Source organism: Solea senegalensis, linkage group LG19, assembly GCF_019176455.1.
Source record: "Solea senegalensis isolate Sse05_10M linkage group LG19, IFAPA_SoseM_1, whole genome shotgun sequence".
Classification (NCBI taxonomy): Eukaryota; Metazoa; Chordata; class Actinopteri; order Pleuronectiformes; family Soleidae; genus Solea; species Solea senegalensis.
This window is the reverse complement of record NC_058038.1, coordinates 15013869-15302226: the sequence shown is the minus strand read 5'-3', so window position 1 is coordinate 15302226 and position 288358 is coordinate 15013869. Positions and strand designations below refer to the sequence as shown.

Sequence of the window (288358 nt, the reverse complement as noted above, 5' to 3'; positions counted from 1 at the left end):
GTGTGCATGCAGGACACACACACACACACAAATGTGGAGATCAATAATGTTCCTTTAAATCTCCTGATATTTTTATACAGATAATATCTGATAATAGAAATCTGAAACTTGAAACCAGATTGTTTCACTAAGCACACAAACATATAGTAATTGTTTATATTTATATTTATCATTCTATACCACTTATCCTTTCTGGGATGGGGGGAGGGGCTACAGGGGACATAAACTATGTAGCAAAATTATACTCATTTTTTTTTGAGAAAACTCCACATTTCAAAAAAAGTTAAACTGCAGAAACAAGCCCCTGAAAGTGAGTGTGAAGCTAATCAGGTACAGATATTAGGAGTTCATTTGGAATCTCATCGCCAAAGTAATCACTGGCGTGAAACGACTGCTCCCGTTTTTATTCTGCGTTGCACTCATTAGTGCAAGTTGTCAGGATTTCCGGAGCCCACCCACACTTTTCCATGCCCATTTCCAGACTAAGCACCTTAAAGGTTCATTAGCTACCAATGGAATACTATGATGAGATCAGAAGCTGTTCCCCTTGCCTGCGCATGGTGATTTCATTGTTACTGTACCTTCATGAAGGTTTCCTCAGTTTACTGCAGGGGGATGAATATGAGTGGTTTATCATTGTGTGGGGAAAATGACCTGCTCAACCTTTGCTCAATAAGCAGGGACAGAGATGATGTAAGATCAGATTTACACTTTGTCCCGTACAGCTTTCAATTCACTTCATTTGATCTGCATCAGTTAACAAAATAGAAGTTGGCTTCCTCATCATGTAAACCATTAGTGCTTGGAATTAGTTTTCAAGCATTACATGTTTTATTCTTTTCTTTATTCAAACACAAGTATACACATTTTCCAATACTTTACAGAGGTTATAGGAATGTCTGTTATCCTTTTTTTTCTGATGAAACTATTATTGTTTTCATTTTCACCAACTATATTTAATTCAGCTGGTGTCCTGTGTCACAGAGACGCTCACCAAAGGGTCGCTGGGGGGAGCTGTGCCAATCTCAGCTGGCAGGGTCACATCCTGGACAGTTTGCCAGTTCATCACAGGGCCACACATAGAGACAAACAACCACCCACTCTTACACTCACACCTATGTCCAATTTACCTAATCCCCATATTGCATGTTTTTGGACTGTGGGAGGAAACCAGTCAACCTGGAGAAAACGCACACACACACAGAAAGGCCCTTGTTCTGACCCTTGGTCGCGACCCCGGGTCTTCCAAACCAAACATTAACACATACCATAAGTTGGTCATCTCAAACTTGTCGCTGCTGTGGACAAGCGGACAAAAAGTTGGACCTCAACTTCCGTGAGTAGCCACTCCCACTGGAGGTCTAGCAAGTGTCCTGTGTGCTTTCCTTCCCTCGTGCCGCCACAGTCTAAGTATTCAAGCAGCAGGAGAGAAGCAACAGAGCTTCAGAAGCTCTCCTTCAAGTTGAAGCTCACGCTGGCGCTGCTTTGGAGAACTGCCAGTAGCCTGAAGCAAAAAAAAAGCTGCATGGGGAGGCACAGCGAAGTCTCCAAGCAAACCGGCAAAAATTAGTCTCCTCTTTTGTACGTGAAGAAGAAGAAGGCGACACTTCACCCGGTGTAAAGCAGACACAACAGTTAAATCCCCGGAGGCCACAGACTACGTTCATTGAGTCTCATGTGAGCAGCCAAGAACTGTCAGTTTGACTGAGTGTCAATGATGTCGTGATTCCACTTTAAAATCCTAAAATTCAGTTCAAGTGACACCAGGTGACACGCACTACATAACGTGTGGACTGAACCCACACCTGCAGAGTCAAAAACAGCTCCATCATGCGTCTGATTCCCTCCAGCAGATGCACGCTCCTCCTCTACAGCCAGCTTCTTTGGCATTTCAGCTGAATCATACATTATTTAGACGGTCGTACCGAAGAGACAACACACACGCACACACACACACTTTAAACTAATAAGGCGGTAAATAAAAAAAGAAAAGAAAAACAAAGTATACACCGCTTAATAGTGGAAGCAGAAGAATATGAGGAGAAGATAATATTCACCCACAGGACAGATGATATTTCGAGTTGATGCAGCGCACTCATACACAACACCTTCTCATAGCTTTTGGATACACAAGGGGTGAAAAGTGGCGCATTCATACTTTCATAATAATAATGGAACTATTGCAGTGACCATAAGCTTGATTTCCCGATGGAGCCTTAAGCCATGAGTCTTTCTGTGCAGGTAAATGGTTTCTGATGTTTTTCTCTCTCTCTCTCTTTTAATGTGAGCATCAGTCTTAAACCGATCACCTGAGGCTGAAGGAAAACGTTTTGCAACAAAGGAGCACTTTGAATAATGTCTTTGTGCCACTTTATAACTGCTTGTTTAATTATATTGGCCTTTTGGCAGTTCGTGGTGTCTAAATAGGGTTTCATGGAGAACTAAGCTTCCCTTCCTCTGTCTCACGACATACGTCATTTGTCAGGTTATTTTATTTCTGTGCATCTGCAAAGCATTTCGTAACCTTGTTTAAAACGTTTATTTTCATTATTTCTCTTGTTTGATGATGATTGTGTTTGCGAATGTGTGTCCTCCTCACTCAGACACACTCATTGCTCAAATGGGGTATTTGCTGATGCAGCAACTTCACCAAATTGCTTCTCTGACGCTGTGATCCAAGTTCTTTTAAAGGTAGTATTTGTGATACTTCATTATGTCTGGAAATGGTCCTAAAATCCACTAACCAATCACGTCAGGTCATCTCGATGCTTTCCTGGCTCTGGGGGGGGGGCAGGCGGGATGTAACGCACATCCACTCGACTTGGAGCAAAACAAGTGATGTCAGAGCAGCTCCACAGTTTCCAGCTGAGGTTTTACCCACTGACATTGGGATTCTTTTATTTTTTATTTTTCCTCCCTCAGCCACATCTCAAAGAGTGAGCCGTCCGTGTGCATATCTAATTAAAAGCCAACAGTGGATGGAAAACCTATAGCAGGGATATCTGAAGAGCAGATAAGCACAAAGACATATGGAGGTGGATGTGAGTGGATCTGCCTCTTTCAACAGGCTTCAGAGAGAATATAAGCCGGAAAAGAGAGACATTTCGTTTAATGGTCACGCGCGAAGACAGACTTTGAATTTGAATAATTCCAGACGAGGAGCACAGCATTTTAACCCTCACATCAAAGAATGCACCACTGTTTAAAATGACTGACTGTTGTTCCAAATAGACAATAATTGGCTTTTTGAAAGAGGAGATGTTTGCATGTAACTGCTGCTTGTATCAGAGGAGGAGGAGGAGGAGGAGGAAGAGGAGGGGAAGGCAGCCTCTTTTTTTTCTTCACGTGTTATCTTGACCTTTTTCTTCTCACAGGAACATATTACAAGTGACATTGTTTCACTAACACACACACACACACACACACATGCGGGCTATCATCATGTTCCATTATTCAGTATTTAGTGTTCAACAGCACCATCTGCTGACTGAACACAAGTACACACACAGTCACATCAAATTCACTGTCCCGAGGCAAAAACACATCATTTTACCTAAATGTTAGTAAAACAAGTCAAATAAGTTTCATTTTATGTATTTATAGATAATGTGAAGAAGTTGAATGTTATGAAATCTTGACATACGACTGGACATGTGATATGTGCAATATAAACAAATTGAAATGCTTAAGTGAAAGAAGTGAAATAGGTAAAATAAGCGAGGGGCAAAAGGATTTAATTGTAAGGTTGAACTACTGATAAAACATTGCGATTACTTGCAATGTAAAACTGTAAATTCTAATATTGTTAGACATGAATTTTACACTACTGTACTGCAATATTTCCACATTTTCGCCACACTCAATGACATTCAAACGTTGCCCTCTAGTGGTGGAGCTGTTTCCCTACAGAGTCAAATAAAATAAAAAAAACTCCAATTTTCAACACTCCAACAGTTTGACTTCTGTTTTTGTGACTTGAGATTATTTTAGTGGTTTGCAAAATATGCTCAATAAAAAATTCTTGGGACACAAATGGAGAAAATGACATTTTCACAATAAAACTGGAATCAAAATGAGCTTTATGTGACTCAACCTTTGCGTGTTTAGACAGCGACATGACTGATCAGATCTCAGAGTGTGGACACCCCTCGTGTTCTCTGCAAACACTGGTGAAGAGATTGTGATTTCTCCAGAGAAAAGGGGGGAAAAGAGACGTACAGTAAAACTGTGTGAAGCAGTGTTTCCTGTATAGAAATAAAAAACATTGTTAGACAGTAAAATAAAGGAAAGTTATGACAAACTACAAGAAGTTTAATGTTGTTCATACCCTTAATTGTAGGCTGTTCCCAAACCCTTATCAATAACAAAAGCTTGACACTCCCCTTAAAATACTGCATTTATATCTTAGAGTATCTAAGAATGTATTCGGGGAGTAAAAGTAACCACATTACCATGTCCAGTTCCAGCTTGTTTCGTAGATGTCAAATCATGACTGTTGTCTTTTCAAACTTGTGGTTTTGAATTCTGACACTTTGACATGATCTTTCCAAATTCTATGAAATGTTTGGGGGGGGGGTTTACAGGTCTCCTTGGCCGGCACAGACACAATAATGAAGTGGAGGAGCAATATTCTAATCCGGATCGACATAACAATGTACAGCTTATTAAAAGCCCTGCTTTTGTAAGACGTTAGTAGTCGACAGTAGAGTTAGAAACCTGATTTCTTCTTAGGTCGTCGCCCAGGTTTGTCAATGTTAATGACAATTGGTTCTCCACTGACTTACCTGGTTAAAAAAAAGGTAAAATAAATGAATAAATAAAAATAAAAACCCAGTGTATTGGTTACAGTGGCCTCCTGGTCACACAAACATGGCGTATGTGTGTGTGTGTGTGTCACATGCATCTGCTTTAACCTCATCTCAACTGCTGTGACATAATGGTTAGATAACTCGAGCACTGGATGAAGAGACCAAGCAGACAACACATTTCAGGAATAATAATAAAAAAAAAATCTTGTATTTTTTTTTAATTGACAGGGAAACATCCTTCAGGACAACAGTTGGTCATCACACAATAATCAGCAACAATACAATGAGAGTCCGACTGTGTGCCGAGCCTATAAAAACCTCCCCTGTCTCCTTTCTCCTCTTTTTTTTTCTTCTCGGGGAATAATGGAGGGCTTATTATTGCAAACACATCGCCTCTCCTCTGACAAACAGAACACACCTCCTCCCCTCCTTGTAAGGCTTAAGGGGCTTTTTTTGGGGCAGGGGTGTCTGGGCCAATCTCTGAAGGGTTATACAAATGAAATAAGAAAAGTAAGAAAGAAAACAGAAGGCTTTTGAGTCAATTTCTAATCACAGTTTGAACCTCTGGATTCTCTGCCGAACACCAGCAAAACAACCCAAATAAAAAGGTATTACTATCCTGATCTGTCGGTTACAAAGCATCAGGGCCAAGGCTACTCCTACTGAAAATACACGTCAGTTAATTAGTTTCACCATAACCAGAGTTCTATCATGTTTAGAAGAAGTGAAAAAAATGAGCATAACATTAAATAACATTGGTTCCAAGCAAAAGAGAACCAACTGGGTTTCCATGTCTCTCTATAAATCTGTATAAAGAGGAACTCAGTCCTCATACAGGAAATAACCACCCAGAATTGCATTGGACAATAAAGAATAGGGTCATTTAATCAGTATTTTAACAGATACTAATTAATCGGAGCCAAGTGCAATTAGGTAGTCAGTCTACAAATGGAAACATCTGAAAATGCAAATATCAAAATCTCTAAAACATCCAGATTATTCTTTCCCAAAAGGTTTTTTTTTTCTTTTCTTAAATCGGAACATGCAATAGTTAAAACTGTTTCCTCAAAAACAGGATTTAAATACTGAGATCCAAAGATCTGTAAATCGTAAGAACACGTATGCAGTCACTCTACCAAAATGTGTTGATTATTATGGCGCTACGCTCAAAACCCAGCTTTGTCTGCACCACGTCAAAGAAGGAGAAGGAGACAGAAAGAGGGCGTCTCCAGACTCCTTTTAAAACCTCCCATTACTGACAGTCTGTGCTGGAAGAGAACATGAAACAGGACGCAGCAGTAGCACAATAACAGTGTGTTCAAATACATACCGTATTAATAAAAAAAATAAAATAAAATAAAAAAAAGACTTTAAACCGGGGAGGATCGGGCTTTTGTGCCAAGTTCAGGAGGGAGTACAACATCTCAGAATCCAACACCAGTTGTGCCTCTGCATGTCAGAACTGTAAAAGGAACAAGGTGACAGCTGTGAAGCAGCAATGGTTTCAGTTTGTGGTTCTCAAAAGTCCAGGATCGTGTGCCTGACTTGAGCCATTATTTCTCATGGCTGCGGCACTGCACTGCTGAACGCGAGCTCATCTGACCAATCAAAGGGCTGCGCCGTAGCACACACAGATCAAAGGTGTGGCTGTGTTTTGCCAAACAAATCTAACATGAACCTAACATACAATTAGAACAGCGTGCTTCTTTTCGCTTGCTTTCCTTCCTTTGTTTTTATCTCCAAAATGCTGCCACCTAAATGCTCGCTGCGCGGGAGATAAAACTAATGAGAGTGTAGAAGGAAGATGGAAATCTGAAGAATAATCTCTGCAGGTATCAGCTCCAACTCCTTTGGCCTCTTAATGTCTGTTTCAGCGCGGATTCACAAACAAACCGGCAAACCTTTTTTCGCTCTGTGACCTTCGTCCGTCACAGGCGCTTTAAAACCGCTTTCGGTGTGCAGACACCTACAGTGACGCCAAATCGTCGACGCCTTGCACAGAAATGTGGGAAAGACTGAAGCCTGAAGTGATGGAACAGCATCAAAGCACTTTGGTTTCCACTCAGAGTAACTGAGGACTTGTGCACGTAACATGCCGCTGAAGACAACAAACAAGAAAAATCAACATGATGGCGTCATCTTAAAAGCGCGAGTCTCGCGTAACTGTGCCAAACCAGATCGTGCGGTGGGAAACGACGAGGACTTCCCAGGAGAAGACAGCGTTCACACGTGTACGGGGTTCAACTGCGGACAGTTTGAATCAACTCGTGTGAAGTTTCGACTCATGTTTCAGGCGAGCAGACGCTACAGAAGAAAAGAAAGGAGCGATGAATGGATTATTGAGTCCCCAGCGAGGAAAAGCATGTCACTCTTCTGATTCAGCGGATGTGCCTGAGCTTTTGGGACAGATCTACAGTAGCGTAACCTACAGTACAGTAGCATGAACACTAGATAACACTCTTACTCGTCATATAAAATGGGTTTATATCATATGTAATAGTTCTACAGTATGTACGAACACAAGAACGTGGTTGTTTTCTATAGTGTAGATGTCACTATATTTTCCACAAGTATATATTATTATTATTATTATTATCATTATTATTGCACTCTGGCTACACATATTTAGTAAGATAGTTAGTTTGGTTGTCTTTAGATGTACACAAACACTACATGGTGTCACAGCTGATTCAGCTTGAAAACAGTGATAGAAGAGCAGCTCAGTGATGCCATATCATACTAATAATACTGTTCATGACGTATATTGTGTTACAGACAGCATTTCTTTTTGTTTCATTTATCCGGGCCAGTTTCTTTGTGCGTTGCATAAAGTTGGATCACAACAGAGTAACAGACACAGTTGGATTTCCATTTGTGAAGAGACGACATCCCAAAAACAAAAACCCCACCTCTGCACAAACTCAAAACTGCCAATGTGGGGAAATCGCCGATCACTAATTTGGTTTGCATCGCTGAGCCCGCACCTTAAGACTGTTATTTAGACACCAAAAAACATGGAAATCTGAGACACAGCTACAGAAACACATCAAACTCCTGTTCCCATCTTCCTCTTTTTCAAAATAGAAAAATAAAATCACCCCCTCAGCCACAGCTAGCCTGTTGAGGGGAGGGTCGATCCCCCTTCTACTGCGCTCTCTCCGCTTTGAAAAGAAACATACATTCACAAGAGGACAACAGAGGGAAAACAAGCAACTTGATATTCAAATCTGTGTGCAAAAACATTTTAGATTTCTATAAAAATATGTGCATATGGATAGAGCTATTTTTAATCTCAGCAAATACAGTATTTTCCTTTATTTACACTGCACAGAAACACATACACTACGGCTCTGCCCTGCTCCCTCCTCTCTCTGTGAGATATAACATGGCCAACTTCCATGACAACAGATTTGACGATACTCACACACAGGAAAACAGACACACACTCACTCTCTCACACACACACGCACGCGCGCACACACACACACTGCTCTGATCAATGTGATCGAGGAGCAGAGGAGGGGCAAGTAGAACTTCTGTAGAAAACCTGAAGTTGCATATCCCACAATTCCCCCCCCACGCTCGCATTTCACAAACCCGCTTCCTTTAAAGGTCAGAGGTTGTCAGCCAGACGCTGCTTCCTGATTGGCTTACATGGGAAGGGACAGTGTGTCAAAAAAAAAACTTTGGCTACAGAGTTAGGTGGCTTTAGTCCCGGCGTGTTGTTCGCATTAGTCTGAACGCGCCATGAACAGTGGGTACTGTTTGACGTACGGTACAGCCACGGCGGATCTGCTGTTCCTCACACTGGGTCCAGAGTGATCGATCCATTGTACATTATTATAGGACAGGACTGCACCAGCCGAGTAATCAATGTCTCCATCAGAACAAAAACATTCCTTTCCCAGCAAACGTCTCTGATTCAACTCCCAGCGCTAATAACTGCTGAGATCAGAGTTGAGGATCCACTAATCCAGAGATTTTGGACCAAATAAATCACTTCCTGAAGGCAAAGCTCCCCGTTCACTGCGCGGTCCTCCTGTTCTTTGCACTGAATCCTGCACCACTTCCCATCCTGCTGTCGAAAGGGGAAGAGCAGGTGGCCGTGTCCGTGTCTGACAGTCCAGCTGACAGGCCGCTCACGTATCTGGACTGTGGCTGGTCGAAGGTGAACTGGGAGTGAGGAATGCAGTCTCCGGTGAGCGAGGAGTGCCTCGCCGCAGGGGAGAGGGAGCGCGTCTGTGAGAAAGGCATAGCGCTCGGGAGAAGCGGCGCATGAGGCTGGATGAAGATGTTCGGGCTGATGGGGATGTGTGGATGTGTGGGTGTGGACGGGAACGGCGGAGTGTGTGTCGGGGTGGGCGCCTGAGACGGTGTCAGTGTGTGAGTGGGTGAGTGCGCTTGTATTGGCACGAGTATAGGCGTTAGCGCTGTGTGCATCGGGGAGGGCATCGGCGAGTCCGCGGAGACGTCTTGGGTGTGTGTTTTCGAGTGCGTGTGAGGGGTCAAGTCGTAGGAGGGCGTCCTGCGTCGCAGCATCGTGCTGCAGTCGGCCAGTTTTGGGGGCGATCCCATCTGGGCGTGCTCCTTCTCTGAGGGAGGGTGAATGGATATGCAGGGCGGACTCATCTTCTTCTTCCTGTGGCCGCCTCCGACTGACTGCACCCTTACAGGAAATGCTTGGCCTCCTTTTTCTAATCGGTGGCCGTCGTGTGCCAAGGCCCGCTGGTCACTTGTGACGGCGGCCTGTGGGAGACAAACTTCAATGGAGTGGCGACGCTGCTCGTCAGGAAACCCAACAGACAATGACGACGGCTTGTCCAGGAAGCCCTGGTTGTCGACGCTGAAGCCTTTCGTGAAGTCGCGGTCCTTCAATCCTGCCTGAAGCAGACTGAGTGTGCTCTGAGAGGAGGTCGGCGGCAGTGGGCGAGGGGCAGTAGGGGAGTCGAGGGAGTACGGGGAGGTGTAAGGGGAGAGGGAGTGGCTGCGACTGGCCCTCCCTCGGCTCTCCTGCCCACCTCCTTGCTCTTCTTTCCACCTGTGGCTGGCTGAGCTGGTGATGTGGTACACCTCCTCATCAGCGGGGTCACAGAAGAAGGCAGCAGAGGGTGGTCTAGGTCGCCGAAGGCTGGGCGGGCGCAGGGGGACACGGGGGGAGGGAGGAGGAGGAGGCAGAAGAAGTGCAGGTGAAGATGGCGGTGGAGGGAGGGGAGAGGGGGAAGACAGCAGAACAGGCAGCGGAGTGGGGGACGCGGGCGGAAGTGGGAAGGCAGAGGGAGAGCTGGGTGGGAGTGAGAGGGCCGAAGGGGACGAGGGAGGAGGAGGAGGAAGGGGAGATGGGGAGGAGGTATGAGGAGGGAGGGTAGAAGTGGACGGGGGAGACAGATGGGCGGGGTTCGGCCTCTCCTGCTGTTCACAACCGTGTGACTCCACTGAATCCACCTTCATTGCCACCTGCAACATTGAAGTAGAAAATCAGTGAATCTGAGGTTACATCCACACGTCAGCACTGAAACACCTTCAAACATATATCACATGACCTTTCACATACACACATATGTAATGTCCTTTATTTCTATAGCCCTGTACAACAACCCACAGGTGACCAGTGCTTTTCAAAATAAAAGCATTACAGACACACAGCATTAAAAACAGACGGTACAAACTCAAATTCATGAAACAGAAATCAAAGCATGAAAATACCAGTTTAAAAGAAACAAGAATAAACAGTGAACTAAAGGAATAAAAAATAATAAAAACTCTCACCACACTACTGGGTATTAAAAGGCATTGTGAGTAAATATGTTTTAAGTCTGGATTTAAAAAAGGGCCAGTGATAACACAAATCTCAGGGGGAGGAGCTTATTCCAGAGTCTTGGGGCGGCAACTGAAAAGGCTCGGTTACCCCACTGTTTATATCTAGACCACGTCAAGCATAAGCTGGTTGGACGACCACAAATCTCTGCCGTGCTTGCGAACAGTTAGAATTTCTGTTGAATAGGCTGGGGCGAGGCCATTAAAGGCTTTAAAAAAGAAACATTAAAAGTTTGAAATCAATTCTAAAACGCACAGGTCGGCAGTGGAGAAAATAAAAATATATAAATACAGGAGACTTGTCCATAACAGGTTGTGCTGTGTGTGTGTGTGAGCAGCAATCACCTGTCTGCGCAGGGCACGGGGAGAAGGACTTGGTGTGGGCGGGGCAATGCGGGGCAGAGTCAGGGTGGGCGGAGACCGAGGGTGAGCAGGGGAGACGTCCGGCACCTGCAGCAGAGTGCGACTCTCACACGGCTGGGAGTGAACCGAGGTCACCGAGCCTGAGGGTTCAAATGTGACGTGTGTAAATCACACGTGCGACACAATCATCTGTGCGCACTTTTAATGCAAACACATGCAGCTATCTCTGCAAAGAACAACATGCATATTCATATTAGATTCACTATAATCTAGTGTAGGAAGTCATTGTATTAAAGCAGTAATTGTGAAAAAAAAAAATGTGAATTAAGCAACAAGATAAACAATTCAATTAGAAATCCAATTTAAAGTTTTAATTTTCAATCAGTCTTGCCCTTTAATCTGAGTCTGCTGTCAAATTATAATGTTTTTGGAACAGAAACATAAAAACGGTGATTAGTAAAACAGGGATTGAGTCATAGAGTTGAGAATAAAGGCAGCTCTCTGTCTGGGTGTTCATTAAACCCTGGTTACATGAACACTTCCCTTTGACTTTATTCAGATAGATCAGACTAATGATGCAAAATGTTGGGTGTTGAACTCAATCTATGTTGACTGCAGTGAAGCTGTGTAACCGGGGTCTTAAGCATTTTGAACACATTTTGAGCACCTGTGTGTGCAGAATGCTTAAGACTCAGGCGCAAAAGATGCAATTAAAGTAAAAACATGTCAAGACAGTCAGATTTACATATCAAACAACTTCTCTTGAAGTCAGTTCTAAAGGCCCAAGCTGAAAAGTCAACAAATCGTGATCTTAAAATGTGTTTTCACCACTTTTTTTTTTTTAAAACATTTGTTTTTTTTTATTAACTCTGCAGCTTGGCCATGAAGTTATGCATCATTCTCAGGATTCAATCATTCCGCAGCTGAGCAGATGAGCCTGTGAGAAGGTTGCACGGGTTCACATGTGTGAGCTCATCCGCTGCAGTGAGTACCTGGGGACAGAGCTGAGCCTGTCCAGAGCCTGGCCACAACATGCCATTAGATTCTGACTGCAGATACAGTAAAACAGCGCTCGTCAGTGCTAAGAGTTGTCGACAGCATTACTCCCTCGCTTTACTGTGCATGGTGTACTTAATAACATACTTATATCTGAAAGCCTATATACCGTATAAGAAATTGGCTTTTTAATCATAAATGTGTGCACAAAAACATACATATTTCCTTCACTATAAAACCCCATATTGGGGCTCAAGTGAGATTATTCATAGTATTTAAGAGCTGCTGGGTGATGCAGGGCTATATAAGAACCAAATAGTAAAATTAATAAGTGGAACTTCATTCCTTGATCTAAAAGCAGCATCAAGTTAAGAGTCAAGCATTAGTACAAAGCATTAGTTCATCATAAGATCTGTTTGTTAGAATTATTTCAGAAGCAATATAAAAGGAAGTCCAATGTCTGTCATGTAAAAACTTTTATCTCCTGAACAGATGAGGCACCTGAATGCTGTTGCTGGGGATCAACCTCCTCCAAAGGGTAGGGAGCGCTGGCGGGTCGCACAGGTCGGAACATGTAGCTGTCATTGGGCAGTGAGTGCATCCTGGATACAGACATCTTCCTCGATGACAGCATGTCTTGGTCCTTGTATTGGACTTCCTCCTCCTGCAGGGGGAGACAGAGACCACATAGCGAAAATGTTGACATTCAGTTTGAACTGTTGCTGCCACACATAATGTACAATTTCCTAACCGTGATATACTTAGAGTTAGCAACACTACTTTATCCTGTTTTATTAGTTAAGCATCAGGGTAACAAAGTAACAGTAATATCAGTCGCACCTGTCCAGGTGACTGTGGACATGGTCCAACATAGGCTCCATCCACCGAGCTGCTGTTAGAGGCGATGCTTAATTTGCGTTCCCTCTCCATAGCCATTTCCAAGGCAATCTCTGCATCCATCTCTGCATCCTCTTTAGCCTCCTGCAAACACAGATGCTCATTTAATAATAATAGAAATACATTTACGAAGTATAGCACCTTTCACAGGATGAACATGTGCAAAAACTTAGAAACATAATACATGAAAATATTAAGAAAACACACACAAGGAAATGTAAACATACACAAAACAAGACAAACAGGCACTTGAAAACTAAAGTAATAATAGAAAAGCCAGTTTAAACAGGAGGATCTTATCTTGCTTAGTAAAACCTGCTGATGTTGGGACCATTGCTTTCAAGTTATTGATCACACATATTTATATCGTCACATCCCTTTAGAGTTACTGTACCTTGTTGCTTTCCTCCAGATGTTTCATCAAAACAGCCACCACCACGTTGACCAGCACAAACTGGGCCATGAGAACAAAGGTGACAAAGTAAATCGGCGAGACCAGGGGCAGGTAGGTGAGACAGTGGCGGTCGTCCGGATGACACTCCCTTAAAGTATCCTTCAAACACACAAACATTGGGGAGGAAAATGATCAGAAAATGCTTATTTGTGTTGTATGCAAAAGTGGTAACACATAAATCCCTTTTGTTAAAAGAATAGAATGGAATTGTTCTCTCTATGAGTGTCTTAAATCTAGTTTGGGATTTTTGGATAAGTTACTGCAGAGACAAGAAATGTTGACATCAGGTCAACAGAACACAGCTCTAAGCTAATTTATGATTCAGTAATTGGTTTTGGGGGCCATGATTATCTCTGTTATGAGATAACGCATGTCTTTATTAGGTTCAGAGGACATATTTTGGCTCAAAGCCATAGTTGTGAGGACATGTTGACATTGCAATGACATTTTTAGCAGGTCCGCACAACTTCAAAGCATTTTTTTTCCAGGCTTATGAATTTTTGACAGTTTAGTATTTGGTATTTTGTTGAGACGGTTAAAGATTAGGTTAAAGCCTCGTGTCTGTGAGTGTCCTCACAGCTACAGAGAGACACAGGCGTGCACGTGTGTGTGTGTGTGTGTGTGGGTCCATACTTTCATAATCCCATTCCAGTTGTCTCCGGTGGACACTCGAAACAGCGTGAGGAAGGCCATCCCAAAATTCTCAAACGTTGCATGGCGACTCAGGCCCTCACACGGGTTGTTGTCATTGCACTCTGATCAAAACACAAAGCACATTGTGGACATGTTGAAACAACCGCGGTGAAGTGTCTTCGTCCTGTAAGGAAATAGCATATACTGAACATCTGAACAGGTGCTGAGCAGCGTGTTAATGTGGACATGACACAGTCGAGGAGACAGATGTCTTCTGGAGGACAGGGACGTGTCAAACCTCCTCTCAGAACAGTCACCAGACGGTAATCCTCTTTTGCAAGAGGACGCGAGAGACGCGGGCAAAATGTTGGAACTGATCCATTAAAAGTAACTAGATAATAAATAATAAAAAAAAGCTGATGGAATGAGGTGTTTGAAAGTAAAACTAAAAATGCACATGTGATATCAGCAGCTTTCATGCAGAAATATGGTGGACTCATCTTCAAATTTCATCTTCAGTGATCAGTCATTTGATTTAAATGCAGATTAAAAATGAAACACTTTCAAAATCAAAACCCTCATCCCGTTTCCTTTCCTACTCCCTTTGCTTATGACCTTCTCTTATCTGTTCATCCTTGTGCTGACACCAGAGGCAAAAGAGTTAAGACTCCCCGAGTGCCGACAGACAGCGGCACCCATGAATTAAGTCTCCCAAAGGAGTTTCAGATCTCTGCCGTCTTAGTCTGAGGACAGACAAATGTCATGAGCCAATTAAGTCCGTCATTGGAAGTAGCGGGAGACAGTTTATCCAGAATTTTTTTTTTTGTGGCAAGAGGAAGGACAAAATCTTACAGAAATACAGTGTAAGTGTAAAATCACACAAAACTCCCAGAAACACTTTTCACCCTGTTATCTAGCAGCATATAAATGATCAAATATTAATCTTCTGTTCAAATATAAGCCGTGTCTTTACTGAAAATGAAGAATGAATATGGGAAATGGAGAAGAAACAATATAAAAATCTTTTAGAATCCTTTTTCAAAAGGTGAAACTCTATAGGTTATAGTCACTGTTTAAAATGAGGAGAAGAAAGCACAAATAACTGGTATGATGCATTATGGATTATGGGTTGATAAAGGAACTGTATTCATCTGAGGGAACACAAACACAAATAAACAAACTTTTAGTTGCCTTTTTTAAAACTGTATGTGAGGGTTTTTTGTGAAGTCTTTTTTTTACAGGTGTTCTTTCGATGTTTTCTAACGTACAGTGTACTGCACGTTTTTCCACCGCACTTCTCCATATGACTGTAAACACACCTCTTTGAAAGCCTTGACGCGGCGCTTAATGTGACGCACGCATCGTGAGCCAAAATGGAGTGGGACCTTTGCTTTGTGCATACTGGAAAGCATTTCCCCACGTGTGTCGAGTAAAATGATAATAGCATTTCACAGATGGCGACTTCCTCATCACCAACTTTTCATTTTGTCCCCTCGGATGCATTTTTTTGTTAATCCCTCTTCCCAAACACATTGTAGCGCTCACAGAGAAAATGACTTGGATGGAGGCGGCCTCTCGGGAAAGCGATATGTAAATAAACGTGATCATGCAAATGTGATCTCTTGTTCAGAACAGGCCTTTAATGTGAAAATGTGGGGAAGAGAGAAGAGGAGACAGATGGGAGAAGAGACCGTGGATTCGACAGAGACAGTTCGGGCAGGGAATTTTGATGTATGTCGTGACTGTGGTGGTAATGATTGGATTCAAACCCCCCCCTTTTTTTTTCTTCTTTGCTGAAGCTGTGTGGTGTATGTGTGTGTGTGTTTGCCAGTCGTGTGACTGACCCAGTTTGCCAAAGAGCTCCACTCCCAGCGCAGCATAGATGAAGAAGAGCAGCATGAAGAGGAGACCAAGGTTTCCCACCTAAGAAGAAAAAATAAATAAAAATGCACATCAGATCCTTCAACACACCGAACTCCACAGTGTAAATGTTGCACCTTTACCTCTGCAGTGTAATGTGCAGTATTCTGTTTGTATGTATTTTGTTTGTTATCACAATAATTTAAACAGATTTACAAAAACGTCTTGATATATGCTGTTTGTTTGCTGACAGCTGGTTTCATTAAGATTAAATCCTAAGAGTCTGAATATTCTCAAATTTAATTTATGAGTCTATCAGATGTATTAACAGTTAAAGATATATGACGTATATGACTAATTTGATCAAATTTAAACAGAGAAAAGAAATGTATTATTATTTAAAAGTCGACTTTGTGTACCTCCTGTTACTACATCTGTGTTTTATCCAATATCCTAAAACTACTCTTAACATATAATAAATAATAACAGCGGTGACTATTATAACATATGCATCATAATCTGTGATGTGGCTGCGCTTTGCCTCTAAAAATAAAAAAAATGTGTTCACTGGATAGAAAAACACATTAAGTAACATCAGGAAAGTCGGCTGCATAATCTGTCCGTCAACCACTTCTAAATTATGGAATTTTATGTTTGTATGACAGGAACAACTAGTGTCTTATGTCATGGTTCAGGCAGTTGTTAGTGTGTCATACTCTATAAATAACAACAAATGGCATGCAGGGTTAAAGCTGTAAAGAGGTATATAAAAAAAATGAGACATAACAGGGTCAGAATATGAATTTTGCAATGTAGACGAATACGTCACGTATTAAATATTCATCATCTGGCATGAATTTTTCAGAGATCTTTCTATTCCAAAGAAAACCTTTACACTGATCATTAATCGCCCCCTCAAAAAACAAAAACAAGTTTATAAAACAAAAAAAACGTGCACTTCTGTGTCTTACAACCCGCAGAGTCTGTGTTTACCTGTGGCAGCGCTTGCATGACAGTATCCAGCAGAGCTCTCATCCCCGTGGCCATCTTAAGAAGTTTCAGCACTGCAGAGAGACACACAGGAGCAGTTTTAAAAACACCGAGCTGTCGCTGCTTGCAGAGAAAAGCAGTATTTACAACGTCACAGCGTGGCACTGCTGTATTACTGCTGTATTACTGCAGACGCAGCGGGGATTTGTATTTTACGTCTATGAGCCGGGAGGCACCTGTGAGATATTACTTTTAATGTTTGGTATTTACAAGAAAATACAGGAACAAGACGTGTTCATAAAAAAAAGTCCATCAAAAACTAAAGTTTATGGTGTCTGTCTGTAGTCATGAAACTGACACAAACACAACTTACTCTGCGTTCTGTTATTGTGTATCAAAATAAAAGACATACTGTACCTCTGGCTATTCGGAGTACTCTCATAATCCTGATGATGGTCGGGTTTATGGGCAGGGCTGCACTCATTTTCAGCTCCTCCAGTGTGATGCCCATGATGGACAAGGCCACGATCGCTATATCCAGCTGATTCCACCTTAACATGAACACAACACATTTATTAGGAAATAAGTCGACGTATGCACAAGCTAATGCCCGCGTTTGTAAATTCAGCATGTGCTTTATGTGATGTGAAAGTCGCCTTATTAAGAGCATTCTGAATCACTTTATATACTCCATATATTCATATATACAGCCCTTTTGTGTCAGTCTTATAGAAAGAGTAACATGCAGAGACTTAATGTGGCTTATAATAATGGCATGCGACGACTTCTTCAATAGCCCACGATGGTTTAGTGCCAGATTTGTTAGGCGATAATAAGTCATTTCATCTATCATTTTATGTGCAAGACGACAGCTGCGGAAAACATTATTATTCAAGCCTGACCTTTTTCTTTTCTTTATACATTATATTGTGCGATGGACCTTCTTTTGTTTCTTCCATAATGTCTGTCGTAGAAATAATTGTCTCTGTCCATTCCTTGTAGACTTTTCTGTGGGTTAACGGCATGGGTTTGTAAAATAAACAGAGCACTGCACACTACTCTCTTGAAAACCTATTTATTTTTCCGTCTTATTGTGAGTTAGACAAAAGAAGAACAGAGGCAAAGGAGAGGAAGAAGTCATGATGCCGAGCTGCCGGTGGTGATTAGTGAGCAGGTAGTTTAGATTACAGGGTCGCCCACCAGATAATCTAATCTGCCATTTGTTTGTAAACTCACTCCCCAACAAATCTCTGAACTTAGTTTGTTCAGGAAGTAACAAAGGGCTGTTTACAAATACTTAACTCATAATTTAATTGGGGATAATTTACATTATACTTGAATACATGCACTTTTTTGAATGACGAATGACGATTTTTAAGCTTCGAGAGGAATTGTCATCTTACTCCTTATTTTTTTTATATGCAAGAAATGAAATAAATACAAATACAACTATAATAATATTAGATATGACAGCATTGTGTGCATAGCGAAATAACACCATCGCCCGTCCCACTGTGTTACCTGTCTTTGAAGAACCTGTGTATGCCAAAGGCCACAAGTTTGAGCAGGGCCTCGATGACGAAGATGATGGTAAACACGTAGTTACAGTACTTCAGAACCTCCTCTAAATACTGCACACACACAAACACACACAGACACACGCATATCCGTGTCATCAACACAACACAGACTAGACTCACTTGACCTTTTCAATTCATAGTAGATGAAAAATGCATGATTTAAACGTAACATTCAACAAGAAGGATTGTGGTACTTCTGCTTCAAGGACTAGTGTGGAACATAAGAGGCTTTATTTGCACGAAACTACTGAAAAAGTATGTTTGTTAAGATTCTAATCCCTTTCAAATACATTTTGTAGCCTTAGAATAAGTTTTATATGCCAGAGTCTTGCTATGCAATCAAAGAATAATAGTTTTTATAACTGATCTACAGTTCGGCAGAGCAGGTACTAGGTACTATCGCTAATGGAAAAGTAAAGATAAATAAGATTTTAATAATGCCAATTAATAACAAACATTATATATATTTATAGCAGAATTATTATTATAATCTGAGTGATTTCTTAAAATTGGTTGAACCCCCCCTAATGTGTGCGCCTGTATTTGAACACAATACCTGCGGCTGGTTGTAGTGCTCGATGCTCATGGTGACGACGTTGATGCAGATGATGAAGGTGATGAAGAGGTCCAGGTAGTGGCTGGTACACAGTGTGTGGATGGACAGTCGCAGAGGAGAGTAGTCTGCATAGTAAGGTCTCTGTTTGGCCTCTGGAGAAGAAAAGCACACACACACACACACACAAACACAGATAAACACAAACACGAGAAGAGACAAACTAGGTAAGAAGAAACAGTTGCGACACAGAGACAGGAGTAGTGCCAGTGTGAGGAACTGTGCTCTGAATTTTAAATATGACATGTACCCAATGGTGTGCACAAGGAAAAAGGAGCAGCACGATACTCGATCAATTGTTTTTTATGCTTTCGTTAAATCAGTATATCGTGTACAGTATATTTGGACAATGAAAGCTTCATTTTTTTTTTTTATTTCCAGGTCACATTACATCATAAATCTGTGAAGTATTATATCAAGTGTATGAATAATTAAGTTGTTACAAGTCAGTTTAAGCCCTGTGTGCACACCACCGCCTGTATGGAATGTTCAAATGGGAGAGGACATGAGAGTCACAGGTTTGCTACATAAAATATTTTGTAATTTTAGATAAAATGTTAAGACAGGCTACAGTTCATGAGCTCAAGTAGCTTGTTGTTGTTTTTTTTGCTGACCTAAACCCACAATGTTGCAAAAATTAAAAGTAAATCAACAAGATATCTGGTGTAGTAGCTAATAAAAGGCCATACGCAACCTCTATATAAGACTAAAAAACTGTAATATCAGTTTGTTCTGGCTTCCAGTTATATTTCTATTCTGTAAAGAATTCTTTGAGTGGAGTATTACTATTAAATCCATTACTGCTTGATTATGTTATTTCCTCTCTGGTTAGGACATCTCTGCTGTGATTTCATTAAAAATCCAGACTACAGGCCATGCATTCTTAAAAACACAGAAGGAATACTTTCCATTTAGCTTTGTATTACTAGAATAGGGGTAGCATCTTTGAAAAATGGTACTTCCCAACCCCAGTTTCTGCTGAATTGAGCACGTAACAAAGAAAAGAATGAAGATATTTCTGAGGTTGGGAGGCACCATTTTTCAAAAATACTACCCCTATTCTAGTAAAACAAAGCTAAATGCTAATCAGTGAAGTACTCCTTTAAGTAGATGTTATCATAAGAAAACTATCAAACAATAATTTGTTAAACAGCATTTAAACATATGTACGTATGACGTCACGCGTCAGCTTCTAGATGTTTGGTTTTTTTTCTGTGTACTCACATGTCCATGTTGAGGATTTTTAATGTTCGTACACGTGCATGTGTCAATACCCCCTCCCATGTTTACCATGCCCTGTCTATCTGCTGCATGCTGTCATGCCTTTAATCCAACATCTACGCTTGGAAAGAAGCAGTGCAGGGTATATTCAACAACAACTTGCATTTGATTTGATGACTTTCATTATATATCACCATTGCACTTGTTCATTTGTTTAAAACAGAAATAACAGTGAGGTTGAACAAACCCTGAAGCCCCTTTACTTGCATCACTGCATGTATTTTAAGTCATATCTCAATCGTCTAAAACTTTATCTTATAAAGTGAGTTTGGAAAAGGCTGTGTGCTGGAGGTAGAGTTTTTTTAATTTGTCAGTGACAGATGGTAAAATTCAAATTTGTGTAGAGTTTCAGTCGTTTTAGACAAGTGAGATCACACCATAGACTGCCTTCTAGTTCTAATTCTCTAATTAACAGGTATCATGTTGTGTTGTGGCCAAGCTGTGGAGCTCTGCATTGCCAGAGTCTGTCAATAAAAATGACATATTTTACATTTTTTTACCCTCAGCTCCACATCATGAATTACCACAGTGAAGGAAAACTTCTATCACCACTGCGAGACCTCCTCCATTGGACGTCCTTTGCAATAGGTGGGGCGTAGCCACTGTTTTCCACCAGCAGCATGTGCTTAAAAGTCTTCTTTATGTAAGCAACTTAACATCTAACAGCCATGTAACCCGAGATATTTACAAATATGTTTCTGAGTCTGCCCGTCAAAGCGCGTTTGGAAGAATCGTCTGCTCCTGTCTAGAGAAAACTTGGGATGAGGGTTGTACATGCACTCATGGGGAGAGAATGAGGACAAAATAATGAGAGAAAAGTCATGTATATATATAAATTTTGTCTCTTAATTGGCAGCAGTTCTACTGTTTGAAATATGAGTATATACATTTTCAGTAGATTAATATGACATGTGTGGTTTATAGGTTGGTTAGAATGGGCTCGGCCCTGTTGGGTTTTCCATGCATTGTTAGTGAAGTGTTGTGGGAGGGCCGCAGTCATGCAGTTACATGCATCAGATTGGCGTAGCCCACACTGTCTTTCAGTGATCAGTCACTGTTTGTATGAGCTAGCCAATCATTTTAACCTCTCCCCTTTTTTTTTAAGGATTCATTTTCAACAGATTTTTTTTTTTTCCATTCCCCTTCTTTTTTTCTTTTTCGTCAGGCTCTGAAAGCAGGCAGTGCTCAGAAAAATAGTCTACCGACCAGCCCCTCCATTCTCCTTACTCCTGCGCTTTTTCTCTATCATTTTGAGCCTCTTCTCCTCCCGTAAGCGAGCCTCCTCCTCTTCCTGGTCCTGCCGGCACTTGTGGAAGTTCTCCACCACGACACCGACGAACATGTTCAGGACGAAGAAGCTGACAATGAGCAGGAAGGAGATGAAGTAGAGCAGCATCCAGGGATTGTGGTTCCTCACAGGCTGAAAAGAAGAGCAGAGATTAGTAGAGTTAAGTAGGAAAAGAGAAGTTTGTTTTCCCTGATTCTTTGCAAAGACACAAAAGCGACACACATAATAAATGGGGCCATTGTTTAAATGTTCCCCTTCTGGGTAAGTTTTAAAAAAAGTCGATATAAATGCCAGTGCAGCAATTAAGCATCAAGAGTTATGTCTTTCTTTTAATAGTTTTAATAGGGTTTCGTCTCACTCTGCAAATGACTGACTATCTGAGGACACACTGTTTCATTCAATTACACCACAGGCTCCTGCAACTGAGGACAGCAATATCAAATGAAGCTTTGAGCAGCGTGTCCTGCATTTTTCCTCTGGGTCTTTACAGGGATTCTGTTATTATTACAATGTGATTAAACCTGGCTTATTTTTTTTTTTTGAATCAAATCATAATTCCATTGTTCACTCCCAGAAGGCTGCTTCAACACTCATATTTTGAGCTTAATTCAAAGGCTGAGGTTAAGGTTAAGTGCTTTGTTTTGCAGATAATATTCATTAACAAATATTATGTGAGTCACACTACACAAAAACGCACACATATTATTTACCTGCTGGTCCACTCCCACTGCATCCAGCCCATCATACATGATGTTCACCCAGCCATCCTTACACGACAGCACAAACAGTGACATCAGCGCCTGGTTTGGAAACAAAAGATACGTTTAGTTGCATATATATATATATATATATACATGTATGTATAAATATATATATATATATATATATATATATGTATATATATACTGTATATACTTTTATTTCAGTAGACCAAAACATTTCTTTAAAATCAAGATCAAGAAAAAAAACAGTCACGCTGAGAGAGACATACTTGTGTTTTGATTAGTATTTTATTGATACAACATTGCAGGTGATTTATACCTGGACCAGGTTGTCAAAGTTGTACTTCCTTCGTATCCAGCGGTAATTTGCCTGCAGACAGTCGGACTTGTTTGTGACGTTTTTCGTGTCCAGACCTTCACAATGGTAGAACTTCCCTTTGAATAGCTAGAGTGTGTGACACAGAGGAAGAGATCATCTACCCATGATCATAATTGTACCGACAGCTATAAATATCAGGAATAAACTGACTTTCATAGAGCATGTGCATGTGCTTTCTGTATTATTATTATTGATTATTAAGTGCTAACATGGAAGACGCTGGAGGTCATGTTGTGCCTTTTAACACTTTGGATATTCATGATATTCACTATGTTTCCATGCATAGTAATGCTGTTTAACTAGAGAGCTGTCTTTGCCCAGGTATACAAGCATTAGCAATTGATTTATTGACTGAAGTGTGCCTGCCTCCACTATATACTAGGTGGCAAAATGCCCCCTTTCAACTTGTCGGTGTTACATTGCAAACCAAAACAGCACATCAATTGTCATTACATCTTCCAACCATATGTAAACTTCAAAATATTAGATTTTTTAAGCTAAGAGAGCATACATTCAGTCTCCGGTTTGGATTTCACTATGTTTTTTGTCACTGTTGTTGGACAGCAATCACATTATCTGGGTTTTAGTACAGTTTCAGTCTGAATAATATATTTACATGCTGTCATGCAAGTCTGGTTTTAGTCAGACTAACATAACATCGTGTCAACATACTGATTGAAGCCATGAAAGGTAAAAAAAAATTGCAATTGTGCTAAAAAAAAAACACAGCATGTTGTTAAATTGTGACTTGATGAATGTGAGCAGCAGCTAGGTGTTTTACTGCATGTGAATGCAAACTACCTGAACCCCCAGGATGCCAAAGACAATGAAGAAGGCGCAGCAGATAAGAACGATGTTCCCGATGGGTCTGAGAGAAGTAATGAGAGTTTCCACAACCAGCTTCAATCCAGGGGCTCGACTAATAACCCTGGAAAACAGAAAAACAAGTGGTAAAAAAAAAAATGAAATAGGGCAGGATGTTTTCCAGTATAGTTTACATTGTGTTCAGTGCATGTGTACAACAACTACATACGTAATGGAATGGAGCATTTACCTGAGTGGGCGTAGTGTTCGTAGCAGGCGCAGGACTCTGAGGATGCCCAGGATCCTGTTTCCTCCAGTATAAGCCATAGAGACCAGAATATCCACCAGAGACACAAAGACCAACAAACCGTCCAGAACATTCCAGCTGGACTGGAGGTAGCTCTGCTTCCCAAAGCAGAAGCCCAGAGCAGAAACCTGGAGGTCAAGCACAAAACACAATGGAATCATTAAAACATGCAGTATTACCTCACACACAAACTTTGACTTTTTAAATAATCATTTTTACCTTAATGGCCATTTCTGCAAAGAAGATCACAGTGAAAACGTAGTTGGACACACTCAGAAAGACTCGCTCCTACAGAAGAGGATGACATTCATATAATGACAATCAAAACAGTTTCTCCAAATGAATCAGTTAGTGTAACAAGATGTTATAAGCCTGGTGTTTGGGAAACTATTGTAGGAAGCAGAGTTGTTAGTCTTGGTGTTGCTAAGCAGCATCTCCGGTCAGTTCAGTGTAGAGGGAAGCTTTTATTTATTTACTTGAGTTTCAGTTGTAGGCACGAACCATCCCATACAGCAGCTGGTGTGGAAACACACTTAGCTGTGGCGCGCATGCGGACACCTCGCAATTGCAGGTTGCGTGTGCGTCTCACCGTGCTGTGCAGCTGGATGTCAGGTCTTTCCAGAGCGATGGTGATGCAGTTGAGGAAGATGAAAACAAGAACTATGTGGTCGAACAGTCTGTGGGAGATTACAGCTTGGCACCAAACACGGAATCTGAAAACACACACACACACAGCAGTTATTTAGACAATTAAAGCTATTGATCAAATGATTAACAGTGAGAACGCTGTAAACATAAAGACAGATGAGAAAAGGGAACCTCGATAATCTGAAAAAACAACAGTAGGAAAGAGAACAAACCATTATCATGTTACACCATAAGTGGACAGCTCAGATTACACCTGGGATTAGGATGTATCTACATATGTGCCTGCAATGACCACATGTGATCAGATCTGACATGTGCACACACGCGTGCACATGTGTGGGGGACTCACTGGTTTTCTGGGGAGAACAAATACAGCGCCCAGTCTTCGTGCTCTTTGCACCAGCGGGGCTTCATGTTAAGGAGCTCCTTCTTGATCCAGAGGCAAAAGGAGCTCTGTAGGGGTGAAAGGTCACACATCAGTTTCAGCAAATACAGCAGCAGCAAACCATAATGACTCGTTTGTACGCCGTCAGTCCATGTTGTGAGTTTCATTTCAGGGGAGAAAACGATGTTATCATCGCCTTCTTTCTTCTTGACATTGAACGATAGAAGCAAATGGCCAGTCACAAATCACATCTTCACTTTGGCAAATGAATGAGACAGAAATGAGGGCACCTGTGCCAAACACAGTGATTATGATTCAAAAAAATGTCAGCAGTTTTAAGATGTAAGGTATATATTTTTCTTATCTTGCAGACAACAAAGTGAAGTCTAATAGTCTAATGTCTATAAGCTTTATTAAACATGCTGGTAAAGAGGAAACACACGGTGAATCTTTTAAAGAATTATTATACATTTCAAGCTGTATTTATAAAGTCTCAGAAGACGTTATTAATGCACCTGCAGCCACAAAGGGTGAAAAAGGTGCATAATATTACATATATCATACTGATCATAGATGTGTTACCATTGTCCTTTTTTCTTTATTGTTGCTTGACAACCACAATGAGCAATTTTATAACGACAAGTTTGGTGAAAATCATTTAAGTGTGTCATAAAAAAACAAACTGAAGAAAGCTGAGGTGCCCAGCTTCTGATTAAAAGAGCCTAATGCTGAGCAGCTCAGAGACACTGATTATTTGGCAGGCTGCTGCTTGTGTGAGGGTGTATTTATCTGTGTGTGTGTGTACACAAGTGTGAGTGTGTGGATGAAAAGAACGTCCTGCTCAGATATCCTTGCAGCTGAAATCCATAATCCTTGACACAGATACACACAGAGAATCACAGGCATCAACATACACGTCTCCGCTTGCATATCACGCGCACACACACACACACACACTGGTGGTAGGTCTGTATTAAGCCTCCCATATACAGTGAGCCCAGGAGACTTGTTTTGTTTCAGTGGATATCATAGGTTCATAAACTCAATTTGGAGCCAATAAAACCATCAACACTGTCATAACAGAGGTCACCCAAAACCACCGGGGGAGTTCATACACACACACACACAATCTCTCGCACAGTATTTGTACTCACGACACTCCCTAACCCCCTTAGCTTAACCTTAACCATCACAACTAAATGCCTTTACCTAAATTTAACCTCAACTCAATCCTAACCCTAAACCTAAAACCAAGTCTTAACCCCAACACAAATAAATACACAACCATAGGGACTGTACATAACCTGCTTTGGTCCCAATGAGAAAACAATTAGTGCTTAAGCCAATCAATTACAGCATGACAGTTTGTGTCCCCAAGGGTCTTAGAGTTGGAACACAAAACAACGCACACTGTAATGTCTCAGTGTTAGAGGAAGACAAAGATAAAGAATGAGGCAAAAAAATAAAAAATGAAATCATTAGATATGCAACCGGAGACAAAGAGGTGGGATTAAGAGATTAGGAATGAACATAAGAAAATAAAATCAACTCAACTGTAGGGTTGCAACTACCCATTATTTTCATAATTGATTAACCTGTCAAAAATTTTCATGATGAATTGAGTTGTCAGAAAATGTTGATTAGTGTTTTTCAAACCTGGACATGATGATGTTTTCAAATATCTTGTTTTTTTTCCTCAAACCAAAATCATTCAGTTTGAATGATTTCTTTGTTAATATGATGTTAATATATAATTCCTTAAAAAACAGTGAAAATTTATCAAGTCGTTTCTTCAGCCCTAGTCAGGAAAGCTGTCTCTCGGCCTCTACACGAGCAAGGACCATCTTCGCCATGAACTGCTGAGTGGCGAAAAAGTTTGCTATTAACAATTGGGATGTAGAAAATGACTGTTTTTAAGGTGGATCACGGGCAAATCTGCATCGATAGCACATACTCGAGCATAACCACCTAACATTGCTGCGGCTCAAATAGAAAAACACTCATTTTGTTAATGTTCAATTCATTTCTACATAACCTTTCTTAAAAATTCATTTTAATTTCATATTTATCTGACAACATGATTTTATTAAAACGTTCCTCTTTCCTTTCGTTGCAACATTGTCGCCATGAAGACAGTTTTGATAACACTCAGCCTTTTAATTGTTTGTGTATGTTACAATTTGGTCTAATTATTCAACACCAGTATCCATATTATTTCTGTCTTTGCTGTTGACTGATGGTGAGAGAGCTGCTACTGAGGCTCGTTTGAGTAATTCATGCAACACAAGCAATTAGATTTTAGAGGCTACAGCTTACATCATCGTCTATGTCATCTTCGGGCATGGAGTCGTCCTTGCTGTCCGTAGAGTTCATGTTGGGGTCGTAAGTCCTGGTCCTCCCGTTACAGTCGCCATACTCAGCTATTATGGAAGGCATGAGAGTGGACGCCTGTAGCACCTCCAAGGACCCAGGCTGCAATCTGTTGTTTCCAGCAGGCTCCAGTGTATCCTCCCCACCATCTTCCTCTTCCCCTCCCTCCCCGGACAGAAGGCTCTCCCTCTCTCCGCTGGTGTCGCGCCTTTTCAGGCTCGGCGCTCTTCCCAGGCTGTTCCAACTCGAGCGGCGACTTCCCCAGGAGCTGCCGGAGCCACGGGGAGGAAGAGGGGAGCGCCGGCCGGGACTTGAGAGACACTGGAGAGACACAATATAGGTATGAGCTTTATGCAGACATTTCCATTATCACAGCAATGAAGAAAAAAAAGACTGAAATGCTTGAAGGGAAAAAGATCAAATCTTGATATCTGATTCCTAAAGTAGAGGAATAAAATTCACTCTGTAGCTGGATTTACTTGGGAAAAGCACTTGAATTGAATTATAATTTCCTATATTTGCACACACCCCATTTCAGGGATATTGTTTCTCTGGAACTGGGATGCTAACAGTCTTATAATTATAGTTATCGTTGTTTTACAAAGTAACAAATAAACAGGTTTATGGTAGTCATTTTTGGTTTTCTACTGGTGTTTGTTTGCTCCAATGCTCACCAAAGAGTGCTGGTCGTAGGCTAAAGGATCCATGGAGGCGGAACTTCCATGGCGAGACTCCGCGTGACCACTTATTGTCTCCGAAAAGCCCACCTCGCCTCTGACAAGCTCGTCCCCAAGGAACGACTCAGGGCCCAGGGAGCTCTTAGGAGTGGGCATGGGCGTCGCTGCCGTCCGCATGATTATAGGAGGAGCCATGGAGCTGTGTGGGTCTACGTGACCGTTGGCTGTCATCATTAGAGAGTACATCTTTAGCTCTGTACAGGAATAGAAGGTGTAACTGTTACCATCTTCATTCAAACAGCCATTCATTTTCTCTCAAGGCTAAAATTCACCCATTCACCAACAGAAAAAGTTTCCCTGCTCACAGTCAGGAAGACAAATGTGGCCATAATCATAACCTCCTTGCCAGAGGTAACAATATGAAATATAGAGCGGATTATCAAATAAACAGAATGTGTTATCTGTTGTGTTTGACCTACCAGTGTCTCTGAGCTGTTCCACCTTTTCGTCCTCCTCAAAGTTGTCTGATTTCTTCTCATCGTCCGACTCCGACCGATTGGCATCACCCTGCAACACACACGCACATTTGTCGCATTCCTTTTTCGTCATTTTTCCACGGCTGAGTATCACGGAGGTGACGACAGCTGGTCATTTTTTAATCACAGGCACAGAGAGCAGAGGAGATTTTGCACAGATGGAGGTGCATTGTGCACCAGGTGCACGACGCGATAACAAGGCCGCACGAGGGAGGATTGATTATCTGAAAGAGTGAGTGCATTTGTGTGACCGCAAAAACAAAATATTTTTCATCTTCTCCTCCCCCTTTAAAAGCAGTCATGCCTTTCACGATGTGACAGTCTGATTAGGGTCCAGACTTACAACCCTCAGATGTCTCTACTGGGAGCTAATTAACAGCTAGTGAACGTCCTCATACAGCGTGAATACACATGGCTTCGAGACGCCATTAAGAATCAGACAATTATCTTAAGTCGTCTCTCCTGGAAACAGTGCTATTATCACTTTAATGGTTAGAGAGTGAATAACTAAAGTGAAACAAATGTGCAAAATCTGGGGAAAGTCTATGGGGCTCATCCTTCAGTAAGAATATAAGAGCACCATTTCAAGGGCTGAGAAGATACAAGCAACATAAAACAATGTGAGTCTTCAAATGACCCAGTTTTCGTTCATTCTACAATATTGATAAAGATCGTTCTTTGTGTGCTGGAGAGGTAGTTTTTAAGTCAAGTGTTAGTAGAAATCAGACGACATGGAACAATGCAGGAATCAGAAATCTATGCAGTCGGTCGTTCTCACCTCGGCCTGGAAGCCCTCGACCAAGATGGCCACAAGTAAATTGAAAAGCACATAGTTGCCAAACGTCATGAGAGCAACAAAGTAGAGCGCTGCCCACGGAGAGGTAGAAGCCATGCCGTTATACAGCACCACGTTCCAGTCCTCCTGGGTCAGAATCTATGTGACGAATGAAACGACATCAGAGACAGAGAGAGTGAGGGTCCACAGATGCACAGACGTGTGAGCAACAGGACATAAAAGGGAGGCACAGAGATGGGAGAGCAATGAAAGAAATTGGGCAATATCAGCCTTTACAGCACTGTGTGTGTGTGTGTGTGTGGGTGTTAAAACCAGTGTGAGTGATGGAAACATTTTGTGTGGTACCATGAAAGGCCTCTTTCTGACCAGGCCGTGTGTGTGTGCATAACTCTTTGTGTACTGCAACTACTGCCCCAGAAATAAGATAAAAATATATGGAACACTTTGCCCTTATATGACAGTAAGTTCTGTATAAAATGCCTCTTCAGCATCTCTAGTGAGGCAGTCCGCTGCATTCTGTGGTCTACCTTTCTGCTGACACATCCAGTAAAGAAAAGAGGACAATCTACTGTATCTGAGGCAACTGAACAATATCTCCACATAGGAGAGAGAGAAGAAAAATAGAAAGAATAATAAAGAGATATAGTGCGGGAGCAGAGGCAGAATTTCTTTCCTCACAACAACAGTTGACTAATGAGCAGAGATGTGCAGTTACGTCTGGGCTCAGGGCGTAGTTTTGATTTGAGACAGTGGAGATGCACACATGGCCTATATAGTAGGTAAAACGTGCATACGCCCTGCCCAGTAAGTCTACAATTGCAAGTACTGAGGACACAATTCTCCAACTGTCATTTTTCTACTTTTTTGAGCTAGTTTTAGTCTCTATTTGAAGGGAACTTTGTGCGTCTAACTGCAGAAAACCTTTTCTTTGATGTTTGCACGAATGACAGTAAGAAGATCACCTGTACTGCTTTACTGTATGTGCATCATTATAATTACTAGAGTTCAGGAGCAGCCGACTGAAAATAATGATTAAAAAAGGAGGACACACTTAAAAGTATATGAATCAATTAAAATGAATGATGAATAAAAACTCAACCAAAGCTTGTGATAATTACAGGTGCACAGCACAGAGAAAGAGTGGAAGAACTTAACCTTAAAGAAACATCAAATAGTGCTGGTTATAAGTGACAAAAACTAGGAAATTGGGGAATTGGGGAATGGGGAATTTTGTGACATTTTGAACAATGCACTCTTTTTCATGAGTTAAATGAGAAGAATACAAAACCACTGTCTTTGGTGATTGTTATTTTCTGTGACGTTGCCAGGCAACAAAAACAGAAATTTAAAGGCGTAACAATGTAAAACAATCATAAAACCACAGCTTGTAACTTTTTACACAACCAGTGGCTGGAAACATGTCATTATTATTCAACACACATAACAGTGGTTTCATCATAACATAGCAAAATGTCATGCTATTCCTGTACATGAATGTAATTCTAGTTTTGTCGGATTTCACTTCAAATTTTAAACCAACTCTTAAAACAGGGACAGTCTCTATGACAAGGACTTACCTGAAACACAGTAACAATGGCCCAGAGTAAAGAGTCAAAGTTCTTGCGGTCAGGAATTGTGTCTCCATTCTTCATTTGGATGCTGAATTTACAGCCAAACAGATGCATGCCCAGTATACTGCAGAGACATCAGAAGCAACCGTTATAGCATTTAAATGTAATCTTCTCCTAGTGATGTTGTATGTGCGTGCATACAGACCTGAAGGTGAAGATAAAAAGCATGAGCAGCATGCAGAAGGTGGCCACGTTGTCCATGGTCTTCATCAGCACCACCAACTGTCTCCTCAGCGCGGGCAGAAAGCGAACCAGCTTCAGAACCCGCAGCAGACGAAACGTCCGCAGCACTGAGAGCCCGCCGTCTGACTGGCCAATGATCTCCCACACACTGACAACCACAAACAAACACACTTGCAAATGTTACTCTGAGTTTAAAAAAATCAGAGAAACTATTCACTCTTGCACTGGAGAAAGTAGCTAATATTTTGAGGGTATGTCATGTGACAATGCTAAATCTTTTTTTATATCTATAATACAGTCATTATTGTTCTGAAGCTTAATTTAAATAATTATATTGCAACTCAAATCACATTAAATGTCAGTAAATTCCCGATTAGACTTTTTACCCAAATGGTACAGACCTAATTGGGGTCCAAGTGAATAAAGGGCAAAGGATCCTAGTGTAACTGAACAAGTTATTTGTAGTGTTTTCAGTTGACTGTCGCGTTTCATGCGTTAATATAATGTGCCACTGTCATTATGCAGCTGGGTAGTATAACATTATTCCCCATTACTGGGATTCATTGTTTAAAATGCCAGCATCCCAAGATGTAACACAAGTTACGTAACCACACATTTCAAGGTCCCCTGATCCAATTCGAGACACATCAACAAAAATAACAGTCAGACAGCAGAACTCGACTCCCGACAGCACCGGGAATCTGCTGTGGCAGCAAGCAAGTGCAGCTCCCGTGTGATCCATCACGACTCTGACAATCTCACATTCTTGTCGAGATGGATTTCGGGCAGCAGTGAATCTGACGTTCAGGTTAATGATTGACAAGACGAAGAAGAGATCAATCAAAGCTGAGGCATCGTGCTGTTTGGGACGCTTCAGTGTGGAACTATTTGTTTCTGCACGCAATTGAAATGGTGGTCACCTTGCAGGAATTGTAGATCTTTAGGTTTTTCGGCTCCACGAGGAGTCATTAATATGTATAAATACACTATATAATCAATGTTTAAAGCATGTTTACACAAAGACAATCAGAAGTAAGTACAGGGCTGCCAGATCTTGGAGTGAGACTTTGTGGCGTGCGGGGCAAATGTAAGGCCAGCCACCACACGCCCTATATATTTATTTATGCATCCAAAGCTTATAATGCATTATAATCTACTTATAAAACTATAATTAGTTGTAAGCACTCATGAATACTTTATAGAGTATGCTTTATCTATTATTAATGCGTAATGCTTTATACAATAATACAAATAATAAGACTGTAAATAATGTACTTACAGTACACAGAGGCAAAACAAAGAACATGACATGCAGGGGGATTTGATCGGGCCACTTTAGGGACACAAATCCACTTCCTTAACCACCAGGCCACCAATGATGCTCACTTAAAGTCCGTGTCAGAAGAAAATGACACAATTTTAACTGATTACGTGTTTTCGCCCGCAGGTTACAAAGAGAATAAAAGACGCGAAAGAAGTAGTATGCCGTAATAATGCCGGTTGGTGGTGCGTGTCAATTTTGGAAAGGCGTGTGGCGTGAGTGCGTGTGAAAGTTGCGTGAGAGTTGGCCGCCCTGTGAGTCTGGACGTCCTATTACCTGATGATAACAATGATGCTATCAAAAATGTTGTATGGGTTCCTGATGTATCCAAACAAGCCGAAAGCCAGCAGCATGAAGCCCATCTCCAAGACAAACATGCTGGTGAAGACGATGTTACTGATCTCCAACACGTCAGTCAGCTCCTCAGGCTGCAAGGACAGAGGAAAGAAGAAAGGAAGGGGACAAAAGAGAAGAGAAGAGAGAGAAGGAAAACAGAATAAGAACAAGAGAGTAAATATCTCCATTATCCCAGAATTGTTAAAAAACACCCTTCTGGACTTTGTGCCGAGAGCTGAGACACAATCAATCAAGTTCAGAGCTGTAGTCACGGCCAATCAATCAGAAGGCACCAACAGCACCCATCTATCAGCGCTGACCCACTCCACTTACTTCACAGCACAGTCAGTGATTTAATGGAGACCCCCTGAGAAAGCATACAGTCAAGTCTTTTATGGAAAAGGCAGCAGCTTTGTGCTCGGGTGAATGCATGATGCAGCCACAGCCTTTCCTTACACGACACATTTGTATCATCTAATTATGACTTTACCTGTGTTTCCTGAACATATCGACATGCGGCAAATACAGTCCACAGACAAGACTAGGGCTGAGCGATTTTAATATTCTAATGACAGGAATTGCGACTGTCATATGATTTGCGATATCAGAGGGAATATCATTATTCTCATTTCCATTTGAAAAACCTATTTAAAACAATTACTGTGTGATTTTGTGCAGATCTGTGAGAAACAAAGATGTTCCCTTCAGTCAGCGGAATAAAATAACATATTCGCTTTAACCCTTTAACACCGAGTGCATCGCAGACGACACATCTGATCAAGCAGTTTTTTAACTTTGAGACAAAACTTTATACTGTTCAAATCTCAAATTTACTACAGTGTTTTTTCCTAAATAAAACTTTGTTTTTCTTCATTTTAAATTGTTAGTGCACTACTTTAACATGCAGTAGATTGTAAATAACTGCCAGGTATTGAAAGTTATTCTGGAAAAATGGGCAAAGGCCCATACTCACAGGACATTTTCTGGCTCTTTTATGGTTAAAATAAGCACACAAAAACGGACATTTTGAGGCTTAGGTGTTAAAGGGTTAACAAATATCGTGCCTCATGCGATTTAAAATTTGCGGGGAGGCTGTATTGCAATTTCGATAATATTTTGATTAGCCCTACACAAGACTAGTACTCCCTGTTTGAAGTGTCCCAATGTACAACAACTCAGTTTACACTTTCAAATGAATCAAAGCATTAAATGATCCATTAATTTGTACCAAAATGCAGTAGAATAAGAACAAGAACCTTCACCATATGCTCTTAGATGTGTCCGGACATTATCCTCTCATTCACTTCCATTTACACTTTTATACAATGCTATTCGTCCTTGTTATTTACACCAAATTTACAATTACGATGCCCAGATGTCTCACTCACTTCAAACAATGAATGACTGACTGTATTCTGCCAAACGATTAGAAAACTTTGTCTCATATTGCACAATTACACAGAGCCATTAAATCTAATTGTGTGTGTATATGTGTGTGTGTTTGAGAACAGGCTGAAAGCCCATTTGTATTGTGGCCCATGGTGGATATAAAAGCAGGCAGACCATATTCTGGACTAATAAACACACTGACATGATTATAGCGATGGAGTTAACCTTCATCCTGGGTTATTTTACGCCAAGTGTTGCCTTTGTGACCACATAAAATAAAATAATGAAGCTGGAATCAATGATCCTATATACAGTCAATGCATCAGGGGTTGGAAGTAAATATTAACCAATAAAAGTAAAGCTAATGTGAATTGGAGTAAATTATCAGGTGATTTTAATTCATTTGGAGCTTTGATTAGAGCTCTGGCAGATTCCATCCATCCAACTGATTGCCTTTTTGGCTTTTTGATTGCAGTGGGTGCAGTTTTTGACTGACATTTTGGCCAAAATGGGAATACAGGGAAACTAAGGCCAGTTGATTATCAGCAACGCTGTTTAACAAAACAAAATTACAGTCAAGTTGATCCAGTCATTTGACAATGTATCACTTTATTTAACTCTCATTTCATCATTGCTACTTTTGTTTTTTTCCAATATTAACCTTCAGGCCACTTCTCTGCAATGATAAACGACAGTTATGTATTAAATACTGTATAATGAACAGGAACGCGATTAAACGCGTCTCTGTGTTCATCTTGTCACCACTGTTTTAATTAAATCTGTGTTAATGAATTAAATGACTAGATCATTTATCATGTTTCATTTTCCACTTCTACTGCTCCAGCAGCAGCGCGTGTGTCTTCCATACCTCGTATGAGTCCTGCAGTTTGCATGAACAAACACTTATATAATACTTTCATAAACCATTCAGGACACTGATGCTTCTTCCTGAGGAACATGATGATGACGACAGGTAGAGGGCGCCATGCTACACAGTACTCTTCACCTTACACCACCTCAGAGAGGCAGAGTGCTTCTTAAAACTGCCTTTCAAGTGGAAAGTCAGTGTAGAAAACATCAAACATCACTTTTTCCTGCTATTGCTGTTTGTGAAGTCCATCTAGTATACAGCGAAACACAGGGTTTGCAATCCAAAGCATGCAACGTCTCTGTTTTGTATGTTTTGCCTGATGTGATTTTGAATTAAGTGGGATTGTTGTGAAGTGGACAGACCTGTGCAAAAATAAAAAGGACACAATGTAATGGCAGCAGACTCAAGTGCAACCACTACTGTACTGCAAAGAAGAAGAAGAAAAAAGGAAAAAGCTGGGCAGACAATAGAAAGGCCACCTGTTGACTGGCGAGGCAGCACATAAAAACTTAAAAGCACTCCAACAAAGCTTTAATAGAGCTCTCAACCACTCGTTGTATTCTAAACACACACATTGCTGAACTCAGAAAGAGTATATTATTATATACCAGTGGACTGGTGGGATTTCCATTACCTCTTTGAACTGCCGTAGCCATTTTATGCCTCATAAATTCACATCATCCTTACTCACTGTTCTATACTGCTGATATGTTAAAATAATCCAAAATTAAAATAGAGCCATAGCTGGAGGGAATGGACCTTGGAGCTGAAGGTTTGAAGTGATAAAAAAAAAAAAAAAAACAAAACTTGGCATGGGCTAAAGGTAAATTCTGGCTTAGCCACAAAACACCAAGCGCTGAAGAAGCAGGTTCTCTCCAAACCTTATACTGTCAGTATGAAATATTGGGGGAAAATGAAAAGATATTAATAAATGTCATCCATATCCCAGTTGTTGTAGGAGCTCTACTGGTTCCAAACTAAGTTCTTAACCATATGGGCAAAAATAATGTAATCCACTGTGGTCTCAAAAGAATAAACAAAAGACTCTCTCTGATGTTGTATATGTGAACAAAACACTGCATAACTTGACCTTGCACTCAAGAATATCAAGAACAAAGCCACAAGAGACACACACACACACACACACACACACACACACACACACACACACACACACAGGTTCTCTGGCAAAGCACACCATTACAGTATGATCTTTATATTTACTGTTAAGTTAACGTGTTGGATCAGTTAATCATGCATAAAACACAATAACACTTCAATTCTCTACCTCGACTTATTTCTGTGTTTATGTGTGGCTCAATACTAAACTTAAAGAAAGTTAATTTTCAACTTTTGAACACATATGTAACAGTTAAGTTAAGTTAGGATTTAACAATACTTTTATTTGTGATCAATGATCAACTCGGACTAGCATCAGCCATTGTTAAATTACATAAACAACATATATAGTTGCATTTCTGAACTTAGATTCACATTTTTATGTTACATTTGATACAGTTAAATCTATAGTTCATATACATAGTTTGTAAAATCTTGTTTGTTGAAATGCTCTTAATTTCTTGAGAGCCATAAATAAGAAAAGAAGTAGCCCTACATTAATGAAATAAGGACAGACAATCAGTGTTTGGACCAAAAAGATCGATTTCACAGGCATTTGTCACTCACTGACCAGCCTAATTCCTTATATCTCTTGTTTTTATTCACATTTGTTTTATGTATTGTTCTCAAACATGTTTTCCTAATCCACCTGGACAATAAAGTTAATGTTCAGTGTTTTCTTACACAATGTAGTCGTGTTCTTTATGTCTTTATGCCAACTTTTATTAACTGATGGCAATCCAGACATGAAGAGGATTTATGACAATGAAAATAAACACTGAAGTGTTTAGAAAGCTCAAGCTTTAATGAGCTAATAATCTGAATTGAAGACAACGACGTGGTCTAAACAGTTTCGTTTGTTTCAATCAGTTCACACATGGGCTTTTAGTTCTGTGTTGATTTAAACAATCTACTTCCAATCTGGAACGAGTATAAGCACAGCTAAAATAAACATCAATCATTTCCCTCTTTCTCCAAATCTCTCTCTCTCCCTCATTCTCTCTCACCCACCCAGTCTTTCTCTCTTCTCTCACTCAGTCTTCACTCCTACATTCATGCAACGCTTAACACATTTGCACTTGTAGTCTCATAAAGTTTGACTAGGTGTCACAAAAATGGGATGAGGAACACTTACATAACACTTCAGTCTCTCACTCTTTTTCTGTGTGTGCGTGTGTGTGTGTGTGTGTGTGTGTGTGTGTGTGCACTGTTGGCCCAATAAGGCCATGACTCTCCCAGTTGTTCCCTATGTTTATACCACAAAGTAAAGAACACACACACACAGGCTCACATGCACACACACAAACACATTCACACACACACTGCACCCTGGAGAGAAAATATGAGCGATACAGAGAGGAGGGGAGTGAGTGGATTGCACACAGAAGAATCCTCTTTTGGAGGTCTTATCCGTTTGCCTTGCAGGTAGGAAATGAGAAAACCACATGCCTCTATGTCCATATACAACACACTCACTCGGGCGGGAAAACACCACAAATCAATGTTTCTGTACAATTACACAAAATGTGTGGCAGCAGAGGAAGCCAGTGGAACATGGTATAGTATGTGTTATTATTATTATTAATATTGTTATTATAATAATGTGACAGCGTCTACTGTGCATTGCCATTTCTGTGTGAGTGTGTTCTTCAGGTGACGACCCCCATGTCCTCCACCATCGGTGTCCTAATTTCCTCTCGTGAAGCTTCTCTGACAGCTAAATGACATTTCCACAAATGTCTTGGCTGCACTGGGCAGAGTCAGGTCACGAATGTGTGCAACTGTTTCCATGAAAGAGAATTTGCCATTAAGTGAGCGCACCGTGCTTAGTTTCACTACCCCGAGGCAACACTTGTCAACCAATTCACGTATCAATGTTCAGTCTGTGCCTTTTATTATTGAACCCTTGATCTTAACCGATTCAAGCTTTGATTGGGCCATTTCTTACCTGCTCGTGGTACTCTATCCCCATGCTGAGAGTATTGACGAGGATAGCGATCATGATCCCCCGGTTAAAGTATTTGCTCTCCACAATCCTCTTCAGTTTTTCCCTGAACCCCACCCAGGCGCGGACCACTCCGTTTTTATAATCCACCACCCCTTGCCGACGGCCTCGACCTCTTCCACCTCTCAGATGTCCCACCTGAAGAAAGGATACATTTAAAATGAGGCTTCCAAGAATGAAAATAAAATACAAACAATAAAGCCTATGGTGCATTGTGAGGATTGTGGATGCAACAACTCTTTTATTTAGCAGTTTGTGTACTTTATTTCTTATATTACTGATGTTTGTATGCCTCTAGCAAACAGATGCAGCGGAGTGGAGCAGCATTGGTGTAGCAAGAAATGGGTGGAGTGTTATTTAATTGTCCACCTTGGTGTGAGAGCGGCTGTGATTGGACTGTGACTCATAGATTGAGTGTCCCGCACGACCTACTGCAAGGCTTCACTTATTTAAATGACATAAGCTGAATTTTGATCAAACCACACACACACACACACACACAAGCTCCGCCAGCTTTAACGTCATTCCTTGATCCAATATTCATTCTGACCTGGGGGAAGTCGTGCAGTCCGTCCGCCTCTCCTCTGCCACCCTCAAGGTCTCCCAGCTCCAGCTCTAAGGTCTCAAGGCTGCGCGCACATAGAGGGCAGCTGAGCAGCTCCAGGAGCAGAGGGCTGGGCACCACGCCGGCCAGCTGGTACAGCAGCCGCTGGCGACCTGAGTGGGGAAACGGGTGGAGATGGTCACATGTTGCAGAAGGATTGTTTGCCTCACATCTCGTGTGTTGTTGGTCAGCTGCTGACCAGTCGTTTGAAGCAGACTTAAAAGTACATTTTCTGCCAGTGTATGTATGACGTAAACAAAACTAAAACCTGCTACCCATTTTAAGGTTTTATGTGTATTTTAATCTATGCACTACGACTACACTGGAAATCTGCTTTCAGTAATTATTTGCATCTTTATACACAAAAACACTGTGCTTTTTTTTTAGTTTTATGTTAGATTTCACTGTCTACTTTTTCAGCGTTGAGTTGTGCCTGAGGATTTCTACATGAGCTGCATGCAGTCTCAAACACTCTCTACTAACTAAGTAGGACAGGATGTACTGATGCAGCCCAAGAGGCAAAACATAGAGCAAAAATGCCTGAAAACATTTCACTGCAAAGCATTTACTCTTTCTTATTAAACTGGACTTATCACCTGGACTGTTTGATTTGTTTTTGTAAACATACTGCTGTATATATATATATATTTATAAAAAAACACGCAAGAGGATAATAAAGACAGATACATATGAAGTGGTAAGACATTATTGTACAATGACAATCCTCACGGGAGGTGCTTTCTCAGTAGAGAGAAAGCAAAAGTAATTTCTGCAGCGAGCACTAAGCGCTCACTCACGCCAAAGGGAGCCTGGCTGACTCCTCTCACCCTCTGCTCTCTGACTACATCCTCTTAAAAATCGGTATGAAGCATTAAAAAAAGAATCAATGTGAAGCAACCGTAGAGCACGGCTGGAAAGTGCTGCAGAAACAACACGGTAACATCAGCCCTTCAAAATCAACTTCAAACAACACATCACGTCTACTGTAACACCTCAAGCTATTGTTTAAATGTGCTCTCATAATTTCCTCGAACAGCATATACATCTAAGCATTTTGACTAAACTTTGACACAATTCTCACAACATCCACAAAACCTGGACCAAAAGCAGCATAAAGCTGAAAGCAGCAATATAAAATTATAGATGAGATTTTAGCTTTGATACAAATGGAAAATTTAATTTGTCCAATCCTCAGTATACATTAGTCTCTCAGGTGACTGTGTTCAGGCCAGAGGTGTATTGACTGTGTGTATTGAACACACTTGTGTGGTGTTCTTAAGCCTTTTTTCTTTCTTGGCAATCGTCCTTAACACTGTCTTTAATGCATTTATCACAAAGACACACAGACAAACACTTACTCCTCACTCCAGTAAGAAACTAATTCACTCCTCTGCTCAATTATATATGGAGTGTGTGCATGGCACAATGTGTGTGCAAGTGCTGGCAGTGATGCCGCATTAAAGGTCCCTTATAGAGGACAGTGAGATTTCTATCATGCGTTTATATTCAGTATCAAACTCTTAATCCACAGGGGAATTCTTCGAGATTGTACTCCTAAAAGACACAATTGGGACGAATATACGCTGCCCTCAGACGTACTCACAATGTCAGTCCATTGCACCTGGACCCACTGTCCATTCTTTCTTTTGTTCTTTCAACTTTATGAACAATTAAACTTCAAGCCGTCAACATATCACTAAGATACAGTTGTAAAACAGAAAACACAGACATATATATAAAAAAACAGAAGAGGAACACATATCTGAGCTGTTTCTCGTTATAATGAGAGCGTTTTCTCGTTGGGGCAAGATCAGATTTTACCCTAAAGTCGTCTTTCTTGATTGATTGTAGCGGGATGTTTACATCAGGGAGGGGTGGAGTCTGAAAGTGGAGAGGCTCTATAATGCTCTGCGGTCGACAGATGGAACTTTGCCCCTTCTCAGTTTGACAGTACAGTTCTCTTACAGCTGGATCGCATACACTGGTGTGTGTGTGTGTGTGTGTGTGTGTTAATGACAACTGATTACAGTGATTGATCACTGAAAGTGTTCACAGTTTATTCTCATGCACTGCGCCGCAGTACAGCGATGATGTACTGTCGTGCACAGTTAAGGGATAGTGCTCCTCAGACTGCAGACTCTTCAGTGTTCTTTCTACAGCAAAGTGTGAAGAGATAGGAAAGTTTTCAAGGCTTTTAAACACACTGTTACATCTCCTTACGGATATCAAATGACTTACTGTAAAAACTTTAAGACTAAATAGACAAGGCTACAACACTGCCACTGCCTTTTTAATTTTCATTCATTTTCATTTTGTCTCCTCTGTGTCATTTCCTTTCTTTGCCTCCCGTCTTCTCCTGAGCTAACCTCCTCTTTTCTTCCTCTCTGTCTGCTCATTCGATTGTTTAGCTCTATTGATGTAATTTATTTTTCCTCTATGTAAGGCCTTTCTCAGTGTCTCCCTCCGGAGTCGAGGATTTTAATATATTTTCCGACTTTGCACAATGTCGTCCGTTCCTCCCTTTCATCGTCCACGTCTTTCCTGAAGACCACCACGTACTTTTTGTCTTTTTGTTCAGGTCACTTTACAACTGACTCCTTTTCTTGCTGCTATAGTTCCACACACTACTCTACAGCTGTATGATTTTTCCCATGGTTCTCCCCTTAATCCACCTTCTCTGCAATAATAATAGTGACACCAGAGGCATGGATTTACTGTCAGGACTCTCAATGCTTCAATACAGGCAGACAACACACACTGACACCTCAGGTCAAACCGAGGACGGGTACAAAAAGAGCGGCGATAAGTGAGAAAGAAAACAGCTCACAAAGGGAATGTGATGAGAAAAAAGTAAAACAAACGTAACGCATGTACTTTAGTTGCGGGATTATATGAAATGTCACACACTTACTGTGCTGTCCCATGAGTTGGTAGAGCTTGTTCAGCGTCTCTGTGTGGTCAGACGCTGTGTGACTTGGTGGGTGCTGCTCCGGACTGGGTCTGCACTGCTGCGAGTGAGGTGGTGGCGTCTTACTGCTGTAGCTGCACACAAACGATGGCAGGATGGTCGGGTAGTTCATCCCCCCATTCAGCCGCCCGAGCAGTACACCCACGCCATGGGTAACAACAGATGAGTTGCCGGCTCCCCCGCTACCGCTGTTATTCTCATTTGTACTTCCTCTCTGGGCAGGAAGTGACTTCATCTCCAGCTCCTCTCCTCCTCCTCCTCCAATGCCTCCCTCTCTGTCCATGTCCTCAGCGCCTTCCACACTAATGGCGTGCTGGCTGCCGTTGCTGAGGCGACAGTGCTGGTGCTGATGGTGCTGCAGTAGGTTATGGATCGGCCTCAGCCAAAATGCACTATTTGGGCCTGAACCTCCACAGCCCCTGCTGGAGCCGTGGCCATGTCCGTTACCCCCACCATTACTGCCTCCACCACTGCCATTAGGATTCACCTTTTTACGTCGTTTACTGTTGACAGGAAAAATAGAAGAGAATAAATAAGTTGTTTAGTTTTTGTGCTTTTCTGGCCATGATTATTTTAACCTGGTGGAACATTTATCTGTATAATTTCAATAAAGGAAAAAATGTCCCCATAGTTTGGATGTTCTTATAATGTAAGAAAATCTACAAACATATATGCAATGCTTTGCAAAACTACAACAGAGGTGCAGATAAGTTCAAGCATCGCTGATAACACCTATGACTTCCACACAAGTCTGTGTTTCTCAGTATAGCAGTGTTTTGTTTTTGTTGCTCTGCACACAGAGTGACATATTTTATGTCTCGACTATTAGAGGCAAGTGCGAGTGAAGCGAGTCAGATGCAAACAGTTGGACTATTGCTAAAAATGTCAAGAGGCACCAAGGAAAATATTCAGAAATGGATTCTACTGCTACAATCAAACCGGGACTTTAAGTAGGGCTACACATATCATACTTTAATCACGATCACAATTTTGGCTTCACACGAACATGATAGTGTACATCCATCCATCCATCATCCATCTATTTTCTCCTGCTTTATCCTCCACAGAAGGCTCACGAGGGGTGCTGTGCCAATCTCAGCTGACAAAGGGCGTTCCCCAGTCCATCACAGGGCCACATTGCCCCAAACAACCATTCAACCATTCACTCTCACGGTTAATTTAGTGATACCATGTTAGCGTGATATTGAAAATGTGTATTCCACCAATAGATTGCTTGATAGCAAATCAAGTGCTCCCTAAACAACTACTTCATGCTTTCATGCCTGCTACTGTGCATGCAGCTCCAAGTTTTATGGATGCAGGTCTGGATAAATAAATCAAGACACAACTTACTGAGGTACCATAGAAACAAAAATCTGAGAAAGCGCAGCACAGACAGTTTCCTCTCTTATTCATTAGTGTACAAGGTTCAAGTCATATTTGACTTAATATTAAAAGAATACAAGAAGACTAAAGAACTATTTAACAACTAACTTCAACAAACCATAACCAACCATAAACGTTTAGTACAGAAGTGGTTCTGGGTGAAATCTACTGCCGTGTCATGTCAGGAAGCTCATATCTAACCTGTGCCACCCAGAGTATATCCTCTGCACCCGGCGTGTAAACTTGCGATAAAGGTGACTGATGTAGCGTAGCATCTCTTCATAGCAGGAGCCCGGTTCGCTGTAACTGGCGAGCGTTGAGTCGTTGGACATGTAGCGCGCACGCTGCTCCCTCATCAGGGCATTTTCCCGCTGCTTTGTCTCCGAGAACTGGGTGGCGATGACCACGAGGCACAAGTTGATCATGAAGAAAGAGCCCACCTGGTAAAATGATTCAATTGCACCAAAGCAGCATTAACTATCTTAAAAGTGACCCAACACAATGTGTGGTGGGTAGAAAAGCAACACAAAGGCTGTACCATCAATATTTTACATGAGGGAGAATTCACTGTTCACTTGAAGGCCTTAAAGTGTAATAACAGAAGAAACATTATGCATTTCTAAGATGCAGCCCAGATCCTATGATGACAAAGCTTTCTTCAGAATTTACTTCCAAATTATAAGATTTGAATCATAATCTGATGAGAGAGCCTTACCAGGAAGTTATAAAAACCTGATGAAATATCTATTCAACATCTCAAAACTTGAATAAGCAAAAGGAAATTGGACAGGCTCCATCATCTAAAAGAATTCTCTGACATTTTCATGTGAATTTGGCCAGTTTCCTTCCTGCGGAGCTGCATAATAAGTTATTTTGCATTGAATGACAAGCAGGAACAGAGCTCACTGTAAAATAGCCTCAACTGGGATCTTTGAGAAACCCGCAACAGCAAGATTTAAACTATACATGATAAGTTTAGACTTATGCTCCACCATATTAGAATATCATGAAGTTTAATTAAGCAAACAACGGTGATACTTACAATAATGAGCAGTATAAAATATATAAAATTGTAGAAGGAGTGTGCATCCATGACATAGTACATGATATCGACCCATCCTTCCAGTGTGATGACCTGGTGGCAAAGACAAAAATGATAATGAACAGGACGAGAAAAAAGACGTACCATTGCTACCTCTTCAAAAACATGGGACAAACAGCCACACTGTGTGTGCAATTCTTTCATGCTGTTACGTTAGCCACACTGTTACTGATGAGCAGTTGAGATGCTGACCCCCGAGACCAGAGGCTTAGCTCGGCCAATAAAACGCTCACAGCTCGGGACGTTACTCCATCCTGGTGTGGCTGAGGTCGTTGAGGACACACACCGCATTCGCAAGTCAATAAAATGTAAATGAAGAAGAGGAGGACACGATGTGTTCACTGTGGTTATTCTTCAACCAGGCAAAGAGGGAGAACAGAGCCGATAGCCTGAACAAATGACGAGCTGACGCCAGGCTAAGCCCCTCTGTCCTCTGCTCCTGACCCACCTCGAGGATCACAGAAAGCTAGTAAAGCATTTAGACTGGTAATTGATGTTCAGTGACATGCAGGAAGAGCATGTCCTCATGTGTCATTGGTGAACGATTTGACCGACACGCTGTTCTTGAACTCTAATGGACGACATGTGCCTCTGGCTCAGTGGTCATTAAGCACGGGTCTAATGGAAACATTAGCCAGATAACCTTTGGATGCATTGAGTCTTCAAGTCATTCTTTACGTCCTCCTTCATGTGCCATTCCCTCGTCTTTCTTTATTTTAACTCCTATATATTCTTATTATAAAAATAATCCATCCAAGGAAAGGATGGGAACATTTTTAGAATAAACCTTTGATTTCCCTCGTAAGAATGTTGCTCTCCCTTGAGAAACTTTCCCTTTCCCAGCAGGAGGCTGCGAAGCTCCAGCCGGAGTCTAAGGGGTGGAGCTGGGCCGGGGCCACAGAGAGGGAAGGAACACAAAAGTTAAAACCCCTAATTTAGATTGAATTTTAGTCCTGCAGTCAAGAAAAAAAATCAATCAATCAATCAGAAACCTTAGGAAGCTAATGATCAGGTTTCCAACGACTCTATTTGCTGCGCGCACACTGACCCTAAATGAACCTGCTAACTTTAACAGCTTGTTGTTCTCTGCAGTTCGAGTCCCAGGGTAACTCTGGATTAGCTCAATTTGGAGCCACGGGTTGAAAAATTTTTCCAAAGCCCTGATCTGAAATGTATAATTCATGTTTTTTATATTTACAAATCCAGAGGGAATGAAGCTGTAGAGTGGAACAACAAGCCAAATAAGTAATTTAACATTACATATGGCACAGCAACTGTATCTCCATCACGTCCGTTTCTCAGTTTCCATCCCTGATTCCATGTTAAAAACTATTCTGAAAGTTAAGTCAAATGTTTTTAAATGTTTATGCTGCCGGTGGTCGTTTACTGACAATGGAAATGTGTGTACATTTTGCTCAGACCTTTGTCTCCTGGGATTCACAACACAAGCAATATAGCAAGTATAGAGTATAGAGTGAAAAGCTGTGTGTCCCTGTGTATCCCTTGTGTGCGTTCGTATATTTGTTTGTGCTTTTGGGGGAAATGTAGGTAAGACCGCAAATCAAAGCCCATTACACACACAGAGACAGATCTATCAGCCAGTCCCGGACAAATCTATTAAGAATTCATATTGCAGCAGTACAAAGGTCGCCAAGGGGGGGGGAGGGAATACATTTTCAAAGCCAGTGGGTGGAGAGGAAAAGGCTTTAGATCATGACTTGTGACCTCTAAATGGAGAAATTTCTGACAGGAAGAATTAAATAGTTTTTTTTTGCATGGATGAGAAATATTTTGTCAGCAAAAAAATGGAACATACACACGGGACATGTTTCCACACGCAGCACTACGTTCACGTCCCGCTTACCTGGAATATGGCTATCCAGGCGTAGCCAATATTGTCAAAGTTAACAGCTCCTTTGTGAGGGTTGAGGCTTCCAGGTTGACACACATTATAGTACTGGTTCCAGTTAACGCAGCCATTTACGCTGGCCCCTCCCACCACAGGGAGCGATCCAATTAGAGCCGAAGAGCTTTGATGCGGCGCTTCCAGTGAACACTCGGCGCCGCCCTCGGAATAGGGCGGCACGTCGTGGCAGCGCAGCATCCCATTCTCGCGGGCGGCTGAGCAGATGAATGGACTGTCTTCACCCTCCTCAGACATGTAGTAAGAATTCAGGGACAAGTTGTACATTCTGGAAGGAGAAAGAATCGTCACAAAAGTGTGAGACACTGAACTGAGGTTTGAGGTAACTTTGTCATCTCGAGCAGCTCATGCTTTCATTTGAGTCCCCCTTTTAAGGTCACACTCAGGTTATTTTCTTCACCAAAAACTCATACATTTTATTTTACATTGAGGACTTCATTATTTGGCTAGATCCCATTTCCGCCACTGCTTTATCATCCTTTTCACTGCCTCTCTTTATGCATTACCTCAAAGAGCGCTGGGTCAAAGAAAGTACAGATGAAAGAGCAGAATATCTGTCTTCAGAGTCACATACTATATTCTCCCTCATCTCTTTCAGGGGGGTGATGACATGAACATCAGTGTGACAAATATCACTAGGAGAAAGACTCTGTCCTCATATTCCTCCACAATATACAGTATCATACAGTTTGCCACTTCATAATACCTTGCTTACATTTTGCTTTCAAAAAAAAGAATCACAAAATGCACTCCTCCTGTGAACAGTATCCATGGTGACAGCTGTTTTCTATAGAGCGGGTAAATACATCCCACAGTTGCTTATTTATAAGTTCCTCTTGGACTAAAGAGCCCTCCACAGCGATAAGTGTTCCTTTATATGGAGTGAAGTGCCAGTGGGAAGGGACCAGTTTTGTTTAGTTTTTTGTTTAAGGGACAAACTCAGACTGTCAGATTGTCTGCACCCTCAACCCCACACTGTTCCACAGCCATTCTTGCTATTCTTGTATCCTGTTGACCTGCTGCCAATAGGTTTATGTCTCTACTCTCCAGTGTTTGTTTGTTTTGTCTGACTTCTGACTTCCTGTAGTGGCCTTATTTTTGCTCAAAGTTAAGTGCCCTTTTTTTAAAAGTTGCTCTGGTTTGTGCCTTCCTTGACTACAGTATGTGAGGCTAGTGACACTATAAACGTTTTAAGTTACAGCTCTTTTTCTGTTTATTGTCTTTGTCTCCGCCTTTTTTTAATCACAGAAAAGGCACAATTTGTACCGTTCCATCAAAAGCACAACAATGGTACAATTTCACTCCCCACGTGTCAGTCAGTGCGATGTTCTCGATCTCTGAGTGTTTTTATGCTTGTTTATGCAAGTATTCTTGTGTGTGGTTGCGGCGACTGTTAATGTTTGTCTCTGATCTACATTTCTTCTCATTATTTTCAACCACAAGACCAAATCAGATCACTTGTGTAGAAAATGAAGGAAGCACAGCCTTTTTCCTACAACAAATGCTATTGGATTTAAATATTAGCGACTCATATAAGACAATTCACAAACACAAGAAACATACATTTGTGGATTGTAGCAGGAGCGCAGTTATCATATGTGCTTTTTTCTGTGGGTTTAAAATATTAAAATCCAATAAAAACCTCCATATGTCTCCAGCTCTCTGCATGAATGCAGTACGTCCTCTTTAAGCAACAGTTCAGTCCGTACCAAACACTTTCTACTCACTTGTTGACAGAGCGTGTTTACCCTGTTCACTGAACAACAATTCTGGGTCTCGGTGGTTTTGTCTGGTCTGAGCAGGATAAGCTTTTAAACTCATAAGGGATTTTTTTTATCACTTCATTTCACAAAGTGTGAAGCGTCACCTGGGATTTAGTCATTTCTTGTTTTGCTGATACATTTTAGGCTGTATCTTTAATTAGTTCTTAAACTCCAGGTTCATGGACCATTTACTTAATAAATGTTTCATTCTGAATGTCACATCCTTGGCAAAAGAGGAGGAATTTATATCTTAATATCTTAGTTTAGCTGATGGAAAAATGTAAAGTATTCATCTGTTACAAATTAAAGTTCAATATGAGATTTATCAAATAACATCGGTATGTAATATGTGTGAGGTCACGCAGTGCCTACATCGTAAGGGCTGTATTTGAGTAATTTTCTGTATTTTAGTTAAAGGCAACTGAGCTAAATCAGCACAAAGAAGGAAGAAGGGCAGAATCAAAGGCGGTTAACATTTGATAGCAAATTTCTTTTTCAATACTTTGTTTCAGTCATCTCTTGCTCAAGTTTGTGCATTGGAAATTACCTGGAAACTACTCCCAACCTGAAGGGCGTCGAAAACACTGCATCACAGAGGACCAGATCACTTACGTTATGATATTCTCTCCCAGGAAGCAGCGGTTGCGCAGAAGTCCTGCCCACAGCTGGACTCCCACGATGCCAAAGATGAAAAAGACAAAGAAGCAGAGGAGGAGGACATTTCCTAACATGGGCAGGGTGTCCAACAGCAGTGTTACCAAGATCCGCATACCTACACAGAGGGACACAGAATAAAACTGAAATCAGTCATCATTATTTTAACAATTCTTACTCCCTCCTTACTGAATGTTTTGGTTTGGGTAAAATATCTGGGAAAGTATCTAATTGCAACTTTTCTGACTTGCAGTCAAGCTTCAGTTCAATATGTTTTTTTGTATAGATTTAAATCAACATGGGATGGCACGCGAGGAAGAGAAGTTAGATGTATTTTGTTTAGCACAGAACAATCAACAATAAAACCAATTGTAGCCTTGGCGATTTGCTAATCACTTTGTTTCAAATTGCAATTTTGAATTGTTCAGCCCTAGATGATGCAGCAGGAAGTCTTACCATTCCTTTGCATATTGCACATCCTCACAAAAACCAGCACTGATGTTGTGAGCTTGGAACCCACTAAATTATGCCCACAGCCAATAGAATTACAGGGGAAGACAATACTGAAGGTGACAGTTTGACATTATTTCATCCTCTGGGATTTGAACCTGCCTGATTTGAACTTTCCTGTGGCTAGTGTTATCTAACCACATGTGTTCAGCGTTCATCTCCAGATGTCAGATGTGTTTAGCATCAGCAGAGTCAGAGGATCAAGTCCCTGGAGTCATCAACGTGTGTTCTGTTCGCCTTCACATACAGGACATCACAGCCTGGTCACATTGACCCACACACATACAGTAGAGTATTGATCGCGATAGTTTGAAGGATTTGCAGGCAAAATCGTCACTCAGCTCAACGTGCTGTTAGTCGATTTTCACCTTGAAATTGAACGTTATTACGACACAATTCCAGTAAGTCAGCATGCATAAAATCATACAGCTTTTAAATGCAGATCGTTAATATAGAAATTAACAACATTGTTTCTACACAGTGATGTAGCAGGAAATATGCGCGTAGTCTTCACTGTGTGCACTACACTACAGTTCTGCCATTCACACAGCTTTCAGACTCACGTGCCGCAACATGGGGTTAAGTGTCTTGCTCAAGGACAGATATAAGACATACTAAGTGACTTCAACTCCTACAAAAGTAATTTTCTGGTAAGATACTTGTACTTTTACTCAAGTCTCCCTTTAAGGTACTTTGTACTTTGTACTTTATACGAGAGTGCTTTATACGCGCTCTCTGTACACAAACTGACCTGCAGGCTTTGGCTGGGACCAAAGTCCACGAATGTCACTGTTCATCAGTGTTTGTACAGACTATGAACATAAATGCACTGGTGCACAAACATTCAATGATCACCTGCTTTGGTAGCGTGAATATGAGTCTGAGTCCGTCCGTAACCGCTAAGATATCAACAAACGTGTAGTGACATTAGTATAGACCCTGACCTCTTTCTCTACATCAGTGGTACCTGCAGCCTCACAGCAGGATTCTGCTCTTGTTTTATGTTCGTCTTCTGTACATTTAAAATAAAGTGGCAGATCTGCATGTTTTTACATCAAGGTAAGACACATTTTCGGGACACAGACCTCTCTAAAACTAAAAGCAGCAGCGCAGTATGAAGTGGAGTAAAAATGATACGCTCAAATCCACTGCTTTGAACAACACGAAATGGGTTTAGAGAGGGATTTAAAACAAACATAGAGCGGCATGACATTTACTCGCACAGTGACAGTGCACTCCGTCAAGTTAGGCTTAATTAAACTAATTCAATCGAATGGCACACAAGTGACAGGCTCAATGGAGGAGGATCATCTATTGAGGAAGTCATACACTGGGACAATTGATTTGCCTACATACAGTATATCCAAAAGAATAAACATTATTTTTACCCAGTAAAAAGTGAAAAAAATATGTGTGTTTTTTACCCCCGGTGGAAAATATGTGAAAGACTGTGTGTGTGTGTGTGTACATTAGTCAGTTGGTAGACGTTTAGCAGAACTCCTTCAACAAGCAGCCTTACACACATGAAATAAACAAAAAGTTCTGCTTATAGTATCTAGGCTACGGCACAGAAATGCACTTCACGTCTGTCCAACAAATATTTCCTAACCACTTAAGCACAAAGACAAACAGAGAGGGCAGAGTGGTCGCAGACTGGTCAGAGACAAACAGAGACGTTAAGCAGCTGGGAGGAAAAACTTGAACCGGTCTCTTGGTTAGTTGAGCTGGCTTGTGACCTCCAAAAATGCAATCTCTGATAAATAATAATGACTAAAACAAAAAGAGGTAAAATATTCGAGAGGGGGACAACGAAGGAAGAAAGCCAGTCTTAAACGCCCACCAGGTCTGTGTACCTGTGATTACTTTGGCGTGAAGGCTTTGAGGTGTGTTTGTGCTCGTCTGTAACCTTGAATACGTAGCCTAAGGTAACACCACCCATTGTCACCATCGCTGCTGCTCTCTCCCTCGTCCTTCTCTCCATCTACCTCGCTTCGGGGAGTGACTGAAAACTTGTTACAATAATTTAAGTTTTGCTTCACCTTGTCCATGGCTGTGAAGATTGTTTTCTCAGGGGTGCTGTTAGTTTAGCAATAAGGTCAAAGCTAATGTGAAATTTTTGGTCTTTTGTCCTCATAGACGTAAACAATCAGTTTCCGTGTGTGTGTGTCCCTCTGTGTGAGACTGTGGTTTGCTGCTGTGCTTTGTGATTGTGTTTGGGTTGTCTGCAGCACCCAAAGCCACCCCCAGCACTCACACATCCCATAGTTGCAAAGTCCCAATTCTCCAAACAGCCCTTTAAAGTTGTGAGAACTGGTCGAAATGCTCTGAAAATGATGATTTTGAACCAAGTTAAAACACATTATACAGACAGGTAAATCAGTGCTATTTTATGTTCCTATAAGATGTGTTAATCTGAGAAAGTGGGGCCATCACTCAAGTGCGCACAACATAAACTGTGTTTGATTCATTTCTAGCCAGTTGATATTAGACTAAAACAAACAGAAATCCCTGTTTATGGACCTGTTTGAGAGGTGCGCCAAAGACAATGACTGCGGTGGGTCGCAAGCGCGAGTCTGGAAAACAGCTTGGCCTCTTGCCTAATGTATGCTGGTTAGTAATATTGCACGTTGTTATGACACCTTTGTCTCGTGATCCTCTTTAGCTGTTGATTCATTGCCATCGCTGTCACTGAGCTTTTAGGAAAATGACAAATCATGTGCGAGTTCTCACTCAAAGCATTGGCACAGCCGAACCTCTGGAAGTGAGATTAAAGGCGACCGGCGAGTCCGAGTTAATCGGTCAACTAACTGTTAAGTGGGAAGAATACACAAGGGCAAAACATAATATTTACCTGTAGGTTTATGTTTGACAAGGTTACGCAAACTTGACATGATGTTAAGTTAAAGGTTAGACTTTCAGGAAGTCCCAGTAGTCTGTAGAGGATTTTATAAAGTTGCATTAGTATTGAAATGTTAAATATTGTGATAAAAATCAGCATAATTGTTGCCTCTCTGGTGTTTTGTAGTCCATGCTTATATTGTTTCCTTATGAATAAATGGTATATTCTGGTCCTCACTGGTGTCAGACACAAGCAAAAAAGTAAACAACCTGAGGTAAATAACGTAGGTTCGGACATGTTTATTTAATCAAGTGGGAGATACTCTGCCGTTCTCAAAAACAATACAAAAAAAGTAAAAGAAAAAGTGCTTAATATGGACTTACTTGGAACTCTGTTGATGGCTCGCAGTGGCCTGAGCACACGGACGGTACGGATGGCTGACAGACTGGCATTATGGCCATCCACAGAGTACTCCATCATCCTGAAGCCACCGTTTCAGTCAGAGAAAAGCAGAGAGAGTGTCAGTGCACCTTCATGTTTTTCCAACCCACAGCAGTAGCAGCATTTAGTCCGCTTGTTTCCGACATAGCACTAGAATGGTTGCTGACAGCTGTATTTTGAGACTCTGCAGCTAAAAATACACACCATTGTTTATTCAGGGGAAAGAAGATGCAAAACAAGGTAATACATGATTAAAAAAAAGGACAATCCAAATGACAAACAAGGGAAGACAGGGCAGACAGGTCTGGTGAAACAGTGAGTTAAAAAAACAATAAAAGACAACATAGAGACAGGTGTATGTCTAAAATAAGCTACTTAAAAGCAGCAGGAGCCGTGAGCAACAAACAAATCATCAAAATGTTTCTAAAACCACAACTCTCTATAATTTAATTTTGATTTGTGCTTTGTTCCACTTGTTTGGTGCAAAATAAAAAGATAAAAGCTTCATTCCCAAGCTTTGTGTGGACCTCGGAGTTACCGAAGATGTGCTTTGAGAGAGTTTGAGGACAAATGGATCTTGTTTTTAAAATAGAGGTGACAGTATTGGTAGATATTGGAATAATATAACTAGATTCAAATTTTCAGGGCTTTCTTTGACACTGCTAGTTCCACAGACAATGCAAATGAATAGTATAGTATAACATTCATTCATTCATTCATCTTCTACCATTTTATCCTCTCACATGAGGGTTGCTGGTGCCAATCCCAGCTGACATAGGGCAAAAGGCGGGGTAGACCCTGGACAGGTCACCAGTCCATCACAGGCACACATAGAGACAAACAACAACTCACTCTATTTCTTATCGCAGAAAGAGATGAACCGATGTTTTTCAATTTATAATTCGAGACCACTGTTTTATTCCAGAGGTAAAAGCTGCTCAAAACAGATGTCATTAAAGACTGGATTTGCAATGTAAATGTACATCTGCAGCGTTCTGCTCTGAGGCAGCCCAATGTTCCTTATTCCCCAAGAAACTGAAAGCACAGACCACCTACAAAATGTAAAGGACATTTCTATTCTTGTATTCATGAACACACCCACAGGTACAAACTAAGCACTTCTATCATACATCTCTGTCATACGTCAGCCACAGCTCCCCAGGCCGGTAACTGTGTGTGTGTGTGTGTGTGTGTGTGTGTGTGAGAAAGAAATTGCTTCCATGCTTGTCTGACATGTTCAGCATCAGCGTAACAAGGATAAATGAAACGTTATTTCATGCTAAACAGTTATTATCAGTGGATAAGTGGACGGATGAAAAAAAAAATACATTTGAGTAATTTGTGGCTGTGAGCCAACAAAGCATTGTGGGATACTAACCCTGCCATGACAATGACAAAGTCAAGCTGGTTCCACTTGTCACCAAGGTAACAATTGGGGCCGAAAATTCCCAAGGCCACCATCTTGATGACCATTTCCACAGCAAAGAAAGCAAAGATGCAGTCGTCCAGTGCCTGATAACACATGACAACAAAATAAAGATAAGGAAAAATAGGTTAGAATTCACTTTAGTGTTAAGTTTCAGTCCTTCATATTTTAAACTGAGCAAGTGTGGGCGGAGATTGTTCTTGTCTCCATTACTTTAACGTTTTATTCCTGCAGGAAATAGCTTGCTCTTAGCATGGTTGTGGCAGTGGTTTAATAATTTAGACATTTACAACAGCAAAAAGAACATCTGTGAGCCCAGACTTAAACATTTTCAGTGAAACATCAATTTAAAATCAAAATAAACATCATTTATTTACAAAATGGACTTAATAAATGTTCTGTACTTTCAGTCGCCTCACATCAACCTCATCAAGACTGAAAATGAAATGTTCTGTGTATCATTAGTCACATAATCCTAATTTGAAGACACTGAACTGGAATGAATACCCACATATTCATAACGTATTATACAACATAGCATTCAGGAACACTGACCAGTAGGATGCGGCACCACTCCGACTGGCAGGCGACATCCTCGCAGGGCTGGAACATCCCCAGAGTCACACAGTTGAGCAGGATCACCAGCATGGACACATGCTCGAACCATGTGCAGGAGAAGGTTAAGGTTAAGACACTGAATGTACTTTTAAAGCAGCAATGACGCAGAATACGCTTAATTTATGACACACAAAGGAAGCAAAGCAAATAAGGGGAAAAAAAACCAAAATCAACTTAAACTGCATGTTGAATCCCAGTGGGATTTAATGAGAGGCATGTTCAGGCTTAAGCTGCAGCGATGCTTCACTTAAGGGAAAACGGCCGCGTCGGTCAGACGCAGAGAGCAGGACCCTTTACTTCCTGTCAGTGATACTGATACTCGGCTTTGTCAACGTCACGCAAATAAATAAATCTCCAAATACTTTGACAAAGCAGAAACAAAACAGATACACAACTAATATTTCACATAAAGCAGGTTTGTTTTTGCAGTATACTCGTAATAAATAAGCATCATTTCTATGAGACAAGGTTCAGTATGACGTGAGGCAAACAAGAGACCAAGATCCACCATTAGAGCCTGGGAGTAAACCATCAAGGCCCCATCAACACACTGTAAATGGATGGTACAGGAAGTTTTGTGTGAGTCTAATGCACTCAATTGGTCTAATAATGACCTGGTGGGCTGGGCTGCTAGTCTCGATTACTGGCTTTTATACAAATAATCATTTTAATGGATCCACGTCGACCGCATGTCCTGTTGTAGCGACTGCTAATACTGACTAACGACCGAGGTAATTGTCAAGAGAAGACGCTGGTGAGTAACAATAATGGACGGTGATTTTATAATCCTGGATATCAGAGAAAGTATTTACCGTGTGACGAGATGGAATTCGGCTGTGAACTGGCGAAGAAGTACTTTTGAGCAATGTTCAGTTTTGCCTCTTTATTTCTGTTCACTTTAATCGTCTTTGTCAATTGAAATGGATCATTGTATGTGTTTTTTAAGAGTTCCATATGCTGTACAACAAGATAATATTAACGATAGGCTTTGTGGCTTCGTTTAGTGCCTCGCTGCATAGACAGACTTTTGAAAGTGTGACTGTCTGTATTGGAATTCCTTTGATGCCGTTTAACCACAGCCTCAAATGGCACCGACAGCAACGCCCTCATTTCCACGGATGAATGATGTGACAATTCTCTGGCAAATCTGAAACCTGTCTGGCAAATCCACTCTTTCAATTTAAGACGGTGTGTAGATGACATGCGCAACCTGCAGAAAAGTGTTCACTATGAGATCATGGACCTGTCCTCTCTCTCGTATAAATCTGACTACAAACCAAGGAATAGCCCTGGTAAACATATCACTGTGGCTCTTATAGCAGCAGAAGTTTTTAAAAAAGCGTGAACCTTCATTATATGAAGAGGCGGAAATATGTACTTTAAGTAAATCAAGGGGTATAATGAGAGAATGGCTGATAAGGAGGACATAAGGAGAACAGCAGCAGGAATGAGTCCTGAATGTTTCCCCAAATAGGAAAAGACACTGATGCTGCTGTTTTTCTGCTTTGTTTTGGCTTCAGGCCCACACATGCACGCACATGCACACACACACAGAAAGATGTACACACACACAGCAGTGATCTGGTGTGCGGTACTTAAGTATTCCCAGGGTGAAAAAGTGTGTTCTAATTAGAAAAGGAGATAAGGCAGAAGAAGAAAATGGTCACCACCGTCTTCTACATTATTCACACAGAGATACAAATATTCTGATTCACAAAACAAACAAATGCAAACGTACATATTATGTGTAAATGGTGTTAAGTTGCACACACACTAACTTCAAGAGTTTGTATCAGCAAAAAAGAAAGTAAAAAAGAGCAACCGCGGCTAAAGTTCTCTCCATCTTGGACGTGTCTTGCTGAAACCCCTGCAGATTATGAAGAGATACGTAGGGATCCATCTTTTGTGTTTCTAGTGCAACACATAAGTACTTCAATCAACGTGTATCCCCCTTCTCAGATTTGGTAAATAAAAAAAAAGCCTCGGCCCTGCCGCCTCCAAAACATCATTACCATGACGACTACATTCACAAGCCAGACAGAGGATTTCCCAGAACCTGGCAGCCAGCACTCACCTGTATGTCAAACACACTATTAGTCAAACCTGACAAGTGTGCAACTCACTCGAACAAAAAAACACAACAAAAACGATGGAAACTGGACTTTCGTTTGTATTACAGGAGAGGGGGAAAAAGATGCAACCACTTCCCATCGCTATGGTATGCAGCAGATGGATATTTAAGTCAACAGATAGCACAACAACTGTGGGAGGCAGAGAGGACGCTGATTATCCTTTGCACACACGTTTACAATAAAGAGACCAGGGGCGTGTGGATATTAAACATTTAGACCAACTATGCCAGACAGTGTGAGCAATGAGCCCTGGTCCAGTTTGGAGTACATGTTCCCACAGGGGACAGGTCAGGGCTTGTGTTCTGTGCACACAGTCTACAAATCGGTTAGTTGTGTATTACATCAGTGTTTAACATGTGTCGTGCAGCCCTCAGGGGAGGAGCAATAAAACATTAAGTTGTACAGTAATATGTTGTTTAGACGTATTAACACAACGCATGGAAAACGCCTTGAGCCATTCTGCCACTGTGGGGGTCAAACACATGCACGTACACATACGTGCGCACACGCTACGTAAGCAATGTAAGGTCGGAATCTCCTTCGCAGATGAAAGATTGGATAATCTGCGGCAGAATTATAACCAGAGATTTGAATATTCAGAGGATCTTTCTCCGTCGTTGCTCTCCGTGTCCCTGTGCTCTGCTTTCTCTAATTCCTCTTTAATCTCCACAGTCAACACCTCCTGAGCCCCCTTCTGTCTCCCACACACAAACACACAGATGCATGTATGCACGTATTCATGTGTCCTAGAAATCGATCTGTACTTTTGACGCAAAGGCAGCACAGTGTGCACACTGATTTGCAGTAAAGGAGAGAAAAAAAAAACACTGATCCTTGTTGGGTTTTTTTTAAGTTCTTTGGCTTCTTGTGCATGCAAACACACACACACACACAAGCACAAATAATGAAGTAATGCTGTTACAGGCAAGATCAAATAAAGTGTGCCATGGTGGGCTCCTCTTCTCTGACAGTGACAAACCAATGCTTGGCACAGAATGCTCCAGGTCTCACTTGTTAAGGTCAACTTATGCCTCAGCATTCTGAGCGATCATTGGCTGGATGTGAGTATTAATAAGTCTAAAGTTTAATACAATTTAACGGAATTAATTAATAATTAATATCGAATTTAAGTAAAAAATTAATTAAACAGAACTAATTATGAACCAATGGATCAAAATGAAACAGGAAACAGGGCAGAAGCCGGAGCTGATGCTATTTTCTTATTACAGACTTAAAAAGAACTCTGGATTGCAGAATAGAGTTGTGGCCGATCAGTGACAACAATTTGTTTATGATACAGGCGGAGGTGAAGATCCTTTTCTGAACAACTGCATATGTCACGATGTTTAATTTTGATTAGCGTGTGGTGATTGCGTACGCATGACATAATTGGATTGGATGACTTATTTTTACGTCCATGTAAACAGGGTTGTAATTTGTCATCAGTATGAGTTGAATTGATTTTATGTATAGAACATTTTCTCATGTAAACATTACTATTGTTGTCGCACAGTCACGTTCACGCTATTCCAGCACCAGTTAATTGGTCTGTCTCAGTGTTATTGTTGAGTTTTTTTATGTGACTTTATTTTTATTTATGTTTTTTTTATTTATGTATGTGACGACTACAAAACAAAGAGTGACATTTAAATTTAAAAATGAGTTTGCACAATGCATGATTAGACATTCACTGATTCACAAAGTTGTTCAAATTGAGGCAAATAATCCAGCAAGTTTTTACAATAAAAACATAGAAAACAACACACTCATTGATTTTTAGAAGCACTTATATTTGGAGTAAACTCAATATTTGAAATTTCAGTGCAAATCTAATTTAATACCATTTAAAAACAAATGGATGATTTTAATACATAAAACAATAACATGTCCATGACTGGCATACCTGAGTGTAAACGTGAAGCAGATGAAGCAAATGTAGTGTTATTTGTCAGAGATTTTCATAAATGGCCCCAAACTCTACTCTGCAGGAGTTTGACATTTTATTTTACAAATCCGTTTTGCAAAAATTGAAGCAGCAGGATGCAGACTAACTTGTTTAATCTCTTTTTACTCCTCTATTGTAATCAGTGTTCTGTCGAGGACACATACACAGTATACTGTCATGTTGGCGTGCAACAGCAATTCGTCTTTGTTCAAGGGCAAAACTTAATCACCATATATGGTATGCATTCTTGAGATTAGACGAAGAGATGTCAGAGCGTGCTGAAAATCCTGATATGAAGCATAAATGTTGTTCATCTGTCACTGTAATGGCAAACGCTTGGCTCGCTGTTCATCTGTAGCATCTGCTGTAAAAATATATGGAACAATAAGTGCCGTCCAAGGTAAACAAGACACAATGCAACGCTAAGCATTTGTAAAAGCCTGTTAAATTTGTACTGCACTGTCATAACAAAGTCTCACACCTACAGTGACTGTGATAACACTTACACACACAATTACACATGCACAGCACTTGTACACATGTGTACACTAAGGACGGTTTGGTTTTGTTCTGTTTTTTTCAATGGACATGAAAGGCACAGAAGCGCTGCACATTTACTGTATATGGCAAAACACACAGTATAAATGCAGTATATACACACACACACACACACACACACACACACACACACACACACACACACACATACACACACAGCTGCTGATGCAAGACAACAATTCCCCTACAGTAACTATTAGACATACATGGATGTACACAGGCGTGAATACACTGGAGACATCTAACAGTACACACATAGTCATTCTTAGTGAGGATCAAACCCCTTAACTTAAACCCAATTCTAACTGTAACCCAAAAGCAAGTCTTAACACTCCAAAAGTCATTTAAATTTGTGAGGATTTGATAAAATGTCCTCATAAAGATAGGTAAGAGAGAGATAGAGAGTTATCAAAGTGTCAGTGTATACAAGGGGTGGCAGCAGAGGGCACAGGGCAAAGGCAGAAGGATGCATTGAGCCGTAAAGGAACACTGGAGCAGCACCATGAGATATACAATCATTTTTCAGGATAGTTCATCCATAAGTAAGTGCATTGCTACAAAAAAAACCCACGTAAAGATGTGATGCATAAGGATTGTTGACATGCAACGGTATGTCAACAATACGCCTCCCTTTCCCTAGCCTGTCAGGGAGCTACGATGGCCTCCCTCTGCATGCCAGAAAGGACGTCCTTCTCCTTTTGCAAGCACACGCTGCCGAGTTAGTCTGTTGTGTTGCTGTAGAAACACGGCAGTGCAAGACAGTGGCCTCCGTAAAAGCAAGGCCCTTGGCTGAAGTATGTAGAAAATGGTTTACGAACATTCTTCAGTTCTTATTTTAAAGTTAGTCGGTTATACTGTCATAAAACAAAGACACGTAGTTAGCTTTACTGATACTTGAAAAACCTGGGAAATTATTACTAGTGTGGGTAGTAAATTCCACGCATGACTAAAAACTCTCCTAAATGTTACACACTGGACTTTTAACATAACATTGCTTCCATCACTTTCTCCCACCCATAATTTTCTTCTTCCCTCATTCCTTCTCTCCTCCATCCTGCCAGGATTCCTACGAGTTGAATAGGTGCTACGTACAATATTATGTCTCAACCGCTGAGCTAAATTCCATCTGTTTATAGATCTCAAATTCCCCTTTACATTTGTTTAGACAAGATGTTTATGTTTGACTGACGGTGCGATACGACCACATGACGCATGCTGCACTTTGCACTTCTGTAACATTCCATTCCTTCCGTTTGGTTCTGTTTTACCGCCGTAAACCGTGCAGAGAGTCCAAACGGCAGCTTCTCCAGGAAAATCCAGCTTTGAAAATTGGTCACAGTTAGCGGTCACAATTCACAGAGCCCCCGTGACTACACTTCCTGGAGCTTACTGCCTGCTGCTCTCGTGTCAGATGAAATTTCTCAGCCCGAGCAGATGCATTTCGACCTGTCTGTTTTACTTTGTTTGCCTCATTCCTATGAATTGGGAACCTAAATGAGCGGTAGCTGGTGTTGGAGGCTCAGATCAGCGACCGACTGTAGCACAAGGCCTGGGAGAAATCTATACACACACACACACACACAAAGGGAGAGACTTGAAGGAAGAAGCATCCTTGTGTGTAATCCTTAAAGTGCTGCTTCTCAGACTCACACCAATTATAAACTGGAGAGAAGGGAGCCAAAAAAAAGAGAGGAGAGGGAAAACAGGGTGAGCTGTTGTATTCTGTAAACACACTTCAATTACAACTGACTGCATCCCTACTCCTGTGCACCACCCTGTTTAGTTGCTTTTATGTTTTTCTGATACTATTTGATATTTTCAGATGTAAGTTTTTATACAGTGAGCTGTTATTGTATGTGTGTAATGTATTTTATTTTCTATTCCATTTAAATATCAAATAGGGCAGCGATACTTATTTGAATAATTCATTATTAATCAATTACTGGATTAGTCATCAACTATTTTAACGACTAATTAATCAGTTTGAGTGTGTTATGGATGGAATACAAGTGCTGTGATTTTTAAATGTGAATATGCTCCTCTGTGACAATAAACGTTGGTTTGTGGACAAAACAAATTATTCTTCTGACATTTTATGGACTAAACCACCATCAGTAATGAAAATGATCATATTTGCAGCCCTACTATGTCATTTCAAAATAGTGCAGGGACATTAAATCCATCCTTGACCTGAAAACAAGGTTAACTCCCCCCGTTTTTCCACATTCTCTCCTCCTCAGCAACCTCTACATCCATCCCAACCCCTACTTTCCCTTGACTCTCACCTTCACCCCTTCTCTCTTGCTTCTTCCATTGCCATCACCTCCATACCTCTACTGTACATTACATTACCCGCCCTCTGTCTCTCCTCTTAGCCTTTCACCTCCTTCTCTACCGCAGCATTCTCCTCCTTGTACTTTTTCTCCCCATCATTTCTCTGCAGACGCACACTTTTCATGCCCCAGTCCATCCCTCTTTCATTAGACGAGAGCAAACTCAATCCCATCAGATGTAATAACCTAATCACATTCTCTAAGCGGCTTATTCAGCAGTGTGTGTGTGTGTGTGTGTTGTTTAAGTATTTCTGATGCATGTTATATTGAGCACAATGTTTTTAAACTGTTTAACTACATCTGCTTTGCATATTGTAACTATACACCAGCTGGCACCATAAAGCCCACCTGACAGTGTATTCAAATGCCAAAGTACGTCTTGACGGAGGTTTGGTAAAAGGTTTAAAACCACTTGGTTAAGTTTAAGGAAAGACAGAGACGCCTCTGACTAAAAATGTGCATCAACCTTTACAAGCTTTTAACATAGGGCTGAATGATCTGGGGAAAAAATTCAAAGTGATATCATATCTAATTGATATTTATATGTCTATAATATCTGACTTTATTCCTTATGGATATTGTGATTTCAATTCATTTTTAAATCAAGTTTCAGTTAAAATGAGTTGTGTTAATAGATATAAAACATGATGACGCATAACCACATGGCACGACATAAAAAAATACTAAAGTCAACAAAAATATGAATTGCTTCCAACATGTTGCAGTAGAACACTTTTTATCAATAGGGCCTAGAGCATAAACGACTTTTCCTATAGTACTTTAATTGCAATTAATTGCTTTAAATTGCAGCTTGCACCTAACAGCATGTGTCAAGTTGTCGCACGGCGCAGGTTTCACAAGCTGCCAGATGGGTAACAACCCTGAGGTTGAAAACCCTGAAGCACATTGAAGCGGGGACAATTAGAACCAAACCTCCCCCAGAATCTGTGTGTGAGGACTGAGCCATCGTTCAAAAACCATGGAAGTGTGAGCTGAACAATGGACGATGGAATGGAAACTTGCTGCACTTTGACTTATTTTCACAAGACCAAACTCTCCAGGAGTTTCTAAATCCTTATGTTTTCATCCTTCCATAGCGATAACAAATCAATGCTTTCTGCTAAAACAACATGTAGTAGCAGGAATACTGTTGACCCACTTAAAGAATGAAATACCTTAGTGGTGACCTTAAGCAGTGGACCTTCAGCAATTTAATAATTAGCTTTTTACCTAATGAGAGCTCAGGTGTGACTCTTAATACTTTAATCTCAAGGTTTCTTCTCATATGATATGATATGAATATGTGAATTTAAAAATAGAATCATCTTTGATTTTGAATTTCCTTTCCTTCATTCCTCTGTAATTAGCTCTGTAATTAGCTCCTCAGTTGTCCTTTCTTCCTGTTTACTTCCTGCTCTTATCACTCATCTCAAAACTTTGCTGGGAATCTCTGGTCTACTCCGACCAGGATCTGCCCTTCCTCCACTTCCTGTTTCACCTCCTCTGTCCCCAGCATCTCAGCTTCTTCTCCTCCTCTACTACTGTACGCCTCCTAGCGATCTGTCTCCCTCTGTCAACGTGGCAGTGCATCCAACCCAGTCTCCAAGCCGTGTTTGATCGGGATGATTGTTCATTTATTTCACCATCTGCCACACATAACACACACACACACACACACACACACACACACACACATTACCTCAAACATAAAAGAAAAGATGTCCTCAGTGCTGTGTTCACAACTTAAAGGATCTTGCCAACACAGTGACTAGTTGCAGAGCCGCATGTGTCTCGTGTGTCCACTGCGTGAGTGTCTTGTGTGTGTCTGTGTGTGTGTGAACTCCAGATTGGCTCATCTCTGTGAAGTCCCTGAAGAGGGCACGATTCAGAAACAGAAACTCATAAATCAGCCTGTCCCTGTACTTGCTCTTCTCTCCCTCTTCTTCCATCTCTCCATCCTTCCTCCTGCAACACCCTTGAGAGGGGGCTGAGGCAGCAGTGACGCACTTACACCAGGATTCCCTCTGTCTTTCTGTTGCAAAGGGCATCACCCACTTCTTTTTCCACGGGATTTTTTTTTCATTTTCATGGCAGTTGTCGGGCAAAACGCTTCCAACCAAACAGAGAGAGTTTAGCGACGTGTCTGTTTTCTGCTCAACGTGCAAATGGCGTAGTACTGTATCGTAGCGTTCTCGATACATAAGAAACTTGAACAAAAGGCTTCCCAAGGTGAGATTCTCTTTCCTTTGGCATCTGTCCCATCTTGTGTGATGGTGATGAAGAGGAAAAAAGGAGAGAGAGAGAGAGTGATGGAGAGATATGGAGAGCCCTAAATAGAGCAGCTGCATATGGTGTAGCCTGGCCTTACTTCTTCATACGCACACACATGCACACAACAGAGGCTATTTAATGTGCCTGACATGGCAACCTTTAAGAATGACCTTGAGAAATGACTTCCTCTACATATATTAGTATCATCCTTAATGCAAAAAAGAGAGATTCTATACTGTTTACTGATCGCTCACAAATCCATTTCCAAGAACAAAATTCCTCAAAGAGCAGCTCTTTTAGGAGGAGACGTGATTGATGAGCAAACGCGAAGCAGGAGAGGCAGATATGTCATTATGTCACGTTCACGTTATCACTGTCATTTTTGACAAAGCCTCTCTGAGGACAGATGATATGATATTAAACAGTGTGTGTGTATAAACTGAGCCACCTGATGTTCAGGTGTAAATTGCCAACACGACCTTCTTTTGAACCTTTTCTTAAAAAAGAACAGAGAACTGTGTTCCTGCTTTTATACACATTTAAATCTGTAAAATGTGATTGTGGCTGCGTGCGTACAAGTGTTTGGAGTGAAAGACTTAGGCGTTGGTTTGTGTGTTATCACGAAGGTACTTTACATAAATAAAAAATGTCATCATTATGCTGTAATATGGGATGTTTCCTCCGTGTATAAATGGATTCCTGCAGGCCTGGCTAAATCATATCTTTGGTTGATTACAATGAGGAGGGCCACTTTCATCATGTATGATTCTCACTCTCTCTCTCTCTCTGTCTGTCTCTCGCTCTCTCTGACACAGTTTCATCAGGTCTCCGGTTGCTAAGTAACCAACCGCAGTCCGAGGATTCCAGAGAACTGTTCACAGAGGAAAAAAAGAGGACAGGAAGGCGGAGTTTGTTCTGTCTTTTTCCAGCATTTCGGCCACTGTGTTTACATTTCCTTTGATTGCTTCCTCTTCATTTTCTCCTCTCTTTACAGTCCTCACTTCATTCCCCCACTCACATTTCTCTGTTTTCTCCTCCTCCCCTCTGTGAGCTCGTCTCACGCTCAATATTATCAAGGGAAAGAGGGTGGTCTCATTTCCCTTTCTGTATTATTTTCTTTCTATGCTCTTCCTGCCACTGCATGCCTACAAGAAATCCCCAGTACATGCCATGTAATCCATGCATAATCCATAATATATAAATTATAATCTCCTAACGTACACACACAAACATTGTGAGCCTCACCCTAAATTATTTGAGCTATTATTCCTGTTTGAGTCACATGTTAGACTTCAGACTCAGTGTTTCTTGGAACAATTTAAAGTACACGGGCAGGCGGTTCATGACGATGTGACAACAAGACCCCGCGGTTAACGTGCAGCAGTGTTTCAATGCTCTGGTCAAGTGTTTGCTTGTGAGCCTCATGGCTCTCCAGAGACCCACCGTGCTGACCCCACAGTATAATGCTTACTGCTTCACTGTGTGTTACATAGATCAGACCTGCTGACTGCTTAACTGTTTGTTGGGTTACGCGGATAAATATACGGTAGAGACAGAGCCAGTGACTGGGAAGGAAGGAAAGATACAACAGAGATGAAAAAAACAAAACAATCTTATTGGTTAAAGTCACAATATCTGCAAAAAGTGCATTAATATTAAGGTATAAAGTTAAAGCAATGCAGTGAATAGAAATCTATTCATCCTCAAAAACAAAAGCATTATCTTCTTTTCCCCCCTTCAGTAGAACGTCAAATTTAAAAGCAAATTGTAAATGTATGGATTTAAGAAATATAATTACAAGGTAAAGAGTGCAGATATAAACAACTTGATGGCAATAAACGTATTCCTCCTCAAAAACCAAAGCACAGTTTTCTTTTTTTCTCTTTAAAAGCCATTTTCTGTTGAGTGACAAATTCAAATGCAAATTGTAAATATGCAAAATATAAATACAAGGGGAAAAGAAGCCCTTACTAAACAGTGTATATACATGTATCAAGCAGAATGGGTGGACTATATGGTCTTTTAAAGGAAATGCACAAGTGGAGTGCCAAAACAAGTTACTGCAAACCAATCTTATACTTTTATAATCTATGTTTAAAAAAGAAAAATCTAAGTGAACAAAATTATATACTGTATATGAGATAGCTGACATTCTCTATTCAGTGGGAAAACAAGTCAATTAAGGACATGAATGTCAGAGTAGCTTCAGTAGACTGACAAGAGAGAGTAACTGCTAGATCGATGCTCAATGGCTTCCATTATGTTGCCCCAGAGAGAAGTTTACTGTAACTTACAACATCAGCTCACCCAAGTCACCCATCATGCATCTGTCCTGCATTACATTACTAAAACGCAGTCCTAACAATGTACAACCTTCGAATGAAATTCTGTAATACTCGTCAAGCAGTCGCAAAAGAGGAGAAAGCACGAGCTTATTTCATTTCCTCCTGCAGAAAACAAAGAACGTCTGTTGTGAAAACCTAGGTGACAAATTAACGTTGTACAGCAAACACAGGCTCCACTGCTGAAACAAAATCAAAAGGTCAAAGCTTATTGTTTGCATATCTCCCTCACCAGATGGCCATATGCCCTGTCCTGCCTGGTAGCATATGGACATCTGGACCCAAACCAAAGCCACGAGCTGCACACACTCTCTGACATCCCCCCCCCACACACACATATTGTCATCTATGTGTAAATAAACAGATCTATACTCACACAAACATATGAAGAACATATGGATGCATTAATAGAGACTAAATAAACAAAACCAGGTGTCCAAGCCAGACAAAACACACAATTTTACACACACACATCCCAAGAAGTGCCCAAAATAAAAATATATATACATTTTAAATGTGTATAGCCACAAATCATCTACAGCATCTGTGTTTACACCTACATGTTTGTGTTTATCCATACGAGCTCTCTATGTAAAAGTGTGTGAGCATGCATGAATCTGCAGCCATGCGCGAGCAGAGAATGTTGGCAGCTTTCTCTGTGAGCTCACCTGATTAACACACACACACACACTACAGCCTGGAATGGCTGGGCACATCACCTTCATGGGTAACTATTACGTAAGCCGTACTTCAGGCTCTCGTCTCACGTCTATGTTGCATTAGTGCTGAAGTTTATCACTGTGGAACATTAAACTGTGGAACCAAATCAGCATTACCTGGCTGGCATTTAGTCTTTGCCTTTATGCACTTAACCCTCTTATGACCATCAAGATAATGAGGTCGCCTGGATTTATACTTATGGCTGTAGAATTGTCAAAAGACGTTCAATGAGTGATTGATTCTGCTCCTTTTTCCAAGATAACTTTCACCTTCGATATCTGGCAGTTATTCAAATCCGTGCAGTACCTAAACGGATTTTGCGATTGCACGGTCATTCCGTTGTAGTCCTGAGGGCTATACCATAATGACAAGTATATGGGTGCAAAGCTCTATTTCTCTGCTTTCTGGTATCCATTCATCCTTCTTCTACCGCGTTTTGTAAATTTCTCCTTCTGATATCCGATCCAGAGATTTTGACTGTAATCGGACCGATACCAATAATCGTATAGGCTTATCCCTATTAATCGGTCCCTCTAAATTGACCATAAGTGTCAATGTAACTCTTTGATGGCCCTGAAAATGGACGAACGACCTGTTCAGGGTGTACCCCACCTTTCATTCTAATGTATGTCAGCTGGGATTGGATCCAGCCCCCCTGCAACCCTCATGTGGATGGAGGGATGAACCAGTGTTTTAGCTGGGAATGATAACATTTACTGTTCACTTCACTGAATTGACTAAAAATAGCAGGTATGAGATGGAGACTGACAGTGAACAGGTCCGAACTGTGCGAGTCCAAAATGAGTCTGCAGTTAAGACACGTAACATAGATATATTTGGGATTCAACCTCACAACCATACAGCCAAAATTCCACTTAGTGGCCAGAGTTCACTGAAGCAAAAACGCTGCCATGTTAGATTTCTGTCAAACTAAGCGTGTATCGGAAAAGGGGGCAAAAGTACAGCTCTGTCTACTTCAGTAAAAATGTGTGCTCTATTATCATGTTGGATTATAGATTAGTTATTAGTGATAATTTACAGTGATATTTTACCCTAAATGGCTGCGTGCGTGCACATGCTATGCAGCCATGCGTCTTTGAAAACTTCCCCCATGGGAAGACAAATACAGGATTATCTTTTATTAACTCATCTGAGATTCCAGTCCAAGCACAAAGGTTACACCTCAAAAAAATCACCATTAGCTGTGGTTTGAAAACAAAGATAATAATCCGAGACAAATAAAGAAATAACTTGTGAGAATGAGAAATGAATACTCAGACTGCACAATACTCAGACAGGAATGTGCACGAACATTCCTGTCTCCACCCCCTCAATTAAACCATGCTCCATCCATTTAATTGGATATTTCGTCATTTGTGCCCCATATCCTGTTTAGTATTTGTCATAAAAGATGCAGCAATAGCAAAATGCAGGTAAGGATAAAGATAAGTTTTAAGATAAGTACCAATGTTGGCAATTAGCTGAAAATAGTTCTTCTGTATGGTAAATAAATTTGAAAGCAAGGCTTATAGAGGATCAATGTAAACACAGATAGTGTTGGTTTTTAGTTTTTTTTCAACCTAACATTACACAATCAGTTCAGTCCATTCAAGTTGTCCATTTCAGTTTGAAAAGACATTTCAAACAGTAAACACTGAGCAGGACTGTGCAACAGCAAACTGGATTCAGTTTAGTCATTCTCACATTTTTTTCCCTGCGTACTGCAGCAGAAACATTAATGATGATATCACACACTGAGAGTCAGTTCCAACCAGGGGGAACAACATACAACCACACATCTGTGTGTGCACGTGTGGAGGCAGCAGCTGTGCACAGCCCACCTTGTCCTCTCCTCTTACCTGAGGAAGATACAAATCCACAGGCTACACATCACAAACACATTGAAAAGGATTTTTCGACGGCATTAACGGAAGACATTATTCTACAGAATAAAACATTTTTCGGCGGGTATCTTCATTTTTCATTTGGGAACAAAAAGGATCGCTCCTGCAGTGGAGTTGGAGGAACTGGGATGCAGAGAAACAGAGGATAAAAGAAAAGGATCAATAGAAAGGACAACAGGAAAACAAGAGAGAATGCAGGAAGATAAAAAAAGAAAAATAGCAAGAAATGAACAAAGGCGAAAGGAGAGAAAAGAGATTTCAGCATCTAGAGATAACGTACACACAGACAATGGTTTGGCACATTCGACACAATTTTCTGCTTATTGCCCCAAAGCTGTAAAATAACTCTTCCTCACTGCACTCATCCCCAGCATGGCCAGCCATGCACAAACATAAACAAATAAACACACACCTACACACGCACAAGACTGCCAAAATTGAACATACGACAGACTGGTCAATGAGTTGCTCCTGTTCTCTCTTTCATTTAAAGCTTAAATGGCCACTGAGACAGTCTGCTCCAAATCACCTCGGTTTGTGACCGCCTGAGCGACAGCAGGAGGGAGAGAGACGGACCACGACAAAGACAGAGGACTCAAAATGGAGATCCAAGAGAGCGGAGGGCGCAAATTGAGAGAAAGAGTAATTGAATTTGTTTCCATATTTTCAGGTCATGTTACCATAGGAACCACATTTCGTTGCGGAACACATGCTCACACACGCTCTCTTCCTGCAGAGTCCATGGTTTGTTTCTTAAATCCAGGAGGCTTTAGCGAAAGATATGTAGATCACAATTCATGTAGGAGCCCAGGAGGAAATTGGAGCACACACTTGTGCTGTAATTGTAATTTATTAGCTGCAATTAATGCAGTAAGCATGTACTCCAGGCCTCTCCTGGGCTCCACTGCCTGTCGACGTTTATCTACAATCACCTTTCTTCTGAGCGACGCCCATGTACAGGCTTGAGAGCAAAATGATGTGATTATTGTGTCTTATTTACTCGACAAAACAAATGTTTGTTTTTTTTTCCTTTAAATTCACGGGATGTTGGGGCCACATTTTTGAAATCTACTTGTTGTTTTCTTTAATTCAGTCTATGGAGTCAGCCCCCCCATCTACAGGATCATCATATTAAAATAATGCAGTCTTGTGTACTAAACGTGGATTTAGGAAATAAAAAGTCAGGCCGCTTCAAGTATAGGGCTGTATGGTAACAAAAGCATGCATGCGATAATGTTGTTGTACACTGTGACGATGATAAGACGTGTTAAATAAACAAATACTTCAGTATAAGGTGTTCAACTCTTTCTGCTTAAGGTTTGTTGCTTACATAGACATGGAAAAACTAATGTAATGTAAGTATTTATATAGCACTTTTATAGTCTTGATGACCACTCAAAGCATTTTCTATCACGTCAGGAGCAACATAGGGTTAAGTGTCTTGCCCAAGGACACATCGGGATGTAGACTAGCGGAGCCGGGAACTGAACCGGACGACCTCCGAGTTGAATGACAACTCGCTCTTCCTCTGTGAGGAACGATCTGCATCCTTCTAACTCATTCAGTATTTGGTGTAAGTATATAGCGTCTGCTACATGAATCTTCTGCATGTTGATATTGCAACGAAGATACATTTTCTATGTCCTGTGCAGCCCTGCAACACAGGATGATAATTAATAATAAAGTTAATGCAACGGGAGGTCACACAAAACCCAATATATAGATATAAACAATTTAAATTAACCTGGTAATCACTGCAATTTCATACTTGTGTGATGCCAGTGTGAAAAAAAACAAACATTTTGTATATTGAGGATTATTTGAGGCCCCAAATTAACTTTGGCCACAGGTTAAGTTGGTCTGATGTGTGTGACAAACAATCTTACACGTATAAAACAATATATTTTTGGACTGATGTGTTAGAAATCCTCCTCATCAAAACACACACCACAGAACTCCAGGACCTCGGCAGAGAAGCTGACCTGGCAGCCAGTGGTGGTTCAGCACTTTCCAAAGATACTTTAAGCTTTCCTTTGTCAGCGGCCTCTAAATGCTATGGATTACAGCCTGTAGTGATAATCTTTAACCATCACAAGAAACAGAGTTTCATTTTGCTCCTTAAGTACATCAGCTTTTAGAGCAAAGCTTAATTTGGGTAAAGAAAAAAAAAAAAAAAACACTATTCAAAGATACTAATTTAGATTATAGTAATATTTTGAAATGACTCTAAACATTGAATGTATCACACTGACCTCTACCATCTCAGCTTTAGACTCATTTTACTCTGAGCAGTGATTCATCAGTTTCCAGGGTCAGGGAAAACAAATTATCTCATATCGCTGCTAAACTCTGCTCATGGCTCACTGACCCGCAGTGATCAGTAAACAACAGTAAAAACAGTATTTACTGTAACCATGGCAACAGCTGCCAATATGAGACGCACCCGGGGCAGGTACCGTGCATCGTCATAGCAATTGCTCCATGGCGTCATGGGGGTGGTTTCACGGGAAGTACAGAGGTTAATATTAACTAATGTAAATATGACAGGATCTATGAGGAGGAAGTGTGCCATGTGTTTTTTTTTCACTCATCCAAACCACAAACATCCCAATGTATTCTACATTAACAAACAGACCATAAGCCTGCTGAAAATTACCATGGAAACAGAGCTTACACAGACTGCTTGAAGGAACAGAAATGAAGGGGGGAAAAATGTAGTTTTAGAAGCTACAATTTGTTCTGGTTTCTCATATTAAAGTACACGATTATCCTTGGAATGGAAATGGGGAATATAACATTCTTTTTAAGCCGCACCCGACTAAAAAAATAACTAAATAAGTTGTGTATGTAACGGTGTAGCATCCTGATGTTGACAGCTTTGTTCACGACGTGATTAAAACAAATAAATCAGACAGTTTAATTTAATCGCCAGAGCAGAAAGTATTATCACTGAGCAGGCAAGGATAGTTAACGCAGTCTTCCAGCTTTTCATTCCCCCGTCTCCCCCCGTAGACGCCACATTTTTGCAAGTTTGACGTTGTCATTCAAGTTCAACGACAAAAAGAGTGAGACTTACAGTTCCAGTAATTGACAGAAAGAAACTGCACATGTATAGGACAACAGGAAAAGATTACACATGCATTAAGCATTAGCTTGATAAACATCGTTTTCTAGAGCCTCGTAAAGCAACCACTCACTCTGACCGACTGTCATCCGCACACACGCTCACAAAATTGTTCCACATTTGTCTATAACTTGTTCTCATTCCCCGTCTTATTTTATTTCCAAAACCTTTGCAGCTCCCTTTTTTTCCTTTTCATTCCTCCATAATTCTTTGTGTTTCCTCTGGCAGAAGAGGAGGAGTGCAGCGTGGCTTTAGTGCAGCAAATAGAAAGTGACAATACATTCATTACTTATGCTCACACTGTTCCTTCCCCTCACTCCACTACCTCAGGCACTCACACAAGCTTAAATTGCACATCTAGCCTTTTAAGGACTCTGCATTGACTTCCATTCATTTATATAGCCTAAACAGGGCATTATTCCTAACCTTAATCCCTAGCCCAAACCTTATCCTAACCACAAGTCAAATGTTAGCTCTAAACTTATCAGATCCTCAGAAGTAAAGTTCTGCCTCATTAGGACCAGGTTTTGGAAAGGGAATTGAGCACAACCTGCCAGGGGGTGGAGTTGAACTTGCAACCATGAAATCTTTGGAACACAGGGTACCAGTCTTAACCACTGAGCCACTCCACCCCTTCGCCAACAACAGGGCAATTTTTCTACTTTTCTCAAATCAATTTAGATGAAGTGGATATAACTGGCCACAGCGAGTGCAGCACAGAGCGACTGCTGTATCGCGAGCGTGATATCTTGCCGGTATACACCTGCTGCAGTGTTTCGTTTGACACAAGTGTTTCTGTTGGCAGTAACGGTGCTGTTTATTCACTCCCGTGTTATGCAACTGCGAAATTCTTGTGCTCTCAAGTGCTCTCCATGGTCAGAGCTATTTGCATAACAAGATTTCTGCAAATGAACTTTAAAAGCAACGTCATTTTCGGTGGAAGAAAATCACTTTTAACTTCCGTCAGTAAGAAACTACCCGGCGCCCCAAGTGTTCATGCATATTCCGCTCCAAACATGTGCGCCTGCAGTCTTTCCAAGTCAAAAAAAAAAGATCACGTCTGAAATGTGAAGTGGGTCGGGGCGACATTGTTGAACGCTCTGAATCCGAGATGAGACGACACTAGAAAACACGATTGCAAATCTGTACAGCACGCACTCACCCGAACAGGTCTTGACAACTTTAAAGGACTTTTTGAGAGTTGGCTTTTAGGTTGTGTTAAGGTTAGGATACGAGTGTCCTCGCTAACAACGCTGTACAAGATTATGTGTATGTGTGTGAGAATTACCCACTTCCATGTGTCTGTTACATCTGTGCCGAGTTCTTTCCTAAAGCGTGTCCATACAGACTGTTTAGTCTTCAAAGAAAGGTTGAAGAGGCAGGTAAATGTCATTGATTTCCTAGCTGACTGCATCTTATGTTGCAGTTCCCATAGAAACAGATACAGTATATACAGTAGCTGTCCTCTCTCTCTCTCTCTCTGTGAATGAGCCATACTATAATATTCCGGCTGATGTGGGAGGACAGGCACAAACTGCAGGAGTCTTTTCATAGTGGATCCCAGAGATCTGCCTGCAATGGTCCTGCTCTTTAGTGCACAGGATCAGATTTAGTATTTGGTTTCAACAACGCCAGGGATGCACGATATTATCAGCCCAATATCAGTATCGTACATCAGATATTGGCTTTAAAATGTATTATCAGAATCCAGCAACTACAACAGTGGGCTAAATAGACTGCTACCTCCTTGAATTTGCTCAATGTAGAAAATATATCTGCTGCAACATAAGTATAAAGAAATATTACTTTCAGGGAACAATACAATTATATCGGTATCGGTTATCGGCCCGAGCACTCCCGATATATTGGCATATAAGGTATCGGTCCAATATTGTGCATCCCTAAGGAAAGCATTTCAACTCTACTGAAATGAGTTTTGGAGTTTCAGCTATTTTATATTAAGTGGTTAAAACTGTAATTTAATGTCAATAACATAAACAGAGAAATATCAGTGAGGAAACGGATAAGCGAGAAATGCATGGCAGGGACAAAATCAGGACAGATTAAGGTTTGGCCTCCTGAATAATTTGAAATTACTGTCGGTTTTGGACGTCTAATTGTTGATTATGTTAAAAAAGGGCATCAGACAAAGTGATTCAAAGCCCGTCTGTGGCTTAGTCACAGCAAGTCACGTGCAGCTGGTCACTGGTGAAGTCAGACTGTTGGTCAGAAGCGACAGAACCAAGCCTCCCGACAACCATTCCTCTGCTGCGTGAACCAATTTGCAGTCACAGTGGGAGACGCTGCCGGTAGACGTGCAGCAGAGACAAACTTAAAAGCACATCATCAGAGATTAATGAAGACGAATGAAGTGAAATTAAAACGCAAAACAGCATGAACTTTCTCAGTATTCCTGTACTGATCTGAAATGCTTTATACTGCATGCAATACGTTTCTGTGCATCTCCCCTGAGAAAAGTGCACTCAAGCAGACGTTGTTGGCCAAAAATAATGTAATCTATGATAAAACACAGCAAAAAAGAGGAAAAAAATGAGGGGAGCAGTGATTTTTCTAACGTCAGTAATCTCTTTTTTTAAGTGTATTTAACGATCATGCTCATCTATAAATTACAGGAACTGCGACCAAGCCTCTTCACGCTTGTGAAGCTGGGAAAATGGTTGAAAATGAGGATGAGCAACAGCACTCTGTGCTTGTTTTGAGTCAGAATGCTCTGCTCTTGTGTTGGGGGTCACATGGAGATTCATGCAGCACAGTTTAGTGCAGGACAGTCAACTGAGCATGAAGTCTCCCCTTGGCTACACTTGTGTTGACCAGCGGACTCACAGCACGCAAGTCTATGACCAGTGTGCTCTTTGGGGAATCTGTGGGAAGATGTGACTTTCTCCAAACACTGATTCCCTTTCCTGTAGTCGTGATATTCACACATGCGTGCACCTTCTGTTTTTATATATATGTGTATAGTTGTGATGGGCCTTTGCTGCGGCCCATCACACATCAACCGCGATCCCCTCGGCTCGTCTTTCAGCCTCAGGATATGAAAGGCTATAAGATCAGTGTGGCTACACATTTGAAATGAAAACCATTACTGTGGGGTTAGAGAGCTGATATTTGTTTGATATCATCTGAGCACACATTGTGGTACGTGGAGCCAGAGTTTCAAAGAACTACACACATGTTTATCATATGAAAATCCTTAAAAATAGTAACTTAATCACATACACAATCTAAAACGCATAGTACCTGGCTTTCAAAAACATACGAGGAAGCAGTAATCTCTCGTTTCTTTCTCTTCGATGTTGCTCTCATCCTCTCACTTTCCACCGCCTTTCTTTCCCTTATCCATCCTTATCTCTCCTTCTGTCTCAGAGCTGTCACATGCTTGAGGAAACTAAACAGAACACGACGGCCCCACTTGACAGCCTCCTGCTGTACATGGGATTTTGTGCACAAGTGTGCCTCTGTTGTGAGTATTAGGAGAAGGATTATTGGCGGTGCGATCAGTGAAGCATGTCACTCTGCAACCGCCCCAATCTGACCACAGGGCTGAAAGTTCCTGGTCACCTGAGACGATTCATGTGCAACAGTGACGTAAACGCCATCATTTAGATCACTGCACAGGTGAAGGTTTCAGGGTGTTTCCACTTGCAGTGTGTATGGAGACAAAGATCACCCTTATTGCAAATAATAGCCTAAATACCTACTGTGATCCAGTTAAATACAACAGGATTAAGCGTGAAGCCTTCACGCACACAGACTCTCACTTTGTTCCTCACTTGGGCTCAAAAAAAAACCAGGAACATTCATCATCCGCATAATTTGTCTTTTTTATTCAACCTCTACTGAACAAGTCAGCTCAGTGAGCGGTGAGCACTCAAGCTCCAATTTTAAGCAGGAGCAGCATTTTTCCTGAGGTCTGCGGTAAAAATAATAATAATAAAAAAAAAACACAACCAAAACACAAGAGCTTGAATTCACAGAACGCATATTTAGATATTTTTGGAAAACATGTTGAACACGTCAGTATATTGAAGGCATTGTGTTATGTTAATTACCCTATTAACTTCTTACATTTTTAATGCAACTGTGTAATCTGTGGAGAGACTGTGAGACAGTTGGGTTTTTGTTAACAATATAAGTTATAGACAAACACACTGACAACATTAATTTCTTTAACTTTAACTTCGGACTCAGCAAATAAGGTACAAGACTTAATAAGGACGGTTGCTGGGTAAAATCCTCCCACTACACCTTGGCCTGTATCCACATGTATCCCCGCTCAGTCCCAGTATCCTGAAACTTCACTTTGTGTTAAGGAGGCTGAAATATGCTGCAAAGGAAATATAATTGCTCGGAGAAATATTTGCCCTCCAGGTTTTAACGGTGGATGATAAGATAATGATTATATAACATAGGCTCTTGATGACAAAAGATAACACTTTCCGGGACAGTGTGAAAGATTTAATGTGTGATGCATGTCACTATTAAAACATTACCAACACTATTGTATCACAAGGATGAGAACTTAAAGGTGGTGGTGTTTAACAGCAGCTGGCCTCTGTAGTGGATGTAAAATAAAATCATATGCATGCCATTTTTAAGTGTGTTGATTTTTACATGCATGGATGTGGATGTGATGTCAGGAAGGCAGGTTGAAAAAAAAGATTCATGTCTGAACCTCACAAATTGCCTGTCATCTACAGAAGCCCGCATGGATTAAGTCCTTGCTTTTCATCTGCTTGAACTCCCCATATGGCCATCTCAAGGTGGAAGGCATGTGTTCCATCTGCAGTCTTTAATCGGAGTGGTGCTCATTGTCAAAACGTGATAAAGCACGACACACGGCTCCTACGGCACCAGGCTGCTGCACTGTGCACGCACACACACACACACACACGCACACACACTTGTCTGTATTCTGTGTGCCGCGTCTTGATTTGTGAAATCGTCTTTACGTCCATGAGTGATGAGTAAATGCACAACAAAAATCATCTGTGGAAGCCTTCCCTGTAAAAAGCTCATCAGATCCTTTTATTAATCCTACCTCTTAACCTGTCTTTGTGTGCACCTGTGTGCACTGTTTGTGAATGTATTGCACGTGACCAGGCTCTTCTATCATCATGATAATCTATGGTTCTTTCTCTCTCATTACTGAGGCACACATGTGCAGTTATCGACACTGTGTGTCTCACAAAACGTTTGTATGTTCATAGCGTGTTTGGGGTACTCTAGCTGCGTGGCTTTGGAGGGAGACGTTTCACAGAAATAACGACAGCAGGAAGAATATGTGAAATTTACAATGTACATAAATAAAGGAAGCTGAAAGTCTTCAGGTTTCGGCTTCTCCCTTTATGGGGCCCATCATCTACCTCCATCTTGCCCTGTCCCTTGTGTCCTCTTCTGTTACACCAACTGTCCTCATGTCCTCATTCACAACATCCATGAACCTTCTCTATCCCCCCCCTGCAGCTCCATTTTCAACATCCACCTAGTCCAATGTATTCACTATTTCTCCTCCTCCAAAAATCTCCTCCTGTTTTTTAGACAATGCCTCCATTGCGTGGTAGAGGCTTCAAATGCCTGCAGTTCCATGTTTCAAATGAATATCAAATTACTGTAACAGATTATTTCACATTCACTGTAAATAAAGTATATGGAGTTTTAACATTCCCGTAAACAGTTTTTAAAAACAGATACAGTAACTTAAACCACATTATTTCATTATGTTAAACTTAGGAACAAATAATAATTCACAACAGTCTCCACGCCGTACATCATAGGAGTCTGACTGGACCTCCCTTTTCACTTTTGCTGCTATTCTGCTGTCAAATATCACCCCTGACACTTGTCTCCCCCCACTACACGCTGCATGCTCTCTCCACCTCACCTCTCTCGTGTTCAACAATCTGGTCACTAAGTCCACGGCTCTCTCTCCCCGACATCTTCATCTTCATCTATCTGGACCAACTGCCTTACCACTCTTCTTCCTCTTCATAGATGCCCTCACTTCCCCCTTACAAAGCCTCTGCACTTCCCGAGGCATGATCTCCCCTCCATCTGTCCTCCTCTCCGTCTCATTTTCCTCATTCATCCAAAATATTCCTACCATCTTCTCAACACACTCCGTTCACTTTTTTATCTCTGTCCTTAATCACTCTAACCTGCTGCACATCCGTCTCTCTGTCTAGCCAATATATACAAATCCTTCTCTCCTTCCTTAGTGTCGTGTCTCATTCAACTCACGATAAGCCTTTTCCTTTGCCACCTCTCTCTTTGCCAAACGCCTTGACTCCCACTACTCCTTCCTACTGACTTCATCTCCCTGGCTGTCCCACTTATTCTTTGCCATCCTCTTCCTTAGGATATTTTCCATTACTTTCTCATTCCACCATCAAGTTTCCTTGTCTTTTTTTCCCTTTGTCCAGAGGACAAACTCCTTCCTCTTGGCCTCCCAGTCATCTGATAACTCTTCACTACCTCTCAGAGCCTGTCGCAACTCCTCCCTGCACTCGGCTTCCACCATGTAATTCTCTCTTTGGTTTCCAAAGTCATCCTGCAGACTACAGACGACAGTAATGCAGCAGAGACCATGTTTTGTTTTGTTTTTTTTGTGCGTTTGTCAGTGGTTCTTTGTCTTGACCACTGTGGTTTCTATTGCTGTATTGAACTATCTTCATTATTGAACATTATTGACAGTCCATTGATGAACGGTCTTCTCTCTTTGTGCCATATTTTCCAAAAAAACAAACATTGCTAGCCAGTATTCCGCCGTATTTTTGAACCACACATACTAAAGTAGGTTGTTGTGGTCAACCGTACACCACAAGTGACAAGAAAAAATATGAACTCTTTCTACCCCCTGTGCTCCCTGTCTCCATGCTGTTCTCTCTTCATGATTTCCTTCCCTCCCCCTATTGCTCCAGTAAATTAAAGGTCAGAGCTGTCTGTGTGACTTGGCGATAAATCAGCTCCCATCACATCATGGTGTGTACATCTTTACATTAATGCCCACACACACACACACACTGACAGGAGTAACACTCACTGTATGTGTTCAATGTTGCTTAAAACCGCACAAAATCAACAATGAAACTATGACTAAGGGAGACATTGTCATATCCCTCTTTGCTCACATGCTCACAGGTGTTAACATACACACACACGCACGCAGCCCCTCAACAGTGGTGGTTGCTCATCTTTGAAACATGGGAAGCTCATTTCAGGCCCCGTTATTTATACATAAATTCTTACGGAATTCTGCAAATGAAAAACCAGAACAAGGAAATGCGGTAATTATGTAAAACTCACATGCTATTGTAGTGTTTTTATTTACAGTGTAAATGTACAAAAGAAAATGGGCTATATCTTTTGTTTCCCTTGCGAAATCCTCACAGGACTGAGGCAGAAAAGGTTTCCGCTGTTGTGTATGTTTCGGCAACTCACCCTTCCATTTACTCTCGTGGAAGCCCAGCTTCCCTGGAAGTGACGATTTTGCCGCAGTAGTCCAATCACCGTCGAGTTCACCACAGTGAACCCTTAGCGACCAGTTGAAGCTGAGCTTCAAGTGGTTTTAATGCAGAGGCTGCTACGGGAATACGAAATCAAGGGAAGATATATGAAGAGACAAACACAGAGAGATGTGTGGGCAGAGTGCTGTAATGTGCTTTTGAGTGAATAATGGAAGGCAGCGTGTCCTCCTCTCTGAGTTACTGACCACAAAGAGAAACAGATTGGGCCTGCTGCGTCGACTCTACTTTAGCACATGTGTACGTGTGCGTGTGCGTGTGTTTGCACGCACACGTGTGCCCGCTATCTGTCCTAGGCGTGAAATTTATCGGCAGAAAGGGCTGAGGCACAGACTGATACTAATGCTGCTCATTCAACCTTCAAAATCATTTTCTACTCTCTCCATCTCTGTGGGGTCTCACCATCAATTTTAAGTGTTCTTAATGTAGTTAACCTGATCTCACTCCATCTGCTGAATTTACCCAGATTGCACTGCACTTCTCATTGTACGCCAAGGGTCTGCAACCTCTAAAAACAAAAGAACCTTTACTTTACTTTACTAAGTCTACTAAAAAAGAGGGGTTGTTGTTCTTTTTTCATGGAAGCAGAATATTTGTTGTGCAGCTGGAACATTTCTTGTAATGACTGTTTATGGTTATGTGGTAACTGCATCAGCAAAATGTAGGTGTTTAAAATATTTTAAAATGACTGGTTTATCTTTTATGTTTCCTTCTTTATTGGATGCACCATAGCTGATATTTGATATATATTTTTGGGCTGAGGCTGTAAGACTCACAGCCTGAGTGTCCACATTTATTTTTATTTTCACATCATTTTCCAAAATAGTGACACTGACACTTGATGAGTCATCAGAAGACAAAAATATAACAACTGAGAATTGCCTTAAGAGACCAGGATGCAATGCAGCCACATGCACATTTCAAATTTGAGCGACATCAAATGTGACTCACCGCTCGCCCACATACCGTATATGTATAAGCTGTAGAAGTTCTGAGTACATGACGAAATCAGACGCAGCCAGTGTCCTTGGACAGCATCCATTTTGAAAGCCAAAGCTCTTGGATGAGTAGACATAAAAGGATGCAAACACTGGCACAAACATCTTAAACAGCTGAGCCTCGGCCGCTGTAGAGACTTCTGCTCGTAACCACAAGCGTATATAACCATAAAAATGCAGACGCTTCGTGTCATTACAAAATAGGCTTCAGTTCCTCTGGCAATGCAAAGCCAAATTTCACGATTTATTTTTGACTTTTAACAGTACGCTGTCTTCTGTGTGAACTAAAGATGCTACACTCCAAATGACTTCTTTATCTAGAAGAGCTTTAAGGAGGTACGAGCTGCCTAAAGTCATCCATCTGTGTTATTCATTGTTTATTATTTCTCTTGTCCTCCACAGCTTTTATTCACTGTATTGTCCCTCCCTTTTGACCGTCTGTCAATACCCTGATCATATATATATACACTGTATTCTGTCTGTGTGCATGTGTTTGAGTGCCTCATGTGTCTATGTTGCATTTGCTTTTGGCATTTTAATGTTTCTGCACGGCTGGATGGTTCTGTATCTGTGAGCGCATAACTGCATTAGAAGTGTGTGCGTGTGTGTGTGTGTGTGTGTCTCCTAAAGGAATTGCTCCAGATGTCCTTAAAATAATGAACAATATCTCTGACCCTCTCATTATTCTCTGGGATTCAATTAGCAACTGATCAAACCAAGCGGGAGAAGCTGTTCACTTCCAGTGAGCTTTTGCAAATCACTTCCTCATACACAAACAAGAGAGAATGGTCACTGATGGAGAAAACCGGAGACACACAAATCCTGCAAGCATGTGTTTTACTGGGTGTAGAACATGTATTGTAAATTTGAGTATAACTCATTGGTGTATGCAGTCAAATCCACATCTTGGCTTTTTGCTCCACTGCAGTCTGTCTCTGTGCTGCAGGAACCTTAACTCACCCACCTTCTCGGCCTCCCCCTCCCACTTCTCCTACTCACTTCCTCTTAACTCTTATCATTTCACCTTTTTAGTCTTCTATTCATCCTTCCATGCTTTCACTTTCTGTCCATCTTATCTCCAAATACTTGTTTTGTTGCTGCATTTTTCTTTGTCGCCTCTTTTTCATTCCCTTTCCTCTCCCTCCAACTCCCCAATGTTTATGCTGTTTGTAGTTGTGTCGCGTCTGAAGATCTTTTGCGTTCCGACTTCCCACTCTCCCCCCTTTTTTTTTTGTTTTTTACGCATCTCCCTTTTACTGCTCAGCATAATATTGCTGTACTTTGATGAGCTATGTTTAAAGCCCGTAACTCCATTAATAATCACAATTACAGATCAATTAGACTAGGAAAGGCCTAATTTAACATCCTTGATCAAAAATAAATGCCTAGTGGGGAATGCACATTCAATTCCAATAACTTTTTAACTGTGTGACAGATAACAATTTGTTGCGTAAATCTAGTTCTCCTTGCTTTCTATTTTAAGAACGTCGCTCTGCACATTCTTGGTCACTTTAGTGGAGTCAGAGAGGTTTCCATGGGAAAACACATAACTCTCGTCCGGTGTAGAAACAATAACAAGCGCACTGGTGGTCTTCCTAAGGGAATAATCTCATGTGTGTGTTGATGTTTATCACAGGTGGTTTAACATCTCCTCTCTTGGATTGATAGAAAACACTGCTCTAAGTTGATGCCCTCGAGTGCTAAGTGCAGGTCCATCATTTGAAAATATTTGCATCGACACAGTTGTCGTGTCACGAGTCTGCTCTCCTCTAATGGAGCGTGTAAATAATGCATCGTTTTAGTGTTTTCAGCAATCTTTAGCATCTCTCTTTCCCACTCCATCCATCTGTTATTTATTTCATCATCCTTAGGGTGCAGTATATCACCTCACTTATAGTATGCCAACAAGGGTTAGGGTTAGAACAACACAGAGCTCCATGACCCTCTATGACTTCTCTTCTTTTTACAGTTAACTTCCAATTGACTGGTTATTGTTACTTTCATATTGTTAACAAATTATTGAAATTACTGTGGTACACTGCAAACAAATTATGGACGATCCAAATGGGAATTGAAAAAATAATTAAATGAGTTATGACATAAAACCAATGATCCTAGACAAACCTAGACGAGTCTAAAAATGGCACACCCATCGCCGCTAAAAGAGGGAATAAAAGATTGAGAATCTAATCGAATTATGACCTTAAAATTGAAAATCAAATTGAAGATTTATTGCAGAGAATAGTGACACCCCTAACGCCAACATATCACAATATACCGTATCGTCACCCTTGTACTGTGTTATGTATTGTATTTCCAGATTACAGCCCTTCTGTACAACCATGTTTGAAACCATCAGCACAAAGCCAAGCACAGGCTAATGGGAAACTAAAAACAAACACACTAAAAAACTGACATGATGGTGTTTGCAAGAATCAAGATTCAAGTCCGCTGATCACTAACGTGGGCACCAAGTCATCCTTTCTCCCTCCAGAGTGACATGTTAAACACTAACATCAAGAGTCATGCAACACAGTGACATTTGCTTTACAAGTATAATGTCCTCAGGACAAGCACCAAAAAAGGATTCCTTAGTGTAGAAAAACCTCACTGTTGGTAGCTGAGTTTAAAACACATTAAACTCACATGGGAGGCCGACACTGACGCATTAACCTTCAACTCAGCAGTGCATGCAGTGTCAATTGTGCCAAGACAAAGCCTGAGCAACATAGTTTTACATTGATGTAAGTCAATGGCATGTCTTGTGTGTACTTAGCATTTTTTTCTTCCCTATATGAGCAAAGCCGTGGTGGAAATGACTGATATGAAAACAAGTCTTAACACTTTATAGACAATGACTACATTTCTTCCTTTTGAATTAAAAAAATACTAGCTGCCCCTGCATGTGCCTGTGCCTCACTGCTTTTCACCACATTAAGGGTTGGATACCCAAATCGAGCCTGTTTGGATCCGACAAAACCAGATGTCACGTGATGGATCAGGCCGAGTTTGGACACAATTTTGGAAATTGACACGGTGCTTCACTAAATGAAATGGATGGAACTTTTTAAGTCTACATCACGTTTGGACATCCTACAATACCTGAAGACAACACTTAACCTATTTGTTGCACAAGCTAAGGAGACTGTAGCCTTTCTGAAGATGAGGACTTGATTGGGTTTGAACATACAAATTTAATGTTTGTTGAGCTACCTCACATCCATCTCCTCATCCAAGCCCTGGAATTTTCCCCTGCATTTTCCTTCTATGGGTTCGACCGTGTCGATAGGTTCGAGGCAGACACAGATCTTAGAGGTGTGAACGTTACTGCTCATGCTGCTCTGCTATAACACAGGAAGCAGGATACCCCCACCATAAACAATAACACTCTCAATGTGTGATCACACACACATCACCGGGATCCACTCCACCTGATAGTAATCATGCTGGTACGCACGCGCGCACACACGCACACACAGAGCATAGCTCACCATGTCAGATACCAAATTAGGGAATAATATGCAAGGTCGCACAAACATCATGTTCTGCTCAGTCAGGAGGGGAAAAAAAACCAGACATCCAAGAGGCTGATGCGTCCTGGATACCAGACTTATTGAGCTGTTTTATAAACTGTGAAATCGGATGTGGTCATTTATTGGATATTTATTAGCCAACTGCAGTCTCAACATCTGGTTTTATATATTACACTTTCTATTATGGGGGTTATTATTAATGCTGATGAAGCAATATCTTTGTCTTAGAAACTTTAGACATTAAAGCACCAGTGCAGAACCTATGTCTCCTCCACCCTCAGTAATTCTGACTGATACACTGCCACCATGCAGTACTTTGAATTCAAAATATACAGCAGAGAAGTGCATCAGACCGCCTGCAGTAATTATCTCTTGATCCAGCAGAGGGTGCTGTGATAGCAGCTGCATAGCTGTAATGCTTTATGTGCTGTGAGTTTAAACAAATGTTATACAAATGGTAAAACAGCCTAGATATGATATCAGGGGTTAAGGCAAGTATCAACCACTAAATTTAGAGAATGACAATAGATTCAGATTCTGCCCTAGTTCTTCTTTTGGTATTCGATTTATTTATAGCTGGTGCTCATTGTTAGTGCAGACAGCTGCATCAGCAGTGAGGGTTTGATAGAATATTATGAAATCTATTTCCAGTGTCCAATTTGCTTTTCAAATCAAATCATTTTCAAATCCGACAAAGTAAACTAGTTTTTTTTTTAGTTTTTTTATTTAAGTAATTGAAGGAGACTTTTGTATCTACCTGCAATCAAACACAACAGTTGACACTGTTACAGCTTGAAAACAAGATTTGAAGAGCAGAATAAATAAAGAACACTTAACAAGGAGGCGTTAAGTAATCATTCTTGCTGAAAAAAGTAAAAATACAGCGCATCCTGAGCTGTATTTGCATGTGGCATCACAGAGGGATGCTTCTTTAGCTCAAAAGGGAAAAGAGCATGTCAAGTAGATGAAAATATAATCTTAGCTTTAACGAGTTAACTTTAATAAAAGGCAGCTGATATCATCACCTGTCTTCATGATTTTAATCAGCTAAATCGTGGTCAAAGGAGACCAGGGAATATGAGAGGTCTGAAACCTCAATGTTCCATTTTAATTTGCTAAGTAAAAAAGAGGGAGCAGAGATATGAGCTTCAGTCTAGCCTTCAAGTTTAATTTAAGAATCTCGCCATTCAGTACGTTTACATGCACAGTTTAATGAGCTAAGGACATAGTCCGACTAAGACCGGCAATCGGACAACTTGCAGAGTCCTGGTATACATGTGGGGGGAGGGGGGGTCATTTTATTGGCTGTGTGTGTCTGCACTTTATAAGTTGTCTCCTTCCACTTCCACGTGAAAGACTGAGGAGGAGATTTGGGTCTTTCTCCAGTCCGACTATGTGTATGCATGCAGGAGTAATCGGACTATGAATCACATTATACAGGTATGTTAGTCCGAATAATACAAGCTCAATTTAAGTCGATCTAACTTGTTTACATGACATTAAGAAAACCAATATTGGAATATAAGACAGAGCAGTGTGTGAGTGGTGCGGTGCACTCTGGCTTTACCAAAGCTGTGAGCACTTCCAGCTGAATGAGTGGCCTGAGTGTCTGAGTTAATAAAAACATCTTTGAACAGTCCTATTTGACTCTGTCTATCTGTGACTGGATCTCTTAGGATGAACGTCAGTTCCAGGTCTGAATGTTTCAGGATCTTTGTCGCTAACCCAAATAATTTACATGAGTGAAACACTTTGTGTTATGGCACACATCCACATTGCCCTGTTCAGTTTGAAAGTCCAACATTAAACGGATATTTTATTACACGTGTTAAAGTGCTGCAATGAACTGTGAAACTCCCTTTGAGAGACTGATCAAAACTGAGAACTGTGTCTGTTGATGTGGCTGTCTGCCGATTATCTACCAGGCTGCAGACGCTTCTTTTCTTCAATCAATTTCACCCCTGAACATTTCTGCCGGGTGCTTCATCCAAGTTTATTTCACAGTAATGGGTGTTCTATGTTTCAGGGCACTGAGGATGATGCATTATGCTGGGTCTCCATTTTGATAAGATTTCAAGTTAATAATTAGGTCTTTACAGATTTTCTCTCTACATTAGCAGCTGATGTAGTGGAGTTCATTTTCACTGTCCAGAACCGCACTGACAGATGACGCTCCAATCAAACACACACACACACACACACACATCCTGCTCCCTCTCTCACATAGTTGCCCACACAAACACACACACACCATGCTCTGATCTGTTCACTAGCACAGCATCTCGTTAGTCTCTGCGCCCGGAGCTCAGCAAGGAAGGGGCTGTCCAGCGTCCATCGCCATGCCGACACAAGGCTGCCAACCAGAACAAACGAGATCAGAGCTTGGCGCGTGGGAGGTCTGTCACACACACTCATGTTTGCACTCCTCTGCCTGCAGTGCACTATGGCATTCACAAATGCACACACACACACACCACTGGATATCGTAACAGAGTGCTAATGGACACACACAGGTAAACACAGAGAGAAACGCTGATTATCACACCAGCGCATTACAAACTGTCCTGCTACATTATGTATAAAGGCCCACAGACCTTACACTGCCCACAAGTATACACACCAACACCAGCCCGTCCATCAAAAAAATAAAGGACCAACATTATTGGTCCTTCATTTGGTGCCTTCAAGGTGAGAGAGTGATTAATCCCACTTTAATTTCAAAAGTCAAGCAAAGTATGGCATTTCCCACTCCTTGTCTGGCCGTCACATTGTAGACATTTCCCACTGCGGACATCAAGAGTTGCTGTCCTCCATTTAACACGGTGACATTTTGCACTGGAGAAACACTAAACTTGAAGGACGTCAGAGGAAACTCACACCATTTTTACCTCAGTTGCCCTCTTAGCTCTGACAGCTCCACTGCTTGTAGCATCCTGCCTAATGACCCCCAACTTTCAATAGATAAAGAAATGAGTAAGCAAAGAAATGAATGGAGTGACTCACTTCCTGGATAAATGGAGCACTTTGCAACAAAGTCAACACATCCTGGGTCTCTGCAGGGCATCTTTACTTGCTCTAGGTTTCTAACGCTCTACTGTTTTGTGCCAGGAACCTCTGACCTGCACATTTATCACAAAACAGAGAATGTAAAAAAGATTACGCAGCTAAAAATTGGGCCCTCCATAATCTTTAACAGAGTGCAGATACAGGTAAAAAAAAGAAATTCTGCTCCACGTAGGTATTTTTAGATCAATGATAAACCAATATGAAGCAGATTTTGAGCACGAGGCTTTCAGTGATGCTTCGCCAAGAATCATATCCGACTCCTTGATATGTCTCCACTGAACTCGAATCAAACACGACGACATAAACGCGTCCGCGTTACATCTTCCTCAGCAAAATGTAAGCGTCGCCAAGTATGGCCGTTATGGTCACACTGCGTAAACATGGATCGGAATGTGAATTCCTGCACCAAGATGAAGGGGAGGGCCAAGTCAGCTGCACTCTCACATTGTTAGTGTCTTTCTCTTAAATATTTAAGAGCGTACATCATCCTAAATGTGTTTTTTCGATGAGACGGGGTCATGAAAGAGAGATGGCTTTAGTTGTTAAGTTTCATGTCCTATTTTACCCACATTTACGTGAGCAACTGCAGGAAATGATTAGGTGTGGAGAGTTTGTTCTTCTATGTCTGCATTGCTCTTCTTCCATATGACACCGGTTGTTTCAATAGCACAGAGCACAGGAGTGTTGATGCCGTTTAGTTGGTGTTGTTCTAAGACCATTTTAAAGCCGATTCAGCCAAAATCTATTTAACACACAAGAGGCATCTTGCACAAAAGGCTGCGTATACACATGTTGTTGTTGTTGTTAATCTTTAGGACCTTTTGTGATAAAAACGCTGACATTTACAGAACCAGTAGTCCTCATGGAGACCGAAGCCCGGTCGTAATGAGATTGATGATCAATTGTTGTTAGGTTAAGGATACGGTAAGGATGTCGGAATAAATGGAAGTCAATGCACAGTCCTAATGACAGTGTGTGTGTGTGTGTGTGTGTGTGTGTGCGTGAGTGTGTGTGTGGTGCAGCTTTTAATGTGTGTTTGGTCAGTGATATTAGTGCTCCATTAGAAAGCATTCAAGTGCAAGTGAGAGCAGCACCAGTCCCTCATTTAAACCTAATGGATATTAAACAACAGCCCCCCCCCATCACACACACACACGCACACACACACATACAGCAGTAAGTACGAAATGCGGTTAATAAAGATGCCTTCCTTCCAAGAGACAATTAATGTTGTCTCTGAACCGTCCAAAGAAGATGAACCCATCCGCATTGACTCACGGCCTGTGTGTTTGTGAATGTCTTTGAGTTCAGACAAACAATGATAAGTTCGATCCAGAAAATAGCAATAAAAACAATAGATTATTTACAGGGAAGACAATAATAAAAATAGATTATTTACAGGGAAGACAGTTCATTGATTATTGGTTTTGTCATACTGATGTCTGGTTCCTGGTTTCAACATTTTTTTTTTACTATTTTCACAATCCCCTTTGCTTCGGTAAACAACATCCTCCAGCTTGCAAACTGAAAATGTCGAGTTGAAACAAAGTCTCAGCTGGTGCAAGTGCAATCAGAGTCAAAAACACATCTCGTGGTGCTTCTTTGTGGGAAACGAGACACTGATCACCTCCCCACGTGCAAATGTTCCAGCAAAAAAGATTCTTGCAAGTGTAGCATTGCTACATCTCGGGCATGGCACTGCTAGGACTGATTTAAAGCCAAGACACTGTTATTATTATTTTTTGTTTGTTTGTTTGTTTTAAACTCTACTTAGCATAATGATAATAGATGCATTCATAGATGGAGTGCTGTGGAGTAAGGGCTGGCAATGCACAAACACATAATGTTTACTACTATTATAGAATAGTTTGGGGCACGTGTGTAACAGCCAATGCACAGAGACATGTAGGGTAGTGACGCAGATAACGTTTGGGACAGATAGATGGATGTAAAGCTCAGGATAAACAGGGAAGAGTGTTGAGTGGTGAGGGTCAGTTGTAGAAATGGAGAGGAAGGACACAAGAGGAGGGCTGGAGTTAGAGGATGCGCCAGCAGCATCGCTTCATTCTTCAGTTTGGGAGCATTTCGGATTTCGGGTTATCCATGGTGACAGCGGTAAAAAAAAAAAAAAGGTGGCGGATAAAGTGGCAACGCGAGCACTGTGCAACACATGTTGCTTACGCTAGCGGCAACACTTGAACTCATCTAAGGAGACATCGTCCCAAGTGTGACAAGTGAGGAGAGTCAGGTATTTAAACAGCCACTCGGTGAGAAGTCAGACAGGGCAAAAGCCATCACTAAAGCAATGGGGGTGTTTTCTTTTAGTGACAAGAAAAATCTATTCTTTTAAGATTTGACAGAACAGAACAGTTCATATTGTTACCTAGAAGCCTAACCTTTTTTTTTTGTTTTGCCAAATACATGAAAAGCATGTTTAAATGCTCGCCGTTAAAAAAAACTCTCACATCACTTTGATTTAAGATTATTACAAAGAGCCAAATCAAGCTGCTCCATTCTTTCAGTTTTTGCATGATCACATGACATGTGCTTAAATATATCTGACAAAGACAAATCTGTAAATGCTGGATTATTAAGATATAGTTCAAATGCTGATGGATGGTATTTCTATAGTGCAAAAAATATAAAACCGTTCCACTCGTCATTTAGATGTCTTCTCTTGACCTGCGTTTTCAAAAATCATGCATTGACTGTGTTTGAAATCAATCAAATCATACAACACAATACATTCGATGGCCACTTTGAAATCTTGGTTAATGTTCAAGTTACAGTCGAGATCACTGACTGAATACACACTAAAGGAAACGTTATGAATTAACATAAACTTCCGCTGGCAAAATTGCTGTTAGTCTTAACATGATGCCCATTAAGACTCTCCTCTGCATGGATTTTTTTATACATGCATCTTGTATTTCAAGCTGCCTTATATAATTTGAAAGCTTGACTTGCACTGTAATTCCCACCCCATCTACTGACAACCCTTATACACACACACACACACACACACTGACAGGACAGATTTAAAAAAGACATTTTAAAGAAGCACATTTAGGAAGCCTCAAAAAAATACAGCAAACAGATGCGACATCATTCCATGTCTCTTTGCGAGTTCTCCGTCAGCTCCGTTTGATCAGTTTTATGCAAGTTACATCCTCCAATGCGTATGAAATCACTCAAAACAAATGTGACATGACCAGTGGTTGAGCATGAGAGTGGGTCAACTCACTCCGTCTCTTAGCTTTTTACACTATCATCTTTGTTTTGTGCAGCCATTTGTGCGCCGCTGCTGCTGCTGCTGCCGCCACTCCACCATTTTCTCAAAAAGTGATGATTTCAGAGTGAGTTCCCGCCCGAGCTGTGCAGCGCAACCTGGGTCATGCAATAACTATGATCATTTTTGAGGCTGCTGCACTATGGGTCACACAGGAGGATACATTGAAACACTGAAATGCACATATTACCCCTACTTCCAGTTCTGTGTCACAATTCTTATTTAATTACTCCTCAATAATATAGTTTTTTTTGACTCAGCACTCTGGCACCAACGTGCACACAAACACACAGTAGATTGACAAACCCATCCACAGTGTTTCAATGTGCAGCAGTGCCATCCTGTTGCCTAGTAACCAGGTAGAGTTTCTAGTATGAGCGTCTTTACTAAGAGAGATTCCCACTGTCCTAGACCTCTCTCTCTTTCTCCGTCACCCAGTCTTGTTCTCTCTCTCACCCACACACAAACAAACACACACTCAAATTGTAACACACAACATGCACTTTCAATTCGCCCGGCACTATACGTCACTATCAACCCTTTAATCGCCGCTCTGCCTTAAAAGTAGGTTGCTGCAACTTCCTTTCTTCATCTACGTCACTAGACATATCTATGTCTCTCTTTCTCACTCATTCCCTCGCTCTGCCTCATGCACACACACACACACACACACACACACACACACACACTCACACTCACAAACTCACACACTCACACATACACTCTCCTGTGCATACAGGCCTATTTTGGAGACAAAGCAGGGGCACGTGCTGCAGAGCAGAGAGGAAGAAAGAGGAGGCTGCAGTTTCCAGGTCTCTAAGGAAATGCAGTTAAGTATTAGGCTACATCCATTATACAGTACTGCCGTAAAAGCATTTCTTATTCACACACACACACACACACACAGAAAGATCAACACAACAAACACAGAGCCACACATGTAGCACTTGAAGGAACCCTACAATCACAAATAAGGTATTGTCTTTTAGTCTGATGTATTTAGAGCTGAAACAATTATCGATTAATCAATGAATCGACAGCTATTTTGTTTTTTTCAAATCAGATTAAAACAAGATTTACGATTGTTTAATCTTCTTAAATGTCAATCATTTCTTAATTTCTTTGCTCTGGATAACAAAGAAATCATTAAAAGTTAATAATTTTGGTTTGTGGACAAAACCAAGAACATGAACGTCATAATTTCCAGGTCTGATGAACACAGATCAACATTTTTTAAGGTTTTCTGATATTTTATGGACCAAACGATTAATCAAGAAAATAATCGACAGATTAATCGATTATTAAAATAATCGTTAGTTGCAGCTCTAGATGTATTCACATGGTAAAGCCATTTCTTGTTATCATTGGCAGGATCAAAGTTCCATAGGCCTATAATTAATATAATATATATATTTTTTTAAATATTGCAGTGAATATCACATCTACACAACCTCTCCCTCTTTCTCTTACACACACACACACACACACACACTCACACAGACACACTGTGCTGTCTGCATTGCCATGACAACACAGTTCTGGATTCTGATGGGTTTTCCATACATTATTTATTCATCCATCACTGCATAACTCTTTTAAACTATAACCCACACACATGCACACAGTTGTGCATCTTTCCTAACATATACACAACCTTATTTACGAGCTGGTCTGGTCATCAGAGTTATTAGCATTACAGAGGACATTAATGTGTTGTCCTGCAGACAATTGTGATTGCCTCCAAAAACACCGTTTTGTAAAAATGTAAAGCTATCAGTTTGAAATAGTTCCTTAAAAATCATACCTGTCTTTTTCTAACCATGTATTTCTTATTCTGGCCGTCTTTTTAGACAGTAATGTGATCAGCAGCGCAGCGACGGCTGCTGTGTTATTCATGTGGAGCCTGACTGTGGGGAAGCGGCTCAGAACAGCAGGAACTTACCGACACACATGCGCCACAACCTCGCTCTCACACACTCACACACACACACACACACACACACACACACACACAAGAGAAAAAGCTCATTAAGAATGGCAGCGCAGCCAGTAAACAGCAAACGCAACAAGACAAATATGACCTAAAAACATAGATGAATACTAAATACCATGTTAAAGACAAGATCAAGAAGAGGAGCTCAGGTAATCGGCAAGGGTCAGCTGACAAAGACTAACCCCAGCACAAAGAAGGTCTCCGGGGAGGCCTGTGCCGACCTCCCCATCGCAGCTCCTCCTCCACAGAAAAGAAATACATTATCACCTATTCAGGTCATTCCTCACATCTTGAGAAACCCATCAGGTGTGTGTGTGTGTGTGTGTGTGTCAGTGTCAGTCAGACCTGGTATGAACGTCTGTTCTGGATGTGTCTCCTGTGACCACAGATTGGACCCTAACGCGGGCTTTGTTTTCAAATACGCATTGATTTCATGTAGGTTTGCTCCAGCAAAATGATGTTATAACAAGACTTGAGAGTGTACACATGTGTCTAATGTTGCCGTGTTTGTGTGCGTCTGTCTCACAAGTGACACAGAGAGAGGACGAAAGAGTCAGGAGCAGCTCGAGTCGATCAAAGCTTGTCTCGTGTTGTTGCTTTGCTCACGTTACCACGAAAAACAAGATTCCGAGTATACATGCAGAGGAGGTAGTAGATTTATCGGCCTTGTACGTCTGACTCCGCCTCCACGGGTGGCGTTGTATGTCTCTATAAGCTAGTGCGTGTCAAACCAGTTTCCTGTTGACCTTTACGTCACAGGGAAACAAACAGCGAGCGCTGTGGTTGTGTATGTTTCATACCTGCTGTACGCGTTCATCGTGACACAAATGAGATGGAGCATGGCTCCTGTGGTTGTTGTGTTTCCGAAGAAAGACGTATGATTACCGGCACCAGTCCTGCAGTTTATACGTAGTCTCCTTCTAAGTTACTAAGCTTATACATGCAGGAGTAATCGGACTATGAAGCGCATCATTCAGGTATGTTAGTCGGACTAACGTGTTTACATGACAACCGAATTACATTTACTGACTGTTAATAGTGTGGCAGTTGCTACGACTAAATCCACAAATGGGAACCTGACTGAAGTGAAACTGCAAGGGGGACAGAGGACATCAGCTGAGAAGGCGGTCTCTCACGTGTCCTGAGGACAGCCTGTGTTCACGCATGCTCAAGAGTTTGACCGCATGCATCCTCAGACCACCTCTGAACATGCTTTTTGTGGCTCTGTTCATGCCTCGTACTAACGTCTGCTCGCACTGATCCACGCAGAAAGCCATATGTAGGACTGTTCACACCTGGTGTTAAGATGTGTCCTACCTGCATGTCCTTAGACCACATATGAGCCTTTTCCTCACTGACCGTTTGCAAGTACTCAAATGTTGTTTTTAATGAAACTGACTGTACACATGTCTGATTTGGATAAGTACGTGTCAGAAAAAAGGAGCTTGAGTGATTCAAAGTGATTTTCCACACTGCTAATGTGAAGTTTAAGCCATAAGAAAAAGAAACCAGTGATCTGTGGCAGTAGCTGCAAATTACCGTATGAACACCGATTAAAAAAAAAACAATCTGAACCTACAGCTGTTAAGTTGACACCAGCTCAGAGCAGATTGTGTTCATGTCGCTCATAAATGTGGACACGTGTCCTAAAATCAACTCCCAATGTGGTTTCTGTGTTCCGAGGACACATTCAGGACACGTCAGGACCTTTTAGACCTAAGCAATCTTGATTGAATGACACAGGACAGATGTTAATACCAGGTCTGAATCATTGGGATGTCCCTTCTGTATTTATACAAGCTGACTCTGTCTTTCCACCTTTTACTTTATAGCCATGGACAGTGACAAGTCCACTTTGACTGAACTTGATTTCCCTGCAGGTGAAACTTCTATATGCACACATTATGCCAACAAGTCAACCTGGAAGTCAGTCCAGGTCAAAAACTGGGACACGAAGGTCAATGATGAGAGAAAAAGGAACACATTTGTATTTAAAGTCAGTAACTGGTGTTATTATCAAATATTGTGTGTATGCAAATGCAGCAAAATGAGCATAACCTTATTCAGCTGCAGATTCTTTACAGACAATAAAGGGGGGCTCAGAGCAGTTGTGTGTCCAGTACTAGGGAGGACGATGACTAAGCCCCTGCATCTTCACTGCAGGAACCTTTAACTAGCAGAGGAAGAAGCAAATACAAAGCATAGCATATTCAGAGAGAGCAGAGAGGTGCCACAATGCTAACTCAGAATTGTGATTGCCAGAACGCCAAAGTCCAGTTGTCAGACAAGAGCACCGTGTACACACACACAAACACTGACAGAAAGTGCAACAATAGATTATACTCCTCCTGTTGTAAAAATGGATTTAAATTTTTCACTTTTCATTTTCTGTCCTTTTTTTTTTACTTCTCCTGCTTGTCTCTTGCAGCTCTGCTCCTCCATCATCCCTCTCTCTGTACTGATATTTCTCTTTATCCTGTTTATCCTTTTCGTTCTCCCCTCCTCTCCTTGTTCTTGCCTGGACTTTGAGCTTCCTGTCCACATTCTCTGACCTCCTTCGTCTGTTTTCTATCCCACGTTTCATTCGCTTCCTCAGTTTCTCAACTTCGTTTTTTGTGTTCTCCATCCGTCTTCTCTTTTCTCCTCCTCCCCTCATCCGTTCCCTCTCTAAGCTGTCCATCTTTCCACACTTGTGCCAGCTTTGCTCGTCACCTGCCACCTGCTGCACTCATGCACACACACACACACACAGGCCACCATCATTATGTTTCCTTATCTAACGTGAGAAAGAAAAGGAAACTAAGCATCATTCATATAACATGGATTTACTTGGAGAAAGTGAAGCAGCAGTGGGTTTTTTTTTTTGTCTTCAAAATAGTCATCAACATGATGCGTAGCCATGGCGACAGCTGCCAAAAGTCTGCCCACACAGCCAAGAGGGCCAATCTGTGGGGCAGTGTCACTCCAGGGAACTTGACTGACAGCTCTCGAAAAAGTGAAAAGATATAATGCAGAGACTGAGGCGAGATATTGTTCATACGTTCCTTCTGTGTCTACAGATATTGAGGGGAGAACACATTAAATAATGTCTTCCTGCCTCCACTCCACTGACTCACGATTCTAATTTTGATTCAGCGCGTCTTACACACCGGGCAAAAATCTAACCAAAGCTATGGATGACGTCCTCAAGCTGTAGAGCCTTCCACGTGATTACTGGCCGGTGTCTGTGGGCAGCTCTCCTCCGGACATCAGATTGGGGCCATTTTACAAACACGTTTTAAATGAAACCATGGAACATGATTTATTGTTTTCAGACAGCCGAGGGATTTTCAAAAACTCAGCAGTCCGCTCCTCAACAGACTGAACTTATGACCCTGAACACCAGCAGCCACCAGCTTCACTCAGAGTGACCTCTGGTATGAGACGCAGCAGAGTCATCAGTGAGCGCTGACTCAATAAAACCTGGTTGGCTAATGGAGCTTGTTGATGACAACACATTGATTTTTCACTGAGGTTTTGATGCAGAGACTTTGTCCCGCTTGAATTTTTCCCCGTTAAAGAAAACAGATGTCCGTTGTTTTATAATTGGAAATATTCTCTTTCTTGCTGAGAGTGGCAACAACAGAAAAAAAAGCATGTTCTGCTGTATCTAATCAAATACTCTCCTGACATTAGGCACCTTTAAAATATATACTTTTATAATATTGTAGCAAACATGTATGTGTTTGTTGTTTCTAACTGCAATTTTGATCTGAATCATTTGCACAGACCTACAGGACAAGTTGAGGCTGATGTGACAGTGCCAATCACAGTGTTTTTGGCTCATAACCCTGGTGGCATCCATCATTCCATGAACACCAGGCTCTCATACATACAGCCTGCAGCACAAACACACCAAATTTGAAGAAATCCTTCTCTCTGGGGTTTTCAGAGCCCAGAGCAAGAGAAGGTAAGTGCCGAAATACACATCGGGGCGTCTTCATGTACATTTACTCGTCTGCGTGTTCGCACAAATACACCCGTACAGTCGACTATGCACACATCCACTCCTGTAAGCACATAAAGCTCATGTTTACACACGAAGCTCAGCGCGATTAGTTCCAGGTCATTCGCAAAGCAGCCTTGAAAACGATGAGCCCGGTGATGAATCTCACACCACACACACAAACACACAACTAAACAACCTGTGTGCACATGGTTGTGCTCTCTCTCGACATAAAAACAACTCCACAGTGAAGTGCATGTACTGTAGTTTACTCCTCACATACAACACACTATTCTAAATAATAACAATTATCTGTAACACAGGAGAGACTATTTTCTGAATCTCATTAAAAGACTCATTAAAAAGGTTAATAGTTTAATAGACGCAGTCATTGAGTAAATAATGTAGTGTAGAAACAAATGACACACGACTTCACCTATTCTGAAAGTGATGTTGTATAAACATATTTTGTGGCCAGCAGTACAGTGCTTTAATAAAGTTATGAGCCACTCTGGACACTCCCTGAAGATGTAAACACACACACACACACACACACACACACATACATATTCTTATGCATACAGTGTTGTGCTCTTTTTTTTTTTTTACAATTCAGAACTAAAGTTGTTCATTTTAACATTAATCTACAGAATGGCATTTTTTTATTATGATTTCTGGGGAGGTTCACAAATGAGTGTGACATCTGAGGCCATTGTTCTCGACCTGAAAATAAATGGTGGAGTGGCAACTCTGGGCCAGGGGAGAGGTTCAGCCTCAAGTGGAGGACTTAAAGTATCTCTGGGGACGGGAGATCGGCAGGCGGATTGTGGGCGGCGTCTGCAGTGATGCGGACGCTCAACTGGTCTGTTGTGGTGAAGAGGGGCGCTAAGTCGGAGGGCAAAGGCTCAGCCTTAGAAATAGGGTAAGGAGCTCATGTGTGGACATCCGGAAGAGGCTCAGAGTAGAACCACTGCTCCTCCATGTCGAGAGGAGCCAGCTGAGGTGGTTATCCGCGACCCGGGTCGGAGGAAGAAAGTATTATGCCACTTTTAGATTTGTTGTTTTAGCAATGCTAAACACTTTGGAGAAACACGTTTCGTTATTTAGTGTGACCTTCCCTTACACTTGAAAAACAGCACGGCCCTGGCTCTCTTTAACCTTGAGTAGATCCCTAATTAATGTCATTGCTAAAAGCTATACATTTGAGGTATACTTTTGTATGCAAATGCGGTATATATTTTGTTTACATTGTATATATTAATTTCCTCCATGTGGGACTAAAAAGATGATTAATGCTTCTTTATTTATTGTTCTGGACTTTGTGCTCATCTCCACCGGAATGCTCAGTTTCTCTACAATTGCAGAGATGCCCATCTGCTGCTTTGCAATTAAGACCTGAAAGACAGGCGTGCAAAGTGACGCTTTGAGGAGTAATGCACACAAAACACGCTACTTCATACGTCAGAGCAAGGATCCCTCTGACTCTGTTATCACGAGCACATGCCAAATAAAATGAGTCGCAATCACACAGCGAGAGGGGAGAGAGAGCGAGACAGAAAAAACTGCTCAATATAAATATAGAAGAGGTGCATGGAGGCATATCTGTGTGAATCTGTGTGAAACAGGCAAAAAAGAAAAGAAAAAGGAGATACACAGACACAAATGCAGTACCTTTATAATGCCTGTCTGAGAAGGATAACCTGCTGACATCAATGCAAGCTGTCTTTGTCACTCAAACTACAGAGATGAGGTCATGAATACTCGCATACAAGAGAAAGACAGACAAACGGAACAAAATCTCCAACATGAGGTCGCAATGGGAATCAGAGGAAGTGGATGATTGTACTTTTCTGCCATGGAGATTAAACAGATGAGGGGTTATTTATCACTGCTGCTGCAGGTTCAGTTACAGCTCCGGCCTCCTCGCGCGGGCCTCATCGCATCATCTCGACGTTCATGTTTATCCAGACACGATTTAAACATTTAAATGGGAATCTCCACTCTGGAGATTTCTCCCCAGAACTATTGTCCCTCATGTTCGACGGCTTTAAACTTCACATGCTCGATAGCCTCTTTATTATCTTTCACCAAAGTTATTAAGGATGTTATCAGTGCTTGAATAAGTCGAGTAATTACTGACAACACACATCAAATGCCTCTGATCATTAACACAAGCAAACATGAGAGGCTGCCTGATGCGTCTTATTGCAGCCTCATCATACATTCATTAATTTATCAGAGGGCCTCTTCAACAAGTTTCGGGTAAAGGTTGACTAATGGCGACAGATCGCATGACGGATCCACTCATCTGTACAAATTAACCTCGGCTGGCCCGGCTCTAATCTAATCAGTATGAATCAGCTTGTTTTTCTATGACACCAACAAACCGCAGCCTCATAAACGTCCAGTCTTGTGACAGTGTGACGGTATTAGCGTTGAAGGACTCTACTCGGGCATGAATACACAACATTTATTACATGACACACTCCTTCCTACGGAGACCACACACAATTGTCTTTTGTTACATCTGTAAAACTTCAAGCCACAGTGGATCATCTGCCTCTATCTATCTTGTCCTATCCCTTGTGTCCTCTTCTGTGAAAACGACTGCCCTGATGTCCCTCCTTCACGACATCCATGGATCTTCTTTGTGTCCGTCTTCTTCTGCTCCTCCTGCCTGGCAGCTCAATCTTCAGCATCCTTTGTTCCAATATCATCACTATCTCTCTGGCATGTGACCAAACCATCGCAACCTCGACTTCTTTCAACTCTTACTTTATCTCCAAACTGTTCACACGCTCATTTCTAATCCTGTCCATCCTGGTACCACTGTCTCCAAGCCATACATCACAGCTGGTCTCACTACCGTCTCGTAGACCTCCCCTTTCACTAGTGCTGCTATCCTTCCGTCACACATCACCCCTGACACTCGTCTCCACCCACTCCACCCTGCCTGCACTCTTTTCTTCACCTCTCTTGTGCGGTGGTTGCCCTCAGGTATTTAAACTCATCCAGTGTTTGAGAAATAATTATACTGTAGGGTCATTATAGCCTTTGCTACATGCTGCATGTATAAATAACTGAACAGCCCTGAACCTCTGCTGTTCCTTCCGTCATGATTAACCATTGCCGTCAAGAATTTCACTGACTATGAATTTCTGAATGAATTAACGTGGGTTTCCTTCAGTCTGTGACTCATTTCTCTGGCCCTCGCATACAGTGTAGTTACAGTTCGTATCAGGAGAGGGAGCACATCAAACAAAGCGCGAACATACATTTGCATTATAAAGCCTGGAAGTGAAGCTAAGCGAAGCTAGTATTTAGGGGGTTACTGTAGCTCCGCAGCTCAGGCTCGTGTGTGAATGTTAAGACCGATCAACCTTCCATCTGACCTCGTCATTTCGTTGTTATATAATGACAGTAAAGCGCCTTTCCTTCTGACATGCGTTTCCATAATTTGCTGTTAATGATCTATCGGTGAAGGAAAATACACAACATTTATGACCCTAATCCTCAAATATGCATGTTAAGACAATAGTTCAACAGTACAGGTAATCAATGAGGATGAACATAATAAACAAGATTAACGCAACTCAAGCAGTTGGAGCAGTCGCCGTGATCTACACTCTTGGTGATGGACAAATCGATGAATGGGAGTGTTCTGTGGAGCTGACTGTAGAAATGCTTCAATTCGTCACATGAGATTAGCATATTAGCGTATGTATGTACAACAAAAATAGAAATGTGGTATCACTGGCTCGCTTGACCCCTATTGGCATTTTAACCAGTGTGCATAAGCCTTTGTGTGGTAGCGCATTTATGTTGTGAATAATATTTACATAGCCCACTATGTGGACCACCAACTCTGCTCTGCTTACACTGTGGTTCCCCCACACACACACACACTGAGGAATCTGTGATGACATCAGCTCTTACGGTTCCAGTGTTAAAGAAGCAACTGTAGTGCCAGGCATGTGGCAGTGGGAGCTTCATTCATTACGCCATGTTATCTCAGCACAGACCATCTTCACAACCATACCATTAGCAGAAATCAGAAAATGTGATTAGCACACAAATGTGCCCAATAGCATTTGGCTACTTCTGCAGCCTCTGCTATATATAGGACAAAACAGACTGGACAATACTGAATGTCAGTCTGGATACGGTTGGAACATCTTCACACTTGCTCTAATTTGCTCTCATTTCATACAAAAACTCTATATTGGTCTAACCTTTCATCTTCTAACGTGTACGATTGAAGTTGAGAATAAATGAGAGAGAGTGTGTGGGTAAAACTGAGCTATTCCTGTACCTCTGTGTAGCAAAAATACAAAGACAAGTGAAAGGTAGTTGAAAAGCAGCGATTCGAGTATAATGCACCTTCAGGTATTCTATGTGAGCACCAGCATGAGAGGAATCTTGGCCTGAATCTGTGTCACTATGTTCTGTATTCATTAAAAAAAAAGTTAGTCAACAAGATTTTTCAAAATGGTCTGTACTTGTACTGCTGCATAAAGATTATTATTTCCCACAGTGTAGAGTGAACAATGTTATCTATTGACATTTGGTTTTCAGACTTCTTCATCAATAGCAGCCACAAACTTTCAACATCAGTCCAGTTATGATTTGTAGAATGCAGTTCCTCGTAAGCTTCACTCAATCAAGGACAAATGAGTATAGCAAAAAAAGATTAAATAAATAAAAGACTGAGCCCGAAATTAATGCACTGGAAGTAGTCCATGACTGCAGTGTCCTCTGCTTTCCTAACCATCAACGATGGGAAAATAATGTATTTTCTTATCTTCTGAACCTCCCACACACCCTGTACACAGTCAATCAGGTATTATGTTGTTTGGTCTCCTCTCCCGTCTCACCTTGCCTTGTGTAATAAGGGCTGTAACTAGTGCAACTATGGGCACGATGACTCATCGACTCCACTCTCTGGAGCTTCCAATCTTTATGACGGAGTTTAATCCTTTACATTTACCCTGTGTATCTATTTTCCACAAAGGAAACACTACTGCCCTCAGACACATGTCACTACTATGTAGGTCTTTACAAACACACATGCACACCTGCTTTATCTTCCATGTGAGGGGTCACGGGGGCCACTGGAGCCAATCCCAGCTGACAGGGTACAGCCTGGACAGGTCGCCATTCCATCACAGGGCAAACATACAGAGACGAGCAACCATTCACTCTCACACTCACATCCATGGTCTATGGTAACCTCTGCATGTTTTTGGACTGTGGGCGGTAACTCCATGCAGAAATGCCCTCAGGTCGCAAACCCGGGTGTTTTTGCTGCAACTGCGTGGCCCTCGTTGTGCATTACCGTTACAAAATCATAGGCGGATGGGAGTCTACACCTGTAGCTAAAACCAGCTATAATATCTTCACAACACCAGTAGTCAAAATGGGGAAGATTTAAGGGCAATGAACAACTCTACTGATTCAATTCCAAAGTAAAGTAAAAGCACATGTAACCACATCAGTGGTATTAATTCATTAATGTATGTATATATACAGTATATGTATATGTATTATTTACATTCAACCAGTCGAAATTACCTCAGCTGTATAAGAGGTAATTATAGATGCTAAAACCAACAAGCATCTAAAATGTGATTTCATTTAGACTATATGCATTATAAACTTAAATAAATTACCTGTAGCATGAATGGCTGCCAGAAAGCACTTACTGTTAAGGAGCTGGGTGAGCAAACGTTAATAGTAAAGGCATTATATATAACATATAAATATACAATATATAAGGAAAACAAAACAAGAACAAGGGTAGAAACTATAGTTAAGACAGCTGAAACCATCCAATACAATCAGTGAAGAGTTGTTACCAAGCTGTTTGGCTCATATAAGAAGCTTTAAAGCTGAATGCAACAACGCTGTTTTCCTTGTTGTTGTGATTCGGTCACTTATATCATCTTTTTGCCATAAAAGAGCGATAGTCTAAGTATGAGAGCAAGAAAATCAACAGAAGTACAACCTCCTATTTCACCCATGAAAATAAGCTCAAAACAATGTGCAGCCATCTGCCCAAACAGGAGTAGTCTGAGGTAATTGAACCCTAGTGTTTGGGGAAATGACCAGTCAGGTTTCACTTGACCAATGGTGCTTGTTTAGTCTTGTCGAGAGAATCATGTTTCTAAATTTACATGGCTAGAACAAAGCTTTCACACCACTGACACCCATTAACAACAGCTGCTGACATCATCACGGACATGTACATTAGGCATGCACTTTTGGACTTGAAGCACATACCATCACTACCATCCGAAGACACAATGTGAGTGTACAGGTCCTCGCACATAAATGACTGAGGACATGTTTGGTCTTACCAGGTGTTGGGCACAGCTAGATTTCCAGCATTGTGAAAGGATATGGGTTACAGACAACACGAAGACACCAGTTTCGAGGCCTTGTTGTTTGCTTTAAGCAGAAGAAAGCCACAGGTGACAGGGCCGGGTATGGCTGCTGCTCCTCCTCCACAGAGACACAGTCTGGGTCGCGAATGGGAGCCGTGATGCGAACTCCCAGTCTTGGTCCAACGTCCACTTCCAGCTCCGGTTCTTGCTCCTCAAGCTCCTGAACCTCAGAACTCCATTCATCTTCTCTTCCCCCTGGACCAGTACTGGTCCTTCTGCTCCCCCTCCTCTTCCTCTCCACCTCTTCCTCCTCCTCTTCATCATGGTCCCTGCCAGGTTCAACATCATGAATCGCAGCTTCGTCCCTGTGGGGCGTCGGTATAGCAAGCCTCACCTCCTCCTGCTCCTGGCCCTCTTGGCACTCTGCGTACTGAAAGCGCGCTCTCCCCTCGCCATCAGTCATGATAGAGCATCAGGCAGAGCCACTCTGAAGGGAGGTCAGACACAGGGAGGTTAGACAGAGGTGGAAGGGGGCGGACAATCGTGTGATAAAAGAGGCTAAGACGGAGGTAAAGGAAATAACATTTGAAAAGACAAAGGCAAACAGTGACAGGAAAAGGAGACGGTGAAGGAGAGTGATCCACTCTGCAAAGAACCACTGGAGACAAGTTACACAGTGAGCCAAATAAACACTCTGGCTGTGTCTTCCTCCAGTCCCCCGGGAGCACAAGTACTTCATTGCAATCAATCCCCGCACAGATTTTCAATATTTGCTACTAACCTGGCAGTGCAAGGTGCTGTCCACGAGCAATTATGTCACTGCAAACATTTCCCTCTTTCTTCCTCTCCCTGCATGTTAAAAATCAACAAAACCTGTCTGCTCCCTCCTGAAAAGGCAATTACCATACAAAACTGTTGAGTTCAATATCGTTAGGAAATACTGTGTAAACATGATATAAAGGGATAATGCAAACTCCCTATTTAGCTCCACGGATTAAGACTTATTTATTCTAGGAACACCAAAGAGAAACACAAGATTAATCCAGTAAAACAACAAATGATATGAGCTCAGTAAAAAAATATTATGATGGTGTTTTTTTTTGTTTTATTTCTTTCTTTGTATTTCACTGTCTCTCCCTCTCTCTTCTTGTTGCTATGTGATGAACAGATGGAGTGCTCTGTCTGTGGTTTTACTGGAGGTTTTTAGCCCACATCACCACGCACTGGTGGGCAGGGAATGCGCAAAAACGAGAGAAAAAAAAGAAACCAATAAATTCCTCGCTATTTCCGATTTGCCATCATGTGTAGAAAAACATCCACAACCCACCATTAGTCATATTCCAGAAAAGAAAGACTTTTTTTAAGGGTTTTAATGGCTTTTGTTGCACATCCTTTACCACCGGATAAGATAAGCGCATCTGAAGCTTGAGGCAGTTGTGTGCTCCCCTTAAAGAAAATATTAAATATGCTCACATCATAATAATGGCTTATTGGGAAGTACTTCACACACGCATTTCAAACCGGTAACAAAGAAAATGTACGCGCCTACGGGAATGGAGCTCCCATCACCTGTGTTTTTGTTATTAAAAGTGAACACAATGCGCACAAAAACACGACAAAGACAGGAAATCAACTTCACTTTTTTGTAATTACCTTATTGAGACGGAATCAAAAGTTCCCATAAGCATGATCCGCGACTTTCCGTGTTTCTAGCGCACCCAGCCTTTGTCAGCGACCCGGCGCTTTCCTCTCCTTTCTTTCCCGTCTTCCCTCTCCTCGACACAAAAACAATCCCCTTCAATTCTGTTGCCTTTTCACAGAGCAAAGATAATCCAGGAGCACTTTGAAATCACTGGAAGTAATCATAGAACCACACTTGCACTGTTCTTGGTCTTTAAACGGGAACATCTATCCTCCACATCCATGCATTCATCCATCCGTCCATCCTCGCCGTGGTGTCGGTTACGCAGCGTGGAGCGGAAATGCGCGCAGGAGGGTCGGGCCGTGTGGCTCGCTGCGCGCTGAAGCTCCGTGGATGATCTGACACGGAGGAAAAACTTGGCTGAGGACCCGGGAGCACTGACACGTGACGTGATGACCGGTTATGGGGACGTAGCGCACAGTGGGAGACACACACATGCGCGCGAAAATGGCACACGGAGAGCCAAGTTGGGCGCGCACGCACCGGGGTGTTTCATGCACCAGCATGCACTCAGAAGCAGATAATGGAAACGGTATGAAAAATAGATTAGGCTCTACTGTCTGCTGGTATAAGCAAAGAAACAAACAGGATCCTTTTTATTAATATTATCTTATTTATATAATCTGTTTCAGGGCTGAAACCATGTATCATTACTGAATTAATGGTCAACTACTTTGATAATAGGTTTGAGGGTTTCTTTTCATTATTAAAACAAGTTTCCTAATTTTTCAGCTTCTTAAATGTGAAGTTTCTTTGCTCCATATAAAAAGAAATCATTAAAACTGAATAGTTTTCATTTTCAAAAACATTTTATGGCCCAAACGATTACTCGATTAATTGAGAAAGCAATACACAGATGAATCGTTTATGAACATAATCATTAGTAGTGGACACAGAAGAGTGGCAAACAAAATGTGACCCCTTGCCCCCATGGCTCATAGCACTTTTTAAACTTAATTAAACTTAATTAAATACCTACTGATACAGATATTGGTGCAATATACACTCACTGACCACTTTATTAGGTACACATGACACCTAAAAAAAGTGGCATTTTCACCCAGAGAGCTGCCGATCACTGGACATTTCCCTCTTTTCGGAGCATTCTCTCTTTCAAAGTCACTTAAACCTCCATTTGTTTGAATTTATGTGGGTCGTCTGACCAAGTGCAAATGCCTAATCTAGCTGGTAAATGTACAAATTGTATCTGGATTTTACTTTTTTTTCTTCTCCCCATCCTCATCTCATCTCTACCTCCCACATAGACTCAACATTTAAGAGTAAACTTAAAACGTAAAGCCTTCACTTAAATGCTGTATGTATGTGTTTGTCTGTGTCTGCATATGTTTCAAACATGGACGATTGTGATTGGACGTGTGCTACAAGGAATGTTGATTGATATTGTTTGCGCATATGAGCATTACCCAATGTTTTCCATTTGTTTTGTGGATTTCATACATCTACAGTATGCCATCTGTTGAAAAGAACACAAGGCAAATGTATTTGTTATATAAATAAAACGAGCATCACACATTTGAGCAGGGCATACAAATCTCAAAGAGCCATAATATTATTTTGTTGTTGTTTTCTTAACAATTTGCAAAAGAAAATCCAAGCAGCATAACGGCAAGAATAACTATTTTACCAAAATGTGTAAAAGCTGGTGAGCAGAGCACATTTTGACTCGGCGGCTGAAGCTGTAAATATTCCCTGTGAGATAACTACACTGTCATGAACGTTTACTTGTACGTGTTATAGCTCATAAATATGTACACCGTGAATTACAACATTGGCTGGATGGAACCGGTATTGTGTAAATTAAACGTGTTTGATTTTCCTTCATGTCACAGTGAACACGACATTAAAGCCACACAAATGGGTAACTGAGTGGTTGGCCTTTTTTTTTTTTAATAAAATTGCTTGTTTATGCATTTAATCATGATCAACGTTATCTTTCACATTGTGTTTGGTACATTTGTCACAGTTCAGCGCCTCCACTTAATCAGGCAACTGCTTCTACGCTGCTGCGTCGACATCTTTATAGGCAATTTGATTTGACAATGAATTCACACTCCTATGCTGTCTTGGCGATCGATCACTAATACATACTATATATGTAATGGAGTGTTTAAGTGTGATCAGGAGAGAGGAAGACGATCAGACTGGAGGACAGCGAGGCATAAAATCACCGCCTGAAAGACGCACAGCTTTACACTCAGGTGTTAATGACGTTTAGTGGTGTAAATTTGGACGTGAGCAGCGCGACTTCCAAGGCAGAAACCTGTAAACCCCGCTGACATCGACCTTGTCGGAAACATGTAATTGATATCAGGATGTGGAGAATGGACCCCAAGGTTAATTTAGACCTGACAGCTGATTGGCGGAACACTCTCTCTTCCACTCCACACACACACATCAAAACACACCATATTTTACAAAACAAAAATTCTAATGTTTAGTCCTCTGACCGGCAGTAGGAAAATTGTGCAATGAGCATCATTCTGATGAGTAAAAAGTGAATTCTGGATATCTGTAACTGTACTTTTGACTCGTAATAAGAATGACATTGCAGATATCGGTAGTAAATATCCTGTCTCTCGATTAAATGCGAAAACCACTTGTCTTATACACGCTCGTCCTGATCCTGCTGTTTCCTGTAGTGTGTCTATACTAGCCTATGTGATTTTGAAGTAGAACATAACAAATATCACTAATAATTAACAAATGATTACGTTGCACATGTTTCAAACCAAGAAATCTTTGCTTTACCAAGTGATATAGACAGAATATCCAGTATACATACATGCTTTGAAGATGTGCCCTGCAGCGGGACATACAACTCACTTAAAGTTAAACGTACACCAAGCTAAATGAATCAAAATCCTCGACATATCAAATCTCACTCAACCAGCGACCACCTCTACAAAGGTCTGTCAGAAGTCAGATTCTCAGCTGGTTGAAATCACGTTGCCAGTATATCAATCTTTTATTGAACAGCAATTACATCACAGTTTACTGGTCACTCTTAAGTATCAGCTGCACTGAAATGACTAGGAAAAAATGTTGGGCACACAAATGTGACTCTTCTGCCAGCCAGCTTTGCACACAATGATCAACATACTAATATGCCAAAAGGTTTATGCTCCCCTTCAAGACCTTTGGCAGTCTGAAGACAAATAAAGAGTCTTCTGGGGCAGCAAAACTGAAGGAACAAAAGAAACACACCAGGCGTTTATTTGGGAACTTTAACAATATCCAATATTTAATTATCCCCGGATCCCCACTGCATCTTTCTCTCCTGTTATCCGTCAGTGGTACAGCAACATCCACTATATAGACTTGCCGTTTGTAACAGGAGAACACATAACTTGCATGTTTGAGTCCGTCTCAGCTGTGAGCACAGGCGGGCAGTGCGCGGTCAGGCCGACCCCCGGTCAACACACACACCTGTCTGTCGCTCTCTCTCTCTCTCTCACTCTCTCTCTTTTCCCCGCCTTTCCATCATGCTCATTACTGAAGGCTTGGCCCCATAATGGCTCCCACAGGGTTTGTTTTTCTTGCCAGTGTTGGCTCCCGTTTGATTCCACTCCCTGCTGTATTTACACAGACTTAAAGGCTGGTTATAATTTGATGAATGCATGCTTTCCCTCACGGTCAACTCTACCAACTCTCACCAGCATGTTCTGAATAAGATAAGCAAAGTTTGAATGAATTAATACATTTATTCAGACGAAATTGACATAGGAATAAAAGTCAAGAATAATCCAAAAACAAAAATATGTATTAAACGTTGGCAACATTAGCAAAAAATGAACAAAACAGATAAACTAACTTAAACTGAAAATAACGACTACATTTTACCTGTATCTGAATGAAGTCATCAAGTCATACCCCTTCTATACGGCACATCTTCAAACCTAAATGATAAACAATAATTCTGAAGCCTTCTGCTTCAGTGTTTATACAAACTACTCAAACTTATCAGGAAACAAAGACAGGATTCAGAGTGAGATGGTCATCCTGTTCATATCCATCCAGCTGTTTTAAACCTATTTAATGACGCTTTTATTTCATTATCAGGATGGGTCCATAATTCAACACCTTTGATTGTAATACAGTGACTTTGTCACCTCACTTCTTCGTAACACAGTCACATCAATCTTGAGCTTCCAAAAATGAACAATAACACTAACCCTGATTTTTCTTATAGATTGATTATACATTCATACATTTATTTGCATTTCCCATAAGGGGGGAAATACTGGACTGTGTTCTATCTAAATGGAAGAAAACATCTCTTTTCACACAGTGTATTTAATTCATTTGTACAGTACATATTGCCACCAGTCTAAATCAATAGAAATGCCTGTGCCTCCCACAGATAATCAATACCCCTTTTGCCTGCACTCTCTGCCTTCCATTCCCTGGCTGTCCCAACCACTTCCCCATCCCCCCATCCCATCATCCCTGATCCCAGTCTCCCGCTCCGACTCCCACGCTTTCATCATCCAGCCTTTTCTCCCTGCTTTCATCTCCATCTCATCAGTGACCATCACTCCGTGCTCCTAAGTGGGATTTCTGAAGAAAAGTAGCACAGAAAGGACTGCTAACTTCACACACACACACACACACACGCGCGCACATACATACCCGCATGCCCCCCCCACACATAGGTCTTCCAATCAGAACCAGTTTCAAAAATCGAAATGAAACATTTTGATCCTTTTATATAGAACATGTATAAAGGTAGATGAGGATAACTCGGAAGTAAAAATATATTGAATAGGTGCCACTAGTTGTGAAATGTCTTTGGGGAAATTAGCCTGTTTCTCACTTGATTTATAACCAGTAAACCTTTTCCTGAGGAGTTAAGAAAAAAGATCATAGCACATATGAGTGTGACTGACATATGAGTGTGACTGACAGCTGGTGTCACGTAAGAGGATCCTGATAGCAGGTGACATCTGTGAACTTCTAGTTGCAAAACCTAACCATGTGGTTGACCATGGTTAGGTCACTACCAGTTGCCAAGAAACAACTTGAGTGTCAACAGTGTCATGAACATGAGTAAAAAATGTAAGCACTGGTAAAAGAAAGGAGTGCCAAAAAATGGCAGCAGGGTCAAAAGCTGTCTCTTCGCCTGTCTTGGTTTTGCCCGCATCGTTTGATTGTCACGTGACCTCTTGAGCTGTGCAGAGCAACATCACAATCAAACATTCAAAAATGTCCCCACAGTAATCAATGAAAACAACCAGGTCTGTAAATAATACCGACAGATATCAGTGCCATCTGCACTCATTTGCACTCGATCTCACCTTGTCCTCTAATCTATGTTAGCCCAGCATACTGTATATGTATCCATCCATTTTATTCTCATCCATTCCTCCCACCCACTCCCCTCACTCTGGGGACTGGAGTTCTCTCATTAGGCCTGCTGACGTATATGAGAGGGTGGGAAGACACTGCTCTCCTGCTTTCAGGGGGGGCTTTCCCCAGCAGCAGCAGCAGCGGCGGCATCAGCATTGGCACTTCCATACCGAACATGTGCAGACATGAGTGTGTGTCACGACTGCGCTGCAGAAATAATAAATAAATAAATAAAAAGCCAATAAAATATGCATATTTTTCTTAATCTATTATTGAAATCTAGCCCAAGAAACACACACACGCACACACACAGAAATGCAGGAATGTGAAAGTCAGACTGGCAAAGTTAGAAAGAATCAAGCAAATAAACATGTGGTGTTTTTTTCCATCTTTCTTTCAAGCTGCAAAACAAACATATTATTCCCATTAGGGTGGAGGAAACATATACTGTACCTGTATATTCATAAGCACAACAACAACAGGGGGAAACAGTTACATAATCACACACACACACACACACACACACACGTTTGTGTAGCTATTTTTCTTAGGACACTGCATTGACAGAGTAAAGAAAGCATTATCGTTACTGTTAACCAGTTAATGACTAACCCCAACCTTAACCTAACCATCTTAGCCCTAAACTTAACCAGTTCTGGTTTTGGTCTCTATACTACTGGTCCTGCATATGCCAGAAAAGTATAAACACACACACACACACACTAAGCATTTTCATATACAGATTTAGAACAAAATCAGTCAGGCCAGAGTCCAATCAGCCATGCAGCTCCATCAGTGTGTGTGTGTGTGAGAATGTTATTAGATTTGCTCTCATCTGTTTATAGCCTGAGTACGTTGTCCTTTTGGCTCATCTGCATGTGCAAATATACACTGTACCTTTAATCAGGTTTGTACCGCTTAGTGCTGGTGATGTAATAGCTATACCTGTGGGGCCACTGTGGAAGAGTGATGTAAAATAAATGGTACAATACAATATTCCCATGTCCCTTTTAGTCAGAACAGTCATCATGATAGTTTGCCTCTGAACAATGCTGCCGTTTCACATCAAAGCCCACGAAAGCTGAAGCTGAAGACGCTTTGGAGTCCTGTGACTGTAACTGTGGAGAATTGATGCTGCTCCTTCTTCTTCTTCTTCTTGTTTTCATGCATGTAACTCATAATGGAATGTATCATGATAATGTGACTGTTTGTGCACATGCATAATTCTGCAGCACAGACGGGAAGGAAGCAGTTTTGATTGGATGTGTGCTGTCTGATGACGTGTTTATGTACATTCATTGTATCTTTGTACACGGTCCACTGTATCTGCTTTGCTGGTTTATTCTAAATCTAATGCATCCTGTCTTTTTTAGACATTTTAATCTATATTTTACAACTCGGGAGAATGACATTGCATTGAACAATCTGTCTCCTAATTCTGATTTAATCTTAGTTGTGGATGACTACTTGAACAGCAAAGAATCAGATGACTCATGTAGGAATGTTCTTGTGTGTGCGCTGCAGTGTGATGTTGTTGTATGCACTCTCTCTTGCTTTCATCGATTGAAAATAACATGGAACACACACACACGCGCACACACACACACAGAGGAGGTCACTGCCTGCTGGCCTCTTGAAAAATATAATACCCAGTTTCAATACAAAGTCCTGCAGGTTTCAGGGCGTCCTCACCCACATGCACCCCTACTGGTAGACTTCAAACTAGTTCACAGAGAGAGAAAGACAGAGAGGCCATGACCAAAACAGGAGAGAGAGTAAATAGACGGGCATAAAGGTAAACAAAAAAGAGGGAGAGAGAGAGCGAATGAAAGTACTGCACACAGCGAAAGTGTGAGAGAGTGATGTGTCATAGCAACATCTGGATTATAATCTGGTATTGTATAACATCTGCCAGACATCTGCATGGCGTCATAGCAACACATACTGTACATACAGAACATAAACCGGGCCTAATATCGTATTGGAAACACACATTGGTAGCTATTTCGCTTCCTTGTAGAAGTCCACTGTGAGCCACACCACCTGAAAAGGAACGCATTTAAATTTTTATTCAAGAGACCTGGTATGGGATGAGATGTGAGGATATTTTGCATGCTATGTGAACAGAGTTGACAGCTTGGATCCATTTGGGTATAATTCAAGTCACACACAGTCCCTTTGAGATAAAATAGGACACATCCTGGAGCCAGGAAGGTGAAAGAGATTCTGAGGTGGCTCGACTGTGTACTTAATGACTGGTTGACCAAACAGGGACAATTTCCTTGGCTGTGTTTAATTCAGCGGTGCAAACAACGCCAAGGCTTCACAAAAGTGGGTGTGCGTCTGTCCTGTCCTGTCCCGGCCTCATACTCACACTTCACTCCTCATTCATCCTCACCTCAAACATTCCCTCCTTAGTACTTTTCCATGCAGCCTGCCTGTCAGCCACACCCACCTCGTTAGTTAATTCCACTCAGCTGCTCTACATCTTCAATCAACAGAGCATAAAGCAGAGGTGTCAAACTTACAAGCGGCCCCACCACTTAATATCATGTCAAAATGAAAACACGGCTTGCGACCTCCTCAGAATAGAATACCGACTATTATCCAGCAATATTTTCATAATAGTAATAAGGCATTTGGTTTTAATCAATACATGTATTATTAATGTTACATTTTTATACATACGCTTGTTTAGATTTTTAATTACAGTCGTCCATGTTATTTACTTTTTTTTATTAGTGAAGTACACAGCATTCAGACTTTTACTTTGAAATCTGTGAAATATCATTACGATATCTCTATTGTGATATTATGATGGAATATTGTGCACTAGATGCTCATTGACCCCTAGTTCATTGGAGTTTAACACCCCTGGTATAAAGCCTCCTGCTTCACTACCACTCACTGCCAGGTTGTTCTTTGCCACCTCAATGTAAGACATTCCTGTGGTCTTTCTTTTTTAAATATGGAACAATTCAATACAATTTGATGCATTAATTACCAGTCTTTGTTCAATCAACTGGATAAAAGGTGACAGTATAGGTTTCGTAAAACGAATTCAACCAGTATATAGTGCATTTACATTGAAACATTGGTCTGCATAGATTTTAGTTTACTATTACTTTTGTTAGTAGTTGTAGTTACATACTGTAAATGTAGTTACGGTTACACCACTATGACATTAGCATCAGTTTCACAGCAGTATGTCCTTTGACGTCAACATGACCTTTGGCTTAGTTTCAGTGAAAGTTTATATTATAGTGTAGTGCATCACAACACAAACATAAACACACAACTGATTCAAAACCTCTCCAGCACAGATTTCAACGTCGTACAATTTGTGTCACAGTAGTTTACAGCAGGTTAATGAGCATTATTGGTCTCTACACACATCTGGTAGTAAATAAACAGGTGGAAAGATATGGTGCTCTGCTCCAGCCTGTGATCAATGTGAATCAATGTAGAAAAATATTTTCTTAAAAGTTCTGTCATTAATTATTTCCATATTAATGTCAGTTTATGACCAGATGTGCCTGTCTACAGCTTAACCAAATGTCTTTTTAACTAATCACTGTGTTTGTTTCTGCTTGACTTTCCAGTCCAGTGAGTGTGTCTGAAACAGCTGTTTGATGAATTTACACTGTCACATCACAAGTTGCAGCAGAGGAAAATGACATGAAGTGAAACAAAGGCAGTAAAAAGAGAGTGTGTGCTGCCAGCAGGCTCTGCGAAGCTAAATGGGAGGCATGGGATTCCTGATGGGCCTGGCTGTTGGACCAAAGGTGCTGGTGACAGGGCCAACGGAACTAAAGAAATTGATGACACAGTTGATGATAAGACAGTTTTTACCAGCAGGCTAATTTGAGCTTGACTAACTCTGCTTGGAATCATGATACCATGTGACCCTGATGATGACCTTGAATGTCATGCCATAATTTAGGTGACACCCATAGAGAAGCTTTACAAACTCGTGAACCAAATGTACACACTCACAGCTCAGTGAAGCTAACAAGTGCCAGAAATGGGTGGGTATTACAAGACATGTACTGCATTAACAATCGCACAAAAAGTATACAACACTATGTGCTTCTGAAAATAAAAATTGCAATGCCACAACAGAGTGGGACACTTAAATGATTTTTCAGCTCAAAGCCACAGCAGACAATTGACCACTTGGCAGCTGGTAGTAAAGAACACTGACGCTGAGCTGACCATGAGTAGTCCTTATTGTTAAAGACAATCAGTACAGACCACAGTACTGCTTATTATTGTGAAACTCATCTACACTGAAGAAGATTGAGTCTTAGAAACTGTGTCTAACAAAGACATAGTACAGTTATTAGTTGAAAAGGTAGTAGAGAGAAACACAATACATATAAATGCTTCTAAATACAGTACACTGAATATTTAGAAATGTTACGTTCTGAATTTGGTCAAAGGAATGAAACTGCCAGGTAAAGAGCTGGTCCCATTCTTTCCCTGGTTTAGAGTGAGTCAGTGCAATTACACGCATGCTATTATTAAGACAATAATTTGGTTTTCTAAATGTCATGTAAATACATTAGTCTGGCTAAATTCGAGCTAGTCTTAGTCATAATGCAATTCACAGACTGATTACTCGTGCATGTATACGCTTAGTCAGACTGGAGTTGGACTTGCACATGCACCAAGTTTCCTCTACGGTATTTGACCCAGAATTTGAGGTAGAAGTAGAAGGAGACGATAGTATGCACTAGCTTATAGAGAGATACAGCGCCACCTACAGAGGCGGAGTCAGACGTACACAGCCAATAAATCGATTTTCGCCTCCTCACGTATACTCGGACTCGGACTCGACTGACTGTTTTAGTCAGACTACGGCCTTAGCTCGATTAAACTGTGCATGTAAACGTTGAGTGAGTGTGAGCTGAGAGAGACACACTGATAAAGGTGAGATGATGAACCCTTGTCAGAGACGGAAAGAGAACGAGGGACATGATGAAAATGACACAGAAATAAAAAAAACAAAAACAAACGATGAGTTGATGAGACAGGAAGAAATAGACTTCCACTGCTGAGTCACACAGTACTGTGAATTCTCACTACACTTCCCGAAAACTTCTGCGCAATCCTCACATTCTCAGCTGTGAATGCTGGGATATGCATGAGTATGTGTGTGTCCTGGTGCAGCTGTGCATTCCAATCAAAGAGATTTAACCCTCTCGCCCCCACTGAGAGCCCCACCCCCTCCAGCATGTCCCACACATTATCCACTAATACCATCTGGACAGGTCACTGCTACCAGTCAGCTAGTATGTCATGTGTGTGTGTGTGTGTCTGTGTGTGTGTTTGTCTGTCTGCCTCACTTCTGTTATATATAGAATGCGGAATTGTGTGGTTTATGTTGTCCACTGCTATCAAAGAATGTATGTAGACTTTATTCAAACCAACCTGAAATCCTGGTGCACAACGGCCATACCTTTATAGAGACATAGAGACCACACACGGCTAATAAGGAACAAGGACACAATTGTTTACAACTGTCTGCAATACTTTTTGTCACCAGGCACCAAACATCCACCCATGATGTTTATTGGCTCTGCTTTTGACAAATGTAGCTGTGATGTAGTTTAGTTTTGTGTCTCTCTGTTTTGGCTACCCTCCACATTATAACTTGTAGATTATGAGCTACAGACTAAGGGCTCATTTTTCAACATCACAAACAGTAGTAGGAGCTTCTTTCAAACGGCAAAGGACCAAAATGTCTCTTACAGCAACTTCAAATCGCAGAAAGACTTCTCCTGTCCAACTGATTTTGAAAATATTTTTAACTTAAAAAAAAAAGCTGGAAAGTACGTTACCTCTAAGATAACCACATACAGTATGTCAATTTTGCAACCAATGCTTAAACTTTAAATGTCTAGTTTTGTCCAAATCCAATTTGTTCAATCCAATTGTGTATAACCTACGGCAACCAGCAACACAAATTAACCCTGGAAATGTGAGAAGACAGATGAGTTTCGACAAACAAAACCTACAATTGATTATCAAAGACTTGAACTATATGTGTGAGGTTACTGTAAACTGACAGGAAATGCTTTGTTTCATTTGCTAACATCTCTCTGCTTCCTCAGTTCCGCACAAGACTTTCTGCTTCATTACATCATCTCTTCTTCTATTCTCATAGAAGTGGAAACACACACACACACACAGGATCCAGTATCTACCTAAATCTACCCAAAAACTGCATTTTGATACATCCAAAAATCCTATACGCCCTGTTATAACATGCAGATTGTTCGTTGTATGTGTTATATGTGCACATGAGATTGTGGATCATGACGTTAGAGGCAAGGATTCCTAATAAGGACTGTGTCAGCATCACTTCCACAGTCCCAACTTGCCTCTTCTCACTAATGAGACTGTGACACACATGCAGCACGAACTTCCAGGACATTTCAACCCTCTAAAACACTCTCAACAAACACAGTGAGTCACTGTTTCAAACAATCTGCCTCTAAATAACCCCACTCCGAGATTTGTCTCATGGTTTGGAATCATGTATAAGTGAGAGAGAGTGCATACATGAAGCCAAAAAGTCCTCATCTTGGTAGCTTCTGTTTAGTTGATCCTTCTTAATATTCCATTATTTTATCTTGACAGAAATCCATCTTTGTTTTCTTTTTTCGTTGGATGGCTGTGGGATTAAAACATATGTTCATCAAGGAAGGATTACACTCCAGTGGTGTGACCTAATCTGAATACACCCAGTATGCTCTTGTAGGACAAATGTTACAGATCCTACACACACACAGTCCTGACCCACAGAGGCTGTGAGTTGTGTTGGGTCACTGGACCTATACATCGCCCAATGATTATCACCTCCCCATGCAGCGAACCAATCGCAGCGCTGCGTCTGAGAACAGATGGCATGGACTATGTAATCTGAGGTTTTGAAGAGCTTTTATATGTTGCTTTTCTTAAGGAATATTTGCAACAGTCATTTGTGACATGTTTGATTGTAGTGAGGGTTTGTATTGTAGAGAATGTATGGACAAACCAGGACTCTGAATGCTGCCCTCTACCATTAATGAAAAGTATGTGCATGAAGAAAAACTGGTGAAAGTTAAGTATGAAGCTGGAAAACATGGACACTAAACATTAAACCAGTCAATTTAATGTTCTGGATTTATTACTGTAACTGTGTCTGCCAATTATCAGATTTGCTATTACTTGAAACACATCATCTTTAAAAGAAGGAGTTCTTGACTTCACATAGAAGTCAAGAACTACGTCTGATTACTACTGCATGTATACGCTTAGTCGGACTGGACTAGAACTTGGCGTTCTGCACATGCACCAAAATGTCCTCCCCAGTCTTTGACCCGGAAGTAGAAGGAGACGACGTATAAACTGCAGTACGACACAGCAACCAAAAGACCCATCTAATTTGTATCACATTAACATGTACAGCAGGTACGAAACAACCGCAGCATGATCCATCTCATCGTCCAATCTCGCCGTTTGCTGTTGGTTTTTCTGTGACGTAAAGGTCAACCGAAAACTGATTAAATACTGACTGCCAAATAATGAGCTATTATCAAAATCTACCAACAGACTGACTGCCAAATAATGAGCTATTATCTAAATCTACCAATAGACTGACTGCCAAATAATGAGCTATTATCAATATCAACCAACAGACCCTACAAGCTCATAGAGAGACACAGCGCCACCTATGGAGATGGCGTCAGAAGTACATGATCAATAAATAGATGATCTCCTCTGCATGTATACTCAGACTCGGCAAGTTGCCTGCCTTAGTAGGCCTTAGCTTGATTAATCTGTGCATGTGCACGTACTGATGGTTAGTGTGTACACATCTAAACATAATGCCCACAGTATATTACAATGAATGGGCCCTTCGCACAAACATCAGGAACATGTGTTTGCAGAAAAAGTACAGATGTTATTAATCACATAAATGGCTCTGTTCAGTTCCTATAAGTCAGCACAGTGTGACAGTGAACACCCTGGAATTGAGGAAGCCCTTTGGAACTTAGCCATCACTAATTTGATTTTCACTCAACACCAGTGAGCTTCCTATCCACCTCCTGTCTAGCAGCATCCACAACACAGTGGATGTCTCTGTCCCAACATGTGGCTATCTGTTATGCTAATTAGTCACACATGAAGACATTTCACGTAAATATATATAATATAACTTTGTACAGTATATACTGCAAACACACAGTTTAATCCAAACTCTTTGTACCTCTTGCAAACTCACATTATAGTGTGTGATTTCACAGTTTTGCACTCATTTGTCAGAACAAAGCGCGTCTGAGTTTCCACATCTTTCTCAAGCATACCTTAAAATCACCAATCCCACTACTAATGGGAGCACCCACTCTACCACCTGAGCCACCGCTGGCCCACGCATGCAAATTGACTGGGTAAATATGAGCATCCCAGTGACAAACAAACAGATCATAAATCTCCCTGACAGCTCGTGTCTGTCTAAAGCTGGATATACTGCTATTGTTATTTATGTTTCAATCACTTTAGGATCTAAACTGACCAATGCACCACCTCTGTTAGACCTGACCGATTACTTTGAGCTCTGAAAGTGGTGATGTGTGTGTGTGTGTGTTCATGTCTGTGTGTGTGGCTAGAAAGAAACAGCACTTGTCAGTTGATTTATAGGCTTCTGGGAAGCTGCACAGTGCAGCTGCTGTCATACCGCAGATCAAAGGGGATTCTTAAGCAGACTGGAAGGGGGAGGAGTTAGAGGAAAGGAGGGCATGTTGGTTCGAGAAGGAGCAGAGACGTTTATACAGTGAGAAGTTAATGACACTGACGCTGCGTTCATGTCAGCTGGTCTGACTCTCCCAGCTTCATGAGATGGTTCTGTGCTGTGATAGAGAGAGAGCTAAAAACTGATCACTCATCCCTTCCTTGCTCCCGGAGCAGGAAGTCATAGAACCAACTGCGGCTCAAAACTAAACCAACACTGAGAGGATTAGTTTGCTTTCAAATGGGATCACTCGCTGTAATGAGCAGAGAGGGAAAAATCTTTACATTCTGGGCCTGCACTTGTGATAGATGACAAACAAATGACAAATGTCATACATATACTGTATAAAATTATTAACAACAACAACCAACATTGATTGATGACCGTGGGTTTAACAAATGATACTGTGGCCAGCTGCCATTTCTAAATTGCATTGATATTGACAGAGAAATGTCATTATTTAAATTTATTGGACTTCAGGGCCATTTGAACGCTGAAGTTTGTGCAGCTATTGAATTGTGTTGTGTCAAACTGAAGGTATACCTAACAAACCTCGCCACGGTGTGTGTATATTTGTGTGTCTTTGTATTCCATTGTTGTTTTCCGTACTGGGTTGGATTGCGTTTGCTGGCCCAGCCCTTTATTCTCATGATGACCATAAATCATCTAATCTAATCTACAGAGTGATGCTGCTCTACCCTGCTGCTGGTCATGTAGCCCTTGTAATCCAATTGGTGCATCAGTTGCTAATTCTGCGAAACAGCAGACGTCAATCCAGATGGCATTAAAAATCATCCAAGGACATCAGCGTTTACACACACACACACACACACACTCTGAGTAAATCATTTCAGCTAGGACATTTATAAGAGTCTAAATTATCTGATATGACAGCTGGAAAGGTCTTTGGCACAAAGATTTAAAAAACAAAGTTGAATTTACGGAAAAATGAAAAGGAAGAGATTTATTTAACCAAACATGTTGGTTTTTTTTCAATTTTCTCAAAGTTCCTTGAGCAATATTGGAAAAGTGTCTACAAAAAGCTGGTTATCAAGCACACTGTCAAGGAAAACAATGAAATGAGAGTATTACTATTAATATATAATGTTGAAAAATAAATGTTGTGAAAGTAAGGTGTTAGTTAATGACTGATGAGAAAATGTTCAGTTTAGTTCAGGGTGCATTTTGTGAATGTTAAGTCTTACACACATTACACACATGTTAATGTGTGTAATGGTTTGATAGTATTGCTTGAAAAAGCCTGTTTTCAGATGGACACTATAAAATGATGTTAAAATATTTCAAAGACCAAACAGAGGCAAAATAATAACATAAAAATAATACTAATTATAATAACGATGATAATAATAATAATAATAATAATAGCAATAATAAATAATAAAAATGTATTCACATTGCATAGATGTAGAGATAACTACTTATAATGAGTACTAATTATGAGTAAAACATGTATATGTTTAACCGCTAGGGGAACAATTCAAACAAAGAATGAAAAAAGTGTAAAATCAAAAGTAAAATAACTACATAGTAACAGTTTCATGATTGATGGTCAAATCTTCTCTGCATGTTCCTCTTAACCCCACCTGTCTTTCTTCAACATCCAAACAGAAGTATACTACAGAGTTACAAGCCAACCAGTTGAGGTGATGAAGTGGGGGAAGACTATAAGTGAAATACCAACGTGTACAAGACCAGACGACCGATGATCAGGAGAGAAAAGGAGAGGTGGAGGAAGGGAGGAAGGGAGGAGGAGACAAAAGAGAGACAGGCGGGTGCCAAGTGTCAGGAGCATTGTCGAGACATAAGTGGGACTGTGGGATAACTTGCGGTCAGCAAATAGAGAATGAGTCAGAGGTGAAGAAGTGAGGGGGTGTTGAGAGGAAAGGGGCAACATGGAAGTCAAGGAAAGACAGTGAGAGGAGATCATTCCTGGCAATCATTTAAAAGTACTTAGAGAGCCAGACGGGTGCGGTTCACTGCATCTCATACTGTGGCTTATGCAATTAACGTCTTCAATATTTCACTTTGATTTCTCTAATATATTCTGATATTATGCACACTTGGACCTGTACCTTCTCAAATATTCCCTCAGGGAAAATGCAGTATAAACAAAACATTAAAAATACTATATAAATATGGGTGAACAGCCTGTGCAATATCAAAATGAGACTAAGTCACTTAATATATGAGCGAGCAGCCAAATTAGAGTAACAAAAACTGTTATGAGCAGCAACAGACACAGTGGTACCACTGCAGGACAACTGACGGTCAGATCCAATTACCAGGAAATATACTCCTGCAGGCACATGACACTGTGGGTAAACACTGCTCTCTCTGACAGGTGTGAGCGTGTGCGGTGGGAGGTGCCATTAAAACGGGCTTTCATATAGTGCCTGCGGTTTTATTTATTGCTCATGGTATTTCTGTCTGGCACCAGCATTTTCCTCCAACATATAAATGTACTCTCTTAAATAGAGTGATTGGGATTCAAAGCCCCACAGAGTTTGTATTTGCCCAATAGAGGCAGAAACAACAGTGTTGGGAACACACTGGTCAGGCAAATGTGTTCATTCATGTTTTGCTTACAAAGTTTACATGTCTATACATTACTATACCTATTCCATGTTAAAATTGGTATGTGGGCAGCGTTATCCTTTTTCTTTGTCAGCGCAAACATGTTTTATAATTTGTCAAATATTGTCTGGCTGATTGTGAGTTTTAAGTCCTTAAGTTAATGTATATGTTATTGAACAGTCAATAATAGTGTGTTGACATGCTATAAAGTTGGATTAGGACTGGGCTATAATCCATTAGCAGTATATAATGTTTTTCCTCAGATTTGTGTTGTGTTCTGTCCATAAAGAAACTGGTGTCTTTAACTTTTACTCAGGCATAAAAAACTTAATCTTTAATCATCTGAAATTATTTTTTTCTATCATGATGGTTTTGGCCATATCACCCAGTCCTAATTTGTATATACAGCGAAACGGTCATGAATAACACAGACGTGCACTGGTAACTTCACTGTGTTATGATGCAATATGAACAACCTCCTCTTGTGGTATTCATGAAGCTCGACCTCTGAATTTTTGAGAACCCCTTTAAGTATACATTCCAGTCACATGTGCATTCCATACTAAAATGGAGGTATGCGTCTGCCTGGTGTTCCACACGTGTCGACGTTATATTGTCCAATCTGGAGCATGCAATGTCAGAGCGATTAGTCTGCACGATCATAAATTTTGGGGTGAATATTGACGTCACACAGACAATAGCAGACCTTAGACTGAACTGGCCATTTGAATGTGGACGCTTTCAGGAATCAGTTAATCTTCAGAATTATTATTAGTGGAAGTGATATTACCCACATTCTTGTCTTTAACATGTCATCATATCTTCTGTCATTTTTTTACCCAGCTGATAGCCTGCTAATTTTTAGTCTCTGTGGCTACACTCCAACATTAATATTCACATCCATGTTGCTGTTGCCTGGCAGCGGTGTATCAGCAAGCACATTGTGTATGATTTCCTACATCACAGTCATAAGCTGAAGGCAGCATACTGTACAGTCGACTCAGTGGCAGAGGTCAGGAGACTGAGACTGGGGAAGGTGAACCAGCAGAAAATGAATACCTTCAGTTTGGAATTAAGACATCATTGTTAGCAATGTTCATGGTGCACAGGAATTTGTATGGTGACTTGTTTAATTGATAAAATAGACTTTTTCTGGCACATATCTGGGGAACAATGCAACACCCATAGGTTATACAGGGGCAGCAACAGTCTCAATATACTCCATGCAGTGCTGTGCTGTAAAATAACTCACTGTGGACTATAAGCAATTTCGAAATGTTGTCCAACTTTCACCACAGTGGTAGCACCGTCATCATGTCACATATTAAAACCCTGCAGGAGCAAGGAAAAGGGCAGTTTTCTGAGTGAAGCAACACAGTTGGTCTTCTCTGACAGCACTGACTGGTAACCACTGCTGTGGTGACAAAACTCCAGATGCCCTAATTGGCTTCAGGCTTCACTGACATGCATGAAGCATGCTTTTACTCTTAAACCACCCTTATCTCCTGTGGCTATCACTCCAAAGAAAGGGGGTAGGGGGTTATAGTTTATGTGATCGCCTTCTTCTGGAAACCTATTTTGTCTTTGTCAGTATGAGCACAAACCACAACGCACTTGTGCAAGAAAGGCATAGAAAGAGCTTAGTTAGTTCAGAGGTTTGCTGTTATATAAGCTACAAATAAATGTGTGCCGAGAATGCATTTTAAGACGGTCAGTATGTTTACATGCACAGTTTAATCGAGCTAAGGCCGTAGTCGGACTAAGACAGGCAATCGGATATTGAATCAGTTGTGTTGTCTGAAGGAAGACACCAGGATGATTTACAGCAACAGGACTGCAGTTCATTAGCTCTAGCTTCTACATGTGTTTTGGTATATGCACAGTCCGACTCCTGTCCGACTTCAGTCGAACTAATGTGTTTAAATTACATTAAGTATATTGTCTTAGTCTGACTAAAATCTGACTTTTAACATGCATGTAAACACACTGAGTACTATTTAACAAATGTATTGCTCAAGTGGCCCAGGAATACAGTTCAGTCACAGCTCAAACCACATGGCTTTTACTACCAACCCTATGAATAAATCCCATCAATCTCCTCATTTGACTCTCAAACGAGTGCACTTAAAAGATGCTAACTTATTCATTTCCTTAACTTGAGAGTGCAAGATTTTAGGTTGTAAATATGTTAATTAAATTATATTAGAGGCCACACCAAATAACCATTTCTCGTACCGCCTAAGAGAATTGTGTCTTCACTTGACATAAGTGTCCTCCTCGATGTCCTTTACAGCACTTAGAATTATGCACTTTTCCACATCATGATGAGAAACATTTGTTTTACAGAAAGAGCAGTGATAATAACTGAAGAAAACAACGTGGATGAGGACATTATATTTTAATTCACACCATCTATCTCATCATTCTACCCCTCCAGTCGACAGACACACTAACCACCCAGCAGAAATCACTGGTGTGGTAACAGGGAAATGATAGCGTGACTTCTTCAGACCAGATCTACATATTCTGTTACTGTACATCCAGCTGAGTTCACAGCAGGCCTATCCAGGCCCAAGGCACTTCTGCAGGGCACTGAATCTCATTTCCTGCAGTAAAGGCCTTGACGGAATAAAACTCAAAACTCAATCACTACTAAATAGACCATTAAAATTAAACAAAACTCACATGGACACTGTTGGAAACCTATAAAGAGGGCTCATGCACACGAGCTTGAGTTTGTGTTGGTTTATGGCTAACAGCTTTGAGCTTTCAGCACACACACACACACACACACACAAACATCCTTGAATCACACAATAAAATGCACATTCACGTGTAAACACCACTCATTCACACAAATACTTGCACGTAAATCCCTTGCCCAAGAATGTTTTCCCCTTTATTCCCCTGCCTGTTTGTGTGTGTCATTACACACTCAGAATGTATTTACTGCGAGTGCCCATCCCGGGACAATGGAGGAGACAGATTGGCAGCAACATGTCAGTTCAGAGTGCCACAATGGATGACGAATCTCTGCCATTTCAAAGGCCTCACTCTTGTGACACTATCAGCTTTTTTAATGTGATAAGCTCCACTGAGCAGAATTCAGAAAACTAGTGCATGACAGCTGCTCCTGTGGACTCCAGTGTCAAAGCAGTCTAGAAACGTAGAAAACAACCTGGTTCCAGTATTTTAAAAAACATAAAACATGTGTTGGGGCAGGTATTTTGTTGATGAGGAGCCAACATTTGAATTAATGCACCTTCACATGCAGATATGCCAGATTATAGAATGATTAATGCACAGTGAAACCTTTATTAACACATGTAGACATAAAGCACAACAATGTAAGGTATTGTGCAGATTGTCCATTTCTACTGCGTATAGTCTGTTTATAACACATAATCAGTTTATTTAGCGCTGACAAGTTGCATTATGGTTGTTCACAGGTCTGGTTAAATGTCATCCAGATTTCCAGGTGTGTGTTGAATGTTGAAAGCTGTAGCATTCTCTGACAGAAGATGGCAAATTGTTGCAAACTAAAAGCAAGTTTGTCTAAATGGCGCTTCACTGTTCCCTCTAACAGTAGCACTTGTTGTTAAAGGAGTAGAATTAGAGATATTTTTTTGTTTGAATAATGTATTGAGCAAAGATGGAACAAAACATGTCAGGTTTTATTTGTTGTACATGCAGTCTCACGCACTCATACAGCATGATCCTCCATGTGAGGGGAGCGGGGAGCTGGAGCCAATCCCAGCTGACATAGGGTGAAAGGACGGGTACCTCCTGCAGGGGTCACCTGTCCATCCCGGGGCAAACATACAGAGACAAATAACCACTCATTCTCACATACAGTCCACTCGGGGAGAACCCATGTATACACGGGGAGAACATGCAAACTCCACACAGAAAGGCCCTTAGTGAAACCAGGATATGAACGAGTAAGGCAACCATTCTAGCCACTGCCCCGCCGTGAAGCCACATGCAATGTTAAACATTTTTAAATGATCAAAAGTCAACAGTATTTTATTTTGAAAGAACGTTACAGTTGAGGTGGGAGAAAGGTTTCTTGTCCAGTTCTTATCAGTTATAAGGAATCAGTAGGTTTTAGTATTTATGTCCCTGCTAAAAAACACCAATTAAATATAGAAACTTCAATTAAAAAACGTGCTATTCTGTTTAAAGTTATAAAGATTAAGTGTTTACACAGGTATGCTACTAAAAGGGCAAATCCATCACAGACTTATCATCGAATCAACCCCCACGACAACAGTGGGAGACTCGGCAGCAAACTGGGGCTTAAAAGTCGTGCAATGTGAGTCAGGGTTTCCGTGTGGGTTATTCATATTTCCCAGTTCTCTCTGACAGTCAGTCCTGCCTCCAATCTTTATTTCTTTCATATACAGTGTCAAATAAAATCAATCACTGACTTATTGGCTCTCCCTTTCTCCCCCGTCTCTCTTGACGCACACAAACACAAATAAACCTAAGTGCATGACCACAAACACACACTCGCACAGAATCTACACACTCAAGAAAAAGAGGTGGCTGATGTCATTAGGGTTTCTAGGCGACCTGCCACTGAACCCTGAGGCCTCTTGTTACAGTAGAGCCGGAAAGATGTGGTCACTCGACTGTCGATAATATATGAACTGTAACTAATGGTGCGTGTTGGTGTGTAAACAGATTACATACAGTTAAGTGCAGAACTAGAGGGGAATACACTTGCTGTAGGTGTGATAACCAGTGTGTGTGTGTGTGTGTGTGCGCGTGTGCTTTAAAGGCTCAAAGTAATTAAAGCAAGAGGTTTATTGTGTGTGTGAAAAGCATTCCTCAGCACCGTGGGACAGTAAAATCTCCAAGAAAACGTTTATCTTTGTTGACACATCACTCCATAGATGAGTTCAATCTCAGAGTCGGTTTGCTCTGTGCTCTGCATTGCTTGACACAGTTTTTGCTCTATAACAGCTAATAAAGGAATTTTTGTATATCATCATTCCTGCTTAAGCAAACCTATGAATAGATCAAACTGATTTTGCTTGAATTAATTCATTTAAAAAGCAGTTTGATGTTTTTGGATAACAAAAAGTAAGTTTCTGCACCTGGATAATCCCAGATGTTTCTCACAGCTCCTTCAGGACACATGGGAAGTATTTCTTACAGAAATTATAAGCCACACTCCCGCTTTCATAATCCAAACCCACTACTATTACCACCCATATCTCATATTTATTTCTTTTTAAAATAGGCACTGCTGTTTCAAGAGCAATGATAAACTACATATAGAACAGTGTAGGATGTTAACAATTAGGAGAGGCTAAATACTGATACCGATGTTACAGAGAATCCATCGAGTACCTTTTTCTTTTATCTTAAAATATGTCATTGTCGCTCACTGTGCATTTAGGGTATGTGGACCATATCAGATTTTCTGATTTTCTTTTTCCAATATCCAATCCAGAGTTTCTGTATCAGACCAATACAGATATTGAATATTGTATCAGCTCCTCCCTATTAATAACACCATTGGAATGCATTTAAATAGTGTCATACTAGTGAACTTCGCTCTTCACTCCGGCAAACAGAGGTTTGGATGGCTTAGTTTTATATTCAACCCATATTATTAACATAATCAAAAGACTTTTATTTAAATCAAGGCCATGTGTCAGACTATTGTCGTCCAGAGTGATAATGACACCTCTGCCATTATAAACATTTGCTGCTCTGATCTATTCACATTCTCAGCTCCTTCACACTACTTCTCAGACTCTGCAAATGCATCTTGGTCTGTATGTGCACATGCTGGGGTCACGGACTCAGGTGTGAGTATAGATTATTGATGATCACTGAATCAGTCCACTGCATGAAGGAGGGGCTTTATGGCTGCATGACTAGTCGAAGAGGAAAGATTAATACACTGTGAGACGCCACTGCTTTCTTCAACTGTCAAATTTCTCATCAACTAATAGAGACGTCCGTTGTGCATTGAATGCAGCACACAGTGCTGTATTTAGCACAGATTACAACATGGATACATGTGACATTAATCCATATGGACGACAGGATCTACCTACTGATCCTATTGTTAGAAAGTCTACGGTGATTCTGCGTCATTTTTATGTGTTTAAAGTTTGCGTTCCACCTTCTGACCCGTCATTCGTGGCACACATAGTCACTTTATGACATTACTTTTCTATATTTAACTGTCAGGAGCCAGATTAGGAACACACACGGGAGACCAGGAAATCTGGTCTTTGTTCTTCCTGCTGTCTGTGACAGTGATTACATAACCCGGCCCTCCTTTACATAAGTGTCATTAGTCAGTTGTAAATTTTAAACCGTTAAAATGCACTTGGTAAGACTTAAGTCCGCACTCCTGGTGGCCTAGATTTGCTGTGGTAACACAGACACTGTTTCCATGAGCAATGGAGATCTTGGAAAACGTTTGTTAGAATGTAATCATTTATACAATAATAGCATATAATGACACGCTGTAAAAACTTGTGTTTTGATTGTAAATCAGGGGCCACACGGGTGGTGCAGGGGTTGGCACTCTTGCCTTTGCAGCAAGAAGACTTGGGTTTGAGTCCTGGTTGGAACAAAGGCCTGTACATGTTCTCCCTGTGTGTGCGTGGGTTTTCTCCGGGTTCTCCGGCTTCCTCCCACAGTCCAAAAACATGCAATATCGGGATAAGGCAAATTGGACACACTAAATTGACCCGTAGGTGTGAGAGTGAATGGTTGTTCGTCTCTATGTGTCCCTGTGATGGACTGGCAAACTGTCCAGGGTGTCAGCTGAGTGTGTTGAAGCTGCAGTGCAGATTCTTGGTGTTGCTGATGTTATTTTGCCTCCGTTTAGTCTTGGAGAAGAGAAATTATGTAACATAATTCTGTCCGCTCTGTCAAGCAACACTATCAGACATGATTGAGGGAGCAGTGCAGTTGGCAGGTGTTGTTGGCAAAAAGCATTCATCCTCTTACAAACTGTCTTGACATAAAATACTTCACTTTCTGTGTGCAGCGTGAGAAGCACAGAGAGTCACGAGGAGCAGATGGGCTTTATCGGCATTATGTGAACTCATTTGACAGTGGTTAGAATGCAATAATATAGTTTCTGTCTGCACAAAAGAAATCAGTCCGTCTGTATCATATCCATTTTCTAAAGTCCATACACTTCTTCTCTTCAAAAGTGTCTTCTTGATTACTACATTATTATAGGTCAATGCCAGTGAAGACTACACACAGTCTTCTGAGGTCTATGACAGAATTGTGCAGTTTCACACCAGAAGTCAGTAGCCACTTCTCAGCAGCATTGCCAATGGTTAAAAAAAAAAAAAACGACCAGCTGGTGCAAAGAACATTGTGGCTAAAAGCGTGAAAGCGTAAAAGTGTGCCCCAGCCAGTTTGCATTTGCATGTCAAATTATTTAATTCTACTCCCAAAGTGCACTAACTCTACAAACTGGTACCCTGAGAACTGCAAAAGTGTCGCCCTGGCAGGACTGCAGGTATATCGAGGGCTCTGAATTTTATAAAAAGCCATGTATGCAGGACCATCTTTTTCCAGACTTTGAAAATATACGTTCTCATTCCTTTCCAACTCACACAGATTGAACTCCAAGGAAAACTCAAGATCAACTTTGAAGCTTTGAATTTAATTTAAGCTCACTATAAAATAAAAAAAACTATACCACGCATATGATGTATTCCCATTAGCAATGTAAGCTGCAAATTCACATGTAATAATCTGCTTTCTGCACTTTTGGGAATTCTTACACAAGATTCTCTGCAATGATTCCACTCTAAGTGGCTGTTGCTGCTGGGCTTCATGAATTAGCCTTTCTCACTCACTCTGTCAGTTTCTTCCTCTATCTTACTGAAATTAAAAATTCCTTTTTATCTCTCCATATTTACCATTTGCAACACTTCTCTCTTGCATGGCCAAGGATCACATTTTACATTATCGATCAACTCAGTCAAGTTCAGGTAACAAACTTGATCTTTTACACTTGGCGGTCTGCTGGGACATGTGGGGAACAAAACAGCATGGACGGAGCCTTCTCATGGCTGAGAGTCACAAAGATACAGTGGGAAATAAAAGCAGAGGGCGAGCAAATACATAAAACAGAGGTGTACACGTGGCTCCATCCTTCACTACAGCTTCACAGGGAGATTCAAGCTGACCTTTGTCAGGTTTGTGTTAACTCAACAGTTGCTGCTGAACCACGGTTGGACCTTGAAGTGAACTGTGATTTATTATTTGTGATGACTCTCATCATTTTGCTGCTGGGAGATGAATGTGGTGAGGAGAGGAACAGAGAAAGGCTCCAAAGGCTTCGCAAACACTGGTGTCCACCAGCAACCAGACTGCTATTGGACAATAGCAGCCGTCAGTCACACTGGTGTCCACTCATATATTCCATCATCCATCATCTATTATCTATTATCCTCTAAATGGAAACATAACTAACTAAATTGACACCATGTGCTATGAAGACCTGAAACTACCAATGAGACCATTAACTCTTCAGGAAAATGAGTACTGATGTTATATATCAAGTGAGAAGTAAGCACATTTTTCCATAAACCTTTTTTTTGCAACTGGGAGGGTCGCCAGAAGAAACCAGAAGAGTACGTTCATTTTTCATATACAGTTTAAGGTCCTCCCATCATGCACCATTCCCTTGTAATATGGGTCTGCATGTCCATCCATATTAACTCATGGAGCAGAAAGTGACTTTGCATAACATTTAATATATCTATGCTTGACTTGAGAAAGTATGACAATATAAAAAAAATAAACTTCACTACATTATCATGAAAAATATACAAGACTTGTCTAGATATTACACACATTTTGAGGAAATAATTATTTAATATTCTCAACCAAAATTGAAGTAATCTATTATACCATCAGAGTCAAAAGTCCCTGCTTTTATACTGTGTTGACTGAGTGAAGATGATGTCTCTGGAGCAAATAAACAGCTACTATATGAAATTTTCACTGCATACACTAATCACATACAGGCTGGAGGGAGGGGAACGAAGGACGGGATGACAGAGAAAGAGAGAGGAAAAATGAGTCATGATGTGGGCGCGCCAGCTTCTGCAGCTCAGCTGGTCACGCGTTAAACGGCATAAGTGAAGAGACCTGATGGTAAGTCGTATATTCACATGTTGCTGACCTTTGTCATTCCAGAACCGAGTCCTGATGCCAGTTCTAACATTAACCCTCAACCAGACACAAAGTCCACAAATAAAGTGTAACATAACCTTACTAACTCACCCCCCAACATCCTCCAAACACCCCGAAATTCCTTTATGCAACAGCTGCGGTGGGCAAATGTGAACACACACTTGCATGTAATGCACAGGCTGTCTAAAAGACACATACGTGTTGTCACATTATACCCCGCCCGGATTAATGGCAACCATAGGAGTCGGTTTACTCTAAAATGATAAAGGTTTCACAGTGTTGTGATTTAAATATGTCAAGTCAAGATTCCCTTTATTGCCATTCAACAAAAACATCCCAGATGCAGAGCAGAATGAAATCACAAACAATTTCAAAACACAGTTATAAGGGAGAAACAGGGTGGAGTAGTCAATAGATATATATATAGAACAGATTAAAAGAACTGATCAATGAAAAAGGTTTGTGCATGACATAAAATACTGAATAAATAAAAGTTAGATTGCGCATACATGACAGAGCAGAGAACAGTTAGTGGTGAGCGAAAAACAAAGGAGCAAAAATAATGGACACACACACTTTGACATCTATTCATTTGGACATCCTAGCTAAAGTATTATCCCTAACCTTAACTATAACCTCTTAATGTCTAATCCCAACTTCAACCTGACCAGAAACAACATGAGCCAAAAACATTGCAGCAGAGCATTCACCTCGCACCATCCTTGAAATGCCCATTAACATCATTGACAACTGAATGTCAATCAGGAGACAGTGGCTGATGGGTATAATCTGAGCTACAGCATGGCTTAGTTAGACGTCATGTAAAGGAGTTCTGAATGAGGACCACTTTTGTTATGATTAATTCATGGGCCACCAGAGCTGATGAAGATGAAGTGCTTTACTTATGCACACACACACACAGAACACATGCTTTATTCCACAAGTAACAGGTGGGTGTGTAGTCTATTTGAATTTCTGGTACATGCCTGCATGTGTGCGCTCCTGAGGGACTTCTTTGTAACATAAAAACTCTTCCTGCTTTTTACCTAGAGATCATGACAACAAGAGATGATCTCTACTAGACATCATCACATTAACTCGATGAAGTTTACTTATCACAGGCTCGGTATCCAAATGCAGTAATGAAAAAAATAAGAAAAACAAAAAACAATGCACACAAAAATGGATTCTTTTCAGTGTCAAATGAGAGTGCCACAGTAGTGACACGCATACATTCTCTGCATGACTGCATCGCAACGAGGTGAAAATGTGAACTTTATTGGAACGCAGCATTCAGCATGTATTTTAAAACCAAAGAAGTGGGTCAAACTGGTCTTTGAGGAGATGCACACAGACACAAAGTAAAAGTGGCTCTGGCAATTGTCTTCATTGAGATTTTTTTGTTACTTTATTCATTGAGGCAACAGCTGCAACTTCTGTCATCTCAGCAGCTCTAACTTTTCGCTTGCTTGGTATTGATGGACGCGACAGGAGCACAACCTCACATGTGCCTTGGTTAAAAACCCTCTGGCGTATTTTAAGAGCTGCGCGGCCACTTACACTACAGTTTTGTTTGTTTTTTATGCTGACAAAAAAGACAAAGGTTTGCGAAAAGTTTTGATGTGAAAACAAAAAAAGAAAGAACAAAGCGCAAAAGTGCAGGGCAGCAGTTTGAATGGTTGCAGTCAGAGGGAAGACACAGCGTTTAAGAGAAGTTTAGACTCAGGAGTGAAGTGTCTTCTTCTTCTTTTCCTCCTTCATTCACACTGTAAGCACCCATTCAGATTTAAGTAACAACTGAATGTTGTGTGCCTATGCTAATGGTGGTCTTGTCCAGGCTATGTGGACCATAACGTCACATTGATGCATCTTGAAATGACCATGAAATGAAGCTGCAGAACCACATGGCTTTTTGTGGCTCTTTCTCTTTTCCAGTATTACACACAAAGTGCAAGGCACCATCTCAGCTTCTTCTAACAGAATAGTGAAGCACTCACTTCACTTAACTGTGGATTCATGATGGGATCCTACAACAGTGTGAATAGTAATCACTTCACCTGGACCCATCCTGCCATTAATTGTGAAAAACTGCAGTACTTCATGTTTAATTTACAGGCAACAGTGGGAACATAAGCTGCCGAATCAAAAAGACAGACATGCTTTGCGAATACAATGAGTGGAATCTAACTTTGCCCTCATGCTGCCATGACGATTGTTTATGTGATAGAAGCCTCCCTCATTATTAAATCATGAATTAGTGGCCATTTATTTTGCGCACTATATTTCACACCAGCATTTCCTAAAACTATGGCTATGAAGTGTATCAGGGCCATGGGAGAAGAGGAGTTGGCATACAAGACGATACCATCCATCCATTATCTATACCATTATCCTATGAGGGCCACAGGGGAGCTGGAACTACATTTGGCGAGAGACGAGGTACAGCTTATCACAAGGTCAACATAGAAGCTACAGCCACGCTACTATACAATTTCATTTGGAAATTGCAGTTTCAGATAGCAACATATACCAACAGACTAGCATTTCAGCTCCAGAAGCATGCTGCATCCATACTAACATGCCTAAAAAAATGTATGTATATGTATGTATATATATATATATATATATATATATATATATATATATATATATATATATATATATATATATATACACGCACGCACGCACACACCATTAAGGTGCACTGGGTATACACATGTAAGTATAGACAGGAAGCTGATTCTCTCCTCTGTAGTGTTCTCTTTTTTTTGCTATTGCTAACAAGATTAAGTTAGAGCAGGGATTTCTTTTAACAGACAATGAAGTCTGAAACTGAACCTTAGTATTGAAGGAGCTTTTTGTTCACAGCTGATCAGGAAACAAAGGCAGCAACTGTGCCACCCGTAAAGCAAACAGAACAAAAATAAAGTTAAAATGCAACATAATAAGGACTGGCTATAACACTACTCTTAAATGCAACACTCAGTACGTTTACGTGCACAGTTTAATCGAGCTAAGGCCGTAGTCCAACAAAGACAGGCAATCGGAATCCATTTATTGGCTGTGTACATCTGACTCCGCCTACGCAAGGTGAACGGCAAGTCCGACTCCAGTCCGACTAAGCGAACACATGCAGGAGTAATCGGACTATGAATCACATTATCCAGGTATGTTAGTCCAAGTAAAACTACCTCGATTTTAGTCAGACTAACGTGTTTACATGACAAGAAAACAGAATTGTTGTCTTAGTCCGACTAAAATCGGATTTTTAACATGCATGTAAACACACTGACTAATATATAAACATATAGAACTGTTATAAGTGATAGCATTTAGAAATACAATCACTACATTGAAAATAGAATACATTTGATTGATTGATTTAAGTGTTTTGTGTGATATAAGTGAATTTAAAGTGCATGTGTACATGCATACATGTAAGTGTGTTTATGTGTCTCTTTGTGTACATATATACCCAGCCCAGGTTTTGGTGTCCAGCTAAATGTTTCACAAGTTTCAGCAGTTGGCCTCAAACTCTGATTCTGCACTGTAAAGTACTGGTCAGGTAGGGATTTATCAGCACTATTTCTCAGAAAGCACCTGCCTGCTGTGTCGAGAAACAAGCCTGAGGAGGAGAGGAGTGGTGAGAGTGAACTTAAAACATTAAAGTCAAGAGAAGTTGGAAGAAGTTGCACAGCTTCGAAAAACTAAAGGGAATTCTGGGGAGTGTTTTCATACACACAGCCTTTCACAAACAAGCAATATAAGTCTGAAAATTGTAACCTGTTCTGAATCTGAACATATAATATTTCATATCTCTAATTAAACAATTCTATGGGACAGGTTGTCAGACAAAATCAGCACTGTAGAGATGTTGCAATCGGTATTTGTGAAAAAGGGTTAGGCCTCTGCTGAGGGAATATAATGAGCAAATCAAATTTAACCACAAAGTCCAATTTTAAAAACAATGGGGGTAATTTCAGTAAAAAACAATCATCTTAAATGATATGAGCTGCCTTTATTCAAGGTTTCACTGATCGTAGTATTCACATTTCCTCTATTCTGCTTTGTTTTCCTTTCCTCTGGCAGGACTTAACCTTTTATTAATGTTTGGGTCATAACACCCTTTCTGCTCAGTAAGATAACACGTGTTAATCCAAATCCTATCTTCCCCTGTTTTAAAAACTGCTCAAAAAAGCGGATTTCCTCACACATTCAGCACACCACACAGACACACACACACAGACACACGCACACCGTGTCACCTCCATAAACGCAAAAATAACACCACAGGTATAAACTTTACTGAACGCTACAGCTGTGCGGCTTCACTGAAATGTGTCCAAGAATACGCGATGTGTCTTGATTGCCGTTCAACGTGAGGACGATGCCACGAGGGTGCATGTGACACACGCACTAATACATTAGAGCAGCATCTTATCAGGGGACAGCAGGAAAAGCACAGCATCAGGAGGGTATTATCGCAGTCGAGTGACAGATAACACTTAGGTTTGCAGCATCTGCTAGAACAGTGTATTATCCAGTATACTACTTTAACTGCAGGGCCAAATGAAGACGCTATGCATATGTCTCTAACTAGGCCACAGGGGAGATGGAGAGGGAACAGGGTGCTTGACGTGTGTGTGTGTGTGCCTGTTCTTGTATGTATTTAAAAAATAAATAAATAAATAAATGAATAAATAAAATAAAATAAAATGAGGACATTTTGGCTGGTCCTCGCACTCTGTCACACTGCAAAAGGACTGTGTTAAAAGCTGGTTTTAGTGAGTTCAGGGTTAGAATTTAGGGTTTGAATTTTAAGGTTTATGCTGAGGTTAGGCTTAAGGATAGGCGTTGCATGCGAAAAGGATATTTGAATATTTGACAGGATTATGTGTCAAATATTTGTTAGTGCTTAAATAAGCCTTAATGGTCCACCCTAACATTTAAATTAAATTAGTCCTTTTTCAGTCCCACAGGGGAAATTCCTTCTCTGCATTTAACCCATCCTCTACTAGAAACCGTCTTAGAATTAGGACCAGTGGGCAGCCACTGAGCAGCGTCAAACATAAGGGGCACCCAAGCCCTTTTTTTGACCTGGTGGGGCCACCGGCAACCCTCCGGTTTCAAGCCAAGTTCCTTTTCCACTTAGCCATGGGCTGCCCCTGTCTCTTTGACTTATGACCCGTGCTTCCTGGGAAGTAATCCCCAATCCCTATCATGAGTGGGATCTCTCGGTGAAGGGTAGGCACACACTGATCCACTCAGTGTGTACATTTACAGACTTGGGGAAAGACTGAGGGAAAATTCTCCATTCCAAAAAAAACAAAACAACAAACTCAGCACTTGAGAGCTAGTCAAAGTAATGCAGGGTCCACAGCGCGTTGAGCTACGAGGAGCGGAGCAGGTTGCATTTAAGACACCTCGTAAATTAAAGTAGTCCTGGGGTCTGCAAACACATGCAATCTCTCACTTAATGTTTGTTGCCGTTGCGATTTTAAGGTTCTGTGCACCACAAATACTGGTGTTGAAAGGAATGATTTATTTAACTGAAACAAATCATTAAATAATTATGACCATCTCTTGTAAGGTGTAAGGTTTAGGCAATTAGTTGCAATGGTTAAGGGTAAGAGGCTGGGTAATACATTCATCTATGAGTGTCCTCCCACTTTGTATGAGTCGTGGCTGAAAGGAAGAGAGGGGGGAAAAGGTGGAAGAGAGCACGATGGAAGTGGAGGAAAGCGAAGCGAGGTAAAAAGTAAGCCACTTTATAGAAGTGCATCAGACTCAAACGCCCTCACTGATATTCAGAGAATAAAACATCAACATTCATCCTCCATTTAAAGCTGAACCACAGGGTTGATTCGAGTTTTCTCTCTCTCGCTGTCAGTGATACTGCAGAACTGTGTGTGTGTGTGTGTGTGGGGAGGGGGTGAGTCTTCTTCCTTTCCTCTTTCATGTGTTCAGCTCTGTGGTGTCCACAGAGAACAGACATGCATGACACGCACACACACATGCACACACGCGCGTGCCGTCATTGAAGCGCGGCAGTGCACTCAGAGGTGAGCGTGTGAAAGTGTTACAAATGTTTACGGCTTACTTTGTAGAAGAAGAGAAAGGATGAGGCGCAGGGGATGGAGGGAAGTGTGTGTGTGTGTGTGTGTGGGGGATTCTGTTGCTATGCAACCAGACTGTGCTGTTTGAGAGCTTCGCTATCCACACTGCAATGAGTTAACGCAATGCGTGTGCACAAACACTCGCACACACGCATGCACCCACGCACAGGCAGCCACTGTGGGAATCTGCACAGACAAACACAAACATTCAGGCGGGCTGATTCTCCGCCATTAAAATATTCAACGTGTGCATCATCACAGTCTGTCAGAATCTTTCTGCACACGCATGTGCATGGTCATGCCTCCGGTGGTCAGAATAATGCTCCTTTAATCCTTCTGTGGGATAGAATCTCCCTCCACAGATAACAGTCTGAGCAGAAAAGGAATTGTAAATTCAGTCAGAGTGCAATCCCCCTCTCTGGTGACCCACCAGGAAAAATCCTACGAATGCATGAATAGATCTTATCATTCATTTGTATATTAGCTTCATGTCCCAGGGTGTCATCCTCCAGATGTATGGATGCCTTGCATTTGTAAGATGTACATTGTTTCGTTGTCAGTGGGGAGATCATGTGAGCAGCCTTGCAGCTCATACATCCACACTGGCCCCCTGTGTGATGTACATGAGCACTGGTGACCTGCTGCCATTACTAACAGTTGCTGCCTCTGCCTGTTTTATCCCCCTAAATACATGGTATTGCTGAAAGATGACTAAAAACTGAATAAACTTTACACTAGAATAAAAAGCAAGGGTTTGTTTTTGTTTATCTGTGCATAAAAACACCTGAAACACAGATCATTCAAAAAAGTCTTGAAATTAATATGCTTGGAAAAACGGGTGTATCTATTAAAGTTGGATGCAAATTGAAACGGTTTCAGCAAATTAAAGAGTATGTTTAGTGACTGAAATGTCCCTCTCACTTCAGTGTTTCACTGCAATGTGAAAACAAGGCAATCAGAGATGGCAGACTTCACCCCATTCACGCAACAAGCCTCTGTCGGCCTCTGTTGGTCATACTCCATGGGGTGAATGAGCGGAAACTGCAGATACAATGGGCAATCAAAACATAATCCTGCACATAATGCAAGTAATCATACATCAATAATAGACAGATGTAAAGATGTAGCTTATCTTTTCACGGTGACGTGGACTTTTGCACCACCAACAGCTTATCTTGCTAAACTCCCAATATTTGCTTTGGAGCAGCCGACAAATAAACGTGCATTTTCTTCTACTGAATCGGATAGGTTTTAATAGGACACCTCGCTACCGTCTACATATACGTATAAGCATGGCTTAAAAAAACTTTCCTCCAAAATAAATCATTCAGTTACTGTCATATTGTTAAGGATTGCACACATCCTAAACAATATAATTAATCTCCTTGATTTGCTGCATGTGTTTTAGAAGGTTATAGGCCAAAATGCTTAAAGATAATTGCATTTTACAAACTTTAAAATAACGGTCTGAACGGACAATGCAATAAAAGAAAGAAACAGTCTTATTCTACTCCATAAGTCATTCTTGGTAGTGTATTATGGCCATGGGCATCTGTAATGTTGCATTAATGCCTTTAAACTGTAAGTCATTTATTAAATATCCAAAGGCATGAAGCATTATGCAAAGGGAAGAAATGTCAAACAAAACCAAAGCTTTAAAGTGATGTTTTCTTTAATCTCATAACTTCTTAAGCTCTCGTTTGGTTATTTGTGCTGCATGAAATGCCTCATGCGGAGAAAAGGGAAGTCAAACATCTCAGTCTCTTTTCCTTTTACTTCCTATCGCAGGGCTTTATTATGAATAATGTTATGGACAGAGAGCCAGATGAAACAAATGTAGGACATTATCTGTTAATCCCCCTGTGTCATTAGTGTTTCAAGTGAGCGTTTGTATGTGTAGACAATCACAACGTAGGGGCTGATGATAAGTGAGTCATTATTTCTATTTAATCTCTTCTCTAGTCTGCTCAGTGTGATGCACGCCATCACGTAGAGAATTGCTCTTTCTGAAAGTCTTCGACAGCACATCCTGCTGCATGCATCAGCTGATCAGAATCAGGTCACTGGTTGACAAATACACCTTTTTCTATAATCAACACAGATTACACCAATAACCAATATTTGTAGTCAATATACTTAACAACAAGAAGATCCTCCATGTAAGACTACTGCTACATAAAGTTTAAAGATGCCCGCTGTGGTTTCCAGCTGTTTCTCTTTATCTATTCATTCCATATACGTTAACATGCTGCAGTGAGTAGATTGTCTCATTTCACCTACTGTTCATTTACACTTCTCCCTCTCCTGCTCTCTCTTGCTCAGAATGTCTAGGAATTATAAGTTTGACACAGCTGTGCTTCCCCCCCCCCGGAGCTTACGCCACCTTGTGAGAACAGTAGTGTTCAGTGATGATTGGCTATTATTTATGACACATGTCCAATCAGACAGTGCTGCGGACGGAACGTTGCTCCTGACCACACCACAGGGTGGTGACTGGGGAGAGATGCGGCTACATCGGTGCCAAAGGGATTTATTTTAAAAGTAAAGTATAGTTGTTAGATTATGAATCAGAAAAATGCTGAATATTGGATCGACGATCCACTTATCGGTACCGTCTCTGTTCACTAAATGTCCATATTCCACTCTATCGCTGCAATCCGTGGCCTGTATTTTCAACGTCCTCTTCCTCCCGACCACCCTCACCCCACCGTTCACCCTTCTCCACGAGAGCTGGTCTTCAAAGCAGCAGGCAGAAGTCTACAGCAGCTCTGCATCAGTTGAAGTATAGATTGTATTGCCTGTGGGAGGCTGCACGCTGCTCTGTACATTTCAAACACACACACACACTGAATGAGTTGTTGTGCACTCGCTCTCGATGTTTTCATACACACAAACAAATAGTGTTTTCATTCCTCTATGTGTTCTATTGCGATAAAGTTTGCACTCTTGCACGAGTCTGATGAACTGATCAATAGCGGAATTAACTTTCTTGCCCCCACTTGTCTCTTACACCATCACCACAGTGTGTATGTTTGCTAGTTTTTCTCCCGATCTTCTACACAAACAAGTTGAGAGTCCTTTTTTTTTACGAGTCTGTAGCTCTGTGGTTCTGATATCCGACATCAACTTTCGTGTTCACATTGACAGTTCTAACATGCCATAGAGTGCGTAGCATGTTTCTGTCTCTTTGTTTTGCAATTTCCACTACACTGACCGTGTGGCCCTGGCTAAAACATTACCAGGGTAAATTATATTTGCAATTCATATTATATTAGCATTTACAGTCCAGATGTGCAAAAAAAAAACAAAGCCAAACAGTCAATACATCTCTCCAAAACAACACAATCTGACCTTTTTGCTAATTGGGAGTAAATGTGTCTCTGCAAACAGGAACATAAATTATCAATAAGTGCAGCAAAGTCAGTGAAAAATAGTAAATGGACAATGATGGATACAACTTGTCTTGCAGTGACAACATTGCACTTAGGTATGATGAGCCAAATCATTTTGAATAATTTCAAAACAGAGGGAAAAACAGGAAAATGTTCACAGTCTTACACCAAAGTATTAGCTTTCTTCCACCTACATTTTGTCCAGAACTTTTACTTCTCCAAACAGTAAAAAAAAAAAAATTTTTTCCCCATCGAGGGCCATGTCAACTTTTACCACATTGTTAGAGGGCCAGGTACTAAATTATTGAACACATACAGTATATCACACTCACCACTCTTATGTGATGGCCGTTACGACCGCTCTTGGCAAAGCATCTGATGTCAGACTAAAGTAATTCTGATAATGCTACTCACAGCTGGTTTCAGCCAAAACAACATCAAAGCCTCACCATTAGCACGGTGTCACGAATCGCTTGCAAAGACAGTAATTCCTCCCGTCTCACAGCAAACCTGGCCAACATGTTTCTGTCTGATCTCAAGCCAGAAAGAACAAAAAAATATGATTTTTCTTTTTTGTTGTGTCCTACAGCAATTTATTAATGTCTTCTTTTACCATGACATTCATTTACTCAGCACTGATTCTTTGAAAGTGTAGTGTGTCACTTTTAAATATAAACAAATGTCAACTACATTCAAGTTCGGCAACAACAATCACCACGAGTGAGACACTCCTTTTCCAACAGCTCCTTTGCTGTGAGAAAACTCCTGAACCCCTGAGGGTTACACGTTTTAGTTTGGTTTGCTCACCACAAAAACAAAACATAACGTGGTCTTATGAAAAAAGCTGAGTGTTCAACTGTCTTGAAAAGCATCGACTCGATTCAAGGCTGTTTTCCCTAACAACTCATCTAGTTTATAATGGCTTCTTTATGATGGTTGAAATTGGCCTTTTTCCAGCACTGCAAGTGCTTTCTCACAAGCGAGATGCCCTTGCTTCTATTTTATTTATTTCAACAAAAATGTATAAAATGAATCATATACATTCCTCAGCGAGGACAGGTCGTAGCATTATGTTTGTTTTTCATTCATCCTGACAAACTGAGGCGCCTGACCACTTGTAAATACAGGTGTAAAGACCCCCGAAGACAGACTGTGTGTCCCATCTGCCAAACCACTATAACTAGAACTATTTTTTTTGGAATATTTTATTTTCAATTTTCCATTTTAACAAGACATACACAGCACAGAAAATACACAAACATGGCTGCAAATCCCTCCCCTGTCTCACCCGCAGACAAACTAAGAGAGACCAAACTCAAAAAGGAGTCGGTAATACTCAAGGTAAAAATAAATCCATCAGTCAAAATAGAATAAATAAATACGAGAGGCAATGTAAATAATCCTGGATTTTTACAGTGTTTTGAAGTATGGCTGCCAGAAGATTGTATTTGATTTCTTAGATTGTACTAGAGCTGCAACTAACGATTATTCTCATAATCGATTAATCTGTTGAGTATTAATCGAGTTGTCGTACGGTCCAGAAAATGTTGAAAAATGAAAGAACAATCTTCTTCCCTTGCGTGGACAAACACAGAGGAGTCCATACAATAACGTGACTTTACTTTGCCAACTCTTTTGATTTCTTCTTGCTCTTTACTACATAAGTACGGTTTGCCTTTCTCTTCCCACATCCTCTAGAATCCATTTGATCCGAGTTACAGTAAACACAATCGCGACCACAAAATAATCTCAAGCACTTCCAAGTCCATCAGTTCAGAGAATCTTCTGAAGATGGGCCTACATAAGTCCTTTGTAACTGCACTCCTATGGAAACAACTCTCCAGGGAGGGCTCTCCATCACGCGTCTCTCTTTTTCAGCCACTGGCCGTTTCCTCCCAGTCTTCCTCTTTCAAGCCATTTCTTTCATTTCCCATCATCCCTTCTTTCATTATTGATTAGTTCAAAAACCTCTCAAATCCCAAAGACATCGCCCCACGTCGAGCTGAGTATGTATGTATGTATGTATGTATGTATGTATGTATGCATGTGTGTGCGTGTGCATGAGCATCGGCTCTGGCCAAGTGGGACTTCAGGACCCACTTTCCTACAGTGATTGCCGGGTGTGTTCATAACTACAGCAACCCTGTTGTCTGGGTGACCGCCATTATGTTGTCACGGAAGCACTCAGGCTAATGGAGGAGCCATATTAATGATGATGCTCCGTCTCCCCATCCTCCTTCTCTCTCCTCCTCTCCCCACACACTCATACACATATGCATACATTACTAATGGGCTTCCATAATAAATGGCTTCTTCATTCCTCAAACACTAGCCATAAATCGATGACACTTATACTTGAACTGCTTTCATTTTTTTTCTTTTTTACCGTGATCACACACTCAAAACAACAATTGCACAGAGGATGACAAGGTAGATCTGTTAACCTGAATCATTTCATCAATTGATTAAAGTCTTAGTGTGGCCAGTTATTCTCTCTAAGTAACAGGATGCAGACATATGCTGGTTTAATAGATATTTGACACACATACTCATGCACTTGTCTCTCTATAGTTGTGAGGACATTCACCTCTTGCCCTGACCTTATCCATCTCACCTACATGCTTAACCCTAAGTCACCAGTTGTTTGCAATCCAGACGACTATTTTAATCTGTTGCTCTGTGCCCCAGCCTGATTAGAACTCAAGCTAGTTTAAATGTTGCACAAGAGCACATTTAATATATTTTTTATATATATATATATATATATATTTATAATGTAACATTTTCCATTTCATTTCATTTACTAAATATTTTTTCACAAAAACTTAACTCAATCCACAAGGGGTGGTGGGGGGGGTTCATAAATACTCAGTGTATCGCAATAATAACGTATTGTGACTTAAATATCATGATAATATTGTATTGTGGTGTCTCTGGGAATTCCCACCACAACACTCCACCTGGACCTCAAACCAAGTGTTAATCCTCAAAAGGCCTTTTGAAGTTGTAAGAACTTGCCAACATACCAATACCAATGGTTTTGTAACTCAATGGGTCCTCGCAGCCTTGCAGACCAATAAAGACATGTACAACTTCAACTTCTGAATTTTTGGTTTGGTTGAAATGGTTAGAATGGTTGAGATTAGGACAGGGACCTCATTATGGTTATGTGTGTCCTCACAACTATGCAAAGTCTATGGTTTAGCCCCTCCAACCTGGGCTCCAACCTGGGCTTGTTTCAGCCACAAGGGTAAAACAAAGATGGTCAGTATATAGTGTTCAGTGGGCTGGTCTGAGGCCAAAAATGAGTCCCACTCTGGCCCTTGTTAGAGGTACAACTGATCATTTCCCTGCACAGAATGAGTGGGAGGATACTAGATGTAAAACTTGATGATCGATCAGGGGTTTGTAATACGAATAAAGCTTAAAATCCATCCATTCATCTTCTACCACTTCATCCTCCACATGAGGGTTTTACGGGGGGCGTTGTCTCAGCTGACATAGGGCGAAAGGCGGGGTACAGCCTGCACAGTTTGCCACTCTATCACAGGGCCACATAGAGACAAACAACCATCCACTCTCACACCAATGGCCAATTTGTGTGTAATTTGCCTAATCCCCATATTGCATGTTTTTGGACTGTGGGCCAAAAACATGCAAAAAAACATGTGGACTGAGTGCCAACCACTGCACCAACCATGTGGCCCAAAAAAATCAGCACTGTGCAGAAGTCTCAAGGTACTTTGCTGTTTTTATATCTGTCAAATGATGTAATCCCTGGAATTTGGATTGGAATGATGTGACTGAAAGTTAGTCTTCCATATTAGTGAGATGTCAATGGGATTACCTCGTACAACATGTGTATGCAAGGCTCAAGCGTTCACCTGGAGCAACAACAATTTTACACAGCAGTTATTTTTCCACATGAAATAGCAGCACGGACACAGTTTTTATCAATAACATTAATTACGGTTCCACTCCAGTTTTCAAGAGAGCCAGGGTCGCGCTGTTATTCAAGTGTAAGGGTAGGTCACACTAAAATACTTGGCAATTTAATCTGTAGAATATTTTTTTTCCCTTAAAAAAAGTGCTTACACGTTTGCCATATTTTCTGCATGTGTCATTACAGCATTGCTAAAACAACAAATCTAACGGTGGCTACAGCTAATAAATGTGGGAAGGACAGCTCGCAAAATAAATAAATAAATAAATAAATGAAATTGCTGAATGCGGAGATGTGTAAGTCAGAGAGGACTTTAACTAAGCTTACTGTATGTTTATATCTTACAACTACAACATGTAAAATGCTTCAGTGCTTTGATCAGTCTCTGTTGTGAACACAAAACACAATTAAAAAGCGTTTGATATTGTTTGCAGCCAGGAAAACAGGACTACACCCCTGCTGAGGGACTGGCCCTCAGCAGTAATGAGGGTCATCCATTAATAGATTGGGTAGCGGGAGAGTCTCATCAGGCTGTGATGGAAGTGGCAGCTTCCACCAGACTGCAAAAGTCCAGGGCATGTGTCCATCTTAAAATGACCACACTGTTCTATGTTATACTGTAGAACCAATTATTGTGGAAATAAGTGACATACACTGTATTTCCTCACTCAGTTGTGTTGTTTTCACATATGACTCAAAAAGCTAAGACAGATAAGGTATTGACTCTTACAAGAATCGATATCTGGTATAAAAATATGACATACTGAATATAGTGCATATTGAGGAGAGAATGAGATTAAAGTGGACTTTTATCACCTCAACTAACTAAGGCACTTTATTATTAATTTGATAGATAATTATGATGGAAAGGTAACATGTGTTCAACATCACATGATAATTGATTACATTGTTTTTCTTTGCTGAAGATGATTCATTTGTGTCTCATTGAGCATGTCATGTTATGTTGTCTGTTAAAAATCAAAAATCATTTCAATCATTAAACAAAAAACTAGTGGTAAATAGCAGAAATAGAAGTATGCTGAGGCTATTAAAGTAAATTCCTGGATCAGCCCCGTTTATTTGGATCCACTCCATAAATGAATGGATTTTTCTTGGGCCATTCCACACCATAAAATTTCAAGGAAAGACTTTTAGTAGCTTTTGAGTGATTCTGCTCTCAGACAGGTGATGAAATTAACCTTATTAAAAAGGCATTTCCCCATATGTTTGTCATCAAAAAATAGCAAATTCTTAAACTCCAAAAGAACACAACTGCTAAGTGAGTGGCGTTTGAATGTGATTAACGCAGCCTCCGTCCACAACGACTCCACCCAGCTTGGTGGTGTAAATGAGAATGGCTTCTTTAACAGCTTCTGTGGATAAATGAGGGTTAAAAATCAAATTGAAGCGGAGGTACTGGGGGAATGGAGAAATTACATAACAAAAGGCACTCTCAGCTCCATCATTCCCCATTATGCCTCAGTGATGCTTAGATCAGATGACTGGGGAAGCACCTGAAGTCATCTGAAACCACCCTTCTATTAGTTTAGCAGTGTATCTAGGAAGGATTTCTGTCTTACAGTAAAGGACCATTAGGAGCTGGTCTGTGCTCACACTGTATGATGCATCTGCTACTTTAAAATGTCCTTGTAGTCCTTGGCTGTTTGAGATGTCTGGAGCAATAATCGAGTTATTTCTCCAAGATGGCACCCATAGCACGATAGATCATCTCTAATAGCCAGGAGCATGAGGCTGAGGAGATTCGTTGGCTTCCCTTATCAGTCCAGATACAAGTAGAGAGGTGATCTTTAAGGCCGTTAATCAGCCTTCATTTTTCTTAACCCACTTTTATTGCAGAGGTTTAATAAGTACAGCATTTTATGCAGTGATAATATTGAGAGCCGTCGCTCAGCTGATGCAGGGCCCATAATAATAGTTGTTGTGAGGTTTTGTGGCATTTTGGGGAAATTAAATTCAACCTAGTACCAAGTCATTTTAATAACATGTATTATTTTATACCAGGCTAAAAACCGTATGTGTCTCAGTTGTGGTCAGTTTGCTCTAATACTGATCTGGTGTCACGCAGTGACGTGATTTGTATTTGTGTCGAGACAGACAGAGACAACACTAACATTGCGTTAGTAAAGTAAGACAGCTATAGAAAGGTGGGAGTATGAATTAAAACACAAAGCAGCGCCCACAAAGTTTAAGAAGTACTGTGCAAAAAACCCTGTTGTACAGCAGTTTGATAGGATAAATGCTTTTTGTCCCCGTCCGCCCCTGCACTGCTGATGTATACACACAAACGCTCACCCAGAGTATTGCTTGACAGAGCCCATTTTCAGATGAAGGGTGCAGCATATAAACAATGTTAGATCATTTCTGTTTATAAAGATGAAACAGTGGCAGAATAATAACATCGACAACAACAAGAATCACCAAAGGTTGCAGACTGCAGCTTTAAACCAAAACAGTCCATAACCGCAAATCTGAATTTCTCTTAGATGACTTTAAGTTTAAAGGGGCATTCATTAATATGGCCAATCTATCAGGTGAACTCATATGGAACCTGCAAATTCAGCCCAGTTTCAGAATTGCCATGTGTTGGAACAGATGTGGGGAGATTATAACCCTCCACATCTGGACAATTGAAAATGTACAAGCAGATCACGGCACCTCTCCGGCCTGGTCTTCTTCTGACTGCAAATAATGACGTAGAACTACAAGAACAAGAAGTTAAAGCCAATCTATTGCAACCTCATTTTATGGCTACTACAGTATTTGGCAATATTCAGACATGAACTCCAAAAAATATCTGGAGATTTGGGTCCAGACATTGTCCAGAGTTTGTCATTCACTTATGGTGTGGGTCAGACATGTTCAGAGCAGCAGGAGAATATCCACAACATTTTGAAGGAGTGGGGTCTGGGTCACACATGCAGGAGGCAGCACACACACACTTACTGTGAATGATCCCATACAGGAAAAATGTCTTTTAAAAAAGACTGAAAAGGCAAAAGTGATGATAGCACTATCATGGAAAAATGTCCTTAAAAAAATGAATTATTCTATGAAGCAAAAGCACACGTTGTCTAAGAAAAAAAAAAGAGGGCCTTTGATTAATTATCTTGAATAAGGAAGGTTAACTGGATCAGTGGAGTGGCTGAGTAGATGACTGATATACCCCTGCAGGGTGCAGCAGGCCTGGCATATCTGGTTTATGCTGACAAGCAGAATGAAATACTACTACCTGTAGGTAGTGCTTTGTTATTCCTACTTGCATCATTTATTTTTATTTTTTTAAAGAAATGTTTAATAAAGACTGAACAGTTAGGAAACATATAAAACAAGAAGCAGCACTGGTTAAGCAAATAAAATAAATTGTATGAATTAAATGTGCGACGCAGAGACTGCTTTGATCAGACAGACGGGAGAACATAAAAACTCTCCCTCCTGTCGCCTTCTTTTTATCAAGCAGAGCCAACAGTGTCATTACTTATAACTCCACCAGAGGGAAGCTCGGCAGGCCAGGCTGACCTTAAAGACTCACTCCAGTGATGAATTTCTAAATAACCTCCCCTCTGAGTCCTTCAAATCAGCCTCTCCTTTCTCTAATTCACCCTCATCAGCTGTGTGATTTTCTCCTCTCCCTCACTACTCGCTCATCAGTGATCCCATAAAACAACTGTCCTTTTTTGTTAAGTAAAAGCTTTCACATTTTTTCCACTGCAACTTCTCCCTTGTACCACCTTGCTTCCTCCTCCCCCTCCAAACGCTCTCTCCATCACCTCCTCAGTGAAGGACAGTGAGGTTACAGAGCTGGGTTGTAGCTTGCGGGCAGCACAGGCTCATGCTGACTGGAAATATAGGTGCATCTTTCACCAACCATGGATCAAGTCCTAAATAGGTGATTGAACGGGTACCTAAATGGATATTGGTTCTTTTTTTTTAGGTTATTTAAGATCAGACAGGTATAATCCACTTAAAGAAAAATGCTGATTCTAAATAGGTATCCTATTGACAGTGAAGGATACATGCACAGCAAAGTGGTAGGAAAACACCATTAACCATGAGAAAAATAAAACAACACAGCCAAAATATGTCATTTTCATCAATCTTCTTTGTATTGCCATTGCCAAAAAATTTACCCATAAGCCTAAATGTAGTTAAATGTCTCTGACAAGCTATTGTGACATATGGCAGGCTTCAGCAGTGATAACACCAACACTAACAAGTACTAAAGGTAGAGAAATAACCTCCCATAAACTTTGATTTTTGCATACATTAAATGTATTAAGTGTAATATATAAAACAAGAAGTAGCACTGGTATTAAGTGTGTATTCTGGATATATCTCCCTTACAAGAATATAAGAGAACCTATGATTGCCTTCAGTTGTCATTAAAACTTAAAAGGTGTTTAGTTTGTCCTTTAAAAACAGGGTGGTCTAATATGGCTGCCTCATAAAAAATCAAAAACATTTATTGAAGGCAAAAACATGTTGCTACAGTGAATTGTACAGTGAACAGCTGAAGAGAAGCCTTCGACCTGAACAGGACAGGTCATCCTGTTTCTGGATAGATGGGCCCCTGGGATGCGAGAGGACTTGGAGTCTAAGGCGGAGGGAGGGGAGGTTGCAGCATTATGAAGGAGGAGGAGGAGTTATATATTATAAAAATATGATGGAAGATTCTGTGCCTTTCCCAGAGAATATAATATTCAAACTGGGCCAAAGACAAACCACACTCACTCACTCAGTCACACAGGACACTGCGCTGACAAACCAAAACCTTATCCCTAACCACGATTCACATCTTAAGCCCAAAACTCATCTAGTTCCTCCGAAATGAGGTTCTGCCTCATTGGAACCAGGCTTTGGTCGCCACAAGGGCTACTGGTCCTGATAAGGTCAGTTTTATGCCTGAAAATGTCACACAGTACACACACAGAGATCAAACTGCAATATTCAGCAAAAGTAGAAAGCGGTACTGAGTCGTTATCGTGATATAGCCACTGAAAATAACTGGCATGGAAAAACATGTGGCTGCAGTAACTCTGTATGGCCACCGTGTCGCATTACAAAATTATTCTATTAATCCTTTCAAACCACACCTCTTTCTAACCCTCAGTGATTCTAAAAAAAACTAATGTATTCATCACTTTTATAGGCAAGTCAAAACCAAAAGAGACAGCCATTATTCTTTTCCCTCCCAGCACATACAGCATGAGTATATTTTATTTTTTTTCTTCCTCCAATGCATTTTGCTTAGACAGCAGGTCAAGTGCCAGGGTCCTCTCTTAGGAGCTCAGGCAGTGAACCAGTGGTCATGGGCCATTACATTAGTCACACGCAGTTTGAGACATTAACCTCCATCAGCAACTCCTACCTCTCCAAACCTATTCTGTGTGTGCACCCATGTGAAAATGAGATAAATACGACTCACTGAATTGTGCCTGACACACATAATATTTTGTGACAATCTGTAACTGACCAGAGGCTCTGTATGGTGTGTGTGTGTGAGAAAGCAGCATCTCCATACCTCTTTGTGGGTTTCTGTCACATCCCCAGCCATGTTCTGGATGAATCACTCGGCAAAGTAGATTCCTGTAAGGGCCACTTTAGTGCCACATTTTCTCCAAGGTGCTGCCGCCTCCAGACATAAGACCAGTGTGTGATCTGTGTCGTAAAAATCATTTCCATACAGAATGCATATAAGAAACGTATAATGTTACTTTTTCAGCAACAGGAAATGCATAAGGTGTCAAGCAAATGGGAAATGTGCGAGATGTTGAGATTACAAAGAGTCCCATTATGACATCTTGCCTTCCTTAGCTGCTTCCAGGTCTATTTTCAGTGGAGACACATTTAGAGAGTATAAAGAGGCCTGAGACGCACACATGCAGGCTGCAGAGACTAAACAAAACACTCCAGCTTTTATCACTATACACGTTTTATGGTTAAAAATAAAAGTTCAGAGAAAACGAGATCCCAAAAGGGCCCGAGGAACAGCCACTCCACAGCGACGTTTGAATCAACTGAGGCTATGTGACTCTAAATCAAGCATTTGGTGGGAAGATGGGGGCTGAGACAAAATCGGGTCAGAGAGATGAAAAGGGTGAGGAAAAAATGAGAAATGGAGAAGAGGAGACGAGGGGAAGGGCAATGGCAGGTGAATGAGAAAAGAAGTCAGTTATAGGGAATAAGAAGAGAAAATAAGCAGAATGTTAGGGAGAGAAAAGGCAGTTGAGAGATGGTGCAAGATGAAAACGGGACAGAGAGATAGGTGAGAAGAGGTGGAGAAACAAACAGACACAAATTTGGCAGGTGGAGAGGAAGGAGGGATAAAGAAGCGATGGGAGGAGGAGGAGGTAGAAAAAGATGCTGGGAATGAGATGAAAAGCGAAAGGGTGTTGGTGGGGGACCAAGGAGCAGCAGACAGAAGTGTACAAATGGGAGGTGGAGGAAGAGGTTGTGAATTAATTGTGTTGACATGTGTATTATTGGCATCCTGTCTTTGACCCTTATCGTATTTTTGATTATATTGCCGGTGTAGTGTCTGTTAAAGCAGTGCATTGGAAATAGATCCCAATACAGGGGTGACGATACAATATATAATATTGTATCACACATACTGGGATACTATAACTAAGCAAAGTGATATACTGAAACTCTGCTGCCAAAAACGGTTGACTTAAAAATAACAATATTATACATGCACTTATCCTTGTCTAGCGAGAGGAGTGGAGGCAGGGAGTGTCAAATGACTGAAAGCCTGTTGTCTACTCGTGGTCAGACAGTCCTTTAAAGAATTAATAGAGCACAATGCTATGAAACAACAATTTAGTGTTTCAGTTTATTTATTTTTTTGTTTGTATTATACATGAAAAAACTAGTTATCCAGATCCCTGTATAGATTTTCATAAAAGGTCTCACTGTATTTCACCAAAGTGATTTAGAAACCCAAATCAAATGGATACGGTTTTATCTGGGGTTTTAAAACCGGGAAAAGATGTTATTACATGTGCAAAACTACGGAGCCTCCTTAGGGTCAGCGTTGGAGTTTTTTTAGAGTGAACTTTTGCGTTCTCTCACAATAACTTCTCAGTTCTTTTGTATTACAATATATGGTGCCCCGGCTGTATTGTATTGTGTCTTGCGAGGTAACTGGGCTCTGTATATTGTAGCCATTTATTTGTAGCTCCAACATAAAGTTATTGTGAGGGAACGCAAACGTTTATTCTAAAAAGAAATTCCTATCCTCACCTTAGGGGGGCTCCGAACAAAACATAGCCAAAATACTCAAAAATCTCAACTATTACCAGGGCTGTTTGAAATAATCACTTAATTGACCAATCATTGACCATGAACCAAGTGTTTTGAATTTTTAAATTTCTAGAAAAAAACTGACATTTTCAGGAAATTGTCATTTTGAGTTTTGGGATTTTCTGATATTTTGTGGACCACAAAACCACTGGGTTAATCAATAAGTGGCAGATTAATCTACAATGAAAAGGATCGCGAGTTGCAGCTCTAATCATATCATAATAATATGAGAGGGAGGAGGGAAGGAAGTGCATGTGTAGTGATGATAGAGGAAGAACAGGATTGCTTGCATTTAATCACATAAGGCTGCAGTGTCATCTTACTGGCATTTACTTGAAAGTCTCAGACTTAAAAGATGGCTGATGTCTGCTGGCTGACCGTGTTAAAACGGCCCCTTCACTCAAACTACATTATGGCCTCCCTTACGTCTTTTAGTTTGGGAGTGGGGTGATGGGGGTTACGGCACGAAAGACAAGGTAAGAATGGCACCAGCTCTTAGGAGAGCAGGTGAACAGAGTAGTGAGAGGATGGAGAGTGTAAAAGAGAGCTGCTGTGTGGGCAGTCATAAAGGTCAGACTCGGGGGGCGGGGGGTCACTGCTGTCTGACAGCACGACACACAGCCAAAATGAGAGATGCAGGGAAGTGGGCAGATAAGGACAAACAGAGGGGCAAATTAATGGTGTGTGAGAAGCTTCTCGAAACAGCTGATTTTCCACACCAAAACCTACTACACAGCTAATCAACTGAATAAATGCAGCTAATGGATATGTGATCACAATAATTACACTAAGTATGTGCTATTTTGAGTTCTAAGTCCTTAATAACAGGCCCCAGTACTCACGGCAATATGGTGTTTTGTGGGGTTCATCATATGGAGCCACATACTGTAATTACTGTTGGCTACATGGCACAGCGTGACTTTCAGACATGTAAATGTTGTCCACAGAGCTTTGGTTAAAGAGGGACAGTTAAAGGGGTTTTAGGATACAGAGAACATGAAGCCAGACTCCCAGGCTGCCAGCTCCCTTCTACCAAAACAAGTCTATAATTGATTTCCCCACAATTTACATATAAATCCAACTGTTAAATTGCAGTTTCTGTAAATGTGTGGCGTCTGTGCAAATCAACAGATAAAGCTGGTAGATGCTTAATTCCACCACAAATTTATGGAAACTGAGATGTAAAATGAAGGTTACTATAAAAAACCTGGGAAAAAAGTCTACTTAAAAATTACACATTTGTTGTTTATAATAACTGATTTGTTAGCTGGATTCGTTTTTATTGCAGTTTAATAGGTAAGCTTGACACTGGGGATAAAATAAAGAAAATTATATGCAAATAAAACTTGTTGTGAGTGTGATGACAGATTACAGATAAAGATAGTGGATAAATAATAGATTATTTAAACCTCTTACTCAGATTGGAGAAAAGAGATGTAACATTAAGAATCCTAAAACAACACTGGACAAATTCTACTTAGATTAGATTAGATGTGTGTTTAAAAATAGCATATTTGCTCTGGGGATTTATTTAATGCAGTGTGATGGCTTTACCTTGAAGTTAGGAGTAACACTTTAAAAAGTATACAGAAAGCAAACGATGCTGCTGACGTCACATTTCCCCTCTTCCCCAAATCTCGCTGATAAAAAATGATTAAAAAAAGGTCCACTTACTAGTTTTGCGAAGCTTGCACGTCATCTCGTGGTCCTATTTCGCCAGACTGACTAGCTCAGTTTTAATTCAGTGGTGGGAAAAGCAGTGTTTTCTGCATAATTGGTCTAAGTCGTTTACATGTATTTCACACAGGTGACAACATTACACACAGAAGAGAAAGTGGTTTCCGGCGCAGGTAAGAGCATCTGTGCATCAGGTCAAGTCTCGTTGTTAAAACACTGTCGCCATCTTGTGGACTCATTATGTAATTTCAGCACATTCTCCCACTCTTTTCTAGGTTTGGACCTAGCGGGCACCCGTGAGGACGAGCAAGCGTCGCCTTAGCAACCAACAGACGGGGCTTTGATCCATGTAGTGCGACCGGGATTGTTGTCCTCTGAGTTGAATTGACCGCTATAAACATTCGTGTTTACCGACTTAAGCGACCATGGCCACAAGTAACCCCTCTGTGTTTCTTCTGACGGTGAACGGGCAAATTGAGGGAGCGAATGTGAGTGTTTTCCCCAGTTGTTAGCCTAGCATTGCAGCTAATTCCAGTTAGCATCAACTGACTAAGTCCCGTAGCAAGTTTGTTTATCTGAATGTGTGTCATTGCACACTTATACGATGCTGACCTCTTTGTATTTGGTGTTGTATTTCAGTTTCCAGAGTATGACAACCTTTATTGCAAATACTGCTTCGTCTACGGACACGACTGGGCTCCCACCTCTGTGAGTAGCTGGTGATTTGCTAACGGATTTGTTAATTGTTCCATGTCCGACATATGTTGTATCATTAGGGGGAGTGCGTGCAAAACACATACAAACTCATTATTTGTATTACAGAAAAAAGCCATACGACTCATGAGTAGGAAATGATATAGGGAACAAATCCCTGAAATGTGTTGATCTGGTAGATTCACGCGTTCTGCAAACTTTCCTGACAACTTACAGAAAAGATTTGAAAATAAGAGAAAAAATATTTATTATCTGAAGGAAACAAAAGATGAATCATCAGAACCAGTTTGATGGAACACAGTATCACAGTGACAATATTACAATATTTTAAAAGTATTCACATCTGGAATAAATATAACGTGATTTAGCTTGTACTTTGGTTATATTTCCATGTATTTTTTTGTATTGTTTGTTTGTTGTATAAACAAAATAGATTGTGTGTATTGTGCACTATGAACGAGGGGGAAATTGTCCTTCTTTTGGCTCCTTTTCATTCTTTTTGGGCATTATTTTTGTTTAATTTCTTAAATTAATGAAATAAACCTGACAAACAAATTTAATTTTGATTTGAAAACAATAAATAAATCACACATTCAGCCATTTATTGGAATGTAAATAATGCTAATAATATCTTTGATTGTTCTTTGTGTAGTTCAAATTTAAAATGTCATACAGGAAAAAAAATCTTTGATTCATCACCTTGCATTTGAATATATACTGCTTAATATTTTCACTCTGTCACGCATTAATAAGTCAAATTCCAATCACAATATCACAATCACATATTTAACCAACCCTAGAAAAAAATGTAATAATATCCAGATAATATTAAACCACTGGACATTAATGAAGAAAGCACAGGGTGTCTGCTAATAATAATATCTGAATGTTCTTGTGTCTGTTTGTCTACAGGGGCTGGAGGAAGGCATCACTCAAATCACATGTAAGGGTCAGTCTTCACATAAATTAATATGGAACTTTCCACTGGAAACAACTTTTAAAAGCACAAACCCGTTTGGATGTAAGTATTGCGCACATACATTCAAAATACAAATATGGGCCACTTTTGAAATCCTCTGCCATTTTCTAAACAAGTATAAACAAAACTGAGTATTTACTTTTTAACACTACAGGGCCTCAGCTTGTGGTGAGTGTTTACGGTCCTGATGTGTTTGGCAACGATGTCGTGCGCGGCTACGGAGCAACACACATCCCATTCACATCCGGACAGTAAGTATTGACTCTATTAACCTCCTCTCTTTTCTCTTTGACTGAAATAATGTTTCATGTAAAGCATGTCGGGTTGATTTTGATTTTGTTGTGTCTCCAGACATAAACGAACCATCCCCATGTTTGTTCCTGAGCCAACATGGAGACTACAGAAATTCACAAGGTGAGATGTGTTTAGTTCTCTCTCTCTCTCTGTATATTGAGTGTTATCAAATATTTACTGTTGCTCCACGAGTATGAGAATGAGCCCACATTTGTATGTGCCACTTCACAGCTGCTGTTTTCAGTACATAGAAAGACATTCACAAAGGTACTCGCTGTTCCTTAGCTCTTCCAACAACACGGAGGTCTATTAAAGATGAACACGTGCACACTTTGTACATCAACATTGATTTCATCGTTGGTTTTCCCACTTGATCTGGGAAAGTGTATATGTGCTACTCTTGTTGTTTTATTTCACATTGAGATGGACACTTAAGTTGCTTTATGCAATGTTTATTGCATAATAAAAAGAAAAAAAGTGGTAAAGGGATTCTGAGAAAAACATCTTAGAAAGTCTAAATCTTACTTAAGACTGGGGATAGGAATGATACCATCTTTTTGTGTCCGATTTTGACTACAAAGCTGTTAACGACACATTTGTGCTGAGTCATTTCAAAGATATAGTTCTCCAACTGTGTCACAAATATTGTTTGTGATTTTTGCTGATTTTTATTTACATTTTTACTGCCTGTGCTTAGTGAAGCATGCGGATTCATCGGATTTTACATTTTTATGTGTTCAATATTCCATCCAGTGATTTTGATTCCCATCCCAATATAAGACTTAATTAGGAGCTAAAAAGGAATGTCCATAGCACAATAAACAAGAAAATAAAAGTCTAAAATCACTTTCTCTATTTGGATAGAGTTTAATCAGCCTCTTCCTCTCTTGTTTAGCTGGCTGTTGGGAAGGCGACCAGAGTACACAGACCCAAAAGTGGTGGCGCAGGGTGAAGGACGAGAAGGTTTGTTGTGTACATTTGTCTGATTTCTCTGGTTTTGTTTACACTGGGACCAGTAACAAGTTAGGTGTGTGTGTGGTAGCTCTCACAGTCTCACTGCAGAAACTCATTCAACTACTTGATGATTATTTACTTCCAAGCTGATCAACACATCTACCTCAGCCAAAGAAGAAGCATGCTCAATATATAAGAGTAGACTAAGGGGACTTGAGAGTACAATGTGTCTATGAATATATGAATACGTTACTCAAATTAATTATTTATTGGTAGCTATAGTTCTGACAATACTTTTCATGTTTAAATAATGTTTTGTCTTCTGATGTTGTACATTTAAATCTGTATCTGGTGTTTCTGTATGTCTGTGTTGTAGTGACGCGGGTTCATTCCCAAGGCTTCGTCACCATCTCTTTTCACATCTTGACCAAAGACATGAAGAAGCTGGGTTACGACACGGGGGCGTCAAGTCCTGTGAACACACACTCCGCCACATCCGACTGGTCGACGGAAGAGCAACCGTCCAACACATAATAATGTCAGAGACAAACAAACAAAAAGCAACAACTGGTGGCTGTTGCTCTTCTCACTCCCGAGGATGTTTTGATCTGCACCAAAATAATAGGACAATATGGAAATTAGCTGCATTGCCATGTCAGTCACCTCTCTGTGGAAAATTGTACACACTAACTAATGTTTTATTGTAAATTGTATGAAAAGATTTTTTTAGATACTCAAATGTGGACATTTAAAAAAAAAATTGTATTTGTTTTATTGCATTTTTTACTGTATTTTTCCAAATAAACGAGGACTTTATGGTTTGCAAGTGATAGCTGTTTTACCCCTACATTTCTCCACCTCACCATTATGTGAAGAAGTGAGCTTTCAAACATAAAAAAAAACAACAACAAGCACTGGAATTACAGAGCTGAAGTGATACACATTTTATTTTGAACCAATGCAGCTACAGTCGTCCTCATCCAACAGGGTGCGGGCCTGCTGCGTTCGTTTGTTTAGATGCCGTTAAAATATCACGGTGACTTTTCCTACAAAACCCATTACACAGAATAATAAGGTATACGGGAGAACAGTATGTTACAATAGTACAAATGATAAATTATATTATACAGTTATAATGCCAACAGGTTGAGCACGTATCCAATAAAAAAAAAAGCAGCCTGCTCCCAAGTACTATGAGAAGAGTAAATAGACAGACATGGAAAAGAATAAAGGATGCTGTTTATGCGTACACACACACACACACACACACACAGTCCATAGAGTGAGTTAGTCCTCTTGATAAAAGCATAGTGAATACATAGTAACACAGTGAGGAGCTCCCTACACATGGGCCACATTTTCACTGCACCATAGTTGCACTGAAACTGCTGCCAGGGATCAAGAAAAAGTGTTGCAACGTCTGACAGTTTGGGAGTGCTTCATTTTTTGTTGTGTTTTTTTTTCTCTCTCCATTGCATCATCAACAACATCCTTTTTCCACAATCGCTGGAGTGAAGTTAAACATCAGGCCGCAGTGAAATTAAGGCCAGTGACATAGTGACATGTCTTAACTCGAGTATATCACGGTAGCATTTTCATAAACAAAGACTTTTATTAGCAAAATCTAACTTTGCTAAAAAAAACATCAAGCGTTAGGTCTTTTTTTTTTCTCGTATTTCCAGCTCCAATTTTTGCATATATTTAGTTATGATTAAAAATGTTTGCTGGTCTGCAAGTTAACCGTCACATCCATTCATTCAGGAAACAACCCCCCCCACCCCCAGAGCATAAAAATCATCACAGCCGTCATCATCCAAGCTCACACACAGTCGGAGCTGCCCCTCCTTTTGCCTGAGAGAAATAAAGGTCAGCCTTTAATGGAATTATCAAGGCTCCTGTGAGGTTGCTCATCATATCACAGCAGACCAGGAGGGGGCGCCAACCCACACCAAGTGGAACAAAAGCACCCCTTTCACAATAAACATTGGCAGTGATATTAACAGAACTCCAGAGGGGCGAGTACAGTGATCTGAAAAGGAAGGAGGGTCTATACACCAGCTGCAGCTCATCACCTTAAGCTGTATTTCATCAGCCCACTTTCCCCAACCAACAGAGACAGATGTTTCATTTGCCGTCAATGACTCTGCCTATATTCAGCAAACAATAACACTTTTCCAAAGAGAGACGCTCCTGAACATAATGTAAAATATCAAAAAAAAAATTAACAACGAAGCCTCGGATATCATGAGCTCCCTAACAGAACAAAGAAATGTCAGTGAAGTGTGACCCTACTGTTCAAACTACTCAAAGAACGACGTCCTCGGACCTCGTCACAGTCGCTATGACTTTGGTAACAGTTGTGCTTCTAAGAGAAGAGAAATTACACAGCCTACCCATGGGGTGAACAAAAAAAAAAAAAAAAGAATGAAGAGGATACGCGGCTTAGCAAGTACACAGCTTCAAAACTCAGAAAGGCTTGGCTACGGATTTACATCTAATGAGTAAGTAAACGACAAAATAAAATGCTTGTATACAAGACATGTCTCGCTGGTTTGTTGTGTGTGTGCTGGAGGATTCTCTGCACGGATTCTGGGGCGACCCCATGCGTGTGTGTGTGTGTGTGTGTGTGTGTCAGTATGTGAGTGAGTAAATCCACTCAGACATCAACTGTCTTCATAAAGCCAACCAGCTGACGACACCTTTACAACCAAGTGTACACACACGCACACAGACTCTCAGATGTTCACATCACCCTTTGTATTGATTTACACTTCAGATTCTCCCATCACCAAATCTAAGTTAGTTTCCACTTTACTGAGTGACAAATTAAAAAAAAAAGAACAGTTCATTAAAGTATACTTGGAAGCTTATCCCCTAATGCAAACTGCGCGCACACACTCAACACTATCCACATCGTCCCTTTGATCCTAGAAACAAACTAAAACCCAGGGGAAAAAACTGTCTAACTGCCCACGCATGTTCAAAAAGTAAAATACTGATGCCATCACAATTCATGTCCTTTTCTCTCAACAAACCCTGGGTGGTGATTAACAGATCACCATGTGGCTGTTAGAATCTGAGCATTAACGCTGCACATAATCACACACGTACAAACAAATTGCATTTACACAACGTTTCAACCCCCACGGAGGAGAAAAAGTGGGGGTTCATCTCTTTTCACAAGTGTTCATTATTAATCCTGTGACTCCTAAAGGTCAAAGTTTATGTGGAAATTGAGGAGGGGTCCAAGGTGACAGGACATGACCGGAAGAGAGTTGTGACAGTCGAGTGGTACCAAGAGCCGATGCAGTGTGTCGTCTCAGCCGGGGTTTTTTTTTTGTTTGTTTTAGCCTCCCTCCCTAAGCTAAGGTGTAATGGTGAGTTCAACAGTCGCAGAAAGAAAAAGATAAGCAAAAAATTGTGCAAAATCCCTGCTTAGTAACACACGCACATGCAGTATACACACAGCATATAAACACATCTGACCATCTCTCATCCTTACTCCAGTGCAAGTAAAACCCACTGGTATTTACACAGTGTAAAAGTACTGAGATGTGCACGCACACACACACACACACACATATACATACCGACAACTGACAGGGTTTATAAAAGATTAGCTTTAGTGAAGCGATAAGATTCTGACATTAGTACAGTCATACTCTCCCGTCACAGAGGAGGAAGTCCTAAGGGAAGAAGTGAGGGACTGGAGGCGAGTGAATGAGAGACAAAAAGGGGTGAGAGACAGGGTCTTGTCGTGCCTTTGTGGGGACTTGTAAACACCACATTTACTCTGTAAGTCTGTAGACAGATGCAAACTCGTTGTGGTCACAAACGTTGTTGTCAGATCAGCATGGAACACACAGGACTAGGCAGCTTTTGAGCACAGAGATAAAGACAGAGAGGAGGAAGAAGTGTGGTAATTTAGGAGGAGGCCTGTACTGGGACTACTACCTGGGTAGGAGTCGGTTATAAAAGGGATTTACGAGATAAGACATCTCCTTGTTCAGTTTGAAGCTTCTTATGGAGCCAAAGGGGAAGAGACGTGGAGGTGTGTGTGGGGGGGGTTAACTCATAGTCAAGTTGCTCCCCCTGTCTCCCCCTCACAAAAGAAAGGGGTTGGTGGTTCCTGCAGGCTGCGTCCCAGCCTGGGAGGGCATGCTCATCAAGGGCTGGGGAATGGACATGGAGGCCGGAACCCCCGCACTCATCCCCACACCCCCTACGGCGCTGATGCCCATTCCAGGCATCACGCGGCCCATGGGAGCCATTCCCGGCATGGGAACCATGGTGACTGGCTGAGCAGGCAGGGAAGAGAGGGCCATGGGCTCGGCCATGGCAGCGAAGCCTGAGGGCATGGGGCTGACCCGCATCTGGTTGAGGGTAGGAGGAGCTGGCTGCGTCACTTGGAAGGGGTTGGCGTGGGCTGCTGCAGAAGGAGCAGCGCCACCTGAAGAACAATGGGTAAATGACAAAGGGGAGACAGAGACAGAGGGAGGGAGAGAGAGGAAATGTTACTGAACTCACATCACACCAATATAGAATACAATGCATGTAGTCAGGTGCTACACTGCTGTATTTACAATCAATCAACTCTGTGTGCTATTGATTCAAACGATAACTGCACATGGATGCCTCTGTGTGTGTGTGTGTGTGTGTGTGTGTGTGGTCAGGCCAACACAATTTTGCCCATCTTAGCTTAATTACTACACTCCTGTTACGGAGATTTTGATTATCAGGTGAGATGACCAGTGATGGAACCTCTGGAGTCAGTGATGAGATAAGGTGAAAGATTTTACTGAAGACAGCTCAGATCCGAGGAGAACTGAGACAATGCCTAACATCTGAACAGTGAGGCGTCATCGGGTAGAGCAGGTCTGATACATACTGTATCCAGTCCAGATGCCTGGCGCCTTGGTATCTTGTGAGGGAACCTTGAAAGGCGCCTAGTTTGTGTCTTATCATAAGTTATGGCTGTTAATAATGTACACCAGGTCTGGTTGTGAGTAATTAAACTTAAAAGTTGGCTGAAGATTAGAATTTTCTCTCTCAACTCCAGGCTCATCAACTCTGTTATGTCTGTACATTTAAATCAAAACCGGATTTCTTACATTTTCACATACACAAATTTGAACAGGACACAAACACAGATGACATACTTTATGTTCACCTGAATTTAAGTATGACCACGATATTAATCACAGGTAATGCCAATATCATAAATGACTGGGGTGATCACTAAACTCTAATCACTTAAAAATGCCTAGATAGACTCAAATGTCTCATCTGCTCACCTGCTGAAGCCAAGAACGGGTTGACGACTGGCGCGGGCTGGGCTGGCTTGGTCACCAGAGAGTCCAGATTCACCAGAGCTGCATTGGGACCCAGGAAGGACTCTGGAGTCTTTCTGGTTGGGTGTGTCATAATAGAACTAGATAAAGACGTGGGCATGGGATCGAAGATGTCCAGGCTGCTGCTGCTAGCCAGACTGGCTTGGGAGGGTAGAGAGGATGTTATGCCCCCATCACCTTGGGAAGAAAAAAAAAAGCAAATGATGAAATCAATAACAACAGGGCTAACACACTCTATTCTCGGGCATCGAAGCAAAACCTTCATATGAGAACCTACATTCACATTTCTGTGAAAAAACACTGAGTTGATGAAATAAAAATGATGCAGAAGACACTTTTATGGGAGGACGCTGAAGGCAGACAGGCTGGCTGTTAGTTGTTGTTTTATTTTGTCTCTGTTTGGGGAGGAGACACATTCATCAAATGCCACCGACATGGAAATATTAAAGATGGAAACTGTCTTCTCTGAACAGGAAGTGAAATGTAGCAGAGGCTCATGATAAAATCAGCAGCCAATTCAAATGGCTCACATTTCAACGACTCGTTGTGCAGAAGACGCTCTGTCACCCGTGGTGACGAGGAAGTTTCAACAGTGTTTTTTTTCTTTTCATTTCAGGAAAACATGACTGTGTAAGACTGTGCTTGTGAACCTTCTCACCTGGTCCTTAAATGTATCAGAGGTATTTGTCTACAGCTGGAGTAAGTCTGACACAAATGTCACCCTCCCACACCCAGACACTACCAAACCACATTTAAAAAATACAATCAGACCTGCACCAAAGTAATAACTGGAACCCTCATTCAAACCACACCAAAGAGAGACGTGAATGAGTTTTAGGAACAAATTTGACAAGCGTGGATTTGAAAGGGTTTCCGTAACTCAGATGACCCCGGATCTTGTGCACTTTATGAACACATAAAAGTTAGATTACACCACAGTGACATGGGACCAGACCAGAGCAAGTGGCTATTTTTCAACTAATCACTACAAAGATGCAACATTTGATGACACTTTGGAGTGAAGAGTCAGGAATAGTTTACAACACGTCTCCAGTGAATCGAACAACGTCGTTGCTCAGGTCTGGTGACATTTACATACAAAGACAAGACGTGTCTGTGTGTGTCCGTGCCCTCGCAGACAGGTGTTATTTCAGACACAGAGGAAAGACACCACATGTAGACTGTGTCAATAGAAAGACGAAGACATGGGTGAGTACCAGTGGGGACAGAGGAGGAGGAGCGCAGACTGTCAAACTCTGAGAAGTCCTCTTTAGACGTACCATTGGATGCATTGAACAGGTCAAAGTTACCTGAAAGAGGACAGACAGCACAAACACAGAGACAGATGGAAACAGACAACACAAGTATGAATGAATGTGGCTGTTTTTGTAACTAAAACAGAGACAAAGCAACAACAAAAAAATGGACATGTATGTAAAACAATTGTTATTGAATGAGCAAAGCTGTTGGGCCTTTCAAACACTAGTGATTGATGTCCTGATCAGTTTATTTGGATCATTATTTTAAGTTTCAAGTGCAGACACCAAGTCCTAAATAAAGCTCTGCTTCAGTAAGAGGTTGACAGCTAGCACATGTGGAAAGCTCTGCTGCTGGAGTAAAAGATCGAGGACAGGTGATCTGGACAACTGCCAATCTCTAATAAATTAATAAACTAGAGATTGGGATTCTATATATACACTAAACAATTCTTTTATTAAGATGAATCATTCTCAGCCAAATTAAATGTTAACCTCTTTAGTGAAGGTACAGTTGCTGTGGTGAGTTTTGTAATTGCCCTAAAAACCAATGTGGGTGGAAAAATCTTTATCAGCTTCCCTGATGTTCACCTGTGTTGGATGTCTTAGGGCGGGTGGCTGCAGAGCCCCAGGGGTCAGAGGCAGGAGTGGAGTTTGCTGCCCATGGATCACTGCTCTTCATGGGTGGAACAGAAGGAGGAGGACCCCATGGGTCCACTGGGGCTGCTTGTTTAGGGGATGAACCTGCAGAGAGTAAGGGAAATAGAATGGGAGTTGGATCAAGTACACAAACATATAAGGCAAAGTTTGAAAGAGGAGTGGAAGGAGGGACAGAGGATAGAGGAAGAGAGCAGGAACAAGACGTGAAAGAGACACAATATTTTCCTCTGTCCCCCCTGTGCAGCAATGCTGCTGAGCCAGTGGAGCAGCATTCCTACTGAACAAAGAGTCACAGTGCTGAGAGCTGCAGGTGGAGAGCAGAGATGACACACACACACACATACACACAGACAGACAGACGACACACACACACAGATACAAAAAAGTGACAGTTTACACAAATAATTCTCAACATTGACAGCCAGTGTGTGGATATCGAATGACAAGATCATTTTTAGGGATAGTGTGTATACCATAAGAATGCCAGGGGTCTGCTGGTGCAGCAGCAGCAGCACCGGCTCCAGCTCCTTCACCCCAGGGATCAGCACTGGCTCCAGGTTCTGGGACATCCATCAGATCCATCAATGACGACAGTGGCTACAAGATGGGGAAAGTGCATTAGCTAAAAAAAAAAACTAACTATAGAGAGGACAAAAACAAAAGGAAAAACAGGACATATATATCTATATATACACACTAAGGGAATAGATACACAAATAAAAACATCTGTTAGTCAGCCATTTTCCTCTGCAGCACTTTTAAAACACACCGACAATGGTCATGTAATTAAAACATCGCCTCACCTCCGTGTGCCAGTCACTTGGCTATTCAGGCAGAATAATGATGAGCAAACCAGGCAGTTTGCTGCCGGTTAGTAGCTTCATTAGTGCTACTGAAGAACACAGGGTCGGGCAGCCCGAGGAGCTTGGCAGATACAACTATTTAAGGGGCATGGCAATAATAATAGAGTGATTGACTCACTCTCTTCTCAATGGATTTGTGTGTGTTTTACCTCTTTCTTCTTCTTGGGAAGTTTTCCTGAGCCTGGCTCTTCCTTCTTGCTCTCCTCCAATGCCATCTGTAATCTCAGGTCATCCCCTCTGCGTATGCGCTCCTCCTAAACAACCAGAGTGCTGTTAGCACAGTACATGTACAACTTGTACATGTTTTACTTAACACACTTCACACATTAGTGTTGTTTTTTTTAGCTATTTTTCAAGGGCCGCACCGTTGGCTTTGGGTGCTTACTGGCAAAGAGAAACCACGATAATGATCTGTGCAAAAGCATTAAACTCACGGACGACTAATGAGAGCGATATAATACTCAGTAATGGGAAGTAAATGCAGATTAATTACGGTCATAAGTAAATGGAATCTTGTATGACCTTTCTCTAATTACAGCTGGTAATTGTAATAGTAACAAAAAGTAACCTGACATCAACAATGTTCATGAGTCTTTTCTGGAGTTGATACTTTTAACACTGATCCATTCTGCGCCACGTTGACATACATATGTTGTTGAGTCCACATGTGTACCTGTTCTGCAGCCTCTCTGCTCATGGCTAGAGCCAATTGCAGCTGTAGCTCCTCTTCTCCACTAGTCTGAGGTCTGGCCTGTTCCAGCTCCGAGCCAGCATTGGGGGACGTGGCTAACAGACACATTCGGGAAATATATGTCAATACAACTGCCACATGGGTCTCCTTATGTACATCAAAATTGTTGACAAAGGCTGACTCATTATTGACGTCAAGGCCAACCACAGATAAAACAGACCAGTTAAGACGGAGTCAGTGGCACATCTTCAAACAGTTCTGACGTGTGAAGAAAGTCACATTGATAATGTATCAGTCAAAATACAGTAAGTGTGGAAATCTATGCTTTGGTTAGGCTGGAATGACAGGATCATTCAGTTTATTGGGTTAGATCAGGTCATTAGGGAACACAGAAAATACACACTCACACAAATGTTTGCAGAGCTTTTCCTCTGAAGACATTGTTTTAACCTGAACCCATTTTCTTAACCTAACCTGACATCATTCATTTGGACAAGCTAAACAAAGCATAATCCTAAACCTTAACCATAACCAGTTAATGCCTAATCCTAACCTAACTCACCTTACCTAATTTAAACCTTAGCCCTAAACTTCACTTGTTCCCCAGAAATGAGGTTCTGCCTCATTTTGGGCTCCATGAGGACGACTGGTTTGTGTCAAGGTCGGTGTTTATGCCAGAAAAGGTCAGAAACAGCTATCAAATACAAGTACGCGCGTACGTACGTGCGTGTACACACACACACACACGCACGCACGCACGCACACACGCACACACACACACACACACACACACACACACACACACACACACACACACACACACACACACACACACACACACACACACACACACACACACACACACACACACACTTAATATTCACATGATGAGGATGTTGCATAGATTAGATCGGAAAGTCAAAGGCAGACACATACGATACCTTAGCAAAGGAAATAAAACACTGACACATATAGTATGATGAAGACAAACACTGGTGGCTAGTTTCACTTTGAGAGATATTCATTTCAAGACTTTTTTTTTGTTTTTTGTTTTTTTACACAGTAGGCGTCATATGTGAGTAACATAACTCATTGCACCAAATATTTCCATCATGAGGAAGGTAGTACAAAAATGCGAATGTCGTGGAAAAAAAACATCAGCAGGATGATATAATAAAAGTCAAGAATACAGCTAAACATGTGACTCAAAATCCTCAACTATGCATCCTTAGATTTAACAGCTCGCAAGACTGACGTTCTTCACTCGTTATGAACTTCCTTAACATCAGTTAAGGAAGTTCATAACAGGTCGAAAACCGGCCAAGGTATCAACACAAAAACAGTCATCTTTTATCCTCAGATCTGGGTTATTGGCTCCGCTCTCCCCCGTTTCCGGGTCACATCTTTCATGCTCTGTCTCTAAGCTGTACATGTACGGTATGTCTCCAGTGACCAGAAGGTGTGTTTGGTTAGCTGGTGGGACGGCAACCATGACCAACATCAGCTCCATGTCTGCCTTCAAAGGACAGCTGAACCAAAGCCTTCAAAGACTGCATATAAGTCAGCAGAAAATACTGAAATGATATGGTTGTGTGAATCCTTGAAGCCTCAGCACACAGCTTATATATTTTGTTACTTTCAAATCAGAGGGAATGTTTTCCTTGAGCCAAAGAAAACACCAAACCAAAACAGTTTTTCCATCAATACACCTAAAGATGAAACTGGCGCACAATAACAAACACTGCTACACTTAACAATATTGAGTCAGTAAGACAAATAAACAGGACTCTAAGCCAAGCACAACATGCCAGTTTTCTTGCCCACCACAGTGGGAAATTACCATATATGGATGAATGCATTTCAAAGTCACTGAATCATTCTTTTACCATTTCCCTCTACTGTTAAATCCAGTGGTCTAAACTTCTCAAGTGAAGACAATGGACATGCAAAGTCTAAAAAAAGTCAAACCGAGTTGTGGAGAAAGTGAATTGCGCTGAAGATTGCTTGTGTCGTTATGACATGAACCTCCGCGCCCTACAATCAGGCACGGAGGCATTTATGGTCGACACCCCGACTGCTACGCTGCATACAAAGAAACAAGTTGGTGGATAAATAGGAGGTAAACAAGTAGTACATTACTGGAATAACAGGTGGAATAACACTGTTGAACCCGAGTGGTCATTGGAAATATTCTGTCACGATGTAAGTTGAAGATAAAATGATACAGGACTTTTATTTAATGCTGCTTCAGATAGACAAATCAACCACTTATTTTTATTTTTTTTCAAACATTGTAAAATATATTTTTATTTACACATTTTGAGTGTTGTTTCACAAAGCTCTCACATTTAACAGGTTGTATGAAAGTATTAAGCAATGCCTGATAGATTTGGTAAGTCTCTCTGTGTCTCTGGCTTACATTTGAATATTTCCCCAGCTGACTGGTAATAACTAGATAAAAAGTCCTCTTTAAGGATTCAGTAATATGTGATTGTCTCTGAAGCATCATGGAGCTGAGTGTCATTTGACGCAGAGGCTATGATGATTTTGTTTTTAATTTTATTTCAACTTCTAATTGCAGCTGGATCAGTTCCTTCTGCTTCTTCTACCTCCTCAATGAAGTCTTCTTTGTGAGACAGGGATATTTCCAATTCCGTATGTGAAGACACTGGTCTTCCACTCAACATCATACCCCCTTGTTGTGTCACTCTCAACAGGAGAACTTAATTAGTGTTTCTTGTTCAGTTTCTGTTGTTTGTTCTTTGGGTTGAGCTCTTTATTCTTTGGGGCTTAAGTCAACGCTACATGAATAAAATCCACAATTAATCGGCTTTTTCTTCCTCAGCCTCTGGTTCTTCAGGTTTGGGGCTGAGATCGTCAAGTTTGGGGTTGCGATCGTCAGGTTTGTGGCTGCTATTGTCAGGTTTGGGGCTGCCACCATCAGGCTTGGGGCTGCCATCGCCAGGCTTGGGGCTGCCATCCTCAGGCTTGGGGCTGCCATCCTCAGGCTTGGGGCTGCCATCCTCAGGCTTGGGGCTGCCATCCTCAGGTTTGGGGCTGTGATCGTCATGTGGTTCGTCTGTTTTGTCTGTATTTGAGTCATTATCTTCTTGGCTGTCAAGTGTTGCATCAACGTCATTGCCTTCAGGTTCAGTAGTTTCAGCTGCCTCAATCATTCTTTTAGACGCCTCTAAGGCCCTTTTCTTTGACTCATATTCAACATTACAGTTGTGCTTGTAGAGCCAGTGAGCCAGGTAGAGGATAGGGTAAGGAGGACGTTGCTCGGCCACTTCAGCCAGTCCTTCTGCCAGACATTTTCCAAGAAGTTTTTTTATGTACTCAGAGTCCATGCTTATATTCTGTGTGAATGATTAAAAACAAAGTTAACATTGCAACCTGTAAACAAGGGCTGGGCGATAAATCGATTTTTATCAGTTCCTTCAAATTTGTTGTTTAGGGCGATTTGTTTTTCATGACAATGGAATTTCCTCTTTAACTGACAATGCTCTCCTTGGGCTCCCGTGGTTCACAGTGTACTGACCCCTCCCCCGCTTCTCCTTAGATGCACACAGCATGGTAGCAAGGGAAGTGTGGCAGCTAGCAGGGAAGAGCTTGTCACCAAGAATGTCATCGATAATTTGGCACTGGTTTGGTTTGGTGGAGTCAAACCACAACCAACTGCAAGGTTTGTTGGAAAGCTGTTGCAACCAAAGGGAGTAGCACCGAGGTTTGTTTTTTTTCAAGCACCTTTCATGCAGCCAAGTGGGAGAAATTTCACCCTCTGTGAGAGATAAAAGGACCACAGCCCACAATCTTAGTCATTTAAACAATTAGCCCCGTACGATAAGAATGGAACCTGGTGGAAAAGCATTACTGTTGCTGTCGCATTGCATGCTGCTAACGATATGGTGCCCATTTATACAGTTGAACAGCCGGTTTTGACCCAAGTTATATGCTACCAAGATGCAAGTATTTTGCGGCAGTTGCCTTGCCTTACATGTCCAACTGCACACGGGAGAGGTGTCGTTTTACTCAACCACAACAGATTTTACATCTTGTTTATAAACGTGTAACAAGGCTTGATTTTCGTTTTGTTTATGAGAAGAAAAAAAGAATCGATTAAAATCGTCAACTGATTTTGGTGTGAGAAAATCTAAGATTTTATTTTTAAGCCATATCGCCCAGCCCTACTGTAAACATACATTAGAGGAAAACCAGCTGATTTAATCAACAAAGCAGCAGTCACTGTCAGTCTCTAGAAACTGAATTGTATGTTTTTTTTGTTACTGAGTTTTATGTTTAACATACAGTATATGACAACTTACTTACCAATTGAGTAACCAAGAGAAGAGTAATAAAGTGTTTAATTTGTATAAAAATATACAGCAGTTCCTATCCGTAATGTTGCATCACTACCTTCTTCTAATAATAATCTATAATTTATGGCAGGCTGTACACCGAGACGTTGCCCTTTCACACCTCAAAGTTCTTTATCAGTCCCTTCTTCCTCAAAAGCACAAACCACTTTCATTTCACTTCCAGAATGAGCAGTTCAAAGGATTCAAAGAATTGACATTCCAGAGCACATGGATGCATTTGGCATCTGTAATGTTGCATTTTGTTGTTACTCTTTGGTCAAATATGATGAAAATTAAAAAGGGTGTAAGTACTCAACCATCTGTAACCATTGGTTGGTTAACCACAGGGAAATTAGGTAACTTAGGTTCTCTCTCACACATGTGCAAATATTATTGTATCAATAATAGAACTGTGTATTGATCACACTAAAAAAAAGTATCACTTAGCATTGGAGGGGGGAAAAGGTGTGCAAAATGGGTATAATTTAGTCAATAATCCTTACTAATTACTTTAAGAAGAAAATGAGGCCTCTGTACTACAATACTGACACTTTGATGCCTACATTAAAGAAGCCCTTTTGACTGGATGATAAACTAAGTTAACACCAACAGTCACACTTGCAAAGCCATTCATTTACACCCTGTCTGGACAACAATACTCGGAAAGTTCAACTGGAATCCCAAAAATCCCCCATGGCAACACCCACAACGACTGACCAGCCTCGCTCCCATTGGCCTGTTTCAACTTCAGTTTTCTCAACTGATGACTCAGCTGCTGGAGCTTCCGTCTCTGAGCCACACATTCAAACACAGGATACATAGAGAATGAAGGCTGCAAAGTGAGCTCTGTGCAACATGCAAGATCCACACAGGCTGAAAACCACATGTGACACACATACAGACATATGGAGTACAAAGTCCTGGGATCAGAAGGTAGAAGCAAGGGTTCATACCTTCATTTGATTTGACTTGATTAACCCTAACCCTTCTGCATTCTCTGCCCCTCTGCCTTTACGTCACCTTATTTCCAGAGAAACTCCTTCCAGCTGTTAAAGACTGTCCAATAATGTCAAATAACTTGTTTCTCTTGGTGGTTTCCACTGCCTTGTCTGTCAGTGTCCCTCAGAGCTCAGAGTTCAGCAATGAATATTCAAATGATTCATTGATTTATGAAAGAAAAATGTTTGCTTTGTTGATAGTTATTCACACGTTAAATGGATACATTATGTAATGTATCCATGTAATGTAATATAAAATGTACAAATGAATTAGACCACTTTGTGGTCACTTTGGGTTTTAACGGGGGTGTCAACATACATTTTAAAATAAAGACAATTTGAAATGGAGCAATTTAAATCCCAAACATATGGGGTGACAGCAAATTTCTGCAGTGAAACACTGAGATTTTTCCTTCCTGTAGAAGATAGACTTTAGGGTTGAACTGCGCTTCCTCTTCTCTGTCAGCATATGTGTGTGTGTGAGAGAGAGGGAAAGAGATCTGAGGAATGCAGCCCTACTGTGGACTGCAAGCCAGAGACAGGACCGGGGGAGGGGGCAGGTTTTGGGATGTAGACCAAAGTTAGACTGAGTGGGATACAATAATAACAGAGTATACAGTTTTACATGTACTGCCAAAGAGCCTTGTGGACATCTGTAAGTTAAGACTCAATGAGGTAGCAAAGGCTAATACTCACAGCCATGGTAGGAGGCAGGCGATCCCTCTGACCTGCCATACTCTTCGCTGTATGAAGTGGAGAGGTTGGGCTGAGATGAGCCTCGGCCAAAACCCATTTGATTGCTCCCTGTGGACACCTGGGCCATGCGTTCTTTGGTCTTCAGAGCCTGAGACCTAGCATTGACAAAACACAGGTATTATGTCAGTCATCTTAACGGTAACCAATGATCCTTTAAATGTTGCTTTTACCTCCAAAAGGACAAGATTAGACAGTGAAAAATCAGTATTGAAACTTGAAAAAATGAGGCCTCTGCCTTGGGCCAGTCTGATTGTTAATAAGTAATGACCTAAATTTTTAAACATATGTGTGTTAGAGACCATGTAATTATAACAACTACAGGACCCTAGCAAGGGTCTTATCCTGTTCATCCAGCAATAGTCCACATAGAATTGGGGTACGAATGAAGTTGAAAGTGTACTTAAACTTGTTTTTTGGGAGTCGACCCTGTAGTAATTTTTTCCAAGTCGTTCTTCATTTAGAAACAGCAGGTGTGGAAACACAATAAGCAATGTCATAAGTACCTCCACTGTCAGGGGGTGGAAGGATGATATCATTATACGCTTAAAGGAAAAACCCCACAGCAAAACCCCCATCTCTGAAGTTCAATTAGTGTCCCTCGCGTGGAATTTAAAGCGATAGAAAATTAATGCAGTGAGATTGTGTCTACAGCTGTAAATGGCAAACCACACTGAGAACTAATTTAAAACCTGTCAACACACAAGAGTCAGATTATAGACCATATATAACACAACAACAGTTAAATAATAAGTACTGCTATGTTTTTATCAATTAAAGTAATACATTTTTCAGTTAATATTTAATCTTTTCAGACTCCACCAGGTTCAGAAAAAATAATAATAAGGAAGTCTGAGCCACAGTCCTTGCAGAGTTTCAACACCACATTCTTCTACACTTAATATCAAGGAGTCATTTTCAAGGATGAAGACACAGTCTATTGTTGTCACATAACACAACTGTTGAATGAGGTATAACATGGTAAATTTAATTCTTAATCACAAAACCCACTCCATCTATGATTAAACTAAAGCAGACTACTGAGATTTAGTCAAATTTATGAAAACGGTGTTACCTTTCTCCTTTAAGGCGGTCCTCATCTTTAAGTAGGACCACAAGCTGCTTACTCTTCTCCCTGACATTGATGCCCTGGTCTTTGCCATCTCTGTCTATGTACTGGAAGTCCTTCAGGGTCTGGATGGCAAAGATGTTCTCTTTGCATTGCAGGGCCACTCGCTCTGAGCCTGTCTTGATCAGGTAGTCGAGCAGAGTGAGTGCCTTGTACACATGGCGCCAGTTTTTGCCGTGGTCGTTGAGCCGCTTCCAGATCATGCTCATGATTTCACTGAAGGCCACGACGTTGTAGGTGAGGTCGGCGATTTCAGACATGAGAGAAGATGACGGGCCCCAGGGGTCATTTGAAGTGGCCTCTCTCACTTTCTTCTCTGCATCAGAGTAATTGTTCACCATGTTCTTCATCTGTCGGCGGATGGTGGAGCTCGGCATGGTGGCGGTGGAGGTGGGACAGACAAGTGAAAATTACACTATTACAGGAGAGAAAATGAAGCGTCCCTTTAGAACGTGTGCCCACTTCAATGGAAGCTTGCACTATGTGTCCGTGCGTCTGTGTCCTTTGTCACACACACACACACACCAGTGGGGTGTGTATGTTAAATATTCGTGTGTGTGCTGGTGTGGATATGGTGTTTGTTTATGAGGCTTCTCCAGGCCAGTGCAGAGTTCCCGAATCCTCCAGATATTCTGTTAAAAGCATCTCCACACCCACAGTGCTGGCTGCACACATGACCATGCCATCACCTAGGACAGACAGACAGATTAGACAATTTAGATGGTTAGTATGCAGTAGAAAAAAAAGAAAGTAAAAAATAAAGTAGAAGATATGGGAAAATTAATATATTACAATAGACCTAACGAGTATGCACCAACTTCCAGAGCTAAACAACAAGATGTTGAAGATCACTTGTTTTTATAGGAGCAGCTGTTGTGCCTTCCTTTCTGAAACCAGTCAATACACAGTGTTTCATGCTTTCACACTTCTAAGCATTTTCCAAGCAGCCGCAGAGAGCCTGCCTCCTTTAAATTACACAAGGCCGAGGTGATGAGACCAAGAATTGTTTCCACTTTTGTAATCACACTTGAGTTTACAGTAACTTGACTTAATTGAAAATTACATGTTAGCCTGCTGAAGACAAATTACGTCAGTCAGAGCAGTCACTTTTGCGTGCCCATGCTATTCTTATTCTGAAAAGCCTTAGGTGGCACAACGGGTGGGCATGAAAAACAACTTCAGTGGCCTAAAACACAGAGCAAAAACAATAATTACTTTGTACAAATCAAAGGATACTTGCAGTGGAAAAAACTAATTTAAAACTAGTCACAAAAATTGGGGATTAACAAAAATGCAAAAGTGTTGAGACCTACTAGATTATCACGATAATTTACTTTTGACGACATTTCATGTGAGGAAAAGGGTCTACAACCTCTATTTGCCTTTGTATAAACAAATGGTGTGTCTTTGCCTTCATAATTTGAGTTACCAGTTTATTAAGTAAACTTGCGCTATGGAGCTTTGTAAACAGAGCCAAATTCAGATTTAGAGATTAAATGTTTGACAAATTCAGTCATTATTTCTGACAAATAAGCATCAAATCACAACATGCCTCGAGGCACTTTACGTATTACAGTTGAGACCTTATAATAACATCAGACTCACACACTGCTGTGAGAGACAGCAAGGCAACGACTGAGTAAAAATTTGTTTTTCCGCCCTTTGGTGGGTGGCAGAGAAGACAGACCATTTCCAGTATTGATTATGACTAGACTACTGATTTGACCGATTTTGTCTCCTCTGTCCTGTTTGTGAAAGATCATCAGCCCAGCTACTTATCACTTCCTGGCTGACACACCAAAGTGTATGGAAAGTGTGTGGAGCCCTACGCCTTCAAGTTCCATGTGCAAAGATATGTTGGCAAGTAAAATTACATTAATAAACACAAATTTATTGTAAAATGCCTCTGTTCACCAAATAGTGTATTTATACGATAGGAGTCTAACAATCATTACCACTTAAATGTGATATTTTAATACAGTTTGAGTTTTGATGCAAACACATAAAAGAGGGATCCTCTTGGCTTGATCATTTGTCACATACTGCTCTACTTTTATCAAGAGAAAATCTACTGAGCTAACACATTGTTGTCATGCACCATATTAACAGAGTTACAGATATTATTTGGCCAAGCGAACCAATTCTCTTTTACCTTTATCGATTCTCCTTTCATAAGTATTCTCAGTGATAAATAGAGATATTCGTCAATCTAGCATCAAGGGAGACCTAGGAAGACTTTTCCTATTGTTATTGTTGTACAGTTATCTGATCCTTGCACCAAGCGTGCACCAACAGGCCCCAATTTGTACTTTCCTCAACAAAGTATGAGTGTTAAAACTGATTAGATGCCTGAGTAGTATTTATGTTAAAGGCAACAGGATAAATATTACAGGATATTTTGTTTATTTCCAAAGTAAGCATCTTTGCGCATATGTATGCATCTGTTACAGGGAGCTTCCTGTCTAACAATACCATGGAAAGCCAGCTGGGGGTAGGGGGGTTGAGGAAATGAGAAGTGTATGTGTTTGGGTGGGGGGGTGGGGGGAGGGGGGCAAAAAAAAACCAACTTGGCACATCCCGTAAATTCACTTATCGCCAGTGAAATGTGATTCCTGTGGAGCAAGCACCCCCCACAACCCCAAAAAACGTTCCCTCACCACCCTCCTCCTCAGCCTGAATCTGAATGAATACAGCTAAGACCTAATGACACATCTGCTGTTATAATCACCTATTCACCCAAGGCAGACAGGAAGAAGAGAGGAGAGCCTGTCTTGTCCATTCCACCCCCCACAACCCCTCCACACCCCGGAACAACCTCCACCACAAGACAGCGCTAGTCTGCTTTCCCTCAGGCCTCTTTTACTTCAATCACTCAAGCTCCCAATCCCAAAGGAGATGACACACATGACTCACATTTGTGTATATATAAAAATACTAATGTGTCAGTCAATCTACTATAAAGTCATATTGAGATAACTTTCCAGTCTTTTCCTCTGTCTGTTTGAATGTAGTACATTATTGTTAATCTTGTTGTCAGTGAATTAAATCTTCAACTTTTAATATGCAACAATAGTTTTCCCTTCTTGTATTTAAAGAGATGATTTGAAACCAATGATTTTCCTCTAAATCCTTTTATGTTGCCTAGATTGTGAGCTTTTGTTTCCCAATAAAAACTACACTACTTTGGCATAGTCTTTGCCAGCCACCAAGCTGTAAAACTTTCAGAATAATTCTTCATTATTAATGCTTACATATGGACAGTGTCAAAGCATCAGCAAATCAATGACAGTGCCCTGCAGCAACTCAATCGGCCACACATGTATCTTTTATTGCCAATGAGGCATAATCCAAAATAAGACAGAGTAGTAAAAGGATACCACAAAATTATACCACAAATACCATTTCTGTCTCGAAGTAGACTGACTTTTCAGTCAGCCAATTACATCGGCATCTGCTTCCGGCTACTCTGATATCTAAAGATCAAAATTTAACTCTGTTGGTTAAGCTTTATCGAATGTGGAATGAACAGCACAAATGACTGCAATGCCATTTGATATTGTAATGTTCACATGTTTAAAAATGTTTTGACACATTGATGATAACAGAAACATATCATCAGAGAAAGAAGCATAAACCTTATTTGACAGTCGTCACTGTGAATGTAGACAAGAGTTTAGCCCAGGACACGCATCACCATGACAGTTCATAGCCCTGGTTGGCCTGGTGTGTGTGGCATCACCAACTGCTTTGCCAATTCAGTGTCTAATTGTGAATGACAATACTTGACTGATATTTGTATCGTTTAAAATTGTGACATTGGTATTCAAATCAGACATGTGGTATCAAGTCATCCCTAACCAATAGAAATAGAATAGAGAGAATAGAATAGAATAGAATAGAATAGAATAGAATAGAATAGAATATACTTTATTAATCCCTTGCGGGAAATTCTTTCGTCACAGCACTCCAGTGTACAAAGGTAACGAATATTATAGCAAAACTACTGCTATCTGCCATCTACAGAACGTACAGTATGTGCTGGTTGCTCATCCACTGTAGCGGACGCAGTGTGTTTGAGCGCACCCCCCCTTCACATGCAAAGTCAGGCAGTGACACGGACGGTCATCGATCTTTTCTATGGGCCGAATTGTGGGGCAGTGTGTACCAGGCCTTTAGACATTCTGCTCACTTATGTGTGATGAAGGTCTGCATCAGTCTTGCCTGCTATGCATGCATTCATGTGACATTTCATTCAAACCGGGTATTCTGTCCAAACTGGAGCATGTGCAGACTTGTGGCGCAAAGACCATAGTGGATTTGCAGTTGGAAAAATTATGATCTGATGTTAAGTGACACAAGTAAAATGTGAAACTTCAAAACTTTAACTTCAGTCCAGTTCAACTTATATTGGTGATTTGGGAGACACTTTTGTCAATTTTGAGGTATTTGTGACAGAAACCAACATTAACAGTAGACCATTAGAAGAACTCGAACACGGGTTAATGATGCAAATGTTGATATCATATGTGCTGTGAATGTACATATGATATCAACATTTGCATCATTAACCTGTGTTCACATTCTTCTTATGCTGTGTCTTGGCAACAAATTGTGATTAGCAGCATAAAGGTTTCAGAAGCAAAATGCTGAGAGTAGGCCTACCTTGCCAGGCCCCAGGAGTAAAAGCAAAGCTGATCTGGAGATAGAAGGCTTGCACAACCAGGTGCCTGTGCTGCAAGTGTGAGTATGAGTCAAGACAGACAAGGAGGCGTGTGCAAAAGTGTGACTCTGGGTAACCCAGCCGGTTTTTAAACAACCCATTTACTGCTTGTCAGGTAAATTCTAGCATGTTCACAATCAAAGTGCATCTGTATATAATTAATTACTCAATGATTAAGTAGCTCAGTCATGAATAAAATCAAGTCAAACCAACAGGCAATCAAATAAAGTGTTTCAGTAGAACTTTAGGTCTAGGTGGGAATTGAGGGGCATAGAGTGTGAAGCAATGAGGAAAGACACAAGGAGCCACCTTCTAGCCGGCATGTCACCCCGCCTTTTGTCCTCACAGGCAGGGAGATAGACAAAGCCACGTCGGGGACGGGAGGAGGACGGTGATGATGCATCTGTCACCCACTGTGACTGACTGATCGTCCTGACAATGGACAAAGCCCTACCCATCTCACAGGCCACGTTTATATGGGCTCAAGGCAAAGGGACCATGACTAAACTCAAGCAAACCCGACTATTCCCTTTAAAATAAATACACTCTGCTACTGTTCATTATCTTTAAGCAAACATGATGTGCTTGTTTTCCTACCAGCAGGGTTAGCCGACTGGAATCAAGGCGTGTGAACAGACAGCGCCCACATTGTCAAGAATGTTTATGGATGTTAATTTTTATATTAGTAGTTCCCAACAGTATGATGTAACTTATCGAATCTCCCATTCACAGTCCGATGCGTAGGAAAATAGAAACCAAAGTAAAAAAATCAAACCACTCCACAAACACACACAAATCACGGCGTTTCCCTGAACTGATATCACCGATAGCACATCGGCTAAAGTAGCTTTAGCTTAGGTTACTTTTTGTTCTTTGTAAATTGCTTCGATTGAATGTCTGGCTAATTCGGTGAAATGGCCTGTATTTACTATTGAATAGTGGTGGGCGTAACAATAGCAGAGATGCAAGTGAACACTGTCGGTTTAATAAATATATAGCTAACAAATATGAGGTCGCTAATGCTAGCAACTTGAGCGCAAACTTGCATCAAGTGTCCGCCGTTAGCTAACAAAATACGCTAGCAGTACATATGAAGTTGTTTTAGTCTATGTTCTTTTTAAATGTGTACCTAAACTTAAGATTGTGATACTGCGGGTTGTGCATGTTATCATACGCTCGCTTTCGTCACATACTTTGATAGTAGCGCCCAGAAACACAACAACTGACTAGAAGCTAATCTCTTCAGAAAACTTGGCTTCGAAAAAAGTTGGATGAAAGCTGGCGGAGATTGTGTTATGTTAGCAAGCCACATACACAGTCTACCCCATGTCCGCTATGTGTACAAATGTTGATTACTCGGTGTCAAAATGTAACACGTATGTTGCAGTTTATTGTATTTATATAGTCAGTTTTACACCTGCATGCACAACTAGTCCGATGAGCTCCCAGACGTATTTTCACTGCTAAGATAGCCATGTAGCATGCTATGCTAGTTAGCGATCTTTCAAGCTAGGCAAGACGGGTGCTCGGTGGAGACATCGCCAGAGCAAACTGGATTACAGGACACTCAGGAAAAAACAAAACAACTCGACCGTTTTTAAATCAGGCTATGACTTACCATATATGTTGTGTCGCGTCAGGTTCTACTTTTAGTCCTGGGATATAAACCCATACAAGATTTACGCCCTTTGCAATTGTGGGAAAATCAAAGTAGAATACTTATTTCGGGCGACCAAGGAGCTTGTTGCGCCTCCGCTTAGCTATGTGTTGCTAATGCCAAGGCAGCTCAAGCCAGGCTACACGTATCTCCTCCTCCAGAACATGGCGGGTAGAGTAGGATGGGGGAAGCTGGGAAGGGTGTGACCTGGGCGGCTTGACTTGCCTGTGGCTGAGAGAGCGAGAGACCCCTAGTTCCCCGCTGAAAATTACAATTATGTCACCCAACATGTAATGCTACAGGGCCAGAACAGGCTGGGCTCACTGTGCCTGTAGTCACCCACTTGGTGACTCGTGTTACTCCAAGGGTTCACAGGAATGACATGCTTTAGGGTGGACGGTAAGAAGAGGATTACAAAATATACAATTACGTAAGAGAAAGTTAAGACTGGCTGCTTTGAAACTCAGTTCTTGTCTCTGTTGTTATGGCTGGCTGTTAAGTGACTACCTGAACTGACTTCTCAGGTAAATCAGGTTCCTCTCGAGAAATGACCTAAATCATTTTTATTTCCCTTTTAGAGAAAGCTGTATCCGTCGTAGGGAACAAAATACTATATTATTATTATTACACAAGTATGTATGTGTGTCTACAGGTGTGTCAGGACAGCATTCCATCCCTCAGACTTTTCCACTGTCTCTGAGCAACATGTTTTAGACACACGCAAAACACACCCTTCGATCAGATGCTATGAATAGACATGAACGATTCCATAAAAAGTGTACAGAGAGCTAAGAATAGACATCTACATATGTAGTTGAGAGTGTGTTGGCTAAATTTAGAAGTAGGGTTTAAACTGTTTTGCATGGTAAAGTTGCCAACACTTGATTTCCTGTAGTAGACAGCCAGGCTTTCTAGTACCTCCATTCTCTATGTTGAGAATGTGACTGGAGCTTGCACTCTCCCTACTATGTTGGGAGCACAGGATAAGCCAAAGGAAGCCTAAGCCAAGCTGATTTGTGCATGTTTGTTTCAGTCTATGTGAGAACAGCTTAGAGATATTCAAAACTTTATAAATAAAATAGAACACATACAGTATATGACATTTTCAAATAAAACTATTATTACACTTCCTGTTTTACTAACAAGAATTTCACCCATTCATACATAGCATCTATTGCTTTTGTTCTATAACACAGTTCATTAACAGACTCTCAAGTCTATTATGTCCATAAACCTCACACACTGCAAGGACAGCCAACAGGAGAAATTTGGTGTTAAGAGACTTGCCTAGGGACACACTTGGTTGGAAGTTGGCCCACTTTACCACTAAACTATGACTGCCTGTGTTTTTAATACACTAACTGAAAGCTGGATGATTTGGCAAACTATATAGGCACATGAGTTAATGATTAATCACTGGAGACTTCAAAACCACATTATAAGCAAAACTCCTGTAACACACTGAAATAGTCAATAATGACAGATCGGATAAAGTGCATTTGTCCACACTAGGGATGATAAAGAAAAGTGTATTATTTCTCTCTAAACATGTTTATCTAACATTTGGCAAGGATATATCTAACAAAAATAACTTGAATTCCTCAAAAATGTGATATTAACATACCTTTCTTTGTGGCTAATCATTCTAGATAACTCCAAACTCTCCTGGTTAATACACAATTTTGCTCACAACATGTGAAACAAAGCATACATGCATTAACAATAATTTAATGTCACATTGTAGCATATTAAACAACACTTAAACAACATTATCACACTATGATTTAGGGCATTATTAAACTCATTCAAACTTTGATTGCGCTTTTCTATCAAATATAAAACAATTTAATAAGCAGAGAATGCATTACAGGTTAGGTATAGCATAGAAAACCACCTCTGCCAAGCACACCACATCTTCTTCCTGCAGTCCCACTTTTAGCCAGTAGAGGTCAGGAGCGTTTTACTTTCTCTGATGAAAAGTTTTGGTTGTCAAGTGGTGGTAACTTAGGAGGTATTTCAAGCAAAGGCCCCTGCAGTCAGGTGTGTCCTTCACAATATGATTAGCAGTGGTGACCATTGATGAAAAAAAGTCATCAGAACTAATTAACATTAAACACCAAAGCCTGCCTGCCAGCTTTCATATAACTATTCATAATGCTTAAATCTTGTTCAGGAGTCATGGAGCACTTAGCTTCATCTGAACCCTCAGATTTAAAACCGACCATTCATGGTGACGCAGAGGTTTAATAATATAATCTATATTTGACAGCTGGTTGAAAATGTGCACTTTTATACTTATAGTTGTGTTACAGTAACTTCTCAAATTACGTATATTAGTGGCACGTTCATTCATACATTATTTCACATCTGCATTCCATAATCTTCTGGAATAAACTTAAGATCACACCTGTAAGGAGAAAGGAGCAAGTTGCAATACAAGGCGACCTTTGAAGGTTGCGAGGTGAGAGGCAGAGTTCATACGGTCAACAATGAGTCACACGTAATTTAGTGCATCAATCTAACCTTATCCCAATCTGCATGTTTTTACTTTGTCGGAGGAAGCCAGCATACACAGAGAAACAGTGAGAAACGTGCAATGTGCTAATTAATGCAAAACTGTGTCACACTGTGCTGTACAAAGCATGTGGAAGAAACACAAGTCTCCCATATTTCCTCTAACTTTTCAGACTATAAAGAATCCATTCAACTGTCCATCTTCTACTGCTTTATCCTCCAGACGACACAGGGCGAAAGGCGGGGTACAACCTGGACAGGTCGCCAGTCCATCACAGGGCCATATACAGACAGCAACCATCCACTCTCACACTTACGGTAAATTTAGAGTGTCCAATCCCCAAATCGGCATGTTTTTGGACTGTGGGAGGAGACGGGGAGAACATGCAGACTCCATGCAGAAAGGCCCTTGTTCCGACCCGGTCACAAACCCAGGTCTTTTTGATGCAAAGGCAAGAGTGCTACTATAAAGAATCCATCAAGTCATCACTTGATAATATATTAGTCAAAGAATACCAAGGTGGTGAACCTCATGACCTCTGTTCAATCTCTGTCAGAGTCAGATACATATATGTAATCTATATAAGGGAATATTGTTTGTCCCATACCGACATTTCAGACACTCCCTCCAGTAAACTGCAGTTAAAATAGCACCAACACACTTCATTCAGTCTTTTGTGGAAAAAGGGGGTCATATAAGGCCTGACAGTTGCTGCATGAATAATTGGTGCATCAGAATCAAAACCTGTGATGTAGAAAGGAGAAAATACCCACTAGATTCAGTATTTGGCCTACAGTGACACACGTGGTTCCAGATGGAGTCAAAATTGGGCAGAAACACAAGAGGCGACAGAGAGCGTGAAACAAGATTTAGTTTAATACCTGTCACTCCTGGAAGCTTATTAGCTCAATCTTTTCATACATGCAAATATTACACTCGCTGGGAGCAGCTGTAGAGTCTGTACCTGGAGCTTGTAGGTTAACATGAAGACAAACCGCTTTGACATGTGCACATTTATTGTACATACTCCTGAAGTGAGTTCGAGAACTTTCCGTCCAGTTTAAACACTAACATAACCAGTAACAGGAAAAATACAAAGATACATGTTGAAATCTATAGTTCAGTTTCACCTGATGTGATTTGACCCCACAGTTACACAGGAAACAATGTGTGTTTCTGACTTTACTTCAAAGATTTACATGCATTTACACAAACAAATTCTTTCTGCAGAGGTTCATGTCAAACCTTCTAATCACTTTACTTTTCAATTTTATTTACAATCATAACATGAAAATCACTTTTATGTTTAATTTTGAGATTTTGAAACTTCCCATAGTTCTGCAAAGCCTTGTGCAATCACTCATGCAAACAGCCATTTGAACAACATGTACACACTTTAAATGACAGGGTATCACAAAGTAATACAATGTCAATATTCAGTATGTAATTACTTAAAATTTAATTTAACATAAAAACTAGCACATGACTATTTTTTCTACACACTGTTACAGAGAAGGCAAATGTTTCTCACTCCGTTTATGAAACTTTTTGACATCTCAACCCACCTCTCATTGCCTACTACTATGTGAGTAAGTGTGGAGAGTGGGCTTATTTGTGGAGGTTTTAAATCTGCATTTTCTTTTGCAAATCGAGAGAACAGGAGAGCAAGATAAGTGCAAAAAGTAAAGAAACTGAGAAAGTGTCACAGGAATGAAAGTCAAATGGGTGGGCACAAACAATACATGTTTTTTTTTAGACCACAGTAAAAGGATTGAGACTTGGCCTCAGAGACTAAACAGATGGAGAGAAAAAAAGTGCAATCACTGACTTTGAAGGTAAGTTGAGAGACTCTGTGCCCACCTGCTTTTCCACTGTTGCCCACTTGCTTCCGCTGAGACACACATGCACACACACACACACACACACACATTTCATGCTTACATCAGTGCCTCTAACAGGATGAAATGTTATTGTCACTCAGGCAGAAAAGTACTCATGTGCATATTAGATGTGCCTGTGTATTGTTGGTAACTCATATAACTGTGGGCTATAGATTTGTTTACCTCTTCCCTGAGAGTATGAGCAACCGATGGAACATAACAGCTTAAAATAAACATGTTGCAACTGCACGAGCTGAGCGGACTGAACAGAGCAACGTACACACACACACACAAACCTGACAAACAGACAATCCAAATGAAAATTTTGGCAAAAAAAGCCTAGCAGTGATAAACAGTTTAACCACATCTACACATGGGGAAACTCAGCACACAGCACAACACACTCAAAGGAGAAAAGTAATGTACCAGATTGTGCTGTGGCCGTTGAGCTGAAAAGCAGTTCCACTTCCTCTCTTCCTCTTCCTCTTCTATGTCCCATCACCACACATCCAGCCATCCACTCTTCTTCGTGTAGTACTTCATCTGAAGTCTGAGTCAAGTGAGCAGCTGACTCGTGATTTCCTGGACAGGCCATGCTATTGAAACCACAATCCCTCAAAGTCCCCGGACTCCTCTTTTGCACATGCAAGCATACAGTAATGGAAATAGACGCATGCTTATGCTTGTTTCATCAGTGTCTTTACCTCTGTCTTTCAACTGTACCATGTTACATGCTAAAATGTTTAAACCTTTAGTCTATGATTACTTTACATCTGTTAATAACAATCCCACTCGAATTAAATTAAATGCATTTAACTGCAGTTTTTACCACAAAAGTTTACCCTTAAACCACCATTACATTGATTTTTGGTATTACATATTCTTCTTCCAAACTAGTCTACAGGATTGCGTGTCGCCTTTGTACATTTTAAATAAATTGTGCTATTTATATACATTTCTACAGAATTGCATGATTAGTGTGATCGTGTTTTTGGCTGAAATTGGGCAGATTTTTCAAGTCATGAATGTGGTCCACAAAAAATCCATACAATAACACACCACATCGCAGCTAATTTGGCAAAAAAAAAAAAAACATGTTATTTTTAATTCTTTTTTACTTTTTTTTGCAGAGTGTGCAAATGCAATTATTTCCATGGCTCTGCAGAAAAGCAGAACACACACGTCTGGTTTCTGAACAGATGCAGGGGGCAACTGCCTGCCAGTGTATTGCTTTCACCCTGCAGTTCAGACAAATCAGACTGTAACTGAATATTTCATGTTGTATCTTACACCAGATTAAAAAAAAAAAAAAAAAAGATTAACCATGTCATTTATGAAAGATGTGCCCATTTGTGATGTAATTCCCAACTTGTGGGGGAAAACAGGGGGCACTTAACCCTGATTTATAGTGGATGCAAGTCTCACTGAATGATGTTGATGGTAATTCATAGTTCTGCAACAGATTCTATTGTTGTTAACGCTGCCACACAAGACAAATGAATTTCACTTGATCAGGCTGCATTGTGCTTTTATTATGTATGTTTCTCACTGATGGCCTCTCATTTATCATCAAAAGTCATCTTTTCTCTCCGAATATGGGTAAGAAAATGACAATAGTGTGTGCAATGACAACACTTCCATTCTTCCATTGAGCCATGTTTCAAGAGAGCTGTTTTTCCTTACAGCAATCTACCGACACGAGGGATAGGGTGAGATGGAGCTAGATGATCCACTGTGGTGACCCCTAAAGCGAGGAACAAGAAGAAGAAGAATCTGGTGACATCAATACCTGATATCAGAAAAAATGCAAGTAAGGCCTCATGATTTGCATCAAGTCCATATTTGAAACGTCCAATCCAACTTTATTCATAAAGCACTTTAAAGACAACACAACAACAAAAGAGAGTAAAGCAATACAAAATAATAAAAGCCAACATCAAATGTGTGAGGACTTAAAAACAGGAAGTGAGTCGGCCTGCCTTATGTGTGGAGTGGAATGAGTTGTAACAGTGACTGATCTGCTGACCTGAGAGAGTGTAAGGGTTAGGGTCAGATACTGTGGAGCAAGACCATGACAAGACATTTAAAAACAAGTAAAAGAATTTTAAAATCAATCCACAAACAAACCGGAAGCCAGTGACGTGCCGCTAAAACTGGAGTAATGTGCCCTCGTTTTTTTCATACCATTTTTATCATGTTAAAAGCCGAGCAGCCACCTGCAACCAGGCCCATATAGGATGATACCAGCTGTCAATCACACGGTGTCCACTCATTCTTCCATTCATCTTCTACCCCTTTATCCTCTACATGAGGGTCGTGTGGGGCACTGGAGCCAATCCTAGCTGACATAGGGCGAAAGGTGGGGTCACACCCTGGACAATTTTCCAGTCCATCACAGGGCCACCTAGAGACTAACAACCATCCACTCTCACATTGGCACCTATGGTCAATTTAGAGTGTCCAATTTGCCTAATCCGCAAATCTGCATGTTTTTGGACTGTGGGAGGAAACTGGAGAACCCGGAGAAAACCCACTCACATGAGGAGAACATGCAAACTCCAGGCCCTTGTTTCTTGCTGCAAAGGCAAGAGTGCTAACCACTACACCAACTGTGTTGCACCTGGGAATATGGGAATTATGGGAATATAATTTTCAAAATTGACATCATATTCTATTGAAGAAGAACTGACACTAGCGTTGCAACTCTCAGGAAACTGACGTTACATCAAGTGAGCACTCAGTAGACTTCCATTCACCCAACAGAGCCGCCCACTTGTGGTTACTTCAGTCCTAATTCATGCCGTAGCCCACAGCCTTAGCGACAGAGCACATGTCAACAAACAGAATGGACTGTAAATAATAATAATATATTGACAGTCCATTTAGGGTTATAGGGATGCCTCACAGCAAGAAGGTCCCAGGTTTGAACCGTGGTCCATCCCAGGTCCTCTCTGTGTTGACCTGTCAGGAGTCTGTCCACGCTCGTTGCTCAGTGGCAGCCCACCGATTCTAGTTCTAAGAAGATTCCTACATAGAGGACAGAGAATAGTTTCCCCACAAAGTAAACACTGATGCAACGGATGACTTAAAGAGACAAGAGACAAAAATGACCTTCATAGAGCTCATCAGTCTGTCTTTTTACATTTAATGCAGCATTTACTGTGTAGTAGTATGTGTTTTACCATGATGGAACAATAGTTTAGTTTTGATTTTAAGTTCAAGTTGAAGACCTTTAGTTACTATTTGTCTGAGTTGAAGAACTACAAGTGAATTGCAGTTCTTGTCTTTTTATTTTAGGTTTCAAATGGAATAAAGGAGAATAAAGTTGCAGTTAGGCTTCCATTACACCCTTACTATGCTGTGGGGACTTAAATCTCAGACTGGGTAAATTGAGTAAATCCTATCCCTTCAGTATTGAAATGGAAAGGTCCTAATAACTACAGGGTACTTCTCACAACAATGAATTCAAATCAGCAAATGACTTGAGTCAGAACGGATGCTACCCTGTTATGTTCAGGTTGTTGGACTTTGACTCAGGATGCTGCTGCTCACTTCCTTGAAACCACAATCTAATCCACATCTTGTTACACCCACGTCACCAAACTGCTCTAATCTTCAGAAATTCTTCACACAAACCACATTGTTTCCCAGACCTTAACTTAACCCTACATCTATAACTGCATGTAGAACTAAAGCTGACAAGTACAACTGTGTATGGTAGCGACATAACAAAGAGAAATGATCTGAAAATGATGAAACACAAATGAAACACGTGCCAATAATAATAATTGTTTTATTATATTTGTTTAATTATGGAGTCAACTGTTCCCTTTTTGTATGTCCTTAAGGTGACACTGAGGAACATTTTCAGGTCGTAGAGGGTGTAGATGGTGTGAAGAAAACTGTTCTCTCTCACACACACACACACACACATGTTTGTGTGTTCGACACATGTTCTAACCCTAGTTATGGGGACTTGCTTTTTGTCCCCACAAGGAAGACAAGTCTCCATAATGTGACTGTGTGAACAGGTTTAGGTCCCCACAACATTAGTAATACCTGGACACACAAATGCCACAAAAGCCACATTGAATGTATGAGACAAATATATACACAGGAAGTGCCTCCCACTCACTTGTCTCTTCATGCTCTCTCGCTCTCTCTCTCTCTCTCGCTCTCTCTCTTTCTTCCTCTCTCTCTCTCTCTCTCCTCTCTCTCTCTCTCTCTCTGAATGTTACTCATGGCAGTGTTGCCGAGCAGCAGCAGCCAGTCGTGTTTTTCCCCCCACCGAGCTCACTCACTCTCCTCATCCTCTGCTCTGACTCTCTTGCGCGCGTTGTAGCTCAGCGGACACACAAGAACCTTTCCTCTGTCTCCTCTCTTCTCCTCTCACTTGTCCTCAAGTCTGTTCATTCTTTATTTTATTTTTATTCTTTTTATTTCATTTCCCACTCCTCAAACCACTCAACTTGTGTCGGGGGACATTAGTTGGCGGGTCCCCGAAAGTGTGTGCTTGAGTGTGTGTGAGTGTGTATGTGTTAGTTCTGGGGGGGATTTTCGACATGGAAGCAGTGGCACTGTACATGTTTCGTGCCACTGAAGGCGATGAACTCAGTTTCAACAAAGGGGACTTGCTGAAGGTAAGGAAGCTTATCTATCTATCTATCTATCTATCTATCTATCTATCTATCTATCTATCCATACATCTATACATCTGTCTCATTCATCTTCTCGCCACTCAGAATTCGACCAATCATCCAGCTCTCGCTCTCTCTTTCTCCCCCCATCTCTCTGCTTCTGCCTCCGCTGTGATAATTACAACAATTACAACTTTAGTATCCAGAGCTCTTGATGTTCTGTATGCAGGTGCTGCTGCTGCTGCTGCTGCTGCTGTCTCAAGAAACAAACCTATGTATGGATGACCGCAAACTTTCTTTCATTTTTTTCCCCCCTGCTGGCAACTGGAAACCAGAAATAATCCATGCCAACCAGCAAGATCCTTGCTTCTGTACGTGACCGTGTAGGAGATTAGACTTGAGTGAGATGATGAGAAGAGTTGTGAAGATGTAACAGCAGACATGTTGTCGGAGCCAGTGGTGATAAGCTGAAAGATTAGTTGAAATCGCTTTCGGACATCTGTCTACCAGCGTGTATGAAAATGACTCATTACCCTCACCAGCCTCAGATTTACATGTTTTTTTTTTTTTATCAGACTATATCTTGACCAGCAGCAGTAACTTCCTGGACTTTCCGCTGGTTGCTCGGAAACAGGTCCTGGCCAATCAATAGTGAGATACATACCCTTATATAATGGCGACTTGTCATCTCTGTGCTTTAGGTGAGCTGTTACCTCCCTTTCCAGTGTTTGTGCTAAGTTAAGGTACCTATCTCCAGGCAGCAGTGGCAAATTTAGTGTCCAGAGGCAAGACTATTATCTGTCTTCTCATCTTATTCTCTGCAAATTATTGACAAATAAAAACATGTTTCTAAAAAAAAAAATACAAGCATTCCCTTTAGTGTAGTCCATTTTTCCTTTTCTTATTTAGAGCTCCAGCTTTTGTGTTTTTCTGATGGCTACCAGGCCAAATGCAGAGTGGTGATAGTTCCTGCACAGCTGGAAATTATTGATGTAGAAAATTGTCGCTCAGAGACATCGGCAGTGAAGCTCAGAATTAAAGAGAAAGAGCTTGTTTTGTGGACTCATACCCCACACCAGGCATAAGTAAACACATCCAGTGTTGACAAAACAAGCAGAATCAATTTGTCCGTAGAGAAGAATTTGAGATTTGAGCTGTCTAATAGAATATTAATGTCTAAGGGTGGAGTTTAGCAGGTGAGTGTATTATTCTTCACAGACTTTATTCCAATATTAGACGTGAATACACATTATTACTGCTGACTGCAATAATATGCAATATGCGGCCAGTATGAGACTTAGATACATAAAAGATAGATAATTGTATTGTTTTTGCCAGAGCAGCTACCATTTGCAATGTCACGCAAAGCACATGAGATAACAAAACATTAATACAATTAACCACACACTGTGTTTTTGACCTTGGTTTAACTTTTTCATTAACTTTAAGGATGGATTAGTGCACAGAAGCATGCATCAGCCGGATGCTATTAAATCACTGACCCTGAATCTATAGTTTGAAGGGTAAAACTTCATATTGTAAGGTATTTTGTGAGCAATTAAACGTTTGCGTTATCTGCTGTCTGGTCCAAACTTTAGTTTCTTCCTACTTGCTGCACAGTTTAATAATTTTATAATATTAATTTGAAAGCTTGATTTCGGTCCTGGAGTTGTTCCTTTCCCTCGTGCTCCCAGTGTGGACGAAAACATCTAGATTTTCTTTGTTCATGTGGAGAACCCATGTCATCACTCAGACTCAGTTGAGTGTCACCTCATGAAGAATTTATAAAAATAGCTTCATAGTTCCATTCTTTTCTTCTTTTTTTTTTTTTGAAGCTCTAACACACAAGCCTTTAAAGCCAGGAAACATTGTGACCAAGTTTGACACATGGGACTCAAAGTGGACATGTCTTTTGTTCTCCAAACCAAACACACACTAATGTGACAATTTTAGAATTTTAATGAGGATTGGATCACATGAGGTATCTGTTAGTGGCAACCCGGCGACTGAAATCCCAGATACACCAGACTGTTTTTATGTGTGCCAGTGGGCGCAGGTGCACATTGTCACCCACTCTGTTTTCTGGACCACATTTAGGTTTTTACAGTGCCAACATTCATGTTCTATATTTTGTGTTAGTGCTGGATTCATTTGGGGATTTTAAATATTGTTGCTATTCTTGAAGGTGCTATTTTATAATTCTTAATCTCCATCGCCATCGTCCAGAAGGAGCTGAGTCAGTCACAGCTGAGTCAGAAGGGGGCGTTGCCAGATAAACATACTAGATATGTGGTTTATAGAGTGGTTTTCACAGATGGGTCTGAAGATGCTGCCAATATTAGAATAACATTTAGATCATGTAAAAAAATAACTGTTTAATAAGTCGTACAGTTAAAGTGCAACATATTCATCAGCTGTATTATTATATCGCTGAACAGATATTGAGCTTCATGTAACATTCAAAAGTGGAAGCTGCACTTCGTTAGAAAATAGAAGTAGTTACAAGGCGTGGAAGGAAGAAATTATTTTTAGATTTGACTGAGCTGAGCTTGGACTCACAGTGTCTTTCACCAACGTGGTCCGTGAAAAACACGTCGGCAGCAAGTTGGAATCGTTCTATGATGTTACCCAAAGATTTGAAACAACTTCATTGCTTCAGTAATAAACAGTGGCACAGATTTGTCTTTCATAAAGTCCATAAGAAGGTCAAGAGGAGCTGATTTTATTGCAAAGTTAAGAGCGCCACGCGTAATTGCCAAGTGCCCCTTGGCAAAGTGGAACTGAGAAGCAAAGGAAAAGGGAATCAGTGGGAATTATTTCATATTTTTGATTAACGCCAATGGGTCACGGGGTCAGAGTGATTAATTAACCGGGTCTGTGGCACAGACGGTTGAATGAGTGACTGTGGAGAAGAAAATGATGTGTAAATAATGGGCAATCGCTCAGCTCTGTGATTGAACAATGACTGAGGCCATGAACAGTAAATCATTCCATGGCCTGCAACACATTTTAAAATGCCTGTACAATTGTGCAGCGTAACCATTAAAATAACTGGTGCGTGAAATAAAGTTCCAGATGGCAGAAAGGAGACAAGGCAACCTTTTGACATAGTGGCAAGCACAAGTAAGTGATGCCTTTGAAAAGAATTCATGTGTATATCTGTTTTTAGATGTTTTTTTTTATTATAAATTAGTTTAAAATCTGTAAAAAAAAATTTAATTATAATTCATAGCATGTATGTGAACCCGAGTCTAATGAGCAATCTAAAAACAGCAGTGCACAACCTTTAATTATAATCCATTGTCTTTTACATTTATTTCAAACAATACTGATTAAATCAACAGCTCAAAAATGACTCCCTCTGTACATGTGTGGCTCACAATAGTTTTTTACAGTGGATCTCATGTTGCCCATGGCGACATTCTCACGCGCACACACACACACACACACACACACACACACAGGAAGTGATTTGTTTTGAAGACAGACGGAGGCGACAGCAACACTGGGCTAGTAAAGTGAGAAACTGGAAACACAAAGAAGTGAAAAGATTCTGAAGTGACTTCAACAACTCAAAAGTTTAGCAGGATAAACATTTCTTGCACCCACCCGCCCCTGTGGTGCCTGTGTGTACACTCAAACGCTCCCTCAGTCAGGTCTGATGAGATTGCTTGACAGAGCAACATTTCCAAAAACAGAGGCAGAATAATAACAAAAAAATGATCACGCAATGTAGCTTTAACTTGAGTCTAAAGTGTGTAAACCTGGCGTAAGGTCAAGTGGGAATATAATTGGATATACTTTAACTTCTGTCTTAAATGAAACATCTGCTGATGTGAAACAAGCGTCAGATTAAAACAAACTGTGATCAACATTCATCCTTCTGTCAGACAAACTCTATAAATGGAGACTATTTTGATCTGGGTCTCCTCTCTGTGGGCGTCCAGCTATAACTCCAGAGATGAGAGTAGAGGAAGCTCAGAGTAACAGGTTAAGGCTTGAACAGAAATCACTGTCTATATACAGTACCACACACAAGTCATGATATGTGGTGTCCATATTGAGGGAGCCAGTTCCCTATATCACACACATACCCAGAGCTGGACAAACTAGAGGGAACATGATTTTGTATTAAAGGTTCATGTGTGTAAGAATTAGTGACATCGAATGGTGAGAAAGTACATAGTACACAGAACTTATCTGCTCATAAGTGCGCCAGACAACTAAGATGGCCTTCGCATACCAGAGAGGATTCTTCTTTGTTTGCATATTTAGCTTCCACAACAAGAAATCATTGAGGGAAAAGTGATTTTCCATGTTGATCAATGGAATCTTACAGGTTCCTGACAGTGTGACTCCCCCAGTCTCCAACATCTGATCTCGTACAGCAAAACAAGAATGTTAACCCAGAGAAGAACAACTTGTAATAGGCCCAGGTATCCTAGTAGTAAGTCTAAACAGAGACTGTTCTGTGTATAAATAGTAAGGTTAAAAATAGTTTATAACAGTTGCCGAAGTAAGGGAACCGTGATCCATCCTTACTTTTTTAGCACACTGTGTTTGTCCACATTTGTAGATGTTTTGTGGACTGTAGATGAAGAGCAGATCACAATTAATGCAGACACACAGGTCATTTGTCTTCTTGGTGAAATAGCCCAAACATTTCTCCATCAAAGTTAAAGTCCTTAAACTGACAGGATACACGTCATCAGCTGCACCTTTTTGGATCATAGTCGTACTGTCTTATTAGTTCCACTGTTAAATCACAGACCATGGGATAACAAAGCTCTGCAGCAGTCGAGTAGATCAAAGAAAAGAACAGAAAAAGTCGGATTTTGACAGTATCCCTAAAAAAAGAACAGTGATATAAGTGCATCTCACATTTTTCATACACTTGTCTAAGTCAATAAAAATGTGTTACTGATGTGGTGGACTGGACTGGATTCAGATTTGAAAAACGTTGCTGCAGATTATTTCATGAAAACTGAAGCACTGTCAGTCGAGTCAACACGTGTGGTCACCCCACATGTTTTCATGTGAACATCCGTTTCCTGACCACACCATCAAAGTCTGTTATGAATCTGTGTAAATGAGTATTTTATTTTCTGTGTGATGGTCACTAAGATTTAAATGCTTAAAGTTAGATTATGTGACTGCAGCTGGAAATAACTCTGCACGATATGTTTACTTTGACAGTTAAAGTACTGCAATTTACCTAGTAAAATACAGTATAGAAGTATCAGCTTTTGTGATGGGAATAATATCATATGAAATTACAAATTACATTACAAAAACTGATACTGGAATAAAAACATTAGAAAATCCTCAAAATGTTGACATTATGATGAAATGTCTGGGTTAATATGGTGCTGGCCAGATCTATTTGCCTCCATGTGTGTCATCTTGAAGGCCTATGTGGCATTTTGAACTTGCCAGTAAGCTCACGGGCTGCAGAATATTTCACACAAAGATGTCTGAAAGCTGCTGTAGTGGATAATAGGAGTTGAAATTGATATGCAGCAAGACAGAGATAAATAATAGTGGCCTTTTACGCCACAGTAATGGCCTGTATCGTGTCATTATGAGCAATATTTTATGTGTGTGTGTGTGTTCGCTCCTAGATCACCAACATGGAGGATGATCCTAACTGGTACACAGCTGAGCTGCACAACAGAAAAGGCTTTGTGCCAAAAAACTACATCAACCTGCGGCCACATGCGTAAGTAAATGTCCACAGTATTTTCTTGTGCTGTATATAAAAGTCCAGTTTTAACCTCTCTCCCACAAGTACACGGATGAAGGATTCAGCTAAAACACATGCTCATTCACTTTAATTGAGTCACTCGTTGAACTGCACAATGGAGCCATTTTTTAAATGTCTTTAACCTTTATTTTACCAGGAAAGTCCCATTGAGATTAAAAACCTCTTGCTCCTTTGCTTTGCTTGTGCTGTGTGTGGCAGAAATAAAAAAAAATGTCTAACTGAAACTGGCCAATCAAATCCCATCATGCAAATACTCCAGCTCAGAGTGAACCTAACCTAATGGGTCGTCACATATGCTTGACAGTGGTGTCAAGCATTAAAATGATGTGTACGTGTAAAATACAGTGCAGTAGATTCAGGGAATTATAAAAACCATGAGACAAAAATGGAAATATATGAGGGTTCCCCAAATAATAAAAAATGTCCTCAAAGAGCCAAAACTAACCTCTTTTTTCTTTCCGCAATCGTCCACAGTCCAACATATGCAGAGATGAGCAACAGCACAATAGCAGAGGCACCACATTGTATCTTATTCTCTGTAAATAGGCCATTTTTAGAATAAAATGAGTTAAATCAGTATGGATGTCTTACTTCAGGCACCAGAGTATGAGTCAGTTTAAGAAACACAAGTGTTTATATTATATAATGCAGGGACTGTATGCCCACCATCAAAACCATAACCTAACAGTGTCTTAAATATGTAGCACATGTAATCGTTTGTTTAGTTTAGTGTGTTTCGAACATAAAGAAGAACAAATGTCCAATTCACAATCAGACAAACAAATGGGATCATTCACATTCATTCTTCTCATGTTAGAAAAGGAGTGAGAAGAAGTTTAAACCTTATTTAATCCCACCCCTCCTTGTAATGTGAATTAATAATCAACACGGCTTCCTGTTGACACCTTTCTACAACACTCCATCACATAATTGGTACTTTTATATACATACATAAACACATATACACTGCTGCACATAGACAAACCTATACCATTACCGCATATGACGTGCACTGAAGCACACAGACCACCCGTCACCACCCACCAGAGTTAAATAGTGACACATCAACTTTGAAATATAAACACATATCTGATATATTCAAACCATTGTCAAATCACATTCACCTCACACAGTGCTGATCAGCGCCACATGACTGCCTCTGCATTTCTCAGTACAACAGTGTGCTGGTGTGTACACACAAACGCTCCCTCAGTCTGGTCTGATAGTATTGCTTGACGGAGCACGAATAGTGTTACGCAATTTCTGCACTGCAGCTTTACCTCTAAAATTGCCTTTTTTTTAAGCTCATACGGGTTTTAATCTGTAAGGTTTATGACTGCAACTGGCCCTCACAAAAATAGAACTACACACAAACACACAACTTTTCACAGGTCCAGCACTGGTCTGTCTAAACAGCTCATCAGTGAGTGTGTGTGAGTGAGCTACAGGCGTTTTCTGCTCTGCTCTGGACATCTGCACTCTGCCATAAGGTAGCGTACCCAAAGGGACGCACTAACTCGCTGCTTTACGTAATGATACATAAATTCAGCTGTGTATAAGTGTGCATGTGTGTGTGTGTGTGTGTGTGTGTTTGTAGTGAAGCTACTGGTACAGCCTTCATGTACCAGATGGGTTCTTCCTTTCACTGTGACAAACACTAAACTGACAGCACAGCCATTACAGCGGCTCTGGCTCGTTAATGTACACTGATGAACGGCGCAATTGGAAGTTTGCTCACACCGTAGGGAGTTGGGATGTCTGCTGTGAAGTGTGTCTGCGAGTGCTTGTCCTCCTCCAAAATTCTGCACAGAACCATGAAATGAAAAAAAAATAAATAAATATTCACCCTGTGACCTTAACCAAGAGTGTCCTGTAATCTGTCCACCACAGTGGAAACACACTCTCTCTCTCTCTCTCTCTCTCTCGCTCTCCTTACATGAGTCATCAAACAGACTGCTGTTGCAGAGCATCATTAATGCAAGCCACGCATCCAGGCAATCCGCTCAATGAAGCAAGACTGATAAGCACAATAATAAAATGAAAAATGACACTGTTACTTATGCTTCTCCTCTGACAAATGAAATCCAGTTTCATGGGATTACTGGTGTGTGCATATTTAGCAACAAGGTTTAAAAATAAACTCACAGTTTTAATTTCCTCGACACTCAACGTCGCCTTTATTTGGCCGCATTGATATGTGCTGTGCTGAAAATACAAACAGCAAAACTCCTTGTCTGCACACTGAATTGTAATGGAGTTGCTGTACATTTCTTTCTTTCTAATGTTATTTTTTCTTTCTGGCCTCCAGCTGGTTTGCAGGTCGCATATCTCGTGGCGTAGCTGAAAGTCGGCTGCGACACAGGGAGTGTGGAGCTTTTCTGGTCAGAGAGAGTGAAAGTGCTCCAGGAGAGTTCTCCATGTCTGTGAGGTGAGACATCATTCAAAAAATATCTATCTAATGTAATGTGTTATTTCAAAGATAATATTCACGCATTTATTACATATTACTATTCCTCGTTGACAATCTTATTACTGCAACCACCATGTTCCTCCACTCGATTGAGTCTCCATCGAATTAAATGCAATCCCCTTCAGCTGTGCATAGGCTATCAGTAGATTTGTTGTTTTAGTTTTTCCACAAAATACAGGAAGCCAGAATGCAGTTTTTAACACAAACAGCTTCACAGGTGAAAGGGAACCTGATGGCAGTGTGAAGCTGCCGCTAGGCATTAGCAGGGCCCCAAATGCAGGCACAAAATCTTGAAAGTGAATTCAAAAAATCTTTAATTTCAGTCCAAAACAACAAAATAACAACAGCAAAGCCTGGTAAATAACAGAACCAAAGGGGGAAGGCAGGCCAGAGCAAACATTTGGGAAGCTGACAAAATGAAAAGCAAAACAAGTTACTGTAGCTGGGAGCAAACAATGAGAAAGCAAGCATAAAGGCTGAGTGTTACCAGTAGAAAGACAAAACAATTGGAATACTGGTGAACTGGTCCAGGCTTTTAAACAGAAGTAGGTAGCAATCAGAGTAATCTGCAGCAGGTGTGTTGGAGGGAAACCAGGTAAAGGGGTTTCTCCGGCCTGCCTGCAGGGAAAAAGACAGACACACCCACAAACACACCCACTCATACAGACAGGGGAAAACTGCCATACAGGAGGAGACACATTTTACACAGATCCTAACACTTACACTTGAAAAAATGGAGTGAAACCCTATAATATTTAATATACTATTGCATGTCGAGAAATACATTATGTCAATTTAGAGTGTCCGATTTGCCTAATCCTCAAATCTGCTTGTTGTTGGACTGTGTGAGGAAACCGGAGAACCCAGAGAAAGCCCATGCACACACAGGGAGAACATGAAAACTCCATGCTGAAAGGCTCTTGTTCCCAGGTCTTCTTGTTGTAAAGGAAGGAATGCCAACCCCTACCCTCACCGTGTGGCCCTTGAGCATTACATTGACATACACCAAAAAAAAAACACCTGGATAGAAACTATTGCTGCTTCATGATGAGCATGAGCATTAGCCTTGATTTAGACTCGTGACACATACACAGAGAAAAGTGACACTCAAAGTGTTACACACCAGTACACAACTCTTGTGTTATGAAAGCTGTTATACTGTCACACACTGTAACAACAGTTGAGCCTCTCTTAATTGGTTCAATGACACGCTGATCACCTCAGTTTCCTTCTCAGTAAAAGCAAATCTCTTCCTCGTTCATCAAATTCACTGATTCGATGAAGTTGTTCGTAAAAAGGTGCACTAATATCGTCAGAAAGGAAACAAGCTGACAAAACCAGATGTGGACTATATAAATGTATGCATGTATGAAAGATATGGCCGAAGCGTTAAATAAACATGTCACATGACCTGTTAAGATCTGTCAGGAAACAGCTATCAAGAGTGTACATGAGGCTTTACTTTCTCATCGCTCAATCCGCCTCGTCCATTATGAGAAAATTGTATATTTTGGTGGCAGGGGATCAGAGGAGCAGTCAGAGGAAGAGGTTTTAGAAGATAAGGTGCAGGGTGGAGAGTCAGAGGGAGGATCTGTAACCCCTCTGGCCTGATATGAGCTAATCCTGTTTGGCACGGTTTGACATCTGGAGCTGCTGATGACGCCAATGTCTTGTGTTGTTGAGGGATCATGGTCAGGGATGCAGCTGAGGCTTGGTATTGTGCTTCTGGGGGCTGAGTGGATATTGGAATTGTGACGTCAGAGTGTTGGGTGGGAGTCCGTATGGAGTTAGAGATTTGGTATTAATAAAAGACTCCTCACTTTGCAGCTCGGGCTGTAAGATATTCACATCTGGGTTTAACAGTCATGTTATACTTGCGTTCCGTGTCCACGGAGAGCCACTTTGCAATTCTGCGTATTTGTGCATATATGCCCATCGCCGTCCTTCCTCGTGCAAGACGATAATCAATATGCCGCGGCAAATAACGATGTTTTAATGAAGAAATTAAGTGTTAGGGCGAGGTGCTGGACCCAAGTGCAGGCAGACGAAAACAGGAGGCAGTTTATTAATGAATGAGTTAACAAATGAGAGGAATTAATGCAGGAGTCAGAGGTGAAGGCGATCTGATCTGATCCAGACGGCGGAGAAGGTAAGCATCAGCGGGAGTTCTGCAGAACACGAGCAGAGAAACAAGCTAAAATGAGAAGGATCTCCAGGATCCTCCAGCCCTGATGTTTACCTCTGGCAACGAGTTACTGGAGAACCAGGAAGTGAGTAGAGGTGCTTGATGATTAGAGTGGGAGCAGGTGTGCTCCCACCGCAGGTGAACTGATTGCATGCAGAGACGAATGCAGGAGAGAAAGGTGGAGATGAAGGCAGAGCGTGACATTAAGGAGCTCTAAAGTGTATAATTAAAGTCAACTGGCCGGGACTTTGCTACTTCATGTCTTCAAAGCTAAGTTAAGACACACTTTATTCACTTTGTTCTCTATGTTGAGAATAAATAGAGAAATCCTGCACATGTATATACCTTTTCACATGCACATTGTTTTCTTCAGTTAAGGCAGATATCGTGATGTAGCGCTAAATGATTGTCGTGCAATATATTGATTATCACAGAATCGTTGTGTCATGGACCATGTATGGATCATCCCACCCCTACCACAGCTCCATTCATGTGTAAATGTGTCTAACACTCCACTTATGTGCCACTCGCAGTCTACTACTGCAGTGGCAATTTTCCGGCCCCATTTGTGAGTCCATGAATTCTTTGAGCACCGAGTTGAACGCGTGTTTCAATGGTTACCATCTTCTTTGTTTGTGTCTTTTGACTAAAACAAGAGTGAGTGAATGGGTAAATGGCCAAATGTGCATTGCATAGACCCTAGCAGATCTCTGAGCATGTGTATCCAGTAGGCCATAGAGTTAGATCTGTAGGTTGTGAAAGTTACTTGTCTGGGTATGATATTCTCTGGTGAATTTGTGATTTGGCTGTTTGATGGTGCAGTAGCTTGAAATTTAGGTCAGGTGTTTGTGTGTGTGTGTGTGTGTGTGTGTGTATGTGTGTGAGAGAGAGAGAGGTCGTTGTGTTCTGACAGCTGTCCTGTCAGTGGAGACACCCTGGCAGGACTAACTGAGGAGAATTGGCTCAGTCATCCTCCAGCTTTGGGGGACCATCAATCTAAACAAATATAAATTGTATCTGCTTTCACAGCCATAAATGGTGCCAAGAAATGAACTTTGTTTCTTGTTTGTTGGGAAACAGCTGAAATAAAGATAAAGCCTTTTATTACTGCCGAGTTTAATATTTAATGTTTTGCACATTTATTTAGGAGTTTGACGATGAACGCTAGTCTTCGCCGTGTAATTATTTTGCTCATTTCAATGTGATATTAAGTTTCTTCGCACCAAAGTAAATCTTAAAGCCCCTTTGAAATTGCTCCTTCAGAAAGGAAGAACATAACTTAATCTTCTATCTGCTGAAAATGTCAAAACTTAAAGATAAATAGCTTAAATAAAATAAATAATGCATCTATTTATCTATTTATATGTCTGAATTTTGAATGTACTTTGTTAGAAGACAAACTTCCTGCAGACATTTAAAAATTGCAGGGGGTCTGCAGGGGAAAACAGAATACAGAAGGATATTTTTTCATATTTTTTTGGGTATGAAAATAATATGTGACAAGGGACGGGTGGTTTAGACTATGCCTGGTGAAACTTCCCCAATATTCATTCGTAGTTTATTTTTGGAAATTGGAGCAAAGTGGCGGCAACATAGATATTTCTAGAACGAGTTGAGGAATTCATTTTGCTGAGCTGGGTTTTTACAGCTCTTTTTGACTCAGCAGCAGATGTACTCGAAGGATATTTTTTTCATAATTTTACACAATGGTATAATACTGACTGATAAAGTGCAGTTCCAAATAAAAAGCAAAATATTGCATATCTGCTCGTTCTTTTTACCCCAATAGTGTGGTCTTTTACAGCTCCTCACAGGCATAACTTTTCACTTTCACCTCACTTTTCAATCTCACTTCCTGATTCTTACTTTTCCTTATCAGTCATGATCAGTATCAGCTGCCCACCCTTCACGTTACACTCGCAGCTGGAAATTGGTGGCTTTGTGAGTCATCGGATGTGAAAGTCTCTGTGATAGTTTGTTGCAGTCATTTCAACACCAAATGTATATTTTATATTTGTATATTTTATTGTTTCGGTCAAATTTCCTTTTTGTTGGTTGGCTACGTTGTGTGCCAGAGCTCGAGGTCGAGCCAGATGTCTGTCAGGAGCTTTTATAAGTGTGCTTGAGTGTGATTTGTTCACTCTTGTTATTCAAAATCCTTTTTTTTTTTTTTGACTACAACATATATCATTAAACCACATCTTTTCAAGTTATTATTTCCAAAAGCAAACAAACAGAACTACATTTTTGGCAGCCTTTTATGATGTCAGCAGTTTAGTTTAGTTATGTTTGGACAAGTTACTGCATGTGGATAAAAATGTGTCAAAGCATGACCAAATTTCATGAATTACACAATGACATTTTGGAATTAATACATAATAGGGCGGCGCCCAGACGTTCCCACTTTCTGGGGACATTCCCTGGAAATGTCTTTGTTTTCAAAGTCATAACATCCATTAATTCAGTGTCTACTGCTTTTTCCTCCACACAAGGGTCACAGGGGCCACTGGAGCCAATCTCAGCTGACATAGTTCGGGCTCTTGTTCCGTCTGACAGGCTGCTCCAAAATGATGTATTTGTAATTCATCTTATTTACATTAAAAAATAAATAAATCTCTAAGTGCTATTTGTGTGTGCAGAAGACACTGCATGTGAGCCACCCCATAATCTCTCATGACTGAACGAAGGGTGATAGATAAGTACATTTGTAGCACCCACAGTTTTTTAATCAACTCATCAGTTAGGCTGTCCCAGCTTTACAGTCCAGTGACCAAAACCCAGCAAAGAGAGACATAAACACAATATGGAGAGGGAAAGGCAGTTCAGAGGGCAACGGCAAAGAGCAAGATTCTCTTGATTCAAGAGATTATTTCTTTGTTTTCACACACGGAGAGAGTCGAGCTGTGTGGGAGACGGACCAGCTGTCTGGAGGAGAAGCCGTCCGGGTCTCCTTCTGTCCCCAAGACTCCTAATGAAAACTTAAAAAATATGAAGTCACTGCACGAATGTTAATATGTAAATGACCTCTCAAGTCTCGTTGATTTGTTTCCCCCAAATCCCCTCTTGCTCTGGGAGATTAACTACACAAATGTAGGCTGAAGAGCAAGACGTCCTGGTTTATTAATTCATTACAGACCTATGTAGAAGTACTGTGTGTGTGTGTGTGTGTGTGTATATGTATATTTTCTGTGGCTCATGCAATTTCCTTCTGAATGGCTCCTTATTGAGCCATGAACATGCTTTCATACTACACTGCCTACACCACACATCTTATAGCATTTCTGTCCTTTCGCTTCATCTCATCCGTCTCATGTACACACACACACACACACACACACTTCCCCTGTCTCTCGTCATCCATCCATCGAGTCAGGTGACAGCGACACTTTTTCAATGCCGCAAGACGAGCCGAGCCTCTCGCTCACTCGCTCACAGACATGCTCAAGTAACATGCAACCACAGGATGACACATGCCTATAAAATTCTGCTCTCTCACACACAAACGTATGCACACACACTCGTGGCCCGTAGACAAGCTGTCATACATGAGAAATGAAACACAGCAGCAGCAGCAGCAGCAGCAGCAGCAGCAGCCACACAAATGCTGCCACATGTCAACATGAGCTATGATCTGTGATTTGCAGCAAGCACATGGAATATGGGAACTTCTTGACTCAACCAGGAGTCACTGACACACACGTGTACACGCACAGAAAACATCATTAAGTGACAGCTTTAAGTGACAAGTTTGAGGAGTTTTGCAGACATCTGCAGTGGTTTACTGAACCGCAGATTAGAGAGAAGGATGGGGGTGAGGGGGGTGGGACTGAGAGAGAGCGAGAACAGGGAAGTGAGAACAGATTGATGGAGGAAGTCAAGATGGACGGATAACCTTCATGCATCTTGACTAGTGCTGGCACAGGGTAAAAAAAAACAAAATGTATGCCCCTACAGTATCTCACTCACTTTGTGATCTATCTCTGCATCAATTTCATTTTCTGTCTTTTCCAGTCTTGTCCTCCCTCAATCTGTCTCTCTCTGTCGATTCATGTATGTGGGGGGAAAAAAACAAAACACCATAAGACTCTCTCCCTATCGCTGTGGGTGTTAATTACACCGGATCACAGAGATGAGAGGCCACTTGGATAGTGCAGTCATAAGCTGAGCTTAGCATGACTTCTTCCTTTATCAAAACTGACTCAAAAGAAACCAGCCAAAAAAAATTCTACACACTGTACAACACCTGCAGGCAATCTGATGTGGTGAACAAACCAGCGCAACGACGTTTGGTTTCCTCTTTTTCTTCCGTCAAAGTATTTGATGAGTTTCATTCGGTAAGTAATTTGTAAATCCCCCTTAGGGGAAAGTCCTTGTACTGTAGACGTGCTATTTTTTAACCTCCTCCTTTCTCTTCACCTTTCAGAGTTTCTGTCCTCCATTAATCCTGACTTACACTGCTTATGCTTTGTTGCACTCGCACAAACAGCTGCGCAGGTGCACGGCACATAGTGACAGAGCCCCGCCAGGAGGGTGCAGCAGAGAGTGCCACGCGACGAGGGCCAAAAATGGAGACATTTTGTGTTGCTTGTGTTGGGTCAGTGGAGGGATGAGGCTGAATCGAGAGAGGAAATTGAGACACAGTGGAGGAGATAACAAGAGGAATTGCGATAGTGTGGGAAAAGTCCGATAGATGTCACATAATTGAGAAGAATGAGAGCAAGAGAGAGAAAAATACAGACCCGGAGGCAAAAGAAGAGAAACAGATAACGCTGCTGCACACAGAGGATGTGTTAATATTCAAAGACTACAAAGACATTGTCGGGCCAAAAAAAAGAACTAGTCAAAAAACTTTATATTTGTCTGAAGTTAATCTTTCAAACTAAAAGTTTTCATCTTCTGACTGAGTGAGGGTGAGAGAGGAGAAATGAGGACATGCACAGTGAAAGGAAGGGTAGGGTGGAGGTGTAGTTGAATGCCATCCAGTCATCAGGGAGTCAGTCCTGCTTGTTCAGAGCTCAGCGGCTGAATGGAGAAAGAAAGTCAGGGTGAAATGAGCTGATGCTCATTTATTTTTTTTCTTTTAGCTTAGGACAATGCCACTCAGAATATATAGACTATGAGGAGGAGCCACGAGGTTAAAACTCTAGAGAAAAACATGGATTTGGATTATCTTAAAACACGCCAGTGATGTCACAATTAAAAAACAAAGAACCCTGAAGAGGATGTTAACACTGTGGGCACTGAGCTCTTATTAGCATAAGCTCAACACACACACACACACACACACCTACTCTGTGATGTGTTTAGAAATATGGAGGAGTTGTGTTGTGACTTCTGCCGCATATGAGATGCAGTTATATAACAGTGTGATCATGGCAAGATGTCCAGATTACTAAAGATAAGCCTGGAAGTTACTTAGCAACCGCGACGGAGCAGGATAGGGGTGCAGGTGAGACTGCCAAAGAAATATTTACCGAAGTCTTTAATCACAACAACGAGTCACGCACTCCGACACTGTCTGTTGGTGCTATTGGTTATTTTATTATTGTTATTTTCCATCAGCCTCTTGTTCATGAAAATGACTGGTTCAAAAATACTTTGAGAGATTTCCTGAAACTTTATACTGTGTGTTTCTTTGAAAACATAATACACACCTCAATGCGCGTTGCATTTTTGTGTGACATATTCTGCTTAGAGGTAAAATATGACTCACACACATTCCCTAGCCCCTTACCCTAACCCTAACCATCATAACTAAGTGCCTAACCCTAAAACCAGGTCTTAAACCTGTAAAAAGCCATTTTCAGGAGTGTCAGTATGTGAGGACCAGCCAAAGTGTCCTCACTTCCTCACAAAGATACCCATAATAATCCTCCTTAAGTCCTCTCCTTATTTGTTTTTGCAGTTATGGGGATCACGTCCAGCATTTCAAGGTGCTGCAGGATCACTGTGGTCAGTACTACGTGTGGGACGAGCGCTTCTCCTCGCTCAACGAACTTGTGGAGTTCTACCATAGCAACAGCATCGCCAAGGAGAGGAACGTCATTCTAAGAGATCCCGAGCACTTTGCCAGGGTAAGCTTGTTGGCACTTTTGTTTTTGTTGTTTTTGCAGCATTTTAGCTGCTTATGAGGAAAAACCATCATCCAAAACAAAGGAGACTAATAGATCAGATTACATTCATGCAATTCATTTATTTGACTGGAGAGGATGTACAAATGTCAGTTTTATTAATTAATCAGCAATTTGGTAAGATCATGTTGAGAGAAAAGAGGATAAAAGCACAATAAAAAGGAAATACACAAATTGTAGAAAATCTCTCTTAGCCAAATGATTAAATTCAAGACAGTACATTTGAGGCATTTAAAAGTCAGGAGACTTTAGAAATTAGCAGAAAGCACTGCTCACTCATGTATGTCCTTAACAATTGCTTTAAAACACATCTGTTCTGTCGTCTGTTTTTGGTCTTCTTCCATTCCTTTTTTCCCCTCCCTTACGCTACCAATGAAACTGCATTTTGAAATAAATAGATGAATGTAATTTGTTTTCAATCGGCCGTATTATCAAATCAGTACGTCTAGACCAGGGTTCTGCAACCTGTGGCTCTAGGTTATGTTTATCTTGATTTGATTTCTTAATTACATTGTTTCCTTCAAAAGTTTTTTAGGGGTTTCAGGCACTAAAATCACATGCGTCACATCCTACAGTACGTCTGCGTCAAATGTGATATTGAAAATGTCCCAGAACTCGACCAACAAACTTGTGTTTGAAATTAAATGCAACAAACTAGATCATTTTTTCATGTATATTCTATCTATATATACTGTATATACATGATGTTATCTTCATTTGATCAAATAGGTTTTACGGCTCCAGATTTAATTCATTTGGGTGGAAATACTCATACTAAAAGTTGCACACCCCTCGGCTAGACAAATGTAAATAGGTCTTAGCGACTTCAAAGCATTACCTGTTTGTTTGTTTGTTTGTTTGTTTGTTTGTTTGTTTTTTAAGTCAGCTGACAGCTATGGGAACAGTCTATATGCAGACACATTTGTTACTGTGTCAGCAGGGCTGGCTATAGATGCAGGTGCAGCTTGTAATGAAAGATCACAGGAGAGCCGCCAGTTAGGAACAGAACCAACTCAGTCATCCGAGGCATGCAGCCAAAGGGAGTGAGCACCTCACTGCTCAAGAAAACTGACTTTAAAAGGCAATAATTCACCTCACACATGAGTGAGTCCGTTCATATGTGGAGTCTGCACAGAACAGCACTTCAAGATGAGTCCAATTTCCCTCCTTAAGTCACATTGTCATCATTGTACTCACATCCGTGTGTCACGGTACCGATCTGCATATTCAATGTATGAAGACACAATAATGCAGTGGAAGAAGAAGAAGAAGAACAATCATCATTTAGGGCGTATCCTGAACGAGAGAAAGTACGAAAGGCAGGTAGTTTCCTTGATGGTGTCACCAAGGGAGAAGCAGCTGTTGTCGTTATTGTGAACTCATTATGCCGACAAGATCAAATTGCACGGTAACTGTTCTGGGGAGTGGCAGGCAAGTCGCCTGCAGGCAAACGTGGAGTCGCGATGATGGGAGCTGATCCAGAGCTATTCTGACATGAAAGCATGCTTCTGTCACTGCAACACCAACTGCATGCAAATACTCATCACATCACGCTCACTTATGAATCGCGGGGCCTGGAAATAAACTTGCAGCCCTCGGGGGGGGGAAAGCGGAGGGTCTAGTGTATAATACTGTTTGACTTGACAACAGGAAAGTGCACCTGCATTTATGAGTGGGATTTCAACAAACTGAGCAAACCTCAACGGAAATGAGTACTCATTGACATTTATTACAAATTAATATTAAAGGTCAAGCAAATGGAGAACTCCTAATCTCAGCCCTCCCTTTACCAAGCATGTCAGGAACTACGGTGGCCTTCACATACCAAAAAGAATGTTTTTCTTCTTTTGTGTTGTAAGATTATCATTTCAAAATGCAGAATACATGCGCTGGCTGGTTTATCCATATATGGGCAGCTGTAAAAACATACAAGGACTTGAGCCATTACACACTTATTTGTTGCATTTAAGCGACTAAACCCACCTAAATGTTACACACTGGACCTTTAAACTGTGGCCAATCCTGTTTGATGACTTCAACAGTATGACCAGGCTTAATTTAGCTCGCTACAGGTCAACCACAGAGCTTTTACTGTAGCAGGGCAGTCATATTTTTAGGTACTGTATTTGTCTTTGTCTTTTTACCTCTTCTTTTCTCTGATGAACCACAGTTGTATTTGTGTTGGGGTTCAGCCGCCTTCACCTTGTCCTGGTCTCCGATTGTCTGGGTAGTAGAGCCATAGCAGACTCTGATTGAATTTGGATTCCGCATGATGTTTTGGAGGTTCTGGCGGGTCGTCGTGTCTTTGGAAAACTCATGACCTGAAAATCATGAAGTAGACATAGGGATCCCAACTTTGCATCTCTGGTTCATTGTGGCTCTTTTTCACAAAAGCAACAAGAGACAAAGTGTGTGGACAAAACCTGATAAGAATCAGCGCGGTGAGGTCCGGCCGGCCTTCTGCAGGCAACTCACATCAGGATTCTAGTGTCATTAGAGCATTTCAAGGAGGCCCACAGTCCAACCACAGACTGGATATTGACCTTGTTTTGTTGATGAAAGTACTACATGTCATTATGGAGTGCTGCACTTAACTTTATCGTCACCTCAGTGATTTACTGGCTGTGAACAGGGTACGTTACTCAGGAGAGAAGCAGCTCATCATTTGTGGTGAAGACTAGTTCTGTGTCCTAGTTGTCATGTTAATGTAAATAGCACATTTTATTACCTTTATTCATTTGAGCAACAGTAAAGCTTTGTCTTTGATGATAGGAAAAATAGCAGCAGCTACAAACTCAAAGTGTGTCTTCTGCTAACATTTTGTTGCCTCTTGAGTGGGACTAAAAATCCTTTTATGAGCCGTCTTTAAAAGGTGTCAACTCGAAGCAACTCTGAAGCAGATGAGAGCGGCTTACGAGTTCTCTGTCCATTATGCTGCCATCTGTTTCCCAAACGATCCCGCGAATGGAGTCTTTTCGTGACCGTGACTCTGTCCGATCCCCCTAATTAATCTGGCAGAGAAATCCAAACCTATCAACTGTCAGCTCACACCACAGGACACAGTTAAAGAGGAAAAAGTGAGGTGCCGGCACGAAGATCGCTAACCGCTTTTGCTTGAGGGGAAGTGAGGTTAGAGTCAGGAAATGACACGTATGCACATACATCCTCTTGTTGTGTGACTTTATCCAGAGGGCTTGTTTTTTAACCCTAACACACGGAGCGTTGCGGCTGTTTTTTTCCATTACTCTGTTGAAACATACACAGAGGGTATAAGACTGTGCAATAAAGAGTGTCTCATGTCATTTTTTCAGCACCACCGAGGCAATCTGATAACAAAAAAATAAATCACCAACTATAGACACACCTGAGCAAAAAGCACAAAACAAATATTTAAAATCGGATTGAGTTTGTGAAATTTGGAAATGCGTCACAGTTCAAAGTTCACTTATGAACAAAAACAAAATAATTATTAAAAAAAAACATGGTTTGACTTCTGCACAGTTATTGCTACTTTATATAAAACGAATGAATGAAAGGCATTGATATTTCAGGCAAGGCAGCACAGTGCATTTCTTTTACTCCCACCCTCTTTTCTAGTTATATGTACAATAATGTGTCATTATATGAACAAAAAAGGAACACACTTCAACAAAAGAACTATAGAAAGGACACATGAAATGAATAAATGAGGGAACATGTAAATAAACGGACGTTTTGCAAACAAATAAAGTCGATGATATCAATATATTCATATAATACGTTGTAATTTAAACAGATTCATGAGCACAAGCATGGGCGAAATGTGCAAGCGTGTCTGAGTCTTATGAGCGTTTGAAGATGGATTGATTTTTGTGATGTGATCTTTATTTCAGTACTTCAATAACGCTGGACTTTTACACTGAGCTCTCTCTCTCTCTCTTTCTCTCTCTCCCTCCCTCTATTTTTCCTTTTCATCACCTACTTTCTAAAAACACGTTTGTGTGTCTCAGACTTAAAAATAGAACTTCTCTCTCAGAGAGCGGTTTCTCACAGATTTAGCCCGTGCTTGCAAAACATCCGTTTTCACACCTTCACGGTTTCCCGCATGTTGTAAATGTATAACTACATATATGTAGGGCACGCTGCACGCTATATCCAGTCCTCAATGGACACACAAATGCAGCAGGAGCAGGTGCAGGTGAAGAGTTTGGCTTGAGGCACTTTGATGAAAGATTCATCAGTTCAAAACGGCTAATTCAAAAACATCGTTCCGTCACCGTCTGAATAATGACACGTCTGACAAATGACAAAGTGGTTTCTGTTTCTTTAGACAGCGTCTGTATAGAATATGAATAGTGTAAACAAACAGCTAGACACGTGCTGGGCAGCCCGGGGCAAAGCAGAACTCAATTGGACTTGTAACTAGAGGGTTGCAGGTTGAAATCCTAGGGTACTCCCTTCCCTATTGTGCTCTCGTGCAGTAATTGGTGTGTGTGTGCAAAAATAAATGATAATGTTATTTTTTTGCTGCTTTTATAACACACTGGTGATGTTACAGGGAAGTTAATGCTTGTAATTAATGTTATTGCCTTTTTTTATTCGGCTTTAATTTGTTCATTTACATTTGAGTGTGCATTTCCTGTGATTAAACACATGCAGTCCTCTCTTTAGCAGTGATCCTTTCATTATTTGTTTGGATGATACTGACGAAGTGAGCGCACTGATTGTAATCGATAATTGATGAATCTGGTGTATATTTTCTAAAAAAGACTTGATTAATAGTTTAGGTTTATGTCAGATCATTCTCATATCTATTCATTTTACGGTGAAATGAAAGAAAGAAACAGACAAACCTTCAAAAAATGACTTGAACTATAAAAAAAAAATACTTTTCTGTTGACTGATTAAATTAGTTATGATTTGAGTTTTATTCTTTACTGCTCATTAGCAACACTGAGCAAATGAAGTTGTAATGGGCTGGATTGGTTTCTTTACAAAACATGCACACTGTCAGCAGCAAATTGAATGATGATGACGATTCATTAATTAAAAGCAGGTAAAATGCTTTGTACTTACAGAACGTTTTATTTCTTATGTAATTGTGACCTTATATTACAGTATATATCGTTTTGTATTTATATTAATCTATGATGCCCCATTTCAGTTGCACATAATTACAAATCAAGTTTATTACATCTTCTTATGGGCTATTAAATGTAATATTATATAGAACATATTCAATATCTAATATCTTGACTAGTAAACTGATGTATCTACAGGTGTATATAAATTATATGGGAGATTATTTTAATGTGAATTTATGTTTTATTTACACCCCTTGTGCTTTTGGTTTGGTGACGTGTGAGTGTATATATAGATAGATAGATAGATAGATAGATAGATATTTCTAGTAATGTCAGTGTCTACTTCATTACTAAATCTGATTAATTTAATGTACAGAACACAAAGTCATACACTGTGGTTATCACCAGCGCAGAAGTAATCTTATTACATCATTAATGGCTGTAAACAGGACTGACTCTGATATATTAGTCTGAATGAAGCCTTTTATAGCCTTTTATTTTGTTGTTGCATTGCGTGCTATGTGAGTACAGTATATGACTAACCCATATATTGTGTTCTGTGTCTCTTTTATTGGTCTGCAAACACTGAAACATGGAATTAAGCAATAAACAAATCCAGATTACATGCATGCATGGATACACGTCTTTCATAGCTCAGTAGATCATCTTTGTGTTTGCTTCAATACACCGCTGCCGTACTATACTGTATATGTAAATGACAATGAGGCACAAGATGTTCTCTTATTCAAGAACAGCAAAAAGTACCAAAGAGATGCATAAGTACAAGTATCTTACCAGAAAATGACTTTGGTAGAAGTAGAAGTCACTTTTTATAATATTACTTAAGTAGAAGAATTAAAAAAGGGAGGAGTTAGGATTGAGCCATGGTGGCTCAGTGGCAGGGTTGTTAGGTTGTGGGTTAAATCCCTGGCTCTGCTAGTGTATGTGTCCTTGAGCAAGACGCTTAACCCCATGTCGTAGCATGTGAATGAGTATGAAAGATCATCGAGTGCATCATGACGAGAAAAGCTCTATATAAATACAGACCATTACCATCTCTTCTTCTTCTGATTTTATTTGGTAGTAACGAGTAACAAAGATAGTTAGAAGAAATGTAGTATTATAAGTTAAGTACAGATACGTGAATGTTGTACTTCAGTACAGGAACAAAGTATTTGTTCTTGGTTACATTACAGCACCGAACAAGAATTGCTTTCTGCTTGTCATGTACAGCAACTGTATATTAGTCCAACACTAGAACACTGGTTGTGACGGCGCGTTGCATTGTCACGACCTGAAGACAATCTGAAAACATGCCCCACAGCAGTGAAGTGTCGCGCTGAAGTGTTTACCTACATTTACGTTTCTTATAGCCTGACAAAAGCTGCCTTGCCACATCAGAGCACCACAGCTGAGTCACCGCTTCACGGATGTGCTCTTGCTTACTCTTTATATATGTATGTATATATATATATATGTATGTATATATATATATATATATATATATATATATATATATATATATATATATATATATATGTGTATATATATATATATATATATATATATATATATATATATATATATACATATATAAAGAGAGAGATATAGATTTAGTAAGATGATTTTTAAATTAAACTCTGATAAAGCTGCTGTTTCTTCAGTAAAAACATAACATTGTAGGTTTTAGGCTCTAAAAAAAAGCAGACTCCTGCTTACACCGATCCAAGTACTCTTAATGATTTGTTTCAGTTTGATGCGTCACTGCCTCACCTCGTCTTTCTCACATATTTATTTTTTTTGACTTTCTGTCTCTAAGATATAAACTAAGCCTTTTAAAGACTTAATCCATGTACAGTATGTAACCCATGTAGCAATAGCCTCTGAGGTGTGGCAGTGCATGTTGTGTTGTCTGTCTCTCTCCAAACTAATTCAACATCAGCTCATTACACGGCGTTATAGATCATTTCTTATCTCACGGTGGCAGGATTTGGACATAATACTCAGTCTGTGTCCTTTTTTTCCTTCATTTCCCCCGCCAGACACCGGTGACATCACCGCGTCTCCGTGCTTTTCCCTCCAAACGAAAAGCTGCAACACTTTGCCCTCTTTTCAGAGAGGGAGAGATAAATGTCTTATAAAACTGCTGGCTTTTTCTTTCACTGTGGGTTGGAGCTGACCGGAGGGACCAAATTTCTCCTTCCAAACTGTTATTCACAAGTTGCCACAGAGAGATGAATAGCTCCTTCCTGTGCCGTCACGCACATTTAGATGCAGTGTGCACAAAAGTCACAGGACGGCACATACAAACAAGCGCTGAGCAAACAGAGGCCTGCGCTCACATGTTTCTATCTCACACCCAAGTGCTCAGGGTGTGCATGCATGTACTCGCAACCCTATGAGTCTAGACTAGATCAGTGACACAATGAAAGATAAGACCACAAGGATTTTATAAGATTTGATGAATTGATGGATTGTGTCTGCGTCTCTTGATTGTAATCCCGCCGTCTGGTCGGTGAGGATGCACGTTTGTGCGTGTGCCTGCTCGGATGCCACTTCATTGAGCCTTGTTCTGAAAAAGCCGCTGTTGCAACACAGATGCATATACTGTGGCACGCATCCCACTCATAAATACTTTGGGTTCAACCTGACACCTGGTGTGAGCACAGCACAAGTGTCACTGCTCGTTTCCGTCTGACACACTCAGTGTTTTCATGCCCAGCACCTGCGTTGTGTGTATGAAGTGAAATCCCTTGTGCCCATCACATGGGCGTGTGCATGTTTTGGTCTTAAACTGAGGTGTGGTGGGGCAGCAGAAAACCACTGTGCCAGAATGTCAATGGCGTAGTATTTTCATGCTTATTAAATTAGATGCACCTACATAGGAAGGTTCACTTGTTACAGGGATGTGCTCCAGTGCTCCTCCATCCATCAATTTTCTACCGTTTTGTCATGCGGGATACAACCTGGACAGTTCGCCAGTCCATCACAGGGCCACATAGAGACAAACCACCATTCGCTCTCACCTACAGTTGATTTTAAAGTGTCCAATTTACCTCATCCCCATATTGCATGCTCTTAGAAACTGGAGAACCCACACATGGGGAGAACATGCAAACTCCATGCAGAAAGGCCCTTGTTCTGACCGGGTACACCAAACTGTGTGGCCCTCGAGTTGTCGATGGGATAGACGGCAGATGCCGAAGCTCCATCCGGCCAGGGACCACGTACCGATCACCTCAGTGAAGAGATGAGACCCATTTGTCCACTTCTCTTTTCCTGTATCCGCCATTTCAATAGCGAGGCGTCAGACACAGGTGCACCGAGCTTTTAAAAGGGAATGACAATCACATCACTGATTGGCTTGAATGATGTTACGCCCCAAAACTCGTTTCGGAATAATTCAGACACTAAATACGACCCATTTGCGCTTAGATTCCACGTTTTGCACACGCCCCAATGCACTGAAGACCGTATGCTTTGGATATTTTTGAATATAGGGCCCTTTATGTCTGTCTTTTTGTCGGTTTGTCCACTGAACCGATCGACTTTAAACTTGCTCGGCGCGCTGACGGGATGAAAGGTGTGCGTGTGTGTTCGGGCACGGCTGCCAAGTTGAGTGGTTATCGAGGCATCAGGCAGAAGAACAGACAGATATGGAAAGACAGATATCTTGATTTATTTGCAGGATGAGTCAACAGAAGTTGAGAGAATGACAGCTATGAGGGAGGGCAGAGGAAAAACACTCCCTTTTTATGATGAGAACAGAGAAGAGTTGCTGTGTAGCTACAGAGCGTTTCTCTGTTTTTCTCTCTCTGATTCCAACGAATTCATTTCCGATTCATTTCAGTTCATTTATCTTCCCAATCGGACAATGCACAGAATTTTTGTTTGTTACTTTATGCACCTGCCTCATGAAAAGGATGCAAAGTATTCTTTCATTTTGTGTCTTATATTCCACAAGTAGCTGCTCTGCTCTGAAAAAGAAATAATGAACAAGAATTTAAAATTAAATTGAAATTGACTTTACAATTTTAAACCACAATGAAGTGCAATAAAATATAAAATACCTTTTGGCACACGGCTTTTAGAGGTTTAAAGGTGCATTGTGTAAATATGACCCAGTTGTCAACACATCTGTTTACCTGTGTTTCATCTGTGTCAATATGGCACTTATGCAAATTTCCCTTGTTAACACTTATTTACACAGGTTTTACACATGTCCTCTTGTTTTATGCAAATGTTTGCGTCCAGTTTTGTTGTCAGGTGTGAGTCAGGTGTATGTCCAATGACAATCCAGACATTCTGATTTGTGATTCCGATCGAGGCGTTGAAAACTATGTATCCCAGAAGCGATAAAAGCTGGGGATGTGTTCCCCTTAAAATGAAATCATTTGTATTCCAATAAAAAGATTCTCATGAATGTACCATAAATACGTAGCTGCTGGTTGACTCCGTGAAGCAAGTCACAACAAGTATGCCGTGTTGGATGTTTACAAAAGCTGCTGAGGACGTCACTTCTCTGTCATCATCGGGTTTTGCCCACTTCCAGCCCATCAGGGAAAAGAACCTGCTTGTGATGGGTTTTCTTTTTTCCAAGAGCGTGTCGTTGACTAAACAGATGTGCAGAGTGAAACCAAATCGCCGGCACATTTGACTGAGCTCACGTAGGCTACATTAGTTAGATCATTAGATTGAATAGACTGGCTTAATAAATATTAAATGAAAATAATAAGGAAAATACATTCTGTATTTACCTTTAATATAATGCTTGATGATTTTGTAAAATTCTCTTTAGAGCACACAGGATCTACTTTTTTCCACTAATTATTTCAAATTGAAAATGTCTCTAATTTTTTAATAATTTGATTATAAATGACTATAATTAACGATGTGAGGTAGGTTGTTTGAACAAGCACAGAATGGATGATTGATGACTAATAACTTTTGACAGAAATGGCATTATGTTGTGGGTGTGACAGTGAGGGTGTGGGCGCATCATAAAAAGCTATTGAATTACAAAGTTATGATGATTTTTGGCTGTTTTGCAAACATGCATTTGTGTTTGGGACCAAAGGATCCAACTGTCTTACTTTGTGTGCGGTATATTATATTCATTGTGTTGGTGCCTTAGTTACAGCTAATTTCTTACTTCAGAGAGGCAAAAGCGGACCAAATGTTGCACCTGTTTACATTACAAGCAGACAAATTACACTGACGGAAAGCGGTCAACAACTGGAGTGTTTCAGTCATACAATGGGCAACCACCATCTGATTTCACAAGTAGTTTCATGGTCCAGTGAGTTGTGCAACTAGTGACTATTTCTGCCTTTGCTCCCTGTATGCAGCATGTAGATTTTTAAGGTATATTATACACATTTTCAGGAAAGATACCTGCATGTTGTTATAGTTTGATGTCTCGTAACAAACAGTCTCTTCTGTAAAGCAATCTCAGAGATTGGCAGATTTAAATTCAGACCCTTAAAGCTGTAGTGCGTAACTTTTAAATGTCTACTGAACCACTGTCAAATAACTCCACACAATGCAGCTCTACACGACTGTCCGTTTGTTTTGACTTTCCCAAGCTACATTCTGTTCGGAAAAAAAATAATCCCAGAAAATCTGAGACCGCTGTCTTAACGATGTATCATTTTCCTTTTAAATGTTTCCTGGTGTGTTACTGAAAAATTTAGCCAAATTACTACCAAAATACAATATCTCGTGAATCATCACATCTCATGCCAGCTATCATATCTGCCAAAAAAATAAAAATAGGGATGTGCTCTTGGGTCCAAATCACTCTTATGTATCTTTCTTTGCGAGGTAACTGGGTTTCCCACAAGCAAAAACAAGTTGTCCATTTGCAGCCAAACCATAATTATTAAGACTTATTCATGAGGGCGTGGCAGCGATGGATACCTTTGCTGTGATGACAGCAGAGAAGTGGTGGTTTGTTCACAACAATGGAACCTCCTTAAGAGGCTAAAGTGTAAATGCTGGTGTAGCATCACTGATGTCAGAGACAGGAAATTCTCTATTAAGGGAAAATACACAGAAGGGTGTTATCAGGGGTAAAGAATATTTCAGCCTTTCCTTAAATACAAAAACTAGCTATAGACTCATGTATATTCAATCACAGTAGATAGTTTTACTCAAGTATCCCTTTTAGGTACATTATACAATACTTCTCTCTGGGTCCAGCAAGCTACTGAATATAGCCTGAGTGTCGGCCACGCCCACCTCTACAGTCTTTTGTTGTTGTTTTAATTGAGAGACACAACTGTAGAAATGACATCATTTAAACTGTGGAGCTCAGTGACTCACCGACAGTGATTTCATTCATTTCCTCTCTTCTCTACTCCTCCCCCATCATTCCCTCCCACCCTGTTTCATTCTCCTCCTCCACAGCGTCCCCATCACGCGCACGCCCTCTTCGACTTCGCCCCACACCACCCTTCGCAACTACGCTTCCTGCGTGGCGACGTCATCGAACTCATCGACTGCTCCGACTCGGTCCGCTGGAGGGGCCGCTGCCACGGGCACGTGGGCTACTTCCCGCCAGAGTACGTCCAGCCAGTTTACCACTGCCAATGAACTGAAGCGGTCAATCGAAGCGCAGGGTCCAGTCCTGCAGGTTCTTCACTGAGCCGCCCTGGCCCCGCTCTTCTCACTTGCCCATTCATTTTTTGGAGCAGACCACCCGACAAGCTGCTGTTGAACTGGTCATGTATTTATGACCCCTCCCATTTTCCTGTGATGTCATATGTCAGTCACATGTTGCAGCAGATTCAATACAATTTCTCTTAAATCATTAAGGAAAAAAAAAAAGAAATCCAGATGTGGGGCCTATACACTGTGGAGAATACAACACTGGCTCACAAGCACACACATACACACACACACACACGCACACACAAATGAGGAGTGGGCAGCCCACAGGAGCTTGTGGAGCTTCTACGGTCACAGTTTTCTCCACTTCACATGAGTCAGGATTTGCTCCAGTGCACTGCAGCTGTTCCCACGCGGAGATCCAGTGAGCCGAGAGGAGAGACACACAGTCATCGTGTTGTGGAGGTGTGAGTGTCTGTGAACACTCAGTGGAACCTGACACAGCACATTCCTTTTCCCTTCTAAGGTGATGTGTGTGTGTTTTTAAAATGTTCTGCTGAACTTGCATACTTTATTAAAGCTTGTGTTTATGGTATAAAAATGTGAGTGTGTGAGTGTGTGTGTAAGAGTCCGGGGATGCTGGTTATGACTGTGTGTGCTTGTGTGTAGGGAGGTCACTGTGTTCCAGTGACCAGTGAGATGTTCACAGGCCAGACGTCACACTCTTTGTTTTATAATACTTAAATGCTTAAAATGTAATGCTCATCTGAATTTATGGATCAGTCATTCATTTCTATGTATTTATTCTTATTCATGTAAAACCTTAGAGTACATATAATACAAGTAAGAGGAAACATTGTGTAACGATGTTGTTTCTATCGCAAAACAAGTTTGAAGAAAAACACATTTTACGAGATTAACGGTGAGAACTTGGACCAGTCTTCCTTTACGTGTAATGACAAGTCATTGAAATAAAGTTATACATTTACCTATTTGATCCCCTGACATGGTTGTTTAATGATATTTCATGTTAAATTCATTTGTTTGTTGATATATAAACAATGCAGCCTCACAAAGTACCCTGAACACATCACTTCAAAATAACAACTCCTACATAAGTTTGACGAATGGCTGACTCAACTGGAAATTCACAGATGTCACCTACAACCGGGCACCTCTACCGACTGTCAATCACACTGGTGTCCATTCATGTGCGATGTGCTGTTGCCTACTGTCCTGTAAATGGGAATATAACAGAAAAATTACAAATGTATAAATCTGACATCATGTTCTCTATTTACATGCGGTCTATATTCTGAAACTATAGTGCTGCTTTAATGTTGTCGTCGACTACGTCGATGACCACTGTAAAATTCAGCTTCAATTTTATTTTATTGTATTTTATTTTATATTATTATCTCAACCATTATAACGTCCCGCACATTTAAATTGTAACCACTGTTCCACTTTATGGTTTGTCCTATGTCTACTATACACTGATGACCTCAATGATTTGCATGTAAAAACATAGGATTTGATGATGACAACAATCATTAACAGCAGCCGTTCACAAACACATTGAATTGAATGAGATAATATTGATACGATAATAAGTGTCATGCCTCATTATTGTTTAATTCTTCTTATTCAGCTTATTAGGTCTTTGTGTGTGTGTGTGTGTGACTGAGGAGACCTAGCATATGCAATTATGAACAGGAGGTTAGTGAACTTTTGACATTCGACTGTTGCTATGCGAGGAATGCAGTGCTGCTTCTCTCACCAGGATGTAATGTTTAAAATGAAGACGGTTCACATTTTCTAGTCTGGTCTCACACTTGTATCTATTATTTGTTTATTACCTCTGTCAAACCACCTTTTCCATCCCCCCCCTGACAGTTAGTCAATAAACCAGCAAGAAGAACGGTGTCGAAAGGTGTAACTAGAAATAGCACAGCACCGTTTCCCGTTCTCTTTAAAACGGCAAAGTCACTTCGAAGTGTGTGCATGGCAGAACAAGAACGATCTGACAGACTGACAGACGGACACATTTATGGTCTCATACTTAACGTGTGACGGAGGGAACGTGAGGTAGACAGAGGCCGACGTATGAAATTGAAGAGATACAGTGGCAGTAGAGTATGAGAATAATAGAATTTTACAATGAGGAAAGGAGACAAATGGGCAACGACGTGTGACAATAAAACAGAGAGGAGGAGGCAGGAGAGTGGGGCGAGGAAGCAATGTGTCAACTGTATGAGGGAGAGTGACGTTAAAAGGGCTCGCGGTAGGGAAAGGGAAGGTGTGTGAGCAGAAACATCTGTGATATTGACAAGGAGTTTGAGGGTAAATACTGTCCAATACTGAATGAGCCATGCAGTGATGGGAGAAATAACCATATACCTGGCTTTAAAACCAGACAAACCGCCTTCAAAACAGCAACACAATTTACCAGATTATTAGTCACAAGCAGGCAATCCGTTTGTAAATCAATAACAAAGTGAGACGGACGACGGGTGAGACATCTTTGAAACACATGCACTGCTCTCACACATACAGAGTGGAGGTGGTTTCAACATTGAATGGAGCCGTGTCATGAGTCGAGAAACTGCATTATGGCTTACAGAGGTTGAGAATGAGTGCATCCTCCAGACCTGATCCCAGAAACCACATTCAGAGGTGGTTTGGGGGGTACATTTGGACACATTCCACATTATTTTTCAGATTATGAACTCTTATTTAATGTTACGTCAGCGTGAGTAGAGCCTGGAGTTCCACTCATCTCTATTGTCTCTGTTACTTGCCCCCACACAGACAGACACACAGACAGACAGACAGACAGACTGTGACAGCAGACACCTATGTACCGTCAGACTTGTTAAAAGTATTTTAAATGACTGTGCGCTCTTGTAAACAATTATGACGTCGGTGTACACTTGAATACAGGGCGGACGGCAGATCTGATCGCAGACACATCCAGAACACATTATAATTCCAGGTGTGAACAGTTTTACTTGTTTATGTCTAGTATGTATAGTAATAAGTTGAATCCGAGTGGGCGTGTTGCTTCAGGTACTAGAGAAAGAAATGAAGAACAATTGAGGAGGCGAGTTTGAGAACAATGAAGGCTAATATTATACAATTAACCTTATAATATAACCAGCTACACAAACTTGATGCTGCACTGTGTTACAGCAGTTTCGATCTCTGATGACGTTGCATTACATTGTTCTTTTACACAGTTCCCCTTTTCATGCAGCGCATTTACATGAATGTAACACGTTAGTCCAACTAAAATCGAGCTCGTCTTAGTCAGACTAACATACCTGGATAATGCGATTCGTAGTCAGATTACTTGTGCATTGTATACGCTAAGTCAGACTGAAGTCGGACTTGGCGTTCTGTGCACGCACCAAAGAATTTCATGTACAGCGCGTACCAAACATACAGAACCACAGCACGGGCCATCTCAACGTCCATCTCGCTGTTAAATGTTTGTTCTTCTGCGATGTAAAGGTCAACAAGAAACTGATTCAAGAGAGAGATACAGCGCCACCTATGGAGAAGGCCATTTTCTCCTCCTCATGTATACTCAGACTCAGTAGTCGGTTTGGCTTTGGCAATTTGTCTTTCTAAGCTAACCAGCAAATTCATTCCACTGAACTGCTCCACTGTCTTAATTTAGAAACAAGACGAGCACCAGGTGTGTGCTGGTGTTTTTGCCAAGGTTATTTTAGATGAAGGACTTGGTCTATATTTTGAATTTTTAATGATAACCAACATTACATTTTCATTAAGACTTAAAAATGCACACAAATAACACACACAGAGAACCATCTGTCATTGTCTGACTACCGTCAGCAGCACAAACTGAAATCCTGCCACTATTTTACGGTTTTACGGTTTAATTTCAGACAGACAGCATCGTGTTTCTGCTGCAGCTATGCTGGTAGTGGGACAGACATGTGGCCATTGAAGGACTGCACGAGAGTGGCATTTATACTCATCACCCACTAATAAACAAACCCATGGCCCTGTTTAAGTCATAAAATATTCTTTATTTATGCTTTATCATGTCTGTTTCAGAGGTTCTGTCAAGCAGCAACAATATCTTCAGACAGATGTTCATGGCTGTTTAGATTAAAACATAAAATAAAGCATTGCAGCAAACTATGAAACATTCTCGTGCTTTTACTTTGTAAGCATTCTGCTCGATAGGAAGAGATCATATGAAAGTTGTCATGACCTCTGGCACTGTTCGTGTCACTCTTATATTGGGAAATAAAAACAATTCCATGAACCAAATGACCTGGTGTCTCAGATATTATAGCTGTCAGGTCAGTTCTGACCCATGACCCCTGTGTTAGCAACCACATGCTTAATTGAACCTTAACTAACAAAATAGACAGAATGTGCAACATCTTTGCTGGTGTTATATAATAAGGTGGCATGTTATAATAATATGCCATGTTTCCACCATACAGTGGGGTACAGTTCTTAACATTAGGCAAGTATTTGTGTTGTCACTGTCAAACATTGGGAAGGTGGCCAAATTAAACAGTCTGTACTGTCTGTACTGTCTGTAATGACTGTGTGTAGGTGGACCCAAATGCAGGATACAACACAAGACAAAATAAAGTTCAGTACACAGGCAGTGATTCAAATAAGGCAAAGGTACAAAATTCACTGGGCAAGACAGAAGAGCCAAAAGTCCAAAAAGTGTGGTCACGCACAATAAAACTAACACCAGGGAATGCTGGAACACTGGAACTCAGTCTGAGCTGAGCTTTTGTACTGTGAGGGAGGTGAGTTAACAAGAACCAGGTGCATGTTATTCAGGCGTGTCTATCCATCACTGGGGGGAGGGACGAAGAACCCGATTCTGAAATGAGAGCGTGGTTATGGTGGATGCCATGATTATAATCATTTTCTGTAGGGGTACCAAGCTCAGGTCTGGTCTGGTTCCTACAAAAGGAACCCCACGTTGAAAGAACCCCACGTTGAAAGATGAGCGACATGCACTATAACACTAAACGTGCGCTAAAATAACAGTCTGTCTTATGACGTCCATTGTCAACCGGTGTTTACTGTGCCACGTTCTTTGTGTCACGCTGTGCTGTTCCAAACCATGACGAGCCGATACTACACTGTACCATTTGGTAAAAACGAGGCAAGCCTTGCACGCTAACAGACTAATGCAACAAGTGGAGTCGCCCCCTAATGGCCCAACACCAGAATAATGATTTTAGAATATTATTCCAGCATTGGCTTTACTGTTTAGACCCAGAATCAATAGATAATTTACTATTCCACAAAACAGAGACATGTCTTTAATTATTTTATCATAGTCAGGTTAGACTATAACATGTCACTGGTAGTGGAAACTAAAAACTATCATCTCAATAACGTTAGTAATAACAAATGTGTCCTGTTACTTCACCGATGTAGCAAATATTGTTTTTCTTTTGCCTATGAGCCCATGGGCCACAACCTATCCAGAAAAACCACTACGCCTATGAATAATGTGCGTTCATGCTTTCATAGCTTGTGATGAATATCTCACAGTGAGCTCCACGTTCGCAGTTCACCCCTACGGCAACGTTACAGCCATGTCAGCCTTCATGTTAAATCTCTTTCTGTCTCGCTGTCTGTCACACAGAGAAGCTAATGACATATCGTTACCTCACACACAACCTCAAAGATCCGACCAGGCTGCCTGCTGTGGCTCTTATCTGCCGATAATCAAGTGAGGTTAGGTTAATAAAAGCTATTCCAACGTGACAAGATATCAAACTAGTAAAAACCAAACAGTCTGGAGGCTATGCATGTGTTTGAGTTGTCACTGACTGTTTTTGGTGGTGGTTTATTGACGTTAACATCTTCATTTCCTGCCTGTAATATTTGGTGTAAGCCCTCCGGTTAATGTTTTTTTTTTTTTGGGATAAACTTAATCCCAACATAATCTCACTCTCTGATCATTTCATTTGTGGCTTTCTTTTAAGCAATCATCTTTCTAACCTCATCTTTGATCTTTTGAGAACACTCTCCTCCCATTCTGACTGACAGAAGATGTTAAGAAACATGACAAAACTAGTTAAACAAAAATATGCGGGTTATGCTGATGTGGTTTTTTTTACCTTTATATTTTTTGAGGATATTTCATCTGGGGTGATGGTGGTGGGAAACTAGCAGTCTAATGCTTTAATGGGGTAAATAAATGGAAATAGCTTTACACAGATAAGTATTAATATACAGTACTTCTTTAGAAACAGACTCAGTATGCACGCGTACACACACACACACAGGTTTGTGCAGGTTTTCTTCTTAGGACAGTGGATCCAGTACAAACTCGTCCTCATCACTTAGAAAAGCCCTCAATAAATCCCCTCTTATCTCACTAACCTTCTCCCCCACTCCCCCACCCACCGTCTCTGATCTGCCGACTCCAACCTCCTGACCCCCATCACCACAACCAAGCCCTGAACCTTGAGGGACTGAGCCTTTCACTGCCGCTGCCCTCTACACATGGCCCACAACACCATAAAGAAATGGTGTTTATTATTATATGTAGATCATTTGAATAACTTAGTAATTAAAAGTAATATTTAATTCCCTTTAATTTAGTGGAATTTGGTCATATACAACACTGTAAGAGACATACAGGCTGAAGATGAGCAGCACGGTGTGTTAGAGTGTGTGTGTGTTGCAGAGGGCGTGGTTCACCTGGGAGTGGGCGTGTGCACGGTGCGGAAGTGTGTGTGCGTAAAGGTGGGCACTCACCGGTGACGCAGAGAGAGAGAGAGAGAGAGAGTCAGGGTTGGGAGTAGCCGTAATTTTTGTTGACCGCTACCGCTACTCATTCATTCATTTATCACCTTTTTTTCCTGTTTAATCCGCCAGTCTCATTTTTATGTTTATCCATCCTTGCTGCGCTGTTTTGTTACAATAAATGCACCTAAGCATATTTGGATCTCAGCGTATCTTTATCATAATCTACTATAGCGCGTTACAAATCTACGTACCTGAGGACCCAAACCTCATAGACTCTCAGCGGCTAAAAGGTTTGTGTTTGGAAGCCGCAACATTTGTCAACAAAAAATCTTGGCGTTTAATGAAAATCATCAAGCCGCATCAAAGAACCAAGTCGTCCCGCACCGACTAGCCCGAGAACAAAGGAGCCACAGCTAAGTGCCACACCACGCCAAACATTTACCTGGGAACAGGTAGGCCTGAACCTGTTAATGTTTGTGGATTAAGGAATCCGCTTCGATTGGAATGCATTGAGTCAAATGAGGACAATGTATTAAATGGATACGCTGGTTGCATTGGCGCATTGATGGCGGCGCATATTCTCCGTGCTTTAATGGATTGTGATGTCGGGACTTTGTGGCATGTGGCGGCTGATGTTGTTTAAAGACCTACTGCTTGTTGAAATGCTTGGATCGAATCCGCTCTGTCAATGAATTTAAATACCACGTCTATGGATGGATTTGAATACGCTCTTGAATGAAATGTGATTGTGTTGCTTCATACAAAAATACAATCTAACGAAAATGAGTCAAATAAACGCTGATGCTGAATGTTCAAACATGGAACGTGAAAAGAGGGAAATCAAACTGACGGCCAAAGCAATGGAAAATAAAATCGAACGGTTGCAGCATGAGCGCAAAGGTGCCGTTAATAAAATCAAAGAGCTTATTCCGCAAATAAAAACGCACATGAAATCAAAAGAAAATGTAACTGAAATCCCCTCACAACTGAATAACTTGAATGCACTGTGTAAAAAGGCCACTGACCTGCACAACGAAGTATTGCAACTTCTTCCTGATGATGAACATAAAAAACAAAAAGAGTGGTTTTCTAGCATTATGGATTACAGTGATGCATTCAAGGAACAAGTGGAAAAATGGATAAAGGAAAATCCGCATGAAAACTCAAATGAATTACCACTACAGACAAATACTTCTGAGCAACCAACAAAGGAAATAAATTATGCAGAACAAATTCCTGTCGAAAAAAGTAAGGATTTGTCTGTTGCTGACCCTCCAGTATCTGTTTCCACTGGACAAGATCCTCAGGATGAACTACAGCCCTGTGACAGCATCTCAAATGCAACCAAGAAATCACGCTCACATCGTTCCTCATCCTTGGCTTCACTCTCATCTGCTCGCTTAAAAACTGAAACAAATCTTGCAATTTTGGCAATAAAACAAAAGGCATTAAAGGAAAAACATGCATTGGATGAAGAGGAGTTAAAGCTACGCAAAAGAAGAGAACAGCTTTTACTGGAGAATGAAATCGCTGAGGAAATGGCAAAACTAAGTGTTATAAAATCACAAAGCAGTGTTGGCAGTAAATCAAAGTCAAAGGTTTCAGATGGGATGAACTCATACTATGAAAAGACATGCTCAAAACAACAACTTAACAAAAATGCTATGGAATATGTCCCATCACTGCCAGTTAAACTAAAATCCAACGCAATTGAAACCACACAGACAGTTGTGAAGCCTAAAGTCACTCACTTACCTGACATAAAACATCTCCCAGGTCCTTCTTACATGCTCCAACGTTATCTAACCATTCCTGAAGATCCTGTGACCAATGTCACACAAACTGATGCATCACAAAATGACAGTGTGCTGGACATAATGAGAAAACAAAATGAAATTTCAACATTCTTGATGCAACAACAATGCCTCTCAGCACTCCCAAAAAGGGAAATTCCCATTTTCGATGGTAACCCACTCAAATACCATTCGTTTATTAAAGCATTTGAAAATGGAGTTGAGCGAAACACCAGTAACAACTGTGACAGACTCTACTTCCTTGAACAATACACCAAAGGGCATGCAAAGGGACTAGTGAGGAGCTGTCAGCACATTGAGTCGAGTAGAGGATATGTGAAGGCGAAGGCTCTATTGAAAGAGCACTATGGCAATGAGCAAAAGGTGGCAGCAGCATACATGGAGAGAGCTTTGTCATGGCCCACTATTAAAACAGAAGATGTGAAAGCCCTCCAGGAGTACAGCCTCTTTCTGCGTGGATGCTGCAACGCTTTGGAGGATGTGCAGTATTTAAGTGATCTGGACACACCCACAAACATGGTGGAAATCATTAAAAAACTGCCGTACAAACTCCGAGACCGCTGGAGGTGCGACGCATGTGACCTGCAGGAAAGGTACAATAGGAGAGCAAGGTTTGTGGATATTGCCAACTTTGTTGAAAAACAGGTAAAAATCTTGACAGACCCTGTGTTTGGAAACATTCAGGACACTGTTATAACAACGAAACAAATGAAACACAAACCTCCCCCTCGCTCCAGCATCAGAGGAACCAGCTTCGCTACCACAGTGAATCGTGTGGAGAGAACAGCTCAACCTGTGAAAGCTACATACATAAAACCACCAGCCAAGAAGATCTGTCCCTGCTGCACCGGAGGACACACATTGGATGTGTGTGCGCGGTTGGAAAAAATGGCACACAAAGAGAAAATTGACTTCCTGAAGGAAAATGGTGCTTGTTTTCGCTGCCTGTGTATAGGACACATAAGCAAAAATTGCCAAAGGAAGATTTCCTGCTCAAAGTGTGGCCTAAGACATCCAACTGTGCTCCATAAGGATAGTGTGGCAACGGCAGAACCAGCTGAGAGAAGCATCCAGGTTACAGTGGACGACACCTTGGTTTCCAGTGGGCTTACAGGGGCTGGTGAGATGGATTGCAAGCTTCCTATCGTGCCGATCCAAGTGAAGGCGAAGAAGGGCAATAAAATCATTCTGACATACGCCTTTTTGGACCAGGGAAGTACTGCGGTGTTCTGTACTGAGAGTCTGAAGCAGAAGCTCAATCTGTCTGGGAAGAGAGCCAACATTCTTCTCAGGACCATGGGGCAGGAGAAGGTGGTCAGTAGCTACATTGTGCCAGAGCTGGAGGTGGCAGCACTTGAAGATGACAGCTTCATTGAGTTGCCAAAAGCGTATACTCAGTTGTCAATGCCAGTCCACAAAGCAAACATACCCACAAATAAGGATCTGACAAGGTGGCCATATTTAAAACACATCTCCTTACCACAGATTGAGGCTGGAATTGAGTTGCTGATTGGAACGAATGTTCCACGAGCCATGGAACCGCTGGAAGTTATCCGCAGTGAGCACAATGGACCCTACGCTATAAGGACGGCGCTGGGCTGGACGGTAAATGGACCACTGACAGGAAACGGTGGAGAGGCCAATTACTGTGAGCAGCCAGTAACTGTGAACCGTGTGTCCATTGTAAATTTGGATGAACTGTGGCAACAGCAATTTAAGATGGACTTTCCAGAATCTGCTGTGGAGGAACAAGTGGGTCTGTCCAGGGAAGATCTGAGGTTCATGGACATGGTCACAAAGTCAGCCAAACATGTCAATGGTCACTACCAGGTCGCCCTGCCTTTGAAAAATCCAAACGTCAGCATGCCAAATAACAGGAAAGTGGTGGAACAGCGTCAAACCCATCTGAAGAGGAGGCTCCAGAGGGATCCAGTGTTTTACAGGGAGTATAACACCTTTATTAACGATCTACTTGGTAAAGGTTATGCTGAAAAGGTTCCTGATGCAGAGCTGGAAAGAAGTGATGGCAGGGTCTGGTACATACCGCACCATGGTGTCTACCACCCGACAAAGGGAAAGCTCAGAGTTGTTTTTGATTGTGGTGCCAGTTACAAAGGACAATCTCTGAATGAAGAGCTGTTGCAAGGGCCCGATCTAACCAGCTCACTGATTGGAGTTGTGACCAGGTTCAGGAGGGAACCTGTGGTCATCATGGCTGATCTGTTCTGGAAGCGCTGGACAAAGGAGTACCTGCCTCTGTTACAGGAACGACAGAGATGGACTGGAGTCCAGAGAAACCTTGTCGCAGGAGATCTAGTTTTGCTAATGGACAGTACTGCACCTCGTAATTCTTGGATTATGGGACGTGTCTTGCAAACTTTTCCAGATCGCAAGGGATTTGTGCGTCAAATTCGGATTAAGACAAGAACCAGTTGCTTGGACAGACCCATATCCAAGGTGTGTTTGTTGCTGGAGAAGGAGGAGGCAGCATGAGGACGTTGCTGACCTCTATATGGACTTTGTGTTTTCGGACGTCAGATGGACTTTGCACTAATCGGTCATGACGACCAGAAGAAGGAATATTCGTTGTAATGACTTTATGGACTTGAGCAATTTATTAGACATTTTTGCATTATCATTGAAATTGATATGATGATTTATTATGTCTCCTATTGTGTTTTGAAATGTGAATTATTATGTGAGACCTAATAATTAGGGGCTGGTGTGTAAGAGACATACAGGCTGAAGATGAGCAGCACGGTGTGTTAGAGTGTGTGTGTGTTGCAGAGGGCGTGGTTCACCTGGGAGTGGGCGTGTGCACGGTGCGGAAGTGTGTGTGCGTAAAGGTGGGCACTCACCGGTGACGCAGAGAGAGAGAGAGAGTCAGGGTTGGGAGTAGCCGTAATTTTTGTTGACCGCTACCGCTACTCATTCATTCATTTATCACCTTTTTTTCCTGTTTAATCCGCCAGTCTCATTTTTATGTTTATCCATCCTTGCTGCGCTGTTTTGTTACAATAAATGCACCTAAGCATATTTGGATCTCAGCTATCTTTATCATAATCTACTATAGCGCGTTACAAATCTACGTACCTGAGGACCCAAACCTCATAGACTCTCAGCGGCTAAAAGGTTTGTGTTTGGAAGCCGCAACAAACACTTTTTTGTTTATTATTGTTAAAATGTTAACATAAAAAAAGGCTCCTTTAATTGTCCTGATGTTGTAAATGGATCAAAGTAAATTGGGTTTTCCCATGTGGTTGAGCAGGACAAGGTGCAACAGTTTTCTGACCGTAACTGCAACTATACTGTAGTGTCTCGTCACTCACAACAGTTTTTAGTTAATAGGCTGGTGGACGTGATGGGTGTTTGTTTATTATTGTAACTGATTGCTTTGTGGAATAAATGTTTGGATGGCAATCTTACAACAGTCTCGCCTTTTCCTGAGTCAGGAAATCCACTTCAGTGACAAGGAAGGTCCTAATTTGGTTAAGTTGCCACTACATGTATTATTATTTTAACTGGATTCCATTCATTTGGGCAGTCTAAACAAAGCCTTATCTATGGTGGCCCTGAAGTGCAAATCACCAACACAAATAGGAAAACACAACGGCATTAACTGAAACACAACAACATTAACATAAAACAAAAAAATATTCCTATGTGCGTTGGTAATTTGCACTTCAGGGCCACCGTACTTATCCCTAACCTTAACCGTAACCAGTTACTTACTAGCCCTAACCTTAACCTAACCACAATTTAACATCTCAACCCCGACTTTAACCTGAGCCTCAGAATGTGAAATAATCCCTAGTTTTTATACCAGGAAAGGTTCTCGAGATGAAAAACAAAACACAGCACATATGCGCACACACACACACACACAACTCCCTTCAGCTGTGAGAACTTTCACCTTAACCAACTTCAAATGAACAAATGTCAACACAGCATGTATGAGAGTGAGAGAGAGAGAGAGAGACAGGGAATCTTTTGGAAAACCCTCCAGGTCTTGTGACATACTGTAGGTGTGCATGTACCTATGACTGTGTGGGTGGGTGTGGTTTGCCTGTCAGGGTCACACCTGACGGGCGGTGCCACCAGTGAGGTATCTCTCTCCCTCCCTCTCTCCCTCCCTCTCTCGCGCGCTCTCTCTCTCTGGTCAGTCAAGTTGTTCACTCACTAACGGGAATGACAGTGAACGCACCATGGCTGCTCTCAGGAATAACAAAACGAAAACATGAAGCATTAACTCAGTCGAGTTCGCCACAGGCGAGGTTTGAAAGCAGCGGGAGTTTGTCTGGCTGGAGTTGTGTCCTTTAAAACTTGGTGGATTTCTTTTCTTTCATTTTTTTGTATTCAGTGTTCTGGTTTCACAGACATGGCTCTGTCCCAGGTCCAGTGCCTCGATGATAACCACGTGAACCCACGGACGCACGAGGCCAAGCCGGAGTTTCTGTACAGCGAGGACCAGCGGCTCGCGCTGGAGGCTCTGCTCTGTGATGGACGCGAGGCGTTCTTTAAATACCTCGAGGACCGCGGCCTGCGGGGCTTCCTGTCGGACCCGGAGCTGGAAACTCTGGCCGGGGCGGTGGAGCCCCATGACCCTGACACGGAGCTCCTCCCGCAGAATGCAGAGGAGGGGGTCTGCGAGGCGCGGCTATCGCTTCAATACTGGCCCGATCTGTCGGACACATCTGTGCCGCAGCTGGACCTGGGCTGGCCGGACTCCAAATCTTACCGCGGAGTGACGCGCGCTACTGTTTACACGCAACCGCCGCTGGATGGTCAGGCGCACATCAAAGAGATTGTTAGAAGGACGATTGCGCAGGCGCAGAAGGTAAAGACATGGAAATGAGAGCTAAAAACAGGTTAATCCTAAGAATATTGGAAAAGTAGCCATACAGTGTTGTGTTCACCTAAACAGCACACATAATTATTACACATGTGATAAGTAGCATGGGTTATTGTACTGTATTGTTTGGTGCAGTGTACACTCTATGGCACATTACCAAAGATAATTCCTACTCACAAATGGAGCCAAATCAGTTGTGGTTGGCCTTATTTCCTCTCTAGGTTTAGTGCTGTCTGCTTTTAAGACCTATAGAGCAGATGTTCTCTAATTATTTCTCAGCCAGGGACCCTCTACTGTACCAATTATAACAGGGACCCCCTTCACCAACTGATTAATTGTTCAACGAGTAAAATTAATACATGAAAAAGCCAACAAAAGCACATTTACAGACCCTCCTAAATGTTACACTGGACCTTTAATGGAGGTGGTCCATGTTGTAGTCAGTGTTGTAATGTAATGAAGTACAAATACTTCATTACTGTACTTCACTACAAAATTCACGTCTCTGTACTTTATTTGTATTATTGGAAAGTTTTTACTTTTACCCCACTACATTTCCTCTAATCAACTTTGTTATTTGTTACTACCATATCAAATCAGAAGAAGAGAGTTGGTATGGTCTGTATTTATACTGAGGGTCTTGATGGTTTGATAGTGGATAGTTTTGACATTCACCCATTCACATCTCTTTCATACACACTGCAAATGGGGTTAAGTGTCTTTCTCAAGGACACAGATACACTAGCAGAGCCAGGAATTGAACCCACAGCCTTCCAGTTCAAGGACAACTCGCCCTATCATCCCTATCCTAACTCCTCACTATTTAAGTACAGTACATGTCATATGCTTTTAGACTTTTACTTAAGTAATATCATAAAAAGTGATTTCAACTTCTACCAAAGTTATTTTTGGTAAGATACTTGTACTTTTACTCAAGTATCCCTTTTAGGTACTTAATACAAGACTGCCTACTGTATATATGATGTCCTTTTGTACTGTAGCCACGTATGTTCTTTGGCTCCTTGTATCAGAGGAAGCCATCCACAGAACTCGAGCGTCAAGATTATTTTCTTGACTTGTTTTCCAATCATTCAAAAAAACAAAAAACAGAACCTTTTTAACACCCCTATAGCTGCTGTACCCATTCAGAAGATTTACTGTGATCTTGTCACGGTGTTTTCCATGAGTGCACATGGCTCTCACTGAGTAGAGGGCACAGTTCAGACTGATGTTCAAATTAGAAAATCAAGACCAAAGTGCAACTCGCTTTATCAGGGACTGAGAGAACTCGACTGATCCACGGGATCAAGACACAACACTAGTGTCTACTTGTGTGTTCATGGGCCTGACTCATTCAAAGACAAAGGTGACAAGGTTTTATACCGCTGAAACGTCCCATGGGCATTTTCCCACAGTGCTTCTGACAGGAAGGAAGAATATGGATCCAACAAGAACAGGAGAAATAATTAGGTCTTCTTTTTAGTAATTACCCATTTAAAGGAAATCCTGTGCAGTTATGCTAAACTCAAAACCTGCTGAACGGCTTTAGTATTTATTTTTTTTTTTGGCAGGAGAGGAAACCGCTCTATATTGTTGGCTTGTAGTCACACTTGTTCATGCCTGTGGTTTGATCCCACTGCACAGCTAGTATGTTTACACAGTTTTAGAAAAAAATACTAAAACCAGACTTTTAAAATACAGTATATGCAAGCATATCTGTAAAGGTTATAGTCGTCTTCAGGAGTTAGCTGTAGTTAAATTGCACTAAATCGAATTTCTGTGGAAGTAATACTCGTGCGTAATGCAGTTGGGAGTTGAATTACTAGTATTTTTGCTCTCACAGTTGAAACATTAAATGTTTTTGAAGTTAAGGGATGGTAGAAAGTCACGGACTGGCACTCAACATGGCACCAATTAGCTGCCAGGTACAGTAACGATGTTTAAGTCTGTGATGTAAAAGGTCAAGCAGAAAACGCCAAATCCAGACAAGCTGAGAGGGGCCGAATTTCCACTGAGCATATTGGAGGTGGACACACTTCATTCAAGACATTGATTCCCTGCCAGAGTTTATATACTGAGACAAGGACAGTGGTTCAATTAAATAGTGTAAACAACCATGGCTGGACACAACTGTGCATGCAAACATACTGAGGGGCCTGTCCACATGTAAACAAGTGTAGGGGAATCTGCATAGTTTTGTCCATGTCCTGAAAAATACCTATTTTCACACACACTATTTTTACTTGAATGGAAAATACAGTTTCAGTGATTGGTCCACACATGGGCTGCAGCTGCACTGCACATGCACAGATTGTTCTTTGTGTGTCACTCTGTGTGGTCACAGTGTTTCTCTCTCTTCCTCTCTGTGTAGTAGTTAGGGTTATGCCAGAAAGTCGCTAGATCTGTCGCTTGTTTTTTTTTTTTGAAGGGCTTCTGAAAAGTCACCAAGCTTGTGTGTGTAGTTGTTTACATGCGTATGGTACACATTTATATATACACGTATTTCCCTGTAATGTGTGTGTCTCCAGGTGATAGCCGTGGTGATGGACGTCTTCACCGATGTCGACATCTTTAGAGATTTACTCGATGCTGGTTTCAAGAGGAAGGTTTCTGTTTACATCCTGCTGGAACGTACAAGGCTACCTCATTTCCTCTCCATGTGTCAGAGGGCCAACATGCATGCTGGATACCTCAAGGTGAGTTTTTTTTTTTTAAAGTAATAACATTGTTAAATCACATTTTATTTGGTTGATAAATGTTACCGGTTAAATTTGATTTATTTTATCAGAAAATAGAGATAGGGCCTGTCATTTTTTCCAAAAATCAAGTTCAAACACATTTTACATGATATGCTAAAAATATATCAGCATAGTTATAGCACAATATTCTAACCCACAAAAGTTATTGAATAACATATTTTCAGTGTGGTCCATGATACAGACGTTGTTAAGAAAAATATGAGACTGCTGAAGAGCTGGGGTATAAGTAGAGAGCACTGATGAGCTGATTAGTGGCGGGTGAGTCCAAGGTGCAGGTGAGCTGATAGAGCACAGAGACACAGGCGGGAAAGACAGGAGTCTTGCAGCTTCAAAACATCGTCGAAATATTCAAAACATTATCCAGTAAACCGAAACAAAAGACATAATACACAGAAACACCATGTGATTCAGAGCTAACACCACCAAGCATGCAATAACATTCCCTACATACACACACACACGTGACAATATTCTTCCTTATTACCATTACTATTAATAATGTGGGGTGTAGAGCAGGTGCTAAAAAAGTACCAGGTATACCAGGTACTATCGTGCCGTGCCGAGAGGAGTCGAGCCGAGCCGGTGGAAACACACCATTTTCTCTGGTTTGGAGAATTCCCAGATGTTCCCAGAGGCACAGAGATTGAAACAAATCAGAAAAAAAAAAATGATTAGTGAATGAAATGATGTGGTGAAAGTAAGACATGCAACTGATTTCAAGAGGAGATTTCTTACGCCTGAATAAGTCAAGGCACAATCTATCACGCGGTCCATCAGCAGCAACAACAGTCATCAAACCCTTCCAGCTGGCACCTCAAATACAGTAGATAAATCTTTATCGTCGGCTTGATTACCTGGTTATGAAATGATACGTCAAACAGAACTCGGTCCTGTCAGAACACGTCAGTACAGCCGTTGTTTTCAGTTAGATTCATTCTTGTCACATTAATCATGCTCGGTGCCAAGTCATGATAGCTTTGGCTTCAATTAACAACGTGAGCACCTCTATTTGTGGTGTCGTAATTCTTTTTTTTTTTTATGCGAGAGCAACAAATGATCGTTTTAATGGCGAGGAATGCAGTGTTTGTTGGCGGATGTCGAGCTTTTTACTCGTTGTCCTCTTTCCTTCAGGGAGTACAACAGCAGAGGCGTCCCTAATGACGTTCAATGTGATTTTTAACTGTTGACTATGCACTAATTTACTTCAGTGCTTAGTAAGTACTAATGTAGGAAACTATAATTGACGTTAATAGAGGTTCATAAAAAAATTTGGTTGCACACACACACACACACACACACACACACACTCAGTGTATGCCTTGGAGGGACAAAAGTGTAACAGCCTGACAGACTTTCAGCACCATCTGGATCTGGACTAAATTCGCAATGGCAGTAAATGCCACAGCCTCGCGTGGGTGTTTGTGCCGTATAAACGTAAACATGTTGATATTGCATGTCATGGCAGCTCCTCGGCAAGTAGCGTTCTATTTGGCGCCGCCTCGGCCTCACTTTTGTCTTGATTATCTTCACAGAACGGCGTACAAACCTGCTGACGGTAATACAGCTGGACATTTTACACTTTAGCCCCAAAGTGGCCATAAATTAAATTAGCCGGATATTTGGTAGCCGCGTATTAGCAGCCTCCTGGATTGTGTTCTTTACGTTCAGTGTCAGCACGGGCCCGTTGTTGCAGTACTTGTGTTCCCGTGCACTTTTTAACCGTCGCAGGTGATAAAACACCTTAGATATTGTATGTATGATACTGAATGTAAAATTGAGTCGGAATTTAATGCCACAACAATTTTATGTGTCTGTATCTTAGTTATATACAATATTCTATATGTGCTTTCTAAAGGTTTCTAAAGGAGTGCATTTCCTCTTGCAACTTTGCTTCCTATGGACGCTGTGATGAAGTTCCCCACTGCCCCTATATAAGGGTGTCCTTAGAGGAAATTATACTTCACACTCTGGACATGCCTACATTAAGTGTATAGTACTAGTGGCGCCTGTCCCACTGTTGCACACTGTCGTCCGTGCACACCACGGATAACCTGGTTCATATGATGCCCCCCCGGAAGATTATCACTGTGGCCACTTTGTGGTATTCGAGGAATTCGAGGAAAAAAAGACAGCTGTGTAACGGTGATGGGGGTCTAACAAACATAAATAAAAGTCTGCCCCGAAGCTGACACTGAGCTGCTAAATGAGTGTTTGACTGGCGGAGGAAAAGACAGACGTGACAGCTTGAGTTTTTACTGTAAGCTGTAAGTGACGAGAGGTAATAAGCAGATGAGTTGTCGTGTGAGGTAAGCTGTCGTAAGCAAAGAGGTAGTGCCACGGTTGTCTTTCTCTTCAGTGGTCTAATTAGGTTTCCGGGCATTTTACACCTCTGTTATGGTGATCCGTCAACCTGAAACATGTTGACTTCGACTCTAGTTTAAGTATTTTTCACAAATAAATCAACACCTCTATATAGTTTGTTCTTAAAGCGTGTTGGCAGGTTGTAAATCCATGCAAGATTCCTCAAATGACAGTTTAAATGCTCTTCATTTCGAGCTCAGCACTGACAACAACACACACCCAGAAATGCAATTGGAATAGTTTTTTATTTAATCAGTCAGCCAAAGGAATGTACTGAGGGAAAGAGAGAGTGAAGAGAGGGAGGAGGAAGAGTGTTCTCAAAAAGTGAAGCAGCTACTGTAGAACCCGCAGCTGCATCAGTGTTTATCACGGCCCGCTCTCTCTGACTCACCTGATGCAGTTCAAAGTACAAAGACACAAAGGGTCAAGCTGAACTTGCACTCATTCCCAAAAGAGATGAAGTAAGTGACATGACAACAGTGTCACGCCCATTAAAAGGACCATAAAACAGAATATCACATAAATTCTATTCATCTATAACACCCTGTCTCTATAGGCTATGAAAAGAAATACAGTTGAAATTGAAAGTTCACTATAAGTAACCAAATATCACGTTGACACGGATTCTTTCCAAGTTGATGAGGATGAAAAACACCATTTAAAAATTGCGGACAAGCAATGGATGAAGGGATACTGTAGGTCAAAACTTATGACCTTCAGAAATCAGGACAAGATGGCTGGATGTTTCCAGGACACATGTTTGGCTTAGAATAGTATTTTAACACCACTGAGAAATGCAGACATTGAACGGTGAATCACAACTTTTATATCCTTGTGATTCATTATGTTCAGATATCAGCACACATCCTTGTGAAAGAGGAACTGAGACGTGATTTTTGTCTTTAACTCAACGTTCCTTTTATGTGTAATCTCTTAGCAGTGTTTCTGTGACGGATGGACCACCATCCAGCTATAATCATACTAACTGTACAGTCACACCTGTAACACCGTCAACGTGGCTGTTCTCAATATCTGTGTGTGTGTGTGTGTGTTACAGCACCTTCGTGTTCGCTGCGCCGAAGGGGCGGAGTTCTGTACTCGGTCATGTGCCAAGGTCAAAGGGCAGCTGGGACACAGATTCATGTTCATCGATGGGGACAAAGCCGTGTCTGGGTCGTACAGGTCAGTGTACTTTATCTGTGTGTGTGTGTGTGTGTGTGTGTTTGTCATTGACAATGTGACAAGGAGATAAAGTCAGACAATGCCTGAATGAAAGATTATCTCCGTGTGCTCCACCTGGGTTCAGATAAAGATAAAGAATATACTGTGTCTATTAATGTTCTGTAACATTAACTTTTTTTACAAACTAGATGAACTGGTTGTGAATGTATTGAGTGTGCCGCTAACATAAATGCATGCACAGTGCTATGAAAAGGAAGGGTCTTTCTGTCTGGTTGATTTGATGCATGCACATCATTTATTTATACACAGATTTCCAACTGCAGGATTACAAACTGGAAAGAAACAAAACATTAGGATATCTTACTTACTTATTGTTGATTAGCTGCGACCCAGAGTCATCAGCAGAAGCTCTGTATCTCACACTTTTGAACTTTAAGTATTTCCCAGAGCCCAAACAATAGCAAAAATGTCACTTGGCAGACGCTACAGTTTGAGCACTGCTGCATTCTAGAGATTCCTAGAGACTGCCTGCCAGGTTCTGTTATTTGACGTTTACTTGGCCTTAGTATTTTTTTAGGAGAGTGACACAAGTCTGTTTTGTCATGTCATGTAGTTTCACCTGGATGGCCTCGCGACTGGACAGAAACCTCATCACCGTGGTGACTGGCCAGGCAGTGGATGGCTTCGACCAGCTGTTTCGCTTCCTTTACCTGACCTCCAGCTCCGTTGACCTCCGGCAGGTCACCACGGAGCCAGAACCTGAGCCAGAGCCCGCCCCACTGCCGGCTGCTGTTGCCCCTCCTTCTGCTGCTGATGTCAGGAAACTGTATAATCCCAAATATGCACTAGTAGCTGCAGGAAATCTGATCTCATCTACTGCGAAAAACAGCACCAAAGAGCCCAAAGATGACAAGAATGCAGATGTCCTGGATGGCAAGAAGATGAGGCGTAGTAAGGACACTATACAGGAGGCTCCTCCCCTCCACCCTGGACTTATCAATTTAGAGAAGGCGTGTTTGATCTCATACCTGCCCACTTGGCCAGAGCCTGACCCCCCAAGTGATGTAATTGGGTTCATTAATATCCGTGATGCCAGCAAACCAAACCAGGTCCACCTGCAGAGATCTGAAATGTTTGAAACAAGCCAAGCAATTAGGTTTAGCAGTCCATTCAGCACGCCTAAGGAAGCACCGCTGGAGGTTGCCCAGCACAAACACGAGAATGTGAATAAACCTCAGTCAACACAAAATGAAACAAAAGCTGTGGAGCCTGTGGTGGACAGTAATCGTCCAGTAGAACACAGTGCAGAGCCGAGGGATGTGAAAACTAAAGAAGAAGATGTGTCTGAACAGAGTCTAGCCACATCTGTGCCAAACCCAGAACCTGCAAAAGACACAAGTAAGACTCTCAACACAGAGAATGAACTGCATTTAAACACAACCACCAAACAAAATCCAGGCCAAAACAGCACTACATCCCATGTCAGTGAACATACACTGTCTCAGTCCAGCAGCAACTCATCCACCCCTAGTGCTAGTAGTAGTTCACACACCACACCAACAGTCACTACAAGCAGTCCAAAACTGCAATCCCCCTCAGGATCAATCCCTGAAAAAGAGACAGAAACTAGTTTAAACACACAGAGTTGCCCCGCTTACTCAAACTCAGAGACAGAGGTGACACAGATAGATTCACGCACACAGGCTCTTCCCATGCGGCCACACAGTTCCCCCGAAATGACTCTTAACATCCAGACTGACCACAGCCACATGCACACTTCCTCCGCTTCTCCCGTGCAACCTCAGTCCGTCAGTCCCCCCTCCCTCTCTGAAAAAGACAGCACAGAGCTCTCAAGGACAGATATCAGTGATGGCACTTCTGTGCCCTCCATCAGCTGCTCCACCCCTGTCCCGCCTCTTATCTCGTCTACAACTCTAGATCCTCCCGTCCCTGCATCCTCCGCCGCCTCATCTTTGACTATGATTGCTCCCATCCCCAAACCCCGCACTGTCCAGCTGGTTATCAGAAACGACGGAACCAGTGAAGGCCAGAAGCTGCCAGAGGTCAGTGTCGTCAGGAGACCCGAGAGCCGAGACAGCACGGGGCCACTCATGGTCGGCAGTGAAACAGATGCAGCGAATGTGCTGCAGACACAACCGGAAAAAGAGCCAGAGACTCTCGCACAAGTGCAGGTGAGCGCTGAGGTCAAACCGGGAGCCCTAAAGGACACAGCAAGCGCAGGAAACCCTAAAGGAACAACACACCCACATCAGAATGTGACTTCCCAAGAGACAAAGGATGATGAAACAGTTAGCACAGCTGTGCCACCACTGTCACCTGCTGCTCCCAAACCACACGGGCAGTCAGATGTTTTGACTGTTGATGCACCAAAGGCACATAGTGAGAATAATCAAGAAGTAATTACAAAAGGTGAAGTTAAAAACAACAGTTTAATGTCATCAGACTTCAAAACACCCTCAAAGACAGACATGGATAGTGTAGCCACAGTACAGACAGACGCCAAGGCCTTAGATAAAACCCTACTAGGCTGTGGGTTCACAAAGGAGCCAAATGAAAAAAGTGAAGCTGTGATGAGATGCAAAACATACCTTGCCAGAGCTCATGAGCCTCAGATAATATCATATTGCGAAGTCAATTCACCTGTTGTTGACGTGGACGTCCCTGCCAGGACTAATTCACGCACGTCCAACAACGGTGGCAGTCCGAGTGTCACACCAGCACGTCACGCAGACGACGAGCCAAATGTAGAGGAACATAACGGACACGACGGTGTGGCCACTCAAGAATCTCAAAAGACTCCCAAAGCACAGGGACGCTCATACACTCCTGAAAGGTCCCGGCGCTTGAATCTTGTCAACACACACATGCATTCCCCGACCACTGAGAAACATCCACAGCCGCCCTCTCCTCTGGTTCGCACTCCAACACCTGATGATTTTATTCCACGCACGCCTACGCCAGGCTCGCACACGCCAGATCCACGGAATCATACTCTAGACTTCCGAACACCCACGCCAGACATGAGCGACGGGTACTTCTCGCCCAGGGAAGGCTCCATTCTATCTACCACGTCGGAGGAGTATTACGAATGCATGGACTCGCCGACCCATGACCCTGTATTTCACCAAATAGATTATCTTTTCCACGGGACGACAGTGGACTGCGATTGCTTCGCATGCACGAATGCGAGTCCACTACACATAAACACTCATGCTAGTGAAGCGAGGAAGAGTTTGTCCTCTTCCTCGCTGGAGAAACTGGAAACGGGGTCGACGGAGATGAGAGCAAAGAATGAAGAACAAGAGGATGCAAAGGGGATTGTGGCAGATCTTTCCCAGGAGATAGAGAGGATAGGCAGCAATGACAGGAAGACATTAACAGATCACTTTAAAGAAGCCAAAGAATTGGCAGAGATATCTGGAAACAACAAGAAGACCCAACACCAAGTTGCTAAAGGAAAACAGTCGGCAGTGGACGATGGAGGAGTGAGCCCAAGAGAAATAATGAATAAGGCAACAGGTGCGAAGAGAACAGTAGCTGGTGACCTAATGCCTGACCGAGGGAAACCAGACAAAGAGAAGTTAGTGGATGAGGCAGCAGTAAGAGCAAGCAGCGTGGAGAGGAGAGTCCAGTCATCCAGAGATACTCAAGGACAGAAGGTATGAGCCATAAAGCAGCAGATTATGTGTTAGCTGACCGCTGGCTGTAACATTAGTGGGATCAATCCTGGCTGCACGCTCGCCCAAAAACTTCAAACGTGTCTCGTAAATTGTTTTATTTTTTATGTTACTCATTTTTCAAATTTATAATGGGAATTTGCAAGCAACATTTTGTTCAATCATTTATCATTTGTATTATTTATAATTTAAATATTTTATTTAAAGCTGCTGTGTAAAACCTTTTTTTTTTTTGTCGATATTGTTTTGCCTGTAAAAATAAAATACTGTACGTTGCATCTGAAAACAGGCTCTGTCAATCCATACAATCAGACCCGACTGAGGGAGCTCCTGTGTGTATACAGCGGCAGCATAGGGACGGGCTAAGGACATGGATGTGACCAGAGAGGAGAAAATAAAGCGCCATGAAATCTAAGCAAGCTGTGTATTGTCGTTGGTGTTAAACTGGATGAGAAACACCACACTGCTTCCTTGTGTTTTCGGTCGTACTTGAACCTGTTTGCATCTTCCTTTCCTTGTGTGACGTCGTTGTTGTTGTTGTCTCGACATGAAAAGAATCATTTCTTGTGTGCAGTTAACATGAGATCCGAAACACAGAGTCGTGTGGAGCTAATAGACTCAGCATTTTGGGATCTCGTTTGACAGTGGTTCCTGTTCAAAATGACGCTGTACACCTTCAATCATGAGGATTTAAGCGAAGTCTGGAGATCATTTGTCCATCTGTCACGTGTGAGGTTCAACCATAGTTTAGCAGTTCTATTCGTGTGCCTGCACGTGCGTGTGCATCCGGATCTTTTGCGTACGCCCCAGCAGAGCTTTACCGAGTTGAAACACACGACACTTGTTCATTATTGAACGACGGGGTGAATTAATTAAAGCGACATCGTTTTAATGAAGCGGCACACACGCTCACACACTGGTATATAATATTGATGAACCTGCAAAAGACTGACGGCTTTTAACTCACTCCGTGTCGTTCATGTAATATTACATGATAGAACTGCTATCTGTTATTTGCAGCACAGGAGCGTTTATGTCACTCAGGAGTGCATTTGTGTGGAAACGAGTAGATGAGTTGCACGCATCAACATCAACATAAAAAATGTTGTGTTTTATTATATTATTTTAAAACCTAGAAATACATTTAATTCTCTCTGTCTTGTCTTGTCTTCTTCATCAAGTCTCCGGCAGGACAGCTGCACGCCTCTCCGTCGAGGTCTCCTCGCAGACCGCCCTCCAGGCCAACCCCTCCACAGTTGACAGTGGGTGCTGTCGGGTCTGCAAAGCAGAAGCAGGTTGAGGTTTCCCACAGCAGGGAAAGCGTTGTTTCTCCACAGGCTCCCGTGGCGAACAACTGGTCCAAAATGAGACATTTGCAGAATCAGCAGTCTGCCCCAAATGCCCAGGCCTCTGTTCCACGCACACGCTCAAACGCAGAGTCGCAGCTCTGTCGTCATTCTCCAATCCAGGAGGCACCTCCTCAGGAAGAGGGAAAGTCTCCATTTGCCTTCACTTTAAGCAAACTGTACAACCTCAAAGGTCTGAAGAGCAAGGTAAGCCTCCCACAGAGCAGGAAGCACAGCAGCAGCTCTCCAGCAAAATGAACATAACGAGCTAGTTAGTCTGTATGTCTTCTTACAAAGAAATAAACATCACGCCTGGCGTACTTTACTGTATATGGTACTGTAACATAATAAGTGAGAGATGGTTAAAATAAGAAAATGTGCAATATGGAAATCATTTGTCCTCTCAGGACAATTCTGCATCACCTTGCTTTTGAACTACGACCCTCTGCTTTGGTATTGTATGGTGGAGGACACAGTTTAATGGGACAACGTGTAATTATCAAGTACCAAATGTCAAATTCATACCCGAAATACCAGAAATCTTTGCATCAGCCTGTATTTTGTCCTGTGCCTTAAATCTCTTTATGATCCAAGATCGTAAAGATTGTCTTCCATGCATATTTCATGTTTGCAATTCGTCCAAGTCCGAATTAACAGTGTCAACAACAACAACAAACATGGCCACGGTGAAGGAGGCTGACAGTGTGCTATACCTCAAACCGCAAACAATGAGCTGGTTTGTCGACGTCTTTTCTGTCAGTGTTGAAGTATTGGCTCCACTGCCCGGCCATGATGTCTGGTAATAATGCTTCTTTTGTCTAATGTCGTTTCCTGTATCAGTACTGAAAGGAAGTTCTGTCCGTTTCCATTTATGCTTCATGTAAATAACGTGAAATATCTCTGCAACTTTACATTACATGTCATTTAGCAGATGCTTTTATCCAAAGTGACTTACAATGGACTTGAGTACAATCAGCCAGGGGTGGAGTCGAACTTGCGACCATGATGTCTTTCGCACGCAGGGTACCGGTCTTAACCACTAAGCCACTTCACCCTAATTTAAATAATACATGGCTGTCTTTTTCATCATGTCATAATGAAGCATTTTAAACCAAAATACTTACATGTTGCCCTTTCATGTTGTTTTCCACTGTGTTGTTCATTAGTGTCTATGGACATTTGGACAGATCTATATTAATATTCAGTTCTGTTTGTTGCCAGGACTCAAATTATATAAAACAACAGACACAAATTCAAGATAAGCTTCTTCCAGTGTGCTGTTACAGGTAATTCCTTTTCCTCCAAGCATTTTAACATTTTGTTAGCGAACAAATACTGCACATAAATGTTCAAAGGGTTAACATGACAATACAATGAATACAACTTATAACTGGTTGCGTAGTATTGTTTACATGGGTTGAATGGGAGTCTTTGCCCCCTATTTATATTAAAAACAAGTCATTTTCCCTCTTCTGTGCATCTGTAAATGCTGTAAAATTGACTGTTAACTGCAACATTGTTGTTTTTCATTGTCAGACTATCTAATAGTCTGACAATTGTGTGCTGCACATTAAAAGAGTAAAGGACTCAGGTTATTCATTTATTCTTTGCACAAAACTCATATGTACACTCAAAATGAAATGCTTTTTGCCTGACAGTAATAAGTGTGGGAGACAGGATGGCGCCCTATAGTTTCCCTCCAGGAAAAGCTCAGAGTTACCTTTTTCAGATTGACATGTCGTCGTCAACAGAGAGTAAAAACAACTGACTTGCAAAGGGAAAGATTAGAGAAACAGTCATTTTTGTACAATTACTTTATGTTTGTGGGTTGTTTTTTTTCTATTTTTTGTGCATAGTGGAAGAAAATGTAATATTTTTATACAAAATATTGATTGTGGATCATGAATAACTGCTATTTTGAGCCGTGGCAGGCTGGGTTGCATTCTGGCTCATGTATGCAGTAATTACACCCTGGTATTATGAAAAACCTCAAGCAGAAGACTTAAGACTAATCATTTGTGTCAGTCCCAGGAAGAGCTGAGGTGCTTCATCTTTCACAGCACGTCACAATTCTGCAAATATCACACACACACACACACAGTTGTGAGCTGGCACCATATTTCCAGAAGTAAACAGTGCAGTGAAAAGGATCCCATTATAGATTCTCATATCAGATGTTTCATTTAACCTATGAGGGAAGGTTCATGTGAGTCTGAGGTGTAGATTTGTAGAAAATGTTTATTGTAACAGAAATAATTGGTGTGATTTATGTGACGTTATTCTTTGCATGTGCAGAAAATGGACAGAGGTCTATTTTATTACGGAGAAGAAAGTTGTGAAAACATGCTGCACATTCATGGTTCTTTGTCCACGGTGTACAAAGGCCAATCCCCCTCATGTGGAGGAAAAAGTGGTTGACAATGAATGAAATAACTCTCAATTCATATGAACACACAGGGACGAGGCTCCTCTCCACACGTCAGCATTATTTAAACCTCCCGTACTGTCATAAATCCAAATGTCTTTGTCTACTTAATCTGGGATATGAGACACAAGAGACGCTTAAAACGACTGTATACTATGAACAAAAAAAAAGTATGGCCATACAGACGTGGGAAGAAATATGCTTTTGGAATCGTTTCATGTGTCACATATCTGCATTTAGAAATGAGTCACACACACAGTCAAGCTCGCACGCACTCAATTCGCAAGAAAAGTGTGAGAGGGGACCAAGGATTGAAATGCAGGAAGTACAGATAAAAAGAAGATGTATATGCAGAAAGTGCAAATAAACCCTGATGTAGGGAGATATGAACAGACAGAGATACACAACACAGACACAGCACAGTCTGCAAAATATATTCTGTTGACTTTCTTATTATTATACTGTTGTTTGTGGGTTAATATTACAGTGAAACACACCAGAAGGGTTGGGAAGTGTTCCTGTATTTGTCTTGTTGTGGGCAAATCCAATGGAAATACTAAAGCCAGTTACAACTGTCAGATTCGGCTAAATTAAAAAAAAGAAAGTGCACACATGCACTCATATCATACAGAATGAACAGCAGCTGTGTACAAGGGTTTGACTCAAAATAACCAAGAGCAGATGGTCATGGTAATGTAAGATACAGCTCATCCTTTTACTTGGTCTTTTCATGCGGCTGTCTACAATAAAATAAACGTGTTACATTGTCAACCTCACTTTATTTTATTTTATTTTATTTTATTTTATTTTATTTTATTTTATTTTATTTTATTTTATTTTATTTTATTTTATTTTATTTTATTTTATTTTTTTATTTAAAAAAACAAAACAGAATGTGTTGCAGACACAGGTAGCCATTATGGTCCCACCCCCCTTTTATGTATGTGAGTAGTGCGTGTGTATGTGTGTGTGTGGTGGGCATGGCTGACCTCTATCCTAAGCCCCTCCCAAACACAGCACCTGCAGTTAATCATCTCATCAAGATTCCACTCCTGCTTTACTTAATACCCAGCTCATCACTTCATTCAGTGATCTTGTGACGTGAGATAACATTGTGTTATAATATATATATATATATATATATATATATATATATATATATATATATATATATATATATATATATATATGTATATATATACATATATATATCTATATATATATATATATGTATATATATATATATCTAGCAAACTTCTTGTGAGTTAAGTGTTTTCTCAGTTTTTATAAATCTATTAGTTAGACCAGTGTTTCTCAATCCTGGTCCTCGGGATCCACTGCCCTGCATGTTTTCAATGTGTCCCTGCTCCACACACACCTGATTCAAATGAATGGGTCGTTATCAGACTTAGGAGGACGAGTGGAGTCAGACCAGGCCTCGTCATTTCCTGTTTGGTCACCACAGCTCACCTGATGTCTCCCAGCCTCTCTACTTGGAAAAATACTGATTTTCTGCCACAACTCATCATGACCAGCCGCTGCTTTGCTTCAGCTGCTGTTGATTTTCCAGGGGACTCTCAAATGTGGTCAGTCTGCTTCATCTTTTTTCTCTAGCTTGGGTTTTTATTCGCTGTCTTTCTAACTGTAATTAGTTCTGTCGTGTGTGTGTGTGTGTGTAGTCCGTGAGCCCTGCGTCACTAACATGATCTACATCCAGCCAATATCCAAATGGCGGCCCGTGGGCCACATGTGGCCCAGACGCAACCTCTTAGTGGCTCAGCCGGTGGTTCCACCAGAGACAATGAGGGAAGAACTCGACAAACAAATGTATGCACTTTTGAGATGCACCTGGGTTAAATAGGACACACTCGTTTATTTTTAAAGAGAAACAACTGAGCATTTTAGTTTTTTTTTTATGCACTGAGGTGTATGAAGGACCGAATGAGCAACATTTTTATTTCAAGGTGAAAAACATCACTGCCACTACCTCCAGATTCTGTAAAGTTATTTTATTATTTTTATGCCATTTTTTTTATAGACCTTTCATACATTTGTGCTAGTTTTTATATTTTAAAAGTTTGAAAATGTGGCCCAGCTGAGATTGGTCTCAATGGTCAGTGTCAGATGCCCTAGCTATCTTAAATTACAATAATGATCATATTGCATCCCCCTACCTAGCCCTAAATGCCTAACCCCCCTGATATAAACCCTAAAACCAGGTCTTAAGCTACAAGCAGCCCTTTCAAGTGTGAGCGAACATGATGACGAGCCAGAATATCCACACTTTCCCAACATATTCTATGGTTTATGTGTTGTTTTGTTTTTTTGGGTCCCTATAAATATTCACTTACAAGCGCGCGCACACACACACACTCTGCACCACACTCTATTGTCTATGTATCTACAAAACCACCACCACGCTTTTGTTGTATGCCTGTGTATCTGCATATGCATGCAAGAGCTGCTCTGCAGACCCACATGACAGACTGCTGAGTCACCACTGTGTGTGTGTGTGTGTGTGTGGGAGAGAGGCGTGATTTAAGACCCGCACGTTGGGTGATGATGGACAATGAAGATGTTGAATGGAATCTCAAGCTGTTTTCCCGTTCCTATAACTTATGAACAGAGGACATGTGTCACTTTTTGCTCTGAAATATTAGAATTTCACATCCTCAGCCAACATGAAACCGCTTTGTATGTGTGTCTTTGCAAGTCACATGTGGTGGTTGTAGAGATCTGACAGGAAGAAATGTAAGGCTGTTAAAGTGCAGCCACTAAAGCAGCATTAAACCGGGAAACCAAGACAGTAAAATGTTGCCGTGGCAGCTGGCAGACGCTGCAGGATTCGCCCTGTAACGCAACTGTATGGATGTACAATTTTGTTTTATCACCTGGCTGCAGTTTGCTCGGTTTCCTCAGGAAACAGAGCACTGTAGTAGGTTCAGATGCTGACTGCAGAGACTTCATGTAATGCAACGCTCTCTCGCTGACTTTCTGTTTTCTGGAGGCTGTTGAATTTATAACACCAGCTGACACGGTGGCAATGGATTAGGCCTTCTATTTCACTGTATGTAAAGAATACAGTTGCTCCCACAGTAAATTAAAAGGATTTTTAAATCGCTTCACCTCGCCCAGGTGAATTATGTGTATCCGCAGGGAGGAAGGGCGTGAGAGACGGTACACATATTTCACAGCCCAGTCGGATGCATCAGCTTGTTTAGAAACCAGAGCTTTGTGCCAAATGTGGGGTGTTTTATTTGCTATATAAAAGTTAAATTCCCTCACTGTGTGAAAATAATAATACTAAATGAGTAATTTGGGATTCGAAAAACAGGAATTTATTCCAGTTTATTCAATAATTCATTTACATTTATTGGATTTTATGCTCCGTCAGCGGAAAGAGTTGAATATTTTCTAAGGTCATGGATGGTAGCGAGGCTAGAAATTGCGCTCAACATGCCAACAACTCGTTGCATGTTAAACCAGAAACCGCTTAAATACTAACAAACAGCGGACACACTTCTTTATACTAATAATCTGACTTCTCAACTGAATTACATTTCTACTGCAAAATGTGTTCCCATTTAGAGAAAAATAGACATTGAAGCAGTGCACATATGAGTGGACACCAGTGTGATTGACAGCTGGTATTGAAGGAGCCAGGTCTCATTTTCATTTGTGAGATCCCCACCACTTATTTCTTATGCCTGAGGCGGACACCGACCCTGGGGTCGTGCTGGGTTATTTGAGGTCACCTGTCATTTTTACTCGGGTGTTGCCGGTTGAAAGGGGCAGTTTTCTACTGTGCTCTTGTTTCCTTTGATTTGTTAAATGGAAAAATAAGCGGACATTGGAAGAAAATAAATCACTGATATCATTTCAAACACTCAGGAAGAATCTGGTCGGGATTTATACCCGAGTGCATGTAAAAACAATACCTAGCAGCAAACAGCGCCAAAGTACAGGACTGTGTCACTACAGGTGTTATCCAATAGGTGCCTTTTTGCAGTTGATTAGATGGATTTATTGTCAAAAACACACACGCACCATCAATTAAAACCATCATAAAAACATAAACGCTTCAGGATGAAAGCCTGATGATGATGATGATGATGATGATGATGATGATGACAGTTGAAATTCACTTTCCTGAGATGATGTCTCACTGGCAGTGTTTACAGTGAGTGAGCCACACCAGACTTCAGATCTGCACACAAGTCCAGGGTTAACCGATAGATTTCAAGAGGCACTTGTGTTTGTTTTGTGTTATTCAAACTGTGGTGTAAGATGATATTTCAATCCCCAGTCTCACAAAGGCGATGATACACAGGCTGTATAGACTGCCAACCAGGGAGACAAAGACAAGAGAGATTTGGATCTGTTGAGGCAGAGCAGCAGGTAAAAGAAATAAAAGATCTTACCCACACACACGCACACCTTTGCCTTCTACAGTTGAGGACACTGACACACCTACAGTAATGCATTCCCTGGCCCCTTAGCCAAACCGTGTCTATCAGCACTAAATGCCGAACCCAACCATAATCACAAAACCTGATTCTGTCCATGAGAAAGCCATTTTAATACTGTAGTTTAATGATTTTCATTTTAGCAGAAATTGAAGATTAATTATTAAGGATACCACCTTCTTGTGTCTGATCACAAACTCGAGTATGACACGTTTATGAACTATGAAGACCAATTCTCCAACTGTAACAAATACTGTTATAATAAACGGCCCAAACATGACTTTTATTTACGTGTTTACAGTCTGTGACATATATGATTTTTTTTTTTGACTGTATTACATTTATATCTGTCCAATATGCGATCCAGTGATTTTTAACCAGTATCGGACTGATACCAATACTGACTCATACTGATTCCCATCCCTAATAAAATATGCATGATGTGAGCCTTTATGGAGGCTGTCATTCTGGATCACCATGTTTGTACAGTCGCCCACATTTCTCTTTAAATTAGTTTTATCTGTGACTGTTGCCAATGAAAAGTATCAGGTTTATTAAGCTGTCCATTACACCATTTTATGGAATTAAACAAGTGTTCCCACAGTCAGGTCTGATAGTTTTGCTTGACAAAGCCTATTTTCAGATCTGAAGGACACAAATTATGTAAGATCATTTCCACAAAACAGAAATTGTCAACGTCATGTACGCACTGCAGCTTTAATTTAAAAGAAAAAAATATTTAAAACAATCTCCTTATCACCTCAGAAAGACATGCACGCACAGATACACAAACACATCAGTCTGAACCACTCCCTCCTCTGGCATGCAACAGATTGTTGGAGTGACATTTAATTAATCCTGTCAGCAAAGGTTAGAGAAACAAAGAAGAGAAGGGAAGGAGTTGAATTAAAGACCTAAACAGTGGATGTGACTCTTTAAGATTATCTATTTGCCAGGTGAAAACAATTAATCCCACGGAAGCACACGAGCTCCGCTTCACTCGGCCGACACTGAACTCAAACTTAATCAAACACAAATATTTGGCCCAATTTTATGCTCCGTGTGAATTTTCTTTGCTTCAAGGTTGCTATAGATGTTTGCTGTAAATCCAGATGGTGGAAGTAAATGTGTTTCCCCTCCCTGTCTTTTATCTCGAGCCCTTCTGTAAGGTATTCAACCCCTGCAGAGAGACACAGGAGACAACTTGTTTTATAGGTGTGATTGGAACGAGCTGTTCCAAGAATAAAAGGATGTACACGGAGAATAAATGAGGATCATCTCCACATCCTCAACAGGGAGTCCTATATGCATACAGCTGAGATGCATGGGAATTATGCAAGACAACCTTCTTTTTTTTCTTTTTTTAGAAGGGTGTTAGGTTCAGGAGAGTTAGAAGATGGGTTTTTAGATAACAAAATAATACTGTATGTACAGAGTAAGACAAGGTGATTGATTTGCTTATCAGGGCCTGAGCTATCCGTCTTTCAAAAGTCATTGTCCAGACGCTTGTCCACTGGAGTTTTACAGTTCACTGCATTTTCACCCTCGCGTTCATTCATTCATTCATTCAGAGCACAATATTATCTTAGAGCTGCATCAGAGGGTATTTGAACCTTGTTGGCGAGACAAAATGAATGGTACAGCAGCATTATTGTGACAGTTGTTTCCTCTGTGATAGATTGCGTCTTTGTATGGATGAGACATCTAAATATTCAGCTGCCGTCCGTGGCGAAAATCAGACTTTTACAGGCTGCTGCCATCACAGGGACAAATGTGCTGGAGGTGGCAGCTGCCGTAGAGGACAGGACAACAAAAGGTCAGAGATTACTTGGATCACTTATTGTAATTGATAGTAAAACTGGCAGCGTCGAGGTGACCTTCACCACGACTTGTTTTTGATGCTGTCTGAAGTCAGAGACAACGAGCACAGAGTGACGATGATGGGACACACAGCAATGATGATCTGTGGCTTCCTGTAGAACAATAAGTCTGCACCCTGTCTGACAACTGCTCAGGTCCACGACATATCACACACCTAAGAGCTTAATATGGGCTTTTTTCTTTTTATTAACTGGTGGAAAGTCTGGCAGCAGCATTCTGAACCATTGGTCACCTGGAGATGGTGGAGTTTGACAAACTCTCACGCAAGCACAATAATCCAAGTTGAAGGGGTTGAGTGCATGGATGATAGTTTCAAAGTCTTTACTAGATAAATAAGGTGTCACGTTTGCTATTATTCTCTCGAACCCCTATACAAAACCAGGAACCTCAAAAAAGGAACACCAAGATTTCTACTGTGGAGTAAGGGGAGACCAAGTGTGTTTACCACCTGTAACTAATGTAATCTAGTACATAAGCAGCCTTTATAAGTATCTGATCATCAGAAATGAACTATATAGTGCAGACTTTTATATTTGTACTACAGTACACCAAAGTGAATGGTATAAAGGTGGCGAGAGTGATTTCAGTCTCAGCCTCTGTTGCCCTCTAGTGGAGGAACAGGGGAGCTGCACTATATGATGTAAATCTAAGATGAACTCTCTGTCCATAAGTAGCTGTGAAGTGCAGACCTATGTTGTTCAGTAACTTCCATTTATTTAGTTATGTGTCTGAAGATTTAAAATATTAGAAATGCAACAAATGGTCTGGGTTACGCATCCGACACTGGTCGTGAAGTTCAGTTAATGACTGTTAACGACTTAATTGGGCAACACTGGATGTAAGGTTGGTTTGAGCATTTCTGAAACTGCTGAAAATGAAGTTTTAAGGAACATGATTCACTCATAATGTCCAGTGAACAGCAGATACACAGATAGAAGTTGTTGAGGAGAGGGAGCCGCTGTAGAGGCTACAGTATCTCATTATGACTATAAAAAAACAGCTTATCTCCTAATGATGATGACAGCTAAAGACCATGTGGAATTTCTTTTTAGTCTTTTTAGTCTAACGGATCAGTGGCCTGTTATGTCTCATTAAAGGATGATCATTCACTGTTCATGATACAGTAGACTGTATTGATTATTGGTGTATTTATGTCTCCCTTTTTGCAATTCTCTGCCTCTTTTATGTCATCTTAGAATCTCTATTATACTACTACTACTATGGCATGCTCCATAGTAAACAATTCTAATGTAATTAAGCCACATTCAGTATGTATTCATTGAAATGGTCAAAGAAAGAGACACATGTGTTTTATGTATGGATTTATTAATTGGGTTTCTTTTTTTTAAAAAAGACTTACAATAAAATAAAAGGTGATAATATATACCTGGTGGTCAACAGTCAGTTTAACAAGTGTATAACTGAATATGGTTTCTCAACCCTTAAATCCAGTTAAACATCTCTCCAAAAAACGTCACAGATCATACACTTGATGATACACAGGTCACATTTTCATTATATAGAGAATTTGTGTGTTTATATGTTTAAGGAATTAATTTTTTTCTTTTGTCTTTTTTGGGGTATTTGCTATCTTGGGCATTGACTAAGGCACTTTCTAGAGAAACTACTTTCCCTTTTTTTAACTCAAAGTAAAAACAAGCTGCAAACATACATGTCATGCAACTTACAGAACAGTATTTTTTTTGTTGCTACACAGACAGTATCACACAAATCCATCAAACAATTGTCGGTTTATATCACCACATAAAACAGCAAAGCTATAAATGAAACATTGTTCCCCTTATCTCCCCCTTTTCCTATGTCAGTATGGATATGATAACAAGACATGGCATATTCCAATTATTAGAGAACATCATTGGCGTCTCATCTTTTGCCACTCATTTATAAAATGTCTGGACATTTGTGTTTCAAACAAATGGGATTAGACAGGATTACATCCAAAAAGCAGCCAGTGGACGGCAACATTTTAACAGTATTATACCGCAACTTAACAGTGGAGTTGACATAATGGATTTTGCATGTTTTTAAGTCAATTTCAATCATAAACAATTACAATAAAATAATATAAAAGAGGCGGCTCTTTGACAAAGTCAGTTAACATATGGATATAATCCAAATGTGTTTAACTCCTGCTAGAGGAGTAATATTTGAGGATTCAAGCGGAGAGAGAGACCCCTCACTCCAGATTACTGCAATCACACAAAAAACAAAAAAAAACGTTTGCATAGGTTCATTCCTCGCCCTTATGAAATGTGCTTTACACATTAAACAGTGCCCTGATAACTCGGCTGAGGCTACAGTAATGATAGAAGGTCAGTCACAGTTATCACACAGATGTCAAATCAAGATAAAGGCAAAAAAAAATAATAATAATAAAAATCGGCACTGCAGTGAAAATGAAATTTTACAGATGTTGACTCGGGTCAACTTCAAGTACATCACAGTCTGTTATGCGGACTGTATGAAAAATAATTAGGGAGGGAGAAGGGCGTGGTTATGGGGTAGTGCATTTTGCTGAAAGGATGTTTTTTTTTTTTAATCAAATTATAAATGGTTATAAAATGTTGCCATATACTAACTTCATGTATCTTCACACAATCAGCCAGAATGTTACTGCACATTAATATACACATAACTGAATAATTGTTCTCAGCGCAGGGAGGAAATTATAGATTACAAGCCCACAGTAACTCATGATTATTATTGCTCTAATTTTAAAGGTAAATTAAGTTGCATATAATGTGTCAACTTACTTGGATGCATAATACTGTATGTTAAATGACTATATCTTGAGATTGTTTTTTGAACATTCATATGATTTTAAGCCTAAAAGGTAAAGTTGAGACAATCTTTTACAAAATTCAATCTCTGTACTTACGCATGCTACAGTTTACTGTTGCATGCGAACCCCATTGTCTTTGCCATTTAATGGTCACATAAGAGGATTTGGCTGGCAAAACTCAAATCATTAAGTTCAGCTCAAACAGTCAGATGTCAGGCTGAGGACATGTCAGGAAACAAACCGCAAGAGATTAATCCGTGCGCTGAATATTCTCTTCCATCTCTTGATTATTAAAGCACATCTTTGGTCTTTGAATCTGACAATTCAGATGATAAGGGGATAGCCTGCATTTTTCTCGTGTACATATTATAAACAGCCTCGGGGTACATGCATTTTATTATGAACATCCAAGTGTCCTTTTAAAAGTGCTAGAATTATGCACTTAACGGTGGATTCTTTTATTTTGTTACATTTCCAAGTGTAAAGCTAAATTAAATTGTAAATGGAAACATTAGTCATATGAGCGCTAGCCTTTCCCCAATAATTTTAAGACTGACCCTAAAGAACCCTTTGTCTTATTTGCAAGTATATGAAAAAAAACAAACATTTTATGCTCCTTTTAGTGACTCATTGATCCAGCAAACACAGTGGGGAAAGAATGTGTGCTACAGGTTACTGCACTGTGACTCACTCACAACCCAAGAACCTGATCAACAGCATTCTGTGAAACCCATTAATCTGTCAACGTCATACAGTTTGGTTTTAGCACATACAGTAGCATTCACACAGTAGGACGGTATGGTGTCTGCTACCCTGACGACATTCTGTATCGTTTGAAAGAGAGTTTGAACTGATGCATGAAACAGTTCTGGTATTGTGACCTGAAACAACATGTGTGTGTATGAGAGAGGGTGAGGGGTCACTGATGATGATGCATCATTATCATCAACATCTGCACTCTCCAGTGCACTAATGCTCATCACCAACTGCAGCAAAAAGGCCACGCGGTCGTGGAGAACACTTGACTCCCTCCAGCTCACTTGGTGTGCATGGGGATGCTGACTGGAAGCCCACACTTTCCATTTTGTTGTGCTTTAGCCATCCTTGTGCATTTCAAAACTCACATTTTATGAAGAAAATCATCCTCTGTGTTGATTACACTTCTGCAAATGTAAAGCTTAAAATGAAGTACACATTAGATGCTGCTGGCTTATTTACAAAGGGAACAAAAGAGTGTGTACAATCTTAAGATGGCAAGATGTTAACGGGATCATGTGCACACTGGACTAACAGATCATGCTAAGTGCTGCAGTGATGTAGAGTGTACTCTACTGTATGTAGAGGAGGAGGAGGAGGAAAAGAAAGTAGTAGTAGTGTAGGAAGACTGTGTTTGTGTAGGCAGTTCTGACAGTTGACTGGAGAGTAAGAGAAGGAAGGGGACGTGGAATGGATTGAGCGCTGGTGGAGGTCTAAGCTCAGCGGGCCAGGTTTCTGTCTGCCTCACATGCACTGCATCTATAAGCAGCTGTAGGATGTGTGCACGCAGAGAGGGAGTGGGTGCTCAAGCTCAGTACTTTAATAGATCTGACATTGCATTAGGAGATTTTAGAAAAAAAAAAGCTATGCCAAGATTACAGATATGTCAATACCTCCAAACCGAGGGGGAGGTGATGTTATAAGTGCGGTTACCCAGCAGGGAGATTGGCGGCCTGATGTATGGAAAATTGTGCTTCTTTTTACATGTCATGCTTATATGGTCCGGCAACAGCATGACACCTCTGATAGCTCTGATCCATCTCCACAAACACACACACACACATATATACACATTGATATTTCTTTCTAATGCGTATACACACAAAACTCCCCTCTTTGTTCTCTAAGCTGGTGCCAGCCAGCAGCGAGAACAACCGACCATGGCTTTGACCCTGAATCAGACATCGAGAGCACAAGATGTCGTTTCTATAGAAAAATAGAAGAATGTCCAGGCTGATAAAATGTCTTTGGCACTTCTGGAAACACGACACACATAAAGGAAACAAGACTAGAGTATAAAAAGGCCAAACTACAAAGCTCTACAACCAGACACGGATTAAGATAATCCAGATTCAGCCATATATGAGTCTGGCCAGCCCTGGGTGAATTTGTGCTTGAACAGGCCCGTATTCCACCATCTCCCCGTCCACAGAGATCACGCCTTGTGGAGAGATTGGCTCGAGCCGCAGGGCCTTCACCTTCTTGTACACGAGGTGAGGGCAGCCACACGCTAAGTGGGAGCCCTTCTCCATGGCAAGGAAAAGGCGTAGCAGGGCGGGCCGGGAAATTCCGGCTGTCACGTAAAACAGATGAATGAACCCGTCATCTGCCATCGCACCAGGAGCCGTCCACAGGTCCTCAGCAAGGTGGGACTGGTAAATGGCCAGCACCAACACAAAGTCCTCCTCCTTGACCACTGTCCAGCTCTCTGGTACTGGCTGGTCCAGGCCAGGGAGAAGAGAATCCACCAGTGTCTTGGTCTTGGCATCACCTTGCGTCTCAGTTCCTTTGGTAGTGATAACACTGGTGATGGGGTTGGAGTTTGTGGTGCTGTGATTGCGATGATGATTCTGATTTGGGGACGTGGGGATAAGCTGACAGGGAAGGGAGGAGCAGAGTGAAGGGTGCTGAGGTGTGGAGGGAGGGTGGCTAGCTGTTATGGTGCCTTTCTGAGGTTTTGGTGTCTCCTTAACGGCTAGATATGCTAATTTGCCCTGATAGACTTTGAGGGAGTACAGGCGCACCAGGGTGCCCATCAGAAAGCGGATGGCGCCAACATGGCGGTACTTCTCACTCTCAATGTCGACATCTGCCACAAAGCCCCAGGCCAGGGAGAGGAAGGAGAAGAGGCGCTGCTGAGAGGACAAGTGGATCGACACCAGGTCCAAAGAGCCGACAAGACCTTTGCACAACATGAAGCCACAGCTCAAGAGCAGTTCTTCATTCCAGGCTGGGGGTGACCTGAGAGGGTTGTTGTAAAGAATAGTCAGAATAACAATAGCTGCAATAAAAAATAGTATCTATCAATATTTTTACAAGATGTAACGCTGTGCTAGTTATTCAAATTACTATTGCACGTATACATTCATGGTGCAGGTGCATAGACTGTATAAAAACCATGATGGAATCCAGGCCGATGCATTTTTAGACCAGGGATGAGAGAACAGAATTCATGCCCTATCCGCTAAAAGAATGAAACAGTTTGAAGTTAATGGATGGTAGAAAGACATGGAATGGTGCTCCACATGGTACTTAAGTTGTTTTGGTCTGTGACGTAACAGAACAACTGGATATCACCTCCGAGTGTAGCACAGGCGAGCACACTTCATTCAGTAAATCAGTTTCCTGCTAATGATATATACTGGTGCAAGGATATTACTACATTTAAATGTGGTGGTTGGGTTTTTTTTGTATTGTGAATACGTCTATAAATATACACCATGCACCATGACAGCTTACAGACTCAGGTTATTACCCTTGGGCATAAATACATTTATAGGCCAAATTCTTTTTATTTCAATCTCTTGTGTTGTGCCAAGAACCAACCAGCAGATGGAGATAATATCCTGAAAATGTGCAGGGCAATCTGCACTTGGGACTATAACGCTCATAATGTGCAAGTTTTCAAACCCATTACATCATTCCTTTGAGAGTTATCAGCCTTAAATGACCTCTGGCTGCACGGCAAAGTAGTTCCAATTTGCTCCACTGCCTCCGTTCCCTCCTGAGGAGCGATGTGCCCAGTCAGCCTTTGGCATAATTACATAGAAAGGAGATAAACCGTTCTTTTTTTAGGCCGAGGATGGTTTTGTCTTTGGTCTTCTTTTGCGCTGTCACTCCATGCATTTAAATGACTCATTAGTGGACTGACTCACTGTGAGTAGTGGTGGACGGAGGCGGCCAAGGCATTGCCTGAGCCACCAGGTAGAATTCCGAGAGGAGTCTGGATGGCCTCTTGCCAGTCCTCTCGCTCCATTAGACCATTTATCACCTGAAAGGGGGGAGGAAAAAAAGCTGAATTAGAATATTTTCCTAAATAGAAAATGATGTCTGTGTTATAACAAAACCATGCAGTGGCACTTAACACTGTTGTGTGTTTTATTTTATTCAGTCCATTTGTGGCTGTACTTAATATAGGTGTCACTACAGCCCATGGCCAAGAGGAAAGGAATTGGGCTTGTAACTGGAAGGATGCTGGTTCAATCCCAGCATGGGATGTCCCTGAGCAAGATACCCAATCCCCTATTTTTCCCCAGACACCTGGCTTGTATGTGTCACTGCTGGTGTGTAATAAGGATGGGTTAAATTCATGATCACTAATTGGTGTGTGTGCAAAAATAACAAATTCTAACAGCTCATTATCATGTGTACATTGCTGTGTTTCAATGTCATCATGAAGTCGCATCATCCTGCCTAAGGACTACAGAAAGAAATTGACCAATAGCTACTGGCACATTCCCATGTTTTGTCCCTATTTTCAAATAGAATAAATGAATGAAAATGTACTTCATAGGAAATCTGAAACAACCCTGGTCTCATGAGGATTTATGCATTCACAATACAGCATTGAGCATAAACGCGGCCTCACAGTGCAGGAATCACAACAACAGGACTCCTTTGTCATGTGTAAATACAAATTAAGATTTTACTATTCTGAAAAGGGCTAAAAACAGACACTGGGGTGAGGAGGGGGCGGGTTTATATGTCCACATGTGCGTGGATTACAATAGTGGTTCTTTGAAACAGAAATAGGTCAGGTGAAGTCAAAGCACCTCAAACAGCAGCCCGTCTCCAGACATAATAACCAGGGCATCCCACTGTGACAAGTCTGCCTTCCTCACCAGCTCCCGTGCATGGTTCTGGTGCTCTGTGAGGCACAAGGGAGAGGGAGAGAGAAATATGAGACAAAAACTGAGTGTAGGGCAAATCATTGAATAAAAACGGGGACAAGGGCAGAGAAGAGACACGGCCCCATCCTCGCCAGCCTCTGGGGTAGGATCAAGGAGATTAGGGAGAAAGGGGATTCAATTTCCCCTTATCAGAACAGAAACATCACATTAATCAATCCAGTGGCTACTCAGCGGCTCCAAGACAGCTTAACGGGCCTGCCAACATCTGTGACCCACCAATATCTGTGTGTGTGAATGTGCCTTTTGTGTTTGTTATGTGTCTGATGGTTAATGGGCTGGTGTACAACTGAGCTGTTTTAACCTAGTTTTATTGGCAGCAGCTTTAAGAGGGTTTCTCTGCAGGGGTCTCTGTACAATCCACAGACTCTGCAGTGTAGTGGCATGTGTGGGGGAGAGATAGCTTTAAACACAGACGGAGGGAGGGAGGGAGAGACGGAGTGAGGCAGACAGACAACAAAGTTAGTGAGTTTTGATGCACTGCATCATGGAGGAAGTATTTCCCACTCCAGCTGATGTATTGATCAAGGACGAAACTGAAATAAAAACAGGAACTGCATCCCATCCCCTTTCCTTTTACTCTGCTCTCTCTCACACGCACACCCTAAACAAAACATTATCCCTAACCTTATCCCTAACCCATTAATGCTGAACCTAACCACAATTTAAATCTTACCCATAAACTTAACCAATTGCTCAAAAATAAGATTTGACCTCAACCCTAACATCTTAAGTGTCACCTTAACCAGACCTTAAAGGTGGTCCTGCTTGACTCGAGCTGGACTTTAGCACTTCAGGGCTCAAAGGCCTACTGGCCCTGACAAGTTCAGAATCAGAAATAGATTGTCTGTCATGACAGAAACACTTCTTTGACATGGCTCAACACACAGCATATGGTAAAATACCCAGCATAAATGAACATAAAAGTGGTATAATGCATGTATGCCTGTTTTAATTGCGTATTCCTTACTCTAATACTTGATCAGTGTTTATAGTCCATAAGAGGTAAAAAAGTATACACACACACACACCCTCCTGTTGGGTGATCTAGTGCTGTGCTGACAGTCAGGGGCACAGCTGACTCAGCATTCTGAGCCCGCCAGGACCCATGCTGCATGGCTGATGCTATACTTTGCAGCCACTTAGTTATCCAAGGAGTCACTGCCAAATAAACATGAACGTGAACCTAAGCCCGAGGACAATTCCTGATTACAGACAATTGTATAATTACTGGGTAAATCCATGCCCCTCGTAACACCCACCACCTTCCCGTGTGGTTAACTGGGGTGCACTGAATGCTTCATATAGGTTCTTGCTCTTCCTTGGGGAAAAAGGGCTATGTGATATGTTCATCAAGGAGCTCTGCCTCTAGCAAAGGTTAATCCACTCCTCGTCACATGTGCCTGGCTCCCGTGTCTGACCACTGAAGGCCCTTCTCCCCCCACCCTTTCTGCTCTACTCCAGTCTTCTGGCCCAGGTCGACATCAGTAATTACTCTGTCTTTGTCGTCACCATCCAGCTGTTGTCCTTTCTTTAAGTAGCAGGAGTTTGCACATCGGCGTGTGTTCTTAAAAACACATTATTTTCCCCCTCCTGCTCCTCCTTGTTATTCTCTGCCTCTGCCTCAGAGATTCAGCTGGTGTTCAGTGAGGCTGTGTTTAAAGGGTCCGTGATGCACTGTGCTCTGACCTTTTTGGTATGACTTAAAAAAAAAGTAACAGTAACCGTCAGAGGACAGGAGTTAAGGTCAGAAAAAGCCATCACCAACTCATGCAGAGTCTGCAGCAACTTAAATGGCAATGTGGGTGTGTGAGTCAGTCAGTCAGTCAATGTGGCCGATGGATTCATAGACGTGTCTAACAGGTGATAGAATATGTGGCGCTGATTTCTCATATTTCTCATTGATAAGTAAATCACATGATTACAATTCTAAAATGAGCATAAATAATATTCAGGAGTCATTTCTGTGTGTCTGAGAGTCTGAAAGTAATGATACACATGTCAACAGGCTCTTGCTCGATGCGTGATGTGCTCAGACTCTCATCATCTATCCATGATTGCACCACGATGGGTTTGAAAGTTTAATCCCCCACTGTCAGACTGACCTTGAAAAGATTGTTATCTAGTGCATGAATAACACGCGAGGTAAAGTCTCTATACCGCGCCGTGCGGGTGTTACTGACCTGTGATGATGAGACTGTAGGGAACAGCGGCCTCGGTGAGCATGCCCTCTATGTGGGCAGTGAAGAGCTGCAGAGCCTGGCCACGTCCACTGTGAGGGTTCACGAGTATCATGACTCGCCGAGGCCGACGGACCTCCATGTATGTCACACCTGAGACAGACAGACAGACAGACAGACAAGAAGGTGGGCGGGGGTTGTGAGAGAAGGAATGGACTGAGAAGACAAAACAAGACTACGCATTACTGAATATTTGAAAAGATGTATGCAGACAGCCTTGGCCTTTTAGGTCTCCGTGGCACAGAAAGACACTATGTAAAAAAAAAAAGAAAAAGAAAGAAGCTTAATGTCTGTGATGTGCTGCTTTCTTCCAAGAGAGAAGCCTTACAGAGCCATCTCAGCTCGGATCTACTGATTCATAAAAGCAGCTCTGTGACAATGTTCTCATGTCTATTCTCCCAATCTTAAAGGGTGCCCTTGTTTGTTTAATTCATGCATTACACATTTATATTTGAGTTGGACAAATGCAAATGAGACAGCAAACAAGAAACCAATCAAAATGGCAAGAGAAAGGAAAAGTTTCTTGCATAAATATGAAACTGAAGTCAGTGGCATAGACTGGAAACAACAAGCATGTTGATGATTCCTGGGTTGCAGGATCCAGATCCAGTTGCAGGGCTATTATCATTATTATAGTAATAATAGTAGTAGTATTGTCATTGTCATTATTATGCTATGATTGATATCAATATTATTTTTTTTAATTATACAAAAAATCCATGCTATTTCTTGTATAAACCATTGTAATGCTTTTTTTTTTTAGCAGTTGACAAACCAGCTGAAAGGTGCATTACCACCACCTTTATTAATGTGCAGCTGGCGTGCAAAGAATTATGAGATTATGAGGTCAGCCGTGATGCATCCTTCATGGACGGGCAAACGTCAGCCACATTTGAAGGAGCCGACGACTCCTGTGACAACTGGGACAGCCCACTGTACTGTGCTGTAATGCATTTTGACAACATCCGGATGATGCATGCACATTTGGAGGATGCAGCCTTGACGACTGGGGCACAGCTACAGTGTCAGGACTCTGATTTAAGGCCTTTGCAATCGCAAGAACGAAGAAATTAGTTATTTCCCTTCTTTTGTCTTCTCTGCATCTGGGTTATCCCAGAGCACGTTACTCACCAGGGATCACATCAAATGTAAAAATCCATTTTGGGGTTAAGGACAAAAACTTCAGCATCAAATACATGCATAACTATCGGGCTGTAGCTGATGCTGACTATAGAATCAGGCAGACAATTAAATCTGCACACTGATGATGTAAATATATAACTTTTTCTTTCTTCTTCTTTTCATTTCAGGACCCCAATTTCTGCTGATGCATTGACGCAGTTGCAGCCACCCTGTCAATCATTTGGTCCATGACAACAAAAATATCTCGGAGAAAGAGGTGTGAACCCACCAGGAAGAGTGAGGTGAGAGTGCAGTATCAAGCAGGCACATGCCAAACTCCGCCTCCATTTACCCACACAGGGTTGTCATTGTTTTGTGCTCGTGTAAGAGCACAATGTGGCTCTCAGACAAGGCTTTAAAATCAGGGTCTGCACTCGAGTGAAAAGCACGCCTTTCATTAACCCACAGATATTTGACGGTGAACAGTTCAGAACCCTGTGGCCATGTTGACACAGCACTCAATCAATGTACACGTCTCACTACTGGTGTAGTTAATCAAACGGAATAATGAATATGAGGTTTACCAAGAAGGTAATTCGGACACATCTACACATACATCTTGCTTATTTCATAATAAGTACTAATAATAACTTGGTCATAAAAATCAAGCTGTCTCGGACCAATCAGGACGAGGCAATCCTTTAGTAAAAGTGTATATGGATGATAGCCCTGATAAAATAGATAGTTGTTGAAACATGTATTCTCATGGCGACATTGAAGTAGCATCACTGAGTCATTTAAGGTACATGGGACCTATGGGACTATGAACACCTGTAAACATGTTTGTAGTAATATATCCAGTGTTCTGAGCTGACCAGACATTCTGTCAGCAAGTAAGGGTAGAGGTGAAATGCTGGTACAGTACAGCAGCCAGGTTCTTAGAGTCACCTATGAAACATCTGCAAATAATATCTCCACACAACAATGAGGGTCACAGGTCACTGGAGCCAATCCCAGCTCACAAAGCGCTAAAGGTGGGGTACACCCTAGACACGTCACCATCCACGCTTACATTCACACATACAGGCAATTTACAGAGTCCAAAAGGGAGAACATGTAAACGCCATGCAGAAACGCCCTCGTCCGGACTGGGTCATGAACCCAGGTATTTTTTGCTGCCAGGCAACAGTGCTAGCCACTATACTGCCGTGTGGTCATCGTCGAATTTAAATCAGTACCTCACTAAAAGAACTTTGTCAGTGTAGGTCATTTCAATTCACATTGATCAGTGTTATATTTTTTTCTGTCACTCTTTAAAAGTAGATAATGATGTTCCAGCACCAATACTATGTTATTGTAGGTTATAAATTGCTTCTTAGATTACTATTCCTTCCTTCTATGTGCAATACACTTATTTATGCTGTAAATATCAAGTCCATACTGTGTATATTCTGCTAACTGTCTATAATGTACATAATGTCTAAGTCTTATCTTATCTTATCTTATCTTATCCTCATGAAGACTAAAACCAGGTTCTACTGAACCTGGTTTCTGAGAAACTGACTAAGTTTGAATTGTGATTATGGTTAAGATTAGGTTACGGATAATGTTTTTCTTAGGCTGTCCAAATGAATGCACTTTCCTAGGAAGAATACCGCTGAAAACTTGTGCCGGTGTGTGCGGTCTGCGTGAGACGGGAAGAATAATGCAGGGTGTGAGGGTGTATGTGAAATCTGTCTGCGGTGTGATGTTGGATACCTGCAGGCACAAACTGTCTATCACACCAACGAGCAAGCTTTCAGCTGCAGTGTGTGTATTTCACAGTTGCAAGTAGGTAAACACACACAGGCACGCACACACACACACACACACACACACACACACCGGCAGAGAGGTGACAGGCAGAGTGGATGTGACTATGTGTCTGTGCTAACAAGTGCTGAGCTGACAGAGCGCGGTTATCATCTCGATGCCACAAGTGTATCACTGCGGAAAAATTCCTAATTAAGATGTGCTGTGGCCTCAGCCTGACACACTGAAGCACAGCATGGATTTGCAGAACCATGAAACTATTCAAGTATAACTCATGGAGCAGAGACAACTATGTGGGCAACTGCAGGTGAAAGCTGTCGCACTCTATCCAGACTGGCCTGACGTGTCTGCAAACAACCTGCATTCTTGGGTTGGGTGAGGGTTTGCTGAAGAAATGAGGAGGAGCAAATCTACTGAGCATAAAAACCAATGCCCACAGCCACCAGGCTGGCTCTGTGAAGGGGAGCTGACAGGCCATTGTTGCCGTGTGACACTGAGCAGACGACGGAAGCTCCAGAGGGACCGGGATGCTGCTCAGGGTGAGAGGTCGTCTACCGACGCATTCAGCTCTCGTCTTCTTCACTGAAGGCAGAAAGAAAACCTGGCACACATCTCAAAGGTGTACTGGAAAAATCGCTGCTCACAAGTCCAGGAGGAATGTCTAGTTAGAAGCCGTGTCTCCAGAAGCAGTTCATGAGAGTTTGTGTCTCTTTTTTTTGTAATTGGTAGGAAATACAAAATTGCACAAAAATACAAAAGTGCATCACAATAATAACTTTCTGCCTAAAATACCAATCTTGCATTGCATTTGCACTTTTAATCCTGCAGTGCCAGATGAGATGACATGCAATTAACTGGGGGGCTAAATACACAGTGGGATTAGTGAACACACTGACTTTCACATACCCTCTGCAATGTGGCAGCAAAGCAACAATTCTGCTGCCATTTAGTAGCACTTTACTCATTTAAAACATGCAGTATTTTCTGCTAAATACTGTATTATTGGCTGGCCTGGATGTAGGAAGCTAAAACAAGCTTATAAATCAATTATATGAAGAAGGCCTGTAATGAGAGACTACTAGATGGCTGAGATGGTTGAATGGTAATGTATGTGTTGCCCTTTCATTCGTCCATTGTGAGGGCAGTGCTGAAGATGGGGGCATCCAGCCACCATCTGTCTGCCTGCTTAGCATACGGGGCTGAAACCCAGAGTCCTGCTGGCCGCAGACCAGAGGGACGCTGGCTGTTCATCATCACACAGAGCACAGTCTGTCTCTGTGTCTGCAGTGTTTACCTGAAGGCTGCTCTCATTTCCAATCCCACCTCAGCCGACACTTCCATCTTCAGCAAACCATTCCGAATTAGTCATGGCCAAGTCAACTATCTGCTTCCTCTTTGAAGTGAAATCTAGCTGGTAGTGGAGGATACTGCCTAACCTGACATGAAGGACTCAAATTGTATTCCCTGATAAACAGAACTGACGGAGAAGTACCATGTACATTCTCTCTTTAGATGAGTCTCAGTTGTCCAACACAGATTTATATTCAGAGTAGATTCCTGGTACAGCTCACATGCAAGAACCCTGAAATTGAATACCATGCATTTGATTCAATACAAGTTACAGTATATGTGGATAAGTGGAGACTGTGCATAATATCTATATGTCACAAACACCACTGATAGACATCTGATATCATGTCCTTCTCCCAAATGAGTTACACACAAGCAATTAGCAGTGTAAACATTTCACAACAATAGTATTTATGTTATAACTGTCTTATTGTACAGCAGGACAGAGCAACGAGAAGCTATACTGAGAATAGAAGACAAAGGAACCTGAGCACACCACAGTCTGAGCCCGTTTCCCAAACTTTCTCTATGGGGACCTACTTTTGAAAGATGCCAAACTGTTGAGACCCCAAATCATAACGTAATTCAAAGCGAGAGCAAATTTGTGCATCATGTAGCCACTCACTTACAGCCACACCTGTAACCTAATATAATTTTGAATTGGTAAATGAATCATTTCCAATAGATGCTTGGTGTATACCCATAAATCTCTACTAAACAGGTGGGAAAACTCTGAAAGAACTCTCCCACAAGTCTTTGGGAATCACTGGTCTGCAAAGAACATGATCTTTCAACCGATTCCAACAATCAAGTCTCTGCGGACAGAGGATCAGGTGGGAATCTGTTTCAATGATCAGTTTGTGTGTGTGTATATGTGGCGTGTGAGGTCTGAAACGACATCAACAAAGTTGTTTCAGTCCCTGCAGTCAGGTAGATCACCTGACAGAGCAGGTAGAGCGGGTGACAGAGCAGATGTCTAACCTCTTTGCCAAAACCTGTTTTTGTAAATGGAAAGGTGTAGTATAATCCAAGTAGCATAGGTCTGAAGTCAGACCAACCTACACCCACACATTAGCCTGCTTTAAAATGGCACACTTAACAAAACCTTTTGCACAGCTGGCCAATCCTGGTCCTGGGGACCAACTGTCCTGCATGTTTTAATGTAACAAATGTACTTTATTTCTGTAGCCCTTTACAACAACCCACCAAGTGGTTTACAAAATAAAAACATGAAAATGACAATTAAAAACACAAGAATAAAAAGTGAAATAAAAGAATAAAACTAATCCTGGTCGAGTTTCCCTGCTCCAACACACGATACTAATAAATAGGTCGTTATCAGGCTGCTGTTGATGAGCTAACCATTTGAATCAGGTGTGTTGGAGCAGGGGAAACACCTAAAACATGCAGGGCAGTGGGTCCCCAGGACCAGTATTGAGAGACCCTGAGAAAAGAGACCTCTTATCATCAAAACATCATAGTATTTAATGCCATGTTCAATTTCTATTATATGCCTTTAGTGTATATAAAGTATTTAAAGTGATGTGACCCCCCCACTGCTGGATGCTCACCGTCTCTCCTGGGCGCCTGCTGTCCTGCAGCATCTCTGATGGCATGAGCCCACCGCTCAGCCTCCTGCAGGTTGACCAGCGGGTCCTGGACCAGCGCCACCCGAAAGCACTGCTCCACTCTCTGCCGGGCCACTCCGGCGCTCATCCACCGCCTCTTGAACGGATAGAAATAGGCGGTGAAGTAGGCTCCGACGTCCGCGCTGTCCGGCCCTCTGTACGCCCGACAGCCAACACAGTCGCTCAAGTTGAAAACCACCTTAGTCCGGCCGGGCGATGAGGAGATCCTCTGGATGGTCAGGCTGCTCTCCTTCAGGCTCACCGAGTACCGGAGCCTGTCGTTGAGCGTGTCCGTGAACTCCCCGTACAGCGTGCCCACGAACCCGTTCCGCCGTTGGGATGGGTCTGTCTCCATCCCGACCGGAGAGAGCGACGCGTCCCGCAGGCCGGTGAGTGGATGTCGAAGTGGCGTAGCCTCGGATCAGAGCAGCCTGTGGTGGGACCGTGCCGTGTGTGTGTGTGTGTGTGTGTGTGTGTTGTTAACTGCAGTTTTCCTAGTTCAGAGTCTCTCCCTAGTGAGTGAAGAGGGAATAGCAGTGATGGAGCAGGAGGACATCACAGCTGGACGTCCCGACGCCCCGACGCCAACAACAGGCCCTCCTCAGGAATGTAAGAAACCCTTAATTCCATGATTTAATCTGCTGAAACCTTCATTATTTTAACACGTTATAATGTCAGTGTTCTCAGACAGGGGTCTGGGAGTCTTGTCTGTGGGTATGTTAAGCTCTTCAAATGTCGTTTAATGCCCACATTTAAAAAAATATAGATTTTTATTTACATTTTTTGAAGCAAAATATTCATGCTATTTTTATTTGCTAAAAAGCCACTAATTTAGTAATTAATTAACCGAGCAGTTGGTAAACCAGATAAACCAGATATATATGTATATATATATATATATATGTATATATATGTGTACATATGTATGTGTGTGTATATATATATATATGTGTATATATATATATATATATATATGTGTGTGTGTATATATACATACATATATATATATATATATATATATACATATATATGTGTGTATATATATATATTCTTTATTACAATATATAAACTGACAATGCATAATAAAAATACAAAAAGTTATAAAAATGTACACAGGAAATAACTTAATTATAATGTACATTCTGTTATGCATTTATTTTTCATACAGAACATTTCACGTTGTACTTTACTACGCCCACAGAGGAATCACGTGGTACGTGACGTTTCCAACATATAAAACCACTTCACGCGAGATATTCCGTCCTCTTTAACTTTTTCAGGTTGTGTTCGGAGGTGGCGGACTGCTCGACTCAGAATTAGACTCCGTCACCATGCCGTTTTCTTTCGCTGTGAAGCGTTTAGGTGTCACGGTGCAGTCTGCTCTACGCAAACCGCCGTGAATAAGCAATCATGTGCTAAAAGCTTGATTTTTGAAGGTCTGGAAGCGGCGTAGCATGATTTATGCTAGGTGGCTAGCCGTTAGCCACAAGTGAGCCTGGCGAACACGTGCAAGGAGAGCAAACTGGATGTAAGTTTATGACTTTATTACTGAGCTCAATATGTGTTAAACCAAACAAATGCATGCAGTAAATGTAGTGTAACGTTGAATAAGATGCCTGCATATTTACGTGTGTTGCGTTGTTTAATACACAAGAGCGACGGACATGTGCTACTCGATGCTAATGTCCACGATTGACTCGGCTAATGTGACTGAATCTCTTCTCAGGCCACAGACAGCAGTGGACGATGTGGATTGAACAAGGATCTTCACAGTTCATTTTACTTAAAGGTAAATTATGACGCAATTGCTTCTTTTCCCGTCATTTTGCAGTGCAAATGATGAAACATGTTATCCCTGTCTGAATAAATAAGAGTGGAAACCAATGGTATCTGACCTGCTGCAGGCTAGTGCGCTTATCCAATTGCTGCAGATGAATTGTCATTAATGAAATGTGTTTTTCACAGATGGATGATCCTGATGTTTCACTCCACACTGACTATGCAGGAAGAAGTGAAGGTGAAAAGGTTTGTACTGCACTGATTATCATGATCTGCACGTGCCACAGACTCAGTGATGAAAACTGCTGCATAGGAAGTGCCGTCTGATGCGATAACTGACGATGGTTTAAAGCTTTTCTGAGACTGTAGAACCTTATTAATAATGATAAGTTTTGATGTCTGTTCTGAGCACTTACTGATGGTTAAACTTCCCCTTACAGGTGTAACTACAGCAAAGTGAGGACAGAAGTCCAATGGATGCACAGATGACCGAAACCAGGTAAATTGTGCAAGTATTACTCATAATTAACGTCAAGCCACTGATGATACAAGTTATCCCTGTCTGAACTCAGTGTGGAGTCATGGTAACCTGAGGCTTGTTAGATGTAGGATTGAGAACAAATTGTTTTAAGGTGTTCCGTGTCAAAATTCTAATTACCCAGTTTGCTTTTTTGTAATTTTCAGGTGTAATCGGTAGGGACATGGAAACGCACCACCCTTGTGACTGACCCAGAAGTCTGGAAGAAACCATTCATTGCTGTAGATCTGCTTAAGTGAAAATCAAAAATGATACTGTTTTAAAAATTGTTTATTAAAAAAGTGAAAAATTCTAGTAAAATGGCACATTTAAGTATTCATATTGGAAGTAACAAGTATCCTCATGGGGAGTGTCCAGCACGCATCGACCAATCTGTGTTGAAAGATCTATAGGATTTCCTTTTCAGATTTTCTAGATATATCTGCTCCTCTTGGAGGTATTCACGATCCTGTGGGCGAGAGAAAAACATTGTATGTGTTGTGAATGAGCCAATGGTGGAACAACTCATTTCCAATAAAGACAAATGAAGTAACCTCAATGTTTAATGTCTTGTATGTGCTGTTGATACTCATTAATTAATTGCAGTGATTATATTTAAATTTTTCCATTTAGGACTCAATCTTTAAACATGGCACACAGTAGCTATGTCTCAATTCAGCAGGCTGGGCTGTCAACTGAACAATTGGAGTTTGGGCTGTGTGAAATGAGACTTAAATCTTTCAATTCCATAAGCAAAGGTGCCTAACCTGGTCTAGGATTTGAGCAAAACTGAAAATGATTAAATAGTTTAACAACATTGTTGTAAGTCAACTATTTATCACACCAGATAATGTTTATCAGTTAAAATAAATGTTCTTAATGCACAAATGTAGATTTTCCAGAATTAAACCTTTTTAAATAATGGGAAGTACAAGTTGAAATTGATGTCAACATTAAATGATTAAACAGCTTCACTCATTAGCAGTTGTAATATATGTGCTTACCTTTTCTGCAGTGTACTTCCACAGAGCCAGACTGGCCTGAAGTGTCATGGACTGAGTATTGGTAAATGAAGTGGGAGGAATGTTTTGGGTTGACGTTAGCTCAGGGATAGGTGACACAGAATCTATGAATTAAAAGAGATCACTGGCTGTTACACTCTCCATTGATGGTTTTGCACTTCAAAGTACTATGTGTTTGTATTGAAGAAGTCAACATTTACCTGGTAAAATGGGTGGAATGATTTGTGGTAAAAAGGTGATGGGAGCATCCTGTCTTACACTTCCTGTTTCCCGCTTCAGATGATGTAACTGCATTCGCTCCTGTATGAAAAAAAAAAAGCATTTAGATAGTTCTACTCAGTTGCTGTGCAGTCTTGTTCCTATTGCCCAACACACACCTTAAGGTTTCGTTGTTCCTGCTGCCTCATCCTGTCTGTTTGAAAATGGATATTCCTGAGCCGTGCCTCATGTTCTTCCTCCACACGTTTTGCGTCTTTCAGCGCTTGTTCTCCTTCTTCATACTTCTCTGCAGCGAGCTGCAAAACACATAACATGGTCAAAGGCCAAACGGCAAATGTTTTACTCCACGACTTTTCACCAGTCTGTGTTGTGTGAACTCACTTTACTGAATGCCTCCACCTCCTGGGCTCGTGTTTGCAGTCTCAGAGCTGTGCTGCCTATTCTTTCTTTCTCTCTGTCAAGTTCTTCTCTTAACCGCTCCAAAGTTTCTCGCTCCAGAGTCAGATTCATCTCTTTCTGCTTTACCTCTGCTGTTCGAAGCTTAAGGTCAGCTTGTTCCTACAACACAAATACACATTTTATATATGACAACATTCAGGATTATCAGTCACATTGTTCAAATCTACCCTCAACTGAAAAAATGTGATATAAGTCAATCTGACCATGGCCTCAGGTGATGTAAATTGTTGGATTTTAATAGAATTAAAGCGAAGCATATAGAAGCTTTGCGAAGCTCACCTGTGCCAGGCTGATGATGGAGCCTTCTCTCTTCTCCAAGAGGCTGCCAACCTCTCGCTCAGCCCGCTCATGTCTCTGCTTCTCTGTGGCATGGAAGTGTGCCCAATCAGCTGCCAGCTTTCTCCTTTCCTCTGCACAATGCTGCATCACTGACTTCTGCTCCTCGAGTAAAGCGCTCTAATGAAAACAGCATCAAGGAGCAGAGGTAATGTGGAGAGGCATGGCAGTATTAGTCTGGTGTTTCAATCTGCTATATGTAACTGATGTGCGATGTTTGTCACCCTTTACCTTTGCTCTTTCTAGCTCCTCCCTCTCCATGTTGATCTGCATGCTCAGGGAACGTCGCTCTTCTTCCAGGCCTCTGTGGGTAGATTCCGCCTTGGCCTGCTCTGCTGTCATCTTCCAGCGCTCCTGAGGCGCACAAAGAGAAAGTGACATCTTAAAACTGTAGTGTGTGACTTTTAAATTCAAATTCAACCATTCAAAGTAGTTCACACAATGCTAATTAAGCTCCATGTAATTGTCTCTTTACCTGCAAACAGGTTGGAGTATGACTGAGAACAGATACATTCTCACAAAGGTTTCAGAAGTAAGGACTCTTCATACAAATGTTATAACAATATATATATATCTATATATGTTTTTAAATATCTGTCTTGACCCTGACCTTCTCGAGTTGTCTCTGCTGCTCATTGAGCTGTGTGTCCATCCTAGAAATGATTTCCTTGAGGTAGGTCCTCTCCTCTGCCATGGTTTTCTGCTGCTGGGCCAGTCGCTCCTGCATTACTGGAAAGTACGTTTAAAGAATGACTTTAACCCACTTGCAGTTTGATACAACTATAGCCCTAAGATAATTTGTGTCCTGACCTATTTGTAAAAGTGTGTGCATGTGTGTGTGTGTGTGTCAGGTACTTCGCAGCTGCTCGTCTCTGTGCCGTGCCCCCTGCTCCAGGCCATGGGTGGTGTGTTCATGTGTGCTCTCCACCCGAGAAGAAAGCTCTCCCAGCCGAGAGGAAAACTGCTCCATCTGCTCAATCACCACTGTAAGAGACCTGGACAAACACATTGGAAAATCATGAATAGTAAAATGTAACAAAGATCAGAAAAAATTAGGTAACAATGAATCAATTAGTAATTGACGACCAAATCAATTTACCCCTTCGTCGTTTTTTCTTGTTGGTTTCAGCTTGGTTGGTTTATTTGCTTCTCTATGACACTAAACTTAATATTTTTGGTTTGTGGACAAAAAGCGACAATGATGTACGTTGTCTTACGTTGACAACAACTGTCCCTTTGACCATGACTCACCTGGTCTGAGATGTTGCGCTTGTCACTGCATCAATCTCCTCGGCTTTCAACTTCTTCAGTCTCTGGAGCTGGTCCTCGTGGTCTTTCTTCATCTCTGAAATAGATTTTCTTTTTGGCAACAGAGGATAAATATGTTTAACCCTTTGGTTACACATTTGTCATAAAATAAACAGTGACATGATCATTTTGGGGTTTAGTGATTTATTTGAATATTTAAGCAGGCTAGATACTGCTCATTGAGGATATCAATAATAATCCAGTAAACATTCCTCTCAAATTGGAGCCCTGAAATTCAGACGCATTAAAGCACATCTAATTACTGCAAATTTTCTGTTTGATTTGTCTGGTCTTTATTCTTTGCTTTTGCAAGAAAAAAAGATCTCTCAAGTTTACCTCTGGAGATCTCGGAGTCTCTCCACCTCACGGTCTCTCTCCTGTTGGGCCAGGGCCAGTTTGCGATGATACTGAGCCTGCAGCTCTGAGCGTTCCTGCTCAGCAGCTTGTGTAACTGTGGCAAGGCGCTCCATAAGGTCTTCATAGTCCTGCCGCGCTCGGGTCTCCCTCTGAGCTGCTGATTCCTCGAGCAACTTCGCACGAGTCCTGGATGTGTGGAGGAACATTTGCAGTATGTGTTAATCATAAAGACAAGACATAAGCCACTCTCACTGCCCACTTTATTAGATACACCTGTTAAACTGCATCGGAATGGGGAAGCGAGATGATTTAAATGACTTTGAACTCAGCCTGTTTGTTGCCTTTAACAAACTACATATCAACGGGTGCCACTGGGTGCCATTCCTGCCCCTTCTTAATTGTCCTGTCCTGATAAAGTGACCAGTGAGAGTATGTACAGTATGTTAAACATGTGCACAGATGTGGCATATTTGCACAACACATATACAAAGTGTGTGAGGCTAGGAATAATTTACTTGTGTGTGTTCTCCATTAGCTCCATATCCTGTTTATGCTGCTGCCGGACACTCTCTAGCATAATTTGGCTCTGGTCTCGCTCCAGCTGCAGCGTCCTCACCTGGACAGTAGAATTTGTACGTTTTAGGCCAAATACATCCAACTGCAGTGTTTGTTATCAACACATGAGCATCCACATACCTGCCCCTCCAGCTGGACGATGCGTACATGCAAAGCTTGATACTCTGCAGGTTGATGCTCCTTGTCTCTGGGTCTTTGCAGGACTCCTGCATCCACGACACCCCCAAGACCCAGCAACTGAGATTGCATCAACTGTAGGGAAAAGAAATAAGCAGGTCAAGAACAAACCGATGATGGGCCTGTTGTCATATTTCAAATCTCTTGTGGTTTCTTGCCTGCTGTTGTAGAAGCAGCTGCTGAAGACTATCACCTGGAAATGTCACCTATTCCAAAGATACACAAGTCATTAAGAAGGCCTCAAACAAATGTCTCAAATCATGACAACTTTGTGACAGAAAAGCATCAGTACCAGTTGCTGGACAGCAGCTGACGTGTTTTGCGGTGGAACTGCTGGACATAAGAAAAAGAAATATGATTAGTAATCATAGTTGAAGTCTTATCATTATAAGACTTCCCGGAAATTCATTGAAAACATGTCCCTAAGATTACCAACACTCATTTGTGGGCTCTGGAATGTCCCTGGACCCCTTACTGGACTGGGGCAGGCTAATGCTATGAGCACAAACGGGCAAGGGACCAGAATCTGAGGGATGACACAAACTTAGAATTTGTACAAAATCTAATTTAGCTTGCAAATTTGTTGGTGAGGTGGACGTATAGATGGAGTGAGACTGGATGGTGGGTATACAGTCAATAAATAGGGGAGGAGATTGCGTTGTAAGAGAGGAATGGCATCTGTAAGGGGGAGGAATACATGATTTTAAATAATGCAAGTTCAGGATTGATTAGGATTGTGAGCACGCTGTACAAAAACGTCATGAATAAACAACAATGAGAAAGGGTTTCAATAGAATACTGTATGTACAGAGGTGTCCAGGACACACATGACTGAGAAAAACATGGATGTTTTGTAATTTGAATTCATACATTTTTAATATAATTATGTGGTAGCTATTTTGGTGAATGGGTGTGCGACTGTGTGAGTACCTTGCTCAGTCTTTTGAGCTGCAGAGCTGGGCCGTCCAAAAAAGGTGGTACTGCATGAAAGAAAAGGAGATTGATGGAAAAAAATGCACTTGCACTGATCAAGCTGATTTAAAGAATTAATGCATTACCTAGTTTCTTTAACAGATGCATCCTCTCTGCTGCTACCAACCTGTGCAGTGACTTGTTTACTGGAAACAAGAGCAGATTTTTATTCAGATAAACAAGTTAAATCTATCACTACCTTATATTGCATTGTATTATATTATATTGTGTGGCTTCCACATTACCTAGCAAATGACTCCTGATCCAATTCTTCTCCAAGACCTAAAGAATCATCCTGCTTGGACCATTTTGCCTCAGCATTTGAAGTTGACAGAGCCTTCTTCCTGCTCAATGCTCCTGATAACCAGTCATCCTCATTTCCTTCTTTCGTCTGGACTGTGGGGGCCTCGGATTTCTTTTGTTTTGCTGGCGCTGGTATCTCCCCTGCCATTTTCCCAGCAGAAGATGTGACATGATTACCAGTCAGGGAGGGCTTTCTCTCCAATAATGGAGAAGAGGGAGTCCTTGGAGACTCGGGTGAAGTCTTGATGTCTTTGTTGTCATCCTCTGGAAAGGTAATATCATCATTCGTCTTGAGGCCTAACCAGTCGGCTGAGCTGCGGTGTCGAGCTGGAGCGGTGGGAGTAGGTTTTGTTTTCTTCTCCAGGGCAGAGGAACTGATATCCTCTGTTGAAAATCTGATAATCATAAGTAAAGACAAAAATGTCTCCTGTCATACATATGTGCATATTTGGTGTTGAGATACAAGCTTGGACTTAACACAAACACACACCTAACAGACTGTCTGCGACGTCCTTCAGGGGTGGATCCCAAGGTGGGCTGATATGATCCAAATGTGAGATCATCTTCTATAGGTGGTTCTGATAAATGTGAGCCAACATAGTTTAGATTATTTCATGCTTTTGGTATTTGCTTGGACTCTGGATCTCTATTACCTTTGCCACTGGTGGTCTTCTCCTGCTGCTGCTTCTCTTGAGACAGAAGCAGCTCCTTCTTTTCACCCGTGGGTGGTCGCTCCAGAAGACGGGGTGAAGTCCTACTCTCCAGAATCTCGTCCAGTCTAGTGCGAGCTCTCTGAGGAGGTTCACTCCTGAGATCAAACACATGACGGACACAGAGAAAGGCATTAAAGAATACTGTATGTAATGATACAAAGCAAGGGAAGAGACGCAGTCATCTTTACAAAAACAAGAAACATGAAGAATAAAACAAATCACATGAGAAAGAACAAGATCAAGTTCTTTTTGTTGCACCCAAAGCACTGAGGCAGTAATTATTTATGATGTAAGCACTACAAATAGGTACAACAACGAAAAGAGTGAGGCAGTAAAAGTGCAAATAAAGCTCTTCCTGTACCTTTCCTTGCTGGGCCAAAGCAGAGTCTGTTTTTTCTTGGGATTGCTTTTATCATTGTCAAATCCGAGTGCCTCCATCAGGTCATCCTCATCATCATCAAATGTGAGATCACTTGGTTTCTTGGCTGCTTTAGCTGACAAACAATGAATAAACACACATATTCACTATTGTTAGTTACACAGAAGAATGAAAAGCAAAAGGACTTTCGCTGCTCACAAGATTTACTCTTGGAGACCGGAGATGTTGGACGAAGTTGCACTGATTCAGGTTCAGGTTCGGACTGCTGCACGCCAGCTTTCGACTTGGTTTCATCTGGAAGCAAGTCCTCGAGTAGGTCAGCAAGGGGGTCATCAAGATCTGCACAGGAAATGAGATGCTTAATGGGTTTCATAGTGTTTATGGACATTAAAATATTAGAAAGACATTATAATAAGGAACAGTGAGTTCAACAAAGGCTGTTACAGTTGGCAGAATATTGTATTAATAATGTGCTAATTAATGTAGCAGTTTAGGAAAAACAAAGTGAAACTCTCAGTAAACGACAGTTTGGCTGAGCAGTGTTTTTTTTTGTTTTTTTTGTACAAAGCTCCTGTTAGAGATAGGAGACAGTCGCTCACCAGAGAAGTTGATCTTCCTGTAGTTGGACACTGAAGTCGAAGGTGCAGAGTTTGGCTTCTTCCTCCCAGTGATTGATTCATCTGTGTTAAGTGGGGGAGACACTGCTCTGTCTGATTGTTGCATTTAATGTAACTTTAAAGCTGGTAATAGTTTGACACAAACGATGAGAACATAATTTATGCAGGAACACTCCGTTACGAATTACCTCCTCCCTCTGGTTTTACATTGTCCTCCAATGAGTCTTTCTTTGATGCACCATGACCAAATGGCTTAGTTTGCGCAGGCGCTGAACTGGGCTTTTTCTTTGATGGAAAGAGGTCAGCATCCATATCGTCCATGTCCTTTAAGAGGATAGACAGGAAAGATAAGAAAGTGGACCTGTAACAAAGTATAGAAAAACAACAACAAACAAAAAAATGAACTTTGCCCTGCATCATTTATTATAACCTACCTTCATGTCCTTCAGTATGTCATTGGGATCTGCTGCTGAGACATCTGAGTCCTGAGACAGAGTTGAAAGAAAGAACAAGACAAGTGAAAGTAAAAATGGGAAAAGAATATCTTTTCACATCTCTGTCCAAATACATACATATCACTGTTATTATTAGTATGATCATAACAAACCTTTTCCTAATCTCTCTCACATTTCCTTCTACCTCTCCCCTCATAACAAATAGTTGAGGCAGATTGCCGCCCACCTTGAGACTTGTTCTGCTCGAGGTTCCTGTCAAAAAGCTTTTTTCCTACTATTGCCAAGTGCATGGAAGTGGTTGTCTTTCTCGCTGAAATATTACAAGGTCTCAACCTGATAATGTAAATTCTCTTAGAGAGAATGTATGTTGCGAAAATACAAATTGAAGTCAATGAAATACCTCAATGTCACCACCATCCTTCTTTGCCTCCTCTGCCAGCAAACTGTAGATGTTATCAGTGGCAGTGGAGCTGGAGAAAAAAACGTACATCTAACTTGTAGACAAAAAGAGTAAAGAAATATGATCTGTAATAATAACTCCAGCTTACCGATTTAAGGGCCCGTCTCGAGAGGCTTTCCCCCTCACAGGATGTTCTGTTGAGAGAAAATAAATAATACATGGAGCTTTACAGTGATAATCCCATACTAACAGTGTTAATACTGCAGAAGTATGTTCACTTACTTTTATCATCAAATAAGCTGTCAAGGAGATCGTCATCTCCGAATGAACCTTGGGATAGTCATAAAGTCACAACTTAAACATAAAGACTAGTCTGTAACTGTGTTATAATTTAGGTGACTTGTTTTCATATACATGTTACAATGACACAATGACACAGAAGCAAAGTGTACGTGTGTGAGATACTATACGACCCATGACTGGATTATTTTTTAGTTATGCATATTATCTCGGAAAAAAGTCCAATATCGTGTATCCGTAGTATTTTTGCTGTTTTTTATTCAAGTATTGTCAAATTAAATAGAGACCGCCTACAAATGATTTTGTGGTTCAGTCACACAAACAATATTAGTCACCATCAGTTACACACAGATGCTACATTCTTGTTGATTTATTCTCTGTTATTCTTTATTAGTTGAATTACTACTGTGCTTATCCTGTTTGGTCATTGATTGTATTATTTTTTCTCTGTGACTGTTAGCTCTGTACTAATATCTATCTGCTGAGTGGGTTTAAGTGAAAATCTGGGGGGCATGATGTACAGATTTTATACTCTACGGAGACACAGTTTTCGATTTTACTTGAACTGAAAGCTTTATTGTCATTGCACCAAATTGTGCATATCCATCCAGTTCACATATATTTCATGACTATTTAGAACACATTTAACACAGGGAGCAAAACTGGAGTAACTTACTTTTTGATGATTTACCTTTGGGCCTTGTAGCCTGTGAATTACAGCGACAGGCTGTGGGTTATTTTAGGAATATAACAGATCAGCACAGATCAACAAAGCACTTGCTTCCACACAAAATGGTTGCAAACTTGCTTTAGATTTTTAATAATCTTTCTCACCCCAATACATATTAGACACATAGATACATATTAGTTAAATACAGATAAAACAGTGTTGATGACAGTGGCTCTGGTGTAACTTACCATATTGAATCTGCAACTAGCTAGCTAATGCTAGCTAAATCTGATTAGGCGTCTCCTGTCTCCATTGGTAACCACGCTGTTACTCCTGCGAGCCTTCATGAGAGGAACGCCAGATACGACCTTTGTTAATGAATGTGTCTCAACACAACTGATGTGTGGTGCGTTTTTTAGTCATTAGCCACGATTAGCACTTTAAAATTGGACAAGTGACAAATAAAATGAATCACACCATGCACGCCACATACATTAAAGGCTGCACATGAGTCATAACGCACATTTAAGCTATTAACGCACCCAACACGTACACCACGAGTAGCATTAAACATGTCAGAATATAAAATACATGCTAAAACTACACGTTTTTAGCTACAGTAGCAACATCACAACAGCACCAGCCGACCAAATTTACATTTCCTGGTCATGCTTCGTGGTGCATTGTGGGTAGAGTAGTTTTTCTTTAGCACGTAAGCAAAAACGGTTTCAGCAAAGGATTTAAAAAGGTGTCACGTGTTGTAATGGGTTAAAAATAACATTGAGTTACGCAGACGTTTTATGTCGTTCTGTATGTCGTTTGTGAAACCGAACCAAATCGACTCACCACCAGGTGGCGTCAAAGTTCAGAGAAACAGTCAAAGCAAATCAGCAACTGCAAAATTGAAGAGCTGAATAATTTATCCTCTGAAGCCCATGAGTAATTCAGTAAGGTCTGAGCCTGATGCTACACTTTTAATTAGCACAATGATAACAAGGAAACTCATCCTCAAATACAGGTTCTGGTGATGTTTCCTCTTCTCTTCCCTTAAGAGGTGGGATTACATAAAATCCTCACATGAATTTTCTCCCCATTTATCACTGTGTCCTCACAAAGATTTGCTGCCTATGTCTGACAAGGAGAGCAAGCGTGGAATCTCCATTTAAAGAATTTGACCTGTACATACATGCATGTTTTTAATTCCCTTTCTCTGAACTGGTGCAGAACTCAGACGCTGTCACGAAAGGCTGTGCAGAAGCACACATTGAAAAATTAATCTGTTGATCTGATTCAAAGTGTAAACTTTCATGCATGTGATGATTTGTACCAACTCAGGGATTAAAAAGAAAGAAAGAAAGAAAAGGCGTTTGCATGTCTCATTTCAGTCAGACGTAAACGTCGTATCACATGACAAAGACAGATAATTCCATTAAAAAGGGTGATTCATTTTATGTTTTCTCAAAAACAGGTGTGATGCAAAACACCTAACAGCAGTTCAAGATCCTACATAGAAGTATTGTATTTACTTCCAAGTGAGCTGATATGTTGGGGGCAGATAACAACACATTTGTGGTGAAAAATACATGTTTTTCTGCTGTTATTGTAATACAATAATGTTCATCTGACTTGTTCATTCATTAGTACATTTATTAATGTTTGTATCAATGAATAATCAGAATACTCATACTGTGCATGAATGAAGGAAGTTCTGTATTACATTTGAAGACTTGGTTATGCATTTCACTGCTTTTTTATGCATTTGGTCAATAACCTTCCCCTCTGAGGACAATAACACATGAAAACATATGACAAGATACCCTACATCAATTCAAAACATTTGTCAATTTAAGAAAAACATACCAACAAAACAAAAAAATAGCTTTTTTAAAAAAAAAAAAAAAAAGAGGAGGCACAGAACATGCAGTTCACAATATGGTTCTTAAGCAATGACAATATAGCTTAAGTAGTAAACTCAAAACAGTTAGTGCTGTGTCATCATGATGATCACCCAAGCTGGAATTTGCCAACCAAGTATGTTTGTTTAGTTTGCTTGTTCCAGCAGTGAGAGCATCTGTGGGGCCTCACTGTTTTTCTGGCCCACTTTTTTTCACCTCTGGTGTAAGAGTCTTGACTTAAGCTGCTTAAGTGCACATGAATCAATATCAGATCAATGAGAAAACACAACAAAACTATGTCGGGAAATCTCTCCTTTCATGTCCACGGAAGTAAATCTCTTCGGCAACTGAAAAAAAAGGGACAGAAAACACAGTTCTAGATGTTTAAGTTTGCCAGTGAATACACATTTATTTATCCATTTATTGAGGTAAGACACTTCACCTGGCCCACTTAGGTCTATGTCACATATTGCACGCACAGCAGAAGAGGAATGAGACCTGACATGCAACATGAGTCAGCCAAACATGCCATACAAGTCTTCAGGTCACAATAGAAAGGTTTGGCATCATTGTGCCGCATGAGATTTCCACATAGTGACAGGGAACAGCAGCTCATTAAGTGTCTTTAATTAAGATCTTTCACAAAAGCATTAAATGGTGTGGTTGTTGGGGAGTAATGTATTTATAATAACCCTCTAAAGAGCTGATGGATTGTTGCTCTGCCTCTGAATCATTTAGTATTAACAGTGTAGCAGGGAGTACTTAAAAGCTAAATGTGGGCCAGGCATAGCTCTTTTATGCATCTGTGCCTCTGTAACATGCTCTACTTTCTCCCCTTGTCTGGAGCCCCTTCTGTAGCCCCATCCCACCAACACAAACACACACACACATACACAGGTTTCCGTGACTTCAGAGGACATTGCATTGACATTCATTGCATTTATTTCCTGGAGACTAAGAATCTAACCTTAGCCATATTTACTACTGGCCTAATCCTAACCTTGACCCTAACATCAGCCTAACTTTAAAACATGTCTTCGCCTTAAAATGTAGTAATGGGGATTTGATTTTTGTCCCCATAAGGAAGACAAGTCCCCATAATGTGACTGTGTGAACAGATGTAGGTCCCCACAACATAAGGAATACCAGGTACATGCACGCACACACACACACACATGTTTGCAAAGCTATTCTTCTTGGGACACTGCAGTGACTTCTATTATTTCGGACAGCGTTATTAAGAACGCTATCCTTAACCTTTACCATAGCCAGTTAATGTCTAACCTCAAAAATGAGATTCTACCTCATTAGGACCAGGTTTTATGGGCTACTGGTCCTGACAAGGTAATTTTTTATGCCAGAAAAATGTCCTAAAGACACATTTATGCACAACTGTAAATGTGTCGTGTCTGTTTGACTTCTGAAATGCTTATGTGCAGTTTTACACTGCGGTGCAATTCAATTATGCATGCTTTATTATTGTAGAGACAGGTTGGAAGAATTATGCATTGACCCAAATATCCACTGAAGGGCTGTAAAAGGAAGTGTTAGCAATGAATATGCATTGTTCAAGGTAAAATATATGGTCAGAGAACACCTTTTTTAATTTTTTAACACAGTTATCTGCATCTTTACGTGTCTGAGGAAATTACCCTGAGATTAATCGTGAATTTAGCTCAACAGTTTACTGTTTTTTTTAGTGAGATGTTGTCAGATTTTCAGATTTTATGTAATATTAGAATCATTTCCTGAAACTTTCTCATGGAAATACTGCATACGTTTGTAGCAAATTTAAAGAAAGCACAAAGCCTTGACTGATGGATTAGTGGTAGAGCAAGTTGTCTTTTAACTTAGAAGGTTGAAGGTAATTTCCTTCGGCTGCATTAGTCTCCATGCTGATGTGTCCCCGGGCAAGACACTTATAATGTTGAAAAGTGTGTTGTGCTGTGTGAGTGAACGGGAGAATGACAAAACTATTTTGTAAAGTCATCAAGCCTGGGAAAGCACTACATACGCACATATATTTACGTAAATACACACCATTAACAATTTCAATTATTTTGAGTTTTCAAACTGTTGTTTAATTCTTGAAGAACGTCCTTTAAAGTGCCACTTCACCCCAAAAAATTAAAAAAATATATATATTTTTTTTTAAATACTCATTTCCAGAGATAAATGTGTTATTTGATCATCAGACAGTGGATCTGAGATACACGTCTTGTTCCCACAATAACAGAGGATGTTGGGATTGAACAAAATAATTAAGATTGACAAAAAGTCACCACCTTCAAAGAAAATAAAAGCCCTACCCTAGTGTTATTCTGGCCTCATCTAAATCCAAAATCTAAATCTAAATCTAAATCTAAATCTTATACTTATACTTATACTATTAATCCCCTGAGGGAAATTATTTCTCTGCATTTGACCCATCCTAGAAATAGGAGCAGTGGGCTGCCACACTGAGTTTAGCGCCTGGGGAGCAATGGGGGTTGGGTATCTTGCTCAGGGGTACTGCAGCCCATTTGATCTGGTCTGCCCCAAGGAGACAGACAGAATCTCTTGAGTAACTTCCTCAGGGCTGTTTTTTTTCTTTTGTTTTTTCACTTGACCCAACTTGAATTGTTAGTGTCTTCTTACCAAGTCATGCTCACTGTTGCTGTTTCGGGATTTCTGCCACTCCTCCATTGTTCATGTTTGGCATGGCTGTCTCAGTCGTCTCTTTCTGACTGTGACAGACAATACACAGCATTTTACTGAAGTACTGAATCCTACATATTTTATCAACACAGTCCTGGTCATGATCAATAAATCTCAATTTGCTTTAAACAGTTTAGTGAAGAAAAACAAGAAGGTTTTTCTGTATATTGGCTAATAATTGCGTGCTGTTGCCACGCTCCGTGGTGCTCCACACGGTACTGTTTGTCATTGCTGTGTGAATGGAATGGGCCGGGGAAGTGCTGAGAACATTGCACTTTGAGTCAATTAGCAGACTTGAACTGAAGAGCCTTGATGTTTGCCCCTTGCTTCATCACTCCATTAAAAAAGATGGAATACTCTGTTGTCATGTAGCAAACTGCACTCACTCCACAAACTGTTGCTCAAGGCCAACCTTCAACTAATCAAAGAAGTGATTTCAAATATTTACTGCATATTTACATGTGTGCGCGCAGATTTATGAGCACTCTTTATTCATTATTAATTACTTTACTTTAAAATGACAAAAATACTCACGGTTGGACTTTGTTGGAGAACATCTGCCGCAGGATGAGTGCAACACTGGTTAGGACCATCATAGTGGTACACATGGTCCTACACCAGGGATCTCCTGCCTTGGTGCTCCTGGTGGGTCACTTCACTGACACTTTTCCTCCCATTGACAGGCTTGAATGGTAGATTGTGGTAAAATAATCTGACTATTCTTGTCCTTCCCCTTGGCTCCCACCTCTGATTGAGGAGATTAGCTGGGAGGATTAACGAGGATCAAGGAGGGGGGCTGGAGCTCACTGGCAGGACTAGGAGATAAACAAAGCCTGCTGTGTGTGTGTTGTTTTTTTCTGAAGGCAAACCACTCCACCACTATAAAATTGACGCAGAACTGCGAGTAAATCTGGATGATGTCTTTTTTCTGGAGAAAATGTGAAGACTTTGTGAGAGGGCTTGCTAAAACTGGCTTTAAGTGGTATTCACAGCATGGGTTAACAGTAATACCAAACAAATTACCCTTTACAGTGTCGGAATAACACCAATTACTTTGAGAAATGCTGAATAATTGTGGTTGTAGTAATCACACGACTCCTTCTTAATATAGTAGGCCTGATAATGACATCCCTGCAGGCCAAGTACAGTGTTCTGACAATATATTATAAAAAAGAGAGCATATAATAGAATAGCTGAGGGTATAAATAGGGACTTTTAGCAGCAGTGCTGCTGACTCAAGCAGAGAATAAGGGAGCGACAGACCAAGCAAGAGAACGAAGAGGTCTAATTTTGTCAACACGTCCATTAGTTGACACTCATACAACACAACAAAAAAACATACAGCAATAACAGGCTTTGACTTTGGGTTTTTTTGCTCTTTTATTTCAAAATATTGTTTTCAGTACATATTTATACAGATACAAAGGAAAAATGTAAAAATGTCTCATAAGGTGGACACAGGTGGATACTTACTCCAAAGACAGCATCAGAAAATCAACACAATATGTAGAAAGAATTATATTTACGGTACATGGCAGTTTCTAAACAAATTCACGAGAAGGCACATCCAAGTCAAATGTGACCTCTTGTCCACCGTTGGGTTTATGTTTGTGTTTTCTTTCTCTTTCTCTTTCTCTCCCCCTCCATTCAACAGTTTGGTCCCTTGCAAGCTTATAACCTTTAAGAGTACTGTATATCCCACTATTATCACAGATGACATCAAACTGTATTCCCACATACAGTGAAGCGATTGCTCTTTTTTATTAGGCTCTGGCCAAATAAAAAATTAATTCTGATAGTCTCTCAGTGCACATGGTCCAATAAAGCCAGACCAAATGGTTCACCCGGTTGAAGTTGACAGTTTAGGCCAGCCCACCTCCTCATAGACCGTTTTGATCCTAGAGTAGACTGTAGCCAAGAGTTTGGTCCACGCAGCGCCCACCTCTGCCGTCACAACCTCTGGAAACACTTCTGCCAAGACTTCCAGTATCACGCCACTCAGGATCTGGGATGAGACACAAACAGCTTCAGTATTTAATGAGGACACTTTGAAGTTCCGGCCAAAAAGCAGTGTGTGTGCAAATTTAGCATTAGCAAATGTCTTGCCAATATTTCAATGAGAAGACTGATACCTCTCTCCTGTCTGCACCAGTGACTGTGACTGTGAAGTTTAACGAAATGACTGCACCTCTCGGTGTAGTGTTGTCTAACAGTGGACATGGACACTGCCATCTTGTGCCGATGACATCGCCTGGAGCTCAGATTCAGCTATTGGCCATGATTATAAAAACGATAATAATAATAATAATAATAAAAAAGCTGAACTTGCAACATTCATGTTTGTGTGACAGATGTTTCATCTCCCAGTTGTGGTGCTTCCCTCTTTTTCATTCCACTACAGAATCTGATATGATGACAAAACATTTATGTTTCAAAGTCATCTTTTTAGTATTAATGTTCCAGCGTGAGACATTTAAGAAGATGTATTGGCAGAAATGTAATTTCACGTTTGGGAGCTTAATGATGTTGAATGCTCTGGATAAACTCAACTGAGAGGAAAGGAAATGGCAGTGCAGATTAGAGAGTGGAGAGAGTTGTGAAAGAGTGTTTACATCATAGACTTATCACATCATATATAAAAATGGTCATAGCCTTGTGATGTGCCTGGTCTATTAAATTTCTTCTTGCAAAAACTTTCATGGTGCCAGTTTTACCAATTCTTACTAATTCATTCACACGAGAAACTTTGTTTGTAAAATCACAGACATTCCTTCCTCCAGAGCCAGTGTGCAGGCATGTGTTTGTCTTATTTCTTCACATAGTTTACCTTGAAGTACACAGGCTCCACCTTGTGTCGGAGAGCGTGGGCCTTGCCCACCTGCTGCAGCACTGAGGCCATCGTATCTGGGTTATCGAGGTTTTCCACCAGCGTGTTGATAGCGTTCATGACTCTGCGAGCGTGCCTCCTCAGCTGGGCACTCCGCTCCAGCTCCTCCGGCTCCTCGATTTGCTTGAACTGGCTGAAGAACTGCTTGGATGAGGGGAAGTTTACAAACAGCCTGTGAAGGAGGAGAGTTACAGTCAAAAGACAAGGATGAGAATGAGCAGCTGCAGCGAGGTTCCATTGATCTCATTGCCCTTCAGCCTTTACCAGCTCCATCCCTCAAAGCGATCCTGTTATTTCAGATACCATGAGTAAACAGAACTGTCCCGCATTTCCCTTTAAGTGTTTGCTTTAAACTACTATCTAGGATCTGTGTGGTGAGTGTTTTGTATATTTCTGAAGATAATTTAGAAAGAACTGTCTCTTATATAGATGTAGAAGTTAAAAACAACAGCAGCTTTTAAATGTGGAAATCCCTTATTATTTATCTTTGGCTTAGGAATTGATCAACGACAACCACGTTAAGCACCTGCATTACGTCTCCTATATAGATGTAGTTACTTGCACAAATTTCACTTTGAAGAAAAACTGTAAATCTTGCACCATCACATAAAATGTCCAACAGATGTTTCACCGAAAGGTCGTCTGGACTGTGATAGGGCCTGGGAGGAATTCTGTTTCATAACTGTATCAGCTTTGGATCTGATAAAGCAAATGATAGGTTGTTTAACTGGGTTTATTGTACAAGTTGGCCCAAGCCTATAGTAAAAACAAATGAATGGAGCAATGTGATTAATGGAAAATGACTAAAGAAACAGTGACAACAATAATAATATTAATAATGATAACATTTTTGCCAATTAATATTCTTTGTAACGAATAAAGCCGACGAGATGTGTAATCACATTTTATGAGGAACGTCTCCACCAAGGTGTTTGTTTTGTTTGTTATGTAATGTCATTGAAGACTCAGGAATCATCTTGTCCTGTGTCTCCTGTAAAGCCACAGAAATCAAACCTGTGTACGTGCATGGTGCCACGATGCCGAATAAAAGGTGAAATTTGATAATTATAGAGGGTGAGAAAAAAAAAAAGGTTTGACTGCTGAGTCACACTACAACGCTCACCTCTCCTTTTACTCTATGGCTTTGGCTGCAATTATGAATACTGCAAAGGCAGATAACATGCCATATTGCAGGTTCTATTTCCATTTCTCGAGTTTTACATGACTAACACTTTAGCTATTTTGAGAGCAGACAGAAACATCAAAGATGTTTTTTCTTGTTTTTTTCCCCCCACTTTGACCCTCAGTGGTATCTCAAGGAATTAGCAAACCGGACCCTTACAACTCAATGCCCCCCCTACACTCTGGGAAGAGGGCCAGAGCAACTGGTTGCTGGCTATGTAATGTCTCATCTCCCTCTGTTTCTGCAACAACAACAACAAAAAAAGAAAGTCATTGTTTCTAACTAGTTAAATGCCTGTAAAGGGAGGAGGATGTGAGGTTGTGTCTTACCCTTCCAGCACCGGGTTGAGGGCCTCTGCAAGTGCAAGCAAATTAATGAGGAAAAGAGCTGTTTACTCTTTCTCTCTTGTAATTGCATGACCTTGGGTTGCATATAAATAGCCTCATTAGTATTTTATTTTGTCACTAGATTCTTACTCCATTCTTATCTGTTGTCAAGATAAAAAGTGAATGTCAAAGTTCAGCAGAGTGACAGGACGCACTGTTGTAGCAAAAACAATCAGTCTTCATTCCTCAAATTCCTGAAGGTTGCGTGGTCTTTGTGAAGGAATGTGGAAACATAAAGTATGTGTAAATTTGAATTTAATTCGTTTTTGTAGCAAAATATTAATATTGGGAGGAACATGACCTGCTGCAGCTAAATCCTTTCATTTGGTAGCAACTCTGCATGTCTATGCTCTGTTTGTTTTTTTATCACCTTTGTATTCATGAAGGATTATAAAGGCAATGCTTTGTCATGCTGCTAATGTGGTTGACTGTCAACGCCTTCATTCAACCTTTCCCTAAATCTCTGCAGATGGTTGAGTGGCAGCAGTTTCTCTGCTTGGATTTCAGTGTAAACATTGACGTGAGACAACATCTGTGACTTATAACAACTGCAGGAATCCTGTGGCAAGCTCGCATGCTCGTCCTAATTGGATACAATAAACTGAAGAAGAACATTTGTGAGAAAGCGCAGACACTTAGTGGCGATTCTACAAACTCTGTCGTGCCTTTTTTTTCTCAGAAAAGAACGTTGATGTACATGTCTGACTGTGAGCGGTGGAGTCATGCTGCTGTACGTTGCCTGGGTCTTTATACAGGCATCCAAACACAGCATGCCCAGTGGAGGGAGCGCACTCATGTTTCATGAGGGATGTATTTGTGCTATGACGTTTATTCTTGGCCTTTCCTCTTTGATGAATAGAATCACAGAAACGAGGGTGAGGTAATGTATATATCCTATTTGAAACCCGTAAAGTCAACAAGATCATAACGGTTAAGCACTGACTGCACTTTAAAAGGGAGGATAACCCCACCTGACCTCTGTATTTCTGGAAAGTAAGTTTTGAGTGACAGAAAAGTATCACTTGGCCCACTGCACAGTACTACAACTGAGGAGGATGAACATGTAAATTTAACCTTATCAGGAGTGAACTAATTAAAGTTGCAGAGATAAGAAAAACACAGCGTTGTGTGACTCATTTTTTATTTATTTTTTTAACATAGATTAAGCAACAACAAGCTTCTACAGCTTGTTCTAAGTAAATACACAACTACATGAATATGAATAGTTGCTGGAATATATTGCACCTTTCACCTTTCACCTCTCATCCCCTATTCTTTTCTGTAACAATAAAATACTCTTGCTAGTACAGACAAATGTAAACATAAACCAGGAGAGCAAAAGACCTGAAAGAAATACCTGACGAGTATGGCCACACCAGCATCGTCACAGTGCTCGTAGACTTTTGACCAGGAATCCTGGATCATCAGCCTCTCCTTGTCATTCAAGGGACTTGGTTGCTCCAGGAGATCCACCTCTCCCTGCATCCTCTCCATCTGGGAACACAGTTGTGCAGAGCTGAGCATGTGCTAAAGACAGGGCTGAAAAGAGTCCTTCACCCTCCAAGACAAACACAATATTTCTACCTTTTCCTTTTCTTTCTTGCTGAAGAAAGCGAGAAAATCTGTTTGAGACTCTCTGCTCCACACCACTGGATCTCACTCAGCTGAGTGAGAGTGTCAGTGAAGAACAGGCTGAGAAAACACAAGCAACACACACAGGGAATGAGGAGGAGCTTCTGTACTCTCTCCGCTCCCTCTCGCTCACTCTCTCTCTCTTTCTTTCTTCCTCTTCCCACCTCACCTTTGAAAGTGGGATTTGATGAGAGATTGATGAGATGGGAAACAAATCCTTCATAAGTGAGATACGTGCTACGTGCAGTGTGTGAGCATGGATGGGATGCAGGATTATGGTGTTAAAAATAAGATGAAACAGCACACTCTGTCCTTTACCTCAAGAGTCAGCATTGGCCTCAATTTCAGGAGATTAACCTGTAAAGATATTGAATTTCCCACCAAAAATGATACATTTTATGACTGAATATTAAGTATAACATGACATCCATCAAAAATAGGACTGATGGTAGTCATTTGTGTGTGCTCTACTCTTCAAATTATATCAGTGTTTCATCAGTTTTACTTGTACTGCCTTTTATTACCTTTTACTATCCGTTTCCCTTTTGCACAGACACCTCTCTTTCAAGCACATTTCCCACCTTTGTGGTGCCAGCTCTTATCATTGGTTTAATCAAGTCTCACTTGTGTTGTCACAGCTGAAAACCTCGGGAAAAAAAACTCTCACAAGTTCCAAAGTGGGCTAGGCAAACGGGGGATTGGTGAATCAAGAAGGTGAGAGTCAACTGTAAAAGGTGAGCCCATGTGGGAGGAGCAAAAAAAAGGGTGCGATAACATACCAAAGACAACAAGTGAGGTGATATTTACTGTCGTATACTGAGGAAGTACAATGTGCAGCAGGTGTCAGTGGCACAATCACGCATGTTAAACATTGACACAGTCTGGGAGAGTATATACCGTTGGCGATGAGGTTGTCAATGCTACAAACAGAGTCTTACATTATTGCATCTGGGATTGCTATGTCTCAGATATCTCAGCAAAACAATACCTTGCAAGCTGCTGCATTACTTTCCTAAACACCAGTCCAGCAATCTTGCAACCAGTGATTAATTAAGTCATAATTTAGTTTAAGTCAGGCCTTGTTCAACAAAATAAGATCACCATATTGAGGGCAGTGCTAATGTATTGGGCTTCTCATAGCAGTTGTGTCAATGATCAAACTGTTGTGTATCAGACAATCAATGATTGTTTTACATGACGTGTTGTTGTTTTTTTTGCATGTTTCTACAGGAGCCCAGATGCATTTTAAAAATGCCTTGTGGTTATTTCTACTGTTCACACACATCAAAGCAAAATGGCAATGCTGCTCCCATGAAGAATGTCACATCTTGAACACTCAAGATCTCATGATCTCACTGTGGCACTGCCAAGGACACGTCTCCACTCCACTCAGTAGTTACAGGGCTAATGAGTTATGACATCTGGTGGACAGTTGGAGTAGTATTATTTTCCTAGTGCTGCTGCAAATACTAATTTTAGAAAGTTAATTATAAATAGTATATGACTCTACAAAATGTGCAGGGCAATATTAAAAGTTT

At 41.1% G+C, this 288358-nt stretch overlaps 9 protein-coding genes, 1 long non-coding RNA gene and 2 other non-coding genes across 17 annotated transcripts; 6 read left to right on the top strand and 6 right to left on the bottom strand.

The window, feature by feature from the left end:
- Positions 1-8279: 8279 nt before the first annotated feature.
- On the bottom strand, positions 8280-54335 carry cacna1ha (calcium channel, voltage-dependent, T type, alpha 1H subunit a). The gene is made up of 36 exons (XM_044050683.1): positions 54229-54335; positions 53626-53759; positions 52190-52287; positions 48416-48575; positions 45981-46308; positions 44057-44149; positions 43216-43454; positions 41572-42131; positions 38607-38773; positions 38000-38194; positions 32613-32764; positions 30978-31163; positions 30779-30896; positions 29184-29339; positions 28349-28436; positions 27867-28123; positions 27139-27513; positions 24787-24890; positions 24379-24502; positions 24009-24077; positions 23733-23917; positions 23480-23606; positions 22619-22744; positions 22288-22377; positions 21517-21709; positions 18952-19103; positions 18337-18446; positions 17233-17366; positions 16819-16889; positions 15810-15888; positions 13966-14087; positions 13273-13431; positions 12822-12962; positions 12483-12645; positions 10968-11125; positions 8280-10262 (listed from the first exon to the last, which is right to left on the bottom strand). The coding sequence occupies exons 1-36, from the start codon at positions 54319-54321 to the stop codon at positions 8832-8834; spliced, it is 7137 nt and encodes a 2378-aa protein (XP_043906618.1). The 5' UTR covers positions 54322-54335; the 3' UTR covers positions 8280-8831.
- Positions 54336-152810: 98475 nt separating this feature from the next.
- Positions 152811-156271, top strand: b9d1 (B9 protein domain 1). Its single transcript, XM_044050698.1, has 7 exons — positions 152811-152988; positions 153140-153208; positions 154127-154235; positions 154348-154444; positions 154545-154607; positions 155383-155450; positions 155818-156271. The coding sequence occupies exons 1-7, from the start codon at positions 152926-152928 to the stop codon at positions 155973-155975; spliced, it is 627 nt and encodes a 208-aa protein (XP_043906633.1). The 5' UTR covers positions 152811-152925; the 3' UTR covers positions 155976-156271.
- Positions 156272-157149: 878 nt separating this feature from the next.
- Positions 157150-178068, bottom strand: epn2 (epsin 2). 3 transcript variants are annotated; one of them, XM_044050695.1, is made up of 10 exons: positions 177839-178068; positions 171447-172189; positions 170315-170469; positions 164245-164357; positions 163721-163825; positions 163182-163305; positions 162640-162792; positions 162010-162102; positions 160736-160969; positions 157150-159891 (listed from the first exon to the last, which is right to left on the bottom strand). In XM_044050695.1, the coding sequence occupies exons 2-10, from the start codon at positions 171875-171877 to the stop codon at positions 159545-159547; spliced, it is 1755 nt and encodes a 584-aa protein (XP_043906630.1). In that variant the 5' UTR covers positions 171878-172189; positions 177839-178068; the 3' UTR covers positions 157150-159544. The 3 variants fall into 3 exon arrangements, with proteins under 3 accessions (XP_043906630.1, XP_043906631.1, XP_043906632.1); XM_044050696.1 differs by having other exon boundaries at positions 162073-162102; XM_044050697.1 differs by lacking the exon at positions 162010-162102.
- On the bottom strand, positions 165115-170074 carry LOC122785086 (pollen-specific leucine-rich repeat extensin-like protein 1). The gene has a single exon (XM_044050699.1). The coding sequence runs from the start codon at positions 167610-167612 to the stop codon at positions 167085-167087; it is 528 nt and encodes a 175-aa protein (XP_043906634.1). The 5' UTR covers positions 167613-170074; the 3' UTR covers positions 165115-167084.
- Positions 178069-183957: 5889 nt separating the features above from the next.
- Positions 183958-216123, top strand: grapa (GRB2 related adaptor protein a). Of its 3 annotated transcripts, none has more exons than XM_044050570.1 (5): positions 183958-184082; positions 192531-192628; positions 194982-195101; positions 203234-203402; positions 214931-216123. In XM_044050570.1, the coding sequence occupies exons 1-5, from the start codon at positions 184077-184079 to the stop codon at positions 215114-215116; spliced, it is 579 nt and encodes a 192-aa protein (XP_043906505.1). In that variant the 5' UTR covers positions 183958-184076; the 3' UTR covers positions 215117-216123. The 3 variants fall into 3 exon arrangements, with proteins under 3 accessions (XP_043906505.1, XP_043906503.1, XP_043906504.1); XM_044050568.1 differs by lacking the exon at positions 183958-184082 and adding an exon at positions 186553-186912; XM_044050569.1 differs by lacking the exon at positions 183958-184082 and adding an exon at positions 187109-187280.
- An 11744-nt stretch (positions 216124-227867) lies between these two features.
- LOC122785021 (nascent polypeptide-associated complex subunit alpha, muscle-specific form-like) lies at positions 227868-241498 on the top strand. Its single transcript, XM_044050567.1, has 5 exons — positions 227868-228550; positions 231094-231261; positions 234743-234867; positions 235481-238547; positions 239747-241498. Exons 1-5 carry the CDS (start codon positions 228092-228094, stop codon positions 240167-240169), a joined length of 4242 nt encoding a protein of 1413 aa, XP_043906502.1. The 5' UTR covers positions 227868-228091; the 3' UTR covers positions 240170-241498.
- Positions 241499-253047: 11549 nt separating this feature from the next.
- On the bottom strand, positions 253048-265011 carry LOC122785854 (sphingosine kinase 1). Its single transcript, XM_044051843.1, has 5 exons — positions 264525-265011; positions 258613-258762; positions 256295-256389; positions 255398-255513; positions 253048-254483 (listed from the first exon to the last, which is right to left on the bottom strand). The coding sequence occupies exons 1-5, from the start codon at positions 264934-264936 to the stop codon at positions 253595-253597; spliced, it is 1662 nt and encodes a 553-aa protein (XP_043907778.1). The 5' UTR covers positions 264937-265011; the 3' UTR covers positions 253048-253594.
- Positions 265012-265833: 822 nt separating this feature from the next.
- On the top strand, positions 265834-267430 carry LOC122785160. Its single transcript, XR_006362265.1, has 5 exons — positions 265834-266109; positions 266308-266370; positions 266547-266606; positions 266801-266859; positions 267045-267430. It is a non-coding gene; the product is annotated as an uncharacterized LOC122785160 (long non-coding RNA).
- LOC122785932 lies at positions 266649-266723 on the top strand. Its single transcript, XR_006362373.1, has one exon. It is a non-coding gene; the product is annotated as a small nucleolar RNA SNORD49 (small nucleolar RNA).
- On the top strand, positions 266892-266960 carry LOC122785931. Its single transcript, XR_006362372.1, has one exon. It is a non-coding gene; the product is annotated as a small nucleolar RNA R38 (small nucleolar RNA).
- On the bottom strand, positions 267239-281440 carry LOC122785159 (fas-binding factor 1 homolog). 2 transcript variants are annotated; one of them, XM_044050824.1, is made up of 32 exons: positions 281267-281440; positions 280673-280761; positions 276389-278382; positions 276147-276177; positions 275453-275500; positions 275319-275364; positions 275171-275240; positions 274750-274800; positions 274504-274639; positions 274298-274378; positions 273897-274037; positions 273681-273813; positions 273260-273414; positions 273097-273184; positions 272549-273001; positions 272390-272449; positions 272262-272311; positions 271624-271664; positions 271490-271537; positions 271275-271406; positions 271094-271194; positions 270558-270764; positions 270165-270272; positions 269769-269908; positions 269524-269642; positions 269145-269267; positions 268857-269033; positions 268500-268676; positions 268277-268414; positions 268100-268199; positions 267882-268003; positions 267239-267346 (listed from the first exon to the last, which is right to left on the bottom strand). In XM_044050824.1, the coding sequence occupies exons 3-32, from the start codon at positions 276389-276391 to the stop codon at positions 267239-267241; spliced, it is 3387 nt and encodes a 1128-aa protein (XP_043906759.1). In that variant the 5' UTR covers positions 276392-278382; positions 280673-280761; positions 281267-281440. The 2 variants fall into 2 exon arrangements, with proteins under 2 accessions (XP_043906759.1, XP_043906760.1); XM_044050825.1 differs by having other exon boundaries at positions 273906-274037.
- Positions 281441-282350: 910 nt separating this feature from the next.
- LOC122784815 (cytoglobin-1-like) lies at positions 282351-286894 on the bottom strand. The gene is made up of 4 exons (XM_044050172.1): positions 286773-286894; positions 286546-286682; positions 283560-283791; positions 282351-282737 (listed from the first exon to the last, which is right to left on the bottom strand). The coding sequence occupies exons 2-4, from the start codon at positions 286680-286682 to the stop codon at positions 282573-282575; spliced, it is 534 nt and encodes a 177-aa protein (XP_043906107.1). The 5' UTR covers positions 286773-286894; the 3' UTR covers positions 282351-282572.
- Between the last annotated feature and the right edge of the window lie 1464 nt (positions 286895-288358).

Coding starts and splice junctions, on each gene's coding strand:
- LOC122785086 (XM_044050699.1), bottom strand. CDS start 167,612: ATGGACTCTGAGTACATAAAAAAACTTCTTGGAAAATGTCTGGCAGAA.
- b9d1 (XM_044050698.1), top strand. CDS start 152,926: ATGGCCACAAGTAACCCCTCTGTGTTTCTTCTGACGGTGAACGGGCAA. Junction 152,989..153,139: donor GGCAAATTGAGGGAGCGAAT/GTGAGTGTTTTC, acceptor GTTGTATTTCAG/TTTCCAGAGTATGACAACCT. Junction 154,236..154,347: donor AAGCACAAACCCGTTTGGAT/GTAAGTATTGCG, acceptor TTAACACTACAG/GGCCTCAGCTTGTGGTGAGT.
- epn2 (XM_044050695.1), bottom strand. CDS start 171,877: ATGCCGAGCTCCACCATCCGCCGACAGATGAAGAACATGGTGAACAAT. Junction 162,103..162,639: donor CCCTAAGACATCCAACACAG/GTGAACATCAGG, acceptor GTCCTCTTTCAG/GTAACTTTGACCTGTTCAAT. Junction 160,970..162,009: donor CTCCTCCTCTGTCCCCACTG/GTACTCACCCAT, acceptor TTTCTTCCCAAG/GTGATGGGGGCATAACATCC.
- LOC122784815 (XM_044050172.1), bottom strand. CDS start 286,682: ATGGAGAGGATGCAGGGAGAGGTGGATCTCCTGGAGCAACCAAGTCCC. Junction 283,792..286,545: donor GGTGTGGCCATACTCGTCAG/GTATTTCTTTCA, acceptor CCTCCTTCACAG/GCTGTTTGTAAACTTCCCCT. Junction 282,738..283,559: donor TGGAGCCTGTGTACTTCAAG/GTAAACTATGTG, acceptor GTCTCATCCCAG/ATCCTGAGTGGCGTGATACT.
- grapa (XM_044050568.1), top strand. CDS start 186,835: ATGGAAGCAGTGGCACTGTACATGTTTCGTGCCACTGAAGGCGATGAA. Junction 195,102..203,233: donor GAGTTCTCCATGTCTGTGAG/GTGAGACATCAT, acceptor TTGTTTTTGCAG/TTATGGGGATCACGTCCAGC. Junction 203,403..214,930: donor ATCCCGAGCACTTTGCCAGG/GTAAGCTTGTTG, acceptor CCTCCTCCACAG/CGTCCCCATCACGCGCACGC.
- LOC122785159 (XM_044050824.1), bottom strand. Junction 274,640..274,749: donor ACATACTGAAGGACATGAAG/GTAGGTTATAAT, acceptor ATCCTCTTAAAG/GACATGGACGATATGGATGC. Junction 272,312..272,389: donor GCATCTGTTAAAGAAACTAG/GTAATGCATTAA, acceptor TCTTTCATGCAG/TACCACCTTTTTTGGACGGC.
- cacna1ha (XM_044050683.1), bottom strand. CDS start 54,321: ATGCTGGTGATCCTGCTCAACTGTGTGACTCTGGGGATGTTCCAGCCC. Junction 22,378..22,618: donor ACTTTGACAACCTGGTCCAG/GTATAAATCACC, acceptor TTTCCAAACCAG/GCGCTGATGTCACTGTTTGT. Junction 18,447..18,951: donor AGCACTACAACCAGCCGCAG/GTATTGTGTTCA, acceptor GTGTGTGTGCAG/TATTTAGAGGAGGTTCTGAA.
- LOC122785854 (XM_044051843.1), bottom strand. CDS start 264,936: ATGGAGACAGACCCATCCCAACGGCGGAACGGGTTCGTGGGCACGCTG. Junction 256,390..258,612: donor CTACAGTCTCATCATCACAG/GTCAGTAACACC, acceptor TGTGCCTCACAG/AGCACCAGAACCATGCACGG. Junction 255,514..256,294: donor GAGACGGGCTGCTGTTTGAG/GTGCTTTGACTT, acceptor CCCCCCTTTCAG/GTGATAAATGGTCTAATGGA.
- LOC122785021 (XM_044050567.1), top strand. CDS start 228,092: ATGGCTCTGTCCCAGGTCCAGTGCCTCGATGATAACCACGTGAACCCA. Junction 228,551..231,093: donor CGATTGCGCAGGCGCAGAAG/GTAAAGACATGG, acceptor GTGTGTCTCCAG/GTGATAGCCGTGGTGATGGA. Junction 238,548..239,746: donor GAGATACTCAAGGACAGAAG/GTATGAGCCATA, acceptor TTCTTCATCAAG/TCTCCGGCAGGACAGCTGCA.